The sequence below is a fragment of the Lutra lutra genome, chromosome 15, assembly GCF_902655055.1.
Source record: "Lutra lutra chromosome 15, mLutLut1.2, whole genome shotgun sequence".
Classification (NCBI taxonomy): Eukaryota; Metazoa; Chordata; class Mammalia; order Carnivora; family Mustelidae; genus Lutra; species Lutra lutra.
The window spans coordinates 65,681,669-65,970,026 of record NC_062292.1 but is presented as its reverse complement, the minus strand read 5'-3'; the positions used below and the strand labels follow the sequence as shown (position 1 = coordinate 65,970,026).

Below are 288,358 nucleotides of genomic sequence, written 5' to 3'. Positions count from 1 at the left end.
CCTCATACCTTCATGAGTCTCACCTCCAGATGTCCCACAGGGCTCTCATGGTGAAGAGCTAAGAGAAAACCACAGAGCTCTGGCAGAGGCAGGGGAAGAATAGCTGTAGTGAAGTCCAAAGTGAATATCTTCCATAAAAAGACCTCTTCTCACAAGGTGAAGAGCCTTATCCCATCTGGGGAAGAACATTTCTCTCACTCCCGCCATTCTAGATGGCTCTCGCACCCAGGAGTGGGGAGGGAGGATAAGATATACTCATGAAGTCACATCCCACAGACATAGACCAATTAAAAGACTGAAAATTGATCATAAAATTATAGGATGCACCTCTGCCCCATACCTTACCACCACATCAGTAGGACTCCTGCATAATAACCATGGTTCACAGTTGGAAGATTTATAAGAGGAGAGAATCCCCAAGTCAATAGAGAAGACAGAAACAAGGACCCCAGAAGAATTTGAAGTCTCTGGTACCTGCAGATACAGCAAATATTAAACACAGACCAACTCCTTGCAGATTAACATAAAGCCTCATCTTAAATTCCCATTTGCCTCAGTTTTTTTTATAAAGATTTTATTCATTTGACAGAGAGAGAGATCACAAGTAGAGAGAGAGAGAGGAGGAAGCAGGCCCCCCGCCCAGCAGAGAGCCCGATGTGGGACCCGATCCGAGGACCCTGAGATCATGACCCGAGCTGAAGGCAGAGGCTTAACCCACTGAGCCACCCAGGCAGCCCCAGCCTCAGTTTTTATTCTAATACATGATGTCCAACTTTCAACAATACTTACAAAGTATGCTATAAGACAAAAAAAAAATCTGAAAGACAAAGAATGAAGAAGCAAACAACAGAAAAGAACATCCAGAAACTGTGGGACAATTTCAAAAAGTTTGATTGGAATAACAGAAAAAGAAGAAGAGACAGAAGAAATATTTTAAATTAGAATAGAGATAATTTTCCAAAATTCATGATAAACAAACCACAGCAGATTCATTAAGATCAGTGAACACCAAACAAAATGAATATCAAAAAGTCTATATCCAGGCATATCATTTGAACTGGAGAAAACCAAAGACAAAGACAAAATCTTGAAAAAAATATAAAGGGGGAAAAAAGCACCTTATCTATAGGGGAACACTGATCAGAATTTCTCATCAGAAACCATGCAAGCAAGAATAAAGTGAACTATTTAAAGCTTTGAAAGAAAAAAAGGTACCTACTTAGAATTCTGTATTCAGAAAATTCTCTTCAAAGATGAAGAAGATATACCTTTTCAAACAAATGAAAACTGAAGGAACCCATTGCTAAGAGATTGGCCTTGACAATAATTTTAAAAGAAGTTTTTCAGGAATAAGAAAGATGACATAGTTCAGGACTGGAATCTACATAAAGAGAAGAAGAGCATCAGAGAAGGAACAAATAAAGCTAAAATAAAATCCTTAGTTTATTCTTTTTAAGTGATCTAAAAAATAACTGTTTAAAGTAATAATAGTCACATGTATTGGGTGATTATAATAAATAGAAAACTGAAATAAATGACTCAAAATCATAAGATATGGAAAAGGAAAATTGAGAACACTCAGTTATGGGGTACTGTACTACACATGGAGCAATATAATGTTATCTGCTGGTGGGCTTTGACTGGGTAAAAATGTGTATGCAAACTCTATTGGCAAACTCTCTTTTTAAATATTTTTTTATACATTTTATTTGTTTATTTGAGAGAGAATGTGTACATGTGGTGGGAGGGGCAGAGGAGAATATCACAAGCAGACTCCATGCTGAGCACAGAACTTGGAATGGGGTTTGATCTCACCACCCTGAGACTAGAACTGAGCTAAAATCAAGAGTTGGGCACTTAACTGACTGAAGAATCCAGCTGCCCCTCTTTTTAATGTTTTTTTAAAAGAAACATAATTTTAAAAAAAAGAAACGTAATTGACATGTTAAGAAAGGAGACAAAAATGAACTTTTGGGATTTTATCAAGATCAAAAGCTTTTGCACAGCAAAGGAAACAGTGAACAAAACCAAAAGACAACTGACAGAATGGGAGAAGATATTTGCAAATGACATATCAGATAAAGGGCTAGTGTCCAAAATCTATAAAGAACTTAGCAAACTCAACACCCAAAGAACAAATAATCCAATCAAGAAATGGGCAGAGGACATGAACAGACATTTCTGCAAAGAAGACATCCAGATGGCCAACAGTCACATGAAAAAGTGCTCCATATCACTCGGCATCAGGGAAATACAAATCAAAACCACCATGAGATATCACCTCACACCAGTCAGAATGGCTGAAATGAACAAGTCAGGAAATGACAGATGCTGGCGAGGATGCGGAGAAAGGGGAACCCTCCTACACTGTTGGTGGGAATGCAAGCTGGTGCAACCACTCTGGAAAACAGCATGGAGGTTCCTCAAAATGTTGAAAATAGAACTACCCTATGACCCTGCAATTGCACTGCTGGGTATTTACCCTAAAGATACAAACATAGTGATCCGAAGGGGCACGTGCACCCGAATGTTTATAGCAGCAATGTCTACAATAGCCAAACTATGGAAAGAACCTAGATGTCCATCTACAGACGAATGGATAAAGAAGATGTGGTATATATACACAATGGAATACTATGCAGCCATCAAAAGAAATGAAATCTTGCCATTTGCGACGACGTGGATGGAACTAGAGGGTATCATGCTTAGCGAAATAAGTCAATTGGAGAAAGACAACTATCATATGATCTCCCTGATATGAGGGAGAGGAGATGCAACATGGGGGGTTGAGGGGGTAGGAGAAGAGTAAATGAAACAAGATGGGATTGGGAGGGAGACAAACCATAAGTGACTCTTAATCTCACAAAACAAACTGAGGGTTGATGGGGGGAGGGGGTTGGGAGAGGGGATGGGGTTATGGATATTGGGGAGGGTATGTGCTATGGTGAGTGTTGTGAAGTGTGTAAACCTGGCGATTCGCAGACCTGTACCCCTGGGGATAAAAATATAGGTTTATAAAGCTGTAAAAAAAAAAAAAAAGAAAAAAGAAAAAAGAAAGGATGAATACCCAAGTTTTGTAGCAACATGGATGGGACTGGAAGAGATTATGCTGAGTGAAATAAGTCAAGCAGAGAGAGCCAATTATCATATGGTTTCACTTATTTGTGGAGCATAACAAATAGCATGGAGGACAAGGGGAGATGGAGAGGAGAAGGGAGTTGAGGGAAATTGGAAGGGGAGGTGAACCATGAGAGACTATGGACTCTGAAAAACGATCTGAGAATTTTGAAGGGGTGGGGGGTGGGAGGTTGGGGGCACCAGGTGGTGGGTATTGTAGAGGGCACGGATTGCATGGAGCACTGGGTGTGGTGCAAAAATAATGAATACTGTTATGCTGAAAAAATAAAAAAATTAAAAAAAAATATATGTTTATAAAAAATAAAATTTGAAAAAAAAATAGAATCACATAAAATATTCAATTAAAATAAGAGAATCTAGAAATACAGGGGGAAAATAGAAACAAAGCACATGCAGTGAGTAGAAAATAGATATAAACATGGTAGATGTGAACTTCATTTTATCATTCATCACTTTAATTGTGAATGGTCTAAATACACCAATGAAAAGACAGAGATTGTGTTTCAATATTGCTAAGATACCAATTCTTCCCACCCTACTCTACAGATTCATCTTGGTCCCAGTCAAAATTCCAGCAAGGTATTTTGTAGCAAATTAACTTTTGACAAAGGAGCAAAGGTAAATCAAAAGAGAGAGGATAGTCTTTTCAACAAATGGTGCTGGGAATATTGGATGTCCATAATGACAAAATGAACCTAGGCCAAGATGTTGTATCTTTCATCAAAAGTAATTGAAAGGGGATCATGATGCTAATGTAAAATGCAAAACTATAAAACTTCTAGGAGAAAACTGACATGACTTTGGATTTGGTGATAGGTTTATAGATACAACACCAGAAGCACAATTATTGAAAGAAAATATTGATAAATTAGATTTTATTAAAATTAAACTGTTCTTCAAAAGCTTTTATTAAGAGAATGAAGTAAAGTCATAGACTGTGAGAAAATACTTGTGTAGCACATATCTGATAAAGAAATTATTGCAAAATACAGAAGGAATCCTTAAAAATCAATAATTTAAAAAAATCCAATTACAAAATGAACAAATGTCTGAACATATCCTTCACCAAAGGAGGTAGAACGGAACTCCCCACTTGTTAAGTACAGGTGATGCTTGGTGACTTTCCTGCCAAGACTGGTATATGTCATGACAGAGAGATGGGGACCGTCGCCATGGAGAAACCTGACAAACACTACTGCATCCCCATGGACAAGGTCAACATCAACAGGAATAGTGTGTGCCTCTGACATAATGTGACAAGAAGGCACTTTTCCTCCACACTCCTCCTCTCCACAACTCACAACCCCAGTCAAAACATGAGAAAACCATCAGACAAATCCAATCTGAGAGAGAGTTTGCAAAATACATGACCAATGGTCCTCGCAACTGTCAAGGTCACCAAAAGGAAGAATCAGAAAATGTCATAACCAAGAGGAACCTAAGCAGACGTGATGACTAAATACCAAGAGGTGGCCTGTATGGGATCCTGGAAAAGAAACACCACAGTAGGCAAAATCCGGGGAAACCTAAATGAAGTATGGCCTTTGTTAATAACAATGTATTGACATTGGCTCATCAGCTGTGACAAATGTACCTCACCAATGTAAGATGTTAATTATAGGGCAAACTGGATTCAGGGTATGGGGAAACTCTTTGCACTATCTTTTATATTTGGTAAATATAAAACTCTCCCAAAATTCTTAAATTACCAGGGGAAAAAATAGAAAAACCAGAGTGGCATTGAGGTTGGGAATTCATTAGGGTGAAATTCACCATAGCACTAAGTCCATAAGATTAACTTTGTGGTGTGCCTATCACTGGGAAATTTCCAGGTGCCACCAGGGCTCAGGGCCTGGCATTCTTGTTGAGAAGTGGGAACATCAACCATCTATGCAGCCAAACCTGTGGATAAGATCAAGCCACGTGACGATCATCTTGGACAACTGTCTCTGGAAATACCTATCTAATTGAAAATCTCATAATTGTTGATATTGTGGTCCTGATTTTCTCAGAAATCTCTTCACAGGACCCTTGAAGTTTGGCTGGTGTCTCTTAGCTATGCTGAGCAAAGTATGGGGAGAGACATGACCAGAAAAGAATGGTCTCAGCCAACTTTGCCCAAGCCCCCCATGCACCCCAATCCAAGAAGAAACCCTCTCCTGATCCTTTATATTTGGAATCACTCCCAGCAAACCTCAATGCATCAATGAAGTTCTGGATCCTTTAGCCATTTTTTTTCCCCATTCCCTACCTTCCAAAGATCTTGCTGGAATATTCCAGCAAGGTAATTATATTAGTTTTCTAAATCCGTTGTAATAAATTATCACAATCTTGGTAGCTTAAAGCACCAGAGAGGATCCTCCCACATTTGTGGGGGCCAGGAGTCCAAAATCAAGGTGCTTTCAATGCCACTCCCACAGGAGACTCCTTCGTGGCCCTGGGTATTCCTTGATTTGTGGCAGCATAAATCTAATCTCACCTTTGTCTTCATATGGCCTTCTATGCCTATGTCTTCTCCTTTTCTGTCTCTTGCAAGGATATTTTTCTTCAGATTTAGAGCCTGTCTTAATGCAGGATAAATCTTATTCTGAGATCCTTACCTTGATTGTATCTGCAAAACCTTTATTCCAAGTGAGGCACATTCTGAAGTTCTGGGTGGACATATCTTTGGGGTGAACACCATTCGACCCCGTATAGTAACCTTTGCAAGCTCTGGCTCTGACCTAGTATCTAAAGATTTTGCCTGGTGGAGACCAAAACATTCTTTCCTCTATCTTAAGTGTCTGAAAAAAAATTGTATTTTTACCTTCTATAAGGTAGTATAGGTTAACCACATGTCAACTTTCACTGTTTTTTTGTTCGAATTACTTCAATTAACTTTGGTAGCACTGGTTTGGAAGACTTCAATATCTTTTTTTTTTTTTTTCCAATGAGATCATGAGTTATTTAAGAAACAATTCATTTGGGGGAAAAAGAAGACTTTAAAAAAATATGCAGGTCCAGGAAGATATACTTAAATGGACCCTTTCCTATTATGCTGAGCAAAATAAGCCAATCAGAGGAAGACAATTATCGTATGATCTCTCTGATATGAGGGATTTGAGAGGCAGGGCAGGGAAAGGGGTCATGGTGGGGAAGGGAGTGAAAAAAATGAAACATGATGGGACTGGGGAGGGAGACAAACCATAAGAGACTCTTAATCTCAGGAAACAGACTGAGGGTTGCTGGGAGGTGGGGCGGGGGAGGGGTAGGGTGGCTGGGTTGTGGATATTGGGGAGGGGATGTGCTACAGTGAGTGCTGTGAACTGTGTAAAACTGATGATTCACGGACCTGTAACCCTGAAGCAAATAACATATTATATGTTAATAAAATAAAATGGACCTTTTCTAGAGGTAATAAACTTAAGATCCTAATCTGATAACTATGCTGTGTTGTACGACCAGCACTTAACATCTATTTATAAGCAAGCTATCTATGGTATAGTCCCCTGATAAGTATTAACTAATGCCTTCCTCTTCTAAGCATGCTATTGATGTTATATTCTGGTAATTCTTCTGATAAGCATGCTATATTATACTACCCACACTTAGTATCTTACTCTTTTGATCAATATAAACAAAGAGAAGGGAACTCCCACTGAAATAAAACCAGTCAACTCACACAATTGAAGCTGCTTCATCTTAACCACAGAACTGCATGGGGTTGGGGGGAATGCTTTTTTAATCAGCATTTCCTATGGATTTTCTTCTAACAGATAGGAAGCCATCCGTGGTGTGTTTGCCGGGCTATACCAACCTCATTTTGAATAGTTCCTGATCCTTATCCCACCCACCACCCCCCCAAAGCCAATAAACTCACTTGAAATGAAAAAAAAAAAAAAAAAACTGGGTGGGAGTGTCTGGATAACCCAGAGAAGTAGTTATCTCTAAGGTCTGGATAACTCTATGTCCGTGGGAGTCGGTGGCAACAGGCCTCACTGATTAGGACTTAATTAGGAAGAAGAATCAGGAAGACCCTGAAGAATGATGAATGAATGAATATGAATATTCTGTCTGGATGGATGAGAAAGTCATTTTGAGGATAATCAAGAAGAATTCTTTAGGGGAAGGGAAGAAAAGCAAGATGTTGTGAATGACAATAGAAACCAGTGCATCAGATATAGTCAGTAAATCATAGCTACTATCAAAAGAAACAATGAAACAAAACATGAACATAGAGGAAAGAAAAAAGAGAGAGAAAGAGAAGGAGGCAAAGCATAAGAGAGACTCTTGAAGATAGAGAATGAACCGAAGTTGGCTGGAGGGGAGGTGGGTGGGGGGAATGGGGTAGATGGACGATGGGTATTAAAGAGAACACTTGTGGGGCACCTGGGTGGCTCAGTCGGTTAAGCAACTGCCTTCGGCTCAGGTCATGATCCCAGAGTCCTGGGATCGAGCCCCATGTCAGGCTCTCCACTTAGTGGGGAGCCTGCTTCTCCCTCTCCCTCTGCTGCTCTGCCTGCTTGTGTCTCTCATTCTCTCTGTCAAATAAATAAATAAAATCTTAAAAAAGAGAGAGAGAGAGAGAGAACACTTGTGTTGAGCACCGGGTACTTTATGAAAGTGATGAATCACTAAATTCTATTTCTGAAACCAATATTACACTATATGTCAACTAACTAGAATCTAAATAAAAATTTGAGACATGAAGAAGAAAAAAAAAAGCATTTGTTGATGAGAGAATAGACCATCTGCCCAAAGCAAAATAAAACAAAACAAAAGTGGGTATCTTATAAGGAAGAGAATTTGAAGGATTCAGTCCTAAAAGATCAGTCAGCATTTAAGAGATAGTGGTTTGAATGGTTGGTATGTAAAGAAATTAAAAAGTGACTTATTAGCCCAGAGTCACATAACACTCACCATAGAGCTGGTGCATGAACCCACAGCCCTAAGTATGGTATTCCTTCCACTGCCCATTCTGTTTCTTCATTCTCTAGGGACATTTCTTTCACAACAGGACAACCAATTGGAGGCACACATGGGTTAAGGATTACAAACTTCCCCTTCCACGCATGGTCATTGGTCTCCCAAAGCCGCAGTGCCCCAGGGAAGGTAATCTCAAGATTAACTAAATATATTATGGTTGCCAAATGTTTGCTAATTCTTTCATATACATAGTAATCCCAGATATCAGGGGCAATGTGTCCTTTGACATACACATATAATTGCTTAAAATTGATTCAAACCTACCATTCTATGTCTCATGGGAAGTCCAAAACCCTCTTATAATTTTGGCAAATTCACCAGGATTTTTTTTTAAAGATTTTATTTATTTATTTGACAGACAGAGATCATAAGTAGGCAGAGAGGCAGGCAGAGAGAGAGAAAGAGGAGGAAGCAGGCTCCCTGCAGAACAGAGAGCCCGAAATGGAGCTCGATCCCAGGATCCTGGGATCATGACCTGAGCCAAAGGCAGAGGCTTTAACCCACTGAGCCACCCAGGTGCCCCTTCACCAGGATTTTTAATTTTATGCTTGCACTTAGTTCTAATTTCTTGATCCCATTTCTGCCTTGCCCTTACTTCTTATGGGCTATTTGTCTTTTCTTGATCTTGCACCTACAAACAAAAGAATTCCAGCCCATTTCTCTAACTGGACACAAACTAGCAGTCAGCCAGATACCTGTTCTTGTAGCAGAGCTAACAGAAGGAGGGGATGGAGCATGATTACATTGTATGTAGCATTGCAGGGCAAACTGTGTCAGTGTTCATATCTGATCATTCTTTAAGTTCTTCAACAATCCCCACTCCTTACAATCTCTCGCAGCACATCCTTCTATAGGTCACCATCTAAATCATATTCCTGGGGCGCCTGGGTGGCTCAGTGGGTTGGGCCTCTGCCTTCGGCTCAGGTTGTGGTCTCGGGGTCCTGGGATCGAGCCCCGCATCGAGCTCTCTGCTCAGAGGGGAGCCTGTTTCCCTCTCTCTCTCTGCCTGCCTCTCTGCCGACTTGTGATCTCTCTCTCTCTTTCAGATAAATAAATAAATAATTTTTAAAAATTTTAAATCGTATTCCTCACCCTCTCCTCTGCCTTCTCTACTGTTTCCAGGAAGCCACCAAAATTCAGGTCATTTCTTAGGCACTTCACCTATAAATCTCTCTGCTTCTGCGTCCCCCTCCCCCCAAGCAATCTCCTGGGCTGTCCAAGAGAAGAGAAAGTGGAAGCTCAACACTGGATACAAATGGTCCAAAAAGGCATTTTGCTACTGAAAAGACCGTATGTTCCGGAGAGAAGGCACAAGTGGCTGAAGAAAGAAATTGTTTTAAATGGCAGTTTTTTAGCACTATTATGTTTTATTTGGTGTATATCACACCACGAAATTCTGAAGAAAGAGTCCTGAGATGAGATCCTAACACCAAGATTTTTCCTGTCAAATAAAATAGGCGCCCAGAGATTGACCGCGGTTCTCCGTGGGACATTGAACAAGGGGAGGGTTCAGGCCCTGAATACATGAAAACGAATGTTTATTTTCTGTGCAAATGAGGCAGAAGCTTGGGTTTCATTAACTTCTCAGTAAATTCACCCTTGAGCCTAGGCAGAACCTTCGTGTTATGAGCTCAATCAGGTACATAAACTTAATCATAATAGAAATCAGACTTCCTCTAAACTGGCCTGATATAAGGCACCCAGGTGCCCTATTATACATATAGAAAACCATTGTGTATGCAACCTTGACATTCATGAATTAAAAATAAAAATTAAAAACTGACATAGTTGAAATACTACTTAATAATATTAGTGCAAGCTTCCTCTCCATACTGACCTTGGTTTTTAAATCTTTAGTGAACAATCTTCTGGAAAAATAACTTCAGCAGTCTTTCACTTAAAAAAATAATCAATAATTATTATACTCTTGTTAAATGCTAGACACTGAATTAAAAACTTATTTCATACATTATCACATTTAATCTTTAAAATAACTCTTTGAAGTATGTACTATTTTTATTTTCCATTTTGCAGATAAGAATAGTGAAGTTGATAGAATTTTTATTTTTTTCAAGGACATAGAGACCGATCAATACTCAAACAAAGGCTTTGTCATGGCAGAGGTCAAATGCTGACCATTACACATACTGTCCTTTGAATAACAGGAAACTCAGTTTCTCCCAGAGAAATCCACTTCATCTCTAATACTGTGTGTGTGTGTGTGTGCATGTGTGTGTGTGTGAGAGAGAGAGAGAGAGATCTGTTTCCAACAGACTTTGTCCAATCGAATGAGGCTATAAAGAACAAGGCTAGCTCTGTTCCAGTGTTACCCCAAAGGCTTTTCTCCCAAGGGCAATCCTTTCTCAGTGCTTTGTAAACTCCTCTCTAGAATGTCAGCTCCATGAACATTATCTTGTTCTCTGTTTTATCCTTGGTGCTTAGAACAGTGTTTTACCCTGAGACCCTGAAAAGGGCACCTGAAGAATACAACATTACTTCCACGGTGTTACTGGTAAAGTGTAAAAACAACACAAAATCCATAGATTGGATTACTGTATCAATTAATGATTAATTATAGGTAATTAATCATTAATAATAAATTAATAATTCCTGATTTTGGTAATTGCTGTGTATGTAGGGCAATGTTTCTCAAACTTTTAAAAAATTATTGTACACCCAAAGGAGAAACATTAAATTAATTAATTGATACTTATATTAATTTCTCTCTAATAAGATAAATTGGATACTAAGAGATATGATTTTGGTGGGTAAGGTTGAGCTTTGGAGAGCCACAGTTCGTTCATAATATCTCAGAATTTTTTGCCCATACAGTCAATTTTGCCCCCTTGAGGGTGTGTGACCCCTACTGAGAATGTAAGATGTAAGAGAATAACCTTACCTTTAGGAAACACACTACCAGGGGTGCCTGGGTGGTTCAGTCAGTTAAGCATCTGCCTTCGGCTCAGGTCCTGATCCCAGGGTCCTGAGATTAAGCCCCACACCAGGCTCCCACAGGGAACCTGTTTCTCCTTCTCCCTCTACCTCTGCCCCTTCCCCTCTCACTCCCTCTTCCTTCTCCTGTTTTTGCACTCTCTCTCTCAAATAAATAAATAAATAAAATCTTTTTTAAAATATTTTTTTAAAAAAGGAAACACACTGAAGTATTTAGGGATAAAGGAACATCATGTCTGCAACTGACTCTCAGCAATTCAAAAAAATAAGTGAAATATACACACACACACATGTATGTGCATGTGTGTGTGTGTGTGTGTGTCTGTGTCGAAAGGCTATGAAGCAAAGATGATAAAATATTAATATTTGGAAATCCAAGTGAAAAGTATATGGGGCATGAGGACCAAAATAGAGAACACTGAAACACACTGGAGAGCCCAGCTGATTTTCAATAAGGGTACAAGATCATTCAACGGAGAAAGGACAATTTTTATACCACATGGTGCTGGGAAAATTGGACATGCATGTGCAAAAGAGTGAAGATGGACTCTAACTCTACACCAGATTCAAACCTTAATTCAAAATGAATTAAAGACCTAATGTAAGAGCTGAAACTATAAAACATTTAGAAGACACAGGGAAAATCTTTATAATATTGGATTTGGCAATGATTCGCTTAGATATGCATCAAAGGCATATACAACAAAAGAGAAAATAGATAAATTGAACTTCATTGAAATCAAAAACTTTTAGGGGAGACGGGGTGGTTCAGTCTAGTTAAGTGTCTGACTTTAGCTTGGGTCATGATCTTGGAGTCCTGGGATAGAGTCCTGCATCAGGCTCCCTTCTTAGTGGGGAGTCTGCTTATCTCTCTCCCTCTGCCCCTCCTGCCACTATTCATTCCTTCTCACTCTCAAATAAATAAATAAATAAATATCTTTTAAAAAATTAAAAACTTTTGGGCATCAAAGGACACTATCAAGAAAGTGAAGAGACAACCCACAGAATGGGAGAACATATTTGCGCATCATATATCTGATAGGGGATTGATATTCAGAACATATAAAGAATTCCTACAACTTAAAAAAGGGCAAGTCATATTCATAACTGGGTGAAGAATTTGAAGACATGTCTCCAAAGAAGATAAACAAATGGCCAATATAAGTACACGAAAAGATGCTCAACATTGCTAGTAACATTTAGGAAGATGCAAATCAAAACCAGTGAGATATCAGCTCACACCAACTAGGATGGCTATTAATAATTTTTTTAAAATGGAAAATAACAAGTGTTGGTGAGGATGTGGAGAAATTGGAGCCCTTGTTTATTGGTCGTGGGAGTGTAAAATGTTCCAGCAACTGTAGAAGACAGTTCAGTGGTTCCTCACAAAGTTCAACATAGAATTATTGAATGATCCCAAAATTCCACTCTTAAGCATATATGCAAAAGATTGAAAACAGAAACCCACACAGATACTTGTACACCAATGGTCATAACATAGTCAATAGCCAAAAGGTGGAAACAACTCAAATGTCCATCAAGAGGCAAATGGATAAACCAAAAAAAAAAAAAAAAGTGTATAATACAATGGAATATTACTCATCCTTAAAAAGAAGTGAAATTCTGGTCCATGCTACAACATGGATAAACCTTTAAAACATTGTGCCAAGTGAAGCAAGCCAGACACAAAAGGACACATATTATATGATTGCACTTATATGAGGTACTTAAAATAGGCAAATATATAGAGCTAGAAAGCAAAGAGAGGTTATCAGGGGCTGGGTAGGAGGGGAAAATAGAGAGTTCTTGTTTAATGGGAACAGAGTTTCTGTTCGGAATGATGAAAAGACTGGAAATGCATAGTGATGAGAGGATTACACAACATTGTGAGTGTACTTAATACCTCTGAGGTACACCTAAAAATGGTCATGATGGTAAATTTTATACTAGGCATATTTTACCACAATAATTTTTTAAGTATATGGAAAAAATTTTGTACCATTCCTGCAGATTTTCTGTGGGTCCAATATTATGTCAAAATAAAAAGTTATGAGAATAAAAAGGAAACCTCAGAACCTGCCAGTTTAGGATGATGTCATCACAATAGGTGGTACGTATTTTCTATTTTCACTCAGAAGAGCATGCAGTCCTAAAGGACTAATCCCTAATCTCCCCATCAAAGGGCCAGCTGTATGAAATCTGCCCCCTAAGGAATCCTGCTCCTGTTTCAGCATGATCTTTCTCTTTTTTTTTTTTTTCAAAGATTTTATTTATTCGACAGAGAGATCACAAGTAGCCAGAGAGGCAGGCAGAGAGAGAGGAGGAAGCAGGCTCCCCGCCGAGCAGAGAGCCCGACGCGGGGCTCGATCCCAGGACTCTGGGATCATGACCTGAGCCGAAGGCAGCGGCTTAACCCACTGAGCCACCCAGGCGCCCCCAGCATGATCTTTCTCTCCACCCAACTGAGTGTCTTTCTTCCTTGGGGTTTCTCTCCTACTCAGGACTTCCACAGTGCCAGAGGCTGACTCCAGATGGTACAAATGGACTAAGGCCAGGGAGGCTCAGAGTAGCCTGACAATACCCTCTTTTTGTCCAGTTGATAGATTATGTTCCCCAATTTTATGTGGATATAGAAGAGCTTATTGCCTTGGTCCAGGTACTGTAGGTCAACAGAACTTAGCCACAGGTGAGGTTGGTGTGGAGGATTTCTCTAGAATCAGGACATGTAAACAAGATAAGAGATGAAATAAAAATTGTCCTACCAACTCCCTGTGGACATGTTCTATTTCCACATAGATCTTGATGGAATTTACACAGGACTTCCAAATATAGCTTAAATTATTTATATGTGATAGATGAATTAAAGATCTCATAAGTTCAATTGTTCCCCTAACTCACGGGTTTGGTTCCATCAACTCAGTTCTGCGGGGGGCGGGGGGAGGGCATGTTGATGCACTGAGAGTAATGAACAAAGGTTGTGTTACCCCATCTATCCCTTTTCCTCATACCTGGTCCCTGGACCACAACATCCCCCTCAGAATCCGAGAATTTCCCATGTAGATTTGGATTTGGTTGATGATAAACAAATGTGGTATTAATTATTTCTTTTGGACAATGTCTTGATTTTCCCAAGTCTCTATTATAGCTCCTCTTTGAGTAAGAAGTAGAAAACTAGAAACTGGTTCTTTGAAAGAATTAAGATCAATAAACCTCTGGCCAGACTTATCCAAAAGAAAAGAGAAAGGACCCAAATTAATAAAATCATGAATGAAAAGGAAGAAATCATGACTAATACCAAAGAAATAGAAAGAATCATTAGAAATTATTATCAGCAACTATATGCCAACAAATTAAACAATATGGAAGAAATGGATGCACTCCTGGAAACTCGTAAACTACCAAAACTGAAACAGGAAGAAACAGACAATTTGAACAGACCAATAACCAGCAAGAAAATTGAGGCAGTAATCAAAAACCTCCCCAAAAATAAGAGTCCAGAGCCAGATGGCTTGCCAGGGGAATTCTACAAAACATTTAAAGAAGAAATAATACCAATTTACTGAAGCTGTTTCAAAAAATAGAAATGGAAGGAAAACTTCCAAACTCATTCTATGAGGTTAGCATTACCTTGATCCCAAAACCAGACAAAGACCCTATTAAAAAAGAGAATTACAGACCAATATCCCTGATGAACGTGGATGCCAAAATATTCACCAAGATCCTAGTCAATAGGATCCAACAGTACATTAAAAGGATTATTCTCCATGACCAGGTGGGATTCATTCCTGGGATGCAAGGGTAGTTCAACATTTGGAAATCAAACAGCATGATAGAGCACATTAATTTAAAAAAAAAAAAAAAAGACAAGAATCATATGATCCTCCAAACTGATGCAGAAAAAGCTTTTGAAAAAATATAGTATCATTTCTTAATTAAAACTCTTCAGGGGCGCCTGGGTGGCTCAGTGGGTTAAAACCTCTGCCTTCAGTTCAGGTCATAATCCCAGGGTCCTGGGATCGAGCCCCACATCAGGCTCTGCTCAGTGGGTATCCCGCTTCCTCCTCTCTCTCTGCCTGCCTCTCTGACTACTTGTGCTCTCTGTCAAATAAATAAATAAAATCTAAAAAAAAATAAAACTCTTCAGGCTGTAGGGATAGAGGGAACATACCTCAATATCATAAAAGCCATCCATGAAAAGTCCACAGTGAATATCATTCTCATTCTCAATGGGGAAAAACTGAGAGATTTCCCTTAAGACCAGAAACATGACAGGGATGCCCACTCTCACCACTATTGTTCAACATAGTACTAGAAGTCCTAGACTCAGCAATCAGAAAACAAAAAGAAATAAAAGGCATCCAATTTAGCAAAGAAGAAATCAAACTCTCACTCTTTGCAAATGACATGATACCCTATGTGGAAAACCCAAAAGACTCCACCTCAAAATTGCCAGAACTCATATAGGAATTAAGCAAAGTGGCAGGATATAAAATCAATGCAGAGAAATCTGTTGCATTCCTATACACTAACAATGAGACAAAAGAAAGAGAAATTACAGGGTCAATCCCATTTACAATTGCACCCAAAACCACAAGATACCTAGGAATGAACCTAACCAAAGAAGCAAAGGCTCTGTACTCAGAAAATTATAGGACTCTCATGAAAGAAATTGAGGAAGACACAAAGAGATGGAAAAACTGCCCCATGCTCATGGATTGGAAGAACAAATACTGTGTGAAAAATCTCTATGCTGCCCAGAAAAATTTACACATTCGTTGCAATCCCTTTCAAAATAGCATCAACTTTTTTCACAGAGCTGGAAGAAACAATCTTAAAACCTGTATGAAACCAGAAAAGACCCTAAATCAACAGGGGAATGTTGAAATAGAAAACCAAAGCTGGGGACATCACAATGCCTGACTTTAAGCTCTATTACAAAGCTGTGATCCATCAAGACAGCATTGTACTCACGCAAAAAACAGACACATAGATCAATGGAACAAAATAGAGTCCAGAAATGGACCCTCAACTCTATGGCCAACTAATCTCCAACAAAGCAGGAAAGAATATCCAATGGAAAAAAGACAATCTCTTCAAGAAATGGTGCTGGGAACATTGGACAACCACATGCAGAAGAATGAAACTGGATCATTCTCTTACACCTACACAAAAATAAATTTAAAATGATGAAAGTTCTAATGTGAGACAGGAATCCATCAAAATCCTAGAGGAGAACATAGGCAGTAACCTCTTCATCCTTGGACACAGTAACTGCATGCAAGACAGTTCTCTAAAGGCAAGAGAAACAAAAGCAAAAATGAAATACTGAGACTTCATCAAGATAAAAAGCTTTTGCACAGCAAAGGAAACAATCAGCAGAACTAAAAGGTAACCTAAGGAATGGGAGAAGATATTTGCAAATGACATGTCAGATAAAGGGTTGGTGTCCAAGATCTATAAAGAACTTCTCAAACTCTGTACCCAAAAAGCAAATAATCCAGTCAAGAAATGAACAGAAGACATCAACAGACACTTCTCCAAAGAAGACATACAAATGTCTAACAGACACATGAAAAAATGCTCCATATCACTTGCCATCAGGGAAATACAAATAAAAAACCACAATGAGATGCTACCTCACACCTGTCAGAATGGCTAAAATTAACTAGACCAGGAACAACAAATGTTGGCAAGGATGTGGAGAAAGGGGAACCCTCCTACACTTTGGTGGGAATGCAAGCTAGAAAATAGTATGGTGATTCCTCAAGACGTTAAAAATAGAGCTACCCTATGACCCAGGAATTGCACTACTGAGCATTTATCCCAAAGATACAGATGTAGTGAAAAGAAGGGGCACCTGCACCCCAATGTCATAGCAGCAATGTCCACAATAGCCAAATTTTGGGGAAGGAGCCAAGTTATCCTTCAACCGGTGAATGGATAAAGAAGATGTGGTTCATATATACAATAGAATATTACCCAGCCATCAGAAAGGATGCATCAACATGGTTGGAACTGGAGGGGATTATGCTGAGTGAAATAAGTCAAGCAGAGCAAGATAATTACCATATGGGTTCACTCTTATGTAGACCATAAGGAATAGTGCAGAAGACAATAGGGGAAGGGAGGAAAAACTGAAAGGGAAGCAATAAGAGAGGGACACAAACCATATGAGACTCCTGACTCTGGGAAATAAACTGAGGGTTGGTAAAAGGGGGGTCCGTGGGGGGATGGGGTAACTTGCCCAGTGGGAGCTGTTCCAAGGACAACAGCCTTGAGACAGACGTGGCACTGAGAGTATCTGGAGGGTACATGAGGCTGAATGCACTTAATCTACGTAAATTTTTCAGATTCTGGTGGGCTGGTGCAGAGATCTACTCAACTTGCTGTTGCCTCAGACAAGGTCCCTAGATGAGCTCCCTTGTTCTCTTGCTTAATAAACTTGCCACCTACCAATTTGGAGTGGACTGCCTCTTTGGTGGACTGCAGGGAACCACTGCCCCCTTCCCCCATCCGTGTACAGGAAACTGGTTTGTGAACCAATAAGGCCTGCGACCATTTCTCCTTCTCTTGAACCAAAGGTAATGGTGTTCCCCTCTGAAAGCCACCCTGACTCTCCTCTCTCTGGCCCTACGGATCCCTGGTGCTCTGAAAGTCAGTTCTCCATTTTCCCACCACCTCTTCTGGCTCCATCCCACCCCAACTCCTCCCACTGACAAACAACAAACAAACACAAAAAACTTCTCATCTCTCCCTGCTTTTCTAGCTTGGGATCTTCCACCCAAGCAGGCTCAGTACCTACCTAACTGCGCCTCCGTCCTCTGTGAAGACTGAGGCCCGAGGGGACATTCAAAGGCTACCAGGGTCCATGCAAGGGGGAGACACACAGCACTGGGCCTCTGACCCTCTTTTTTCAAGGACAGGGTCTTCTTTTCTAGCTGACAGGAGTCAAATTCAGATGACAAATAAGCAGGGAGATGGAGGCCAATGTTCTCTTACTCCGCAGCCGCTCCTTCCAGGTGTGTGACAGCCCAATCTCCTGTAACTCCACTTCTGTTTCTCCTGAGGAGGCATGAGCATGTCACCCAAGGAGACAGGCTGTCGGTCTTCATGAGGGTACAGCCTGTTTGACGTTACCTATCCGTGAATCCTGGTCTTGGTTCAACACGGAAGCATGAAAGACCGGTATCTTACAGACAACTGACATCAGTCACCACAGAGGTCGGCTGTGGCCTTCAAAATGGAAGCCAAAGGGGAGGCCCTCCATTTCTTGGTCTTGTTTCTTTAAAGTGGAGTCTGCTGGACGCCTCCCAGGGGGAATCAGGTGAGCAGGTCTGGTGGTTGGTAGAGATCAGAAATGCCTGCTCGTGACTCAACCACTCTGAGTTTATCACTGCAAGACAAGCTGGTGGTTTTGACCGTTAAACCATTTTATGTGGCTTTTTTTTTCTTGCTCATACATTTGTTTCATTTATATCCACAGTGAGATATTGGTTAAGGTTATGGGTCACGAGGAACACTCACATGGGACTAGAACATGTTAATGAAGAACATAAAAATGATCACTCGGAATTCACCCAAAGATTCTTTAAAAATAAAAATAATTGTGAAAAGTTTAAATTTACAAAAAAGTGGGGAAAAGTTATAAAATTACAAATCAAGTACCATGCATTCACTATGCCATATTTGTCATAATTGTTTCTTATTTTTTTTAGGTCAACACATCTAAGGATAAAATCAGGAGCTCACCCTGTCCCTATCCACCCCTTCTTCCTCAGAGATAACCAGTATGCTGAGTGAGTGCCTGCCACTCCTCTGCACATTCATATATTGGCACATGTATCTGTATGTATAAATATATGGCCTTATTTCAGATATACATATGTATTCTATTTTTGATATTTATCGATATCGATTGCCAGAGATCCCAAACTAATAAATTCTTCTATAGCTCATCAAGATGTCTTCAGCAGTTAAATGAACACTTGGAATGTAAGTACTTGGAAACTAAGCAGGAATATTGTTTAACACACAAGGTGTGGGGTTTCCTTAGGCGTTCAGCCTCAGAAACAAAAATCAAAATCATGAAAGGATTTTTGTGTATTTCTGATGTAGCAAAGTAGTTAAATTTCAATCTTCATTTCGGAGCATCTATTTTTATCCCTGAATGAAATGTAGTATGTAAAATGTCATTGTGAATCTATCCATAAATTATGTTCTTTCATAATAATGTTAAAGTTAATTCAATAATATGGAGCACTTATTTAATGTGGATAAGTCAAATTTCTCATTTTAGAGATACATTAATGGATATTATTAAAGAATGATAAAGTGAACTTACAATGTTAACTTTAGTTGTAAAATATTGATCTAAAGTCACATATTTTATGGAAAATAACTTGTTTATTTAATAGTATGTAAAAATATATTGTGAAAATTATTTTACAAATCACTTAGGAAATTCTTTGCTGTAAGTTAACAATGAAAGGAGTTTTAGAATTAAAAGCGAAAGATCAGACTGATTTAGACCAACCTAAAATTACCCAAACAAGACAAAGATTTTTAAAATGTGTTAATTCCCATCATTCCATTTCTGACTCAGATGATATTGTTGCTGTTTAATCATATAGTTGAGATTAAAGAAAAAATCCCTAAACCCAAATCACCTATTCAGAGATTTGCATACTAAATAAATGCTTATTGTTTCACAAACTGAGCTCTGAGTGGTTTATCACAAGGCACGGTTAAGTAGAGGAGGACAGCCACAACTAGATCCCATGGATTTGGTTGGCAACCAGGAGTCTTAACTCAGACAACTTCCTTTCATTCTTCTCACCAACCTGGAAACACACAGATTAGTCCGTGCTGTAAGTAGCTGTACAGCTCCTACTATGAATTAATCACAGAGGTAGATGCTGGAGACTATGCTGTCGGGGAAACCATACCTGACCCATATGTTCTTGGACTTTAAAGTCTCACTCATAATGTATAATAACTGAAAAAACAGGGAACTCATCCAGTTTTTACTGGAGACAGAGAAACAAGCACTAGAATGAAATGCTTATCGTCAAGTTTACAAATCACAGACGTAAGCCAGTGTAGCTAGCTGGGTTCCCAGTGTCAGCATCGGTTATCAGTCCATCTTCACAGACACCTTCCTTGAGCTCCTACTTTCCTAGCTGATGCGCTGATTCCAGGTGAAGGTCTCCATCGGTAAACCCAACACCCAGGAGCTCCTCAGAGACAACCTGGCAACCTCACTGTCAAGACCATGAAAGCCCGATCTCCACCGTCTCCACCCTGCCATGGACCACAGAGTTTCCAGCCCATGCTGTACTGAAATCCACAGCGACCTGAACCAGTGAATGTCCTTGGTCTATGGGTGACATCCCAGCCCCCAAGCCTGGAAGGAAACGCTTCCTCCGTCAGCTCCACAAGTAAGCTCGTCTTATAGAACCAACAATCTCCTTACACACATTAGGCAACAGAATGTCCCTTTAGGAGGAATGTAGCTTCCCTTTCCTTGGAGGCATGGACAGGACAGCTCCGCAGGAAACAGAACAGTTAAAAGAGCAAGGAAAGACCCTCCAATTGAAACAATATACTGAAGTGAACACATTTGTTTCTAATCATGTCCTGGTTCAGGTCATTAAAACCATTAAACACGTTGCCCTCTGTTACGGGAACAAAGGCTGTGCCCCTAACTGCCCAACCTAAGAAGCCCGCCAGCCAAGATCTCCCCACTGCTGCAGATGCTGCTGTGCCTCCCTCGGCCCCCGAGAGCCAGGGAGAGTGGGCGGGAGCTCCGGCGGTGGGACACAGTCCCGTGGGCACTGAGTCTTGCTGGGAAGATGTTTCTCCATGTCCCTGGGGAAGCAGGAGCACAGCTCTGTGTTGTGGCGGTTTTGAGGAAGACCCAGATGAAGGACACCGTATAAGTTACCCACTGCTGTGTGCCAAGCACCTCAGACCTCAGCAGCTTCAAACACAGAGACTTACAATTTCATCCTCTGGGTCAGAAATCAGGAAGGAGCTTAGCTGGGTGACTGAACCGCAAATAACCAGGACTGTTGTCTCATCTCCGCCTTGACCAAGACAGAACCTGCTTCCACGCTGGCCTGCGTGGCCACTGTCGGAATCCGTTCTGGGGCCGCTGTTGGGCTGGGGGCCACGGATCCTCACAGGCTACTGGAAGAGTTCCCCCTCGTTCCTCGCCCGTGCGGACCTTCCTACAGAGCAGCCCACAGCGTGGCCGGCTTCTCCAGGAGTGATCCCGCCTAGAGAGAAAGGGCCTAGCGCAGAAGTCTGTCTTCCCTTACTCTAATCTTGGAAACCACACACCTCAGTTTGGCTGTATTCTACTCAGTAGAAGTGAGTTGACCCACAATCAAGGAAAGTAGAGTTATTTTGGGGACATATTTTTAAAACCATCACATATGCTGGTGAGAGTAAGCATATGCCTGGCATGAGAAAGCCCCAGGACAGAGAAAGGCGGGTGGCCTGCTTCCTACATGGGCATGCCATCCCCTCTTGGAAGGGGAAGAAGGGACGGGCAGCCTTCACTAGAAAAAGAGAAGGTCCTGGAGGGCTGCAGCATCCCCTTTCTGACCCTTCCAATCCTTCCTTCTCTGTCACGGGGCGGGGGGCATATAAAACCTCACAAGGATCTCAGACTTTAATCAGAGGACTGGTTTCTTCCAAACAAATTGCATCACCTTTGTGAGCTCACGGGACCCTGACCCTCAGTTTTCATCTGTGAAATAGGGATGCAAATGACATCAATCTTGCAAGAATTACTTTGAAGATTGGGTGAGATCGGTTAAAGGCTAATTTGTTAAAGGTGATTTGTGATTTGTAAATGTTATAGAAAGTTAGTTTTTATTAGCAGCAAAAACAAAGCTTTAATGCTCTGTTGCCCTCTGTTTTGTTTTGTTTCCTATCCCTGCCACAAAGCACGGCCTCATCTTCTCAGGTTTCGGATACTACCCTTGTCTCTCGTATCACTACCAGTAATCGGATATTCAAAACGCCGCTCTGGGCTAACCATGCTGGTTTGCCCCAGGTTTGTACACTAACAAGGTCACAAATCGCACACAGGGAGATAATGAGATCAGAGGGACTTCCTCATCCTCCTAATTCCTAAGGTACTGACTAAAGTGTGGGCTCTCTCCCTCCTCCTCTTCCCCCCACACAGGTGCTCTCCCACCCTCTCAATTTTAACGTCTCTAATCTCTCCTTAGCTCCCTTTCCCTAAAATCTCTGTTCCTATTCTTTGTCTAGGGTGAGCGTACTAAAACCCTTGTATCTGAGGAAAGAAGAGTTCGTGCTGTTTTCCCATTTCCTACTATGAAGCAAAACCTACTGAGCCCCGGATTTCACAGTGTTTCCCAGGCTGTGTCTCCCATGATTAAGCTGCTCATTATTCCCTAATTTACTTCCAGACCATAATATTTGTTAATATGCTTTCCTAAGCAAGAGAAAAACAGTTGGTTCTAGGCTGGTTGAGCCCGCCTCTCTCAAGGATCTTAAGAGGAAATAAGTCAATGATAAGTCACGACAGGATGCCAGCGTTGCCGCCGTGGGGAAGCGAGCAGGGGACCCCGCCCTGCACACAAGAGCTGCACCAAGGGAGGGTAGGGGAGGGGGCCGCGCAGCCTGCACACTCTTCCCCTCCTCAGACATCACTGACTCTGAGCATTGGTCCAGTACAGCCAAGCCATGCTTCCAGAAAGGTCACCATAACGCCCTCAAACCACGGCCATGAGGGTCTCATGGGAGACATCTCAGAGCATGATCAGCGGTGGGGAAGCGGGGGCGCTCCCTGTGTTATCAGTTATCCCGGTGAGTCAGCGGTGTCTCACGCTCCACGACTGGTGTTCGCTGTCTGCCCCCATGATATCTGCGGAGAAGATGGAAGTGGAGGGCAACGTAGGCCATCTTTGTCTTCTCCCAACAGGACAGCTGGACCAAAGCCTATGCTTTAACACAACATTCTCTATGTGATGATGGAGATAATTCGATCACAGGCACTCCGTGAGCTCCAGTGTGTTTTATGTACCCTGTTCGGAGGCAGCCTCTGGTCTCTAGTGAAGGGGAGTCCTGATCCCCAGGGCAGAGATCCCACTGAAGGACTCCAGAGGCCGCACCTGCCGTTATAGCCTTTCCCCCCATGGTACCCAGTTCAAGGACATTGAGCAGTTTCTCTATGTCAGCAAAGCAGGCAAGCACATGCGGTCCATTGGAAATGCTACCGTCACTTGCAAAAGCCCTGTCTCCTTATGCCCAAGTTCATGTCTGCACCAGCAACGGGTCTACTGCAGGATGCTGAACTCTGGGAGGATGGAAAGACCGTGGGGAGGATGGTGTGAGCAAGAGGTACTGTGTGGGGACAGAGAATACTCTGGGACAAGAGTAGGATTCTTTTGAGGGATGTTTTGATGCAAAATAATCCTTTTGGGGGGAGATATGGGATGTGTCTTTGTGGGACCACGTGTTCTCCTAAAGGGAGATGTGTGCCTCCAGTTACAGTAGCAAGCCCCTCAACGGGCAAGCCCCGGCTTAGAAAGATGATGGCTATGTGGTGACTAAGCCCAAAGTGTGGGCTTAAGCGTCACTCTGTTCAGAAATAGTTTGTGTTGAGTGAGAATTAGTCACACATTCTCTTTGGAATTAAATGTATTGGTTTAATTTTTTTCTGGCCTTGTTATGATGGTATAAACTATATTTTTAAAAAGACAAAGAATGGGGGACCTTTAATACACATTCTTTACTGTTGCAAATATTACTTTGGGAAAATTACACCATAATTCTCTGCAGCATCCAACTATAGGAACTCAGGGGAACACACACTGTTTTCAATAAGGGCGCCAATCCTATAAAGACCTGGGCAGCTGTGGGAAACCGTATGGGGGTTCCGTGTGCAAAAATTCTGCAATCTATAAAAATGGGTTGACTGCTGGGAGAGGCTTTCAGGAAGGTGCTGCTACCGTGAGCAGGACCCCCAAAGAGAGGGTCTCCAGTGGGGCTTTCTGAGAAGCAGGCCTATGAACCAGGCCCAGAAAGGATTCCATGCTGTCATGGAACCTGGATAATGGCAATCCCAAGGCAGCTGCCATGAAGAGGCCAAGCTTGTACTCTTTCAGGTAATGTTTCAGAAGCATGAGTGGTTCTCTTTTCGGTCCCTCTGCCATTAGGGATCCCAAGTCGCTTGTCGGACACGCACTCTCAATGCACCTTCAGTGGGGACACTTGGGCCATCCTTGAGCAGGAAGAGGATGGTGAGTGGGAAATTTGGATTATCATTATTATTATTATTATTCTTTTTTGACATCACCCTTTTATGGGCTGTAAGACCTTTGGCAAGCTCTCTTTCTCACTTTCTCGCCAAATAACCCTAAAACCTTACACCTTTCTCACACACCAATCCAATCCCCCCTGCAGAAGGCAACAGCATCAGGAACTGGGAGACACCCCAGCCTGTGTTTAGACAAGTGTTCAAACTCAGAGCTGAACGCAGGCACCCAACTGTTGACAGAAAATGAGTTCAGCAACGCAGAAGTGAAGAGCGTGAAGGTAAGACACGCGTCTCTGCTCAGGCTCCACATGCTCTAATTATCCGGATCTGAGACATCCAGCATTAGTGGGGAGGTGTGGCTAATAAATTTAATTTCAGGAAGGGTCTTCAGGTATCCCCACACTCGTGAATGCAGCCCAGTGCGTGCATTACCCCACAGAGCGCGTCTCTAACTGCAGGGAAATGCTGCTGCCGGATGTGACAAGTTACTTACGAACATGTGAATATGAGACTCACCACGGAAACGGTTCTAATGTGAGCTTCAATAAAACTGGAAGGAATTTCATGGGTCTCCAAGGCAAGTGAGAATGTTAAAGCAGAGAATTTTTCTTCTGGAATGTCAGGGTCTGTTACTCTTGTCACTGCCCGGAGGAGAAAGTGATGATGAGTAGGAAGGTAGTTCTGACTGTGTTTCCAGCACATGCGTGCACCAGCCAAGCTCTCTCTCTGTTTCAGAGCTCAGGATCTACCTGACACTCAGGTTGCTCTCTTAACGCCTCCCTTCAAATAGGTGTCATATAGCCCAGGTGCCCGCCATCAACGAACTGACAACAATTGCCCACCTCTTGCTTATTATTCTCTCCCAGCTCTCCCCCTTCCGAGCAGCACCTGATGCCTCCACTGGGGCTAGTCTGAGATTAGTAGAAGGCATGGGAGCATGACGAGGAAAATGAACTTCAAGTCAGGGAAACTCTGGGCTCTTCACTGCAGCCCTACCACTGCGTCCTGCACCTCTTTCTGGGTAAAGAATGAATAACAGGATCCACAAAAATTTTTTGAGATTTCAAAATACCCAGAAGATGACAGGCCATTTGTCCAACTACCATAGATCCTAGGCAAGAGGATTTTTGCTAATAGCACGGCGAAGAGCATCCTTGACCTCCTTGTTCCTCAGGGTGTACACCACAGGGTTCAACAGGGGGGTGATCACCGTGTAGGTCACCGAGATCAGCTGATCCTGATCCCTGGTGTTCTCAGACTTGGGCTTGAGATAGGCAATGGAGGCACAGCCATAATGGACAATGACCACCGTGAGGTGGGAGGCGCAGGTGGCAAAGGCCTTCTTCCGGCCCTGGGCAGAGCTGATCTTGAGAATCGTGGAGATGATGAGGACGTAGGAGATGAAGACCAGCCCCATGGGGACCACAATAACAAACGAGCTGATGATAAAATTAATTATGTCATGTAGAGTGGTATCTGCACAGGAGAGTTTCATAACTGGGAGAATGTCACAGAAATAATGGGCCACTTCTCTGTCACAAAAGGGCAGCCTAAATACAGAGGAAATCTGAACTATGGCCACAAGCAGCCCAATGCTGAAAGCCCCCCATGCGAGCCGGGCACACACCCTCTTGTTCATGAGGACCGCGTACCTCAAGGGGTTGCAGATGGCCACATAGCGGTCGTACCCCATGGCTGTGAGCAGAAAGCAGTTGTTGATGGCCAAGGTGAGGAAGAAGAACATCTGGGTGGCACAGCCGGCCAAGGAGATGGGTTGGCTAAGACCTGTAAGGCTGCAGAGCATCCGCGGTACAATGACCAGGGTGTACACAGACTCGGAGATGGAGAGCACACTAAGGAAGAAGTACATGGGTGTGTGGAGGTGACGAGCAAAGCTGATAACTGTCACAATGAGGACATTGCCGGCCAGAGTTAAAAGGTACAATGTAAGAAATATCACAAAGAGAATGATCTTGTGTTCTCGGAAACTGGAAAACCCCTGGAGAATGAATTCACTCACTACTGTGTGGTTCTTGCTCTTCATGAATAAATGCTGGGTCTACACAATGGAGACTCAGGTCCGTGAGTGACTCAGAACACACCCGCGCCCCGCACCAGCTAGGGACCAGGAGAAGGGGCAACAAGGACCTGCTCCAGGAGGCTTGCCCGGTGCATGGGGTCTCCTGTGCCCTGGGAGAGAAAAGGTAAAAAACATAATCAGGAAGCAATTGCATGTATGGAAAGTTTTGTATAAAGGCACAGAAGAAGAAACAGGGATGGGATAGGATAGTAGGAAGGACACCAGGGCTAGTTTTGAAAAGGCTTCCTCATGAGCCAGAACATGGGTGTTTGGAGGCAACTAGAGCTAAAGAAATAGAAAATGTATTAGTTTGAGAATTTTCTCATAAATTACAGTTTCAGATTTTTATTTACCTAAAACAAACTGGCCAACTTCTCCCACTTCATTGAAACCACAATTTTGATCATCTTCTTATAGATCTTACCTTCCAAGTTGCCAGATGGGACAATGCTCTCTGCTCGGAGGGGACATGAGACTTTGCTTTGTCTCTGTTCTATGTGCCGACATCTTTTCATGAACCCTTTTCACAAATCATTCAACTGCTTCAAACCTGACTGCCCTCCTGACAGTAGTTTTCAACCAGACATATTCCACTTTCTTGGGTATTGGCATTGCCTCCTCTTGCTCAGAGGGCCCTCTCAGGACCAGCAGGGGCCCGTCGATGCATGTCCTCTGCATGTAGATCAACTACTAAGTGTTGGTTCTTCTGCACTGTGTGTATTTTCATGTTTTCAGCCGGTGCTTGGAAGTGAATTTTCACAGTTGGTCTGACTCACGACTAGACTCTGAGCTCTCTTTTCTACTTTCTTCATAATAATAAACCGGGTACCTCTGGGTTTGCACACCCTCCCTCACTATCTGGGGAATTTCAGAGACCAACAAGCTCTCATTTTAAAAACAGTTTAATAATAACAATAACAATAATAATGAACAACAAGAATAGTTCCTTGTGGCACTTTTTAGTTTATGAAGAGTGTTAATATGTGTTATTTAACAGCACATCAATCCCATCTGTTTGATAACTATCTTCATCTTGTACCCTAAGACACCTAGGGTTTGGTGGCTTGTCATACATCCAATCTTCTCATTTTAAGGCTGGTTTGAATTGTCTTTGCCACAACTGCCTGAAGAAGCATCATGGCTATGAAACAGAGGAAAAAGAAGACATTTTTCCCCCTGGGTTTTATTGAAGAGAATTAAAGGATTCTCCTCACTCTGGGAATGAGATTACATTGGGAAAAATACTGGAAAAACTGGAAAACATTTGGGAAACCAGAAAAATTTTACCATGTTGACTTTGATAAGTAAACACAATATTAGCATATTAGTAACCATAAGTGTCCATTCTCCTTGGCTTCATACTTCTACTTCCAATTACTTATTTTAAAGAAATAATCAGAGAGATGTATCAGGATATATGTATAAGAAGCTTTTATGGTATTTATAATAATGAATACCAAAAACAATGTAAATAAGTAAGGGAATAATGAATTATAATGTATCTATATGATGGGAACTATGGAGCTATTAAACATCTAACGTTCTGACATTGAAAAATATGATTGACAGACAGGTCATAATATTTGAAAATTTAAAAGAAAGGAAGAACGACGTGGATGGAACTAGAGGGTATCATGCTTAGCGAAATAAGTCAATCAGAGAAAGACAACTATCATATGATCTCCCTGATATGAGGGAGAGGAGATGCAACATGGGGGGTTAAGGGGGTAGGAGAAGAATAAATGAAACAAGATGGGATTGGGAGGGAGAGAAACCATAAGTGACTCTTAATCTCACAAAACAAACTGAGGGTTGATGGGGGGAGGGGGGTTGGGAGAGGGGGGGTGGGGTTATGGATATTGGGGAGGGTATGTGCTATGGTGAGTGCTGTGAAGTGTGTAAACCTGGCGATTCGCAGACCTGTACCCCTGGGGATAAAAATATATGTTTATAAAAAAAATAAAATTAAATGTGGATATCACATTTAAGGTTAAAAAAAAAAAGAAAGGAAGAAATAAACAATGAAAGGAAACCCATGGAATGGTACACACATCATTAGAAATGGGTTGGAAATAAATACACTGAAATGTTAATAATATTCTTTTCTGGATAGTGAATGGAGAATCTTAAATGATTTTTCCTTTTGTCCTCTTTATATAATCCAGATTTTCTTAATCATTTCTCTTCAAAACATAGAGAAAAATAATTGTTAAATTCTTCTTACAATGAGACTCAATAATAAGGTTGCAGAGAGGATCAAGGAGAAAAGGTAAACATAGTGGGTTTGAGCACCCAACAGCTAGATCCAGAGGAAATTAACATCAGTTTTTAAAGAAGGATGGTAACTAGAAAAAGAAAACCTTTCTGAACAGTGCTGGAAGTGGCGTGGCATGTGAGACACTCATCTTGGACTCAACATTTAGGAGAGCCCCAAAGAAACTCAGTGATCAAGATGAACATGATTTTAATGCAATATCTTTTTTAAAAAACAAATGCAAAATTCCATGATGAACAAGATATTAAAATTTTAAATAGAGACAGGCTCAATTCTGCCTATTGCCACAATGGGATGCAAGCAGCTAAATGAGGGCAGATTTTGGAATTTTCTTATTAAGGATTTTGAAGAATAGAAAAATATAAAATATGTTCAAAATATAGGGGGAAATGGAAAGCAAAATATGTGTTCATTTTCCTTTGATAGGTGGTGATAGGCTAGTCTTGAAACAACTGCTATTTAACTGAGATTCATGATGTGTTACTGAACAAGATAAAACCCCAATCTTATGTAACTGGAAAATCAATCCCTACCTCCGCCAAGGGGGATGAGAAGATAAGCAAGGATAGAGAAGAAAAAAAGATTGAATTGAGCTTGTGCATTCCTCTCTGCACTCATCACCCCCTCAGGAAAACGAGGACTCATCAAGAGGGCAAAGATCTGATGAATGTTAACACCAGGATAGTAAGGTCATGAAACTGAAACAAAATGGCAGCCTACTTCTATGGAATCCATGTCACCAAGAAGAAAAATATTTTATACCATTTGCTGTTTTCTTGGATTCTGGATCTTTAGCCAAAAATATCCCTCTACCCTGAAAAAAAAGTTAAAATATTTCATTGTAGAGAAATGATAATGATATTCTGCTTTGACCTGACAAGTTAATCTTACTCATTTCATTATTCAAGTCTTTCCAATGGGAAGCAAGCTGGGAAAGCCTATGTGCTTGGTGGTGTTAAGTCCTTTAATATAATGGAATCGCAGGACATTAGCATTAGGAGGTAATTTTAAAGACAAACATTCCTCAAAAATAGTCCCCCAAATTCTGCTTCAGTCCTTCCAATGATTGGAAATTCATTATCTTACAAGTTAGCATCCCCTCCTTTTTTTTTTTTTAAAGATAACAAGTTTACTTAAAAAATAAAATGAGGATTTTATATTATAAAAATGCTTTCAGGGAAAAACAGCCATCTGTACAAAAGGGTATAAATGGGAAAGTTAATTTTCTCTTCCTATGCTTTGCATTCTCTGGTCCGGGGGTAAACATGACTCATGTCTTTGTGTCTTTTTAAATTTTCTGTCTAGAAATTTTCTAAGTACAATTGTGCATATTTCCATAGCATTTCAATGTTACACAAATGAAACTATACATACCAAATCACAACTAGCTTTTTTCACTTACTAATATATCTTGAATATCCTTGTAACAGTGCAATAGAGCTATCTCTTTATTACCAGCAGTGCACACTCTCCCCCATGGTCCATATAGATATACTATCATCAACTCTATTGTTGAGTAGCCTTAATTCTTAGAAAACATCACTTTCTATTGACTCAACCTCTGTCTCCCTGTGACTTGCCACCTCCCCATATTATCCTACCTTCTATTTCCTTTTCAGTTCGATAGTGGAAGATTATTATCTTGTCCCTGCTAAATTTTGTGTCCTTGAATCCGTTACCACAGCAAGATGAGCATGAAGAAATATAATATTAATGGCATGAGAATCAATACAACCAAAAAATAATGAAAAACTTGGAGGAAGAATACTAAGAATTTAGAAAACACACATTGTATCCCATTTTCACTTACTTCTGTCCACAGCCAGTCACTGCTTCTGACCTTGGCAAAAGGAAGAAGGAATCACTTTCCAGATAGTGATTTTTAAAAGTCACTGAAAGGGCTGAATCTATTCAGAGGAAGCTGGTAAAAACACCTTGTGTTCAAGAGCCATTTACAAGGGAAGCTAAAACCTACAAAGTAAGGAAAATTCAGCTTTCTACAGTATCAGAGAAAACCTCAAATCATTGCTATATTTCTTGAAGTTGAGATTGGTCCTTGGTTCCTTTGGCTTGAGAAGTAGCCCAGGAAAAAATGCAATTGCTTAAACTCCGGATTGTAGGAGCTTTGGATATTTATTTTCCCCAAGAGAAGCAAATCCCTCATGCCAGGTCTCCTGGGACCATCTTTATGAAAATCCCTCTGGGGTACCAAGAGCTAAGGATGAGAGAACCCTAGGGCTTGTCTCAAGAGCGTTGTTAGGAACTTGGGTAGCAGATGGGGGAGATACTTTTGTTTGTTTCCTCACTGTTGGGGATTTTTAGGGTTTCAGAAACCAATACTGCCTTGGGTTTAGTCAAGTAAAACCATGGAAACACTGGACAAGCTTACAAAGAGAAGACCCTAAATTCTAGTCCTTTAGGATCAGAGAACATAAAACTTCCTGCAACTTATCCAAATCCAATCAGGGTACACAGAGGGGTATGACGGCCAGGGCTTCTCTTGCCCAGGGTTGGCCCATAGCCAGTTTCCTTAAGGCTTAGTCTAGCTCCCATTGAGGGAGACCTGCCTCCCACACTTGGAAAGGCAGAGGCGCTATCAGGCCCATTCCTCATTTTCCCTTTCATTCATTCTTGGATCTTGCTGGAGAGAGAATGGCACAGCAGCTCTCTGCTCTAGTTCCTTTAGTTTCTGGATCAGTGTGACCATCTCCATCAAAGTTCTCTGGGCACAAGGAAGATGTCTGAGGAGCCATCTCAGCTCTGTGCTGCAAAAGGGGATTGCAGTACGGGTCTTCCACCCAGACTAAGAACTTTCTTGCTAAAACCATTCTGTTTCTTCTTGGCTGAAAACAGTAATATGTGTTCATCATAGAAAACACAGAAAAAAAGGGAAAAAAAGATTACATAAATCACTCATGATATCCAGCTTGGAAATACCACACACTATTAATATTTTGGTGACTGATTCTCTAATTGGTTTTCTTTGCATTAATATGTGTGTGTATGTATGTAAATGGACACACACATTAATGCAGAGAAAACCAATCATTAATAGCAAACATGGAATGACTTGTTTCCATAGTTCTTTCTCCTTTCCAATAAGATGAGGTCATGCCATACAAACTTCCTTATATCCTGTTCATTTGTCCTCTTAACCATGTATTGTGAGCCTTTCCCACGTAAGCATGTTCCCACCCTATCATTTTTAAGTAGCCGCCTTGCCTTCCCTCTGGTGTGTGTAGTGTGGTGTCAGGATTCAGATGGACACTGTGCATTGCAATCAGTTGTGGAATCTTCAAAGGTTCTTGGAGCCCACGTCAGGGTCCCTCAACAGTGGTACTATTGTCCTCGGTGGCCTGATACGTTTTATGGTGTGGAGGGGGAAAGGGTGTCCCGCCTGTTATAAGACAGAGCTTCCCTGGCCTCCACCCTCTAGGTGCCCCCAGCATCCTCTCCCCTCCCTGCAGCATATGAGGGGAAACCAAAAATGTCTCTAAGTGTTGTCCATATCTGCCGGGGGAGCAAAATGTTCCTCCTTTGAGCATCTGTGGTCTAGAACATTCCACCATCCTCTACCCAGTTTTTTCATTTCATGGTCATGTTTAAGAACCAAGTCAAAACCTCATCTTCAGGATATCATTCATGCATCGTACCATTTCTCTTTCTATGCCCTGTATTTCCCGTAAATTGGAAGTCAGTTCTAAAGGCTTAATTAGATGCAAGTTAAACTTATGGAACTATATAAACTATATTGAGATATATATACTATAAACTGCATTGTACTATATTACACTATATATAAATTATATGTATAATGTGCTAAACTACATACATGCATACACACACACACAACTTTGCATGACATCAGTAGAGTTATCAGATTTAACAAATAAAAATATGGGATACCTTGCTAAATTTGAATTTTAAAAGAACAATAAATAATTTTCTAGGGTAAGTATGTCCCAAATATTACATGAAACATACATACTAAAAGTTATTCATTATTTATCTGAAATTCAAGTTTAGCGAGGCATTTTCTATCTTATCTGGAAGCCCAATCGGGAGGTGCACACTGTTTGGTTTTCCCACCCTAAGCAATGCAAAATTGATCAGCGTTCCAGGTAGCAACAGCCTGGTGCTCTATTCAAATTGATCCCATCAATATTTTATCATTTCATCTTTTGATAACTTTTGTCTAAATCAATTTTTTATTAGAAGTTGCAAAGAATGCTTTCCTAATCATGTCCTTTCTCTTACATTTATTCTGTGAAACAGTTTGTGTGCAGAAGTTTCTTGTCACCCCTCGGGGCAGGAGAGTGAAGTAGGACTGAGTAGAGTTGGAATCCAAACTTGGTCTGTCTGGTCTGGGTCGAGCACGTAGTCCCGTCTACCTAGTGGGGGACATTCACTCTCCCCGTGCTGATGATGTGGGACCACACGCCATCATACTCCAGCAAGCCTGTGTCTTACAATCAGCAGAGACGTGAGGTGGCAGGAGGCTAGCCGGGGCAGGAGGAGTGGGGTCTGCCAATGTTAGCAAACCCACAAGCGATCTTGTAATTAGAAGAAACAAAAGCTCTAGAAACAAGGGGCCAATGACGGCATCCGGAGAAGAAGAAGGTGAGGCACGGCTGAAGGGGGTGCAGTGTTTCTCTGTTTCCTCTCATTCTGGCCACGAAGTCTGAGTGACACACTTCAAAATAATCCATGTAGCCAGTATGCGGCCAGCGATGTGCCCTAGAAAATCAAATTGCTTGCGGTTTCTGAAAGAACTGGAGTTGCTGCCACAAAGACACCGTGAAAGTCAGGGCAGAGGATACTCTCTCTTCCTTGGCGAGGTGATGTGTGCCCGGGGTGAAGGGCATCTACACACCGGAGCCAGGCGGTACAAGGGACTTCATCTTCCTTTTCATTTGTTGACTTCATTATACTGAATTTCCAGTAAATTAAATGTATAATTAAATACCCTGGGGTTATAGTAGTAGAAAGAGGATTAGAGCCTGTATCTTGCCCACATTCTGTATAGCTCAGGAGGGCTGGCATAAAAGAAAACACTCGATGATATTACCATAGGAACGAACTGAAGAGTGTGGTCTTCGGTGCCGGTTTTCCGTTGGGTGGATGCAGAAACGAGATTCTTGGTTCTCACGAAAGACCGATAGCGGGTGACGGGTTTGTCTAGCGTGCTCCAAAGGCTCTTCAAGAGATTTCTTTCTCATGTTAGAAAATTGCCTCTGAAGAAGAGAAGGATGACTTATTAGGTTGCGACATCATGATAGAAATAATCCACGAGTTAATCGATCCTCTAATAAACATGTATTGAAGGTCTACACGCGCCCTGCACTGTGCTGAGTGCTGGGAGAAACAACGAATCACACACATATCACATGTGACGAGGAACCAGACAGTTGTGACTTCCGTAGATTGTGATGCTTTCTTTGATAGGGTAAGAACAGAGTAACAGGGTACTGGTAAGTAATCTTCCAACATGCATTTTAATATACTAAATTGCTTATATCCACCAGGAAGCAAAAGCCACGAAGGTACGCCTGGTCTGGTCTATTTACCATGAAATATGGATGAATTAGCCTTTGGAGTTAGCTAGTGAGTTTGCGTGGTGTCTCAGAGACTGGTCAGCTCCCGTGAGTTTGCCGTTGAGCTGTGGGGCTTGCACGGCGAAGACGCGAAGTCTGGACAACGGGGCAACACCAAGATTTCCAAACGAGCAAGTTCCCTGGCTGGTCTCGGTTCCCCGGCTTGATAATTCAGGTGCACTCAGCACTGCGAACCGCTCTCAGCCTTGAAACGTTCTTCAGCCTGGATTTTGTGACACTTTGATTGCGGTGTTTCTCCCAAACAGAAGCTTGCTGGCCGCGGAGCCAAAGGTGCACACCTGCCCGTCTGTTCTGCAGACCAGATGTCGAGCGTCGCTGAATGTGGTGACTCTCTGAACACGAGACTGAGCCAGTCAACAGCCCTGTTATCGTTTCAGTATGTGATGGACCCGAGGACACGAGGGAGACACCCACTCGCGCTTGAGCACGTCACTCTGACCGACTTCTCCCTCTTGCTCTTACCTACGCTGTTTCAGCTCCTTTACTCTCTCATTTCTTCAGCATCTCTCTCCCCACACCGGACTAGAATGGTTCCTCTCAGGAGCGCTGGTTCTTTCAGCCTTTGCTTAGCCCGAATCTTCAGTCCCAACAAACTAACAAGCAAATGGAACTCATAATTCAGGTCTGTGTCGGCCACCGAAGAACGGCTTAGCCAACTCACACAGAGCATGCTCCGGGGCTCGGGCTTCGCACTCCCTAGCACAAGGAGTTTAAATTGATCCTCTCTAAGGTCCTTTCCTATTTTAAAGTTTTATGATGTTTTTCCCGACTTTGGGACTGAGGATAAAAACGGATGAGGAACCTGAAGATCCCACCGGTCCCCCAAGTCACTTCTAACAGGGGCCCCATGGTTTTCATCAATCCTTCCATCCTTCCCCTATTCTGCTTTCAACTCCCTTCTTCCATTGACTTCCACTTTCCAATCTGTCGCCACCTCCCGCTTCTCCTTTTCACTTCCACCTGTGTGAGAGAGGATCACAGAAGGCGAGGGCACAGCAGCTCCTGAACTGTCACCTGGCAGACCAGAGAGGAGAGCCAACGACTCATCAGCCGGGCAGCGGGAGCCGCTGCTCTTTGGGAACCACCGCAGGGCCACACGGTCCGCCTAACTGAGCAGCCCAAACTCCTCCAATCCTGATCGCCGGCAAATGCTTGGATGCTAAACTCGCAGAGGACCCGAAGTGGCCCAACCTTTCCATTTCACAGACGCAGCTGTGTTGAAAGGAGTCTCCACTTGTGAGGCGTATACGTGACACTGGCATACTTTTTCAATGACGCTTACGGTGGCTCCATTCCTGCTGGGCAGCGCGCTCCCTGAATGACATCTCAGACCAACTCTGTGACCTTTTCATTACTTCGTGTTGCTAAAACCGTCTTGCCGGGGTTATTAAACACAATCCTGTTTTACACATTTGAATTTCATCATTGATGTGAAATGCTCTCCGGCGTCTGTCACCTCCCGCTGCTCCACCTCCCCCCGAGCACAGAGCAGGGTTGCGGCTGCAGTGGTTCTGTCGGTGTTGGGAGGTGAGGGGTGGTGACCATGCCCCTGTGCCCCTTTCTTGCCCCAGCATCAGGCCCGCACGCTGTGGGGACAGGAGAGAGGGCACAGACAAGACAGAGTCACCCACAGTGCTGGCGCGGCCACTCCCATCTTGGTTGTAGTCACTGGGCTGGCACACGGCCATCACCTTGTTAGAAGACGCTCAGTTGGGTGAGGTCCTCTTTTTGTTAATTGTCCCCATTTCTTCAACAGTATTGACTGTTCTTTTGTCCTCGGTCAGGTGTCCAAGGGTAGGCGCTCTCAGCGGGGGCCTTGGTGCTCTTTTCAGGGCGACGTGGGTCCCGCCGTCTGCCTCTCCAGCCCACCCATCCGAGGGGCCTGATGTTACCGGGGCCCTCGCACCTGCAGAGTGGCCCTGTGGGGGAGCAGGCAAGATGGTGGAAGCCCCCATTCCCCTCCGTTTTACCTGTCGAACCTGGGGGAGAGGGGCTTGGCCTGGCCACGGGAAGTGGTGACGATGCCGGCTAACTCCCTGCAACCCCATGTCAGGGCCGGTCACTTCTTTCCAGACTTTTCCTGCAGCACCGGCACCTACAGGTGCTCGCCCAGAATTGTGTTTCACAAACTGTGAGGCAAAAGATGGCCATTTGTTCTCAGCTTATTGGAGGTGGAAGGAAAGACTCCAGAGTCCCAAAGGTTGTGGGGAAAGTACAGGGACACCTCGCCGAACGCCTTCTTGCCCCATATTTAAGAACGTAGCTCTTCAGACCTCTGAGTGTCAAATCCCGGCTCTGCCGTTCACTGATTGAACGACCTCCCTACTTCATGAAGAATAAGGGGCTACCAGGACCGCTCCGCTCCATAGGGTTCCTGCGAGGGTTCGATGGGATAAAGCAATCCAGCAGAGTAAGTGTTTGACAAAGGTAGAGCACTGTTGCGATTCCGTGTTTATTATGTTTAACTGGAACACATTCCGGTCTCCCCTTCATTCTTTCTCACTGTGGAAATCAAAACTTTTGACAAAGTCAAACATGGTGAGGGGAAGCCCCCCGTCCTGCATCCTTGTACCTACACAGTGCTCAGCCCACTGCTCGGCACACGGCAGCTGCGAATGAGAAATGCCCTACGGGTTCTGCGGAAGCGCCCATGTTTCTGAAATGCAAATGTTCCACTTACAATTGGTAAACCCAGAAATAACGTCAGTACGATGTGGAAGTGAGTTGCCACAAGATTTTCCCTAGCACACAAATGTTTACAGCCAAGGAAGGGCGCCCGCACCCAGATCTGGCGCTGCGGAGCACGGCATGGACCCCAACACCTCCACAGGGAGCAGGAGTTCTGCTCGGCTCGATGTCACCACACGCCTGTCCGCAGAGTGTCCCCTGCCTGGTTTCTCCGGCTTCTGTGCACTTCCCCTTGCCATCTCCTCCCACCCACCTTCCTTTGCCCTTGAAGAAGATCAAGTCCTACGGCTCCTGTTGATTTTACTCATTTATTAGAGGCTTCACTTTTTTTTAACTGTTTCATTTATTTAGCAGAAACTCTTATGATTATATTAGTTAGTGCTCTGGTTATAGGTTTTGCAGGATCTACCACAATATTTTTTTTTCCCCAAAAGCCTTGTTATTTTTAGTGTGTGTTTTTGCAGATTGCAAGGACTTTTAAAAATAAACACATATGATGTTATAGCAGAAGCACCTGTGTTATGTTCAAGAACTCTTAAATGAATTCAATGAATGAAAACCATTTCTCTCATTTTGTGATGCAAGGACTTCACTCTTTCCACAACGGGCCTCTGTCTTCCCTCATTGTGTGTCTCTGCTTACTGAAATATTCCTATCAGGTAGCAAATAGGACCCGGCACCTCCCATAAAATCTAAACCCTGTCTGGACCCCACATCTTCCCACAGCATCATCCCACGGCAAAACTCAGGCACACTCCTTGTACTTCCTTACTTCCTATTCCCTTTCCAACCACTTCAGCCTCGTTTCCACCCCTCCAGTCCCCCAAAATTGCCGTTGATAAGGTTCCAGAAATTTCCAGATTGTTAGACCCAAAGAAAAATTTTATTCTCTTGTCTTCACTCCTCCATAAAACTCAATGCGATCAACCATTTCCTCTAGAAGGGCTCTCTGTCCTCAGCGTTAGCGGTACGTTCTCCGAGAGTCGTCCCACCTTACTAGACATTTCTTCTGGTCTCTTTCTGGATCGTCCCCTTCTACCCATCCTCTAAATATCGGAATTGCTCACGGCTCTGTCCTGGGACATTCTCTTTCTCTCTCCTTGGCTGATATCTTGTTCCACTCAGTGGCTCTAAACGTATGCTAGTGATTTTCAACTTTATGTCTTTGGTCCAGACATTTCTTCTGGTGTCCTGACCCTTATAACTGCCTGTTTCACATAAACATGTTAGATATCAGAAAAACCCTTCAGAATGAAGCAGCTCCAAGCTGGCACACTCGACTGTGCTCCCTAAATCTGGCACTTCCTCAATCTTCACCATGGAAAGGATGGCATCACCAGCTACCCAGAGACGAAAGCCAGAAACCTGAGAATCCTGTTTTATGCTTCCCTCACATTCCAATCTGTCAGCGAGTCCGGGTAATACCTCTCCCAAGAGATGCCTGAACCCCAGCGACTTGTCTTCACCTGCTCTGCGACCTCTCCAGGCCAGTCTGTCATCGTGCTTTATTGTCTCCTCACCATTTCCCAATTGCCACTTGGAAAATCTTTATCACACTCAGCTGTTGTGTATGTATGCATGTGTGTGCAAACATGTGTGTATAGGGATGTGTGCACACATATATTTGATGACAAGCCATTGAACCATTTAAAGGTGAACACACACACAAATACCTCTGTGCGTGTGTGTGGGGGGGGTGTGCATGTGTGTGTGTGCATGCGTGCATGTGAGCGTGTATGGGTGTGTGTGTACGTGTGTGAGTGTGTGTGTGTTCCTTTGCTCAAAGTTTGATTGATGGCTTTTCGTTAACCTTCAGATAAAGTCCTCCTTCTTCCCCATGTCCCACCAGGCTCTCACCGCTCTCACTAAACACACATCTGATCTCATTTTGTGCCTCTGTCCCCCTTAATCAGTACTGTGCTTCCGTCCTACTTGTCTTCTCTTAATTCCTGGAATTCTTTAAATTCTTTCTTGTTTTGGGGACTTTGAAGTTCCTATTGCTTGAAATAGTCTTGCCCTAGCTTTTAGCTGGGTCCCTTCTATCTCATGCTGTAAGTCATTTTTGTTGAAGGCCTTCCTTAACCATCCTATCTAAATTAAATTACCCTTGTGATTCTGTATAGCAATGTTATTTACTTTTTACAAGCCTTAATTACAAGCTGTTCCTATTTTATTTGTTTACTTGTTTAATGTCTGTCTTTTCCAATGGAGGCTTCACTCTGTGAGGGAAGAAATCTGGTGCCTCCAGTTTTCATTCATGTTACCAGCATATTACGGGATGCTTAGCACATAAATGTTCGTTGAACAAATAAAGAAATGAATACACATGATGAATAATGCTTTTGTGCTAAAACAAAATTCTGTGTGTGTTGGGTTTCATGGTAGAATGATCAAGAATCAGTTCTGTATCTCTTTTTAAGTCATTCCCGTATTCGGTTATAATAATGCAGATTCAGGGATCACCTATTTGGAAAAGTATATTGTGCAAAATGATATTAATACACTCTAAGACATTGTTCACTCTGGGAAATTGGGGCATATGGTAACGAAAACGCTACCAGTAATCTATGTTCAAAATCTGACCCTTGATAATTATACCTAGTACATAGTTCTCTTTTTCTTTTAAAGACACAAATAATAGTCATGGAACACTACACCAAAACCTAACGATGTACTGTATGGTGACTAACATAATTTTTTTTTTTAAGATTTTATTTATTTAACAGACAGAGATCACAAGTAGGCAGAGAGGCAGGCAGAGAGTGAGAGAAAGGGAAGCAGGCTCCCCGCTGAGCAGAGAGCCCGACACGGGGCTGAATCCCAGGACCCCGGGATCATGACCTGAGACGAAGGCAGCGGCTTTAACCCACTGAGCCACCCAGGTGCCCCGACTAACATAATTTTTTAATAAAGGAATAAAGAGGCATAAAACTTTTAAAAAATGAACACTTTGAGATTATTGAAATATATAGTAAATTGGTATATGTAATTTAGGAATTGAGAATATAAAAAATTATTTATTTGTGATTTTATTTTCCTTCTAATTAACTGTTGCCCCACAGGTCATGTGAAGAGAGGCTTTTCTCCATGCATCTCTCTGCACCATGACTGAGGCATGAGCTGTGATAGAAACAGACTCATGGGGCACCTGGGTAGCTCAGTGGCATGAGCGAAACTAGGGGCAGAGGGAGAAGCAGACTCCCACTGGGCAGGGACCCTGATGCGGGGCTTGATCCCAGGACCAAGATCGTGCCTGAGCTGAAGGCAGACACTTCACTGAGTCTCCCAGGCGCCCCCATACTGAATGTTCTGACACTGAATCTCTTTCCAATATTCAGTCCACTGTTCCTTTCCCTTTTCAGACCAGACATTCTACTTTTGGGTCCAACACTGGAGGTGTGACCCAAAGTCCTCCAGTGTTTTCTTGAACCTCTGTGAAAATTTTGTCTTTTTGGAAGGAAAGGACAATTGCTCTGGAAACTGCTCCATTTTAAGTTACTTATCTCCCTTTCATCTGGCCTTCTTCTCTTCTTCAAAAGCCAGACCAGTGCTTCTCTGTCCTATCAGACCCCACCTTGTGCTATGTATCTAGTAACACTCTCCTTGCTCTCCTGACTCAGAATGTACACGTCATGGACTCACCCAGCAGAGGTGAGGTTGGGGGGCTATAGGAACTTAACCCTCATGACCCCTCACTGGCGTGGGCCCCTCCAAAGTCCTGGAGGAGGTCATATGTTTTTGTAAAATTTACAGAAGTCAGATACATTTTTAAAGATTTTATTTATTTATTTGACAGAGAGAGATCACAAGTAGGCAGAGAGGCAGGCAGAGAGAGAGGAGGAAGCAGGCTCCCCGCTGAGCAGAGAGCCCGATGTGGGGCTCGATCCCAGGACCCTGGGATCATGACCTGAGCCAAAGGCAGAGGCTTTAACCCACTGAGCCACCCAGGCACCCCCGGAAGTCAGATATTTTAGCCACATTTGAATGAGGTTTCCTTTCCTACTGGCATAGGAGGGTAGCTGCAGGAAAGTGCTGGAACCCAGCTAAGGAGGATGTGGGCTGAGGTTGTTCAGTCCTGGTTTAGGGTAACAGATGTGTGGAGTTTGCAGTTCCTTCCAGACAGGCTAAGTCGCTTCGTGAGGCGCTTCGAGCCCTCGCGGTAGGAAAGGCCTCCAGGAAAACGCCACCGAAGAGCCAACGGTCTTGGCTTCAGGACACAAAGGTGAAGGTAGAGGGCCAGAGGTCAGGCTGCAGGGTGACTGTATCCTCCAGCACTCGGTGCTGGAAGTTGGTGGGCAACGACAAAAAACCGAGGTTGAAATATCTGGAGTCAGAAGCTAATCTTGTCAAGACACTTTCCCGAGCACCAGATGTGTGTAAAATTGTAAGCAGAGGATTTGGTTCGTTTCTGTGTCTAGTGAAAATGGGAGTTCTCTCCCTTCAGGAATATTCTCAGTAACGTGAAATACAGAATTATGAACACACCGTGATGCTTTTGTCTTCTTGTTCATGGAAATAAAAGCAAAGCAGAATTTATCAGGATACCCATGTTTGCAAACCACAAACTGTAACAACACTGCAAACTGTGGGCATCTCCTAGAAACGGTTGTTTCAGAAAAAAATGCTGATCAGCAGGGGTAGGGGAAAGGATGAGTTGTACTTCTGGTTTCTCTATTAAAAATGATAATACAGTATCACTGTCTGACGATGAGGATCAAAGAGGACGTGGTAAAGATATGGAGGCAAAGGGAAGGATTACGGTGCGAGGTCCAGCAGCAAACTGTTATTTTTTTCTGGATTTTTATAATGTTCGTGTCATTTTTTGGCTTTTATATATTTCATCACCTGTTGTGGTATAATTTCTTGTTCTAAATAGTCATTGTAATACCTAATACTGCAGCCATAATTTTCTGTCCAATTTTTTAAGGAGGGCCCAAACTGTGGGAGTTGTGCGTGCACGTCTCCCACACACATGCAGTTGAGATAAAGAAGAAACAAAACAAAATAACTATATGGTAAGAAAACATATCCGGGAGGCATGTGCCAGCTCCGCGCACAGCCCGAGGGGGAGGGCGAGACACTGACACAGAGATGAGGACACGCACTTGCTGGGGTCTGATTTGGTCCAGCAGTGAACCATCCCAGGATGCTGTTCCAGGAACAGCAAAGAATAATTTTTACACGGCCACTACACGGACTTTCCCCCTAGAACACCCAGCATCGAGGAAAAATGGTGAAAATTCTTCGCATTTATTAGCCAGTCAGATTCAAGGCTCCAATAATGAACATCCGGCTGGACATTCAAAGGTTGTGCAGAAGCAGAACGGTTCGTTCCGATGCAAGGCTGCCCCCAGTTCTGCAGGCTGCTCCGTGCCTGCCGGACGCTAAACATGTAGGCTGCACGCCCATCGCTACAACAGCGACACGAACGCCTCCACTCCGCCGCCTGAGACGCACACACACACACACTCGCTCTCTCGCTCTCCTATTTCCTGACGGCCTTGGGCAGCGATGACATTCCGGGAATATGATCTGAGAGGTTCGGACGATTCCCTCTGTCCTCATTTTTCAACCCCGACTCCTGCCCATCGTCACCCCCAGGAACAGCACAGTTTAGCCAGGTCCTGAAGGATTAGGGCTTCAAAAGTTACCTATTAAAATGCAAATGTCCTTGGCAGAGCTAAGACCTCTTGTCCTTATCTGCTAACAACCTAAAGGGATTCCTTTCAGAGAAGGCTGTTTCCATTTTTTAACTGGGTAATTCTGTAAGGAACGTAGAATAAACTGGCCAGCACTACATTTGACTTGAGGGCTGACCGCAAGATGGTTTCTCTGTCTCACAGCAGGCCTGAGAACCACCCCCCAGGCCCCCAGCCTGCTCTGAAAGGGAGCTGCCCTCCGCTCCCCCAGCCTCCTGGCCTGACTGTGCAGGCTGCAGACTCGGAGTCAGCTGTGCCCACCGGGTCCACCGGTGGTGTTTCCAGCTTTTTCCCACAGACGTGCGGGGGGGGGGGGGGTCTGTCCCTGCTGCTCTCAAGGCCAAACGCTCCTTACAAAACAAGGACACAGTGAGTCACATTTGTGGCTTTACTATCTGCCAGCCTCTCTCTAACCCTTTAACTACATCAATCACTTAATACAACAACAACAGGCACTGTCACCAGATCTGTTTTCCTGAGATGGGACTCAGGCACAGAGATAGCAAGGAACTTACCAGGAACCACACAGCATGAGTGATCTGAGCTGAGAATGACAGTCCCCAGCCTGTTCAGGGCAGGGACTTGTAATCAGTGTTACACTTAACCTCTGTGAAATATGTATGGACAATAGTTTTAGTCTTAAAGATTTAGTTAACTTAAAGACTTAGTTAACTTAAAGTTAGTTAACTTAAAGACTTGGTTTTAGTCTTTAGGCTTTAAAATTTAATGCAACAGTCTGACGTTTTATAATTTTTTTTTTAACACCACCATTCCCTCTGAGAACCTTCCTTAGCAGGCTTCTAATTCTGTTCTCCCCATTCTGAAGGAAAAGTCAGCTCACCTCAACTGATCTGTGTCTGTTGGAAGGTAGGAAGGCAAGTCTGAGGTCCTCTGGGTCTCCGGGCTGGAAGACAACATTTATAAGCAAAGCTCCCAGTCAGTTTGCTTGAGCTCACCTCACGGCTCAGACTGCTCCCTAACTACAAGAGGCCATGAAGACACCTCATCTGGAAAGTGAGTGGCTGTTACATGTCTCAAAGACAGGCAGCTCAGTCAGTGGTCCAGCCCTGAGGAAATGTTGAGAGACCTATTCAAGGACTTTCTCTGCAATTTACAGTTTCAGGGGACACCCAAGAATTGAAACACTAGTTAGGAAATCTTTTCCCTGGTCTACTGCACTTTTGTGACCCTGTACCTGACCGATACCCTTTGGACTGGCAACCTTTAACAGGATATCCGGTAGGACTCACCTGTAAACAAATAGTAGTTCTTGCTATATCCCTATATAAAATCCAAATACTGCAGTCAACTTTGCATTTGAGCAATAATATGTTGTATTAAAATCAGGTACTAGAAATACATTTTATGTCTGGTCTCCATTCAAATCCATTATTTCTGTGAAAAATCCCACTGACTGCCCCTCCCATGTCAGAAAGAACTAAGTCTCTAAAGACGGAAGGAAAAGATCATCGTTGGGATTCCTTCCTGAAGCCCCATTTTTCCTTTTTCTGGGAAGCATCTCTGTCCACAGGCAGAGTTGTGGCTTCCATATCCCCTGCCCCATCTCCTTGTCGGTGGTACCCGCTTGGGGAGCCCTGGAAGTTTCCATTTGTTTCTTTCAGACCCATTCAAAGTAGGCAACTGTTCACATCAAAACAAGAGTAGAAGAAGCCGCAAAGACACTGCCTTTATGGTGAAACGCCATCAGGCCACCAGCACCGACCATTGAGGACTCCTCCCTGAGCAGACAGACTCCCGTCCTGGTGGCCGGAAGACCTGACAACTTCCTGGACCTTGAGAATCTGGATTAAAAGGCAAGAACCTCTCTCTCTCTCTTCTCTCTCTCTCTGAAATACACATAACGAATATGAAACCGTGCCAACAGCGCTGCATGGCTATGGACTGAGACGTCATCTCGTGAACCCAAGAAAAGAAACTGTAGCTAGAACACAGGAAGTGAGCCTAGACCCATGATTGCCCACCTGTGGGTCACAGATCCCTGGGAATGCAGGCGGTCTTGGCATGGAGCCCCCGAATCCAGGGGCACTGTGAGCACACGGTGTAGATGGGCTGGAGGGGTGTTCTGTAGACGTGGTCGTGAGCACAGGCCGTTTAGCAAAACCACGTAGTTTCAAATCTTAATTCCTCCACTTAGCAGGTGCGTGCCCAGACGAGTCACCCAACTTCCTTTTGTTTTGATTTCCTTGTTCTTTAACCACATAAATTTGGTGGAACCGAAGCAAAGTAGTCATGTTGCACAGTCATCCCTATACCTTGTCCTCAGGCATGATCAGTGTTTGTCAGGAGCAATCACACCGCAGCGGACAACCACTTGGCTCTCTCATCTTTCACATCCAGTTTCATAGGGACCTTGCTTTGTGCTGGAGAGCACGGAGAGGAAAAAGCCAATACGCCGGTCCTTCTGTCTGCTTTCAATTTTGGAGAAGGGTACAAAGACCCCAAGACCCAATGGGCTGGATCCCCTCCTTAGCCAGCATGTCCCAAATCATGAAAGCTCCCGTCCAAAGCCATTCCCTCTGGATCCAGCTGCACAGACAAACCACACCTTGCAGGTCAGGTAGACCACAGACGGCCCTTTGGGTCTCCTTTCTCCATTGCTACTGCGAGAAGTACAAATTAAGTTTTCCAAGACCCAACAAAAGGTCAGAATTTGGGAATGAGAAACTCTATTTAGGATTACCCTGACTATAAAGCATGTGGAAAGAGGTGAGATGGAGACCCAGTCTCCTAGCCTCAGTGAGACACTGTTGACATGGACAGGCGGGATACACGGAACGAACAGCATGCTCCAGCCAGAGAGCATGTAAAATTCAGAGGACTTGGTCTTTTGTGCAAGATAAAGGATGTGTGGGACTGCACTGGCACATCAACCCGTTATTCCTGGGTATCAACTCGTTCCTTGGGGTACCCATGGCTGTGTCCTGTGGGGATGATTTCTTCTTCCTGATGTTGATGCTACCGGTGTTGTAGTCGTTTTTGGTTTTGTCTTAAGGGGGGGATGCACAGGGTGCTTCGGTGTGCTTTTTGAGGTTTAATGAACTGCTTTTGTTGAATCGGCGAAATCTTGGCCCTCACCACTGCCAAAACACTACCTCCATTTCAAGGGCAGACACTGAAGCAACAACTTTGGGATGGTGCAGCAAACAGAAATGGTCTCTTTCACCCCATGTGCTCTACCCCCCATGGGCCAGGACCTCTCAGTGGGCCAGCCCCTTGCCTCCCGTTCAAGTAGGAGGCGTTTGGACAGTGTGGAGTCTTAGGAGGAAGCTCTCAGAGAGACCACATGAGTCCCAGGAAGGTGTTTATGTCTGTCCTTGTAGGATCACTTTCCTGAGGAAAGTCCCCTAAGTACCCTGGACAAGGTCTCAACCAAGTGGTGAAGTCCAGCTTCTATTCTCTTACATGGCAAGATCTCTTCCAGGATCTTGCTATTCAACCACGGCCTTCCAACAACACCCCAAAAATGGCATCTGCCCTGCTTCCTTCTCCTGCCCTCCACCTCACTGAACAGCTTCTTATGTGAATTCTTCCATTATCACGCTTTCTCATCATGATAACGGAGATTAGTGAGACCACTTACGTAAACCAGACTCTATGGTTATCACATGGAAGTAGGTGACCAACTGCCTTCATGCAGTTGAAATGCCTCTATATCCTTAGAGTCTGTAACAAACACTGGTAATGAAGGAGACAAAGGTGTATTCATTAAGCCTCTTCTACATACCAGATGTGTGCGATGCATTTCACGTGTTTATTAACTTCTTATCCCTCCTACTAAAGCCATGACCTCGATGCCATGACTGTCCTATGTCACAGGTCAACCTTAATGACATAAATATGGGGAGTATTTGAATTCAGATCTTTAAATACAAACAACAGGCATTTTTCAAGATAACTGGCTGCTTCCTTTAAAGATCTGCCCCTAAACCATTGAGGGGCCTGAAACCAGTCATCTGGAGCTTCTTATTTATGAATCCTTGTAGCCCCGATTCTCTAATGCCCCCAAGACTGGAAGCTTGGGTTAGGTCTTCCTGCAGGAGAACTCTATGTTTGGGTCCGTGGGCTTCCCCCCGCAGTCTGTGAGGAAACGCACAGTGACACAGAATGGGGCCTTGCTTACCTCCTCCTGCTCTGTCTACTTCAGATTTTTGGCAAGGACCAAACAGGATAAATACCACCTGTGAAAAAAGCCTCATAAATGGTAATGACTACAGAATCTGTGGTGCCGTCATCTCCGGCATTGTCATCAATACTGAATCCTGGGGGAAGGTGACCAGCTCCGGCCTAGAGCTAAAACACAGAATAGTCAAAGTGGTCCTGGGGGTGCTCCGAACTGGTGTAGGTTTAAAGGAGGAAGGGCGGCCATGCCAGAAGATTAGAAACGTTAAAATGGGCAATAGCTGGGGAAGGAAATAAATTATAGGATAAACCCAGATCCATATATGTTATGGTCTAACATCCATCGTCCTGAGTTGGGAGCTCCATCAAGACCCGGTGGAAGAGAAGGGGTCTGAGAATGGCCCCATTTTGGCTGCTCCAATAACGGATCTCCAGGGAATGAGATGAAAACATGTAGATCGGTGGGTTGGTGGGCCAGCAGGAAATTAGGTAATAAGAGGGATGGCAGCTCCGGAGAACCACAACCGTATTTCAGCACTCGCTGGCCCAGCACGGGAGGGCACTAGCTGGTGAATGTGAAATTGCCCAATTTGGCACCATTCTGACTATTATTGCCAGAGAAGGCAAACCAAGGCGCAGCTGATGAGTTAACCAGATATGATACAGAAAACATTTCCTTCTCCTTTTTGGCTTCAAGTCTATTTTAAGGCTTCAAGTCTCCAGTCCAATTTGCACTTGGGGGCCGCGGAGGAGATGTCTGTTCCCATGGGAGGCCCTGCCCTGCTGTGGACGGCGTTGCTTCTCTTCTGTAAGTAGACATTCAGGGACACCACCCCACCCCGGAGGGGCCAAGATGGATCTGGGTGGCAGCTGGGGTAGGAACGTTGACAGTTTTCGTGGTGGCTTGTTCTAGGCTACGTGCAAACCACAGTGCATTTCCTGGGGATTCTGTAAAGGACACAGCTGTAGAGCAGGGCAAATTGGGCTGAGCAAGACTTAAGGGGGAGCCAGCCCCAAAACCTGTCCTTGCCATCTCTCTGACATCTCCCAAAGGGCAAGGGAAGGAGGACAAAGGAAAGAGAAAAGTTCCTTCTCTCTCTGGGTCAGGTTCCTGAGAAGACGCTTGGCCCTTAAAACTCCACAGATGTAGACCTGACCCCTGTAACCAGACCCCTGTCCTAGAATCCCAGAAGGTGGGGCTTGGCCACTAACTTATCTTTTCTGGATTTTACAGCTCCACACGGTGTGTCGGCAGGTAAGTGAGTCCCCTCTCCTTGCTCTGTCAGCCCCAACATGGCTGGGCATGGCTCCCCGCCTTACTGTTCCCTCCACCCTGTCTCCTCAGCTTTCTAGTGATTAAGCATCTGCTCCTCTCTGTCCAACCCAAGCCCCACTTCCACGCTGCCAGTCTTCCTTCTTTCCCCCGTTTGATGGCTTCAAAAGAACCACCTCATTCCCCTGAGGCACCCACCTCATTGCAGGCAACAACCATGTCTGTGGAACATCTCGACGTCTGAGAACTGCCCAGGCACTACCACACAACCTCAGTCAGTCCCTACATCACCATCTTAGTACGGTCGCCATCTTGTAATTGAGGTCTTTTGTCCGAGTGAGAGCCTTGCTGGAGGTCTCACAGCTAGCCAAGGGCCAGCTTCTGACACAAGTCCTTTGGGTTCAAGTCTAGCTCTGTTTCTGCACTCATCCTCCTCACCACCTGCCACTTCCTAGGCTTTGGTTAAATCTGTACGCATCTCTTTGTTCCTGAAAACCTATTAAGGCTGATTCTCTTGGCGCTTCTCACTTCCTTCCAGAATTGACATGTATTTTTCACTCCATATGCATTCACAGTTAAATAGTCATAAAAATTTAGAGCTGGGAGAGACTATGTTTCATCTAGTCCAACACATTTATTCATCCATTATTCACGCATTCATCCACTCAGTAAATATTTAATGAACACATACTATGTACCAGCCACTGTGCTGAGCTAGGGCTGAACAGGACAGACATAGCCTCTGCCTGGCCAGAGGCTGCAGTCCTCACTGGCTTGTTTGTTTTTTAATACCCCACACTCACGTCTTATCTTTCTCCCTAGGTTGGGAGTTCTCTAGAGCCATAGCACTATTCCCTCCTTCTGTGATCCTAGGAATCAGGACAGTTTCTTATTAGTGGCCGTTCAGGGATAGACAGACTGCTGACTGATGGACTATTGCCATGTATGTACTCTAGAGCCTGGACACTTTTCTCTCCCCACCCCCCTTACATCTCTTTCCACAATTTGATCTCCTCAAAGATATCTCGAAACCTATGGTGTCCTTGAAACCGCCATGGAATAGAATATTGAAATATGACAATGTGACTCTTATATGCTATGAGAACAACTCCCTTGAAGTTAACTCTGCTATATGGACCCACAACGACAGTCTTCTGGAAAATAAAACTTCACGCTTCAACATTGTGAAAGCCCACCCTCAGGACAGTGGGGAATACAGGTGTCAGGACAAAGAATCCAACAAGAGTGATCCTGTGTACCTAGAAGTCTTCTCAGGTAAGTTCCAGCACTATGGAAAAATAGATTCCTCCATGTGAGGAATGGCCCACCCGAAGATGGGGAGAGATCCAGTCATTCCAGGGTTATGCACAGGGGTGGGACTCTAGTCTCTCACTCAAGATCTGCCCATCACTCTTCTTCCACCCTTACTTACTCCAGCCAAGCCTTGCTTCTTTCTATGCTCTGGCCGTCCCCCACCTCCCAGCATTATCCCTCTACTCCACCACATCTCTCCTCTGCCTGGGGCAGATGTGTATGATACGTGCCAGTGGCGGGTTGGGTGACTGAAGGTTGCAAAGAGCTGAACATCTGAAATAGAATCGAAATGTCTGATTGTGAAATTTGTTCACAATTTCCATGCACCACAGCCTGGATATCAGGTTGCACTCTTGGTTTTGAAATACATCATGTAGACTTCTCCTGACCTTCACTTTTACAAGAACAAACCCTACGTGTGTTTCCACTTTGTGATTCCTCTGCTGCCAACGATCAGCACCACACGCTCAGACTTACATGGTTAGTTAGTAAATGCCAGACGGACAAAGGAAGGATTTCACTGAAATGGCGAGGTCATGGATATATTTTGCTTTATTTTTCTAATGCAAATATATTTTAAAGGATAAACACCCTTTGTATTTTCCTTTTGAGTGAAAAGAGGTGTGGTAGCATCTGGAGGCAAATCCCAAGTATGAAGTAGAGCAGCATGCAGTAGCTTACTCATTTCCTCGGACGAGGTTCTGGAAAACTCCAGGATTGCTCTGAAATAAACTGACTGCACAACCCAGCCAGATTTTAGTTCAAAATTCTCCTCCTTACTGAGTGTGTTTCAATTCTTTTTTTTTTTTTTTAAGATTTTATTTTATGACAGAGAGACAGAGAGCACAAGCAGGGGGTGCGGCAGGCAGAGGGAGAGGGAGAAGCAGACTCTCCGCTGAGCAGAGAGCCTGATGTGAGGCTTGATCCCAGGACCCTGAGATCACGACCTGAGCCGAAAGCAGAGGCTTAACCCACTGAGCCACCCAGGTGCCCCTGAGTGTGTTTCAGTACCTACAATGACATTAGCCAGAGAACCTGACTCTTGTATTATACAGAATCATTGTTAACAAATATTTGCTGAGTAACTACCAACTCCGAGGTAATGATGTTAGGCATTAGGGATATAATGCAAGGATCAGATATGCCCCTGGCCTCCTGAAGTATGGAGGCAGATGAGGAAGAGGACATTAGTGAGTAACTATGCACACATCATTGAAATTGGCAGTCATGTTCTGGGGGAGTTTTGGAGCCAGCTATGATTAATGGTGAGCTAGGGAGCCTCTAAGAGGCAAGAGGACAAAACAGACCTGCCTCTAGGGGAGGACTCCCTGGACAGGAGACTTTTATTCTTCTTTAGTAACCAGAACTGGCACCGATGGAGCTGAAGGGAGCACTGGCTTTCAGGCTGCCCATGGACAGGCTCTGCAGAAACGTCAGAGTGGTCTGATGGCCCCAGACTCACTTTTCAGGAGGAGAGAGGATTGATCCATATAGAGGACAGATTCTAAGCATTATTTTGTGTTTCCTTTTTTATTGACCTTACGAGCCAAGAAATGGGTTCATGATAAACCATGGTTCCTGCCACATGCTCTGTGAGTGACCACTTTTATTTCGTGTTTCTCCCTGTGTCCATCTATCCATTTGCTCTTACACAAACTAACGAATGGTCTTCAGAGTGGCTGCTCCTTCAAGCTGCTCCCGAGGAGGTGATGGAGGGTGAGTCCTTCCACATCAGGTGCCATAGCTGGAAGAATTGGAAAGTCACCAAGGTGACCTACTACAGGAATGGCAAAGCCCTCAAGTATGGGTATGAAAACTTCGAAATGTCCATCCCCAATGCCACAATAATGGATAACGGCAGTTATTACTGCACCGGCTGGATTAAGAAGCAAAATCATACTTCCGACACCATCAACATCATTGTGAAAAAAAGTGAGTTGGTAAAGGAAGGGGAGCATGGCAGGGGAAGGGGGAGAGAGAGAGAGACCCCCACCCTGAAACGGCTGAAGTGTCCAGCAGGAGACAGTGGGTGCACCTTGCCGAGTCCGCCGGCCTGCGGGCAGGGGCCCAGGCTGTGACACATGCCCAGTCTTGGAGCCCTTATTGGTTTGCTGGCAGCAGTGACACTGGCTCACAATGTGGGGTTTCTATGAAGACTAAATGCAAATATTGGGAAATGGACATATAGCCTGTTAAGCATTACCCAACCGTAATGATCACAATTCTTGGTATGCTCTCAAAGCCCTCTGCTGCTCCTGGGGCACACACTTACATTTATCAAACTGAAAGGGAGTCTCCGAGTTAAAGGAACAAAGGGTGTGAGGAGCTTGGAGACGCCACGCTGGCGGAGGAGGGCTGGGGAAGGAGACCCACAGCCAGCAGCCTGGGTGCCTGAGTGGGGAGGAGGCAGAGCCTCCTGAGGAGAGCAGGCTGGTGGGCTGCCTCCACCGTCAAAGATAAAGATAAGTTTTAATGCCAATTTTCTGTTAACTAGTCTGAGACCCAAGTACTATTTAATTGTTGTTGGCCTTCTGATACCCTTATCTGCAAAGTAAAGGATCTGACCCAGACACCCCGTGGGGACCTTTGGACATACTGGTGTCTGTCTCTCACCTCCTGAGATTCTGACTTACTTGGTTTGGAGGACTGGGCATTGGTATTTTTAAAAGCCCTTTCAGGTAACGGTCATGTGCAGCCTGTGCTGAAAGCTGTTGGTCTAGGTGACTTCAGGCGGGGAGTGCTCTGGTTATAATATTCTGGGGCTCTACAATCTAGGATAATCACAAAAATCAATGCCTTGCAAACAGAATAACAGAGTCACAGGAGAGAGGATTATTTTAAGGAAGCTCTGGTCCAGTGTCTTTGTTTCACCTGACAGGCAGGTGGTAAATGATGAATGATTCAGAAATGAGGCAGTGGCCACTCCACCCCAGCCCTCACTTCTCCTGTCCACCCCCAACTCATATGGGGGCACTGGTACTGTGAGCCCAAATAAAGGGTTCACCTTTCCTATGACCTTCCCCCTCAGACAGACTGGCTAGAAGAGCTGTAGGCAGGGGCAATGAAGGAGATCTCAGGAGTCCCTGGGCTCAGGAAACATGGACAGAGGTACCTAAATCCATGGGTGTTGCTCTCTGGTCCTAGATGCCATGTCATGCTGGTGCTAGAAGACAAAGCACCATGCTAGGTCCTTCTCTTATGGGGGATGATGTCCTAGGCCTCATTCATCAATTCTTCATATGACTTATGTTTCTTGTTGCATCTAGATTACCGCACCCAGAGTGTTCACCAAAGGAAAACCTCCTGGCTACAATTTCTGATCCCATTGTTGGTGGTGATTCTGTTTGCTGTGGACACAGGACTGTTTATCTTGACCCAGCAGCAGCTGACACTGATCTTGAAGACTCAGAGGACCAGAAAGAGCAAAAAGCCAGACCCTGAAAAGAAATGATGTCCCTGCTTAAGAATCGTTAGCAACAGCAACTTCTTTCCAGCATCAGCAATCGCTTCTCCATCGTCAAACACAGCTCCCAATGCACACAGGAAGGTCTGCACTCAAGGCTTTACAGAACTGCTTCATTAAACCAACTCAAACTGATTAAGTGACATGTAATTGTAACTGCTCAATAAATGTCAGTTAAATAAGTTAAAAAATGAGTAGATTCATTTATTAGCATCTGTCAGAGACAAGTACAGCTGGAATAAAGAGGTATGAAACCAGGTAACATGATGCTTCTGAGTATTTGAGGCTTGCTAGTTTCTTTTTTATTTCTAGAGGCAAGAACCATGACGTTCTAGACTAGAGATGTCTTCTCTTAACCACTCTAGATCAGGACTGGGACTACAAAGACATGGGGAGATGCTGGTGAGATTGACCATTTTTATGATCATTTCAACATACCACTCATGAGCTTCAAGCACCTGCTGGATCTGGGGCAATCTTGATCCCTAGGACTCTGGGGATGGGGCTCAGTCTAAGATTTTCCCTTTGATTGTTTTTCTTCCCAACATCTCCCAAACTTGTATCTTGAATACCCTCTTATAGCAACCGAACTAAGCATCTTGGAGAAACCCCAGCAAATAATTATCACCAAGACTCTCAGCTCTGAAAACAGAAAGATCTCAGGCAAAGACCCAGTCTTCATTCTCCCATCCCCCACCTCACCTATGCCCATGGAGACAGTTGGATGGGGGCCTGGGGAAAGGGTTAGGGAAGAGAGGCAACCTATTGTCAGTGCTGACCATGAGTTCACAAGCCAACGAAATCTCAGAGTATCCATAGCTTCACTATGTTTTAGAACAATTACTAACATAAAGAGGAACTGAATCTAGGGGGAAATTTGTAAATACCCATGAGACTGAGAAGTTCCATTTTTTTCCAAAAGGGTTTTTGGACCACAAAGCAGAGAGAAATATTGGAGCTTCCCCCCCCTTCCTTAGTATAGGTATCTGGTATGTATCTCCTTAACATTCTACTCACCCCCACCCCAACCATTTCAGAGAGGTAAGAAATGACCAGATTCCCAGTGAATAACTGTGTCACTCGACTTCACAGGCTTCATGCCTGGTGAGCAGAGAAAAGATCTTTCTTGCAACAAGAGGCCAGGAAAAGTCCCCACAGAAGGCTCCTTGGTGTTGTTCTGGATACTTCCCCTGACTTTAAGGGAAGACAGGAGATCCATGAGACCTTGAGATCATGGTCTTGCCACCACCTTCACTAACAACATTTTGCTTCACAGCGTCCTAGACACAGCATCATACACATCAGACCAGAGAGCAAGCGACTTACTCCTTTGTTGGGTCTGAGCCCAAATGATCCAGAGTGAAGAGTTAAGAGGTATTTAACATGGATAGAAAGTCTAAGCTTGGGGCGCCTGGGTGGCTCCATGGGTTAAGCCTCTGTCTTCAGCTCAGGTCATGGTCTCAGGGTCCTGGGATCGAGCTCCACAGCAGGCTCTCTGCTCAGCAAGGAGCCTGCTTCACTCTCTCTCTCTCTCTGCCTGCTGCTCTGCCTACTTGTGACCTCCTTCTCTCTCTCTCTGTCAAATAAATAAATAAATAAGATCTTTTAAAAAAGAAAGAAAGAAAAAAAGAAAGCCCAGACTTGATCAGCTCGAGCTACAACTTCTGAGGGGTTTTCTAGGTTCTGGAGTATTACAGTTCACCTCCACCGCCCCTTTCTCCCCACCCAAGCTTGCAAGGGCTCTGCAGAGAGCACGAACCTGGATTTTCAGGCCACTGTGAACTAGCTGTGTGACTGGAGAAAGTCACTTGCCAGTGTTAAGATTCCATTTCTTTGTAAAAAGAGGGTTTTGGACTAGGCGGACTCTAAGCTTCCTTGAACCTAGACGTCCTATCCTCGGTGGAGCCTACTTTCCATATGGTGACTACAGAGGCTCACAGGCTCAGAATGCATCCCCAAGAAGCTCTGGTGTGAATTCTCCTTTCGTCCTCCACATATCGTCTTTGCCGTGCTCTTCCGTGATCTGAATCTCAGGTTTGTGGGAGACTTCTCTCTACCATTCATTTCTTCCTGTTTTCTTCCTTTCCATACATCGCTTGTTCATGTGGAATGTGGAACAGAATCGGGGCTTAAAAATTTTGTGGGGCTCTAAAATATGACATTTAAAAAATGTGTTTTCATTTATATATATATATATAAAACACCTTGTCTATGCCAGAGAGGGAGTACGTATGTCATACCGGTGATTGAAGTAGAGATAACCCACCCCCGTGTCACTCTTGGGCCTCCTCTGCTGCCCTGTCTCTCACCACATTGGTCTGGTCCAGCTCACAGGGCAAATTTTCTCTTCCACAGCTGCTGTTCCAAAATGGCTGCCACAAATCATTGTGAATTCCCAATAATAGAGACTATATTCTTTTGAAAATCAACTCAGTTAACTCCCTACTTGTGGCCAGGGAAAGACAAATTCCCTTGGTCACCTTGAACTCGGACAAAAGATCCACCTTGTCAGTATGTCGGGGAATTGAGTGCTTGGAGAAAGGCTTTGCTCTTTCTTTCTTCTCATGAAACGGGAAGTGGGACAATAGGGTCATCTCCCCGACCCCTGAGATGGGAGCTTTATGTTGAGAATGCCAGAGACACCTGCCAGGCTGGGTCGTTAGATAACCTCACAGAGTGGTCCTGTCTTCCTGCCTTAAGTTGTCTGCCCAGCTCTGGACAGTTCCTCACCGAGCTCAAGTTGCTTCTTCAACCCCCAGAGCAATCCAGTTCCCACCCCAAACCTTTACCTACGACGGTGCCCAGGATCGCTATCAAGTTAGTTTGTGCACATCACTTGTAGCACCCACGCTCTTTCCCTTCCTGAAAATTGGAATAACATATCCCCACATTTAGCCTTTCCTGTATTTGAAATTTTAAAAATATCACCAAGAGTGGTCAGCAATCTCCCTGCAAGGTAATTGAATGGAAATCCAGGGCTGCAATGCAACTGAAAATTGCTTGCAGAAAAAACTCTGAAGATAAAGGAATGACTTCTTGTGGATTTTGAGAGAAGTTCCAACTGTTTTTTTTCCCCCTCAGATTCCAAGAGGATAATACTGTACTACTATACCAACTAAATTGAGCCCCAGAAAATATACTTCAATTAATAGGGTGATCTTTTTTAAAAATTTAAATATAGGAGCCACTGGCCTTCAGCCTTCACTAGAATATCTCAGGGTGAAAAATCTGGGTCCTCTGCTTGCCAAGTGGATTTCTAGAAATGGGATCCTAAAACTCTGCAGATTAGGATCCTCAGAAATAGACTCTAAGACAGATTGAAATGTGACAGATTTCTCAGGGAGTGCCCTCAGCACCAACACCTGTGTGAGAGGGAAGGCAGTGGACCCCCACAGAGGAGAAGCTGAAGTGTGACGTAGTCACAGCAAACCTCACACCGTCTCACAGACAAGAGCCCTGGAGCTGGGACGGCCCCTTGTAATCCTCTTAGACAGAGGTCCGGGGGCCCATCTTTACAGCCTGAGGTAGGCAAGTCTTTGGAGGCAGGATGCCCTGGGGAGATGTGTGACTCTGGAGAAAGTAGCTCTTCAGCAAGAACAATTTCCAAAGAGCCACTCAACTGACTGCTGCTGGCCCAACACCCTCCAGGCAGCCTGCGGGAGTGAATGAGGGGGTCCCGAAGGTGTGTCATCTGGGGAGGGTTGCACGGCACCACTGAGTACAACTGTGCTAGAAGACAGTGAGGCCCCGGACATCAGACTCTACCTCATGGCTTTTTATCTGGATAAAGAAGAATCACTAAGCCCAGAAATTTTTATAATTTCAACTATTCTCACAGCAATGCACGGGTTATTTCTAGAAATCCGGACATGAAAGCAAAGGTATCTTGGCCTCCGGGTTACCTTCACATGCTAATGTTTTTGAAAAGTCAGACATATTAACTGGGTTCAGAGAATTTGTTAATTTCCACTACCTTGTCCCATCCCCCGCAACCGGCAGACCTCAGGACACTCTCACAAGTGCTATCTTGCCTCTGCAGGGTCACCCCGTGGGGTCAACTGAGTTGCGGGGACATGGGAGTTGTGTCTGGAACTCAGAGTACATATGCTCATTCCTCAGTGCAGAGGCCAGAGTAGAGCCAAAGATGAGGGAAAAAGGACCCACCAGAGCACATGTGTTCACCTTCTGTGACGCTCAGACAGGAATGCTAATTTTAAAGTCTGTTTTTAAGTTGGGAGTATCTCAGAAGAAACTTCGGAAGATTAACCTCTGCAGGCTTAGGAGCTTACCAGAAAGTTTTTTATTTAAGTCAAGCTTCAGACTTCTGCTCATTAATAAGTGTTTTCAGGAGTTAGAGTTAAAGTGCTTACACTTCTAACACCCTATCAAACAGTTTAGGTCTACCCTGTGAAAGAACTATGCTTTTCTTGGCTCCTTCCAACCTCTGTGCTTCTTACTCCTGGGTTGGAAACATGGAAGGTGTTGAACTTTTCAACATGTCCCCCTTTACATCTGGTGTTTTCTCACCTAGCCATCTTCCGGCTGTGGACAACCCGCTTCGGTGCTCTCGGGAGCTGATGACTTTGTGCTTCCCCACATTTGCATCCCGCATTCCCAGGAATGGCCAGGTAGGGCAGTTCCACCACTCAGAACTGCCTCCACCACTTCAGCCTCCTGAAGATTGCTCAGGCTGTTCTGAGATATCAGTGTTAGCAAAAACAGATTACGAGAAAGTCCTCAATGTCCACAGAAAAAAATACACATAGGTCTCCTCACTTGTTAAAAAGTTTCACAAACTACTCCTACACCCCCACCAACAACAGTGAAAGTCTTTCGGAGGTGGCTTCCAAATATTTTGTTCATGGGCTTTCTAGACGGGGCTGATTTTATGTCTCGATGGAGTTGTGAAGCTGTGCGCACTCATGTGTGATAGGACACAGGTGGGAGTGACCTAGGCAGGTAAATCTTTCCCCTCTAATCTTGAGCATTTGCCAAGCCATTTTTTTAAAAAGGTTTATTCATTTATTTATTTTTCAGAGAGAGAGAGAGAGAATGAGTGGGGGGAGGGGCAAGGGGTAAAGGGAGAGGGCCAGGCAGACTCCCACTGAGTGCGGAGCTGGATGTGGGACTCAATCCCAGGACTCTGGGATCATGACCTGAACTGAAGGCAGAGGCTTAACAAACTGAGTCACGCAGGTGCCCCAACTATCTATCTATCTGTGCCAGGCCACTTTTTATCCTCTCTGAAGAAGGGCATAGGAAACCATGACAAACTCAAACGGAAGCCCACAGTTTTGGTCCCCTTACTTTAGTCTGTTCTTCTTGATCTCATACTTAAAAGCATTATTGAAACAGCATTAAAATCAACATACATTTACAAAATCAAATGAAAGGCTTTTAACAATCTTGTCTTGCTACGAGGAAAGGGGCCTCCACCCCATAGCTCTGTGCAGAGCATCCTTGACCTCCTTGTTCCTCAGGCTGTACACAACAGGGTTCAACAGGGGAGTGATGACTGTGTAGGTCACAGAGATGAGTCTGTCCTGCCCCAGGGAACTCTGGGACTTGGGCTTGAGGTAGATGATGGAGGCGCAGCCATAGTGGACGATGACCACCGTGAGGTGGGAGGCACAGGTGGCGAAGGCCTTCTTCCGGCCCTCAGCTGAAGCGATCTTGAGGATGGCAGAGATGATGAGGACGTAGGAGATGAAGACCAGGCCCATGGGTAGAACCAGGACACAGACGCTGACAACAAAGTTGATGATCTCGTTGACAGTGGTGTCCATGCAGGCCAGCTTCAGCAGGGGCCTTACGTCACAGAAGAAGTGAGAAATGACAAAGGCGTCACAGAAGGGCAGACCAAACACAGATGTTACCTGGACAATGGCCATGCCCAGACCAATTCCCAGTGATCCGGATGCTAACTGGACACAGACCCCTTTACTCATGATGACCAAGTACCGTAGGGGGTTGCAGATGGCCACGTAGCGGTCGTAGCCCATGGCCGTGAGCAGGAAACAGTTGTTGATGCCGAAGGTGAGATAGAAGAAGAGTTGAGTGGCACAGTCTTGGACAGCAATGGGCTGTTGGAGGCTCAGGAGGCCAGAAAGCATACGGGGAATGATGGCCACAGTGTAGCAGGTCTCAGAGAGGGATAGCATGCTCAGGAAGAAGTACATGGGGGTGTGGAGGTGACGGTTCAGGCGAATAATAGTCATGATGACAACATTGCCAGAGAGAGTCAGCAGGTACAGAGTTAGAAAGACAACAAAGAACACAAGCCTGTGATGCCACCCAAAGCTGGAGAACCCTTCCAAGAGGAACTGGGTCACAGCAGTGGAGTTTGGCATTGACATTGAGAGAGGTCTAGGTCTGGGCAAAGGACAGGTATGATGAGCCAACCGCAAAAGAGAGTAGGCTAACCCAAGGCCTTCAGTAAAAAGTGTGTCCATCAGCTGAGCAATGCCCTGGACCTCAAGAGTCATCAGTATCTGCTGCTGTCATCACCTTTGCCCACTCTCTTCTTCGGCTCTACAGAAGTGTTACCCCAGGACCCTGAGACTGATGGCAGAGAGAGATCTGGGAGGAACAGTAGAGACAGAGTAAAGGAAAGATGAGTAGAAGTAATTACCCAGACACTGGTGAGGTGAGTCCAGGTCAAGGAAGAAGCTCAGCACTGTAGTTCCTCCTCAAACGCTCTTGAATTAGCTGGGAAGGATCTGGTGCAGAATAGTAAGTAAAGTAGAAGACAGAAGAGAGCTGAGGCAGACAGCCTTCTGACAGTTCAGAATGCATTGTCACCTCCCAGTGCTCCAGCCCCAGCCTGCAAGGATTTCTGCTCCCCCAGAACCCTACCTATGTCCTAGGCTTCACTTCCCTAAGCCCTGAACCTAAAAATCCCCAGTGATCAAGAAAGACTAGAAATGGGAGCATTTCAATAAAAAGTTCCTCCTGAAAACCCCACACCAAGTATCCTCCAGGGCCATGGACAATGGGTTGATAAGGCCCAGCAGGTATGCAGCTAAACTCCTTGAATTCGAGCAGAAAACAGAATGGAATGAATCCAAGGATGTCCCTTCAAGTAGGGAATGGGTTTTCCTAGTGTGAGAGCAAAGAGAAATTCACCTAATTGGAGAAGACCAGGTCTACTTTTTCCTTCAACTTTGCACATTACAAGTTGAGATAGGAATAGAAAGGAATTCTTCTCATGTGAGCTCAGAATTGGAGACTACAGTGGCAGGTTTAGCCTTGCCCTTTAAACCCGTATTTACTTCTGGTAGAACATATCATATTTAACCATCATCTCCAACCAGATAGCTGAGAATTATCCTTTTCCATCCAGAAAACATCCTGAAATTCTGTCATCTCTGTCCCCTCCTCCCTGTGCTTTCCACCAACACCTAACTTCTGAGCACACACAATCATTCTCTGCAGGGTCTGCAATGGTCTCTCAGTCAAGCTCTGTCATTGCAGTGACCTCGGTCCAAGTCCAAGCCTGCCTCCTGAATGTTGTCATAACATTCTTTAAAAGAAAGAAAGAAAGAAAGAAAGAAAGAAAGAAAGAAAGGAAGAAAGAAAGAAAGAAAGAAAGAAATCTGCTAATGGGATTCACCTGAAGAATATGAAAACGCAAACTCAAAAAGATTTACGCACCCTTATGTGTACTGCAGCATTATTTACAATGGCCCAATTATGCCAGCAGCCGCAGGGTCCATCAGTAGATGAACAAATAAAGATGAGGCATAGGCACACAATGGAACATTACTCATCCACAAAGGAGGATGGAAGCCTGCCATCTGCAAGAACGTGGATGGACCAGAGAGTCTAATGCTCAGTGAAGTAAGTCAGAGAAAGACAAATGCCATCCCATCTCACTTACACATGGGACTTAAGAAATGAATACAACAAAGAAAAAGAAAGAGAAAACCCCCAAACTGTTGTTTGTTCTCTTTATTATAGAGAACAAACTGATGGTTACCAGAGGGGAGGTGGCTCGGGAAGGGGTGAACGGGCGAAGATTAACTGTATAATTATGGTGATGAGCCCGGAGTAGTGTATGGGAGTGCTGAATCCTCTCTATCACACACCTGGAATTAATGCAATGCTGTATGTTAACTCCACTGGAATGAAGATAAAAATTTTAAAAATCTGATTATGGAGCTTGCCTGCATAAATTCCTTCAGTAGCCACCTGAAATTTGAAGGATGATATTTAAAATCATTTGTAAAATGAGTATAGTAATACCTCTTTGGAGTCACTGTGAGTATTGAAGGGGTTAGTGTATTTGAAGAGTCTGACACAACACTGGGTATGGGGAGGGGAGTTCAGCCCAGGCTCGAAGGATTTTTAAATAAGCCTTCGATCACATCCAGCCTTGATTTATAATTTTCATCATTTCCCTTCCAATTGCTTATATGGACGTTTTTATGTGCTTTAAAAATCTTTCTTGAAGGGCACTGGCCAGATCTGTGTATTGTTCTACATACTATCTCAGCAGAGGTATGGGTCTGGTAGAACAAGATTTTTAGTTTTGCTTTTAATCCAACTCTTAAAGATGCCCAACATTTTCTTAGATCACAGTAGCTCATCCAGTTGATACATCTAGGAAAAATCTGTAGTGACATCCAGATCGTGTACGCATGTTATAATGGATAGTTTGGAACCCATCGTTCAAAACCACCGTTTTCATTATACTTGTGCACTTACATTGGAATTCATCCAGGTTATTCTTGTAATTTAAATTCACTTTCTTGGCAAAAGATTTTACTCACGCCAATAGCCTAGAATATTTCTTTTTCTTTCCTCCTCCAGACCGTTAGTCAGCTCTAAATTAGCAGCACCTGAAACAACTCTATCCCAGCACTGTGTTATGTGGGTAGACTCAGCAGAACGACCAGTAAAGTCACACAGAGTGGGACGGGGGAAATGAGAAACACGGGCACGAGCAGGCTTACTCATCCAGGGTGCAAGAAATAGAGATGAAGGAGGAGAAAGACTAAAAGGGAGGGAGGGTACAGACGGACAGCAACCTCAAAATTCAGACCATATCTTCGGCATTGAGGTTATTACTGTTTCTTCCTTTCAAATAAATGATCAAAAAGAGTGAAACAAGGCCTGTCCCCGACCCAATCTTGGATGAATATACTACTCACATTTTTTTCTCCAGGGAAAACTTACTTATCTCATTGATCTCTGATTTTTTTTTCTACATCTACTGTGAATAATAAAATTTTGCTTCAAATCCAAACAAAACCTCTTCTTCCGGAGTTCACGGAGTTGAGTGCATCATGAACTGTGAGTGCCACGCTTGTATCAGGAACACAAAGAAACCAAGCAACAGTCCTTGCCCTCACGGAGCTTGGACGCAGTTGAAGGTCCCTCAAGTCTTACGTCCCTCCTCCCTCCATTAGCTCACATATACACACATCCAATGTGATAAACATCACAAGGCTCGGTATGAGAGATCCTGTTCCCCCTTCTGAAGACCATCGCTGGCCCGGACGACTCCGCTACAGTCAACATGCTCCATCCCGGCCCATAAGGAAGTGAAACTCACCAGCAGTCGTCTCCTCGCTCTTCTGAGAGTCACAGCCCTCCACGTGGGAAATCTGCCTGCAATCACAGATACTTTTTTTTTTAAACTAATAGTTATAAAGCATTTCCCAGTTTTGTCAATACCTTTCCTGCGATTATTTAAAATCCATCAGTTACCTGAGTTTAGATCACTGTAAAATATTGCTATCCTACTAAAAGCCTACACGTTTTCTTATCTGAGGGTTGCTGACATCTTACTAAGCCGAGCTGTGGTTTACAAGAACTCCTCCTTCACTGGCTAATCTTGAGATAATACCCAGATAGTGATACCGAAACGAAACTAGAAAGGAAGGAAACAGTGCATCACCCCATCTTCTAGCGCCTGAGCCTGCAAGTGAGGGGCAGAACACGCCCCATTAAAGTCCTCTAGACTCTCACAGCCTCCTTTGACACAAGCTCTCTGGGTCACAAAAGCAGTAACTCCAACTTGAGCTTTCTTAACAAGGTGCAGATTGCTTGTCCCGGACTCCTGGGTCTCCACCCCCCACAACAGCACCAAGTCCTCCCAAGTGACCCATAGCAGAGGGCACAATCCAAATAGCACAGTGTCTAGAGACCTCATTACTCAGGAAGCTCATTTCCTAATCCTGGGATTAATGTTTTGAGAGAGAGAGAGAGTTGGCTTGGCTCTTAGGAGAAATCTCTGGGGTGAAAAGGCTGATTTCAAAATGTATTAGTTCGGGCCATGGTCCTGCTAAGGTATGTGTCATACTTCTCTGGTGCCAAAGGAGAGAAGCTTTAGACCTTATGGAAATGACTCTTTACATATGGTGCAAGGGAAGTGGCAACCGTCAGGCAGGATGTAAGCGTGGACCCCTGCGGCCGGGTGCACAGAGGGCTGAGCCTTCAGCTAGCCCGCTTCAAGCCAGTTGAAAGTCCCCGGGTACCATCGCAATCCAGTCTCTGACTTCTGTTGTAAGAACTTGAAACTTTTAAAAAAAGGTTTTATTTAAATCCCAGCGAGTGAATGCACAGTGTTAACATGAGTTTCAGGTGCACAACACAGTGATTCAACACTTCCTACAACACCTGGTGCTCATCCTAAGTGCATGCCTTCCTCCCGTTTCACCACTCCGCCCACGACCATCAGTTTGTCTCTACGGTTAAGAATCTGTTTCTTGGTGAGCCTCTCTCTTTTTACCCCCTTTGCTTATTGGTTTTCTTTCTTAAATTCCACAGATCAGTGAAATCGTAAGGTGTTTCTCTTTCTCACTTTTATACCTTTTTTTTTTAAATTGAAGTATAGTTCACACGTGATGCTACACTAGCTTCAGGTGTGCTACGTAATGGTGTGCTATGCTGTGCTCACCACAAGGGCAGCCACCATCTGTCAGCACGCAACACCAGTACAAGATCACGGACTGTGTCCTCTATACTGTAGCTCTCCTCTCCGTGACTTACTCTACTCTTAACCACTCTGTCTCGTCTCTCCTCCGATCGCCTCACACCTCGCATCATTCTGAAGCCCCTGGCCAGGCCATCTTCCAGAGAACACATCCATCTAATTCCCCGTAGCCCAGACAAATGTAGCTTTGAGCTAGGTGAAAGTTGGCACTCAGCTGCCACATATTTTAAACTCTTTCGTCATATTCACTGCATCGATCCTACATTCCTATAACTCACCTTTGGAGACTCTCATTCACCTCCTCTCATGGGGTACTTACAGCTGTTACTAACCAAAGTAATTGCTAGCATTTCTGACACACATTTCTTATCCGCTAGGTACTAAACTCTGCAGTGTACATGTTAATTCACTGAAGACTAACGATGAATCTATGGGGTGGCATTACCATATGCATCTTCGGAAGAGAAAACAGGCACAGAGATGTTATGGAGCTTTCTCTAGGACACAGAGCTGACAAAGGAGAAACCACGACTTAAGCTGGAAATCCGGCTTCAGAAGAAATCCTAGCACAAGTCTGGACACAGAATTAGTTCTCCATAACCGTTGGTTGGATGGAATGTAACTGAAATTGTGCTCAGTGGTGGTACTGCCGGGGACATGGAGCCAGGGAGGCAGCATGGAGATGGTGGGAAAGCAGCAGACCAGTGTTTGTTTACCACGTCCAGTGGCCACATCTGCCACTAATCTGGTTGGCATTTGGATGGATATATCTCTGCTCTGGTCCTCCTCCTCCTGTGAGTGAGGATGTCACGAAGTGGCGATGGTGAGAACAGGTGAGGACCGGGATGCCGCTCCAGATGCTGCCTTCCCTCTGCGTCCTTCCCGCGGCTCCGAGTAATGCACGGGTACATGATGCCGTAGACGAGTACTGAGTATCAATCACTATCCGCGTTTCACAAATGAAGACTCTCAGGTTAAACAAGAGAAGTGCAGTGAGTGGGGCTTTCCAGGGTTCGCCCACCCCAGCTCCTCTTCACATGCACGGACAATCAAAAGGACGGAATTCTCACTCTTCCATCTCTGCAGTGGTGTTAGAATGACTCTAAGAGGTGGCGTAGCTTCCACGTCAGTGAATGATGGAGGAGCCAAGACTCCACGAAGAAAGCACATGAAGGAATGTTAGCCTAACACCCACGATTTGCAGCTTCTTCAAGGAACTGCCATTTCTTGTTTACGGGCTTTGATCAAAGCACTGAAACAAGATGAGCAGAGGCTCTGACTTCAGGGCTACCCTCTAGGTGAGAGGGTAGAGTGGAAATGAACCCTCACAAAGACTAAAACCAGCTTCAATCTCACTCAACCCCTACTTATCAATCACTCTCCCCGCTAGTCTAAGTATCTGCTAGGAAGTAAAACAGCAGATCGTACAATGCAGAGACTCAGCTTAGCTTTACAACTTTTTCTCATGGAGCACTAAGCCAACCACTACCTGCTGACCCAGGAACCCACCACTGGTTTTCTGATAGCCTACAAGTTGTTATGATGGTCTTAACATTTTTGTAATGATTTTAAAAAATTTAAAAAGGAAACTATTTTGTCACATGAAAATTGTATGAAATTCAAATTTCAGTCACCATAATCAAAGGTTTTTTTTTTCTTTTTTTTTAAACCATGGCCTCCCTCATCCACTTATGTACTACCTCTGGCTGCTTCTGGGCTACCATTCAATGGCAGCATTTAATAGATGCGACAAAGACATTTGGCCCACAAATCCTGAATTATTTACTATCTGGCCCCCTTCAGGAAAAGTTTGAGGACTTCTGGTGTAAAGTGTCCAGGATGCAATAAAAATGCACGAACCATACCAGGACAAAAGACCAAAGGGCTAAGAATCAAGAAGGGGGAAAAAAACCACTCAACAGAAATAGACTCATAAAAAAGTCACTGTGTTAAAGTTATAGATACAACTCTGAGATAAATATATTGTGGGAGATGTGTCCTAAGGCGACCCACCATCAGTCACATCCACGGATAATCCTCTGCTTGGGAGCATGGACAGAGCTGTGACTTGCCCCTCTGCAACAGAGTACAGCACAGGTGAAGGGATGTCACTCCCATGCTCACATTACATCCTATAAAAATCTGTCTTAGCAGACAGGAGCAAGAGACCCTCTCTTGCGGACTCTACAGAAGTAAGCTGCCAAGTTTTAGGAGGACTTCCTGGAGGTCATGTGGCACTGGAGGAAGACAGCAAACTCAGCAGACAGCCAGTCAGAAAACACAGCCTCCATCCGAGAACCACAAGGAATCAAACTGCCAACAACCACATGAGGTTGGAAAAGAATACCGAGGTCCAGAAGAGAATATGGCCCAGCTAACACTTTGATTTCCAGTTTGTGAGACACTGAGTAGAGGACCCAGTCAAACTATCACCAGAACACCTGACCTGTGGGAACCATGATATGATACACGTGGGTTGTTTTAAGCTATTTCATTCGTGCCTATTTGAGAAATAATGAGAAAATGAATGTAAGTATGTCACATGTAAAAAATCGTGATGTGTTGTGAAGCAATAAAAAACTAATTTTTATTGTGTTGAAGAAAATAGGTGACAGATTGTGGGACCACACACAGAACTGGAAAATATTTTTTTTAAATAAAGTGAAAATATCCGAAATTTAAAAATATAATAACTGAAATAAAGAAGCCCACTAGAAAAAAAGTAGAGATAAAGATCAGTGAATGAGAAGTCTGTCAGTAGAAGATACCCAAGCTGGAGCACAGAGAGGGGGAACGTGCAGTGTATATCAAAGAGGGAAAGAACCAAACAGAACCACAGGAAAGGTCCAGCATGGGTGTCACTGGAGTCTCAGGTGGACAGGAAAGATAGAACGTGTCAGAAGCAAGAGATGAAGAAACGGCCACAAGCTTTCCAAACCTGAGGAAAGCATCACATACAGATTCACCCTGAACTGCATGTAAGATAGCTACACACACCTCCCCACCCCAACAAAACGGGTGTAGACAGGTTGTGTAAGATGGCTGAAAGATAAAGATTAAAAGGAAAAGCCTTAGAAGGAGCTAGAAGGAAAAAAAATACATTATTTTCAAGGAGTAACAGTAAGACTATGAACTGGCTTCTTAACAGCAATAATGAGAAACAGAAGTCAATGGGATGCTATCTTCAAAGTGCTGAGAGGGAGTGGGTGCCGCCTGAGACGTCTGCACTCCAGGGAAACGCCGTCCATGGAGGAAAAACAAGCAAAACAAAAACAGCTTCAGAAATGGAAAAAAATGAGGGACTTCCTCATCAGCAGACTTCTGCTAAAGAAAGGCAGAGTTCTTCAGATAGAAGGAAAATCCAGCCCAGATGCAAACCAAATGAAAAACAACCAAAATAAATTTTAAAATAATAGAGAAGATAAGTGGGCAATTATCAGTTAATATGATGCTTCATATTATCCATAAAATTCATGTCTTATGGATATCTAAATATTGTAGAGTTAAACCATACAATAACATTAAAATGGGGGTAAATCAAATACAGGTTCCACAAAATCTTTGCTTGGTCCTTGAAATATAATCTCCAAAATAACCACTAATGTGATATATAAGTGACAAACAAAAGGAAAAGGAATAATAAAAACACTTGATTAACTTATTTCACTTAGCATAAACTCCTCCAGTCCTATCCATGGTGAAGAACATAATAAAAAATGAAAATAAATATAAATAAATAAAAAATAGAAACACTTGGCTATTCTAAAATAAGATAAAAAGATAGAAATGGGGGCGCCTGGGTGGCTCAGTGGGTTAAGCCGCTGCCTTCGGCTCAGGTCATGATCTCAGGGTCCTGGGATCGAGTCCCACATCGGGCTCTCTGCTCAGCAAGAAGCCTGCTTCCCTCTCTCTCTCTCTCTGCCTTCCTCTCCGTCTACTTGTGATCTCTCTCTGTCAAATAAATAAATAAAATCTTTAAAAAAAAAAAAAAGATAGAAATGTACATAAAAATAGGGAAAAGTAGAAAACAAATCCTGACATGGTATATTTAAACCCAAAGATATCAGTAGTTTCATGTATATAATGAAATGTAAATTTCATTACATGTAAAATTATGAGTTATAAATTTCACTGTATATAATAAAATGTAAATTTCATTAAATGTATAATAAAATCCAATTAGTAGACAAAATTGTCACACTGGACAGGAAAACAAAATTTTGTTTACAATAGACATACCTTAATTATCAGCATACAGAAAGATTAAATATAAAAGAATGGGGAAAATATCATGTAAACACTAATCGAAAGAAAGTTACTGTTTTATGTAAATATCAGGAAAGAAGATTTCACATTTTAAGAATCTGATGCTGATTTTGTGACCTGGTGGAGCTTGGAGAGGGTGCCACACGTATGCTAGAAGACTAGGCATTCTGCTCCTTCTATGCATAGTTTTCCATAAATGTCAGGTCAAGTTGGCTGACAGGGGCTGTTCAGGTTCTCTTCATCGTTACAGATTCTCTGTCCAGTTGTTCTATAAATTACTAAAATCGAATTGTTGAACTCCCCAACTGTATCTGCTGCACTATTTCTCCTTTCAAGTCTGTTCTTTTTGCTTCACAGATTTTGGGGCTCTGTTCTCAGGTGCATATATATTTATGATTTATATCTCCCTAACATACTGACTCTTTTATCAGAAACATATATATTTCTTTGTCTCTTGTAATATTCCTTGTCTAAAAGTCTATTCTGTCCGATACTAACACAGCCATTCCTGCTCTCCTATGGTTAGTTAGCATGGTGTTTCCACTTACACCTTTACTTTCAAAGTACGTGTCTCAGATTCTAAAGCTATGTCCCATGAACAGATGACCAGCTATATCTTGCTGTTCAAAATCCGACAATCTTTCCCTTTTGACCTAAGGATTCCATGCATTCACTTCTAATGTAGTTAAGGCTGTGAACGGATTAATGCTTTTCCTTGCACTCGTCGTTTCCCGATTTTCATGTCCTTTTCATTTTTCTGTTCCACTTTTACTGCCTTCTTTTCTGTTAAACAACTTTTTTATTGTACATATTGATTCTTCTGTTGATCTTAAAACTAGATTTTTTTTTCTTTTAAGGGTGGAAGTATGTTTATTTATTTGCTGGTGATATTAAATATGTAATATATCTAGCAACATGGACGGGACTGGAAGAGATTATGCTGAGTGAAATAAGTCAAGCAGAGAGAGTCAACTATCATATGGTTTCACTGTTTTGTGGAGCATAACAAATAGCATGGAGGACAAGGGGAGATGGAGAGGAGAAGGGAGTTGAGGGAAATTGGAAGGGGAGGTGAACCATGAGAGACTATGGACTTTGAAAACGATCTGAGAATTTTGAAGGGGTGGGGGGTGGGAGGTTGGGGGCACCAGGTGGTGGGTATTGTAGAGGGCACGGATTGCATGGAGCACTGGGTGTGGTGCAAAAATAATGAATACTGTTATGCTGAAAAAATAAAAAAACTAAAAATAAAAAAAATAAAGATTAAAAAAATATATATATGTAATATATCAAATTACATTGACAACTAACATTTGTTAAAACTAGATTTTTAAAAAATGTTTGTTCTATGCATATTTAAATTATCACAATGTAGTTCAGGTTAATACAGAGTTGATTTCAATGAAATACAGCAATATGGAAATATGGCTCCATTTCCCCCTCTCTTACTCCTTTGCACTATTATTGTCATATAACATCTTTATTTTTTATAAATCCAATTTATAAATCCATACAGTATTATAACAATATAACTGTTTTTAAATAATGGTATTTTAAAAAAGAAATTACTACAGGAAGAAAATAAAAAAGCAGATGTAAAACCTACATATACACACTCCTCTATGATGACTTATTATGTTACAGAAGTAGCGTTTCTGGTTTTCTTCTCTCTTTCCTATGGAAACAAGTTCTTGTCAACTGTCATGTCCTTTCACTCTAAAGAACTTCTAGTATTTCTTGGATAGTAGGTCTGCTAACAGCAAATTCTCTCAGTCTTTGTCTATCTAGATACACTTTAATTTTCCCCTCATTTTTTAAGAATGCTGTTGCTAGATAGATTTTTCTGTTGTTGTTAAAGTTTTTCTTTTGGCAATTCGAATGCCGTGGCACTACCCTCTGGTCTCAGTTGTGTTTCCTGTTAGATGTCACCTATCAATCAGAGTTTCTTCTCTGTACATGGTGAGTCACTTTTCCTTGGTTATAGAGATTTTTTTTTTTTTTTTTTTTTTTTTTGGCTTTCTGCAGTTTGATGTCTTACATACGGCTCTCTCTGCATTTACCCAACTCGGGATTTGTTGAGTTTCTTGAAGTTGTTAATGTTTTTCATCAAGTTTGGGAAGTTTTCAACCATTATTTATTTAAATACTTTTTCTGCCTCATTTTCGGGGAATCCCATTACACCTTTGTTGTAGTGTTTACTTTGTCCTATGGGTCTGTGAGAGTACTTTGTTTTCAATCTTTTGTTGTTGTTCTTCAGACTGGATGATTTTAATTTTTTAGTTTTTTATTTTTTTAACATTTTTTGTTCAAGTAGTCTCCACACCCAGTGTGGGGCTCTAGTACCCTGAAATCAAGACCTGAGCTGAAACCAAAAGTCAGATGCTTAACCGACTGAACCACCCAGGCGCCCCAAGACTAGATGGTTTCTATTATTGATTTTCGGGCTCCCTGGTTCTTTCTTCTGCCATCTCACTTCTACTGTTCTTAGCATTTCAGTTATAGTTTTCAACTCTAGAACTTGCATTCCCTTCTTTTCTATGGCCTCTATTTGAGGTTCCCTATTTGTGTGATCGCTGCCATTCTCTATATATAATTTTTTGAACACAGTTTCCTTTGACTCTTATAAAATCTGCTCATCATGACTCTGCTGTAATGGGCCCATTCAGAACTTACTTCTATTGACTACTTTTTCCGCTGAATTTGGGTCACATTTTTCTGTTTCTTTACACAACTTGTGATATTTGGTTGGTAACTGAGTATATCATAGCAACTCTGAAAAATTTATATTTTTAAGTGTCAATCCTTGTTCTTTTCCATTGTCAGTTATTCTTTTCAACTCGAGTGCAGAGACTGCTGTGTATGGATGCTGATGTCTGCTCCGTTTCTCGATTACATTTATCTTTGCAGCATGGCTTCCCAGGGGTTTCCCTGTGAATACATAGCTTAGTGTTATCCAATGATTTGCTCACAGATTGTATGTAAACACCTAGAACCACACTGTTTACCCTCTGCTGATTAACCTGTGGGCAGGATGCTGGATGCATTCAGATTTCCATCCAGTTCTCAGGTCTCCCTTGGGCATCCATCGTTCCTCTGAAGCTAGAGATGTAGAACTTATTCAGCCTTTCTGTAACTCTCTTATTTCCAGGATCTCTCAGTTAAATTTATGCTTATTTGTTCCTTGCTCAGAACCAAGACCACAATATCAGAGTAGGAGAGCTGTGGGTTTTTCTCCCCAGGTGAGTCTGCATTAAGCCATAAAAGCTACAGGTTTTGCCCAACCTCCAGTGCACATTATAGACTGAGCTTTCTGACCCCCACGCCGCTGGGTTTTCCTGCCAACCCCAAGCAGATAAGACTATAGTTCCTACCACTGTGCTGAAAGAGAGGTGGCAGGGGTGGGGTGGGGGACAGTGGTGGGAACAACCCAAAGCAAAAATAGCACATACTCTTGCATTTTTACCTAAAGCTCAAGCAATGTTTGGAACATTAATGTTTCTTAATGTGTTATCTGCCTTTGGTTAATTTCCAGTGCTCTTAAATCATTGCTTATATGATTCCGTTTTCTTTCTTTTTTTTTTTTTTCAGAACAGAGTTGTTGGCCTAACTTGCCAACAGTGCTACAAGTTCTGTCTGCCTCACATTCTCTCACTGCCTCCTGACCCGTAACTAGTGGTAGATTCCAGATTCATAACATTGAGAACCAGAAAAATCTGTGCAGGGATTTACTCTACATCTGTTAGAGGAGAAAGAGACATAATGTTCAGACAGTCAGCATGTATTGATGTGTGCCCTTAACTAGAGATTTTGTACACAACGTATCTTCCCAAGAAGACGGAGGTAGCTCTCACAGTTCTCTCAGTTCCTGAACTAAAATATGGACTTGAGAGCAAAAACCTAATAGTGTCTGTTTCCGGCAGCCTGTGGAAGAAGTCATGAGATATTACTAGTGGAAGTTTCCCTGATTTCAACAGGGAGAATGGGGCCCGATGAGTCAAAGGTCAAGTGGTATCACAAATCTATCAGACGTAAAGACTATGTATGGGTATGGAAAGAGGTAACGTAGTAACAGGAACTGCTTGCTTACAGAGCTCCTTGGTGTATCTAACTGATTATGGTGTTCCGAAGCCTGAAACGGAAGGGAAACTATGTAACAGTAATCTACATGATATAGATCTATATAATAGTAACAATATGATAGCCATATAACATTTATAATATAAATTGTATCTATACTAGTAACAATACATTTTAGAATCTGTATAATAGTATCAATACATTTTAAAATTAGCTAGGGCTGGCAAACAGAGCCCTGACCTGAATTCGGTGAACGGGCTCCAGTCTGGGAATTGGGTGAGAGACGGTGATTCTCCATTATAAGGAATTAAATCAGGATTCTATCAGGCCCCGAGAGGAGGATCACGGCACAATATCCTTGGAACCATACATTCTTTCTCTAGGTAGACATTGTTCTGAGAAATACCTCCTGAATCACTCTGAGTCCTGGAAAAGGCAGGTTACTTGACCACATACCCTCAGATGCCTGTTATGAGCTGGTCTTACTTGTCCCAGCGAGCGGGTGGTCCCGGGACCTGGTCCCAGGTCCCGCCATGTTTGCACGGGACAACCGTGGCTGCCTCCTCACGTGGTTCCAGACTTGCTCTTCTCCAGTTCATTTTCTACTTCTCCACCAGACACTTTGAAATCCACATCTGAGTGTGCTATTCACTTCCTTAAAAGCTCTGCTGGCTCCACATCATCCTACAAGTTTTAAGTGCTACAAGACCCCCCTGCTCACATTCTCTAGCGCCTTCTGAATTCATCTCTCCCTCAAGCTCTCTGGCACAATTTGGCTTTGTTTCAGTTCTTAGAGTGAATTACTATCAATAAGCTATCTAGTCCCTCATTCATGTTTTTTTTCTGTATTAAATTATCTTCCCTAACTTCACCTGGTTGACCCTCATTCATCTAGAGACTCCAGCTCAAAATCATTGCTCAGAGAATTGCTCATTTAGACTACCAAAACTTGACCCCTTTGTTAGACACTCCCATGAAACCCTGTTTATTTTTGTTTTGTAATAATTTACTGGTAAGATTATATGTTTGAAACCCGCCTGGTGTGGACCTTGTACACTACACAAGGATGCCTAATCAAGGTGGAGAGTGAAATAATGGCAGCCCACCGTCCAATTGACAAGTCACACACCCTTGGTATAGAGCTCCCTCTGTCCATATGAAGGGATGCTCTTTTCCTAGCCGCAAAAATGCATTGTCTCCTCAACCAAGAGGTGCACACACCGGCTGCACCTGCCCAGAAGAGGCTCCTTTTACTAATCTTCAGAAAGACACCCAATGGATTAGCGAGTGATAGATCTACAGGCTTCCCTCCTTGATGAGCTCCATGAAAGCAAATACCATGACTGTTCTTGGCATACTTGTACTGCCAATACTTAGCATAGTGCCTGCAACATAAGTAGATTTGCATTAATTTTTGTTACTTCAATAAATTAAGGCAGGATCCTCAGACATAGAATAGGCATGTATTTTATTTTGCATGTTTCCTTAGATTTTTGACAAACCTATTTGTTTCTACAACGCAAACACTTCTTGTGAACCAGTAAACAAAGGTAGAGTTTTGTTATATTAATTGCCCAAGATCCTAATCAGGCCCCTGGGACTGAGCCTCAAGCTCTTTCTCTGCTGCCCCTTGTGCCCTGGAATGGTCCTCAAGGGGAAGTCCCCAGAGTCCTGCATCCGACGGATTTGTAATCAGTCTGTGAACAGGGTTTTAAGAGGCTTGGAGGATGTGCTAAAGCCAGACGAATCAATGCTCCAGGCCTTGAGTGGGTCACCACACCTGAGCTTCCTTTAGACCCTCAGGAAATGCTGCATTCCTAGACCTGGGGTTCAATATCTCCCTCACAGGCCTCGTGAAGATTCCCATTCTGAGTTCTTTTTTTTTTTAAAGTCCAGATGTATCTGCAAGTAAAAGAATTTCTCTCATGTCCTTTGCCAGCTTTGCAAGAAGTAAGTGGTTGTTAGTACAAAAAAAAAAAAAAAAAAAAAAAAAAAAAAAAAAAACAAGAGAGAAGAATTGATTTTAAATTTTTCAAGCTTCTTCCTTTTCCTGTTCTGGCTTTCTGACGATTTTCTTGAACATTAGGGTGTCACACTTTCCCTGTGTCTCGCCTGTTGGCTGATTGAGCCCTGGTGCCTATAACGTGCCATTGAGTATTCTCATGTCCATAAGCAAATGATGGGGGAATCCATTCAAAGTCATAGAGGGAGGAGAGAAAATAAGACAGCCTTGCTAATCCCAGAGTTGTCATCTACCACTGATGTCCCTTGTGTCTTCAGTGAATGAGGCTGAGGGTCAAGCAGTTTCATACAGCTGTTGCCTCCTTCCCTATAACCTGACCCTCATGTCTGGACGTCCATTCAGCAGGGTCTGGATTCCAAGCAAGGGTATGGATTTGGAGGCACACTTGTGTTTCACACCTGGTCTTCTCTATCTCTACACATGCAAGTCTGATGAGAGTTGTTTGCCCTCCAGAGCCTCACATTCTCCATATATAAATCCAGAGTATTTTATTACCTTGTAGGGTAATTACTAAGCTTTCAACTATGGAGCCTGTCTTAATAGGCTGGCATGTATTTTGGGGCACCTGGATGGCTCATTTGGTTAATTCAGACTCTTGATTTTGGCTTGGGTCATGACCTCAGGGTCATGAGATCGAAACCCACATGGAGATCCGCACTGGGCATTCAGTCTGCTTGAGGTTCTATCTCCCTTCCTCTGCCCCTCCACCACCCCCCCTTCTCTTTTTCTCTCTCTTGCATGTGCATGGTCTCTTCCTAAAGAAAAAATAGACTGGTATATATTTTAAACAAATGCTAGTTTCTACATTATCATTTCTAATGACCTGAGACAATTTTCTATCCATCTCTTAATCTATATGCCGCTTTGACTCCCTTTACTTAATGCTTAATCCTAGGTCAGGCTCTTTGCCCTACTCTCATTTAGCAATGTAACACAGGGACCTCCAGATCACTACTTTCAGAAAAACAGACATAGCAGAATCTGTGTGTGTGTGTATGAAAGAGAAAGAGAGAGAGAGAGAGAGAGAGAGACAGACATGAGGATGTGAATTGTGAATTGGGCTGGAGCTGGAGACTCTAGGGAAAGAGAAGATGCACTTGCAGTAGAAAAAAAAAAGAAAGGGAACGCCATTTCCTCTGGAGCCTTGCCCTCCCCTCCAGACACTGGTCGGTAAGTTAGGAACTAAAAGGAAACTGGGTAATACTTATCGAGTCCATGTTCTTTTACAGAGGCATCAAAAACTCAGAACAAGATACAGTGATTTCTTCTGTTTCTTAATGTCTTCCTAAAGAAGGCTCACCCACTTCTTTGTGTCAGTTACACTATCAGTAGCTCAGCAGGGGCAGAAAGGCTCTCCTCCAGGATTAAGGTCTCTTAAGACCAAAGGATGCAGTACTGGGCAAGCAGAGTTGCCCCCACCCCTTTGCCGTAAACTAAATGTGTTATCCGGCTTCCTTTATCCTTTTTGGGACTAAGTTCCCCCACATTTCTATCACATTGTAGAAAAGGAAACTGAAGAAAAAAGGAAACTGTAAAATGTAAAAGAAAAACTCCCATAAATTTCTATAATCTTTTATGAAAAGGGCTATCCTCCAAAAGTTTGATTGAGGATTGGAGAACTAGCCCAAGGTGAATGGTCTCCGCAGATGATGATGGTTGGCCAGCAGTCAGTTCTTCCAACCACGTTTTCCAATATTGTTCTTTCATGTCTTTTTTTTTTTCTGGGTGTCTCTCACCTTCTGCCACTTGCTGAGCCTGCAGACTCTACCCCTTCCTGTCCGCATGGATGCCGCATTTCTGTCTTTTCCTTGAGTGATTCACAAGCTCCCTGTGTCTGAATTGGGAGGGTCCATTTCCTCCACCTCTCACTCCCTCCAGCTTGGAAATCCTTGAGTACTTGGTTCTGTCTCCACCTGTCCATGTCCGTACTGCTGGGTGAATCTGGCACAGGTGTGGGCTTTTCCTTCAGCTCAGAAGCACCTCCAGAGTTTTCCTTCACTTATCAGTTCCGTTGACACAGTGATCAAAGGCTTGACATATGCCAAAAATCGAGCTAAGATCTGGGGATACAGAAGTGACTAAGTATGATCTGTCATCCAAAAAGGTACTATCTAGTTGAAAAGCCAGATAATAAATCATTTCAATTGAATGTGACAAGTGTTATCATGTAAGAATGAGAGATGCTGAGAGAACCAAGGTGGGAGGGATGCCTCAATGGAAAAATGGTGAGGAGAACAACCCCAAGGGACACTTAAAAGAAACTGAAGCTACCCTCCAACCCACTGCATAAGTAATATATATTTACTGTGGACACTTTGGAAAATCCAGGAGACAGCAAAAATCCACCCATAATTTTACCATGCAGGATCATGTACTACTAACATTTCGATGATTTCCCTTCAGCTTTTTCCTATGCACATTTTCATGTAATTAGGTAATTTTGTATATCTCACATCCTGTTTTGTAATTTATTTTCCATTGAATTACATAATTTTCATATGCATCAATTAAAAGCTACACAAAAAAGTTTTAAAATATTGTGCTAGTTTCTGTTTACAAATGTCCCATATATTCATTTATATATTCTTTTTTAAAAAATATTTTTATTTGTTTATTTGAGAGAGAGAGAGAGAGAGAGAGAGAGAGAGAGCATGAGAGGAGGGAGAGGCAGAGGAAGGATCAGACTCCCCGCTGAGCAGGGAGCCGGATATGGGACTCGATTCCAGGACCCTGAGATCATGACCTGAGCTGAAGGCAGAGGCTTAACCCACTGAGCCACCCAGGCGCCCCCATTTGTAAATTCATAGTCTTTTTTTGTATACAGACATGTTCATAAATACACAGATATAGATTTTTACTTCCTTTACCATATTGGGTTCATACCATCCTTACCGTTTTGTGGTATCTCTCCCATTTAACAGTAGCATGAACGCTCTTCTTGATGTATAATGTTAATGTTTTTTGTAACATAGGGTGTGCATTAAATAGTTTAAAAAATAAATGTGCATTTTAAGAAAAATAACAAAACAAACACCTAGCTACCTTCTGCCCAGGCTAAGAAACAGAAGATCACTATAAATCTAGAGCCTCATAGATGTTCCTTTCAAATGCTTCAAATCCTCACCAAATAGTCATGATCATCAATTTTAGGTTAAAGCACTTGCACATTTATAAAGAAACAGATTATCCCTAAATATTACTAGCCCTGCCTTCTTTTGAACATTAAGTAAATGGAAGACAGACACACATACACACACACACACACACACACACACACACACACACACACACACCTGTTGTTGGCTTCTATTGTGCAATGTTCCGATTCTGAGGATCAAGAAAGCTGAAGTGTGAAAATGTAAGCCATGCCCTCAGCCATCTTTAGCAGGAGTCTATAGACCTTTCCTGTAAAGGACCTGGGAGTAAACGTGTTAGTCTTGCAGGTCCTACACACAGTCTCTGCTGGACTTCTCCGCTTCACTGTCGCAGGGTGATCGCAATCCACACAACACATTCATAAGTGGGTGTGACCGTGTCCCAATAAAGCTTTATTTACAAAGCAGACTGCTGGTCCATGGGGTGTCGTTTGCCCACCCATGCTCTATAATTAATTCACTCGATGCTCTGTAATATATTGTGGGTTTATTCAATTTATCCTTTCTGCTTTTGAAGAACATTTGGTTCATTTCAGCGCTTTCCCCCCCATTATAAACAAAGCTGTTTTAACTTTGTATGTCTCTGTAGCTGTTCCGGATTAAATTCTGACGGTGGAATCACTGGCTCCCACATCCCATTCATTTTCAACTCGGACAGGTAATAGCGAACTGTTTTCCAAAATGATCCTATCAATTCACTCTCTTCAGGAGCTTCCCCTGCTCTTTATCTGTAATAGCTTTGAATTCCTGAAGTCTGATGGGTGTGAAATTGTGGTCTGTGGTCTTATTTTCCCGCGGCTACTAATGATGTTAAAAGTCTATTCACATGCCCTCTGTGCTTCCCCTAATATGAAATTTTTATACACTTTTAAAATCATTATATTAAGCTGATCTTTTTTTTCTCTCTTTATGGTTAAAGCTCTAGATACCCTAGACACTAGTGTTTTACCTGGTTTTGTTGTAAATATCTTGACTTGTTCCCTTCTTTGGAATTTGTTTTAAAAAATGGAAGTTAATGTTTATGTACCAGAATATATCATTATTTTATATTCTGTATCTTTTGCTACCCCAAGCTTATCTTCTAAACATTTCATGAAGTGTTTTGTTTCTTCTTAGGTTTTTAATACAATTGAAATTAATGTTTTTATGGCACAATCTGATTTCATTTTTTCCCATACAGATAACCAACAATTTCATCCTTAATTGATGACTTGGTGCTTCCCACCAGCCTCCAGTGCCAGCTCTGGTGTGAAGAGTTCCCATATTTCAGACTGTGTTTGCTCCCATTGGTGAGACTCCATCCCTGTGCCAACACCACACCTTCTTAATGACCACCGCCTAATAGTAAGTAACGATGTTTGAAGGGTAAATCTTCTCTTCCTATGTTTGTGTTCTCAGATCTGTGTACTTTTCTCAGATCTCTGTACTTTCATATAAATTTTAGTATCAGTTACCAATCTAGCAACCAACCAGCCAAAAACAATCCATTCGAGATTCTGATTGAACTGCAGAGAATTCATAAATCATAGATAGGAATTCATAGATTTTTGATTAATTGGAATCTTCACCATCTCAGATCTTTCAACTCATAAGCAGGGTCTGTTACTCCCTTACTTCATTCAGTCTTTGGTGTCTTTCACTAAGGTTTTGTGATTTTCTTCATAAACATCTGTATTCCCAGGTACTTTATACTTTTAAGCTATTATAAATGACAGTCCTTTTAAATTTAATTTGCAATCAGTTTGTTGAAGCGTAGAAATTTGATAGATTTTTATACCTAAATTTTGTACCAGAAAGCCTGCTAACTTTCTTAATAATGTTAATAATTTATCAGCAGTTTCTTTTGGATTTTCTGTGTACACAATCGCATCATCTGCAGAGAATTCCTTCCTTCTCAATCCTTATATTTTTAATTTCTTTCTCTTGGCTTATTGGATTGGCCAGAGTGTTCAGTGCAATGTTGAAGAGAAGTGGATGAAGCAGTCACCCTTATCTTGTTCCTAATATTGAAGAGAACCCTTCAGTATCTCACCACTAAGTATATATTGACTGCAGAACTGTACACATGCTTTATCAGCTTAAAGAAAATCTTTGATCCTTAGTTTTTTCAGGATTCTTATAAGTAGACACTGAATTTTAAAAATGCTTTTTTGGGGGACAGCTATTGAAATAATCATGTCGCTTTTTCTCTTTGAACAGTTTATTGGAGGAAATGTACAATTGAATTGTTTAAATCTTAAACAAATTTCACATCCTGAAAAAAAACCCAACTTGTTCATGGACCCATTTTACACATTGTTGGATGTGTTTGATGATATTTCATCAAGGATTTTACCTCTAGATCTACGAGATTGGCCAGTTTAATTTGTTGTCAAGATAATTCCAGCTTCATAAAATGAGGGGAGAGGATTTCCTCTTTATTACTTAAAATAGTAATTTGTCTTACATTGAAATCGACTTATCCTTGAATGTTTCATAGAATGTAGCGGTAAATTTCTCTTGGCCGAGAGATTTATCTGTAGATTTTTCACTACTGTCTTTATATCTTAATTTTTTTTTTAGGTTTTCTTCTTCTTGATTCAATATTGATAATTTTTTCTAGAAATATATCCATTTCATTGAAGTTTAAAAACCTGTGGAGGAGGAGTTGTACATAATGTTACTTCTCATCTTTCTGAGTCTGAAGCTTCTGTCCCTTTATTAATTCATAATCGAGTTTATGTCTTCACTTATTTTTCTTGGTCAGATTTTCATGAGTTTACCTAAAGTTTATAAACTTGAACCTTTATGGATTTTCTGTATTTTATCATTCACATCTGTTTCATCGTTGCTGTTTTTTTATAACTTCTTGGAATGGATTCTCATTAATTTTTAGTTTTAAAAAAACAAACAAGCCATTTTCAGTGATAAACTTCCTTTCAATAATGTTCTGAATGCAAGGTACGTGTTGTGGTACGTGATTCTCCTGTCACCGCTCTGTTCCAAAGATTTCTAATTTCATTATAAGTTCCTCTTTGAACCATAGGTTAGATTTTCAAACATTTCCAATTTTTCAAGTTTTTTTGGTGATAGTTTCTAACTTAATCACACTGTGGTCTGAGAATGTGGGTAATATTTTAGGAAAATCTAGTTTTAAGAAATTTTTGAGACCAACTTCATGGGCCACACGTTGGGTCAGTTGTCCTTGAAAAGAAAGCCTTACCTCAAACTTCCAAATAACATTGCTCAGATTTTCGCTGTCATGTATACATCAGTTCTGGGACAGAGTCTGCCATGTCCCTGGAAAAGACAGTTGATTTGAGAAGATCTGAACCGGGTCTTTGCGATACTGAAACTTTGCTCTTGACGGTGTGCTCACAAAGGGATGGGTGGTCTCTCTTATGAAGGGATGGTGTTGACCTTCTCTTTACCTGATTTGAGATCCTCAATGAAGACGGCCAACCACACAGAGGTGAGAGAATTTGTTTTCCAAGGTTTCTCCAACTTCCATGAACATCAGCTCACACTCTTCGTTGTGTTTCTGATTGTGTACATCCTAACTCTGGCTGGCAATGTCATCATTGTGACTGTGATCCGTATTGACCACCACCTCCACACCCCCATGTACTTCTTTCTAAGTGTTCTTTCCACGTCGGAGACTTTCTATTCCCTGGTCATTATCCCACGCATGCTTTCTGGCCTTGTAGGTCTGAACCAATCCATCTCCCTGGTGGGCTGTGGGGCTCAGCTCTTTTTCTTCCTTGGTTTTGCTGTCACCAACTGCTTCTTGCTAGCAGTAATGGGGTTTGATCGCTACGTGGCCATCTGCAACCCTCTTCGTTACTCAGTCGTCATGAACTGGAGGGTCTGTACCATCCTGGCATCCTCGGTCTGTGCCTCAGGGTTCTTGCTCTCTCTGATTCAGGCCGTGGCCATTTTCAGACTGTCTTTTTGCAACTCACTAATTGAGCATTTCTTCTGTGATGTTCCACCTGTGTTGGACCTAGCCTGTGCCGCTCCAATCCTTAACGAAATCCTGACCTTAATTATCACCCTGTTGGCCCTCACAGCCCCTTCCACCTTCATCTTCATCACCTACATCCTCATCATCGCCACCATCCTCAAGATTGCCTCAGCTGAGGGCAGGAAGAAGGCCTTCGCCACCTGTGCCTCCCATCTCACAGTGGTCATTGTCCACTATGGCTGTGCCTCCATTGCCCACTTCAAGCCCAGGTCTGAAGACAACAGGGATCAGGATCTGTTAATCTCAGTGACCTACACGGTCATAACACCTTTACTGAACCCTGTGGTGTACAGTCTGAGAAACAAAGAAGTCCAGGATGCTCTGAGGAGGTTGATGGGTAGGAAATCCCTTCCCTAAGATGAAATCTCCATCCTATCCATAGGCATGCATGTTTTCCAGATGGAAGCTTACAGGTAAAGCTATAGAGTCAGGGTTTCCAGTGACTGGTGAAATCTCCAACTCACAGCCAGGGCCAAAGCAGAAGTGACTTGAAGCTGAGGGCCAGCTTCTAATAACTGATTCTCACTGCCTCAACCTCTTTGTTAACATAGTAAAAACATAAATTACCCTGCAGACTTGTAAACAGACACCTACTGGCTCTATTCCAGGAGATAATTACAGGGTCAGAGTGTGATCGAGTGCTCATCTCAAGCTTAAATTTAAAGTGACCGGTCCACTTTGCTGAAGTACAAACCACATTAAAGTCATACGTGACTGAATCTTCTTTTAACGTAAGTTGGATGTTTGAACAAGTGGTTACTAGAAACAATATTGTGCCAAAACCTAATCACACTGGTTATAATAAGGTAAGCAGAGCAAAAATGAGATATCTTTTAGGAAATGGGTTTGGGATGAGCTAAGAACTTTCTAGAGAGAAGATTTTCTAGGAACCCTTTGTGAGTTTCCTGTTCATGCAAGTTTCACATGTGGGGTATCAAGTGGAAATGGAAGTGGGGTGGAGGAGAAAGGAATGACAGAGGACTCCGAGCCACACGTGACAGCCATGCAGCTCTGGCCACATGAACAGAGCACACAGACCTGGTCTGATCCTTTGCTTCTTCAAGCTGAACATGAGCCACACGACGGAGTCCTAGTGGGGCTGAAAGCAGTGGCTCTCCCTGGACAGGATGACCAGTGGGCTCAGAAGAGGAGCAGACAAATGGCTTGGGGAACAGATTGCCGAAAAGAAACCTGTGAAATTGACTACAAAAAAAAGAAAAATTAGAGGCAGATCCAAATGGGAGCTTCCAGTGAGAGGAGAGCAGGAGAAAGCAGAAGGACAAGGGGACATGCTGGTGAGGCAAGAATTCAGATTGGCTCCTTTGGATGGTCTCTTCTCCTGCCCTTCCTAAGTGAAGTCACAAAGGCAAGGAAAGAGAATTCAGTGAAAATATGAAAAAGCACCAAAAAAATTCCTTTCTGATGAATTAGAAGAAATTCCTTTCTAATGAATGAATGACAAAAAGCTAAAAAAGTCAACAGTAGAGGATTTTTGACATGAAAACTTTCATAAGGTTAAAGCAACTGAGTTAGAAATAGAATAATAAAAGACTGTTTCCTGTTCCTTGCCTCAAAAATATAAGAATGAATCAGGGTGAACTTTGGACTCAGTTTGTGAGACAAAATAGGTGTTGAATAACATAATGATTATTAGCAGTTGTGCTGGCTGAGCAAATCAAAGTTCCTGTACTGCACTGTTTGTAAAAAGATAGACAATCAGTGTGTGAGTGCATGGCATTCTTACTGCGGAACACTTCTGAAATGCAGAAATATCAAAATGTGTAAAGTGATTATGCATTTTATAGGCTAAGTATGCAGATACATAAAAACCAAACTTTTAGAAGGTTCTGCAGTTTAATTCATGTTGTCATTCTGAGCTCCCAACCTGATGGACAGCAGAAGTTACCTGGTCCTTTCCATGCAAACTTGGGCAATTCAGTGAAAAAGTCATTTGATGAGAAATCATCATTAAATTCAAGGTCCCGCTCCTCCCCCATATTCACCATTCTACTTGGGGTGAATCAATTAAGTTCTCATCAAGTCTTATAAGGAAGCCTGGGGGCCTCAGTGGGTTAAGCACCTGCCTTCGGCTCAGATCATGATCCCAGAGTCCTGGGGATCAAGTCCCACATCGGGCTCCTTCCTCAGTGGGGAGCCTGCTTCTCCCTCTGCTGCTGCTTCCCCTGCTCTCTCTGTGCTCTCTCGCTCACTCTCTCTGACAAATAGATGAATAAAATCATTAAAAAAAAGTCTTCTAGTCTTATTGGCATAGAGGAAAAGGAACCTCCCTGGTCTACATTAGGTTCCAACTGCCCCATGATGGATTCTATGGAGAAATATGACACCCAGAGGCCATCTTGTGTGGCATCTATCAGAAGGACACTGGTGGCGTAATGTTCTTTAACCAATGTGGTCCTGGGACCTCATCTTCCTTACGACTTTCCTAGGGCCACTGGCCCGCCCTCAGCCACTTCTTGAAGACATCTAGACATTTAGTTGTGTCCCTGATGGTGTGATGAATAGGACTCCGTGGGGTGTCACCATGCCACCCACCCGGATTCATCACTCACTCACGTCTCCTCCACCAGGATTCCAGCTTTTTCTAAGAGTCTGCTTCTCTGTGAAGTGAGAGCATACCCTTTCTGCTTCTATGGGATACCTCACCCTTCTAGCCCCACAGCAGGGCTTGGCTGGCGTGTGCAAGACTTGCCCTTGCCTAATAGCCAGCTAATGCTAATGTTGTGGGCTCCACCAAGCTGGATGCCTTCCTTTTGTTTTGACAGAAAAACCTGAATAATTCTTAACTCTACAATTCGCACCATACATTTCACATATAAAGTACTTCAGTCCTTAAGCTTCTGATATTCAAAATTATTGGTAAGCTGAAAGAGACTTTCCTCTCTAGAAAAGTTTGCTAACGTTAAGAACCATTCCCGCTTTTAAGACAAATGTTTTAGCTATGAGTTTTAAAAAATCTTTTTGAAATTCAATGGACTTTTTTTCTGGATTCTTTTAGGTTTACCCTGGGGCAAAGGAAAGTCCTGTGAAAGAATGAGGAATGTGAATTGTGAAAACAATGTAGAATTTTTATTCTGTTGCATTTGTATATTTATTCTACGTGTCAAAACATTAATTATCATGAATTTTTTTAAATGTTTTATTTGCTAGAGCTAGTTATCTGCCATTATTCTTTAGAATTTGGGGGATGTTTTGCTTGTTTCAATGTTTCACATAAGTTTTAGAAGCAGCTCGTTCAAATTACAACTTCCCCTTCCCCCACCCAAAAAAAAAAAAAAAAAAAAAAAACCCAACCCACACACACAGCATTCTCAACACAGTTAAACACATATAAGCAGACCACACTCTGGTTCCATTTTACTAGACTCCTACTGCCTTTTTAATTTACAGAAAATTGATGTCTTAATGATCTTGAATCTCCGTATTCAAAAACAGTGTTATTTTCCATCGTCTCAAGTCAGCTTTTGAATTAGGAAATTTTACATTTTCCTATAACCATTTCTAAAAGTTCTATAGTTTTATGTCTTACATTTAAGTGATCTATTTTGAGTCAGTTTGCGTGAAGCGTGATGTTGAGGTCAAAGTTTTAATTTTTGCTTTCAGATAGCCAATTACTCCAGCCCTGTCTTCTTTAAAGGCGATCATCCTCCGCTGAATTGAATTTGCACATTCATCAAAAGCCCATTGAGCTGATTTCTGGGGATCAATTTCTGGGTGTCTTTCTGGTCCCGTGATCGACGTGTCTACTGCTCAAGTCCTGTACCACCCGGATTAATGCAGCCATACAGCAAGCCTCAATATTGAGTCACATGAGTCTTCCTACTTTATTCTTTGTCAAGATTGTTTTAGTTATTCTAAGTCCTGTATATTCCCATACCAATTTTAGAATAAGCTTATCTATGTTTATAGAAAACCTTGCTGGAATTTCATAGGAATTGCATCAAATTTATAGATCAATTTAAGGAGAACTGACATCTTTACGATGTGGAGTCTTCTAATCCATGAACACAATAGGTCTCTAGCCATTTAAGTCTTCTTTGATTTCTTCTATCAGCATTTTGTAATTTTCAGCATGCAAATCTTACACTCTATACCTAAGCATTTCATTTTTCTTTGAGAAATTGTGAATGATATTGTGCTTTTAATTCTGGTTTCCACGTGTTCAGGGCTGGTTTAGAGAAATATGATTTTCATGTATTAATATTACATGCTGTGACTTTAAGTCACTAGGAGTTTTTAGGGGGGTATCAGTAGATATCTTCAGTCTCTTTGCATAGACAGTTATGTCCTCGACATAACTAGGATCAGTTTTATTTCTTCCTTTCTGATCTGTATGCCTTTTCTTTCTTTCTCCTGCCATATTGCCCTGACTAGAACGTCTCTTACTATGATAAATAAGACTGGTGGGAGCAGACATCCTTGTCTTGTTCCTGATTTTTTGGGGGATGAGGGGAGTAAAGGGGAAGAAGCATTCAGTCTTTTACCATTAAGGATGATGCTTTCTACAGGTTTTTTGGACATGGTCTTTATCAAATCGAGGTAATTTTCCTTTATTCTTAACTTGCAAAAAATGTGTGTCATGAGTGGATTTCATCAAGTGTTTCTGTAGGTCAGTTGATATAATTATATGACCTTTCTTTTTTAGTCTGTTAATATAGTGGATACCATTGCCTGATTTGTGACGGCAGGCCTAGCTTGCCATTACTGAAATAAATCCAGTTGGTCACGATGTGTAATTCCTTTTATACATTGTTGGATTTGGTTTGCTAATATTTTGCTGAGGATTTCTGCATCTAAGATCATGAGAGATGCTGATCTATAGTCTTATTTGTATAGCCTTTACATGATTTAGGTACCAGAATAATACTGGACTCATAAATTATGGACTCCAAGTGAGTTGATCAGTAGTGTACTCTCCTCTGTTTTCTAGAAGAGACGCTCATACTTAACACTAATTTTTCCTTCACAGTTTGATAAATTCTCCAGGGAAACCATCTAGACCTGGAGATTTCCTTCTCTTAAGTTTTTAAATAACAAATTCAATTTTTTAAATAGTTATAAGACTACTCAATTTATCCAATGTCATAGGATTATTCAGATTATCTGGCTGGGGTTTAGTAGTTTGAGGACTTGACCCATTTCAGGTTGTTGGGTTTATAAACCAAGTTGGTCATAGTATTTCCATATTATCCTTCTAATAGCTGCAGACTCTAGTGATACCCTCATTCCATTCCTAATAATGGCAAATTGTGTCTTTTGTCAATCTTTCTAGAAGTTTATCAATTTTACTGATTTTTCAAAGAACCAATTTTGTTACACTGATTTTTTTTTCTATTTTCCTATTTTTTTATTTCATTGACTTCTGTTCTTTATCATTTCTTTCTGCTTGCTTTGGGACTTTGCAACTCTAGTTCCTTGAGGTAGGAACTTCAGATTATCCATTTGAGAGTTTCCTTCAGTTCTGATGTAAGCATTTTATTGCTATAAATTACCTCAACACTGCTGCTTTAGCTGTATCTGCCTAATAAATCGTACAGTCATTTCCATTCTTTCCTGTTCTTTTGAGACTCTGTCTTTGATCCATGGATTTGTTAGGAGCAAGACACTTAACTTTTATGTTCTTAGAAGTTTTCCTATTCTCCTGTTAACTTTTGGTTTGTAACCTAAACACTTTGCCTATTGCACTAGAAGACTCTAGATCCTGATTAAATCTTTTACTCTAGTAGGTGGTTGCCCAGTTTAGGGTTAGCATGCCGGGCCCGGCCTACTTTGGTTGCCTGTGGTTCCAAAGACATTTAATTTTCAGAACATTTTCTGTTTTTTGGGTGTGTTTAGCTTCTTTGGTGCTGTTGAGATGGTGCTGCTGGTGTTGCCAGGGGGCTAAAATTGGTCTCTCCAAGCTGGAATGCTGACATGGAGGGGAGCCCCAGCCTGAGGGGACAGAGGCTTCTCTAGGCAGGTGCTTGTTCAGATCACATGCCCCTCATATGTGGGGATGGAGATCCTTTCTTACTAGTACACCCTGTCCCTAAACTTGTGTCTCTGAAGGATGGAGGGAAGTTGGAGGAAGGAGGGAAGTTTTCGGCTCACAGGGTCAAAGAGGCTTCCAGAACTCGGTTTGTTGGTGAGATCAGTAACCCTACTGTTTCAGGTCAGGGAGGGTCAGATTTGGGTCAGGGAGGACCTTCAAGGAGAGAACACACCTTCCCAGGCTACGATTACTGAGTCTCCCTCATCAATCCCCTTGCTAGTGGTGCCAGGCTCATCACCATCTGCTTGATCCAGGATAGGAATGAGCCAGATAGATGGTCAGGAAACACTGGGGCCAAGGTGACATTAAGTTGGGGTGGGGAGGTTAAGATTTACTGCCACTGTTCTGTTCCTCCAGACCTGAGATCCAAAACAAGCCTAGCTTCCTCTCACCATCTCTTAGAGTTCTCCTTTGGTTGTCTCTTGGGTTATTTCCAAGGGTTATTGTTGAACGTAAGGGGAGAAATGAATCTATGCCATTTTATCTATATCAGAAATTCATTTTGCACATTTCTTAAGTTTATTCTTTGACATACCTTATAGTTTTTCAATTGAAAATGGCTTTTCTTCCATTATTAATTGGTTTTTATTTCTGTGTATCTAGGATAATGATAAATCTGAACCCAGACTCCTTATAGAATATTTTTAATGTAATAATTTTTCAGTGAATCCTCTTGGGTTATTTCCCAAGTATTCTATTATATCACCTGGGAAAGATTATAATTCTACCTCTTCCTTTACAGTTTTTACACCTTTTAATTATTTCTCTTGAGGTAATTATGTTGTTCAGTATACACAGAGTTAAACAATAATGGTTATAGTGATCATTTTGTTTCATTTTATTTAATGGGAGTGTTTCTCATTTCCCCCTATAAAGCCCAATGTTGGAATTTTAGTTGAAATACACACATTTTTATGTTAAGAAATTATTCATCTAATCCTACTTAATTGGATTTTTTAAATGAAGAATAGAGGTTACATTTTATCATGGATCCTTCTCAGCATCTAGAGAGAAATGCATATAATTTTTCTCTATTTTATATGGTTCACTGAATTTATTAATAGATATAAATTTCAGAACCCTCCTTGTGTTACTGGTATGATACCTAACATATTGCATACTTACCATGTGTCAGGCACTTTTCTAAGGATGTATGTTAATCAACTGATTTTATCCTCAAAACAATCCTATGATGTAGATTCTATTATTATTACCACTTTGTAGGTATGAATAATGTTATACCTACTTTGCAGAAAAGGAAACAGAGGCACCTGGAAGTTAAATAACAAGCCTAAAATCACATAGTTCATAAATGGTGAAGTTTTTAAATTCCAAGAGTTTGGGATTTCCTATTGATCACATGCAATATGACATTACATTTTGCCTCAGTATACTATTATTTTAATCTAGCACTAGGTTCTCTATTTACTTTAGTGAAATTTGCATTTTGTGTCTGCATGTATAGAGCAGGCAGCCCAAGATGGGCTCCTTGGGCATGAACACTATTTTGAGTTAAAAGTAATCAAAATCCAGCAGATTCAGGAAAATCTCTTCACCTCCCCCTCAACTGCATTTCAGTACCAGGAAAAGTACTATTAATAGAGATTCCTCTTTGCCTAAGAAACTTATCTGAGACAATTCTTTTAAACCGTAACAAAGATAAACTCAAAATGGATAAAAGATGTCAATGTGAGGCAGGAATCCATCAAAATCCTAGAGAAGAACATAGGCAGGAACCTCTTCGACATCAGCCACAGCAACTTCTTTCAAGACACATCTCCAAAGAAAAGGGAAACAAAAGTGAAAATGGACTTTCAGGACTTCATCAAGATAAAAAGTTTCTGCACAGCAAGGGAAATAGTCAACACAACAAAGAGGCAACCCACGGAATGGGAGAAGATCCCTGCAAATGACACTACAGACAAAGGGCTGATATCCAAGATCTACAAAAACTTCTCAAACTCAACACCCAAAACACTAATCAAGTCAAAAAATGGGCAAAGGGCATGAACAGACAATTCTCCAAAGAAGACAGGCAAATGGCTAACAGACACATGAGAAAATGTTCAACATCATTAGCCATGAGGGAAATTCAAATCAAAACCCCACTGATATACCACTTTACCCCAGTTAGAATGGCAAAAATTGACAAGGCAAGAAACAACGAATGTTGGAGAGGCTGTGGAGAAAGGGAACACTCTTATTCTGTTAGTGGGAGTGCAAGTTAGTACAATGTGGAAAACAGTGTGGCGGTTACTCAAAAAATTAAAAATAGAGCTATCTCATGACCCAGCAATTGCACTATTGGTATTTATCCCAATGATACGGATGTAGTGAAAAGAAGGGCCATGTTCATTCCAATGTTCATAGCAGCAATGTCCACAATAGCCAAACTGTGGAAAGAGCTGAGATGCCCTTCAAAAGATGAGTGGATAAAGAAGATATGGTCCATATATATAACGGCATATTACTCAGCCATCAGAAAGGATGAATACCCAACTTTAACATCAACATGGATGCGACTGGAGGAGATTATGCTAAATGAAATAAGTCAAGCAGAGAAAGTCAACTATCATATGGTTACACTTACTCGTGGAACATAAGGAATAGCATGGAGGACATTAGAAGAAGGAAGGGAAAAAAGAAGGGGGGGAATTCAGAGTGGGAGACAAACCATGAGAGACTATAGACTCCGACAAACAAACTCAGGGTTTTAGAAGGGAGGGGGTGGGGAATGGGTTAGCCTGGTGGTGGGTATTAAAAAGGGCATGTATTACATGGAGTACTGGGGGTTACACACAAACAACAAATCATGGAACACTACATCAAAAATTAATGATGTACTGTATGGTGACTAACATAATTTTAAAAAAGAAAAAAAAAAGAAACTTATCTGCATTAATAGAGCACCTTTGCTTTTCAAATGTGTACTCCCACCTTCCCCCTAATGGTCTTCCTTCCCTTTGTATCAACAGACACTACCCCTCTCCTGAGCTCACGTAAGTATCATGTTGCTGACTGTCTTTGGAATTCCATGTCTCTGTGGATTCCCCGTCTATTCACTGTTAAACTTGATTTTCTCCTGTTAATCTGTCTCATGTCAATTTTAGTTTTAGCCCAGCTAGAAGAAACTTCAAGGGTGGAATAAATTCTTCCTCCCCAACACGTGTGTGTCCTGTGTACCTGTGATAATCAAATCAGGCTTTGTTTCCAATGCTGTTCACTTTATAAAATAATTTGAACGGTTTCCTCTTTTTCTAGGCTTTACATCTTTATAAAAACCATTGTGGTTACTTATTCCTTAAAGTTTTGGTAGAATTACTCTCTGACTTCTCATGATTTTTTAGCCTTGAATTATCTGAGGCTGGGACTCTCATGGAGAGAAAAGCTTTGACCATTCCCTCTATGACTTTTTCTAAAGAAAAGGTCACTTTAGATTGGTTCTTGTTGTTTTATGCTGATAACTGTGAAGAATAAGGAGAAGTCTCAAATTTATAATTCTAGCTGTGGTCTTTCCCAAATCCCAACTTTATAACTAGTCGCCTGCTTTTGACACTTTTTTTTTAAAGATTTTTATTTATTTATTTGACAGAGAGAAATCACAAGTAGGCAGAGAGGCAGGCAGAGAGAGAGGAGGAAGCAGGCTCCCTGCTGAGCAGAAAGCCCGATAATGGGGCTTGAACCCAGGACCTGGGATCATGACCTGAGACAAAGGCAGCAGCTTAACCCACTGAGCCACCCAGGCACCCCTGCTTTTGACACTTCTATTTGGGGACCTAGGATTGTTCCAAATGAAACACACAACACACACACACACACACATTACTAAACATAAACTAGTATGTGGCACCTTCTCTTCCCAGCTGCTCAATCCAAAAGCCAGTGAGCCTGTCTGGAATCCTATCTTTTCCTTCCTCCTCCCCAGCACTGTCCGCACATTTTTTATGCAAAAGAAGACAAAGACAACATTCTCCTAGCACCACAGGGTGTTGAGCAAAACAAGGTTATAAGGAGAAAATCTTAAAGAGTACACACAATCTCCCAAACTCTCATTAATCTGTAGCCTCGGCTGTGCATAAGTGGGCTGGTTATACCTCGGGATGGCACCTTTGTATAAAAGGAGAAACAGGGGCCCTCTAAGTGATCATCTAACAACAGGAGCTCCCAGGTGGCAACAGGCCTGTTAGAAAGGAGGGCAGCAGCAAGAACTCAGCCACTGGTGTCGGCCTCTTCTTCCACCAAAGTTTCTTAGAACTGCTGTGTCAGCTCTTTGCCAAGCTACTAAATGAGCCTTTGGGGCCATCTAGACTGGTATCCCCTGACAAGCTTTGTCAGCTCTACCTACAAAACACAATGTGAATTTATCATCTATTTCCTTCCATCTCCACTGAAACTCTTTTATCCAGAAACAATCTCTCAGTATACATTCCCCTTGTTTACTCTTGTACTTTTCCAATCAATTCTCTACATAATAGCAAAGTTATCTTCTAAAAATGAAAACCAGATGACACCCTTCGCCTAATTAAACTATCCAATGGATTTCCACTGCACTCAGAATAAAATCCACTTTCCTCATGGTGGCCTATAAGGCCCTCCCTGTCCTTGCCACCCATGCCTTTGGGAAGGACCTCATCTCCTACTGCTAAGCCCTGCTACTCTAACATCTATCGACATGGAAGGTTTATTCCCACTTAGGATCTTTAGACTTGCCATCCCTTCAGTTGAGAATGCTCTTTCTCCAGATTTTGGTTCATTCCCCATCATTCAGACCTCAAGGGAAATGAGCAGCGGTCCTCAGGGACTCCTTCCCTGACCACTTCATTGACCATAATGGCCACCAATGACATTCTCCATTAGCTGTTCTATGGTTTTTATAGCATATATCACTATCTGAAACAAAATAATAAGGTTGAAAATAAGGGATGGAAAAATGTCTACCAGGCAAATACTACATAGAAGAAAGCAAAAAGCACTAATAAAAACAAACAAGCTGTGAACAAAGCACCTGCTATCAGAGTTCATACTCAAGAACACAGATGATTTTCAAAGTATGTAAATAATATAGGTTATCTTGGTAAGGGATAAGTGTCTGAAGATAGAGCAAAAAAGGGCAAAAGGGTAGTCATTCCTGCCAGCAGGGAACAGCAGATCTTTTAGGTCAGGTGGTCAGGAAAGGCCTTTCTGAGATGGCATGTGAGCAGAAAAATGAAGTGAAGGAGTGGGTGAGCCATTGGAGAACCCTGAGAATGAGTGCTCTGGGCTGAGATCAGAGCATGGGAAGAGCCTCAGGAAGGTTAACTGTGGCGTGCGCAGAGGAGGCAACTGGCCCCAGAGCAGCTGAGCTCAACCTCCTACTCACACCTGGGAAGGTGGACCATGGAGAAACCAACAGTTACATTTACCTCACTACAGTGCTAAAATCTCCACCCATGGGGGAGCACAAGCCTCATTAACATAACAAACAGGCATGTCTCCTTAAGGTGTATTTGTGACCTTATGCCCACCTCTGCATATAGTAACAAGGATCCCCTTTTTAAATATCCATCCTGGGGACGCGTGGGTAGCTCAGTCAGTTCAGTGTCTGCCTTCTGTTCAGGTCATAATTCTAGCTTCCTGGGATTGAGTCCAGCCTTGGGCTCTCTGTTTAGCTGGAGTAGGGGAGGCGGGGGAGTGGGGTCTGCTACTCCCTCTCCCTCTACCCAGCCCCCCCCCCCCGGCTTGTGCTCAGTCTCTCTCAAATAAATCTAAATAAATAAATAAATATTCATCCTCACCCTAAATAAAAGGACCCCATTCACCCTTGCTGGGGGGGTAGGGGGAAGGCATGATTTTGGAAATTATCCCCCAAGATCTCTTTATCTGCTTCAGACAAAATTTCCTTTGTGTGATAATTCCACTTGGTGTCGTTTCTATGCGTGACCTACAAGGAGCAAACTCATGCTGATCAGGTTACAATAGTAGCCTTTTTGCCCGGTAAAACCATGAAGTTCATTTGCATGGGTGCTCTGCCCAAGCAATATTTGGTCTAACCAAAGCAGGCATGACACATGATTCAAGGTAAAAGCAAGGCAATAATTGACAGTGACAGTCTGTGGAGGCTCGACAAGGTGGGGAGGAAAGTGAGAACAGTGGGAGCAGTAAGTAGCCCGAGAGCCTGGGAATGATGGAAACACATACAGATACAGAGTGTAGGACTTCACAAATTGAGAAATTATTTGGATTAGGGTACCAGTGAGAATGAGCTGGAAAGATAAGCAATAAATCAACAGATTTCTAGAAAATATAATGGAAGTAGCCCATTTCTAAATGAAACAAAACATAGCAAATACATGGGAATATGAAATGTGCAGTTTCTATGGAAAAGATCTTAAAACCCTATGAAACATAAAAGTGTTTCTTTTTAAATCTCGCTTTGGATGGAAAGCCTCAGTGTGAAGATTAAAGATGTTTATTCTCCTTAAATTTCTATGAATACAAATAAGAAATCCACAAAAACACCATTCTTAAAAATGTGAGAATAGAGAAATTCCAAAGAGGAACTATGGTTGGGGTGGGGGGATTTGCAGATGGTAGCATCATGGAGTACCAATATACGGTGTTTTTATTATTCAGTGTATGACCTAGGGGTGGAAACGTTTTCCCTCTTCTAGGTTCTTTGGCTGGTCTGATAATTGATATAAAATTGATGTAAAACAGGTTAACAGGAGAAAATCAAAGTTTAACAGCATATATACCTACTGGATGCATGGGAGACCCAGAAAAACTAAGTAATTCCCCCAAATAAAGCCATCACCTTAAATACAAGCCAAAGACAAAGGAATATGTTGGGGGGTAAAGGGGAGAATCATAGAAGGTAACCAGGAAAAGCACAGTAACCCAGGGTAAGGCTGTGATACAGACATAGTAAGACTCTCTTCCTTTCCCTACCAGTGAGGGAGACACCTTTACAAATGGAGATTTCCCTTATAAATGCAAATGTCTCTTGAAAGGATCAATTCTACTCAGTTTTCAGAGCTACACCTGTGTGTGCTGTTAAAAATAACCAGCTTAAAATTATCCCCACGCCAGAGAAACACATTCTGGGATCGCAAAATCTGCTCCCCCTTCAGTGGTGTTGAGATGATGCCTAGTTATTGGGAATAACAAAAGGAATGTCTGACTTGATCTTAAGAAATATTTCAAAATTTGTTTCTTACAACCAATTACATTCCAAATGAATCACATATTGAAACATAGAAGGTAGAAATAAAAATATGGGTCCTTTAAAAAAAATAGTCTTGTAGTGAGGAAGGCCCTGACACACACATAAATATAATCCTAATAGAATTCCAAGCCCATAAACTCAGTAAAAGTTGTAAGTGGAAGAAAGCTATCTGCAACATGGATGATAGAAGGCATATTTCCCCATTATAGAACTCATTACAAGAAAATGGCAATACAATACAGAAAATGAGCAAGATATGTAAACGGACATTCACAGCAAAGGAAGTACAAGTGACTAATAAGCGTAGGAAAAGATATTCAGCCTCATTCATAATTAAAGAAATAAAAATCCAAAGAAAGAAATAATACACCATTTTTTTTTTAAAGATTTTATTTATTTGACAGAGAGAAATCACAAGCAAGCAGAGAGGCAGGCAGAGAGAGAGGAGGAAGCAGGCTCCCCGCTGAGCAGTAAGCCCGATGTGGGGCTCGAACCCAGAACCTGGGATCATGACCTGAGCTGAAGGCAGCGGCTTAACCCACTGAGCCACCCAGGCGCCCCTAATACACCATTTTTTTTTACCTATCAGCTTGCCAAACACTGAAAAAACTGGTCAAAGCCCACGGTTGAAGGAAGTGTGGGTAAGAAAGCATTCTCAGTTATGCCAAATGCAGACATACATCCTATTTTGGCTTCTGTCTAGCAATAGTACCTAAGTTCTTAAACTGACCAGGAATTTTACTTTCATGAATGGATCTTATAGATATGCTCCCAGGAGGGCACAACTCTATACAAAGACTGATTCTTTAGCATACTCCTAAAAAATGTTGGAAACCGCAAACAGCTTACTTATCCACTGATTCAAGTTAAATAAATTATGTTGTATTTTTACTCTACAACACACAGTTGTTCAAATGAATGCATAAGTCTTCCAATACTGATTTGTCAAGACATCTCCCATATATTGTTATATGAACACGTTTATAACAGGACACAGAACACAGTCCATTTGTATTACAAAAACACATGCTCAGGTATATGCATAGAACATTTCTGAATTCTATTAAGTAGGTTAGGTCTTTGACATAGCAGGGGGTTAGCAATTTAGAAACAACTTTCTCTGTATATTAAAGAAGCAAATGTGCAAATATACTGAGACTATGAACCGGATTTTTAGTGCTATAGACAGGACTTATAAATATGGAAAGGAGCAACACCAGAGTAGACTGTGAGATAGTTTGAATTGCAGATACTATTATGAAATTGTGGATTTTAAGATGTAGATATTAATACGCAGACACCAAGAGACATACCACTTCCTAGCTTTTTCACTGCAAGAATCCAAAAATAATCATACAGCAATGGCAGAAAGTATACCTAGGACCCAGATCTTGGTTTCTAAGTATTATCCTCTGCCAAAAGGTACCAGAGCGCCCTGCATCAATGGCTGATTCCAGGGCCAGTGCTGGGGAAGTACAAGACAAGCCCGGGACATCTTACTGGGCTGGTGTATAAAAAAGTTATCAGTGAATAATGGAAAGAGGTCAAAAGAACAGAGCAGCCAGACTTAAGGTTTTCCCACTGACTGGTTCTGTGATGATGTGGACATCAAGATAATGTTACAGTATCCACCATTATCTAGTAGTACCTATACCATCTAAATCTGCTTGTACCTAAATAGGAATCTTCCTTACGTAGAATGCCGACTTACGTAATGCAGGAAAGATGGAGTCAGAAACTCATCAGGGAGCCTAAAACTCCAGGGTGAGAGTTTGAGGAGGAAGAGGATATTAATCTCAGTAGGTCACCTCCCAAAAAGAGAAAATACTAACTTTACAATAGAGAGATCTAGTGGATACCACCTTGAACAAGAGATTATAGTGATTTGGGAAACAAAGACAGAAGGAAAAATTATGAAATTTCCTTACTACTTACAACCTATTGACAAGTCCTTGAAATAGGCAGAGTGACAGTCCCCTGGGGACTTGAATGCCTGGATGTTGACACTTTGCAAAGGGCAAAAGGCAATCTAACCTGACCCCCAGGATGCTGTAAGTCTACTTTAAAACACAGAAATGCGTTCGGAAACTTCCTTTATCTCCCTCCCCACCCCCTGACACCAAGATACATGTTGGCAATCATTCCCCAAGTATATGACTCACGGATACACATTGGAATGCTCTCATTGAGTAAGGGACAGGTGGGCCTAGGTAGGGAGAGAGAGTTAGGGGGGCTACGGGATCAGGCTCACAGAAATCCCAGAAATATTGAGGTGTAAGGAAATCAGAAATAAGGGAACTGACCAGACCACCCTGAACTGGGCATCAGAGGTGGGTCTTTTTATGTCCATCACATTTTGACCAACAAAGAATGACCAGACCCCAAAGTAGTATTAAGACACTAAAGATGTTATCACCAGTCCGTACTCAAACCAAGACATCATGGGAATGATAGGGTCACAAGCCCCCTAGTCAGTTCTAAATAAAAGACAGTTGGTGAAGGCCCACATTGGCCATCCTGTCTGGACGGGTCAGGACCCCTCTCACTCCCAAGGCCTTTCTCTGTATCTTTGCTTCATAAAACACTATCGCTTTACTCACTCTCCTTCTTCTGAGAGAGTCATTCTTTGACTCCATGAGACAAGAACCTCGCTCTCTCGCTTTAGGAGGTCACGTCACTAATATTGGGACAAACTGACATCATACAACTCCCAGTAGGATGCATTGGGAATGATACAGCATCCCTTCTGTAACATTCTTGTTAAAAACTCAATCTGAATTTAATCATGAAGGAGATTAAAGGATAAAGGGAGAAGAGAAGGAATTGAAAAAGACTTGGAGATGAATGTGAGGGAAAAACTAGAATTTCTAGCACTCCTCAGGTCACCTAAACTAAGAGACATTTTACAAACACCCTTGGCCTGCCATTTTCAAAAGTATCAAGGTTGAGAAACACAAAGACAACCACGGCACCAGTTCAGATAAAAATACACTAAAGAAACAGGGCAACAAAAAACAACGGGTAATCTTGGATGGGACCTTGGGCTGCAAAGAAGCTTAGCTATAAAGGACGTTATTGGGACGACCAGGGTAACTGACAATGAGTTGTGGGTCAGACAATAGTTTTACCATGTCTGATACTAACTACTCTACGTATGGATCTCTACATACACATACTGATTCTCAACAACCGTGCTGTGGTTCTGTAAGAAAATACTCCTTGTAGGAAGTACACACAAAACTATTCAAGGCACAGTGAGACAATCGCCTCAACTTACTCTAAAGTGCTTTGGAAGAAAATGAGAGAACCAGAGGAGGAGGGAGGAGGGAAGACCTGATGAAGCAAGTGGGATAAAATACAAATAATTGGGCATCCAGACAAAAGATGTTTGTAAAGGCATTTTTGTATTCTTATGAGTTTACTCTAGGTCTGAAACTGAGTCCTTAAAAAGCGTTTTAAAAAACATGACAAAATTATTTTCTTTAAAGACATCTATGCAGAAAAAGCTTAGCTCAGGAAAGCCTGCATTGCTGAAACCCTGCCTGCTCCCAAGAAGGGCTCATCTTTTAGACGGTCCCTTGGCCAGCTCCTGGGAGAGGAGTACCAAGCCCCTGAATTATGCTGTTCGATAAAATTTTGTGTTTCAAGACCTTGAGCCAAGTATCTGTCTGATCAGATCATTTATATTAATACTGTGATTTATGCTGAACAAGTGTTTGCTCCAGAGGGCTGGAGCCTGAGGACCCGAGGTCAGTAGCACGGTGTTGTAGGACCATATGACTGACCCCTAACAGAAACCTCGACACCAAGGCTCAGGTGAGAGTCCCTGGGTGACACCACTTTGCATTTACTGTCATGTGCTGGTGCTGGGAAATTCACACATGTCCTGGTGACTCCATCAGGAAAGGACACTTGGAAGCTGAAGTAGAGTTTCTCCTGGACTGTTCACCCCTGCTCCTTCCCCTTTGTTAGTTCTAATCAGCACCTTACCACTATAATAAACCATAACCATGACTACAACTGTTCTTCTGCCTCTGGGGGATGGGGGGGTCCTTCCAAGAGAATCATCGAGCTCGGTGGTGATCTTGAGGACCTCCCACAAAAGATTATAGACCTTTAAATACATGGGGAGATAGCGTATATCATCAATTCATTCCCTAATGATTTGTGTGGAAAAGCAAGGGTCCAACTTCTTAATAAGAAGGAGGAGCTGATCTCTCTGAAAACAAAGATATATTATCAAGTTATCATTGTTAAGACAGTGTCATCTTGACACAGGAAGTCAAACAGACCAATGGAGCAGAAGAGAGAGTCCCTAAACTGACCCATTTGTGTGTCTCGTTGTGAGATGTGGCAGATAGAATCGTAGGCCAGTGGAGAAAGGAGGCTCTTCAAACACAAGTGCCAGGATAAGTGGTTATCCATGTAAAAAACAAAACAAAACAAAATGCATTTAGACATCTATATTATCACATCCACAAAAATCAGTGGATTTCAATATGAACAGTATGTTAATATGCTTAGAAAAAAATAAGATTATTGCAACATGAAGGTAAAACTGCCAGGAAGATACAAAGAGAGCTAACCATAAAAGACAAGATTGATACATTTGACGACATTACGATAATTTTGTTCGATAAAAAGCACCATAAAGAAAATGAAAAAAACAAGCCACCAAATGGTAGCGAATATTCCTGTAGCATACCAAGGACAAGAGGGCAGCACCCAGAGTATTAAAGACCTGTTACAACTGAACAAGGAAAACACAACCCCGTAGAAGCGGGGGCGGGGGGTGGGCACGAACAAGTATTCTGTGGAAGACAAATATTCATGGCCGATAAACTTTGAAAAGATGGTCACCTCTTTAGGACTCAGGAAACTAAGCAAAACCACCGTTTTACACCCACAAGTGTGAGAGAAATTAGGAAGTCTGCTAAGGGCGTGCAAGGATCTAGATGAGCTGGAATTCCCCATACGCTTTGTGTGTCACAGCGTCAACTGCCACAACCGCTTCAAAACTCAATTTGGCACGATCTTGTAAAATTGAACATTTTTATATCCCTTAAGCTAGTCATTCCCCTAAAAGAGAAATCTCAGAGGAACTTCCCCATGTTTGCTCAAGGAATCATGTGCTGAGATATGTGAAACACTACAATTTAGAAGAATACAAACCTGAAACCACCACCTTCGCCCTCGCCGGGAGGGATGAGAAGCACTGGGACACATTCCCGTGGTGGGACATTCCAAAGCAGGGGAAGTCCGAGACCACAGCTCCCTCTGGATCTCTGAAATGTGACCCTGAAGTTTTGAAAAAAGCAAATCCCAGAAAACAATATATAGTCTATGATTTTTATAAAGTTCAGAAGGAGATATAAATAAACAACATATTGTTGAAACATACATACGCCGTAATGGTACGAAATAAGACAACAACCAACACAAAACCATAAAGGAGGCGCTGCTGGGCGTGGGGGGAGTGAAGAATGTGTGAGCAGAGCTAGAACGGAGTGGGGAGCTTCCAGATGTTTATGCTTCACAACTTACATCCTTTTAAACATAGTGTTAAGCATAAAGTGTGTTAAAAATGATAAATATCTTTAAATAAAGATCATAACGTGCCAAGTCTCCATGTGGTCACAAAATCCATACCACAGTCATGTCACCTGGCGGCTGCCGGATCTTGCTGGCCAAGCCAGAGTGTCGTTAATCACAAAACGGCTTAGAGCTTTTGTTTGCCTTTCATGATCATCACCGGACATCTCAACGTATCTTACACTTTCCAACCCCGATGTCACCCCAAGCTGCTAATGTTAGATTAGGCAGAGATACAAAATCTCCCTTTGGGGAGGGGTTCATGTTTTCCTTTCGTTTTCCAAGAACCCCTAGAACTTAAGTATTTCAAACAGAATGATTAGGTTTATGTAGATCCCTAATCGGGGAAATCTGAAATCAGTTTAATTTTTATTTTCTCTCAACAACTCACCTCAACTGATCGCGGGAGGTACCGTTCAGCAGCTAACTTGCCTGGGGCAGACTGGGTGTCTTAAAAGTGGACACAGCAGCCCTCATTCCATACGCTCCATGAGGAGGTGAAGGCTGCACCCTGTCCTTGAGACCAGGAAACACTTTGCTGGGACCAGCACCGCATGGTGAAGTCTGAGATGAGGTCACAACGGATCACACAACCTTGGGGGGTTGGGGGGACTTGCCCTTGGAATCCAGAGCCCCAGGCTGGGAAGAAGCCCAGGTCACCTGCAGGGGCCACGTGGAGGAGGCATTTCAGGTGACAGCCCAGGATCAACAGAATGGCATGGGGGCAAGCCTCAGCGACCAGCCACCCAGGAGACAGATCCTGGCTGCCCCAGTCCCCGGTGATGCTGCAGACTAGAACGTCCAAGTTTCTGTACAAGCCCCTGCAGTGGTGGCCAAGTGCACCTGCCTGAGGCTGGGCTGTGGTCAAGCCACCTTGCGTGCTCCCAGGACTCAGCCTCCCTGGCCCAGACATGGCCATACCCTGAGAAACCTGCCACCGTCAGCTGCTCATCGGAGCCCTAACCATGGTCCTCCTTCCTTTTTGGGTGACTCAGAAACTTAGGATTCGGCTGGACTTCCTCTTTCAGCCCTTGAAACATAAAAGGACACCTGGGAAATCAGGCCACCAGGTCACCATGCTCTAATGTGGCCTACTTTGGACCAGAGTGTCACAGCAGGAAGTTCTCCCTGGCCCGAGGGTGTGTCGACAGAGGTGTCCTGCTGGTCTCTGGAGCAAGAGGCTTTATATCTGCTTCCCATTTCGGGGAGGGAGGGAGGCTGTCTGTGCCACTGATCGGATTCGTGTCTTCAGTGACAACCAGGGAGACAATTGGGGTGTTCTCGCTAGAGCAGAGCGAAAACCCAGCAAGGTGACACCAAAGTGAGGGACGATCCCATCCCACTGTGACCTCAAAGCAACAAAGGCTGTAACACATATGACGAGACTGCACGGCTGCAAGTAACAAGGGAGAGGCTGAGATGCTACCTGTTCATGGCAACAGCCGAACGAGAAATTTTTGAGTCTCCTACGTAACTCTAGTTTGGCCAGTCTCCCCTCTTGGTCTCTGAAATGGGTAGGGAGAAGGGCGAACATTAATCACTATGTTTATATTTGCTGTAAACTCTTCAAGTTATAATTTTCTAAATTTAAAAGTGACCACAAATTCAGTAAAGAAGTGGGAATGGGGGGCGGGGGAGAAACAGGGATGTTTTTCAGGTTTATCAAGATCACATATAGGGGTGCCTGGGTGGCTCAGTGGGTTAAAGCCTCTGCCTTTGGCTCAGGTCATGATCTCAGGGTCCTGGGATCAAGTCGAACATCGGACTCTGCTCAGTGGGGAGCCTGCTTCCTCCTCTCTCTCTGCCTGCTTCTCTGCCTACTTGTGATCTCTCTCTGTGTGTCAAATGAATAAATAAAATCTTAAAAAAAAACCACATATAGGCATTTCTGTGAACTGTAGAAAAATCACCTTGGAAGGGATCTGTCGGGAGAGGAGAACAATAAGGGTAAGCAGGAACGTTAGATTAATTAAACTGGAGGCCACAGGCTGGGGGACTGTAAGTTCTGGTGCCTATATAAAGGAACCCAAGTCTAAGCCCATAAATGCCTCACGGTTGTGAAATCAGGATACTGAGGACGACCAGCCACGCCGAGCCACGGAGGCTGTAAGCTATAGCCAACTGGTCCTCCCTCGCCTTGTTTCCTCCTTTTCTCCAGACAAGTCCCCGAGTTCCTGCTGGGGACCACACTTCTAACCACTGCCCGTTGGCTGCTGCTGGACTTGATTTCTGCTCAAATAAACTTCCCATTTTTAATATGTCTCAGTTCATCTTTGAACAATATAAAAGAAAAACCAGTGAGACTAAGATACTCTTGGGAAAGGCAGCATGTGGGGTTGGGACAGGGAAGCCAACATGGCAAGGGGCTCTGGAGGCCAGCCTGATGTCCCCTGAGGAGGAAATCCCAGCTCAGCTTTGTTGGGACACTTGCAGTGGCCTCCCGGCCTTCCAGAGAGGTCTACTGAGCTTTGCTCTCCCACGTCTGAATCCCACAGGACAAAAACTACAGCCAGATTGGACTATTTCAGTCCAAGGGGGGATGGGGGAGAACCAGTCTCTAATGCTGAGCAGGGTTCTTGACTACAGGGAAAACTGCACAGTTTCCTGGAATCCAAGCAGTGGCTCTTAGTTGAGAGCTCACTTGGGTTTTGTAACCATGGTTTTCCAAGGCCCAACTGTATAAAAATAGAATATTTATTTAAAAAATGAAACCTGACAAATAAGCCACTGCTGTTTCTACTTACAGAGAAAGCTCTGGAAGATTCCCAGAGCCTGGGCCCAGGCAACATGGGAAACGCTCTCCACCTGTAACGAGGTCCCCTGGCACTGGCTGTCGGCTTCCTTCCAGCCCTAGGGTGACTCTCAAGGGTGCTCAGGGAAGGGCATCCAGAAACCACGAAAGATGGTCCTCAGAGAGCTTTTCTTGGGTGTTAAAAGCTCCTTCTCCAGCTGGAGAGAATATCTAGTATTCCAGGAGTCCCCTGTGACTTTCCCTCTAGCTCCGTCCCTGGACTGAGGGCAGGTAGAAGGACCGCATTCAGGGATCTTTTCTTCATGACCATGATTTGTGAATACTTGTGACCCATGGGCCACATCTCTGACCTCTACTTCCACTTCTCTGTCGAGCCACAGATTTGCAGGAAGAAAAGTAAGTGACATTTCAAAAAAGACTTCAGTGATTTACAAAGGGCCACAGAAGGAATAACACACGTAGATGGGTTTTATGGTTATTAAAGTCTTTTTTTTTTAAAGATTTTATTTATTTATTTGACAGAGAGAAATCACAAGTAGGCAGAGAGGCAGGCAGAGAGAGAGGAGGAAGCAGGCTCCCCGCTGAGCAGAAAGCCCGATGTGGGGCTCGAACCCAGGACCTGGGATCATGACCTGAGCCGAAGGCAGCGGCTTAACCCACTGAGCCACCCAGGCGCCCCTATGGTTATTAAAGTCTTAAACTGAACAGTGTCCTGGCATCTAGGAATACTTCTTTCCCGCCTTGGATTTGCCACTTTCAAAGATGCCTTCCTAGCCCTAAGGAATCATGACCCCCCAGGATTAAAGGGTATCTTGACTCATACAGAATTGGGCTCTGCCACTTATCAGCGAGGATTCCTGATTCACATTCTACAAACAAGTCATAATCCAGAGACGCTGCTGACAAAGCCTCACGGAGCAGCCTGATGGTCACTTACTTACCGTGGTGCCCACTTCAACGCCAAACCACCTTCCTTGTCAAGAAATGGTCCCTGAAACTGCACATGAGTTGTTGGTTTTTTGTTTTGGGGTTTTTTTGTTTTTGTTTTTGTTTTGCAACATTAGAGCATTTTCTTTCACAACATGCTCTGAAGAGCTGAAGCATAACCATCCCCCTCCCTGATACCTTTTTGGAGATTCCCTTTATTAAAAGTGGTGTGTTTCCGAAAAGCAGATTAATTTTAAAAGCGCTCAGAAAGCTTACCTTTGCTGTTTACCCACCAGTAAATCATTCTGCAACATGATGATTTGCTGCACTTCTAACAAAAGGTACTTTTCAGGAGACCCCCTATTATTGAATTTAATTTTTTTTGTAGCAAACCTGTTCCATAATTATATGTTGGCTGGTAATTGGGTAAAGTCTGTTAGAAGAGCTGCACTATGGCGTGTTTTCCAATAAGATGTTAATGGTGTCATGCTTTCTTCTAGGGTTCTAATGTCAGTGTTAAAATTCAGCCCGGTTCTGGTGCTGTCACATGCACAAACAGCGGGGAAGGGGACACGGGGTTTAAAAACACTCACTCCTCCCCCTCTTGGAAGGAAGCCTCCCTGTGGTGCCCCAGCACTCTGCTTCCTAGCGGGCAGCTCACTTGGTGATGACCGGCAAGGACTCTCCAGCAGGTACTTGTGCCCTGCTCTGCGGCAGACACGCCGGGGTCCCTGTTCTCAGAGACCATACAGCCCAGCCCTGGTGGGGGCAGCTCCACATTGCAGTTTTCGTTAGGGGAAGGGACAACAGGCCCAGGATCGGAAGACTTAGTTTCAAGCCCATTTTTGTCCCCAGGCTATTCCCGAAAGAGTTTCTGTATCCGAAGACAGGCAGTAATCCTGGTTCTCCCCGCTCCACCGGGTGGTAATGACATTAAACAGGTAGGAATGCGTTTTGTAATCACAAGTACGTGGTAAGGTGCTGTCAGTACAGAAGAGGCAGCAAGCAGTTGGGTGCTAGCTGCCTGCATAAGGAGGAGGATGCCAGGGGCGGGGAAGGGGGAGGATGGGATGCTATAGTGCATCATGGGCTTGGGTGACTCTGAGAAAGGACTGGTGTCTAGAAGAGGCCTGTAGGGTGGAGGTTGGGAGGAACAGGCCTGACAGAGCTGGAGAACTGGAATGGGAGTGTGGTGTGACAACCGCATGGCTGGCGCTCGACCCAACCCCTAGCCACTCAGGAATGAGCCGGTTCCTGCAGACCCAAGAGCTGAGCAGACAAACCTGAACGTATCCGATCATTTGTTGAATTCCAATAGCCACGTTTTAAGCTGAAGCGTTGTGTTCCTATGACAACCCTATAATGCCATCATCACTACGTTCATACAGAGACAGGGTGGCTGGTCTAAGAGATGTTAATTCCTTACTCAAGATAAGTCAGCACATGACGGTAGGAGTTTAGAGCGTTTGGCTCCAAAAGCCACATTCTTTCTCTTAGCGAGAAAATGTTTTACTCTCTGTTCCCAAAAGGAACAAACATGAATGTGAACACAGAGAAGCCAAAACCCGAGGCCAAGGAACCACAAGAAGTCGCCAGCCTCCCTGACAGAAACCACCCATTTAGGTTCCTTACAGGATTTTTTTTTTTCTTTCTTAGATTCGGCCTATGATTTAATGGAGAGAGAGAACCACAGCTGGGTGGGCGAGTTCACTTTTCAGGGGTTCTCCAGCTTCCATGAGCACCAGCTCACCCTGTTTGTGGTGTTCCTTACACTGTACACTTTAACCCTGACTGGCAATATCATCATTGTGACCATCATTAGTGCTGACCGTCACCTCCACACACCCATGTACTTCTTCCTGAGCATGTTGTCTGCCTCAGATACCATGTACACGCTTGTCATTATACCCAAGATGCTCTGTAACCTCCTGGGCCTGAGCCGGCCCATCTCCTTGGCTGGCTGTGCCACCCAGATGTTCTTCTTTATCACCTTGGCCATCAACAACTGTTTCCTGCTCACAGCCATGGGGTACGACCGCTATGTGGCCATCTGCAACCCCTTGAGGTACACGATCCTCATGAACAAGGGGGTGTGCCTCCAGTTGGTGGGGGCAGCCTGCAGCACTGGACTCATCGTAGCTATGACACAGGTGCTGGCTGTGTTCAGGTTACCCTTCTGTGCCACAAAGGTCGCCCACTTCTTCTGCGACATCCGACCGGTGATGAAGCTCTCCTGCATCGACACCACGGTCAATGAGATCTTGACGTTGATCATCAGTGTCCTGGTGATCCTGGTTCCCATGGGGCTGGTCTTCATCTCCTATGTCCTCATCATCTCCAGCATCCTCAAGATCGCATCATCCGAGGGCCGAAAGAAGGCCTTTGCCACCTGCACCTCCCATCTCACGATAGTCATTGTCCACTATGGCTGTGCCTCCATTGCCTACCTCAAGCCCAAGTCCGAGAACACCAGGGATCAAGATCAGCTGATCTCGGTGATGTACACCGTCATCACCCCCCTGTTGAACCCTGTGGTGTACACCCTAAGGAACAAGGAGGTCAAGGATGCTCTGCTCCGGGCCACAGGAAGGAAGCCTTCCTGATGAGATGGGCCTGCTTCAACGAGGATCCCATAAGATTCTCCGGAGCAGGAAAGCAGAGCAGTGCCCACAATCCCTAGAGCTAAAACTCTGGAGCCTATGAAGCAGGGGGCGGGTGAGAAGAGAACAAAAGTACAAAGATTCAGCTACTGGAGAAAGGGCACATTTCCCCAGGGTCTAGGCAAGCCTGCACCTCACACATGAACACAGACACTGTGGGACTTCAACACAGGAGAAGGGACTGCTGGGAGGGAGCGGGGTGTGTGGGTGGAATGACAACAGGACAGAGGGAAGGATAAACCGGGGGCAGCTGCTCTGGGATACAGCTAAGATCTTAAATATGTTCTTGAACACTCATTTTGGACACAGAGTTTCCCTGCACCCATTTACACAGGGTTAAGTCCTTGCCGAAGTAATTCCTTCACAGACAATCCAAGCTCTCTGCATCCCGGACAGCATAAGCCAACGGACAGCAGACATGGGAGTGCGTGGAAAACTCACCAGGCTTGAGCTCCAGATCTTTTCCACTTACGTTCCAGGTTGACTGTAGGGAAAATAGAAATCTGTTTCCGTGATCATGTCAGAGAAACATTTTCAGAAAGTGATTAAAATCCCCTGATGATCTAGTTAAAGCTGTAGTACTAGGTAGATCATGCTGGCATTTCTATTCTGAGACTCCACGAGGTTGGTGGCGATACAGTCTGAGGGACTCGCCCACTGAGGAGAGATGGGCTTGCCATGGGAGAGGCTTTCACGGAGTGGAAAAAGTAACAAGTGCAGGGGAGTACAGCAGGGGGACCGCAGCAGTGGTGAATGGGAGAAGGATGGGAGGCTGTGCATGGTGAGGACAGCACAGCCACCTGACGACTTAGAAACCACCCAAGACAGGCTCTAATTGTCCATCCATCCTACCGCCATGTAAGAACCCGAGGCCCTGAATTAACAGGACATGCGTGGGTCACTGGCCACCTCCACTCCCAGGACTCCTGTCCTCAGCATGTCCTCCATTCCATACAGCCCTCCACCCGAACCATACCCAGTGACCAGTCACCTCCCCTTCCCGTCCTCAGGCCATTCTACCGCTTCCCACCACTCAGCAGGGTATGCATTTAGAAACCGCAGACCAAAGCTGCTCTCCCATGAACCTTCTGGTGAAGGAGTTCCTCCATTTGCTTCCTCATGCCCCACCACGTCCCGCTCACGCATGCACATGTCTTAAGGGCAAACTTCTGCTTGGTAGCTTCACAGACGCCCCTGTGAGATGGGCAGGGACGCATGGCCAGACACCCAGCTCCAGCCCCTCTACTGTGTCTCACCAGGACCCACTGATGTGGTCTTCAGGTGGTGTTCTGTACATCTGTTTTAAAAACTAGGGCTGTGTCCAAATCCTTCACAAATAGCTCATTATGGCTCCTTCTTACATGGATTCAACTACAAGCTTTTTTTTTTTTTTTTTTTTAAGAAATTTATGGTGGGGCACCTGGGTGGCTCAGTCAGTTAAGCATCTGCCTTTGGCTCAGTCTGTGATCCCAGAGTCCTGGTGTCAAGCCCCGCATCAGGCGTGGAGCCTGGTTCTCCCTCTCCCTCTGCCCTACCCCCTGGCTTGCGCTCTCTCTCTCCCACGCCCCCCCCCACACTCATTCTATCTCAAATGAATTTAAAAAAAATTATGGTGAAATCCAAAAGAACTCAAAAGTACCCTGCATTTACCAATAGTCACTTTTACTAAGGAAATAAAAATTCCATTTTTAGACCATCTTCAAAAATCCTGCCCTGTTCGACCTTCTCAAGAGATAACTCTATCTGCCAAATTAGCTCCGGCAAACGCTAGTGGTTTTTGTAGGTCGGCTGAGTGAGAGGAATGGAGCACAAGCACGGAAAGAGCAAGACTCTGGTTTGAGTCCTGCTGAACCTCTCACTGGAGATCTACATCTGAATGAATTATTTAGCTTCCCTTAGACTCAGTTTCCTCATCTATAAAACATACCCACGGTTTATGACAAACGTGAGACGATAGGTCGGAATATCCTTTGTAAATGACGAAACAAATATTTATTTGTATTAGGGTAGGAAAACAGCAAAATCATCTCCATCAACTTCCAGCGTAATCCACCCAGCCCAGGGTTCAACCTCGTCAGCCTGAGGCGGCCACTGCCCCGGAGACTTTGGGGACGCCGTGCTTGTGTCTTCCTGCTGTCTCTCCTATTTCTACACCTGGCTCAGGAGTCTCTCTCCTCCCACACTGTGGAGGATGAGGAGGGGAGTCCTCGTTCCTGGACACTCCCCAGACACACTGAGTCTTAGAGAGTGGCTCGGGGAGTGCCCTGCACCAGAAAGCCTGTGTTATACCTCGTTTCCCCAGACCCAGGGCACTGCCCTTCACTCCTCAACCAGCCTCTTTTGTTAAGAGCACAAGATCATAAGATGTTTGAATTTAACACATACCATTACCCCCTCCCCGATGCAGATCCCCGAGGAAGTAATGGAATCTTTCCTTCTCTACAAAACAGGGTTATGAGGACCTGCTCTGTGTCTCCTGTCTGACTGTCCTAAGAATCAACTACACTAGAATAAACACAGTAGATAGAAATTGCCATAATAACCACCAAAAAGTGTTAAGATAGCATATTACCATTATGATGCTTATATCCCTACCTTTCCAATTTCTCCCGGCCATTTTATATTATTTCACCAATTTTTGACTCCTACCTTTCTCCCACATACACTTAAGTCCTAAACCCTATTGCACTCAAGTCACATTATTTGCAGTTCCTTGCAAAAAAAAAAAAAAAAAATCCCCAAACTTTGAACCACTATCTTTTGTTAGCAATTCCAGCACTAAGTGCCTACCCTCATACTCCACACCAAGCACCTTCCCTCCTCCTAGTTCAGTGGATTTCAAATTCTTCACCATGACCCATGACCCTCAGTGAGAAACGCATGTTCTAGCATAACCCAGTGTGCATTCATAAATCTGCAAATGGAACAAAGAATTCACAGAACAGTATTTATCCTTACTACTTGCAATGCATTCTGATGTTTTTCATTCGTCTTTTTTTTTTTATTTTATGAGCGAGACAGCGAGAGAGAATGTGTACACACACAGGGGGAGGAGCAGAGGGGGACGGGGAAGGAGAGGGAAAGAATCCCAACCCTAATCCACGCTAAGCACCTGATACGTGGCTCGATCCCAGGACCCTGAGAGCTTATCTGAGCCAAAACCAAGAATCGGACGCTCAACCGACTGAGCGACCCAGGCTCCCCTAGTCTGTTCCAATTCATTTTAGTCAAATAATGCTAATGAACAGAGGGGCAGCTACAACATACTTTGAACAAATACTCAATAGAGAAAAGTTAAAATACTCAGCTAAAGTTCATGTCGAAGTCCAATACCATCAGTCTACATTTCTGTGCTGCTGGGATTGAAATCTTATGTAAGAACTTGACAACAATGGAATTATATTATTGAGCATTCGGTGTTTGTATTTAAACATGGGACACCTCAGACGAGGGATGCTTACTCTTCACGGTAGTTGCTGGGCTGCCACCGTGGTCACACGTCCGGGACATCCGGTGGGTGGCTCACTTCTCACATGAGAAACACACTGGCAGAGAAGCAAAATTATCTTGAAGGAAATACCTTGTTTTTCTCTAACACTTTCTTTTTATTCATACTCTTCATTAAATATGGATTACAAATGATTTAACCTGAAGACTATCATATACGACTGTGGTGGCAAAATTAAAATCATGCTGTAAATTCAGGACTTAAAAAGAATTAAAAAGCTAAAAATAGTGTTTCACAATTGTTTTATTTAAAATTATGAATACAGAATACCAGTTTTACAAGGATTAGAATTCTGATACCTAATTTTCATTATTCTGCTTTGTCCATTTAAATTTTATAAGTATTTATTGGCTATACAACATATAACATGCTTTCTAAAACCAAAAAGCAACACACACTCTCGATATTTATATAAAAGATGATTTTCCTGTTTAAAACTCTTAAATGTGTCCCCCAAATTAAGAGTTCTCACCCATCAATTGTTCTTGTACTTTACTTCTGCAGGAATAAATATAATGTACACCTCAACTGATTGAATTTTAACATGCAAACCATATAAAGATGTTGCAGTCTAAAACCACGGGATAATTAACCATATTTGAAAATGCATATTTGAATATTTGTTAAAAAGCCAATGGCTTGCTTTGTCCAGATTCCTGATGCTGTCAACCTGATTGGAGGTAACCATTGTGCTAGCGTGTGATCACTGTTGACCTACAAGCTCAGAGTGGCCCCCCAAAATGGCTTACAAGATTTTTAGCTACCAACTTTGCAAAGACTAAAGACCAAAGTAGTAACAAAATAGAGGATTCTGACTAAATACCAAAAGCAAGTCAAACTTTGACGTGCTCCTGGGGCAGCCCTCTAGAGTTAGGATAACCCGGGCAGATCTGGACACCATAAGGGGCCATTGCATACGTGGGTGGCCCCCACACAGGCTGGAATGAGCATCTGTGAAGGAGGCCACCTATTTTTGTCTTCTTTTATTCTGAAACAGTGGTATGTTAATTGGCATTTTTCTGATTACAAAAGCAACACTCTTTGAAAAAAGCTTCAGAAAATTATAAAGAAAAAAGTGGAACCTCTGTTTCTCCAAGGGTCACTATGGCACAATGAGAGCACAGAGCATTTCTCCTCCACACACCCCAGTCCCACCTCTATCAAACACTAGAAAGGAAACATTTTTAAAGTAGGATCCCATAGCCAGGGCTTCAAAACGGAAATGAAATTTTAGTGGGCTCCAAATGACACAGCATGACCTAGAGACACAGAACAAGTGTGACCAACTGGATAAGGGAACTCAGAGGCAGAGGGAGTCAGAAGAGCAGTCGGGTCAGGAAAGTTACCTCATGCCAGAGGTGGAGGAGAACCCAAACGACAGGAAATGCCAAGAGAAGGAAACAGGAGGTAGTGGCCCAGAAGCAGCAGCCCTCCCCAGGCAGGTGGTAGCAGAAAAGTGCTGGTGGTTTTCAGACAGAAGCGTTCCCTGGAGAGCGGGGCACAGCGGCAACACAGGGGTCCGCCCGTAACAGAGCAGGGGAAACAGGACAGAAATACATGATGAAGCAAATAGGAACCAGAAGCCTTGAGCTAAAAAGTAGTAATTTTTTTTAAGTAAAAGAATTAAAAGCAAATTAAACTCACTTCTCTTGTTCACTGTGAAGCTATACATACTGGCTAATACTAGTCATTATTTAAAACAAAGTGACAGGAATTCTGTTAAGTATAATTAAAGAGTAGAAAGGCACCTGGGTGCCATCGACTCTTGGTTTTGGCTCAGGTCCTGATCTCAGGGTCATGGGATCAAGTCCTGCGTTGAGTTCCATGCTCAACAGTTTGTTTCTCTCTCTCTCTCTTTCTGCCCCTCCACCACTACTCTCTCCCTAAAATAATTCTTAAAAAATAAAATCATCTTTAAAAAAGTATAATTGAAAGGTAGAGAGAATGTGAGTCAAACACAGATTTTACAGATGAATTATTGGTGGCTTTTCCCTAAAACCCTACTAAACTTCAGTTCAGAACAGGCTCACCTCCACAGCAAAAGAAATGGGGAGATGACAACAGGTGTGTGCAGCAAAACTGTGGAATCCGAAAAGCAGATTCATACATGGTTATGGTCTTGCATGGGACTTAGCACAAAGACCACAGGCATACAAGGCCTGCAACACAGCACACACACCAGAGACACCGAATTCTCACCTGGAATGCCAGAAGTGCTCAGGAAAGGGAAATAGCAAGTCTTCCTGAACCTAAGAGTTATGATTGCTTTAGGAAAACACCACTGAGTGCTCACTTCGGCAGCACATATTCTAAAAATTGGAAAATACCACTGAAAACGTTTAAGAGATACTATCCAGCCGGAGCCTCTCCCCTGCTTGCACAGAAGGCTGGAGGGGGTGACTTTCCAGGGACACTTACAGAGGGGAGGTAGCACGGGGAGGTGTGCTACAGTAATTCTTTTAGAAGGTGAAGAAGAGGTAAAGGAACATCAGCAATGCTTACGGGAGACTGATGATAAGGCTTACAGCTCCCACTCAGGACACTGAAGACCGTTTCCTGGGGAACTTAGCATTCCATGAACAAAACCCAACATGTATGGAAAGTTCCAGGTCTTATATTGAAAAAGTAAGCTTCCTTTAAGAAAGCCAGCTTCACCACATTTCTCAGCTTTATCACCCTTATAGGTAAAGCCCACCACTGAACACACCTCAGCCCTTCTCTCACACACATGTGTGTGCGCGCGCGCACACACACACACACAGTTTCCAAAGAGCTTGTTAGTGCATTAGTCATGTTACAAATGGACTGACAGGGATACCCAAGCATTTGGGAATAAGATGAAAACAGACACCATCTAAAAAACAGGTAACAAAAGAACATGGTAGAATCAGATACAGTGCATGGGGTAGATCAAAGTCTTTCTGAAGATGTATATTCAACAATTTCAGAAGGACGTGACGAGATACAGTATTGGTGAAATAAAAGCAGTTCTGTATAAAAGGCATGTACTGAGAAGCAAAAAGAGCTTTACAGATTAAAAATACATTACCTGAAATAAAAAATTAAATAGGAGAGTTGCGGAGAAATTTGATGAAATGTCTTGAATAGCAGAACAAAATGACAAATAGGAGTGAACTCAGGGGCTCACAAAAGAAGACTGAAAATAAATAGAAGATGTTTAATATTTGACTAGTCAGACTTCAAAAATAAGTAGAAAGGGTTAAACTTTCAAAGAAATAGTAAAAGAGGACTTCAAAGAGCCGAAGGACATGAGCTTCCAAACGAATGGTCTCCCAATGGTCTCTCTTTTTTGTGACCAAAGCAGTCACAACACAAAATGTATCTTTATGAAGTTTCTAAAAACCATGTTAACAAGACGACCTTACCAACTTCAAGATTAAAAAAAAAAAAAACACACAGAGGTAGTAATAAGCTATGACTGGATCAAGAATCAAAATGGCCTTGTACTTGATACAAGAAGCTGGAAGACAAGGACATAATGGCTTCAAATGTTTAAGGAAAAATTAGTCCTGTTCACCTTAAAAATAGAAACTACCAGTTATTTTACCAGCAAAAGATGGGTTTATTTGGAAGTAAGAGAGAATTATAACCCAGAACAAAGGAGCTGCAGCACAACCACAGACAAGTCTGGGAACAAAGGAGAGGCACCTTCTTTAAGGAGAAAACGGGGGAGTTGGGAGGGCTGTTCTGAACTAGAAGTCCTTTGGAAGAAACTGGAAGGTCCGAGGGTGGTGACTTCTCATTGGCTGAGCCATTTCCTGTGGGGATGAGCAGCGTTTCCTCCTCCTCCTGCTGGAGTAGGAGATGGTATCCATTTTCAACGTCAAGTCCTTCTCCTTCCTGCCTGGTCTGAAGTCAATGAGGAGTGCTAGGGCTGACCACACCCCTGCCCAAACATCTCAAATCCATTTTTGTGAGGCTTCCCCATCATTAATTTTCGCTGTCCAAACAAGAATTGTAAACTCAACAAATTATCAAGCAAGTGTGAGTGTAAAATAACTTTTTCCAACATGTAAAATCTCAACATTTTGCCCCTATCTTCTTTCTCAGGAAGCCATTAAAACAGCCTGAGTCCGTGACTCAGGAAGAGTCACAGACTCTTCTAGAACAGAAAGGAGGAGGAAATGCTTTCCAGCTCACTCTATGAGGTCAGCATTATCTTGATACTAAGCCCAGACAATGGCATCACACAAAAAAAAAAAAAAAAAAAAAAAGGAAAAGCTATAGACCAATATTCCTGATGTACTAGGTACTAAAATCCTCAACAAGATGGAATCCAGCAACAATTCCACTTTGAGGCATAAGTCCGAAAGAAATGAAAAATGTGCCCACACATTTAATTAAAATTAAAAGAAGGGTGTACACCATGAAGAAAGACAAACAATCCAGGAGATAGTGGATCTGGAAGAGGAGAGAAGGAAGGGGATGCCAGGTTGGAACTGAAGTGTCACATCCATAGCCCGTCCATTAGCTAAGGAGCCACTGAGCAAAACCAGAAAAAGTCAGAGAGTTCTCAGATAACTCGATCCATGAAAAGAAAAAGGCAGGAAAATTAACAGTTGCTTGACATTATGGACCAGAGAGAGGGAAAAAAATGCTTAACTTTCTTGTTCAAGAGATACGTAATTATAGTGTATGACGCAGATTGGCTGTGAACATTCATGTACCCATTATTACTGAAACAGGAAACAATGACAACCAAAGTTAGAACATACACATATTTTGAGAAAGAGGAAAGAGGGAAGTGTGTGAGTTAGGAACTAAAGATGAGAACAGGTAAAGTTATTGAAAATAGTGTGATGGTTAATATTATGTGTCAACTTGGCTGGGTCATGTTGACCAGAACTTCTGTCAGCAATCAATCTGGATGTTTCCGTGAGAGTGTTTTTAGTGGCGACTGACATTTAAATTGGTGGGATATGAAAATATGAAAAGGGATGAGATGTAATCAAGAGATAAATAGATAAGGAAGATGTGATATATATATATCACACATACACATACATACACACACACATACATATATACACATATATATGTGTATACACACACACAATAGAATATTACTCAGTCATCAGAAAGAATGATATCTTGCTCTTTTCAATGACGTGGATGGAACTAGAGGGTATTAGGCTAAGCAGTTTAAATCAGAGAAAGACAGTTATCATTTGATTTCACTCGCATGTGGAATTTAAGAGACAAAACAGATGAACAGATAAGAGAAGAAAAAAAATAAGTTGAAATCAGAAAATCCGAAAAGGAGACAAACCATGAGAGACTCTTAACACTAAGAAACAAACTGAGGGTTGTTGGAGGGGAGGTGAGTGGTGGAGGGCTGGAGTAAGTGGGGATGGGCAGGCATTAAGGAGGACACATGCTGTGATAAGCACTGGGCGTTATACACAACTGATGAATCACTGAACTCTACCTCTGAAACTAATAATATACTATATGGTAATTAATGGATTTTAAACAAATTTTAAAAAATCAAGCTGAAAAATCAATTAATCGATCATGTTGAGTAGAGATTTCCTCTGTAATGTGGGTGGGCCAGTTGAAGCCATGAAGAGAGCCAAAGAGTGACCTAGCAAGAGCAGGAAGGAACTCAGCAGCCGGTGGCCTTCAGACTTGTGTTATTGCACATGCTCTGCCCTGGGCCCCAGCCTCTTGGGTCACCTTATAGCCTTGGGACTTGCCAACCTCTATAATTGTGGGAGCCAGCTTGAGAAAATAACCCTTCGTCTCTCTCCCTCCCTCTCTTGCTCTCAGACACACAGAGACATAAATATATATATATATGTAATATACAGATACAAATATATACTATATTATAAATGTATATATGTATACATATGTATGCATACATACATATAAGCATATATATGTATATTTTATGTATGTTTATAAATAAGACAGACATATACATTCAATTGGTTCAGTTTTTCTGAAGACCCCAAATACAGGTAACCTCTAGAGAAAAAGAAAGGGTAGGGAGGGATGGAGTAGAGAATCACTTCCTTTTATATATACATATACCACACACACACTCACCATTGATCTTACAGAAATAAAAACCCATAAAGGAATACTATGAACAGCTGTGTGCCAACAAGTTAGGTGACCTAGATGAAATGGACCAATTCCCAGAAAGTCACAAACCAGCCAAACTGACTTAAGGAGTAGAACATCTGAATAGACCTACAATAAGCACAGCTCGCATCAGTGATGAACGGAATTCCCTCAAAGAATAGCCCAGAACCATGTAGCTTCACTGATGAAGTCTACAAAACATCAAATATCAATCCTTCACAGATTCTTCTAGAACAGAAAGGAGGAGGAAATGCTTTCCAACTCACTCTATGAGGTCAGTATTTTGATACTAAACCCAGACAATGGCATCACACACAAAAAAAGAAAAGCTATAGAACAATATTCCTGATGTAGTAGGTACTAAAATCCTCAACAAGATGGAATCCAGCAACAATTCCACTCTGAGGCATAGCCCAAAAGAAATGAAAAATGTGCCCACACAAAAAATTACAGACTGATGTTCATAATAGCATTATCTTCACGACAGCTAAAAACTGGAAACCAATTTCCATCAACTGGTGACCGGAGACATAAATACAGTATATCAATATGTTAGAATATTATTTGGCCATAAAAAGGAATAAAATATTGATACAGGCTACAGCATAGGTGAAGCTTACAGTGTGCTAAGTCCAAGAAGCTAATCACAAGTCACGTATTGTATGATCCCATTTATAGAAGATGTGCAGAAGAGGCAAATCCATAAATAGAAACTCCATCAGTGAGTGGTCAGGGGAGCGGAGAAAGGAAGAGTGGCCACTAAGGGCTACAGGGTGTCCATGGGGGTGATGAAAATGTGCTGAAATTCGTGGTGATGGTTGTACAACTCTGATTTTGGCAAAAACCACTGAATCGCATACTTTAAAAGGGTGCATTTCACATTCTGAATGCCATCTCAATGAAGCCGTTGTGTATTTTTGTTATGCTTTTGTAAGGTGTTATTACTGTAAATGGTTATTTTTATATGAGATCCTTCTGGAGAATATTATGCCCCTTTACTGAAGAACAGAAAGGGAGCACCGCATAAGTGAGGCCATATTCATTGATGAGAAGATTCAAGGATGCAAAGGTGTCGATTCTTCCCAAATCAATCTACAAATTCAGTGCAATCCCGATACAAAGCCCAGTCAGATGCTGCGTACACACTGACAGACAAATTCTAAAATTAGTTCAGAAGTGTAAGTTCATTCCTTTATTTAACAGATATTTACTGAGTACTTACACTATGTCACTTTTATTAAAGTTGCTGGGGTTCAACAATCAAAATGATAAACCACCTCCCTGCTTTCGTGGGGCTTATATTTAGTAATGTGCTAAAATAGATAAGGCTATTTCAGAAAAAAGTTACAATCAGTTTTTACTTGATCTAGCAGATACCAAGACACATCATAAATCTATATTAATTAAAACAGCACAAAATTGGCACAAAATAGCCAAAACAGATCCATAGAGCAGAATCCCAAAACAGATGCATACAGAGACCAATTTGGCACATGACCCAGAAAGGACCATGATGGAATAGATAGCACTTAGAAACATGCAAACATGAAGTTCTCATTAGATTTTTTTTTGTTTTTAACTGTACTTCCTGGCTCTGAACTCCAGTGCACTCGGAGCCAACTACTAGAAAAAACAAAAGCAAAAAACAAACAAACAAAAAACATCCATCAGTTGTTTCTCTCCTGGTTTGATGTTAACAATCCAAAGAAAGGGTTGCCCTTCAATTTCACCCGGTGCTATGAAGCACAACAGACTCTGATTTGCTGGTCGGGGTCAGGAATAAGACAAGATCAACAGGAAAACAAGTTTTGGGAAGGTTGCCTTTCACCCACATACCCAGCACCAAGGGGTGACGATCCTCCTGACCTCGGCTCTCTGTCTCATTTCTCCCCACTCTGGCCCAGGATTGCTTTTATTTATTTATTTTTTAAAGATTTTATTTATCTGACAGAGAAAGACTGAGAATGAGAGCCCACAGGCAGGGGGAGCTGCAGGCAGAGGGAGAGGGAGACGCAGGTTCCTTGCTGAGCAGGGATTCCTAGGTGGGGCTGGATTCCAGCACCCAGAGATCATGACCTGAGCTGAAGGCAAATGCTTAACTGACTGAGCCACCCAGGAACCCTCTAAACACGCTTTCTGATGCCCCTTCAATGGACCAAAAAATGCTCCCAGAGAAGAAAGGCTGGGACCTCCTCATTGGTTCCTTTGCTAACCACCCCCCCAGGAGTGATGCTTCCCCGTGCCCATTTCTCTGATTCTAAAACCAGCATGGTCCATGAGGTCAGGTAAGGCTGGCAGATGCCCAGAGATGAGGGCCCGTGCATGGCTCAGGTGTGCCCAGAGTGCTCTGGGATCTCTTTCCGAGGGTCTCTTAGGTCAGAACTATTTTCGTGACAAAACTGATGTTCTTCACTTTTTCCACTCATTCTCTCCTGAGACACAGTTTTTCAGAAGCTACATGATATGTGAGATGGTGTCAGATCATGTGCAGAAGCACACATGAAAATGCAGGTTTCCTTTCTACGAAGCGAAACACTAGAAACAGCAAAAACGTAAACAAGTGTCACTCTCCTAAAATTTTTTGGGTGTGGTTATTTTTCATAACAATGTTATTGACCTTATTGTGTGGATTGCCATTTTTATTTTATTTTTTTAATCATTTTTTTAATTTATTTTCAGCATAACAGTATTCATTGTTTTTGTACCACACCCAGTGCTCCATGCAGTCCATGCCCTCTCTAATACCCACCAACTGGTTCCCCCAACCTCCCCCCCACCTCTTCAAACCCTTCAGATTGTTTTTCAATCTGTCTTCCAAGAAATGTTAAAATAATTTATTTAACAAGAAAGAAGATAATATAAAGTCAGAAAGCACCAGGCCCAAATGGGTTCACTGGTAAATTCTACAAAGTATTTAAGGAAGAATTTACACCAACTCTTTTCCATCCCTGTTAGAGAATAGAAGCATAGGAAATACTTTCTAATTTATCCAAAGAGGCCACCATTATCCTAATACCCAAACCAGACAAAGACATTACAAAGAAAAACACTAAAAGCTAACATGTCTTATGAACATAAATTCAAAATCCCTCAACAAAATATTAGCAAATTGAATCCAGTAATGTATAAAAAGAATTATACATCACAACCAAGTGGGAATTATCGCAGGTATGCAATTCTGGTTCAACATTTGAAAATCAATTAATAAAGTTCACATCAACAGGCTAAGAAAAATTACAAGAGCTTATCAATAGACACAGAAAAAGTATTTGACAAAGTCAACATCCATTTGTGATAAAAACTCTCAGTAAACTAGGAATAGGGGGAAATATCCTCCACTTGAGCAAGAATATACAAAAACAAACCAAAAAACTCTATATAGGTAACCATAATAGAATCTAGAAGCTTTCCCACTAATAAATAGCAGGTACAAGATAAGGATGTCCTGTCTCACCACATCTTTTCAACATGGTACTGGAATTCCTAACTAATGCCGTAAGACAATAAGAGGAAATAAAATGTATATAGATTGGGGAGGAAGAAATAAATCTTTTATTTGTTTGGAGTTTCTCTGATTGTCCAAATCAAAATTTTGTTGGAATTTGGTCACAGCTGTCCATGTTGAAAATTCAAAAGAATCAAGTAACTATTGGAACCAGTAAACAATAGCAAGGTTGTAGGACACAAGGTTGATACACAAAAGTCAATTGCTTTCTTATACCAGCAATGAGCAAGTACAATTTGAAATTAAAAAGAATATAATTTATGTTAACACCCCACAAAAATGCAATATTTAGGTATAAGTCTATCAAAATATAGGCAAGGGGCACCTGGGTGGCTCGGTGGGTTAAAGCCTCTTCCTTCAGCTCAGGTCATGATCCCGGGGTCCTGGGATCGAGCCCCGCATCGGGCTCTCTGCTTAGCAGGAAGCCTGCTTCCTCCTCCCTCTCTGCCTGCTTGTGATCTCTCTCTATCAAATAAATAAATAAAATCTTAAAAATATATATATATAGGCAAGAACCACGTGAGGAAAACTACAAAAGCTGCAATGAATGAAAATAAAGAACTAAATAAATGGAGAGATATTATGCACTCACAGACAGGCAGACTCAATGTTGTCATGCCATCAGTTCTTCCCAAGTGGATTTGTCTATCCAACACAATCCCAAACAAAATCCTAAAACGTTCTTTTGTGGATATCAACAGACTTACTCTAAATTTATTTGGAGAGGCAAAAGATCCACAATATCTAAAGAGAAGTACAAAGTCAGAGAAGTGATATTACCCAACTCCAGGACTTACCGTAATCAAGACAGTATGGTATTGGCGAAAGAATGGACACATGGATCAGTGGAAAAGAAAAGAAAGCCCAGAAATAGTCCTTCATAGAAACTGTCAACTTGGGGCACCTGGGTGGCTCAGCCGTTAAGTGTCTGCCTTCGGCTCAGATAATGATCCTAGGGTCCTGGGGTCGAGCCCCACATCAGGCTCCCTGCTCAGCAGGAAGCCTGCTTCTTCCTCTCCCCTGTTTGTGTTCCCTCTCTCACTGTGTGTCTCTCTCTGGCAAATACCTCAAATCTTAAAAAAAAAAAAAACAACACTGTCAATAGATCATTAATGAAGGAGTAAAAGAAATACAATAGAGCAAAGACAATCTTTTCAACAAATGGCGCTAGAACTATTGAATATCACCATTAAAAAAATGAATCTAGACACAGACCTTACACCCTTCAAAAAATGAGCTCAAAATGGATCACAGAACTAAGTGAAAAATGCAAAACTCTAAAACTCCTAAAAGACAACAGGGAAGAAAACTTCACTGACCTTAGGTACAGTGATGGTTATTCAGATACAACATCAAGGGCACCATCAGTAACAGATAAAAACCTCTGCTCTGTGAGAGATGGCGAGAGAAGAAAAACATAAGCCACAGATTGGGAGAAAATATTCATCTAAGACACATCTCATTTATCCAAAATAAATGAACAAGTTTCTCACTCGACAATGAGAAAACAATCTGATTTTAAAAATGGATCAAAGACCATACGATGCCACCATCAAAAGAAATGAAATCTTGCCATTTGTGACGACGTGGGTGGAACTAGAGGGTATTGTGCTGAGTGAAGTAAGTCAATCAAAGAAAGACAATTATCATATGATCTCCCTGATATGAGGTAGTTGAGAGGCAAAGTTGGGGGTTTGGGAGGTCGGGAAGGAAAAAATGAAACAAGATGGGATTGGGAGGGAGACAAACCATAAGAGACTCTTAATCTCAAAAAACAGACTGAGGGTTGCCCGTGGGGAGGGAGGTAGGAGAGGGTGGTGGGGTTATGGACATTGGGGAGGGTATGTGCTATGTTGAGTGCTGTGAAGTGTGTAAACCTGGCGATTCACAGCCCTGTACCCCTGGAGCTAATAATACATTATATGTTAATAAAAAATTAAAAATTAAAAAAAATTGATCAAGGACCTTAGCAGACCTCAATGATGTTGATACATAGATGATAAATGATCCTATGAAAAGGTGCTCCACATATGCTATCAGAGAAACGCAAATTAAAACGAGACACCACTACCTACCCGAGTGGCCAAAATCCAGACCCCTAGGGTACCCAGCGCTGGGGAGGATGTGAAGCAAGAGGAACACTCACTCGCGGCGGCTGGCAGTGCAAAATGGTATGGCCAGGTGGGAAGGCAGTGAGCAGTTCCTACAAAATGAAACATGCTCTCACCATAGGATCCAGCAACCGCGCTCCTTGGTATTTACCCAGAGAACCTGGAAGCTCTGTTCACACAAAACCTGCGTGTGCACATTTATAACAGCTTTACTGACAATTGTCGAGACGGAGACACAGCCGAGATGACTTCGCTAGGGGAATGGTAAAAGAAACTGTGGTCTATTCAGATTATGGAACATTGTTGAATACTAACAAAAGCTCTCAAGCCATGAAAAGACACGGGAGAAACTTAAAAGCATGTTATGCAGCGAAAGCCATGACTCTAAGGGCTACGCATTGCATGATTCTTAGGACATAATATTCTGGAACTGGCAAAACTACAGAGACAGTAAAAAGATCAGTGATGACCAGGGGTTGAGAAGGAGAGAGGGAAGAGCAGGCAGAGCACAGAGGGTTTTCAGGGTAGGGACAGTATCTGTATAATCTATCAGACATGCATCATTTTACATTCGTCCAAACCTACACAACGCCCAGTACCAAGGCTGAACCCGGACGTGACCTGGGGACTGTGGGTGATGACATTTTAACCCAGGTTCATCAGTTGAAACAGATGTACCAGTTCTGAGGTGGATACAGGTAATGAGGCAGATGCACCTGTGTGGGAACAAAGGGTATGCAGACTATGCTGTGCCTTCCTCTCAAGTTTGCTGCCAACCTAAATCATCTCTAAAAAGACAAAGTGTAAGACCTGTGCCCCTGAAACAAATATGTTATATGTCAATAAAAAAAATTAAAATTAAAAAATTAAAAAACAAAGTCTTTAAAAAAACACTGATTATAGTTGTAATATATCGTTCAGATAGAACTTCTAGGGATGAGTGGGGGTAAGCTCCAAGTTTTCTTCAGTGGATACTTTCTACCAATTCCAATCAAATTGCCTTCACCCACATGTCTATCTCCACGTGTCTAGGACTCTGTCGAGAGCAGAAACTGGGGAAAGATTTTTAACAAGATGAGATTGATACCAGACTCTGGCCATGTCAACAGGGTCACAGGATTTGGCCTGTTTTATAGGATTCATATGATCTCTTCTGGCTGGAAAAAGCCACGTGAGGCTCAGGACCTGTGGTGAAGCAACGGGTCCCTCGTGCACGAGATTGACGACAGAGCTCAAGGCTGAAAATGCTGTATGACTGGCAGAAAATATGCAGATCGGAATGAACAGCTTAGTCTAGTGACAGAACAGGGCAACGGGAAGGTGGAAAGACAAGAGGAGCCAAAGTACGTTTAGAAAAGGTGCTTCCTTTAATAATCCAGGTACCAATGGTAGAGGAAAAAACTCAAAATTCTCAAGAGCCCACGTGTTACTTTTGTGATCTGTTAGTGTGTAATGTTTTCATCGTTGGAAAAGCAGAAATAGATGATCACTTTTGGTATCAAAATGCTTCTAAACAAAACCATATATTTGTAGAGCGTTTTCTGTAATTCTTTTTACTGGTGCCCTTATTCCAGCAGAACCCAGAGGTGCTGTCCAGCATCCCTCCCTTTCAGCCTGGAGAACCTCCTTCCACACCCTTGTAAGGCAGGTTTGCTGTCAACAATCACTCTCAGGGCTTTGATTTCCTGGGAATGTGTCTTTTTTTCTTTTTTTCCCCAGTGTTTCAAGATTCACTGTTGATGCACCACACCCAGGGTCTCTTTCACCTTCGTTTTTGAATGGTAGTTTTGCCAAATATGGAATTCTTAATCTCAAGCCCTTGGGCCTTCCTCTCCGAAAGCTGACGGCTATACTGAAGAGGCAGCTGGGATCCTCCTTCCAACAGACAACCCGGGGCTCCAATTTGTTCACATCTCTTTCCCCCTCCCCCAAAGTCATGTTTCTGTTTGGGTACTTAAACATCTCTTTTAAAACAATGCTTGCAAAGGAACAAACATTGATAACTATTTTCTTTTTCTCCAGCCATTTAAAACGTGTCAACCCATTAACTGTTCAGTTCCCTTGTGTGTGAGGAGTCATTTATTTCTTGCTGATTTCATGATTTTTCCTTGTCTTTGTCTATCAACAGTTTATAATGTATCTACATGGGCTGTCTTTGTATTTACCCTTCCTTGGGGAGAGGGGAAGGGGGGCCTCTTAGATGCATAGATCAACGTTTCTCATAACATTTTGGGAGGCAGATTGGCCACGGAGATACTGAAGGAAGAAGACATGAACAAATGTCTTCGGAGAAGGTGACACTGTGTTGGGTTTCCAGTTCCATCTCTGGCTCCCCTCTACGCCTTCTCTCCTGAACTCCCTCCCGCTCCAGATGGAGTCCAGACCACTGGGTTTACTGGGGCGGCAATGGTACGCCAGTGTGGCAAGGCGGCTCTACCCCGTCATGCTGGACTGGTAGAACTGGAGCCTCTCCTCCTTTCCGAAGACAGACTCCACTTTTCTAGGAACAATGAGCTTAATCCAGGGGCATTAAAGTTCACGTGCATCTTGCTCCCAGCTGTTCTAGAATTCATGGAACTGAATCACACATGCAAACATAAAAGGCACCCCTCCTCTTCCCCTTTCTTTCACAAATGACCCTGCTTCTATCTAAGAAATTTAAAGAATTCTGTTTCTTAACTCATTTGATCACAGATGCTTTTTCTCAGTTGGTTGCGCCTTCTCTGACTCTACAAATTGGAATGACAAAGGACTTACATCTGGGTTTTTTACATTCTTTCCTGAAGTCTTCTACTGAGCCCCTTAGTACTCATTCATCCCTTCTTCCAATGGTTTTTGTTGAATAGGTAATCACACAACACTGTACAAAAACTAAAATAGGCTCTAGTTAAATATTAAGAATGCAAGTTGGTGCAGCCACTTTGGAAAACAGTGTGGAGATTCCTTAAGAAATTAAAAATAGAGCTTCCCTATGACCCTGCAATTGCACTACTGGGTATTTACCCCAAAGATACAGATGTAGTAAAAAGAAGGGCCATCTGTTCCCCAATGTTCATAGCAGCAATGGCCACAGTTGCCAAACTATGGAAAAAACCAAGATGCCCTTCAACAGACAAATGGATAAGGAAGATGTGGTCCATATACACTATGGAGTATTATGCCTCCATCAGAAAGGATGAATACCCAACTTTTGTAGCAACATGGACGGGACTGGAAGAGATGATGCTGAGTGAAATAAGTCAAGCAGAGAAAGTCAATTATCATATGGTTTCGCTTACTTGTGGAGCATAAGGAATAACACAGAAGACACTGGGAGAAGGAGAGGAGAAGGGAGTTGGGAGAAATTGGAGGGAGAGATGAACCATGAGGGGCTGTGGACTCTGAGAAACAAACTGAGGGTCCTGGAGGGGAGGGGGTGGGGGTGTCGGGTGAGCCTGGTGGTGGGTATTATGGAGGGCACTTATTGTATGGAGCACTGGGTTTGGTACGTAAATAATGAATTCTGGAGCACTGAAGAGAAATTTAAAAAATAAAAATTTAATAAATAAATAAATATTAGTCTGCCTTCAACTTCCTTCCTGTCCCTTTTAGAATGCTGACTCTGAAAATATCACCAAAATAACCTGTTGATAAACAAAGCTGACTTTATTCCTATCTTGATAAAGGAGAGTATGACCTTGACAGAGTACTAGTATCAACTAGAGGGGAGTGAAAAGTAAGGCTATTCCTGATGTTTTGGGGTGAGGTATATGATCAGGTTTTCAATTCAGGGGTTTTAATTAGGACTGGGTGAGTACCATGATATAACACTTTAGGATTTGTAGGCTCAACCAAGTGAGACTTTTGAGGGAAGTGTTTCCTGTGCCTTAGAGAGTTAATAGTCATTTAAAAGCTATTAAAAAGCTGAAGAGTTTGATGGTCACTGACCTGAGTTTTTTCTTGTGAATGTTCATAAGAAGAACAATATAGCTCACAACTTTTGTCTTCCTGGGCAAGGACTGTTTGGAATAGTAATGCCATGCTGATGAAGAACAGTAAAGTTGTACTACTGAAAACCAATGCATAGCAGAGTCACGTTATCACAGTCAGGAAGCACACACCCTCCTTCCCCCCTTCCACCCCCAGTCCAGGCAAGACACAGTATGTAATTCTGCAGACAGGCCTCCAACTACAGGCTAATACACAAGCATACATGGGCTCATAGGCACATTCATACCTTTCCTACTACATTTAATATCATGTTGGGTGCCTTTCCACAGAGTACTTAAAGATTCATCTGAATTTCTTTTTATGGTGACATAATTTTCCATTTTATAGATAGGTCATCACTAACTCAGCTTACTGCCCACATTTTTTTCCCAGCTCTTGCCGTTATAAACAATTCTATAACAGACAACTATAAATATGTCATTTCATACTTAAGTGAACACAAGAAAGTGAAATGCAAAGTCAAAGGCTAGGAGCATCCTAAATTTTGACAGACCATCACAGTTCTCTCTATAAAGTTTCTTGGCAAGTGATCTCTCACAAAGAAGGTGTCAACATGCAATTTCCCGTCAGTAGGTCTCAAAGAGGAAAGAGTGTAGTGAGAGGCAAGAGGGCTCCGAGATGGAAAGCTTCGATCTGGAGCTTCCATGCCACTCCCTGGGACTGAATACTGTTTCCTTCTAGCAACATCCCCACAGGCACGTCGCTTCTGTCTCGGTTTGTCTCTGAGGTGGGCTTAATGACAGCGACGTCTTCAGACTTGTGAGGATCAAAGTAGTTAATATATTTGCAGAGTGTTTAGAAAGGACGTAGCACCTAGTAAATGCTATCTAAGTAAACTAAGTACAGATAAGACTTGAGGCTTCCCACCAGTAGAGACATGAAACACCCAGTGCTTACCCAGGAAAACTGCCAATGGTCTTAGAGCGGGGACAGGAATCCAAAGAGAAAAGGCAATATTCACAGGAAGCTTGTATATACAATCAATTCTATAACTCATTCAATGTGGCTATGTATTCGACTCCCATCTTTCTCTGTGAGATTAGCAATAAAATTTGCAATTGATCTTAAGGGGGGAGAGGAATCCCAAAAAAGAGCATTTATTTGTTTGAGCATCTTCTCGTCCCCCACATGTGACAGGATCTATGGATGCAATGGCTAGTCCAAACTACTTTCTCTGTAAACATTTACTGAATGAATAATAAATTAGAGCCTCTGATGTTCAGGAACTCAAAACACCATTAGGAGAGAAAAATAAATGGGAATGACAGTGTAGAATAGTGGGGACTATGATGGGGATGAGTAATGGATGCTAAAGAAGCAGAAGACAAGGGCACCAAACCAGACCAAGGGTCTCAACCCACTAGAAAAGACTTTATCCAAACTGGTAAGGGAAAGGTGACCAATGTGTGCATCATAGGGGGCATCTACTTAGAGGGATCTGCATTTAGAAAGATTCTGATGAAGCAGCAAGAGAATCACTACAGGTTAGTGGTTAAGGAAAGGTTCTAGAGCCAGAAGGTTCTACCACTGAATCTTATTTCACCTTGGGCAGGGTCTAGTCATCTCCATAACACACTGCCCTCATCTATACAAGGAGTCACTTGAGTACTTAGGTCAGAATACCGTAAGGCTCAAATAGGTTAAAGCATAAGCCAGTAAGAAAAATGACAGACACAGTAAGACCTTTAAAAATGTCAGCCATGATTACTGTCACTATTAGAGATGATGGTGTCACATTTAGGAAATGAAGAGTGGTTCTGAAAGGGTCTAGGGCCATGTGGTTTGCAGCAGCTTTCAGGAGGCTGAATCCTTGGGGCCAACTGTAAGGAAGAGAAACCGAGCTGAGACTTTGGGGTTGAAGAGTGCCTCAGTGTGTGGGATTTTCCAAAATACAAAAGTTGAATTCGAACCAAATATGTCATTATGCACTTTCTACTATTGCGAGAGCTGAGTGAGCCTGCATTAGCTCTGTTCACATCACTCTTAATAGACAGGCCTGGATCACACCCCTTCTCTGCTTCTGCCACCGCAGACCTCAGAGTCTTATCACGCTACCTGCACACAGGAGCCCCTGCCACCCTCCTGAGGGCGTTTCCTGGCTCTTCTCCCATGGTGTGGATGGGGTCACCACTGGCATGAAAAAGAACCAAAGGTGTGTGCGGGATCTTTTATTTGTGCTGCTCGCTGATCAAACCCAGTTTTGAGGGTTTGTTTTTTTTTTTTAATCTTTCAGGCCTATATAATTAGAAATTGCCCACAGTGGTTTCAATTCTACTTTCTTTTAAATTAATAGCTCAGAGGACTTTATGCGTTAATCATACTCTCTGCTCTCTTTTTTAAATGTTATTTTACATTTTCTTTTTTTTTTAAAGATTTTATTTATTTATTTGTCAGAGAAAGAGAGGGAGGGAGAGCAAGCACAGGCAGACAGAATGGCAGGCAGAGGCAGAGGGAGAAGCAGGCTCCCTGATGAGCAAGGAGCCCGATGTGGGACTCGATCCCAGGACGCTGGGATCATGACCTGAGCCGAAGGCAGCTGCTTAACCAACTGAGCCACCCAGGCGTCCCTATTTTACATTTTCTTATTCCTTCTTCCTGCCAGCTGCAAAGAAATTTGTCATTTATTCTCATTGACTTCTTGTCTTCATATCTTCGAATACATACATTTCTATCAAGATAGATAACCGTTTATCCTGACCTTTATTACCTGCCTCTAATCTAAACATAATAAAGATTCTTTGCTATTTTAATGGCTCAAATATTAGCGAGCCTTTCCAAATTTTGAAACCCAAAATAGATTATTGTTTTTATTTTTATAGCAAATGGTTCAACTAGGCTCTCAAGAATACGTTTCCCACACAAAATCCATGCTGCTCTTCCCTCATGGGTGAGGCCCCGTGCACCTGCACTTCATTCCAGATGCCCACACCTACCCCCACCTGTCGTCCCACACGACTTCCTCCTTCCCTTCTAGATGCTGCTGTGTCCCTCTGGAGCATAGGGCAGGCAGGCTTACTGCCCATTAGAGCAGATTCTGGTTCCCTGAGCTCAGAGTTCCAGTTTTCTAATGCAACTCATTGCACGTTCAAGTATCTCCTGGCCCTCTTTCTGCTCCTGTGTGAGAACCAGAGCTCAAAGAACCAGTGCCCATGCCAATACTCTGGCTGTGAGGAATGAGGTCTTTTGTCTCAGACCCGGCAATCTGTGTCTTCTGCCTGCCTCTGTGACATGGTATCAGGATAACTTGCCAGCTTGCAAGTAAGTTAAATCTCAGACCTTTCATAGCTCTTGACAGTGGCTTTATTCCAATTCTCTTAATTCTCTAAATATGTTCTTCCAGAATTTGCACAGTGGGTGTTCTACAGGGAGAGAGCTGCACTCCCCTGTTCACCACTGCGTGACTCACAACCGCCAGGATATGGAAACAACGTGAGTGTCCTTCAACAGACGAATGGAGAAAGAGGATGTGGGAGACTACAGGTGTGAACGCACACACATTCGTGCTTACACACACACGCACATACATTCTCAAATTATCCAGCCATTAAAAAAGGAGGAAATGCTGACCTTTGCAACAACATGAATGGCCTGGGGGACATTACAGTAGGTGAAATAAACCAAGCACAAAGAGGGAAATATTGTATGATCTCTGTATGATCTCACTTATATCTGGAATTCAAAAACGTTAAGGTGACAGGAGCAGAGTAAAAGGGTGTTGCTAGGGGCTGGGGGAGCTGGGCAGATGTTGGTCAAAAGATCCAAACTTTCAATCATAAAATAAGTTTTAGGGATCGACTGTGCAGCATGGAGACTGCAGCGAACGATGCTGTATTGTATATCTGAAATTTGCTAGAAGCGATCTTAAGTGTTCTCACCCAACAGAGACACACAGACACACAGACACAGACACACACACACACACACACACACACACACACACACACACACACACAGTGGTGGATGTGTTACCTAGCTTGGTTGCGGCAATCCTTTCACAAGGTATAATCAAATCATCCCATTCTATACCTTAGACATACACAGTTTCTATTGTTGATTTTACTCTAATAAAGCAGGGGTGTGGGGGAGAGAACACTGATGAAGGAAAGCTCCAGGGTTAGAGCCCTAGTGTAGTCCCACAAACACCCCAGGCCAGACTGAAGCAGAAGGAAAGAGGACTGCAGAACAGTGGTCTGAGACAAAGAGAAGCTACCTAGCAAGCCAAACAGAGATGGACATCCATCCATCCATTCATCCATCTAGAAAGACAAACAGAAATGACTAGATATGTCTGACCGTATGTAACTAGTTTTAGGAAAAGGTCTTACTGCTCTGGTGAAAAGAAAAAGGTGAGGATGGAGTAATTATAGATTCCTCAGAACTGACAACTGAAAGGTTCAATTACCAAAATCCAGTGAGAAAACAAAAGTTGCCCCAGAAGAGACAGACGTACAGTATGCTACAGGGCTCAGAATAATATTTGCATATTATAATGACGTATGTTCTGAAAACAGATTTCATCTTTAGTGGGAGGATGACAAGAGGAGAAGTATGTGGGCATATTTGTGTTCATGTGTACACAGTATTGTAAGTGAGCTGGGAAAGCAAGAGGGGATGCCTAAAATCTAGGAATGATTTATCACTACAGGCATTTTACATAGAATAGAAACACAAGAATACCAAGAGGAGGAGGCAGAGGAGCTAACTTCTAAGAACCAAGAATCATGGGTAGATAGACAACTGTTGTAATAATGCAGTATCATTTTGTATTTTGAATTCTGCATTTGGATTATTTATAAAAACTGAATTCAATTGTAAAAATTCAGTTTGACTTTTGGATGACTAGAAATGGTGTATATATAACCAGAAATGAGTCAGTCAAACAAAAGCCTAGCGAAGAAACAAACAGAGTAAGAAATTGTAGTAAATGGAAAATGGAGGGTGACAGCAATACCCAGCAATTTCTCTAATTATAAAAGATGTGAGTGGATTAAGTTAATCAATTGAAACAAAAAGGCTCTCAGACTGAATTTTAATAATCTGACACTACACTATGAAAATAAAATGATATAGGTTGAAAATGAAGAGGTTGAAATGGGATGCGGGAAAATGTTGACCAAAAAGTTGATGTAATATTACTGACATCAGACAAAAATTGTATACCAAGTGAAAACCAGCCCAGGACCTAGACTATTGATAAGGAAAATAATTCACCAGAAAATTATTCCATTCATGAGTTTATAAAGTCCTAACAGCCTTGCTTCAAATTGTATTATGCAAAAATTGATAAAACTACTGGAAGAAATTTAATACCTAGTAACAGGAGATTGTCACACAGTTCTCTCAGAAACTAATAAAACATTCAATAGGTCAAGAGGGCGAAAAAGGGTAGAAGGACAATTAAAAAGCCTGATCTAAAAGCCTAACCTTCTTACCAAGAATGGCCACTATTATGACCCTAAAGAATGCCTCAACAAATTCTGAACTATTGATATTATATAAATAATTTTCATCGACCACAATGCATTAAGAAATCAAGCCCCATCCTAAAAAAGTAGCCAAACCCTTAATTACTCCTCCTCATAGATGGCAATATTTACTTCATAAATACTTACATGCCAGCCAAATATTTACTCAAATATTTACTCATCCAATCTTTACAACAGCTGCTTGAGGAAGTACTATCATCCCCCAGATCTTATGAACAAGGCAGTGGAAACAAGGAGAGAAGGAACAACTCCTCCAAAGTCACAGAGAGACAGAAACCCAGCTCCGTGACTCCAAGGTCTAGACCCTTGACTCTTGCCTCATGCTTATTCTGTTCACAGACCTCTAAGTAAAAGGAGTTAAAGAAGATGTAACTCTCCAACTTTCCCAGCACCATTTATTGAAGAGACTTTTTTCCATTGGATATTTTTTCCTGCATACAAATGGCTAACAGACAGATGAAACAATGTTCATCATCATTAGCCATCAGGAAATTCAAATCAAAACAACACTGAGATGTCACCTTACACCTGTCAGAATGGCAAAACTTAACAATACAGGAAACAACAAATATTGGAGAGGATGTGGAGAAAGGGGAACCCTCTCACACTGTTGGTGGGAATGCAAGTTGGTACACCCACTTTGGAAAACAATATGGAAGTTTCTCAAAAATTAAAAATAGAGCTACCCGACAACCTGACAACTGCACTACTGGGTATTTACTCCAAATATGCAGATGTAGTGAAAAGAAGGGCCATATGTACCCCAATATTCATAGCAGCAATGTCCACAATAGCCAAACTGTGGAAGGACCCGAATGCCTTCAACAGACGAATGGATAAAGAAGATGTGGTCCATATATACAACGGAATATTACTCAGCCATCAGAAAGGATGAATCCCCACCATTTGCACTAATATGGATGGAACTGGAAGAGACTGTGCTGAGTGAAATAAGTCAAGCTGAGGAAGTCAATTATCATATGATTTCACTTATTTGTGGAACATAAGAAATAGCATGGAGGACATTAGGAGAAGGAAGGGACAAATGGAGGGAGGGAATCAGAAGGGGAGATAAATCGTGAGAGACTATGGACTCTGAGAAACAAACTGTGGATGTGGGGGGAGCGTGGGGGGATGGGTGAGCCCAGTGATGTGTATTAAGGAGGGCACATGTTGCACAGAACACTGGGTGTTCTGTGCAAACAATGAATCATGGAACATTACATCAAAAACTAATGATGGGAGGGAGGAGTCAAGATGGCGGAGAAGTAGAAGCTGAGACGACTTCAGGTAGCGGGAGATCATCTAAATAGCTTATTTAAAGATTGCAAACACCTACAAATCCAACGGGAGATTGAAGAGAAGAAGAACAGCAATTCTAGAAACAGAAAATCAACCACTATCTGAAAGGTAGGACTGGCGGAGAAGTGAATCCAAAGCGACGGGAAGATAGACCACGGGGGGAGGGGCCGGCTCCCGGCGAGCAGCGGAGCAACCGAGCACAAAATTGGGACTTTTAAAAGTCTGTTCCGCTGAGGGACATCGCTCCAGAGGCTTAACCGGGGTGAAGCCCACGCGGGGTCAGTGCGGCCTCAGGTCCCACAGGGTCACAGAAGGATCGGGGTGTCTGAGTGTCGCAGAGCTTACCGGTATTAGAACGGGGAAGCCGGCTACAGAGACAGAGCCAAGGAGTGACTCTCAGTTCGGGGTTACCTTGAACCGGTCACAGGCGTGGTCAGCTCGGAGCGCGGCCGGAGGCCAGGGTGACGGGAGTCATTGTGCGCTGTTCTCTGAGGGCGCACTGAGGACTGGGGCCCCGGGCTCTCGGCTCCTCTGGGCCGGAGACCAGGAGGCCGCCATCTTCATTCCCGTCTTCCGGAACTCTACGGAAAGCGCTCAGGGAACAAAAGCTCCCGAAAGCGAACCCGAGCGGATGACTCAGCGCAGCCCCGGGTAAGGGCGGTGCAACTCCGCCTGGGGCAAAGACGCTTGAGAATCACTACAACAGGCCCCTCCCCCAGAAGATCAACGAGAAACCCAGCCAGGACCAAGTTCACCTACCAAGGACTGCAGTTTCAATACCAAGGAGAGCGGCAGAATTCCAGAGGGGAAGAAAGCAAAGCATGGAACTCATGGCTTTCTCCCCATGATTCTTTAGCCTTGCAGTTAATTTAATTTTTTTTCCATTTTCAATTTTTTTTTCTCCTGCTAAATTTTTTTAACTTTTACCGTTTTCTTTTTTAACGTTTTTTAAATAGTTTATCTAATATATATATATTTCCTTTTTATATTTTTTATCGGCTTTCTTTTTTTAATATTTTCTTTTTTTTTTCTTTCTGAACCCTTTTTTTTTTTAAGATTTTTTTATTTATTTATTTGACAGAGAGAGATCACAAGTAGACGGAGAGGTAGGCAGAGAGAGAGAGAGAGGGAAGCAGGCTTCTTGCTGAGCAGAGAGCCCAATGTGGGACTCGATCCCAGGACCCTGAGATCATGACCTGAGCCGAAGGCAGCAGCTTAACCCACTGAGCCACCCAGGCGCCCCCTGAACCCCTTTTTTATCCCCTTTCTCCCCCCTCACGATTTGGGATCTCTTCTGATTTGGCTAAAGCATATTTTCCTGGGGTTGTTGCCATCCTTTTAGTATTTTACTTGCTCCTTCATATACTCTTATCTGGACAAAATGACAAGGCGGAAAAATTCACAACAAAAAAAAGAACAAGAAGCAGAACCAAAGGCTAGGGACCTAATCAATACAGACATTGGTAATATGTCAGATATAGAGTTCAGAATGATGATTCTCAAGGTTCTAGCCGGGCTTGAAAAAGGCATGGAAGATATTAAAGCAACCCTCTCGGGAGATATAAAAGCCCTTTCTGGAGAAATAAAAGAACTAAAATCTAACCAAGTTGAAATCAAAAAAGCTATTAATGATGTGCAAACAAAAATGGAGGCTCTGACGGCTAGGATAAATGAGGCAGAAGAAAGAATTAGCGATATAGAAGACCAAATGACAGAGAATAAAGAAGCTGAGCAAAAGAGGGACAAACAGCTACTGGACCACGAGGGGAGAATTCGAGAGATAAGTGACACCATAAGACAAAACAACATTAGAATAATTGGGATTCCAGAAGAAGAAGAAACAGAGAGGGGAGCAGAAGGTATATTGGAGAGAATTATTGGAGAGAATTTCCCCAATATGGCAAAGGGAACAAGCATCAAAATCCAGGAGGTTCAGAAAACCCCCTCAAAATCAATAAGAATAGGTCCACACCCCGTCACCTAATAGTAAAATTGACAAGTCTTAGTGACAAAGAAAAGATTCTGAAAGCAGCCCGGGAAAAGAAGTCTGTAACGTACAATGGTAAAAATATTAGATTGGCAGCAGACTTATCCACAGAGACCTGGCAGGCCAGAAAGAGCTGGCATGATATATTCAGAGTACTAAATGAGAAAAACATGCAGCCAAGAATACTATATCCAGCTAGGCTATCATTGAAAATAGAAGGAGAGATTAAAAGCTTCCAGGACAAACAAAAACTGAAAGAATTTGCAAATACCAAACCAGCTCTACAGGAAATATTGAAAGGGGTCCTCTAAGCAAAGAGAGACCCTAAAAGTAGTAGATCAGAAAGAAACAGAGACAATATACAATAACAGTCACCTTACAGGCAGTACAATGGCACTAAATTCATATCTCTCAATACTTACCCTGAATGTTAATGGGTTAAATGCCCCAATCAAAAGACACAGGGTATCAGAATGGATAAAAAAACAAAACCCATCTATAAGTTGCCTACAAGAAACTCATCTTAAACCCGAAGACACCTCCAGGTTTAAAGTGAGGGGGTGGAAAAGAATTTACCATGCTAATGGACATCAGAAGAAAGCAGGAGTGGCAATCCTTATATCAGATCAATTAGATTTTAAGCCAAAGACTATAATAAGAGATGAGGAAGGACACTATATCATACTCAAAGGAACTGTCCAACAAGAAGATCTAACAATTATAAATATCTATGCCCCTAACGTGGGAGCAGCCAACTATATAAACCAATTAATAACAAAATCAAAGAAACAAATCGACAAGAATACAATAATAGTAGGGGATTTTAACACTCCCCTCACTGAAATGGACAGATCATCCAAGCAAAAGATCAACAAGGAAATCAAGGCCTTAAATGACACACTGGACCAGATGGACATCACAGATGTATTCAGAACATTTCATCCCAAAGCAACAGAATACACATTCTTCTCTAGTGCACATGGAACATTCTCCAGAATAGATCACATTCTTGGTCCTAAATCAAGTCTCAACCGGTATCAAAAGACTGGGATTGGGACGCCTGGGTGGCTCAGTTGGTTAAGCAGCTGCCTTCGGCTCAGGTCATGATCCCAGCGTCCTGGGATCGAGTCCCACATCGGGCTCCTTGCTTGGCAGTGAGCCTGCTTCTCCCTCTGCCTCTGCCTGCCACTCTGTCTGCCTGTGCTCACTCTCGCTTCTCTCTCTATGACAAATAAATAAATAAATTCTTAAAAAAAAAAAAAGATTGGGATCATTCCCTGCATATTTTCAGACCACAATGCTCTGAAGCTAGAACTCAATAACAAGAGGAAATTTGGAAAGAACCCAAATACATGGAGACTAAACAGCATCCTTCTAAAGAATGAATGGGTCAATCAGGAAATTAAAGAAGAATTGAAAAAATTTATGGAAACAAATGATAATGAAAACACAACGGTTCAGAATCTGTGGGAAACAACAAAGGCAGTCCTGAGAGGAAAATATATAGCGGTACAAGCCTTTCTCAAGAAACAAGAAAGGTCTCAGGTACACAACCTAACCCTACACCTAAAGGAGCTGGAGAAATAACAAGAAAGAAACCCTAAACCCAGCAGGAGAAGAGAAATCATAAAGATCAGAGCAGAAATCAATGAAATAGAAACCAAAAAAACAATAGAACAAATCAACGAAACTAGGAGCTGGTTCTTTGAAAGAATTAATAAGATTGATAAACCCCTGGCCAGACTTATCAAAAAGAAAAGAGAAAGGACCCAAATCGATAAAATCATGAATGAAAGAGGAGAGATCACAACGAACACCAAAGAAATACAGACAATTATAAGAACATACTATGAGCAACTCTACGCCAACAAATTTGACAATCTGGAAGAAATGGATGCATTCCTAGAGACATATAAACTACCACAACTGAACCAGGAAGAAATAGAAAGCCTGAACAGACCCATAACCAGTAAGGAGATTGAAACAGTCATCAAAAATCTCCAAACAAACAAAAGCCCAGGGCCAGATGGCTTCCCGGGGGAATTCTACCAAACATTTAAAGAAGAACTAATTCCTATTCTCCTGAAACTGTTCCAAAAAATAGAAATGGAAGGAAAACTTCCAAACTCATTTTATGAGGCCAGCATCACCTTGATCCCAAAACCAGACAAGGATCCCAACAAAAAAGAGAACTACAGACCAATATCCTTGATGAACACAGATGCAAAAATTCTCGCCAAAATACTAGCCAGTAGGATTCAACAGTACATTAAAAGGATTATTCACCACGACCAAGTGGGATTTATTCCAGGGCTGCAAGGGTGGTTCAACATCCGCAAATCAATCAATGTGATACAACACATTAATAAAAGAAAGAACAAGAACCATATGATACTCTCCATAGATGCTGAAAAAGCATTTGACAAAGTACAGCATCCCTTCCTGATCAAAACTCTTCAAAGTGTAGGGATAGACGGCACATACCTCAATATTATCAAAGCCATCTATGAAAAACCCACCGCAAATATCATTCTCAATGGAGAAAAACTGAAAGCTTTTCCGCTAAGGTCAGGAACACGGCAGGGATGTCCGTTATCACCACTGCTATTCAACATAGTACTAGAAGTCCTAGCTTCAGCAATCAGACAACAAAAGGAAATTAAAGGCATCCAAATCGGCAAAGAAGAAGTCAAACTATCACTCTTTGCAGATGATATGATACTCTATGTGGAAAACCCAAAAGACTCCACTCCAAAACTGCTAGAACTTGTACAGGAATTCAGTAAAGTGTCAGGATATAAAATCAATGCACAGAAATCAGTTGCATTTCTCTACACCAACAACAAGACAGAAGAAAGAGAAATTAAGGAGTCCATCCCATTTACAATTGCACCCAAAACTATAAGATACCTAGGAATAAACCTAACCAAAGAGACTAAGAATCTATACTCAGAAAACTATAAAGTACTCATGAAAGAAATTGAGGAAGACACAAAGAAATGGAAAAATGTTCCATGCTCCTGGATTGGAAGAATAAATATTGTGAAAATGTCTATGCTACCTAAAGCAATCTACACATTTAATGCAATTCCTATCAAAGTACCATCCATTTTTTTCAAAGAAATGGAACAAATGATCCTAAAATTCATATGGAACCAGAAAAGACCTCGAATAGCCAAAGGAATATTGAAAAAGAAAGCCAAAGTTGGTGGCATCACAGTTCCGGACTTCAAGCTCTATTACAAAGCTGTCATCATCAAGACAGCATGGTACTGGCACAAAAACAGACACATAGATCAATGGAACAGAATAGAGAGCCCAGAAATAGACCCTCAACTCTATGGTCAACTCATCTTCAACAAAGCAGGAAAGAATGTCCACTGGAAAAAAGACAGCCTCTTCAATCAATGGTGTTGGGAAAATTGGACAGCCACATGCAGAAAAATGAAATTGGATCATTTCCTTACACCACACACGAAAATAGACTCAAAATGGATGAAGGATCTCAATGTGAGAAAGGAATCCATCAAAATCCTTGAGGAGAACACAGGCAGCGACCTCTTCGACGTCAACCGCAGCAACATCTTCCTAGGAACATCACCAAAGGCAAGGGAAGCAAGGGCAAAAATGAACTTTTGGGATTTTATCAAGATCAAAAGCTTTTGCACAGCAAAGGAAACAGTGAACAAAACCAAAAGACAACTGACAGAATGGGAGAAGATATTTGCAAATGACATATCAGATAAAGGGCTAGTGTCCAAAATCTATAAAGAACTTAGCAAACTCAACACCCAAAGAACAAATAATCCAATCAAGAAATGGGCAGAGGACATGAACAGACATTTCTGCAAAGAAGACATCCAGATGGCCAACAGACACATGAAAAAGTGCTCCATATCACTCGGCATCAGGGAAATACAAATCAAAACCACCATGAGATATCACCTCACACCAGTCCGAATGGCTAAAATTAACAAGTCAGGAAATGACAGATGCTGGCGAGGATGCGGAGAAAGGGGAACCCTCCTACACTGTTGGGAATGCAAGCTGGTGCAACCACTCTGGAAAACAGCATGGAGGTTCCTCAAAATGTTGAAAATAGAACTACCCTATGACCCAGCAATTGCACTGCTGCGTATTTACCCTAAAGATACAAATGTGGTGATCCGAAGGGGCACGTGCACCCGAATGTTTATAGCAGCAATGTCTACAATAGCCAAACTATGGAAAGAACCTAGATGTCCATCTACAGACGAATGGATAAAGAAGATGTGGTATATATACACAATGGAATACTATGCAGCCATCAAAAGAAATGAAATCTTGCCATTTGCGATGACGTGGATGGAACTAGAGGGTATCATGCTTAGTGAAATAAGTCAATCGGAGAAAGACAACTATCATATGATCTCCCTGATATGAGGGAGAGGAGATGCAACATGGGGGGTTAAGGGGGTAGGAGAAGAATAAATGTAACAAGATGGGATTGGTAGGGAGACAAACCATAAGTGACTCTTAATCTCACAAAACATACTGAGGGTTGATGGGGGGAGGGGGGTTGGGAGAGAGGGGGTGGGGTTATGGATATTGGGGAGGGTATGTGCTATGGTGAGTGCTGTGAAGTGTGTAAACCTGGCGATTCGCAGACCTGTACCCCTGGGGATAAAAATATGTGTTTATAAAAAATAAAATTAAAAAAACAAAACAAAAAAAACTAATGATGGACTGTATGGTGACTAAGATAATAAAAAAAAATAAAGAAGATACAAAAACAAAAATTTTTAAAGTACACAGTATTACAACTTAAAACAGAAACATTACATATCGAAGTAAATGAGGGCTATCCAGAGCAGTTCTCAGAAATTTATAGCTTTATGTATTTACTATAAGAGGGAAGATAAGTAAAATATTCTAATCCAGAAAGCTTGGGAAAGAACAAAATAAACCCAAAGGAAGTAGAAACAAATAATAACTAAGTAGAATTTAAATACCAGAGTGAACATGAAACAACAGAAATGTTATTTTTTTAAATTCGGAATCTTTGGAAAGATCAATTTAAAACAACCTTCAACAATGAAGATAAATCAGACAGACTAAAAATTAGGAAAAAAGGCCACAAAGACAGGTACACATAAAATAATTATAAAAACATATCTGGAACAACATAAAATATTTGAAAAAGCATAAAAGATAGGCAAATTCAGAGGAAGATATAAATTACCATAATTATACCAAGAATAAAAAAATTTATTAGAATAACAACCCCACAAAAATGGAAAAGCAGTGGGGGGAAAAAAACTATTTCAAAAAAACAAACAAGAAAAGATACCAGGTTCAGAGCTTAGACAAGGCGTGAAATTTCCCCAGCACTGAAAAACATTGCTAATTGCAAATGTTTGTTACCAAAAATAGGCAAAGAAGAGAAAGATATTTAAGAGATAATTATTGGCAAATAACGGGTAGATGAAAAAATAGCTAATTGAATTCAGTCGTGTATACTGGTCTTGGTCTTTGACTAAGGGTTTTCCTTAAAAATGAATGAGTCAACATCAGAAAAATCTATTAATGTAATTCAGCACCCTAACCAATTAAAGAGAAAAAGCATACAACTGTATCCACTGTACCCATGGATATAGAAAAGGAACCAGCCGAAAATTCAGGAGAGGACTCGTGATAACGTTGCAGATGGACTGAGAATAGAAGGGACCCTCCTTCCTCTGACAGAGGGAATCTGTCAGGCATGTACAGCTCAGCGTCCCCTTTCATGGGGATGGAAGCATGAGAAGCACCTCGAAGATTTGAGAGAGAGGGCGAGCGCACAGGGGTGTGGCAGGGAGGGGCAGAGGCGGAGAGAGAATCTCAAGCCGACGGGCTCCATCTCAGGACGTGAGATCACAACCTGAGCGAAAACCGAGGGCAGGACGCTTAACCAGCTGAGCCACCCAGCTGCCCCAGGAGAAGCATTTTCATTAAAATCTGAAAAAAAAAGGAAAAATGCCCCCCGGACGGCTAGCTTTCGATACTGTATCATACATAGCCCATCGCTGGGTGCAACAGGAGGAGATATAAAAAGTCAGAACGGAAAGACAAAACTGCCAAAATAGACAGATGATGTAACCAATGTATTTTCTCCCTTCTCAGAAAAAAGCCTCCATCCACTGCAGATTTTTCACAGTCTTTTTACATCTAAACTCATCTTATGTCAGATAAACATACACTAAGAATCTTACATTTTCTAAAAATGTACTCATTTTCCAGTTCATAATTTCAATCCATCAGGGTTTCCTCTTTTCTCATGGGTTTCAAATCCCTTGTATTTCTAATTCCAAAGAGCTGCATAAATATGTGAATCAACCTACTAGAAAAACTGCAAAGAAGGGACATGGGCAAATTAGGCCCAAGATTAACCCATGGTTTTCAGGTCTAGGTAACACCTGCTGCCCTCCCTCCCCCACCCCCGCCGCAGACGGTTTCCACTGTGCCACAGGGCTGTGTGCTGGGCCCCCTGCAGTGGTTAACACAGTCCGTACGTGTCTCTCTCCGCTGTGGGGCTCTCTCGTCTTCATGGCTTAGAAGGCCAAGTGGTTCCGGGTTCTCCCGAGTCAACGCTTCAGGGACATGAGAGGTTAACGGACTGCCCTACTTTCAAGTACTCGTGCCTCAGTCTGCTGCTTCTTAGAAAGGGAGGCTCTCCCACTTTGACAGGTGTCCCAGAGAAAGGCATGAGCCAGGCACCAGAACTAGGGAACACCCAGGAGACCGAGTTCCAGGGAAGCTGACGGATCTGGGGTCTGATCCGCCTTCGGCCTGTGGGAAAGCCTGTCTGGGGCTCACGGCAGGAAAGGCAGACAAGACTGGGTCTGCTGCTTGCACAAATGTAGGGGGAGATGTGGGAGAGGCAGGAATGACTCCAGTCAGGCTTCCCTTGTCCTCTTCCTCAGGATGAGGGTCTCCGATGTCCCTGTAACACAGTGATGGCCTGGAGGGGGCATGCAGAGCCGCGCAGCTGGCACGCAGTACAGCCGCCTTGGCCCCGGGCTCTGCTCCGCTCCCTGCACCTGGCACGTGGGATGTGCTCCATGAGCTCTTGTTGAAAGCATCTAGGAGTGAATGAGTCACAGCTCCAGAACATTGGAAATGGAAGGGGCCAGGAGATCCTAGTGTGCGTGGCTTGCCTGCTCCCTTAGACAGCTGGATCCTAAGGCCAGGGCTCCTCCCCATCGACTGAGCAGAGCAGGACTGCATCCTGATGCAAAGGCTTTGCTCCTGGGGAACCTCAGGCTGCCTACACACACACACACACAGTCTGTGGGATCAGTCTGATGAGCCCCCATCTCATGAGATCCCCAGACGTCAGGAGATTTGGATCTTGCCACTGCTGCCTTGGGGACAATCACTGTGGCTTCGGGGAGAGAGACCCCAGAGGCCAGGAGCACAGTCCTCCCTCAGCCTACAATCCACACCTAAGGGGCAGGGCTACGGAAGGCACAGAGGAGCCTGGTGCTGCTTTCTGCTTCTCCCACATTGGACCAATCAGGAGCAGAATTAACTGGCCGACCCCAGTGAATACTCAGATCTTCAGGGTCTCCCTTCAGAAGAATCTGTGCAAGCTGTGCCTGCCCCAAGGAGCGGGGGCACTGGCAATCGTGGGTCTACACTCTCAAGTGTTACTCTCTGAAGCTAGAGCCAGTCTCAGCCCTGCCTGGAGAGATGTAAGTCACCCCCCCCATGACTCAGTGGAGCGGGGACTCTTGTCTGACTCGGTGGGGACTCCCCTGCCCTGCTGGAAAATCTCAGGCAGAACTTTCAAAGGGCTTAACTGGTCCACTAACCCCAAAATACAGCATTCAGGGCATCACACAGGGTAAGCCAGGGGAACTGGGAACATGCCATCCCAGCCCTCACCCTCTATCACGCTCCTGGTGCACAGGGCTGGCGGCGAGCCACGGGACATTGGACTCTGATAGAGTGAACCTAAGAGTCCCCTTTACACCAGAAAAAGCCTATTTCCTGAATATGGAAGTCCCCACCATTGCCTCCCATTTCTTGCCCCAGATACCAACCAGAGGCTAGGAAGGTGAGGGCCAGGCTCAAACATCAGTGTTTTGTGAATGCAGGAGCCTAGGCAGGAGCTCCAGGAGACGGGAATGTCTGCAGAGCAGCTGCCCTGGGAATGGCTTACCCAGCCCAGCCCACACCCATACCCTCCCTGTCCAGGGGACTCGCTCCCCTGCTGGCATATTTCCTGCCCTCCCACCTCCTCCTCCCCCCTGCTGCTTCCAAAACCTAGAGAAGGACCCTCAACCCCACAAGCTGTTGTATATGTTCTAGATGAAGACCAACCACCTTCTAACCTTAAGCCAGGCTTGGGAGGGGAGAAGTGAGGATAATACAACGACCTAAAATATTCATACTTTCGCATCTGTGCTCATCTCTACCAATGGTGACCATTTATTGATGGCCTACTGTACACTGGGCCCTCTGGTAAATGCCTTCCAGCCATCTTCTCACGTAATTCTTCCATCAGCCCTCTGTCGTGGAGATCGGTACTGTCTTCTCCTTACAGAGGGAGGCCCTGAAGCCTGGAGAGACCAATGTTTCTAAGGTCACACATGAAGTGATTGGAGCTGGGGTTTGTTCACGGGGGTGTGTGGACCCCAGACCAGCTCCAGCCCCATCCAGATTTCAGAATCTAGAACCGGACAGGAGGTGAGAAGTGGAGTCTGGGCTTCTAAGTCAATAGAGATTCGAGGAATCAATGACAAGAGCCATTCACGAACATGAGAAACAGTGTATGTGTTTGGGGGGTCTGGCCGAGGAGAACCCAGTAGAGAGTGGGAAGGGGAGTCTGCATGAAAGAGCAGGAATTTAACGTACCGTTTGCTTCTCACATACCAAGAACTACGCTGGGCTTTTCACACGTAGTAATTCATATGATCTCCATAGTAACACTATGAGAATATATTATTCTATTTTATAGATGAACAAATGCAGACAAATGAAATGAGCAAAGAAAAGCATCCCTGCACTTACACTGAGGTTAAAGCCAGAGACTTCTACAAACTTAAATATTTTGTTCTCTTTACCACTGTTTTCTTCTAGCTATTGCTACTTCAAACCTTTAGGATGTGTCAGATGCTCTACTGTGTTTAGAGACTAGGAAACGAGCAGAAAGGACCCTTCACACAGAAGGCGACAAAGATGTTGAAAAAATCAGTGGTATTTGGGGAACATAGGAAGGAAGCAAGGAGCAGGCTCTGGGTCACAGAATGTCCCCTGTCCACAAGACTCTCAAGGGGAGAAGGCAGTGTCTCCTCTCACTGCCTCTTCTAGGCATCGGATTTTGAGTGGAAGCAGGAAGAAGGCCATGCTCTGTGCTGTGAGCAGAGCCAGACTGGCCTCCTTCCTCCCAGAAGCGTGCCGCCAATGGCAATCTGTCCCTGGCTTGAATTCTTGCCTTACGCATGTCCCTTCACAACTGGCTCTGGCAAGTACTGTCACTGCTGGACTGAAGCAGTGAGCTGAGGTGGATGTTCAGTGCTGTGCACTCACTCTAGAGCCTTCTCTGCTCTGCATCTGCTCCAGACAAGCATGTGAGCTGCTGCTACCACTCTCTGTACATATTTACTCTCGTCCCCACACCCCTGTATCTGCCCCCAGTGCCAGGTCCCAGAGAACTTGGGAAGACCCGGAGAAGCTGGCCAGTGTCTGAGAACAAAGAGATTCAGAATCCTGGAGCGACACCCGTTTTGAGTCCCTGCACGTGGTTGATGAGGAGCCTGGAGTCTCCCATTTCCAGCCTGGATGTTCAACCTTCCTGCTTCATCTCTTTCAGACCCAGATTCCCCTTGATGCCAAGACCCAACTTTACTGCGGTCACAGAGTTCATCTTTGAAGGCTTTTCCATTTTGGGGTGGCAGCACAGACTCATCCTCTTTGTGGTCTTTCTAGTCTTGTACCTGTTGACCCTTGCCAGCAATGCCATCATCTTGATGGTTATCCGCCTCAACCGTCAACTTCACACACCCATGTACTTCTTCCTGAGCGTCCTGTCCATGTCTGAGACCTGCTACACCGTGGCCATCATCCCCCGGATGCTGTCCAGTCTTCTGAGCCCCCAACAAGCCATCTCCATTCCAGACTGTGCCACTCAGCTCTTCTTCTATCTCACCTTCGGCATCAACAACTGCTTCCTGCTCATGGCCATGGGCTACGACCGCTACGTGGCCATCTGCAACCCCCTACGGTACTCGGTCATCATGGGCAAAAGGACCTGTATACAGCTGGCAAGCGGATCTTGGAGCCTTGGCTTGAGCACAGCCATCATCCAGGTGTCTTCTGTGTTCAGCCTGCCCTTCTGTGATGCCAATGTCATTTCCCACTTCTTCTGTGACATTCGGCCCCTAATGAAGCTGGCTTGTGCTGACACCACCATCAAAGAATTTATCACTTTGTTCATCAGTCTGTGCGTCCTTGTTCTGCCCATGGTGCTGATCTTCATCTCCTATGTCCTGATTGTCTCCACCATCCTCAAGATGGCCTCTGCTGAGGGCCGGAAGAAGGCTTTTGCCACCTGTGCCTCCCACCTCACCGTGGTCATTGTCCACTATGGCTGCACCTCCTTCATATACCTAAAACCCAAATCCCAAAATTCCCTGCAGGACAGGCTCATCTCCGTGACCTACACAGTCATCACCCCCCTACTGAACCCTGTTGTATACAGCCTGAGGAACAAAGAGGTCAAGGATGTCTTGCTCAGAGCTTTAGGTAAAAAGCCTTTCTCTTAGGTGCTGGTCAGCCTCCATAATACAGTTTGCTGAGGGGGCGCAGCAAGGGAGCTCGTCACCTAAGAGGCACCAGGTACCCAGTCCAGGCAGCAATAGGAAAGAGGGGGATAGGGTAAAACAAGGAAGGGAAAGATCACTAAGAGACAGAGGGAGGCCCTAAACCAACAGAAGGGCTTACCAGCCTTGATGAAAACCAAGTAAGAAAAAGACTATTCAGGAGCTGAACTATCAGGTTAGACCTTGTTCCTCTTACCCTTGGCATAAGGGACAGTGAGCTAGTAGTGAGAATGGAAGAAGATATAGTACCCATCAGAGGAATTTATGGACTCAGAACTTGGCCTCAGCATGAAAACCGGGAGCATTGAAATAACAAGTCCTCCATTATTTACACATAACATTTTCTAGGCTGTATTTCATATGACAATAAAGGAAAAATCACTCCATTCATCTACCGTGTGCCTACTCCTACCTGCGTGGATCCTAGACAGCTACGCCAGACACAGGCTCTGATAGCCGGTTGACAAACTGGTTGAGAATCGTAAAGCAAAAACCGTAAAAACCACTTCTCAGATGTTGAGGGTTGCAGAAAAAGAGCCCCCATCTTTCATGTCCATCACCCCCTCGTCCCTGGACACCTGGGTGATTTGACAGACTCTGCGGCTGCTCTACCCAGGTCCCCTCCATGGGCTGGCACCCCCACAGCGGCCAATGGGGATGCATGAGTGCCCACGGCTCCTAGCTCCCCCCACCCCCACTCTGAACAATCACCACTGGCTGGTAGGAGGCTCTCTCGGGGGAGGGGGGACACATACCTCCCTCCCACCCAGGAGGTACAAAAGGCCACCCATCTTGCCTCAAGGTGGGACTAACCTAGAGTCTTCTGTCATATCAGGCTGCAGGGAGCCTGTGACCCAGACGACATCCTGACTGAGCTCTGACCCACCCCGCCTGCTTCCCTCACTCCATTTTCTGAGCTTTCTGAGCATTCACCCTTCGTCTCCCACATGGGGCAGGTGCAGGCTCTGCACCCATTGCTTGGATCATGTCTCTGCTGCTGCACCCAGCACAGTGCCTGGTCCAGAGCAGCTGCCCAGTGGTTAGGAAAAGAAGTAAGAAAAGGACAGAAAGAGGACAGCTGTGAGCAGCTAAAATACAACTGGCATCAGCAGATAGCTCTCTCCTCTATCTTTTCCTTTTATTATGAGATGACTTTCAGGTTGTTTGTCCCCACTTGTGAAAGTCCTTTTGTACCTTTATTGAATGCATTCTAGACAGCCAGCATTAATTTAAACACTTTATTCATTTAGTCCTCACCATTAATCTAGGAGGTAAGTATTTTATTAAACTTACTTTTACAGATGAGAAACCTAAAGCCTGAAAAGTTTAAGTAAATCCTCAAGGTCAGAGCACGCGGACCCTAATCAGGACCCTGGAACAGGTGCCCTGGCCCCAGAGTCTGTAGTTGCATTATGGGCTCATGCTGATGATTTTAACCAGCTCTTCTCCTTTAAAATAATTGTTGACGGAGTTCCATACACAGTGGATTTACACATAGCTCACATCCCGCCAGAACATCCTTCGGTCTTAGAAATCAGTCAGGAAGTTTGGAAATTACATATTGTAATAGACTTTTCCCTTGAAAACCTTGGTGCATCCTTCCCCCCACTCAGCACAGCCCTAAAAATGCAAAGACTATAAGGTGGGCCAAAGACCTCTGGAGGGTGACGGGGTGATAGGGCGCATGCCCATCAGATTGCTAACCCAGCACCCATCCACTTCTCCTCCCTTGTGACCTGACGCAGAAGAGACTTAGGCAGTATATTATACATAGAGTATGGGCTTGGGGGCCATACGTGTGGCCGCCACGTAGCCCCCATGTAGATGGAGTGCACGTGTTTGGGGGCACATGTCCCAATCCTAGGTCTGCCATTATAAGCGTGTGTTCTAGGAAAGTGACTTAACTTCACTGGCCTGCTTTTCCTATCTGCACACTGGGGCCAGCAAGATCAACCTTCCAAGGTTATTGGGAGGACTGAAAACATTATGGGCAGAACATTTCCTGGCTCATGGGAGCAACTAAGCTGTGAACATCTTCTCTACTGCCCACCCCCACCATGCACTCCTTTCTAGGTCACCTAATAGCGACACGCAGCCAGCTTGGACAACTGAGTTCTCATTCACAGAATGAGCTCCCTCTTCCTGGAACGGACTTTGCAATGGGCTGCCCTCCGACCATCTTCCCTCGCCTGGTCATCTCTGATCCCATAGTTCAGCACACAAAACCTATTCTCCCAGGGTCTTGCAAGAATAACTTCCTGGCTATACCTGCCATGTGTTAATAAAACCACTCCTCTCCCCTCTCAGTTCCTACCCCACATTCCCTTCTCCTGTGCTCTGTCCACTTGCTGGCCTGTCAGCCATGTATGGTATCATTCCCACGTCTCTCCTGGTTGTCCCGGACGCCCAGGATTCAGGGATGCGATCTTCACGTGGAGGCTGGATACACACTAATAAAAACATGTGCGACTACTTCTGTGCCCTGATCCGTCTGAAAGCACCAATTACCAAATAAAGCAGAAAAAAGCAAATTCTGAAAAAGAGAACTATCCGTAGATACAAACAGTACAACGCTATTATTTGACTATTATAAAGCTAGAGAGCCATTAATATTTTAAAAATTAAAAAGGAGTTTTCAAATGTACAAAACTAGAGCCCCCAGCTGTGGATGAGAAGGATAAGGTCGGGGTGTGAGAACAGGCATAACGTCATGGCTATGGACTGAATCGGGTCCCCCCAATTCATAGGTTGATGCCCTATCCCCAATGTGATGGTATTGGGAGATGGAACCTTTGGGAATTAGGTTTGGATAAGGTCGTGAAGGTGGGGTCATGATGGGACTGGGGCCCCTTAAGAAGAGACACCAGAGAGTTCTCTGTCTCTACCATATGAAGACAGAGAGACCAATCTATCTGCAATCCAGAGAGCAAGTCCTCACCAGAACTGAATCTGCTGTCACCTTGACCTGGGATTCTCAGCCTCCAGAACGGTAAGACCTAACGGTCTGCTGGTTAATCACCCAGTCTACGGTCATATTGTTAAGCAGCCCGGATATGACATTCAGGAGCAACGTTGACCTCAGCTAAAACTATGATGAGCCCTCCTCACGGTTCTGAAACCTCCATGACAATTCTTTTTTTTTTTTTTAATAATTTTTTTAAAATTTTTTATAAACATATAATTTATTATTAGCCCCAGGGGTACAGGTCTGTGAATCGCCAGATTTATACACTTCACAGCACTCACCATAGCACATACCTTCCCCAATGTCCATAACCCAACCACCCTCTCCTACCCCCCCTCCCCCTGGCAACCCTCAGTTTGTTTTTTTGAGATTAAGAGTCTCTTATGGTTTGTCTCCCTCCTGATCCCATCTTGTTTCATTTATTCTTTTCCTACCCCCCTAAGGCCCTTCATTGCATCTCCACTTCCTCATATCAGGGAGATCATATGATAATTGTCTTTCTCCAATTGACTTATTTCGATAAGCATAATACCCTCTAGTTCCATCCACGTCATCGCAAATGGCAAGATTTCATTTCTTTTGATGGCTGCATAGTATTCCATTGTGTGTGTGTGTGTGTGTGTGTGTGTGTATATATATATATATATATATATATATCACATCTTCTTTATCCATTCATCTGTTGACTCCATGACAATTCTAGTGCATCATTAGTAGGTCTAAATTAATCTTACATTAATGTAAATGCCATGAAGGAGCCATAGTAAGAACTTCCAGAATCTAGCCCCCAAACAACGTGGTCGGCAGAGCTGAGGGAGCTTACAGCAGGTGTTCCTGGCTGTCCCCCATCTTTTTCTCTGCAGTTACCCCCACGTGCTCATTTCCAGCTCACGCCAACATCCAGTGAGCTTAAAAAGGACAGTAGAGTGTATTCCTCATAACTTCTGATACCTCAGACTTCAGAGGTCATTTGAAGGACAGAGGCAAAAATTTGTTAAAATATTTAATAAGTATTATTTGACCCTGAAGCTCAACCTCTTCTTTTCACCAGGTACCACATTTTTATACCATGTACCCAAGTGCCCCATTTCCAAACTCTTCCTAGTTTGTCCCAAAGCAAAGGCATCATGAAGCATTGAGCTGTTTTGTTCAGCTTTCCTCCTTCCCTGTTGGGATCCCACAGCCACCAATCACACCCAGTGGCTGCCCATTCACAGTGGTCATTTTGGTCAACTTGTCTGTTCTGTTGCATGTCTGGAAGTTGGCACGAATGAACCTGAGGACAGCAGCTTATGAAATGATTGGTCCTCTCCTCTCCCTTGATCCACACTCTCCTTTAGAAGGTCTACCGAATCACTTCAAATGTTTCTCCCATCTGTCCCTCCTCCTTGGACCACTGCCACCCTTCTAGATCAATCCCAATTGATCTCTGGCCTGACCTGTGCCATTGGCATCCTAGCTCATCTGCCCGCCTCTTCTCATCAACCCTAAACACCCCTCCCACCACGGCTGCATCGATCCCACAGGGAAGCAAAGTCAGCGGACAGGCGGGAGGAAGGGGCAGAGTGCTGGTGGTAAAGGCTAGCCATCCTTGAGGGCCAGTTAGCAAGGAGCTTTGAAACCCCTGAGCAGGAGGAGTACGTTAAGGCACCTGAGAGGCCCTTAGAAGTGGTAAAATGTAAATACTCCCAGAGCTCTTGAGCTGGTCTTGTGCTGCTGGACTTTTTCCATGATCAGCCGGAGTCTAACCCAGGACCACCACCTCCCGGTTCCGCGTCCACACAGTATTCACCGCATTTTTCTATCATTGTCTGTCACCTAAACTACAGGAGTTCCCGAAGGCTGGAGCTGCCTGGCCTCCATTCCCCGGTTCCCAGCAGCCAGCCTGGGGCTGGGCCATGCTTGGCACTTGAAGAATGAACCAACACAGACAAGCACACACTGAAGGAAAACCATGCTAATAAGCAAGGGGTAAGTTAGCTCATAGGAAGTCTTCGGGGAAAGTAAATTTGGCATCAGGTCTCAAAAGACTAAAAGTTTGCCACATGGAGAAAGGAGTACATTCTGGGCAAAGAGAAAGAGTAATCAGCGGTCTGTTTCCTGACCCCAAGAGAGGGTCCTTGGATCTAAACAGACAGACTGCCACTTCCAAAAATGGGGGGCGGGGGCGTGGCGGGCAGAAAGGCAACATGAACTGCCCTTGGCAGAGCCACGGCCCGACGGACGACCTTCATTCCAAAGAGAAAACCAGATTCTTCAACTGAACAGGGGCAGGGACCTAAGCTTCCTGACACACAAACTGATAGGACTCCAGGACTCCAAGCTTGAATGTCCTGTGTCTGTCAACTATGGATTTCCAAGGCGCATCTGTGAAAAACCACGATGTGCTTACGGAGTCTCACAAGGAAAATTCAACCAAATAAATCAGCTTTGTCTAATCCTGTTTTTACTTGAGGCGAAAACTTGCCCCAAGTTCCCAGACTGCTAACCCTGGGGCTGGATAAATGAGCCCCTCCTATAATGAGGCCCCCAGGGGCCTGTCTGCATCCTCCCCGCACCCCCGCCCTGGGGCTCTCGGGATATCTTCAGGGCATGAGCCCCCGGAGCCCAGCTGGCTGCTCCTGGGAGAGCATCTCTGTGGCTGTGAAGACTTCACACAGAGGCGCATCGGTGATGTCGGCAACACCCCAGCTACTGCCATTCCTGCTACAGTGTGTGTGCCTGCTGCCTGCTCAGCCTCGCCTGGGATGGGCCTCGCTCTCAGTCACCGGGCTCTTCCCCGCACGTGCCCCCCGGGGCCGCCTCCAGCCTGGCACGCCTGTTGCGACTCAGCACTAAGCCGACAGATGTGAGTGCTCTTCAGAAGAGGAAATGAAAAGGAGCTTACTGCCCATGGGCTGGCTTTAATTTTTTGTGGTTTAACAGCTCTGAGCAGCATCTTCATAAGGTAGTGCCCAGTCTTCTTCCCCTTGATTTCTGTGGAAGAATTACAGGCTCCCAAGGGTGGAGGATGTCAACCAGGTCAGAGCACCATCCTCCCGCCTTACGACAGACAGACATCAGCCAGCTCAGAAGTCATCCTAGCCCAGAGGTTCTCAGGAGAAACCCTACTTGGTATTTGGAACAGGCCAAGTCTTCCTCAGGTGGGACCGTCACGTGGACAGAAGGACACGAAGTGTCATTAGTTGTTGGCAGCTCCCGTGTCCATCATTAGGACACTCGGGAGCTGTGACTCAGGGGTCATATGCCTCCCCACGGTCTAGTTTCTGCCCAGATGCCTCACAGAAGATCAGTGTCTTTAGCCACATATTTCGGTGTCAAATGATTTTCTCTCTCCAGAGATTTCTTCCATTGCAGCTTTACTCTTAGCATTTTTAGCGTAAATGATTAACAGCTGGTAGCCAACGTCTTTAAAGTAAATTTTTATAAACTTGAAGGAGGTCTCCCTGCCTACTAACTTTCATCGCTGATGTGATTTACTTTATGTAAAGAGTCTTTCTGAATATGCATAAGCAAATCAGAATATAATTTAAGTACCCTACAGGAACTTACTGTCTAACAGGACAAAAAATGTGAAATATTACATAAATTGGACTGAGCCCCATCCTTCAACACAATGATGTATCTTTAGTCTTACTCTGTTTTTCATATTCAGGGTCTGCTTTATCTTTAGATGAGAGGCATGAGTTTGCTGTGTCTTCTGTTCTGTGCCAACTGTTTACCTCTGCAGAGAAGGTGTATGCCTACTAAGTTGTAGCAGTTATAAATTTGCCTTTTAGTTGGGGAAGGCAAAGCTGAAACAGAGTTTACCATGTCATGTGAGCCAGTGCTGCAAACCGTCAGTGGTCTTCCATCATGCAGAAGGCAGTGGGCAGAGGACAGTGGTCGGTGAAGACCTGCCTTTTCCTCCTTGAAAACAAGATGACCCTTTCTGAATCGGCCTTCCTTCTACTTCCTAAAGGATCAGCAAGGGTATGAGTCAATCTTGGAAAGGGGAAAAAAAAAGTCTCCCGTCAATCCTTAAGTTGTTTCAATTCTCTAGTTTATCCATAATCCAGAGCTGGTGAGATAGGCAGATGTGCAAGGTGTGAAATTTCACATTTGTGCATGGACAGTGTGGTCCCAGCGGGGAGGTGATCATCCACGTACACTGAGAACAGCACAGCACAAGAGGGGCTGGTGGTCCAACTGCCTGCATCGGCCCTTGAGGAACAGGGAAAGATGTAAATAAGAGGAGAAAAGGAGAAAGGACATTCCAGATGTCAAAGAAGAGAAGTAGGGTGAAGTGGGAATGTGTGTAGTTATGCTGTGGGACTATGACCTAAAAATAAATAAGGAATCTGGGATGCATAGGAAATGGTGATAGATGGCCACAGAGAAAAAGCATTTTAAATAAACCCAGAGATAAACTTTAATACGCTGGGAAATGTATCCCCAGGTTTGCAGCTGAAAACCAAGTTCAATCAATTTGCTTCAACAGCCTTGCTAAAATTATGTACCTTCTGTTCTTCCACATTTCAGATTTAGTGGCCACACTATGTTGAGAGAGAACCATACTCTCATTATGGAGTTTATTTTCCAGGGGTTTTCCGGCTTCCACGAGCACCGGCTCACCCTTTTTGCCGTGTTCTTGGTGCTGTATGCCTTCACCCTGGCAGGCAACGTCATCATCGTGACCATCATCTGAACTGACCGTCACCTCCACACGCCCATGTACTTCTTCCCAAGCATGCTGTCTACTTCAGAGACTGTGTACACCTTGGTCATTCTCCCAAGGATGCTCTCCAGTCTTGTGGGGATGAACCAGTCCATCTCACGGGCAGGCTGTGCCACACAGATGTTCTTTTTCGTAACCTTTGGCATCACTAACTGCTTCCTGCTCACAACCATGGGCTATGACCGCTATGTGGCCATCTGCAACCCCCTGAGATACTCAGTTATTATGAACAAGAGAGAGTGTCCAGCTGGTGGGGGGCACCTGCAGCACTGGTCTGGTTGTAGCCACGACGCAAGTAACATCTGTGTTCAGGTTACCCTTCTGTGCCACAAAGGTAGCCCACTTCTTCTGTGACATCCTATCGGTGATGAAGCTCTCCTGCATTGACACCACCGTCAATGAGATCCTGACTGATCATCAGTGTCCTCGTGCTCATTGTTCCCATGGGGCTGGTCTTCATCTCCTATGTCCTCATCATCTCCAGCATCCTCAAGATCGCCTCAGCTGAGGGCCGGAAGAAGGCCTTCGCCACCTGTGCCTCCCACCTCACGGTGGTCATTGTCCACTATGGCTGTGCCTCCATTGCCTACCTCAAGCCCAAGTCTGAGAACACCAGAGATCAAGATCAGCTGATCTCTGTGACCTACACAGTCATCATCCCCCTGTTGAACCCAGTGGTGTACACCTTGAGGAACAAGGAGGTCAAGGATGCTCTGCTCCGGGCCATGGGGAGGAATCCTTCCTGACAAGATGGGAAACATTCTCCTGAGGCTCTTAGCATCTACTCTCATTAGGATTAGGAGTAGAGCCATGTGCCCTGGACTCCCAGACACCTGCCCCACAAGAAAGCAGGACAGAAGCAGCATCCAACTGTGAGTCAGACAACTTTAAAGCCCTTGGACAAAGCATTAGCCCTGGTTTTGTGGGTAAATAGACAAAGTAGGACAGGAATTGCCTGAAGAAAGTTCAGGAAATAGTGTGGGCCCAGGACTTTTCATTGACCTTTTGGTTTCTTATGAAGGCAACAGAGAGGAAAAGCAGAACCCATGGTATGCTTATTCCCTACAATTCCTTCTTACTTAAGAACATGAGGATTTCTCAAACTGGACCCTGTGAGAATCTGTTCATACATGATACGTCAAGTAATAAGTGACCATGTGGATAGGGAGAGGGGCCTATGAATGGAATAGCAAAGGAAAATATATTTCTTCCCTTGGCTGCTCAATTTATCTTGGTTTCTTGCAAAACTGCTTATTAAAGATGGTGATTGCCTATATAGACAGTTTAATTAGAGATTCTCACAATTCCAGATCTTGTCAGTCTTAAGGGCACATTCAAAGATCCTCCTGGGTCGGTTCTGCTGTTGTTAATTCAGACACCATGTAATGGGTAGTAGCAATGAAGGGGCCATGTCCTGCATTCTGGAGAAGACTGATGGAAAAAAAAACCCACTTGCCTGACTTCAAGAAGCTCAAACTCCAGTGGCAGAGATAAACATTTAAAAGTATATTTCCAATTTGGGGGGGAATAGATTGTATGATACAAAAGATGGCAAGAGGAGTGGAAGAGGGGAGGAGGGGAAGGAGAACACATGTTGGAGATGTTGGGAAAGTCTCAGAGATGGGGACCTGTAATGTGAACTGACTTTAGAACCTTTGTAGGGGAGCGCCTGGTGAGCCGTGTGTTGGAGGAAAGGAACTCCAGAGAGAAGGAAGAACGTATTCACAAGTATGAAAGAGGAATGTTCAGGAGGTGAAAAAATAGCATCCTGACACCAAGGGACAATGAGGGAACGTGGAGGGAGATAGGACCAGAAGTGGGGGCTAGGGTCAGATTCTGAGGGCTTTATTCACCAAACTAAGAAATTAGCTTTAACTTTCAAAAACAATGGAAATTACCCAAGATTCAGGAAAACTAGGATTCAGTATAGAAGGCATCTGCGTGAATCGTTGCCATCCTTCATGTCCTTACACAGCTCCACTGAGACGTGTTAGAAGTTTTAAGGATCTCTAGACTCTAAGCCAAGAAAATTAGGGGAAACGGGATGTGAGTAGAGTATTTGGAGGTAATATACAGAAATAACTATGTATGTGTGATGAAGCTGAATCCTACCATCAGAGCATGGAGCAGAGCTGATCAAGGAGTATCATACAGATTTAGAGTTTGAGGCTCCAGTGAGTACCCAGGGAAGGAAAACAAAGACCTGCTGTTGAGTCAATGAGTGGGCTAGATCTCAGACACGGGGCACCGTGGCCCCAGGACACACCTTCCACGAGAACTCAAGGGTTGATTCATCACTCAGAAAAGCCTTTGAAAGACCAGACAGAAGTCCATACAGCACATGTATCTGCTCTCCAGACCACAACAGAACTACCATACCTCTCTTACAATCAAGAGAAGCAATGACAAAAATCAAAGTCTGTGTATGATTCTCTAGAATCTACAGTGGCTCTGAGTAATTAGGAGAAGTCATTAACTGGCAAAGGAAGGAAGAGAATGATTAAAAGCAACCCCATGCAGGTGAAGGGCTTGCCAGTCATTCAACCACCACTCATGGAGTCATTTTTCTATGCCACATATTGTGCTAGACATGGGACAGATCAACAGAACCCCTGCACCTGCCCTGAAGGAGGGAGCTCCCAGTCTTGCAGGGCAGATGGGCTTCTGCGGAACTCACCATGCAATGTGACAGAGAAACGAACAAAATGTGCTTAATATTTAATGACAAACATCAACGCCTTGGGATATTTTTTTCTGATCTACATAAAGTTCTATCTCCTCACGCAGAGGCAAGACCCCTGCATGCAGCAGTTCGGTGAAATAGATGTGTGTTCCCTGGGCACTAGGCTTTTGTTGTGTGTGTGTGTGTGTGTGGCTATCTCTAGGGGCCAAGGGCTGTGCAGCTCTGGCTCGGCATCACTCAGAACACCTGATGACCATGGACTTCTGGTATGTGGACCACCAAGGTTTTTTGGAAATCTTGTCTAAAAGGAACAGCTTCACAATGAGACATCATGGAGTTCAAAGTTTCAACAGCCCTTCTGACCCACGGAGGAACCAGCCACACAACTTTCTCTGATCTGCTCAATGGTCCCAGCACTCACAGAATACTTGGCTGTGTTCACCCCCCTTCTAGCTCCCTGAGATTATTGGTCACTGTTCACTATGGCAAATACCCTTCCATAGGAGGTGTCTTGCCATCACATTTCCCAACCATTATTCTCATTGGGTTCTTAGAACAACCCTAGGAAGGAGGCAGGGATGAGGCTCTCTGCTGTACAAATAAGGCTAAATTTGAAAAGGGGGTGAAAACAGAACTTGAGTTTGTACCAGCCAACAGACATTTTCTGTTTACCCAGAGTGTAACATCACCCAAGGGCAATTCACAGTACAGATAGGGATGTGCTAAAGAATTCCCTAGAGCCTCAGAATTCCCAAAGGAAATGAGACCTTGTCACTGGAGCTTTTTCCAGGGAACGATTTACGTCCTGTTGTAAGGGCTACCAGGGCCTCACCCTAGCCAATCAATGGGCACCCAAGGGAAGTGTGTCTCTGGCAGAAGTTCAAGCTATAACATCTTTTTCATGAAAAACCAGCTAAGACTTTAGACAACTTAGGCATCCACTTTCTCCAAAATAAAAACAAATCAGAAAAGTATTTAGAGCTCCAGAAGCAAGACTGGCCCTCAGTTAAGAGGATTAGGTCTGGTGCTAAGCACTGAGAGTAGATTAGTGAATTATGCTGAATTTCTGACCTCTAGACAGATTTATACATATATGTAAAAGGCAAACCTATAGAGACTGTGCACAAATCAGTGGTTGCTAGAGATCTGAGGAGAAGGGAAGGTTGCAGAGAGAAGTCACAGGCAATTTTTTTAGGGCACTGAAACTCTTCTGCATGGCACTATGGTGGTGGATACGACACTATGCATTTGGCAAAACTCGTAGAATTCTGCAGTAGAGTGAACCTTAATGTATGCAAATGAAAGAAGAATCATTTTAGGAGATTGAGATCCCAGAATAGAATTCAGGCTGAAGCAGAAGAATGTAACTGTATTACAAACACACAAAACAAGCCCACTGAAGGGGGTCGGGGCAAAACACTGACCTCAAGAACTCTGAAAATGAGCAAAGTCTATGAAAACTAAAAGCAAAAGGAATTCCACAAAAGCACCATCTTCTAATTTTTAAAGTTGTTACCCACAGGGGTCCAGGTTAACAATCCTTCCAGTTTTATAAAGGTATACTGGAACTGAACCATATGAAAATGGATAGCAGATGGTGGAAACCAGGTTTTCCATGGTTTGTGTGGGACGTTACAGACAAGCAAGAGAAGACTAGAAATGATCTCTGTGGTAATGGATTACAGAGACACAGGTCTTGGTTTCTAATACTGCTCTCCAATAAAAGAAGCTTGGAATCTTGGACAAAGAGCTACCCTGAACTAGGGCAAGAACTAGGGCAAGATGAGCCTGAAGCATCCTCGAGAGCCTGAAAATACAAATGTAATCCAACAACTCAGCAGTTTGGGGCTGCCAACAGGACACAGTCACCAATGCTAGAGCAATGTGAGCAACTGAGTAGTACCAGATTACACACCAAAAGACAAAATATAACCGAGTCCATACTGATGTGCTAGAAATACATAGTGGAGAGTAGACAAGTCTTTTGGGAAGAACTCCAAATAATGTCTGTACTCTACTCTCAAGGAGGTGGAGCATAACTGTATTACGAGTAACTTGCGATGCACATGGTGACATCCTTCCGAAGGGTACAGTGGGGAGGTGGGATATAAAGAGTAACTTATTTCAGAAACCTGTAAAACCACCTTATCCAGGCAATTGAGATTAACATCAATGGAAGTCTTCTCTGTGGGCTTCCTCCCCAAAACTATAATCCCTGGTACGTTTTTCTCTGAAGTCTACATTACCTATTATTAATATAGCCAGTCCTACTTTCTTCTGATGTCTACACTATGGTTAATTTTTTTTCTACCAGCCTGTATCACATTAAAGTTAGTTTCTTGTGGAAAGTATATAGTTGGGTCATGTTATTAAATCCACCACACCAATCTGTTTTAAGGGGACCTATTTAGACCACTTGATATAATTATTGACATGTCAGGGTGCAAAGACACTTTATTTTGTTTTCCTTTTCATGCCTTCCTATGGGTTATCTGAATATACCTTAAGATTACATTTTGGTTTTTCCATAGTTTGGAAATTTTTGTTTGTTTGTTTGTTTGTTTTTTGGTTTTTGGGTTTTTTGTTTGTTTGTTTTTTGGTTTTTAAGATTTTTAGGAAGAGCACAAGAAAGTGAGCAAGCATGGGGGGAGGGGCAAAGGGAGAAGGAGAGTATCTCAAGGAGACTCAGTGTGGAGCTCAGACCCCAACATGGGGCTCCATCTCATGACCTGAGCCAAAATCAAGTGTGACACCTACCTGACAGAGCCACCTAGACACCCCTTTTCATAGCATTTTGAGTGGGTCTCTTCATTTAGCTTTTCTAGTGACTGCTTATTCGGTTCACTAACAAGGAATGGGGTGCTAGGTCATAGGATAAGTATGTGTTTAACTTTATAAGAAACCGTCAAACTGGGGGCGCCTGGGTGGCTCAGTGGGTTAAACCCTATGCCTTCAGCTCAGGTCACGATCCCAGTGTCCTGGGATCGAGCCCCACGCTGGGCTCTCTGCTCAGTGGGGAGCTTGCTTCCGCCCCCCCCCATCTGCCTGCCTCTCTGTCTACTTGTAATCTCTGTCAAATAAATAAATAAAATCTTTAAAAAAAAAAAAAGAAAAGAAAGGGAGCTGTCAAACTTTTCCAGAATGCCTGTACCGATGTGCTTTCCCAATATGAAAATCCCTGTGGCTCTGTGTCCTTGTAAGCTGCTGATATTGTCAGTTTTTAGTTTAACCATTCCAATAGGTATACAGTTACACTAGTGTTTTGACTTTATATTTATCTAATGGCTAACAAGGTTGAACAGCATTTCATGTGTTTATCATCCTTATATCTTTTTGGTGATAGGTCTGATCAAATATTGTGTCATTTTTTAACTGGATTGTTTTCCTGCTCTTAAATGTTCAAAGCTCTTTATATACTCTGGATATAAGATCCATTGTTAAATAAGTTATCTTCAAATATCTCATTCTAGTCTTTTGCTTGTCTTATTTCACAAAGATTTTTAAATTCTGAAGTTCAATTTATTGATTTTGTCTTTTTTTAAAGATTTTATTTATTTATTTGACAGAGAGTGAGAGAGGGAACATAAGCAGGGGGAGTAGGAGAGGGAGAAGCAGGTTTCCTGCCGAGCAGGGAGCCCAATGCGGGGCTCGATCCCAGGATCCTGGGATCATGATCTGAGCCAAAGGCAGATGACTTAGGTCATCTCAGCTTAACGACTGAGTGGGGAGCTTCCTTCCCCCTCAGTTCTGTCTTTAATGTTTTTGTATCGTATCTGAAAAACTGCTGCCTAACTCCAGTTCATGAAGATTTTCTCCTGAAAGTTTCATAGTCTTAGGTTTTACACAGATCTAGAATACATTTGAGTTTTATGTAAGATAGGAGGTTTAGGTCAAGGTTCATTTTGTTTTACCTATGGATAGCCAATTATTACAATTTCCTCTTTTGAAAAGATTATCCTTTCTGCACTGAATAGCTTTGACATCTTTGTAAAAAATCAGTTCTACATATTTGTGTACTATCGACTGTTCCCGTTCAGGAACCTGACATGCTTAAGATCTAACCCCCTATACACACAAGTGCATACATCACTACCAACTTCTGTGTATTTCTTCCTTGTGTCATTTGGTTCAATTATGTCTAGGGATTTTGGCAACAGGCCCTATGCTGACTTCCACTGTGTCTTTGTGGCCTCAAGAGTGGAGAAACTTTCCCAAACTGCCTCGCTCCCTATTACCTGACAATAGAGACAGACTTGCTTATGCGTAACATTGCCTCTGAAACCAGCTGTCTCATAGCCCCTCTTCCAGACACCACACTAGGAAACAGAAAACATGCCTCTCCAGCCTCCTCCTTCACCCTCCTTTCTCTCTCCCTGTATGAATCACAGAAGTTCTATCACAAAGTATTTTATGTGAAGGATTCTTGTAGGCCTGACCCTGACATGTCTGAATCCCAGTGGCAACACAACTAAGCCTTAAACGGAGACCCTTACACCACATTCAGAGTATTCTTTCCATGTTTTCATAATGTCATCAATAATGAGATGACTGGAACCTGAACGAAAATGATGAGAGCATGAATGGAGGGAAAAGTGTTACATATTACATGAGTATCACAAAGAATAAATCAGGCTCTGGTCCCAGATTCAATATGGAGCTTGAAGAAGAGGACAGAATGCAAAATCACTCTTCTCATTCTCAGTAGAAACAGCATGAGGTGATTCATAAAAATATGTAATATGGGTGAGTTCAGTTGTAAACACGATGGATTTGAGGTGCTTGTGAAGACTTTAAGTGGAAATAATCAGCAGAAGTTTGGAAATGTAGGTGAGAACCTCTGAGAATAGAGAGTGGGGAGCCATCCGTAGAAGGTGAAGAGTCAAGCTGTGGGAATAAAGGCTTTCTCTGAGGGAGAGGTCACCCAGAGAGAAACAGAAGGCTGAGGACTGAGACTTGAAATTAATGAGCAGTGTTCTAGTGGCTGATTGAAGACCAGGTGGCAAAAGGGGTCCACGTCAACTAGAAAAGGTCTCATTGAGAAGGAGAAAAGAGCCTTCCTCTGCAGCAGGCATTACATTAATTTCGGTTTTGACGTAGGCAGTTTTTCGTTTCCTGTTGGTATTGTTCTGTGTATTTGCACTGCTGGCTGATGCTCAGTAGCCTCACAATCTACCTCCCTCAGCGCGGCTTTCTCCTCCTTCAAGAAGACTGAAAGAACCTTCTGGGGGCCTGTGGCCTGGGAAAGCCAGAAGACAAACTCTGCACGGATACCAGTAACAGGATACCTTGTAATAATCATTCCCAGTGTTACCTTTTCAGGAAAGATCATCCCTACTTTCAGCATATTTCTACTAGAGCTTTTGTGATTCTTTGCATCAACACACAGCTGTTCCTTTTAAAACAATACAACAGGTTCCTTATATATTCAAGAATCCCACAGATCACAACACAAGGTTTTCAGAGTGTTTCGTTTCTCAATTCTAAAGTAATGTATGCCCATTCTGGAAAAACAAAATACATAATATAGGGGTGATTTTAAAAGTCCAACTGGACATTCTAGTAAAGCACATTTCTTCCAGGCTTTGTTTTTTACATTACTGAGATGATTTTATACAGAGAGTCACACTTTGCTTTTTTCACTTAATATAGTAAAAGATTTTCTCCATATTGTTGCAGACTCTTCATAAAGATGATACTTTAAAGTTTCATCCATAAACCATCATATAGATGTTCACTCTTTTCTTCAGTCATTAGTTTTTAGCATTTGGACTGCCACCTCATTTTCTTCAGTACAAAAAAAAAAAAAAACCCTAAGAAAATGTCGCTTCTATTTTTTAAAATAATCCATTTTGGCTCATCCTCACATGAAACAGATTTAATATGAATACCAGTTTCCGTAAAATGCAAAAATGTGGTGTTCATGGATGCCCTGACGTGCAGGTCCTCTCTGCATGTGAAATCCCCACAGTGCACACAATGGTTCGGGGATTTTTTTTTTTTTCTTCCAGGTAATGAATGTGAACCTAGAGTTAATCCTTCTCCTTCAGTGCATTAACCTCAAATCTCTCTTCTAATAACTATTTCCTTTCCCTTAAAAAAATCATTCTAATTATTTTCAGTCATTTTGTGCCTTAACATTCCCCGGGCTTTGGATACGTACAGGTATTCCAATAAGGAGAAAGAACATCTATCTTTCTTATAATCAAGTATTCAGATTGATATGCCTGTTGCTGTAAGCTGCTATTGAAGGCATTTCTGCTTTTTTCTCCTGGGACTGGATTCTCAGGAACTGTGCATAACGGGGCTTGGGTACATGGCTGATACTTATGATCAAGGACTAAAAATTTGTTGACAGTTTATGAAAATTTTTCCAACCAAGTAATTTAAAATACGTAACATGGGTAGGGCATAGTTTCAAAACAGAGCTATAGAGGGTTTTCTCTAGAAACAACTTTTCCTGGGTCTGATTAGCATTTCCTTTTACTGCCTCCTCCCTCACCCTCTCGGACCTCCCAAAGTTATAGTGCAGATCTGCGGTTTGGTCCTTTCATGGAATCACTGAGCTAGAAGAGACACGGAAATGATCTAGTACCTCATTTTATAAATGAGGTAGGAGAGTCTGAAAAATTTTAAGGGACCTGTCCAACAACACGAAGCTGGCCAGTCCATGGCTGATTTGAAATTAGTGTATTTTCCAATGCTATCCTGCATCATAAAGATGGATAATTGAAAGTTAGCAGAAATAATCTGCCCAAGGAAGGTAAATCACACAGTGGGAAAATGCAGGATGAATTTGGGCTTTAATTTTAAATTTTGTTCAAAGTATAAACGCAAAAGATGAATAGGACAGTAAGAGTTGGAACAAAGTCTGACTCCTGATTCATTCATCTGCCCTGCCCCAGCCATGATGATGGGTTGGAAGAAGGGATCTTGAATCCTGACTTACTACTTTAATCACTGTGAATATGTTAATAATCTTCCTTTCCCAGCAATCTTCTCATGCTCCATACTTGCAAGGGTTACGGGTTAAGGCATTTTTGTCAGGCCATAGAAAATTTATACATATTTTCTCTTACCCCAGGATATAACTTCTAATATATTTTCAGAATCACTGTGGTTCTTTAAGTAATTCTTCCCAAAACAAATGACATCTTCCCCAAGGTGACTTCTTCTCCATTATTGTTTACATAAATATATGGAACTTTAAAATGGCAGCTTGTCTTACTAAAATAATAATAATAATAATAATAATAATAATAATAAAGAGAAACACAAAAAGGAAAAATCTTGAGTTTTGTTTTTTTGGGCATACAACTACACAAGCCAGTACATGTTTAAAAGCGAGATACCTCTAGGTCTCCCAGTGTGATTAAGTACCAAGTACCCTGTTTTGTGCAAACTAGTTCACCATTAAATATCTATAGAAAGAAAGAAATATGGAAGGAGAAAAAAAGGAAGGACAGGAGAAAGGAGAAAATATTTGGTCTACAGACAAAGATGGGGAAATGACCAGTATAAGTGAAAGCTAACCATGTGTTGGACATTTGACGTATAATCTTATTTTGTCCTAACAAATAGAAATTTTATCTGTACTTAGCTGTCGAAGGAAATGAAGCTCAAAGTTATATACAGTTAAGGGACTGTGGAGAGTAATTCAAACTGTTACCTCTACACAGTGTTCCCTGTCTTCACGACCATATTTTGCTTGGACTCCTCAAACAGCTTCCTAAAATGTCTCCTTAACTCCCATACCATCTAACGGTCACCACTCAGCAACTGGAACCTTGAAACAATGTAGACCAGACCCATCACCATCCCGATTCAGTTATTTTGGAGGCTTCCCTCTGGAGTTAGGATCAAGGGCCAACGTCTTCTCCAGGTATGCAAAGACCTACCTGACAATTCCCTGTATCTCCAACTACTAGCTCTTACCCCAGTTCACCCCCCTCCAGCCACACCTCTTCCTTCTGTTCCAAGAAGACAAAGCATGAACCCAGCTTTGGGTCTTTCAACTTGCTATGCCCCCTATGCTTTTTCCCCTAGATCAGAGAATGGCAAATCATGGCCTGTGGGCCAAATTCAACTCCTCTACCTCTGCCTGTTTAATAAAGTTTTATTAGCACACCGCACGCCCATACTCTTACCTACTGCTCCACTTACACTATAATGGCAGAGTTGAAGACTTAAGAGAGACTACACAGGTTGTGAAGACTAAAATACTTACTATCTGACCTTTTTCAGGGAAAATAACATGCCAAATTCCTGCCCTCTACTATGGCCTACTTGGTTCTATCTGATCACTCAGGAGAGGTTTCTGTCTCAAATGTCACTTCCAAAGAATGGCCTTTCCTGACGGCCCAGTCAGTGTAAGGCAGCTCCTTGCCACAGATCCTGTCATCTGTATTTTGTCCTTACAACACTCCTTTTACTCATGTATTCCTTGTTTCTTACCTACCTCCTCTCTTTAGAATACACATTCCAGCGCAACTGTGACATTCCAAGTCTTGCTTACAATATTTGCTAGTTATCAGCATAGAAGTCTCTGATGAATATTTGTGGTAAATGAACAAATGACGGAACTCTTGGTTTTTATTATTTCAGAACTCAGTATTTTCCACTATCGTATATTTTCTAGGAAGAAAAGCATGGTCTGGCCATAGGAAAGAACAATGTATAATTAAGCATGGACTGCTCAGTTCCGCAGATCTATTTCGGACTCAGTAGAGACAGACATCACACCGCCCTCAGGAAAAGCATCAAGTCTATGAAATGCAGAGTACACTCTAACTTAATTGGCAGTGCCACACCACGGACCTATCTACAATAACCAGGCAAAAACATCTGGAAGGTTTCCATGGGGAGAGAAGCTTGTTCTGTGAGAGTCCTAGAAAACACTTCAAAGTAAGCAGTTTGTCTTTTGAGCTCAGCAACTTTGTTTTTCTCCTTATAACACCTCCTCCCTTCCAGTGATGCAAGCTCCGTCCTCCTGCTGACTAATCCTGGTGCATCCAAGACCCAGTTCCAAGCCTGTAAGCAAGACAGCCACCGTGCTCCCAACATTCTTTTCAATTTTTCTTACTTGGAGGCCCATTCAAGACTTTCTTCCGCTACTCAAAGGTGATAGTAATACACTGATCAGGTAAATAAGGAGCTGGTAGTAAGTCAGCTCCTGTGTTGCCCCTCCCTGAGTGGGCCTGTAATCCTAGAAAGCCATTGTCTCACTTTCATTTAGAAGATCGACAGGACAAGGTGTTTCAATCCTTTGGTAAGCCAACTTCCTAACTTTATCTCCGGGGTGTCTCTGAATGTGTATCAAACAATTCTGCTTGGAATCCAAGTGGCTCTAACTGGGACATCTGCATCAGTGTACAAATCTGTTAAGTGAGGGTACAGGATTGCCGATCTCCAAGTCCCTTAGTTCACAAGAACCTATGCTTCTAGGACACCCATCAGAGAGTTTGGGGCAGTGAAGAAGCATGTGGAGCACTGACACGGAGTCACACCACTGGGAGTCCAGTGTTGTACGGTGTGTGGAAAACTCCTTCATTTCTCACAGCCTCGGTTGCCTGGGACAATACGGCATAACGACACCCCCCCCTTGTGTGGTTATGAGAATCCGAACACACCAACAGCATATCAAAGACCTGCTGCTGCCTCTTGCTAATAAACGGAAACTATTTTCATTATTAATCGTTCCAGTAGGCTCTAGCTCGACCAATTTATAAAGACCTTGATTATATGAAATTTTGATTATAATTATGAAATTTTTATCTTAGGAGGTGAGACACACTAGAATTTCTGAGAACTGGCAAAACCAAGGAGGGCTGACCATGAGTCAACAAGGACTAGGTCACAAACCAGAGTTCAGGGGGCTGACAGAACACAGCCCCATAAGTGACCTATTTTTTACCTTAATCAAGAAGCCAGTTCTCAGAGAAAAAGTATTAATGACCCCAGGGAGAGTTTAAGTTAGAAAGAGGAGCCAGGACAACTCCTGATAATGTGACAACCGGTCTGGTCTGACCCAAACGAAGATTTACAAAGGCGGGCACAAGCCGCAGGAGGCTTTGCCGGCCCAGATGTGGCTACAGAAAGGCTATCTTACACTAAGGAGACTTGGGACTTGGTAAAGCTCCTTATTATATTTACCAAATTTCTTAGCATTGAAAACCTTTACTTTTTAAACTTATCCAATTTATTCTGTGTAATGAAATGAAGAAAATCATATTCCCCAAAATTCCTCTTAGGGAGACACTGTATTTATTCAAAAGAAATTACTTTCTTTGGAGTATGAGGCCCTAAGGAAATGCTCGAGTAACACAATACGGCAATTAAATTGTTCTGCCTAATAAAAGGATGAGAAACTCTAACCAGGGAGAGTCCTGGGGAGGGAAAAAGGGCAGGAGGCAGGAAGATGGGGAGGTGTGGGTGCCAGGGCAGGAGGGAGAGAGAACCCCTACTGACTGGCAGAGAAGGGACTCAAGAAAAGATCAAAAAGGCCTAACAGGGGGCAGGAGCGGAGTAGGTGGGGGAAGAGGGGGAGGGAGGTGTTCCTTTACTATGAGTGTGCAATTCAAAGCCTTCCCTCCGGCTTCCCTAAGAGATCTGCAAGCACACCATCTGGGCTGCTCTCTGTGCTTCTGGGCATTGTTTCGTGGGCTGGAAGCTGCACTGAGTTCTGTGTTCAAGGTTGTCCAGAGAGAACAAGACGTTCCAGGGAATAACTCGGAGCACAGTGGGAATGGGGGAGAAAAAGCTAACATCCGAGGCAGACACAGTTCTATTTCTTTGTAGCATCTCATAACATTTTTAGTGAGGTTTTTTTCTTTTTTTTTAATTAATTTATTTTTTTTATTTTCAGCATAACAGTATTCCTTGTTTTTGTACCACACCCAGTGCTCCATGCAGTCCGTGCCCTAATACCCACCACCTGGTTCCTCCAACCTCCCACCCCCACCGCTTCAAACCCCTCAGATGGTTTTTCAGAGTCCATAGTCTCTCATGGTTCACCTCCCCTTCCAATTTCCCTCAACTCCCTCCTCCTCTCTAACTCCCCTTGTCCTCCATGCTATTTGTTATGCTCCACAAATAGTGAAACCATATGACAATTGACTCTCTCTACTTTTTCACTCAGCACAATCTCTTCCAGTCCCGTCCATGTTGCTACAAAAGTTGGGTATTCATCCTTTCTGATGGAGGCATCATACTCCATAGTGTATATGGACCACATCTTCCTTATCCGTTCGTCCGCTGAAGGGCCTCTTGGCTTTTTCCACCTCATCCACACTGTTGTATGGAAAATTAAGACCAGAGAGACAGAACTTAATTGTGGTAGGAAGGCCCTCCCTCAGGGTGGGGGACACACACACACTCAGAAGACCAAGTTCAGGAAACGAGTCTGCTCTCCTCCTCCCTCCCAGCAGAACACCCCTGCAGGGCCCTGCCCAGCTCACTCTGAGAACTGTAGATGTTCTTCATCTGAGGCACTGCTGTCCAAAAGAAATATGTGAGCCACATACGTAATTTTAATTTTTCTAATAGCCAAATTAAAAAGTGTAAAAATAAAGACTTAATAATGATATCTTTTATTTAATCCAATCTCCCTTAAATATTACCATGTCACCATATAGTCAGCACTTCTGCAGCTTGCTTGTGCCTTGTGGTTCTGCTTGTCCTCCATCCCAGATGGATCTTATAATGGATTATTACTGGGCCTACTTGCCTTTTTGACTTTGAGGGTCAAACAGGACGAGGGACAACACATGAAGGATATTTCTAGAGGCACAGTCACTTGGTATCTTACTGTCAAACATTTTTTCTCTGCTAGGGCTCAGTAGCATGCCAGGAGCTGGTTTTTCCAAAAATGTGTAATTCTCTGCTCTAGATGGTATGACCTCCCTCTGGAACCTGAGATCTGCATGGTGATCTTTCCCCTGGCTTTCGCTATAAACTGTGGGCTGCATTTTTCCCTACCACTGGCCCATACGATACAGTGAGGTCTGCCAGTGTCTGTGGCCCCCACAACAGGACTGACATGCCCAAGCTGGATCTGCTGCATGTCATGCAGAAGCATGTGTCCTAGATCCCAATGTCACCAGGGTCACCTCAGTCAGTATCTGACTCCCTCCACTCACCAGGGTGGTTCTGTGTGTGTTGGGAGAAGGGGGGAAGTTCTGTACAGCCAACCAAAAGAGGGAGAAAAATCCCAAGCTTGGTTTATGGATGGGTTGGCTCAATATGTGGGTGCAAGTCAAAAATATGTGGTGAGGACCGATCCACATCGGTCAGGAGTGGATCTCAAAGACCATGAAGAAGGAAAACTTTCCCAATCAGTGGACCCTTAAATGGTGTGCATGGTCACTGGCTGCTAAAAGCAAAAGGTCTGAACATTAGAATATAGATGGCTTCATGAGCATAGCAAATAGCCTGACTGGCTGGTCAGGTACTTGAAAGAAAAAGGTTAGAGAGAAAAGTCTGGGGTAGAGCCACGTGGACAGATGCATGGAAGTGGGCATGAAGCATGAAGATCTCTGCATCACACATTTATGCCCACCAGGAAGCAATAGCCACTAAACCACCAAGTAGACAAAATGACTCAGCTGATTGACATTGGCCTAATTCTGTCAGTAGCTGCGGTAAGTCCTGGCTTGATGGGCACAGCTACACCTGCCATGGAGGCTGATGCAGGGGTTACAAGGAGCCCAACCCCAGGCACTTGCACTTACAGGCCTTCTAGAACTACTGCCCACCTTGGATTATCCAACTGCCAGTAGTACAGACCCACAGTGAGCCCCAGTATGGCACCTTCAAAGAGAAATCAGCTCTCTAGTAATAACTAGATTATCACCTAATACTAAGCTCCTTTCTTCTGGGAAGGGCCAGCAGTTATTCTCACAAGAACAGAAGCTTCCTCTCCGTGAAAGGGTTGCTTTTCAGACCCCAGAGCCTCAACCAGAACCATTATCAGAGGCAGGCACGCAGTGCTTTTACAAGAACTAGACCCACAAGCTTGGAATCCTGCTCTCTTGAACATCCAACTACAGGACCTTCCTTACAGTAAAGCAGGGGCAGAAACAGGCTCATGACCATGGCATCCCCTAATTGTATCACATACTGTAGCATTCAGAAACAGCCTCACTGAGAGAACATGGAAATGACCTGCCAAAGGTATAGCTTTGGGAAGCGCCAGATCAGAAATACTCCATAAGGCTGTGGTGCTTTCCTCCAGAATGCAGCATGGACACAGGATCTGACTCCTATACGGTGCCATGTCCCCAGTAGGAAGAACACAGACACCCAAGAGCAAGGAGTGAAAGCAGCAGAAACCTTCCTTACCATCATTCCCAGAGACACCCTGAGAGAATGTGTGCTCCCCATCTGCTTTATTCTGGGCTGTGAAGGACTGGAAGGTCCTGGTCCTCGAGAAGGGCACATTCTGCAGAGATGTGGCAAGGGCACCAGGATGGAATGTATGTGGAACAGGGTGCCCCTTGGAACTCTCCTGTCCGACTGTGGTCATGAATGGACGAGGGTATGAACCCAAATTGGGAAGTATGTGACCAGCAGGAACTCTCCAGGACACTTCGCGTGTGGAGCTTTGGTGACACTGCAAGCCAACCACCGAGACCTTTTGGGAGGATAGTGGGGAATGAGGGGAACTTAGAAGTGAAAGCAGAAGGAAAAAATTCTTCATATCAGTTGTGGCCCCAAAGGCCACTGCGATGACAAAGGCTGGCATTTTCCCCACCCTCCACCCTGTAGGTTTCCCTTCAGGAAGAGGCTCCACAGAAGCCTGGATGAGCTAACTGCTGAAAGTACAAGGAGAACGGATCAGTTCAGGGATAAAGGGAGGATGGGGGCAATCATGGAGACACACTGCTTGGATTCCCCTTTCCAGAAAGGATGTGTTACCCATGTGTAAAATCCACTTGGGCTTTTAAGTCAAGTTCACACACCGGGGGGTCCCCCAGGCTAACAAGTAGCAAGACTGTAGCACAATAGCCTGGCCACTCCCATCAAGCGATCCCTTAAAAAAGCAGCAATTCCTCCCATGGCTTCCACCGGACTGATGGACACTTTGCCAAACATACACTCTGGTCTAATGAAAACCCCTTCCTTGCTCTTGCTTTCCCCCCACTTTTCCACAGGTGTTTCCCTACAATAAACCTTTGCCCAGCTACTTCTTGATACAGAGAAACCTAATAAAAACTATGTTAAACACAATTTCTAATGAAATAATATAGGGAAAGGGACTGTGAGTAATAGAGAGGTTGTTAATGGGCTGGGCCTTTAAGGAATCTTCGAGACAATGCAGGTGAGTAGAGACCCGAATAAAGCAGAGATGTGGGAGATGAACATGTGAAGAATGAGTCATTTTCCCCCACATTCACCACCACTGAGCATTTTCCAATCAACCTTCACCCTATCTGCTGTGTTTTTACCTCATGACCAGGTAATCTACATCATTATAGAATCATTTATCATACAATCATTGTATCATTATACCAAACTTATCAAGACATTTTGACATGGATTCCTCCAAATCTCTTAACCCAAATCTGTCTAAATTCTCCCTTTCTTTGCCTGTGACCCTCTCTCTGGGGAAGCGTATGTTCTCATGGCCAACACTAATCTCTCCATTTGTAACTGCAGACAAGCAATGTAGTGGTGTTCTCAACTGCCAAGAAAAAATTATGCATCTCTGCCTCCAGGGAACACTGCCATTTTCACAGAGTACGAATCAGAAACTGCTGATGCTTCATAAAATAAGACTAATGAATCTCAGTGCCACATTGAAAAAGGACGTGTTCAGTAAAGTGTTCGTTAATTCATCACTTAGTGAGCACCTGCTAATGGGTCTGGTTCTAGCGGTGATAATAGAAAAGATAGCCAGCACCCCAAATCTTCGACCAGCTGTCTCCTGCTATAGATTGTTAATAGGGCATTCTAAGAATTCTTAATAGAGCTCATTTTTATAGATTCCTAATAGGGTATATTTTGTATGGAATATACTCTAGGAAAATGCATCCTTGTCCCCAAATAAAGCACAGTGCCCTATTTTTGTTGACTTAGGCTGGCTCACATGTGCTGCCCACCATATCCCACAGCCAGTCAAACTTGAAAAGTCTTAAAATAACCTCTTGGCTTTTTCTACCAAGTCTACTCCAGGAATTGGACCCAAAGATTTCAAAAGAATAGCAAAATGAAGGAAAGATGGAACTTATGAGTAGGAACCTAGCTTCCTAAGGCACAGAGTACAGTGACCCAAGAAGTGTCCTCCAGGCTTCCCTCTGTGCCCATTCCAGCACTGGTGGCTTTTCCTGGATCAGAGATGCTCCAAAGCAGAAGTTACTGGTTACTCCAGCCCCACTGGCAGTAAGAGTAGCATCAATAATCCCAAGTGACAAGGTTCTTGACAGAACAGATCTAACGTCTTTGATCCACCTGGTGAAGGAGAGAAACCCGCTTCTCCCCAATACACACACTAAACCTAGATTCCCAAGAAACTGAAGAACTTTTGCTTTATTCTAGGGTTGATAGTCACTTCCGTTGTTGAGTGCTCATCCTGCTTTTCAGGACCTGTCAAAAATAACCACATAAGTCACTGAGAAACCAATCCAAAAAGAGGCCCAACATTTTCTACATAGGAGGATTGGAGTCCAGTTGGCATCCTCACCACTGTGGTCTGAAAACTCTGAAGACTGTCTCCATGAACAGACATCACCCACTCAGACCTTACCACTCGAGTTTCATCCCCTCTCCTGCAGCTTCATTCCTATTTCCAAAATTGGGATTTCCTGCCATTGTAGAAACAATGGAGACTTCAAGAGCCATGGCGATGGATTTATAGAAAATCTTTACCCACTTCACAACAGGTTGAATCATTATTTCTCATTAAAAAAAAAAAAAATCAAGTCTTCTACTTGTCCAGAACGCAAATCCAGCACTGTTAACTTTTTATTTATTTATTTATTTATTTATTTATTTATTTATTTATTTTTATTAACATATAATGTATTATTTGCCCCAGGGGTACAGGTCTGTGAATCATCAGGCTTACACACTTCACAGCACTCACCATTTCACATACCATCCCCAATGTCCATAACCCAACCACCCTCTCCATATGCCCCTCAGCAGCCCTCAGTTCATGAGATTAAGAGTCTCTTATGGTTTGTCTCCCTCCTGATCCCATCTTTTTTCACTTTTTCCTTCCCTACTTCCAAACCCCCACTCTGCCTCTCAAATTCCTCATATAAGGGAGATCATGTGATAATTGTTTTTTCTCTGATTGACTTATTTCACTCAGCATAATACCCTCTAGTTCCCTCCATGTCATTGCAAATGGCAAGATTTCATTTCTTTTGATGGCTGCATAGTGTTCCATTGTGTATATACACCACATCTTCTTTACCCATTCATCTGTTGATGGACATCTAGGTTTTTTCCATAGTTTGGCTCTTGTGGACTGCTGCTGTAAATATTCAGGTGCATGTGCCCCTTTGGATCACCACATTTGTATCTTTAGGATAAATACCCAGTAATGCAATAGCTGGGTCATAGGGTAGCTCTATTTTCAACTTTTTGAAGACACTCCATGCTGTTTTCCAGAGTGGCTGCACCAACTTGCATTCCCACAACAGTGTCAGAGGGTTCCCCTTCCTTCACAACCTCTCCAACATCTGTCATTTCCTGACTTGTTAATTTGAGCCATTCTGACTGGTGTGAGGTAGTATCTCATTGTGGTTTTGATTTGTATTTCTCTGATGCCCAGTGATGTGGAGCACTTTTTCAAGTGCCTGTTGGCCATTTGGATATCTTCTTTGCAGAAATGTCTGTTCATGTCCTCTGCCCATTTCTTGATTGGATTATTTGTTCTTTGGGTGTTGAGTTTGATAAGTTCTTTATATATTTTGGATACTAGCCCTTTATCTGATATGTCATTTGCGATATCTTCTCCCATTCTGTCAGTTGTCTTTTGGTTTTGTTCACTGTTTCCTTTGCTGCAGCACGTTAACTTTAAAACCACATCCCTTCAAGTGTTCAGGGTATCCTTTGCAATGTGTTCTTAGGCACAATGTCTGCTCTGATCCTCAAACACCTATGACATGAGAACTGTTCTAGGAAAACTGCCTTCAACCCCAATCTGGATGGCCTGTCTCTCAGAACCCATCTTTGTACCATATGACCCCATCTCTGGTCAAAAACTGGTTGAATCAGGAGTGATCCCAAAGGGATAAGTCTTATTCCCTCCGTTAGGAATCTGGAACTAGAACAGAAAGAGAAATGTGCAGAAGTGGGGAGAGAAGAAAGAAGAAACAGTGAGGAAAGATGAAAAACAGTGGTCCATGGAGACAGAACATTAAGTTGGAGAGCTTTGGTCAGAGAAACAGGTCTCTGAGGAAAAAGAACTACATAGTTTATAGAGAGAAGTAGGCCCCAAAATGAGACATCATGCTGAAACTTCAGGGCCATGACCTAAAACTTCTCAAGATCTGGCTACATTCTCGTCCCTGAGCTTTATGGGATATTGCTATAACTTGCAGTGATTTTCTTTTTCCTTAAGCTTGGCCTGATTTCTAGATTTGCAACCACCATAAAAAAGGTAAGATTCAAAGTGATTAAATTTATCCAAGATCACATGGTGGGATAATGGATGAAAAATTCAAAATCAAAGTCCAACCCCCTGACTTCCAATCAATTAATTATGAAGAGATGTTCTACCCTAGAGACAGCTACATAGATCAAGAGATAGTGAGTATGGAAAGGTTTGTACATTAAATTCAGAACAACACAAAAAATGAAAAAGCCAAGATAATTGTAGGTTGAATTTTGTCCTCCAAGAAGATATGTCTGCCAGGAACGTGTACCTGTGACTTTATTCAGGATTGGGATGCTGGAGGGAGTCTTTGAAGCTATAACTAAGGATCTTGAGGTGAGACCATCCTGGGTTAGGGTAGGCCTGGATTCCAATGATAAGTGACCTTATAGCAAGGAAGAGGACAGAGAAGTTGAGGTAAGGACTGAAACAGAATGTTTAGTTATGTATCTATGAGCCAACAGACACTGAGAACTGTCAGCATGCAGCCACCAAGCCCCTAGCCGCTAGGGGACGAGCATGGAATGGGACACCCTGGGAGTACCTTGACTTCTGACTTCTAGCTTTCAGAAGTGTCAAAAATAAATTTAAGTCACCAAGCTTCTGATCATTTTTTATGGCAGCCACAGGAAGTTAATACAATGACTAAAAGTGTAAATAAATAGGAAAAGTGGAAAGAACTTAAGAATACATTATGATAGCCTGCGATATTTGAACTACCATGTCCTGGTGAGAAGGGAGGTCAGCAGTCCCTGGGTCCTGTTCTAGGCATCCAGCCTCTCACACCTGCTCCATGTGCGCTGGGGATACTCACGACGTGTGAACCTGTGTTGGAGTTGCACTGTTGAGGTCCAGGCCACATGGACCTTTTTTATTTTTATTTATTTATTTGGTAAAGGATTGAGGGTTCTTTTTTTTTTCTCTTCTCTTTTCTGTTATGGCTTTATCAGGAAAAAAAGAAGACATCTTTTTCCTTCCTCATTAACACCAACCTACATACTCTCAGCTCCTCTACCTCCTCCATCACTCCAACACAGAAACGGTGAGTTGTTTCTCGCTCTAGAAGCTCTGTGAGGCAGGACAGAGGCAAACACTGTTTTCTGTATCATTCTCAGAACTAGAAATCTTTGTGTTTCAAAAATGGAGTCCACCAGGGCAATTAGGATGGTGTGTACACAAGTGGGAATGATGGATGTCATGGCTTGAAGGAGAGGAGTGGGTGGCACAGACCGGGGGGGCTGACTTCTCTAAAGCCTGAGAGGATTTGGTGGGCTGAAAGGGCTTGATGTCGTGGAAATCTGCAGGCTCCTCATGCACAGCACCCCATAAATAGAAAGATCTCAGAGGGAAAAAACAGTTGTACGAATACCCATGGAGACTAAACTCTATGAAAAGAGCCAGTTTCATATTTTGAAATTAGAATATCTAAGAGCATCTTTTATTTGTTGCTTGAGAAAAAGCAGGTCAGGGGACATGAAGGGTATTCTTCCCCCACCACTTTCTCTCACATAAAAAAAAAACCTATGTGATTTACAGAGTAATGTGTTAGATTAACATATGGTTGATTAGCTCACTTGCAATTTTAATGAAAAATTCCGTTTTCTGCAACATAATATATAATGTATTTTTATACAGAAAATGAAGACAGGTCTTATATGCTCCCCAGTTGATGGTTACATCTCAAGAGGAACTTAAATAACTCACACAAGTTAGGTATTTAATGAAAGGACATTCTAGGAGGAATTTGTGACAAATAGCCCCAGAAGTACCTGTGAGTACTTCAGGAAGCTTAACAGAACCAGACAGAGAACCTCTGTACATGTAAGTTCCCTCTTTCAGTGCTCTGTGCTCACAGACCACCTGAGACAAGAGCGATTTTTCTTATTGGAGGGTTTTCATGCTCAAATTAAAAATAATTTTTTATCGTGGCTAAGTGAAATATTTTAAGATTATAATTTCTACCTATAATCCTAACTATGGCCCCCCATGGCCAAGCTTGCACAGAAAGGGAGGAGCTTCAAATGGACTCCCAGACGTAGGCACGAAACCTCCTCCTCACAGAGGAGACCTGTGGACAGGTCTCTGAACTGCCTCAGAAACGGAGCCCCAGTCCAGTTTAGCAGAGGGAAGGGACTCACCAGTGCAACTTCTCATGGGATCTGATGAATGGGAATTTCTGACAAATGTCATTTGACTTAGAAATGCAACATTTATTGTTCCTAAATACTTGTGAAGTGATTCAAATCTACCACTTTTCATATGAAATATCTATGCTCAAGATACTCAGATGTTTGTTACTCAAATAGGATCATGTGAGTAAAGTTGAACAATGTTGACTAAAAACTCATCTTTCATCTTTTGTAATGAGTATACTTAAGAAAATGTGATCTACTCTTAGTCCCTAAGTTCTCTTTTCTTTAGTACCTCGGATCGAAGAGCATAGGTGGAATCCATTCTTTCCCAGTCACCAAATTTGGAAAAGCTACACCACTGGGACCCAAACAAATCATAAGAGGAAGAATCTTCACCCTCATACCTTCTGCACATGACCTCCTCCCCAATACTACCAGAGCAGCTTGTCATTTGTGTTGAGGTAGGAGTACTGGTCACTCTCTGATCTCCAGCTAAGTCCCTCTGGGCCTTGAGCTTAAGTAAAAAGTTTTCCTGCTGATTCGCTTTCTGCTTGTGGAGAACACAAGCTGCAGACGCCCCATGGTGATGCTTCCTGCCTGTGCTCACTGCTGCTCCCCCAGTATCCCAGCAAGCCTCACTCAACACTAGGGAACAGGCTCTCAAGGGATCCAGGATACCCATCTCCACCCCAATTCCCAGCTCAACCACCTTGGTCAGGCTTAGAAATGCATTTATTGCATAAAATAACATTTTCCTTTAACACAACAAAACCCCAAGTTTCTGCCGCCTAGTCCTTAAAATGTATTTATTGAGCAACTATTGATCTGTTAGTAAAATAAATGTATGTACATATTTTGTTATTGGCAATGAACAAAATGCACAAAGTCCCTGCTGTTTTTTTTTTTTCTAGTAGGTGGTAACAAATGATCTAGAAATAAATATATAATCCAGGAGATGATAAATGCTTTTGGGGAAAAAAAAAGCAGTCAAGGGCCTGGGGTGCTAGGGGGTCCTATTTTATAAGGGGTAGCTCAGAAAGGTATTATGAATACATATTTACAGCAGAAACTTGGGAGTAAGAAGGCCAATAGGCAACTTTCTGGGGGAAAGAGAATTCCAGAAGGAAGAGAATCCTTTCAGAGACCTTGCGGCAGAACTGTGCTGAGTATATTGGAGGAATCGCAATGTGGGTGAGATGTTGTTACTTCAAGGAGTGCAGCAGCAAACACGCTGCAGCAGTGGCTCTTGGATGTGGCCACATCTTGGAACCAGCCTGGGCAGGTTAGAAATCAGCAAGCTGATGCCTTGGTCCACCCGCTGGGACTGGGACTTAATTGGTCTGGGGGTATGGCCTGACATCAGTATTTTTTTTTTTTCTAACACTTGCCCAAGAGATTCTCATGAACAGGGAGGTTTGCACCATGAAAATGCGGTAAGGTTGCCTTGCTGCCCCTCAGCCCACATAGATAGTCAGAAACAGATTAGTCAGAGTGGTTGTGGTCTTCTCCAACCAGTTCTATTGCCTATAGTAGGTGCAAATAGATGGAAAGTGGATTGATCTTGGTTTGGAGGCTTACCGAGTGAGTACAATGAAGAAACAAGAGCACTGAGACTGTGCGAGAGACTGGTTATCGTGAGAGACCAGGGAGTCTAAGCAGAGGAAGAAGTTAGGACCAGAGAGGAAGGAGGAGGACTGTGATCAACCAACATTAGCCCTGCTCCCAATTACAAAGTGTGGGGTTTTCCCCACACCACCAAGCAAGTTTCTGACACAGCTGGGGCTCCTACAAGTCCATGCTGACACTAGCTACCCAGAGGGGAGAGGCTTAGTCCCACACAACTGCCACACACCACTCTTCAGACGCCAGTGGCAAGTCCAGGTGGTCACCTGTGCCTCTGACCAGACTAGCTAAAATAAGAGGTCCCACCACTCGTCCCTCAGGTTTGACTAATTTGCTAGAGTGGATCACAGAACTCAAGAAGACAGCTTATTCATAGGGAAGAGCCAGATGGAAGAGATGCACAGGGCCAGGTGTGGGGGAAGGGTGCTGAGCTTTCATGCCCCCTCCAGACATGCCACTCTCCCCAAACCTCCATGTGTTCACCAACCTGGAAGCTCTCAGAATCCTGTCCTTTTGGGTTTTTAATGGAAGCTTCTTTACATAGGCATGATTGATTAAATTGTTAGCCATTGGTAATTAACTCAACTTCCAGTCCCCCTCCCCTCCACAGAGGTCAGGGTTGGGGCTGAAAGTTCCAATGCTATAATTGCATTATTGGCCCTGCTGGCAACCAGCCCCCATCTTTAGGTGCTTTCCACAAGTCACCTCATTAACAAGACATCCTGACAGCTCTCATTACAGGAAATTCCAAGAGTTGTAGGAGCTCTATGCCAGGAACAGGACTAAAACCAAATACATTTTTTTTTCTTTAGAGAGGGAGTGGGGAGGGGGAGAGGGAGAGAATCTTAAGGAGGTTCCATGCCCAGCACAGATTCTGATGCAGGGTGCAATCTCATGACTCTGAGATCACGACCTGAGCCAAAATCAAGAGTCAGATGCTGAACCAACTGAGCCACCCAGGCGCCCCATAAATACATATTTCTTATAACCACAGTATCACAGAACCCAAGTCCTATTTGGGCTGAAGATCTGTTCCCCTTGGTGCTAGAGGGAAAAGTGGAAAGAGAGGCAGTTCTGGTTTTAAAGATTACACAGGAGATAGAGTTCTTAGTAATGAAAAGATCTAATATATGATCACCGAAGTAGGGGATCAAGGTATAGTGGAAAAAATCTTTGGGGGCCAAGCCAAAAACTGAGGAGCCAGAGTTTTGGAAAGCTAGTCTATGTACGGTTATCAAATCACCATGGACTACAGCAGAAGAGATAATAATCTACCAGATAAAAACATTCAAGGAATGGAAAAGAGTAACCAGGGATATCTCTGAAGTACGACAACAAAGAGGGGTCCAGACAGTGAAGTCTGGTATCAGGAGCAGCAAAGCTACAAGGATTTTAAGGAAGGTGGAGGGAGGTGGACTGAAAGCAGCAGTGAGGAGCAAAGGGCTGTCACCATGCCTGGACCTGGTCATACCAAGGAAGGAGAGAGGAAACACCTGCCATAGGATAAGACCACAGACGCTGCACCTGCCCAGGAGCCAGGTTTTGGCGTGAGCAAAAAGGTAAAGGAAACCTTCCAGAGAAGAATTAAAGATATTGGGGATGTTGTCATTGATGGGTCAGGGTTCTCCCATGGGAAAGCCTGGGCATCAAGGAGGGTGGGAGAGCAAATTCTGTTGTGAACGGAAACCTGAGTCATGAGTGTGGATCTGGTGAACTTGGTAAGTTCTGATGTGCATGGAGCCCTTCAAACAATGCCTGGTATATAGTAATTTCTGTGTAAATGTCAGGTATTAACAGTATGGTGACTCGTGGGAACAAATAGAATGTACAAGAGTGATGGCACATTTCTGAGACACGGTCATAAAAGGCGCTATGTCCTTCTCCTTGTCCCTCTTCTTGGATCAGTAGCTCTGGACAAAACCAGCTGCCACATCCCAGAGACACTAAGGAGCCCTATGTCAAAGCACACATGGGGGAAATTGAGGTCTTTCTCCAAATGCCAGCTGTGTAAGTCAGCCAACATGGAACAGATCCTCCAGGACTGGCCAAGTCTTTGGTGCACCCAGACCAGAACTTTGACCTCATGAGACATGGAGCCAGAACCACACAGTGAAGCCACTCCCATCATCCTGAGCCACAAAAACCATGAGAGAGTTTGTCCATCTTAAGCCGATTGAAGTTTTAGGGTTCTGCATTATAGGGTTTGCACAGCTAATATGTTTTGAGTTTCAATGTTAGATGAGACTTCCTAACTTTTGAGAGTAAATCTTCCAAATCCCCTTCCTCTCTTTTTGGGTCTGACACATTACCCCCCACACCCTTCTTAAACTGGATGCATACCAATTTAAAAACAGAATGGAGAGGAGGTGGGAGGGGAGAGCTCTCCCTTCACTCATTCACTGAGCTTTGACCGCCAGACATCTCAGACTGGGAAACTGTGCACCAAATTGTCCAGGGGTCGTCTTTTGTTGCTTTGTTTTATTTCTATTACAATTCGTTGGATTTTCCTTCCAAGCTTGTCCTACTTGCTGTAACAGTAAGCTGCCAATGTAACAAGAGAAAGGTAACAATCTTCCCTTTCTCCCTCATTCCTGAAGCAGTCAATGTTCAGGGCTTGTTTGGTATCCTTTTACTGCCCCCTGCCATGTTCATGGACCTATACAAAGATATATATTTTTATTTTTACCCATCTTATGCCACATGCATTACTCAATATGCATTTTCTCACTTAAAATATAAGTGCCATTTCGTATAAACACACACGCAGATGTAGCTATTGTTCTGCACAGATGCATAATATTCCCAAGTAAGGGACTCTACACTCTTCAACTATTCTATTGATTAAAACCATTCAAGATTAAAATGTAGTAGAATAACCATCTTTTCAAGTATATTTTTAACCTACTGAGACCTATATATTTAGACCTCATTTCTCAGTGATTTATGAGTCAGTGGTTAAATTTTTTTTAGGCTTTCCAGCCTAGTTGTTGAAACGTTTGTAGCCTTTCGCAGTTGTGCCGATAGTACACACCAAGCCATTTCTCCATCCTCTTGACGGGAGCTACAAAGTTCTGCAGCCTGTGGTGTATCCTAACCCTGATACTCTCTTGACTTGCATGTCCACAGTACTCCCTGGGCACCTTCTCCTAGGTTTCGGGACACTGGCTATTCTTTTTGTTTTCACGAGATTTTCTGAAGGAGATAAGGTGGGTTTTTTGTTTCTGCATTTTTAAATTAATAGGCTTTAGCTTTGAGAGTACTTTTAGGTTCACAGCAAAGTTGAGCTGATAAAAAAAAGTTCCTACATCCCCTGCCCCCACCCCCCAACAGCCTCCCTCCTCCACCACCAGCATCTGTTCTAATCCATGAACCAACACAGATAAATCATTATCAGCTAAAGGCAATAGTTTAGAGTTCTATGTTGTACACAAAATTCTCACGAATTTTTAATATGATCCACCATTATCATGAATCCTACAAAATAGTTTCACTGCCCTAAGTAAAATCACCTGTGTTCCACTTACTGGTCTCTCCTCATAATCCTTGGGGGGCAGAGTAGGAAGTGGGGATACTGAAGTCCCCCAACAGTTTTAAAGGAAAGGTACTTTCTGAAATAGGTGCATGTGAAAAAGGTCTCAGGCTGAGCTTCCCAATTCAATGCCACGGGCTGGACTCCATGTTCTGGTGGGCCTGCAGGCAGGTCTCAGGGTCAGACAGCCTCACTGGAGCTCTGCGATCAGGCAGGGCCAATGGCTGTCCTCCCCTGCTGGACAAGGCTGCTGGCTAGATTCTCTGGTCAGGCAGGGGCTCCGGGGGCAGCTTGTGGTTGGGTAAGGCTGGAGACCATTCCCCATAGCTGGGCAGGTCATTGAATTCCCTGGTTGGGTGAGGACATGGGTTATTCTGCACCCTAGGTGGGTTCACCATCTGGACTCCGTCCCTGGGTGAGGTCACAGCTGTGTTCAGAAATCAGGCAGGGCTCCTAGACTGGGCTCCTAGGCTGTCCAGGGTCACGGTTTAGGCTGCCTGGTAAAGCAGGGTCAGAGGCTACACTCGACCACTGCACAGGGCTGCTGGCGTGGCTCTCCACCTGAAAGTGGCTAGAAGGCGGGCTCCATGGCTGCCTGCGTACTCTGGTCTGGCTTCCTGCTCCAGTGGAACTTCAGGCTCCACACCACAGTTGAGCTACTAATTGGCTTCCATGCCTGAGTGTGGCTTGGGACTCAAATCGGACAGAACTGCCAGCTGAGCTCTCTGGACAGACGGGGCTGCTGCCTCCACACTCCTGCACGCAGAAATATAGTCACCCAAGATCTGAGCACCTGGCTGCCAGGAGCCCACGGTCCTTTCTCCAACTCTCTCTGATCCCCAGGGACTGAGCCCCATTGTTCCCCAGTGATCTCCAAGAGGCAAGACCTGAGTGGGCCTCCTGGGACGCATCCTCAAGCTGTGGGAGCTAACAGTCCATCTTGCTCTTTCCCACTAGAGGAGCTGCAGGCCCAGAGGCCCCCTCAGTGTGGTGCTCTGCCATTGCAGCCTGGGAGAGGGATGATGCTGTCAGTGAAACCTCTCACCTTCCTACCCTTCTCATGCAGTCCCCCTTCTCGGTCTGAGTTCTGATAGTTGGGGGAGAGCGCTTCAGCGTCACCTCCAGATTCGGGGATCTTTGCAAGGGTGTCTTGTTTATGGAGAGCTGCTAGGTGGTCTTCCTGGGAGGAGCGGGACTGAAGCTGGGAATGACTGATGTCACCATTTTGATGAGGTCACCCCCCAGGAGTTCTCAGATCAATCAAGAGGGGCTGGAGCCAGTTCATAGCCCACTTCCAGGCCCACTGCCAGGACTGAGGTCTGTGTGCATACTGGTCAGGCCTGACTCCTCCTGGGTCATACTTCCCGGGTATGGTGCTGGTGACAGAACCAAAGCCAAACAGGGCTGTAGCCAGGGTCTGAGGGGTTCAGAGGTATCTGTAGATGTGTAAAAGGGACCACAGTCAGAGCCAGTCCTGTTAGAGCCTGCCTTCTCCAAACAGCTCTCCCTGGTCTTGGGTGGTACTGGGGTCCTCACAGGGACCCACCTGGACCCCAGAGCTCCCCCAGAGGCACTTCAGCATGAGGACGGATGGCAGCGGGTCGGGTCTTATTCAGCCATCTTGCAGATGTCACCCTCCCCAATGAGTTTTCTACAACTTCGACCTGATACCACGATCTGAAAGGACAGCAGTCATATTCAAAACTGACAGTACCTCAAAATCATGTTGGATTTATGCCAGGAATGCAAGATAAGGTTGACACATTATAATCCATTTATTTCACAATTATAGAAAGGAGGAGGGAAACTATCCTCCCAATGAACACAGAAAAAGCCTTTTACAAAATTTAGCATCCAATCCTGATGGACCTCAGCAAAGTAGCATCCCATGGGAAAACAGAAAACACATTGTATAGATCATGTGATGGCATTCTGGCTGTTCAAAATATATTCTGGTTTGCTCCTTAATTCCTTTTTGCTCAGGGCAGTAAGGAGCTGATTAATGAAGAGCTTAATAACTACACACGAAAGCCCTCTGTTTAGACAAAAGAAGCATTTCACAATGTCGACAAAGCATTTAAGAAATTAACAGCTTAATGGGCAACTAAACAATGCAAAAGTAGTATTAGAAATAGAAGGAAGAGATTCTAGAAACAACGACCTTCAGATCCCAGTCATATTTGTTTCCCAGTTGGTGACCCAAAATACTTGACCTGAGTTCAAAGATAAACTCTTTCGACTACCTTAAAATATCTGGACTGGAAAGGCACCTCTCACATGCACAAGACCCAGAATCTCAGACAGTCAAATCCAATTACTTCCACAAGGAACAATCCTCATGGAACCCATTGCTCACAGGAATCCTGCTCCTGTCCCAGGGCAGTCCTGGGAGGAGCCCTCCTTAAGGATCTCTACCACAGACCCTTCCTCACCGAAGCCTCCCCATTGACCCAGAGCCCACTGATGTCTCGGGAGGACCCTCAGCACTGGCACTGAGGAGCAATGAGTGGTTAACTCGCTGACGATGTTGGAGGCAATACTGTAGCCCCGTTCTACAAACTGTATTGTCCAATCACAGGCCTCGCAAGAACTAAATCAGAGCCCTTGTTCCAAGTAGTAGAGGAAAGGGGCCTGACATTACGGGAGAAGGCACTGAAGGCTCTGTGACAAAGAACAACGTTCTACAGAAGCTGCTCCAGCTATGCAACCAGGCTCACACAGCAGACAGTGGGTTCTCAGGAGAATAAAAACCCTTCCTTATGGTTGTCCATGAAAACGCAGAAAAATATTTACACAATAAAATATCAGGTAGGAAAAAACAGATGGAACTTATTTTTTTTAAGGGATCACTTTCCTCCTGTTAGTGCCTGTCCCTCCCTCCCACCCCACTAACTCTCCTCCCTGTCTGAGCAAAACCTACGGCCAACAGCAGTGCCTGCACACACACAACACAACCACCTCACCAAGTGCGAGCTCACCAGTCGGTAGGAGCTCAGACCTTCCAGGGTTCATTTACATACACGGAATGGGAGGGAGAGGGGGCTTCAGAGTATCAGTCTGTGAATGATTTTTCACTTCTGCACACAAGTGCCAAGAGTCTGAATCTCTGAAAGGAAAGAAAGGAATGGCCCTTGGCTGAGAAATCAATGGTAGTTAATTATTAAAAGCACCAATTACTGCATGCATCCCAACCTCTGTGGCCCATATTCCAGGAACGAAAGGACCCAGAATCACTCAAAGGCACTGAAGTCCAGGAATTGCCAGACTGAGGAAGAATGGTTACAGCTCACTCCTCAGTGTCCCAGGAGCACAATCTTGGAGGTCCTTGTTTCATGCTCAAAGAACACCGCTTTCCATGGTCACTGCCAGGTGACCATTCTCTTTAGCCATGGGAAGCTCTCCCTGAACTCCAGTCTCCAGACCAGATTCCCAGGGCCTGCGTGTTGACTTCTCCTACCCTGCTCAGAACAGACATTCTCCAGAACAATGCCCTCCACCTTCCTTCCTTCCCAGGGCTTTCTGAATCACTGCTGAGCCCAGAGCACATGCTGTTCCTGGGACCTGAGCTCAACATGGCCTCTGAGGACTTCTCCAGCACCTGGTCACTCCAAGGCACTGCTGTCTGTACTCCTGTCTCTGTGGGGTTGGACCACCCAGCTTCGCAGATCACTCCCTTAGTTACACACTCACACTGGCATGGATACAGGCCCACTCTTGGGGTCTTGGAAACATCCCTCAACATTGCAGCTTCGTCATCAATAAAAGATCAACATTCAGATGGAACGATTATTGCCATGTAGAGGTGGATACAAAGAAACAACAAATAAATATAAACCTAACCTCTGACCTCCCGAAGCTTATAGTTCCCCTGCCACACTGTGTTCAGAAACTCCCTCTTCAGCTCCTGTCATGCCCTCCATTACACTCAATCCCTTTTCATTAGTCTTTACAGATCTGCAGGAACCTCTCCCTCTCCTCCTCAGAGCTAAAGCATCAGACTCAGAACCCTTTCCTAATGCTGAGGACTTGGGGTACCCTGGGTGTTCAGAGTAGAACTGGCTAATGTCTCTTGTTCCCAGGTCACTGGTCTTAGGGAGAGACTGGGACACCCTTGTCCTCAGTGTGAGGGATGTCATCATTTGATTCATTTCTTGTTTGCATACCAGCCCCCACTGCATCATCCATGGGCGGGCAGGGGGAGGGTCTTCCCAGTCTCTCTTCCCAGAACTCAAGCCCCCAACCTCATTCAGCACCCTCATGCTCAAACTGTATCAAGCAATTTCTTAAGGAAGACTTAAGGGGTCTTTCCACTTAGAACTCCAAAACCCATACTTTAACCCTCCCTTTATGGCATAATCTTTGGAAAAAACAATTCCCTACTGCTTCCCCAAACCCAGAGATAAGAACTAACAGCACTTACAAATAATTTCTGCTTCATAGTCTGAGGAGGACACATGGAAACTGCTGAGGGTTCATAAATGAGACCGTGGAGTCAGCACCATGTCAGAGAAAAATGCACTAAGTTGCTAGTTCTGCAAGTAGCATTCCCTATCATCTTAAGCTTTTAATAAATTTCTGTTCAAGTTTAAATTTTGCTATTACTAAAACAAAACTTATTGGCACCTACTCCAAATATGCATATGGCAGATGTTCGAATTTCTGAGGAAAACATTTCCTAAGGGCAGCCACATGTTGCTTCTTTTCTAATAAAAACTTCGACATTCAAAAATTAAATAACCATGATTATAATCAAGGATTACCTTCACAGTGGTTCTCAGACACTGCTACTTCTTCCTTTTTCTCAGAGTTCCACCCACTACTGCTACGATAATCTAATTCTGGCCAAGACTTGGTAGGAAATGGCAGTGCAGTCCTGGGAAATATGAAAACTCAAAATTCAATGGTGGGAAAAACAAACTGCAAATAGACACAAAAAATGCATCCAGATCATGGAATACTACTCAGCAATATTGAAGAATGAGCTACGGATATATAGAACAACTTGGCTGGATTTACTTACATTGGGTTTAACTAGCCTTCAGCTCTTTAACGTGGATACGTCACTGACTTTAGCCTATTTTCTAATCCTACATGAAAATTTAATGCTATGATTTTTCCCTAAGGACGGCTTTAGCTGCATCACATACAAATGTTATGTACTTTGTTCTCATTTTCATTCAGTTCAAAATATGTTCCAATTTTCCTTGTGATTTCTCCATCAACCAATGGATTATTTAGGAGTCTTGTGTTTAATTTCCAAATATTCCAGTATTTTTCACATATATTAGTTATTAATTTCTCATTTAATTCCACGATGGTCTTGATATTCTGCATCATTTTAATTGTCTTACAATGTAGTCAGACTTATTCTAAATCCCAGAAAATGGGTTGTCTTGGTGAACACCCTATGAATACCTGAAAAGAAGGTATATTCCGGTTGTAGAAGAAATATACTCAATAAACAGCAATTAGCCAAATTAGATGAAACCACAGGACTTTATTCTTCAATATATTTTTCTTCTTCATCTATGTTCTTCTAGATCTTTTTCTTCTATATTTGTACTGATATTATGTCTGTTACATCAGTTATTGAGAAAGAAATGTTCAAATTCCTGCTTGTTTTGAACCATGGTAGTAGGTGTACAGACATTTACAGCTTAGGTCCTCTTGAGAAGTTGACCCTTCTGTTGCCCTTTATCACATTTTGAGCAGTCCCTATTTATTCATGGTAATATTGCTTACCCTGGAGTCTCCTTTCCTGGATAGCATATATCCTCCAAAGCCCTGTGTTCATATGGCATGTATTTTCCATTTGTTTACTTTTAACATAAGCTGGTATTTATATTTAATATTCATTACAGAGAAACCTGTAACAGGTCCTGCTTTTTTATCCATGTAGACAACCTACCTTTTAATTGAGATGTTTTTCCATTTATATTACATTATTTATTTTATATTACATTATTTATTTATATTACATTATTTATTTAGTTCAAGTTTCCCATGTGGATGCTTTTTATCTATTTGTCATTCTTTGTTCCTTCTTTCCTACTTCCCTTTGCAATATTCATGCATTTTTATAATTCCATTGTATCTTCTCTGTTAGCCTTTTATTTCCTCTTATTCCTCCTCCTTCAGTTCTGCCCTAGAGTTCACAATATGGACATTGTTGCCAGCATCTACCCTGAATTCACATCATTTTTACATATACTGTAGGAAAATTAGTATAATTTCACATGCTCCTTCCTCTTCCTTGTGCTTTTCAGAATTCATTTTATTTCCACATATATTATAAACCCCATAACAAACTGGTTCTAACATTACACAGTTATCTTTTTTATAAAAAATAACCAAAATAATCTTGAAAAAGAGCAAAGCTGGAACACTCACATTCCCAATTTCAAAAACTTACTATAAAACCAGAGTAACTAAGGCTGTGTGCTGCTTGAATAAAGACACACATAGATCAGTAGAATAGAACTGATGGTCCAAAAAATGAACTCATACACCTTTTGGGCAACCAGCTCACAAGGGTGCTAAGACAACCTGATAGGAAGAGTAGTCTTTTCATCAAATGGATCTAGCACAACTGGATATATCATCCAACAAATTGTGGACTCCACATCCTTCTCAAGCTCCCACGGAGCATGCACCAAGACAGACCATATTAAATTTGTTTTACAGCCCAGAAAAGGACAAAATCCACACTGTGTCTGTTCTCAAATTACTATGGAATTAGGTATCAATAACAAAGATAACTGGAAAGTCCCAAGACACATGGAGATTGAACAAAATGCTTCTAAGTAACACATGGATCAAAGAAGAAATCGAGAAATTAAAAAAATTTTAACTGTGAAAATGAAAACATGACTTAATCAGAATTTGTGGGATTCAGCAAAAACAGTGCTTAGAGGGGAAATTATAGCTTTGAATACCTATATTAGAAAAGAAAAAAGATCTAAAATCAGTAATGTGAGTTCCCACCTAGGGGAACTAGAAAAAGAGCCAAGAAATCCAAAGTAAGCAGAAGGGAAAAAATAATCAGAGCAGAAACCAATGACAAGAAAAACAGTAGATCAAGAAAGATGATCAATGAAACAAAAACCTGGGGGAAAAAATCAATAAAATCAACCTCTAGAGCCAGGTTAACCAAGAAAAAGGGGACACATTACAATATCAGAGGTCATGAACCAAAAGGACAATAAAGGAATACTATGAAAAACTCAATGCCCACAAATATGATAACATCAATGAAATGGACCAATTTCTTGAAATACAAACCTGCTAAAATTCACACAAAATGAAATAGACAATCTGAATAGGCCTTTATGTATAAAAGAAATCTAATCGATTATTGATAAACTTCAAAACAGAAAGCACCAGGCCCAGATGGTCAATGCTGGTTCATCAAGTGTAACAAGTATACATGTCATTGGGGGATGTTGGTAATGGGGGAGAGGCTGTGTGTGTGGAGGGAGGGGATATACGGGGAATTTTGGTACCTTCCCCTCAATCTTGCTGCAAACCTAAAGCTTTTTCTAAAAATAGTCTTAATAAAAAATACAACCCACAGGATGGAAAAAGTATTTCCAAATTATAGAAAGGTCTAGTAGCCAGAATATATAAAGAACTCTTACAACCCAATAAAGACAAATAATTAAAAATGTTTGAAAGCACTGGGTGCTTATACACAACTAATGAATTGTTGGACACTACATCAAAACCTAATGTCTAAGAGGGTTCCCCTTTCTCCACATCCCCTCCAACACATGTTGTTTCCTGTCTTGCTAATTTTGGCCACTCTAACTGGTGTAAGGTGATATCTCAATGTGGTTTTAATTTGAATCTCCCTGATGGCTAGAGATGATGAACATTTTTTCATTTGTCTGATAGCCATTTGTATGTCTTCATTGGAGAAGTGTCTGTTCATATCTTCTGCCCATTTTTTGATATGATTATCTGTTTTGTGTGTGTTGAGTTTGAGGAGTTCTTTATAGATCCTGGATATCAATATTTTGTCTGTACTGTCATTTGCAAATATCTTCTCCCATTCCGTGGGTTGCCTCTTTGTTTTCTTGACTGTTTCCTTTGCTGTGCAGAAGCTTTTGATTTTGATGAAGTCCCAAAAGTTTATTTTCGCTTTTGTTTCCTTTGCCTTTGGAGACATATCTTACACTGTTGGTGGGAATGCAAGTTGGTGCAGCCTCTTTGGAGAACAGTGTGGAGATTCCTCAAGAAATTAAAAATAGAACTTCCCTATGACCCTGCAATTACACTACTGGGTATTTACCCCAAAGATACAGATGTAGTGAAAAGAAGGGCCATCTGTACCCCAATGTTTATAGCAGCAATGGCCACGGTCGCCAAACTGTGGAAAGAACCAAGATGCCCTTCAACGGACGAATGGATAAGGAAGATGTGGTCCATATACACTATGGAGTATTATGCCTCCATCAGAAAGGATGAATACCCAACTTTTGTAGCAACATGGACGGGACTGGAAGAGATTATGCTGAGTGAAATAAGTCAAGCAGAGAGAGTCAATTATCGTATGGTTTCACTTATTTGTGGAGCATAACAAATAGCATGGAGGACATGGGGAGTTAGGAGAAGGGAGTTGGGGAAAATTGGAAGGGGAGGTGAACAATGAGAGACTATGGACTCTGAAAAACAATCTGAAAGGTTTGAAGAGGTGGGGGGGTGGGAGGTTGGGGGAACCAGGTGGTGGGTATTAGAGAGGACACGGATTGCATGGAGCACTGGGTGTGGTACAAAAAACAATGAATACTGTTATGCTGAAAATAAATTTTAAAAAATGTTAAAAAAAAAGAAAAGAAATATTAAAAATTTGACCAAGTGTTAAAAAAAAACCTAATGGCTAACTGAACATAATTTTTTTTTAATGTTTAGAAGTATTTTTGTATTAAAAAACATTAGCCTTACTGTTGATAATTTCCTTTATGTGCATGGGATCTATTTCTGTATTCCCTCTTCTGTTACAATGACATATATGTTGTTACCCTGTAGCTATGGTATCTAGATTAATGTAGATTTATGGTAAACCTTGATAGTCTCCTTTTTAAATACAGTTTTGCTAGTTCTAAGTCTTTTACATTTACATATAAATTTTAAATTGACTTGTCAATTTCTATTTTTAAAAGCCTTCTGGAATTTTGGTTGAGATTATTTAAATTTATGCACTAACTTAGGGAGAACTAACAATTACTCTCCAATCCATGTGTATCATACATATCCTCATGTATTCATGCCTTTAATTCCTTTCAGCAATATTTTATAGTTTTCTGTGCAGATGTTTTCACCTACTTGTAGAAATTATATTTTGATAAAAAATATACATTGTTTCAATTTCTAATGTTCACTAATATTTGAATACAATAAGATTCTACATACTGATCTTTCATTCTGAAAACGTGCTAAATTTACTTTTAATTCTAGAATATTTTCTATTGATTTCTCAGACTTTTCTCCATACACAAGCAGATTATATCTGAATAAAAGCAAGTTGGGTTTATTCCTTTACCATCTTAATGCCCTTAATTTTTTTCCTTGTTGCACTGGTTGGAAATGGCAGACAATGTTGACTATAATTGACAGAAGAAGGTACCTTTACCTTACCCTCATTCTGAGAGACAAAACTTTCAATGATTCACCGTTAATAACAGTTATGCCTGTCAGTTAAAGTAACTCCCTTCTCTGCTAGGTTGCCAGTTTTTTTCACAAGTCAGGGCTAAATTTTGTCCTTTTTCTTATCTGAGTTAATCATAGAATTTCTCCTTTATTAAATATATGGCATGTATGGTGAATTTCATTTTTTCAAAGGTTAAACCTTCTATTACTTGAAAAAGACTTACTTGCTCATCGTATAGGATACATTCTGTATAATTTTCTTTTTAAGTTTCCTCACCCTACATCCTCCAGAACCTCTTAGGTCTCAAACAGACCTCGGTTAGGGTGATGATGATAGCATCTTCATTTTTATGCCCTTTATGTATACATATATACATACACACACATATATACAGCAATAAATTATATATATGTATTAAATATATATGTGTATATATATATATATATAAGTTCTCTTCAGTAGGCTCCTTACCTAGCATGGAACCCAACACAGGGCTTAAACTCACAACTCTGAGATCAAGAGCTAAGCTGAAATCAAGAGTCAGATGCTTAATTGACTGAGCCATCTAGAGACTCCCATTTTGTGTATTTTAGTTCCTAGCATTTTTTTTAATGAGTTTTGCACGTAGGTTTAGGAGGGATATTTTTCTTTTGTTTTCTTGTGTGTGTCATGTAGAAAGACTGCCTGATTTGGGGATTTGAATAAAGCTAGCCGCAAAGTGGAAAATACTCATTTCCCCTCTCACCTAAAAGTTTGTGAAGAATTTATACAAGTAATTAATTAACTGTTTGATAGGATTTACCTATAATGCCACTGAGAGCCCTGCAGTATTCTTAGTGGGGAAAAATTTTAATAGACACAGGGCTATTCAGATTTTACAGTTTTTCTTGGGCCAGATTTGATCATCTGACTTCCAAAGGTTTTTTTTTTTATCAACTTCATGTAAGTGGTTAAATTGGTTGACACAGTTTCTCATAACACTTCTTCCATAACCTTATTTTTTTTTCAGTGTTCCAAGATTCATTGTTTAAGCACCACACCCAGTGCTCCATGCAATATGTGCCCTCCCTAATACCTACCACCAGGCTTACCCATCCCCCCACCCCAATCCCTTCCAAAACTCTGTTTGTTCCTCAGCATCCAGATTCTCTCATGCTTCATCTCCCCCTCTGATTTCCCACAATTCCCTTTTCCTTTCCTTCTCCTAATGTCCTCCGTGTTATTCCTTATGCTCCACACATAAGTGAAACCATATGATAACTGACTTTCTCTGCTTGGCTTATTTAATTCGGCATAATCTCTTCCAGTCCTGTCCATGTTGATACAAAAGTTGGGTATTCATCCTTTCTGATGGAGGTGTAATATTCCATTCTATAAATGAACCACATCTTCTTTATCCACTTGTCCATTGAAGGGCATCTTGGCTCTTTCCACAGTTTGGTGACTGTGGCCATTGCTGCTATGAACATTGGGATACAGATGGCCCTTCTTTTCACTACATCTGTATCTTTGGGGTAAATACCCAGTAGTGAAATTGCAGGGTCATAGGGTAGCTCTATTTTTAATTTCTTGAGGAATCTCCACACTGTTTTCCAAAGTGGCTGCACTAACTTGCATTCCCACCAACAGCATAAGAGGGTTCCCCTTTCTCCACATCCTCTCCAACACTTGTTGTTTATGGTCTTGTTAATTTTGGCCTTACTAACTGATGTAAGGTGGTATCTCAATGTGGTTTTGATTTGAATTTCCCTGAAGGCTAATGATGATGAACATTTTTTCATGTGTCTGTTAGCCATTTATATGTCTTCTTTGGAGAAATGTCTGTTCATGTCTTCTGCCCATTTTTTGACATGATTATCTCTTTTTGGGTGTTGAGTTTGAGGAGTTCTTTTAGATCTTGGATATCAGCCCTTTGCCTGTAGTGTCATTTGTGAATATCTTCTCCCATTCCGTGGGTTGCCTCTTTGTTTTGTTGGCTGTTTCCTTTACTGTACAGAAGGTTTTTATCTTGACAAAGTCCCAAAAGTTCATTTTTGCTTTTATTTCCTTTGCCTTTGTAGACATGTCTTGAAAGAAGTTGCTGTGGCTGATGTCAAAGAAGTTACTGCCTATGTTCTCCTCTAGGATTTTGATAGATTCCTGCCTCACATTGAGGTCTTTTATCCATTTTGAGTTTATCTTTGTGTATGGTGTAAGAGAATGGTCAAGTTTCATTCTTCTATGCATAGCTGTCCAATTTTCCCAGCACCATTTATTGAAGAGACTGTATTTTTTCCCACTGGCTATTTTTTCCTGCTTTGTCACAGATTATTTGACAATAGAGTTGTGGGTCCATATCTGGACTCCCTACTCTGTCCCACTGGTCTATGTGTCTGTTTTTGTGCCAGTACCATGCTGTTTTGGTGATCACAGCTTTGTAGTAAAGCTTTGTAGTAAAGCATCAGGCAACATGAGGCCCCCAGCTTTGTTTATCTTTTGCAACATTTCCTTAGCAATTTGGGGTCTTTTCTGGTTCCATGCAAATTTTAGGATTGTTTGTCCCAGCACTTTGAATTAATTGTAGTGGATCTTAACACACCACTCAGTAACAGACAGATCGTCTAAGCAGAAAATCAATAAAGAAACAAGAGCTTTGAATGACACATTGGCCCAGATGGGCCTCATAAATATATATAGAACATTCCACCCTAAAACAGAATACACATTCTTCTCAAGTGCACATGGAACTTTCTCCAGAATAGACCACATACTGGGTCACAAATCAGGGCTCAAATGATACTAAAAGATTGAGATTATTCCCTGCATATTCTCAGACTGCAATGCTTTGAAACTGGAACTGAACCACAAGATAAACTTTGGAAGGAGTACAAACACTTGGAAGCTAAAGACCAGTCTACTCAAGAATGTTTGGATCAACCAAGAAATCAAAGAACTTAAACAATTCATGGAAGCCAATGAGAACAAAGACACATTAGTCCAAAGCCTATGGGATACATATGGCAAAGGTGGTCCTAAGGAGAAAATACATAGCCATCTAAGCCTCACTCAAAAAAAAAAAAAAAACTGAAAACTCCGGGGGTGTCTAGGTGGCTCAGTGGGTTAAAGCCTCTGTCTTTAGCTCAGGTCATGATCCCAGGGTCCTGGGATCAAGCCCCGCATCGGGCTCTCTGCTCAGCAGGGAGCCTGCTTCCTCCTCTCTCTCTCTGCCTGCCTCTCTGCCTACGTGAACTCTGCCTGTCAAATAAAAATAAATAAAAGTTTTTAAAAAAATAGAAAAATCCCAAATACACCAACTCTCTTTACACCTCAAAGAATGGGAAAATCAACAACAAATTAAGCCAACCACACACACAAGAAGGGAAATAATTATGATTAGAGCAGATATCAGTGAGTTAGAAACTAGAGATACAGTAGAACACATCAACAAAACCAGAAGCTGATTCTTTGAAAGAATTAATAAGATCAATAAATGACTAGCCAAACTAATCCAAAAGAAAAGAGAGAGAACCCAAATTAATAAAATTATGAATGAAAGGGGGGAGATCATGACCAACACCAGGGAGATAGAAACAATCATCAAAAATTATTATCAACAGCTATATGCCAATAAGTTAAGCAACCTAGAAGAAATGGATGCATTTCTAGAAACCTATAAACTTCCAAGACTGAAACAGGAAGAAACTGACAACCTGAATAAATCTAGTAATGAGATTGAAGCAGTGATAGTGATCAAAAACCTCCTTAATCTTATTTATGCAGTCTGTAGTGACGTTCCTGCTTTATCCTTTCCTGGTTAGTCAGACTACAAGTCTGTCAACTATTTTTTTTTTAAAGCTTTGGTCTCCTTGATTTGGTTTCCTATTCCATCAATTTCATCTTTTACCATATTTACTTTTATTCAATTTGGCTCTAATTTCCTTTCTACCTTCTTTTTTTTTTTTTTTTAAAGATTTTATTTATTTATTTGACAGAGAGAAATCACAAGTAAGCAGAGAGGCAGGCAGAGAGAGAGGAGGAAGCAGGCTCCCTGCTGAGCAGAAAGCCCGATGCGGGGCTCGAACCCAGGACCTGGGATCATGACCGGAGCCGAAGGCAGCGGCCCAACCCACTGAGCCACCCAGGCGCCCCCTCCTTTCTACCTTCTTAAAGTGGAGGCTTAGATCATTGAATTTGGACTTTACCAATATAACCATTCAAAGCTATAAAATCCCAAGAACTGCTTTAGCTCCATCACACGAGTGTTTATATCTTGTGTTTTCATTTTCATTCAGTTCAAAATATGTCCCAATTATCCCTGTGGTTTCTCCTCTGACCTCTGGTATAGTCAGAAGCAGGTTGTTTACTTTGGGAATTTTGTGATATACACTTCATATGTATTTTCACATGCATTTCTGGAACTTATTTCTAATATACTTCCATTACGATCACAGAAGAAACTAGGATTTTAATTCTGTTAAATTTAAGCCTTGTTTTAAAGCCCAGAAAGTGGTCTTGGTGAATGTTTCATGAACACTTGAATGTGTATTCTGCTGTTCTTAGATGAAGTGTTCTATAAGTAGCAATTGGGTCAAATTGGTTGGTTCAAGTGTCCCATATTTTTACTGATTTTGTGCCTACTTGTTAACGATTACCAAGAGAATTGTTGAAATCTCCACGGATAATTGTGGCTCTATTGTACTTTCAGTTCTGTCCATTTTTCTATCATGGGTTTTGAAGCTCTGCTATTACATGTGTGCATGTGTAAGACTGTTATATCTTCCTGATGGCTAGCCACATTATTGTGAAATATCTCTCTTATGTCTGATAATGAATCTCACAAATACGATCACTGTACTACTATGTTTGGTGTTTCCATGGTACATGATTTCTCATCATTTCAATATTTTTCTTTATATCTGAAATTTCATATAGAAAGCACACTGTTAAGTTTTTTTTTCCTTACAAACTCTTCATTTTAACTGGAGTGTTCACAACAATTAGGTTTAATGTAATTATCAATACAGTTGGCTCAAATAGAACAAACAAGATGGTAGCCCGTCTCCTCTTTCTTCCATTTTTTCCCCTTATTCTGACTTATTTGAATCAAGCATGTATTTGATGAGTCCTTCTTATCCGCAATATTGGCTTAACTATATTACTTGGTTTCACATTTTAGTTGTTGCTTAGAGTTTATATTATGCACCCTTAAGTGGTCAGTAGGCCTGCAAAAAACATTATACCACATCACACAGAACATAAGATCTCAAGTATCCTTCCCTCTCCTGTCTTCCGTGCTATTTTTTTGTATAGCTCTGCAGGTCTTAAACCCCATCTTACATTTTTAAAGGAAATTTAAAATAAGGTGTGTATCCTACTACACAAATTTATTACTACTTTCATATATATATATATATATCTCCACATTTCCATTCAGGATGATTTCCCTTCTGTCTAAAGAATTCAATGTTTCTTGTGGTGCAGGTCTATTGGTAATACATTCTTAACTTCGGTTTCTCTGAAAAATTATGTAGCCTCATTTTTTAGTCCTATTTTCTCTGAATATAAAATTAAGCTTACACTGTCATTTAGCACTTTAAGGATATTGTTCCATCGTCTTCTGACTTGCATTGTTTTTGATCAGAAATCAGAATTTTTTTTTTCTGTATTCCCATGTACATAATTACTCTTTCCTCTGGCTTTTTTATCCTCTTTCAAATTTTTATTAAATTTCTACTTAGTTAGCATAATGTGACATTGGTTTCAGGAGTAGAATTTTGCAACTCATTACTAACTTGTAACACCCAATGCTCACTGCAACAAGTGCCTGCCCTTAGTACCCTTCCCCCACAACCTCCATCAACCCTCAATTCATTCTCATTACAAGTCTCTTGCCGTTTCCCTTTTCTCCTTCCCATATGTTCATCTGTTTTGTTTCTTAAATTCCACATGAGTGAAATCATATGGCATTTGTCTTTCTCTGACTTATTTGGTTTAGCATAATACAATCCAGCTTTATCCACGTTGTTGCAAATGGCAAGATTTCATTCTTTTTTAAGGCTGGGTAATTCCATTATATACACACACATCATCATCATCATCATCTTTATCCATTCATCAGTCAATGGACATTTGGACTCTCTCTATAGTTTGGCTAGTGTTGATAATGCTGTTATAAACCGGTGTGTGTGTGTCCCTTCAAATCTGTATTTTTGCGACCTTTGGGTAAATATCTAGTAGTACAAATATAACTCCCCTATGAACCAGCAATTGCAACTTTTCACGTTTCCTTTATCACTAGTCTCAGCAATGTGATTTGGATGTGCCCTGGCCTGGATGGGGTGTAGGTGTATTCTCTACTTTGTAATTCCTTGTTATATGCGTTTGTAATCTTTTTATCCAATTTTAATATGTTATTGCTGTTATATATCCACATAATTTCACTGTCCTCTTGATGGTCTATTCTTTCCTTCTGAGATTCTGTCTTTACATGGAGGTGCTAGATTTTTTTCCCAACAGCTTACTGAATTGGTTTTCAATCTCTTATTTATAGCTCTCTTTTAGCTGATTTCTATTGTTCTTTCTTTACATTCAGTGATCTTCTCTTCTACAGTTCCCCATCTATTAACCTTATCCCGGGAAATTCATTGCAGATCATGTATTTCCTTATACATCTAGAAGGTACATTGTACATTGACTTCTTTTCGATCTTCCATTCTTCTCATAACATCTGTGTTTTCTTTTAATCCTTGGATGTACCTGCAGTATTTGTGATTGCTTTAACATCCTTGTCTGCTCATTCCATTCTTTTTTCATTTCTTCTGATTTTTTTTTCCTGTGGCCTTTTCCCCCCACTTCACATATCTTCTAGTAGCATTTTAGTGAATGCTAAAGATTTTGAATTTTAGGTATAGAATGCTACAGTTTTTCTGGTTTACCTTTAAAGAGCATTGAACTCTTTTCTGTTATGTAAGTAGGTTATTTGTAGAGCCTATTAAGCTCTGGTCTCCTTAGCCTTCAGCTTAAGGTTAGAGTAGCCCCATTCCTAAGATATGGTCCTACTGGAGTCTCAGCAGAGGACCCAGAATGCTAAGCTTCTCTACTTGGTCAGACACCAATGTCTCACAGCCTCATGCAGACTCCACAATCCTTTCAGCTCCCATTCCCCTATAGTTGTTTTGTACCAGCCTTAGAAAGCCCGGTCCCACATATGTGTAGCTTGGTATTCAGCTCAAGACCAAGAGATGCTTATGCACCTTTCCAGGGCTTCTATTTCGTGTGGCTCCCCCCACCCCAACACACACTGCCCACAATTTCCAACCACACTGTCAGATTTAATTTCTATTTTTAATCTCCTCAGCCCAGTAAGACCCTATCTTCTGCTTAGACTTCACTTCCCTATCTTTTGCCAAGTACCTTTAGGCAAAAGGTCAGAGGAATCACGGAGCCTATCATTTGTGTTGGTCTTCCCTCAAGAATCATTCTTTTGGGGCACCTGGGTGGCTCAATGGGTTAAGCCTCTGCCTTCGGCTTAGGTCATGGTCTCAAGGTCCTGGGATCGAGCCCCACATCGGGCTCTCTGTTGGTGGGGAGCCTTCTCTGCCCCCCCCCCCCGCCTGCCTCTCTGCCTACTTGTGATCTCTGTTAGATAAATAAATAAAATCTTTAAAAAAATCATTCTTTCACTGCCCATTGTCCAAAATCTGAAAGTAGATTTATGTATATTTCTACTTCATAATTTTGTATGCTGCAAGGACTAAACAAGTAGTGGTTATTCCCTCCTGCCTGACTGGAAGCAGCGATATATAATTGTACAAATTTGTGTGCCATTTATCAACTTATTGCCCTTCAATTTCAAATTTCCTTCCTTTGCTTGCTTTGAAGAAACCAAACTGGGCCTCTGACCCTGGGCACATTAAGCTCTGTCTGGGACAGGACCCTGCAGACATATTTCAGGAGGAAGGGACTTTCCATCATGGACCCCAAGTGCTCTACTTGGCAGGTTTCTGTAACATGAACTGGCTTCACCAGCACCAAGGTCTTACAACATGGGCAGCTTCTCTAGCATCCAGCTCCTATGGCTCATGCCAAATCATGAACACCCAGAAATAAGCAGTTTCCCTCAGCATCCCTCTTTGCATAGTGTCCAAAAAGACACCATCCTTGGAATAGCTTTCCCCAGCATGCTAGAGGGCAAATTTCTGGCCAATTCCAAGTGAGTTACAGTAAGCCAATATCATACCCTCGCTAATAAGGTCCAGATCTTAACCTTCGTATAGAAAAGGTTGCCTCTTCCTTGGGTGTTTGCTGGGTTTTTAATATTCATCTTTATTAAATTTTCCTGAATGCACACATGAGGTTTCTGAATCAGAGCAGATTTCTTATTATGCTCCCGCACAATCAACAGTCAGGATGACATTGGAACATTAGTCTCCCCACATTTGCAATCCTGCAGAATGATGTGATAAGAGCCAGATGGAAAATATATCCTTACAAGTGGCACACTTACTCTGGATTGGAGAGGTGAAGAAATAGGAATGTCCTCCATTGGTAACAGGGAAAGAGACGATTCTTCCTCTGAGTGTCTCCTTGGAGACAGGATGTGAAGGATCTTTAATCCTTTGTTATGTAAATAAATCTCTCCAGGAGGAAGATAAACCCAGTGTCTGTGGCTTTTACAACTTAGAAAATTTCTTCAGGGCTCCAAACTCCACCCCTTTTGAAATGTAAACAAGCAGGGAGATAATACTCTAACTCAGGTGTCTAGCCTAAATAAATAAATAAATAAATAAATAAATAAATAAATAGCCACCATTGGCTCTGGGGAAGATAAGTGCAGCTTTATTGTATAGAAGCAATTAGCTCCACCATTAGAGAAACACATAGCTGCAGAGCTAATCTTCATTGTATGTAGAAAGTAAAATGATTCTAGGGGAAATAAAAGCAAACCCTTTATTCTTATAATGTGTACATTTCCATGGTTCAGGAACACCAAAATTCCCGAGAATATTTGTCTTCCCACCCTACCCTATCTTAGGCCTCGCGATAGTGGCAGTTCCTTTTATCTGCCATTCCAATGTTCTTCAGAATCACCTTTACTAATTGCTATCAATATTTCATTGCTCCAGTTCCTTGAAGTTAATAATTCTTTATATTAAACTCCCTATTCTAATTACTGTGACAGGTCTTCAAATCAGACCCTGACTGATGGAGAATTAGGATTTACCCTCCCATTTACGTCTTGTTAAACACCTGTAGTAATTGCTACTTTCTGTTCAACAGATCCAATTTGTACAATCTCATCAATATAGTTGATAAGTGTGAGGTCTTATGAAATGTTGTGACAAGCAAGATTTCTGTGGTCTATACAATGACAGGGAGGATGGTCCTCACTTTACAGCAAGACAATGCAAATACATCATTGGTTCTCCCAAATAAAAGCAACTGCTTCCAGTTACCTTGAAACTTGGCATGTAGAAAAATTCTTTATCCAGGTCAATAGTTACATACAAATAACATGTCAATTCATTCCAACAAAGATAGGACACCTGAGGACAAGAACTACAACTGATATCACAAGGTGATTAGATTGACAATACCCCATAGTCATTCTCTAACATACACAGGACTTCTTCACAGGCCAAACAAGAAAAACTAAATGGAAATACAATGAGTGTTACCATCCCTGTTTGCTTCAAGTCTTTTACAGTGCCATGAATCTCTACAATTTCCATAGTGATACAATAGTGCTTCTCGCTTATTATCTCAGTAGAAAGAATACTTGCTACTAAAAGGGTAATCAGGGAGCCACTGTGGGGACTCTGCCGATTGCTAAGTGTATCTACCCTCATTTCACATTCAAGAATTGGGGAAATAACCGCTGGGTGAGACCTGGAACCAAATGGCTCCAATGGGTCAGACCCGAACTAACACTACATCTCTCACCTAACTTCAGTCACCACAGTAGAGTCAACCAGTCCAGTCTCTCCACCAGGTTCCAAACCCATATCAATCCAAGACCCAGAGCCTCCTGACTGAAAAGGTGGCCAAGTCTCTTTGAGGAAGTATCCTGCACCATTAATGTAAATACACACTCTAAGTCTTCCACCAAACCTTCCCCTCCAAAGTGGACTTGTGCTGGTGTATTAGAGTGACCTCACTGAGAGACAGAAAATACCTGGGCCTTTTAAGGACTACTTGATGTGGACCCTGAAGTGATGCCAATATCTTGGGACCCAAAATCTCACCATGGCTCACCAATCAAAATGGGGGCTCACAGTGGTCATGTGGACAAAACGGCATGCTCTAAGGATGTCAATCGGCCTCTTTCCCCAGCTACCTAAGCATTTGTTCAAAGGCCCAGGAACAAAGTGGCCATATTGGCAGGGGTAACCTCAACAATAGGGATGCCCCCTTACCAAGACTGCCTAACACTATTGTTGAACACCTACACTGCCACAAACACAGACCAACCCATAGCCCTAAATGTGGCACCATTCCTTGCTTAAAAAAAAAACAAGCAAGCTTATGGTTTGTCTCCCTCCCAATCCCATCTTGTTTCATTTACTCTTCTCCTACCCCCTCAACCCCCCATGTTGCATCTCCTCTCCCTCATATCAGGGAGATCATATGATAGTTGTCTTTCTCCGATTGACTTATTTCGCTAAGCATGATACCCTCTAGTTCCATCCACGTCGTCGCAAATGGCAAGATTTCATTTCTTTTGATGGCTGCATAGTATTCCATTGTGTATATATACCACATCTTCTTTATCCATTCATCTGTTGATGGACATCTAGGTTCTTTCCATAGTTTGGCTATTGTAGACATTGCTGCTATAAACATTCGGGTGCACGTGCCCCTTCGGATCACTACGTTTATATCTTTAGGGTAAGATTGGGAGGGAGACAAACCATAAGTGGCTCTTGATCTCACAAAACAAACTGAGGGTTGATGGGGGGAGGGGGGTTGGGAGAGGGCGGTGGGGTTATGGATATTGGGGAGGGTATGTGCTATGGTGAGTGCTGTGAAGTGTGTAAACCTGGCGATTCACAGACCTGTACCCCTGGGGATAAAAATATATGTTTATAAAAAATAAAATTTAAAAAAAAAAAAACAAAAAAACAAGCAAGCAAGCACAAACACCAGCCCAGTGGTAGGTTAGTTATACTAGATCTCTTTTATCATGGAAGGGGCAGAAATTTGTCTTTTCTGGGATAGGCACATATTCCGGAAATGGATTTGCTCTCCCTGCCCATAATGCTTCTGCCAGCATCTGCCAGCATACCGTCTCTGGACACTCAGAATGCCTTAGCCATCATCACAGCATTCCCCAGCATTACAGCTGATCAAGAAACTCATTTTGCAGTTAAGAAAGTACAGCACTAGACTCATGTTCATGAAACTAGTCTTACCACATACTCCATCATCCAGAAATAGCTGATGTATTGGGAAGATGAATAGCCTACTAATGACAGGGTTACATCACCAGTTGAGAAATATCTTGAAATGACAGAGTTCCGCTCTGAAGAAAGCAGTGTAAATTTTTTAATCAGACAATTCTACAACCAGAATTCATGGGTCTAGAAGTTAAAAGGAGTAAAAGAAGCTGCTCCTTTCGCTTATTATATCTAATAACTCATTTGCAGAATATTTCTTCATGTGCCAGCATCCTTGAGCTCCACTGGTCTTCATCTCCTTGGGGAAAATATTTCCACTAGGGAATAAAAAGATGAGGCCACTGCCCAGCCATTTGTGGCCCCATGTTGCCTGAACCAACAGGCAATCTCATTAAAATTTGTTATATTAGATTTGCATATTCCAAGTACTCTGATTTCTATCTCTTGAATGGACCATGACTGATACCCTACTTCTCTACACTAAGTATAGTGTGTCATACTTTCTAAGCACTGCTGGATCTCACTTGTTTTAACATCCTACATTTCAGTATCTATTCAGCTCAAAATATTTTCCAATTTCTATTATTATTTTTAATTTTATTTTTTCAGCATTCCAAGATTCATTGTTTATGCACCACACCCAGTGCTCCATGAACTAACCCATCAGTTACCAGTCTTTTAATTTCCAAATACGTAAATATTTTTTCCAGATTTTTTACTTATAATTGAACTCCATTATGGAGTTCATTATGGAGAAAACATAGTTTTCTTATAAATTTATTGAATCTTGTTTTACAACATGTCATATGCTGTTGGTTCCATGTGCACTTGAAATGATATTCTGCCATTAGTCGTAATGTTCTAAAAGTATCAATAGATTCAGTTTATTGAAACTGAAACTGCTTTTTTAGTACTTATCTTCTGTCTACTCAATTGCTAAGAGAGAAGTATTAAAATCTCCAACCAGAACTATACATTTATTGACTTCTCTATTTAACTTAGTTTTTATTTTGGAGCTCCAGTATTAAGAGCATGCTCATTTAGGACTGCTAGGTCTTATGGATGGCCTTTATCTTAATAAAATCTCTCTTCGTGGTATTATTTTTGATACTTTATCCAATATTAAATTTAAAGTACAAATGAAATAATGAAACTTTGATAAAATCAAAATACTTTCTTTATTGTCAGAAATGTTATAGGGATTTCTGGAAGGTACAACCACTTCAGTATATAGAGAGAGAGAGTTTGTATTGTATATTCTTACCCCCTTCTTTCAATTTATGTATTTCAAGCATCTCTCTTATTAATAGCATAGAATTTTCTTGCTGGGTTTTATCCATTCTGACAATGTCTGCCTTTTCATGGTTAGTATATTTAGATTGAACATAATTATTAATATTGTTGGGCTTAAGTCTACTGTTCTGCTGTTTTTAATTTGCCCCATTTGTTATTTGTTCCTCTGTCCCTCCCTTTATTCCTTCTTTTGAATATTTTGTCCTCTGTTTTCTCTACTGCCTTCTTAACCATACTTCATTGCTCTATTAACACGTGCATTTTTAAATTAAATATTTTATTTATTTGAGAGCATGCACATGCAAGCATGAGGGGAGGTGGGGCAGAAGGAGACGCCAACTCCCTGCTGAACAGAGAGCCCAGTGCAGAGCTCCATCCCTAAGACCATGACTCATGGTGAAGGCAGACACTTAACCAACTGAGCCACCCTGGTGCCCCTTAACACATGTATTCTTAACCTATCACAATCTTTCTTAGGGTTAAAAATTGTACCACTTCTTGTCAAAGGCATCTCAAGAGTGTAATTAAATTTACCCTTCATTGAGCTACAGTTATATGTACAACATGTAGATACATTATGAGTCTAATAATATTTTTTTAAATATATTCCTTAAAAATCATTCAGAGAAGAAAAATAGAATATGTTATATTTACTCACTATTGCCCATTTCCTGTCATCTCCATTTCTATCACATGCATCTGGTATCCTCTCCCTTCAACCTGAAGAACTCGTTTTAGCACGCTGGTAGTACATAAATTAGCTCAATATTCACTTACCTGAAAATATCTATTTCATCTTTGGTTTTGAATGATATTTTTACTGGATTTAGAATTCTGGCTTAACACTAAAAATGTCATTTAATTGTTCCCTGGTCTCCATTGTCTCTAATTAGAAGGTATTGTTATTCCCTGGTATGTAATAGGTTTATGTTAATCCGATGACTTTCAAAGATTTTCCTTTATTTTGGTTTCAAAGATTTGATTTCTGAAATACAGAGATTTGATAATCTTTTCACTTATCCTACTTGAGATTCATGGAGATTCTTAGATCTGCAAAAGTTTCTATTTCTCATTAATTGTTGAAATTTTTGGCCAGTAGGTCTTCAAGTACTTGACATGTTCTATTCTCTTTTTGAGGCTCCAGTTACATGGACATTAGACTTCTCATATTGTTGCATGAATCACTAAAACTTCATTTGTTCATTTTTTGTCTTCCTCTTATTCTAGAATTTATTGATCCATCTTCAGTTTAATTGACTCTTCTACAAACTCCAATATACTATTTACAAATTAGCCAACATTTCATTTTAAATATTTTTTCTTTTCGTTCCCATGTTGAGCATTTTATAACTGTATGTGAGACATAGTGGATGACCCATTACAAAAATTTTGGATTCATTAGTTGTGGTGCACTTGCTGTCTCTGTGCACAGACACAATGTTGGGACGTCCCCCCAGAGCAGTATTTGGACACACCAAACTCATTCACTATGACCTCTTCCTACCATACAAAGGACATACAAAGATGAAGGTCACCAACTAGGTAGTGCCGTTTTCTTCTCTGTGGTTCCATGGTTTTCTTGTATAGCACTAATCTTTATCAAAATGGGTTGCAACTAAATTATTAGCCACTCAACAGCAAGGCTCGAGTCTTATTTCTGTCTCCCTAGTGCCTAAACCAGTGGCTGATACTCAGAATAGACAGGCATAATTATTGATGTAACAAACAGAATTGTTTAAAAATTCAGGAATCCTATAACGCTAACACAAAACTCAAAATCCAAGAAAATGTGGGTCATCTAATTCAGAAGAAAACACTCTATTATAAGCTCTGTTCCGAGTGCAGACATCAGTGAACCATGAGATAAATTTAAGGGCCACGTAGTAAATATTTAAAGAAGTATATTCATGATCTTCAATAGGCTTTGTTTACAAAGGCAAAGGAAGAAATAGGACATTTCAGGAAGAGTCCATAGCAACTGATTGAAATGAAGCTTTAGCATTTAAACACAAGGTTTACTCCTCTTACCTTACTCCCTGGTCAGAACAAGGTGTATGCATGTACATGGAACAACAACATGGCATTCAGAATCAACAGATCTGTGAGGCTCACTTCTGTGTTCATCCTTTCTCTCTTTTTTTTTTTTTAAGATTTATTTATTTATTTGACAGAGAGAGAGATCACAAGCAGGCAGAGAGGCAGGCAAAGAGAGAGGAGGAAGCAGGCTCCCCACTGAGCCAAGAGCCCAATGTGAGGCTCGATCCCAGGAGCGTGGGATCATGACCTGAGTTAAAGGCAGAGGCTTAACCCACTGGGCCACCCAGGCGCCCCATTCGTCCTCTCTTTAATGGTGCACATGACCTCAGGGAAGTCACTTCATCTATCCCCATTATACTCATCTGAGAAATGTGGAAGTACTATGTCCCTTACAGGAGTGCTGGGAAACTTGAGTGAGGTCATGAATGGAAAAGACCTTTGTGAACCATAAAGAGTTACATAAATATTAGAGATATTTAATACACAGTAAAAATAAGGCATTAGTGCTTATCATGGCACTCATCACATCTAAAACTCCGAAATATTCTCTCTCCCCACAAAACACATGTGTGTGCTCATACACACGTGATCGGATACACACACGGAGACACACTTCAGCAAGGGCACAAAACTGATTTGGAACCTTGCACCTTTTAAACTGGAGGGAAAGATGAACCAAGAGAGACTATGGACTCTGAGAAACAAACAGGGTTTTAGAGGGAAGGGCGGTAGGGGATGTGTTAGCCTGGTGATGGGTATTAAGGAGGGCACGGATCGCACTGGAGCACTGGGTGTTGCATGCAAACAATGAATCGCGGAGCACTACACTGAAAACTAATGATGTACTGTATGGTGACTAACATAATAATAAATTATGTATACCTCTGTGCAAGTTAAGCAATGTGTGCCACATACTCCCTGGCTGTCTTTTGGCTTCATTTTCTTTTCTTTCCTGCTGACCCCCCTCCCCTGAGACATTTGTGCTCATTAAGAAAATGTTTGTTGTACTTACTGTTGGGAGAACTGCAACTTTTCTCCTCTGATCCATCATGCGTCATTGTAAGTAGGATGCAGAAGGATCTCAGGTGAAACTAGTTTTCTCTAGAGAAGCTATGAAGTCAACACCGAAAATTTTATTTCTGAAGTTCGAAGACCCCTAATAGTTGATTTCATTTTTTTTCTAAAAAGTTTTAAAATACCTTAACTCCTGGCTTTATATGTCAAGCTCTCAATCACTTTTAAGTCTGTTATTAACTTGGTTATAGCTAAAATACACTAACCTGGCGCTAATCCAATTTTCTTCAAAAGGAAGATTTTTCTTTTGTCCAGTTTTAAGGGACCAACAAAATACATCAATGTCAATAGTTTATGAAGTGAGAACTGCTTGTAGGCAATCCCACAATGGGGGAAAAATGATTTCAAGTAGCTTTGCTGTTCTTTTCTCTGTTGGTTTACTTTAGGTGAGGGTAGTCTGTAAAGCAGACAGAGGGAATAGGACAGATCAATCTAAAAAAAACCTGCAAATCCCCAGATAGGACCTTATACTCAATAGGTGTTCACACGATCATATATCCTAAGACACATGAAGAACCTACTACTCGTCAGGTTGATATCTGACATGGCAACAGACACACAGAGATGAATAAACTACCCACTGTCCTGACACGCGCAGCCTTTATAGGCTCGTATTCTCTGCTCAGGCTCCTTCCCTTCCCCTGACCACCTCCTAGACTTCAACTGCCCCAAGGCCACAGAAAGTTCATTAAACATCAACGAATGCTTTCCTGACCTTACCAGATCTGAGCAGTTGTCTGTGTACAACACCCCTCACCCCAAACAAGAATCCTGTGCTCGTGCCAGTAAAACGTTTTTGCCCTTTATGCTAATTTGTCTCCCCTACTGAACTGTGAATAACATGAAATGCCCTGCATTCCTCATGGTCGAGGAATAGTTCCCGTAGAACAGTACCTGCAAGTAGTCAATGGCCTGACACAGTGCTTGAAAAATATAGATTTAATAAGTTATGGGCATTTTTCTGATGAACAAAAGAGCTGAACAAAAAGACGAATAAAAGAATAGAGGTATTGGTAGCATGCGAGATGAAAGGGGGGTAGAGAGATTCTGCAGGACGATGATAAAGACGATGAAGAGAGATGGATGGCTGACATGAGGGCTAAGCGTTACAAATTTAGGAGCCGGCAATAAAAGGAATCACTGATCTGGATTCATCCTACTGGGAGGCTCTGTAGCCACACTGGCCTACACACCCTTGTACTGTCTGCTGCACGTCCCTTGTGGGAGAGGAGTCCTCCATCAAAGCTGAAGCCATGCAAAGTAGGAGGACAGGAGGCTGTACCTGTTCATGAGATAGGAGGGGAGTGGCAGGACTGATGTTTAAAAACTTAGGGGATTTGGGGGAAAGGGGTGGGAGAAGGGAAGAAAACTCAGTAAAGATGAGCACATGTCCTTGTGATAGCCATCCACCCCCTCTCCCCTCAGCCTCCCAACCAGGCATCTCTGACTCCCTCCATTTCCTCAACTTAATGAAAAAGCAGCAACATGAACATGGGCAAAAATGGACAGGATCAAAGAGTGCTTCTTTGGGAGAGTTTAAGGAAATTGTGGAAGCAAATGATCTATAAAAGAGGGAAGTTGGATCTTATCTCATTTCTGCTAGGATTTTGGGGAAGAAATGGTTATACCAGAGAAAATTTTCCATAAGAATATGAAGGAAAAGGCACATTCACCTTTGTACTCATGATGTAATAATTTCAGAAAGTTCAAATGCCCTCTGAGGTCTCTCCAAGCACTCCTTACAGGACCAGGACACCTCTTTTAGAGGGAGAGCAGTGCTGGTCATCAGCTGACATCAGTGACTGCCTCACTCCACTGTGACAGACGGCCAAAGGGGACACTGCACAAAGACTCCTTCAGCCTTCAGCCAGTGACCTCAGAGGGATCTGTAGAGCAGAAGAAAATTACAGCTCACCTAGAAGAGGCTTCAGTGCCACTCCAGTGGCACAGAACAAACATAAGTGGAAAGTAAGGGCAGGAGCCCACATGGGGATGGAATAACTAGGGGGAGCGGGATTGTATGAAAACACGTTTCCATGTCTGTTTTAGTATCTTCTAGCTCAGTCTAGGTAGAGATAAATTCTGATGGGAAGGTCTACAAAAATATTCAAACAATCTTCCTCCTTAAGGGTATACAATAATATAACATGGTTATACTTATTTTGATATAAACACAGGAAAAGTATGAAGTTTTAACTGTTTACTGAGAGAAGGGAGTTTAATGGCATCTTCTTCAGATTCTAGAATGAGTGCAGCCAATACCTGACTACTAAACTCAAATCCACTGCAGGTGCCTCAGACCAATTAAAATCTAGAAAGCTTCCATAGGTTGGAAAACCATCTTTATAGGAAATATATTTGGAAAAAAAAAAAGAAAATATATCTGGATAAAAGTATGGTTACAGAAATGCCACTAGTACATTCTCTCCCTGCCTAGCTTCTGGGGAACAAGGGTTTTTGCCTTATTCCACAGAAGTAGAGATACACATAGAAATGAGTACTGCTGGAAGAGCTTACACGTTTGAGTAATAAAGTGAGCTTTGTTGAAGCTGTTCATTTTTCAATCAGCAAGAATTAAGGAAACACTTTCTGAAATTATTCCTACAAGGCAAATGTTTTAATTCCTGAGGATGAAAGCCATCCTTGGGCTGTCTCTCCTGCTTGTTTTCTTAAGACCCCATCCATGTCTGTTCCAACAGCCTCCTCTTCACATCTCCTTACCAGACTAGGTCAAGGACTTGACTGAGCGAAGCCAGATGAAGTGAGGGAGAGAAGAGATTCCCAAACCAAAATCCTGAGGCAAACAAGTAGTCCTAAATCTGGCTTGGAAGGATTCCCATATCTAAGGAACAATATTCACTAGAACATAAAACTGCTTTCTACCTTGTCCCCAGAGCATGAAAAAGAAAAGCGTTTCTACTGTTTGACCTTATTCTCAAGAAGAGCTATATTTGATGAACTCATGTACTGCGGCATGTTTGTGAGCAGACACACATTACACTGGGCTAAAGGTCTTCTGACAAAGTGATTCAATCTGTTGAGAAATGTTTTTTGCCTACAGCTCTGCGTAGGGCATCCTTGAACTCCTTGTTTCTCAGACTGTAAACAACAGGGTTCAGCAAGGGAGTGATGATAGTGTAAGTCACAGAGAGAAGAGGTCTTTTTCTATGGAGTTCTCAGACTTGGGCTTGAGGTAGGCAATAGAGGCACAGCCATAGTGGACAATGACCACCGTGAGGTGGGAGGCACAGGTGGCAAAGGCCTTCTTCCGGCCCTCAGTGGAGGCAATCTTGAGAATGGTGGAGATGATGAAGACATAGGAGATGAAGATCAAGCCCACAGGGACCAGGATCACAAATGAACTGACACCATAATTGATCATCTCATTAATAGTGGTATCAGTACAAGAGAGTTTCTGACTGGATAAATGTCACAGAAGAAGTGCTCCTCCATGGTGCCACAGAAGGACAAACTGAACATGGCTGCCACATGGAGAACTACCATAACCAGGCCAGTGCAAAGGACCCACATACATACATGGCACACACTCCTTTGCTCATGAGGACTGTGTACCTCAGGGGGTTGCAGATGGCCACATAGCGGTCATAGCCTCTTGCTGTAAGCAAGAAGCAATTGTTAGTGGCCAAGATGACAAAAAAGAACATCTGAGTTGCACAGCCTGCCAAGGAAATGGGCTGGTTATGGAAAAGGAGACCGGAAAGCATTTGTGGGACACTGACCAGCGTGTACACAGTCTCAGAACTAGCCAATATGCTCAGGAAGAAGTACATGGGAGTGTGGAGGTGACGGTCAACATGGATGATGGTCACAATGACAACATTACCAGTTAGAGTTAAAATGTAGATGCAAGGAAAACCACAAAGAGTGTTATCTGGTGCTTTCCGAAGATTGAGAATCCCAGGAAGATGAATTCTGTCACTTCTGTGAAGTTCTTTCTCTGCATTTTGTTAGATCAGTGTCTGAAAGCAATAAAGGAAGTCATCAAGGAAAACATTTTCATCAGCAACTGGAGTGTACTAGAAGGGACAATAATACCCGAAGTGAGTGAGCCCAATTCTTTCTTTTAGGACCACCAAGCCCAGGCCCGAGGTACTTGCACCTGAAGAGAGATCTACCAGTGCCTCCTTGGGGCTTACCCACATGTGCATTATCATTGTGGAGTAAACCATTTCCTGTGTGTGGCCAAGACTGCTAAATAAACGCTTACCTCACATGCATCATACTGATGTAAAGGGAAGAAAACTACGAGGAGGAAGTCCTGCTCTGTGTCCCCACCGGTAATGACACCCACCACTCAGAACAAACTCTGTTAACCAGGTGACACACAGAGAGGGTTTCAGTGGGAATGATACGGCAGAATGGAGGACTCCGGAGAGAGGAACTTGGAAAAGTAGTCACTGGATTTGGTAATAGTCACCAAGACCTTTTATATGGCATTTCATTCAGTTGAGTTCTGAATCTAGAAACTTCATTTCAGAGGGCTAATATGGCCCAAACAGGTCATCAGAGCCTCAAAGCAGACTTTCTGCCACGGTCACTTCACTGTTTACTCAAGTGCCACTGAAGAGATCTCTTTTGCTGACTCATCATCCTTCTAAGAGGTGAAGTCAGGAAGAGAGAATTGTGATGAGAGGACATTGCTTTGTCTCCACTGCAACAGGAGCATGTTAGAGTTAAGTCAAGGCATGGATACGATATTGCAAGCACCAGAGTTGAGACAAGAGGAGGAAGGAATCTGCTAGCTGCTTTGGGCTAAACTGTCTTTTTTTTTTTTTAATTTGGTGCACACTGGATTTGATATAATGTTGAGAAATAATTCACTCATTAGTCCCCTTTATCAGAAGGAACACCCATCCTATGCAGAGAGCATGCAGCTGATCCTGTGGGTCTCCACAGTGGCCATTCCATTGTTCTCCCTCTTTACATTTTCACACTAACTAAAACGCACTTCCTCTCCCACCCTCCCCAATTCCCTGAAATTTGACTTCATCATGTTCACTTCCATCAAACTGTTCTCTCAAATGTCACCAGAATCTCCATGGCTAACACTGTCAGACTTTGCTTTTTCTTCTTTTGACATTTCTAAACATTCTGCCTCCTGGAAACCTTCTGTGACCTTGGTTTCCATGACACTATGCGAGCTCTCTCTCTTCTCAGTGCTCAGGTAGTTATAACCCTCCATGAATCTGCTCACTTCATCCACATGGTAATTGTAAATGCTATTCTATGCTTAATACTTGGCCTCTCTTTTCTCTCCACACTGTCCCATAATGTTCTTCTGGTACTATTTCCATGTGGATTGCTCCCAAATCTCTCTCTCCATCCATCTTTTTCCCCCAAGTCTACAACTTCCCATGGACTTTATTTGTAGATTTCAAAAACAAATAAAACAGCTACCCTTCTGATATTCAGAAAGAAATCTCTCCATCTCTATTTTTCCAACATCCTCAGTGACCACACCGTTATTCCAATCTATCCGAGGCAGTGTTTTAGGTCCAGAGCTATTCAAAAATCCATGCAGTGAAATTCTTCCTTAAGCACGGTCTCAAGTTTGTCCCAATTTCTGGATTCACAATGATTCAACACAAGATTAGGATGCCCAAATCCTCTAACTGGGATAATTAAAAAAAAAATTCCTAATCCAAAATTTATATGGAAATGCAAAGAACCAAGAATGCCAAAACAATTTCAAAAAAGAACAAAGGACTTAGACTATTTCATTTGGAGACTACAGTAATCAAGGTGGCATGGTATTCATATTAGACACAACTCAATGGACCAAAAACAGTCCAAAAATAAGTCACACATAAACAGTCAATTGATTTTTGATGAAGTTCTAAGGTATCTCAATGATATTTTCAACAAATGCTGTAGCAACTGGATATCTATATGATTAAAAAACAATTAAATAAACCCCAAACCTTACCTCATGTAATACACAGAAAATCATTCAAAATAAATCAAAGATAAATCAAAACTAAAAATTCTGGACAAAACTGAAAAATCTTCACAATGTTGAAACAATCAAGAGTTCTTAGATACAAAACAAAAAGCAAAAACCATAAGAAAAGCCATAAATTTAACTTCATAAAAACTAAAGCTTCCATTCTTCAAAAGATATTAGAAAAATGAGGAAAGCCACAGATTGGAAGAAAATATTTACCAGAGATATGTATAAGCTTGTATTCAGAATATATACAGAATTCTTACAACTCAATGCTAAGACATTTTTTAAGTTGGAAAAATATTTGGACATTTCACAAAGGATATACAAATGGTTGAAAAGCACATTAAAGATGTTCAATATCATATCATTAGCCATCAGAGAAATGAAAAATAAAACAATGAGGTTACCACTACACACCCACTCCCATGGCTCACATCAAAACTTTAACACTGAATATTGGCAAGGAGGTAAAGGAACTGGAACCCCTAAGCATTGTGGTTGGTGATACAGAATGGTATAACCAATTAGTACAACAGTTTCGCAAGTTTTCAGAAAGGTAAATATATACTAATCTCACAACTCAATGATTTTCCTAAGTACTTACACAAGAATTAAAAAGTGTCCACACAATGTCCACATCTGTGTGGACATGTGTACAGACATGTTCATGGAATGTCCTTAGCAACTTCATTGCTGGAAGCCAAAAGCTGGACACTCCAATGTTTAGGGTCAATCAACAGGTCCCTGCAATGAAATATTCAATCAATAAAAGCAACAGATTACCAGTGCAAACAAAACATGGCTGAATCGTAACATTCTGAATCACAGAACTCTGAAAAGAGACATTCAGTACAATCCTATTTATAGGAAACTCTAGAAAATGCTAAGTTAATCTATAGAGCAAGAAAACCAATCAGTGTCTGCCAGAACTGTTAGGGAGTTGACCACGAAAGAACACAAGGGAACTTTTTGGAATAAAGAAAATGTTGATTATGGTGGTAGTTACAAGATATATAAATTCATCAAAACTCAACAAAATGTATACTTAAAATCGGTACATTTTGTTCCATTATTTATATTGCATAGCATGGTATTGTATCATATTAGGTACTACTGTAATGTTTTATACCTCAAAGCTCATTTTTAAAATGATTCTGTCACAAAGTAGACTATCTCTGCAAATATGTCATGGCTAGGCCCACAAATCTTCAGGGGCTCATTAGAATGTAAGAAACACAGGAATTGTCCGGGGCTTGGGATATCCGGAAACTTATCTAGAATCTCTCAACATCAACCATGTAGTTTTGGACAAATCACTTAAAATTATCCTTAGTATCAGCTCTGTGATAAGCAATATATATTTTTTTAGGAGTCAACACAATGAAGAAAACAATGGGACAATGAAACACGAGAGAGACAGAAATGTATTTGCAGATCATCTTCTTGGGAAAATAAAAACACCACAACAGGCTAACATAATAAAGAGTTAGTGCAGCCGATGTTTTAGTCATGAAGATTGTACTCCAAATAAAAGAGAAAAAAAATTCTAAGTTGCAAAGAGAATTGCATTTGTAAAGAAATAAACTACTACAGAATTTGATACTTAGAACAAATAATCTCTCTGTTATTTATTCCCTAACAATGAACCTGTTAGGGGAAGGGAGAGAATTTGAGAACTGCAGTTTAGGCCAATATCCTGAAAATTGATAATACATGTAAATTACTCTTGCAGGATATAAACAAAGCCCTATGGTCTCTTCTCCAGAGACCCTGAAACAAATACTCTAAGATGCTGGGGATGGATAAAGCGACCTCTTTAAAAAGTCTGAAGGCAGTGGAAGAAAAACACTTGATCATAGTATGCTAGGAAAGAATCTGCAAGGCTGAGCTTTGAGGACATAGCCTAACTGGCCTATCTTTGTGGTTTTTCCACCCCAGAACCCCAGATCCCAGCACAAGGTAGATGCAGAAGCAAGTGGGACTAGAGCCTGCTCAGGGACATATAGGCATCCCCAATGTCTCTCAAATCTAATCTGACAGCATCTCCAACCAACCAAACAAACAACAACAACAACAAAAAAAAACCTGGTGCCTTTTCAAGACTATGCAATCTTACAATTACCTACATCTCTCCAGACAGGACTGTAGCTTAGAACAAGCAGCACATGACCTGCACACTGGCTCTCCTGGCTCTGAGGCAGTCTGTAAGAGAAGGAACGCCTATAAACTCAGCCATCAAGAGAGGAATCTCCAAGGAAAAGCCTTGTTGACTAGAACTGCTCTCCTGAATCTCTTCCTCAGAACTTCGTAAGTATCTCGAGGGAATCAGTCGAGTTAGACTCCAGACAGGTATCAAGGGATCTTATTAAAAATGGAACATCTTTATTTTTCCAAGTAGTTGGTGCTTTGTAGTTTCTGGAGCCATCTTCTCAAATGGTTTCCTTCCCTCTCCTTGACTTTAGTGAGGGGATGTCACAGACAGGCATGTGTAGTGCAGGGACTGTCATCTTTAGGAGACAGGGGATTAGTCTGTAGAACATTTCCAAGACAGAGGGTGCTTAAGTAAAATTCAGTATTCCCCAATGATGCTCATTTGTTAATAGATTCCATTTCAGCAGGATAAATGATATTGGCAAATCATAGCCTGAGTATGGTAGTTGGATTCCTTGCAGGAGACTTTCTGATGGCTAGATCATGTTCCTGGCAGCCAGACCTCCCTGTATCTGCCTAATGTTCACTCATCTCATCAGGAGCAAGCCCCTTTCCCCTCTCTCTCAAGAATCTTCTGAGGCTTCAGCAAATGTCCTAGTTTTCCATTTTATCTATGCTTACTCCTCCCTTAGCTGCATAGACGTTATAGAATGGTAAGATTTTAGTGTACTTTTTACCTCCCCTTTATACCAATAAAACCATTTTCCAGAAGCCTAGGATCATGCATTACACACACACACACACACCCCAGATAAGGATCAAGTAAGTCCTATCAACTACAGTGCTGGTTCCATCTACTGTGTTAAATGTCTTTAAGCCTCCAAAGCTTCTCAATGGAAGTCACAATAAGGAACTAAACAGCCCCCAAATCCTGTTCAACCAGTTTCAAACCCAGTAACTTCTTGATCTAGTCTTTCCCCAGCTGTGCACTGATCTCGCTGTCTTGCATAACCCTGACTTTGGGAGCTACCTGAAGCACATTCCATAAATCCCCTCCACTTCACTTACCTTTCCTGGCCCAGCCTTCCCCCAGCCCTAACAGAGGCCGTGCAATCATGGATGCCTGCTCCCCCAACATTCCTTTGACACTTTTTTTTTAAAGATTTTATTTATTTGACAGATCGAGATCACGTAGAGAGAGAGAGAGGAGAAAGCAGGCTCCCTGCCCAGCAGAGAGCCCAATGTGGGACTCGATCCCAGGACCCTGAGATCATGACCCGAGCTGAAGGCAGAGGCTTAACCCACTGAGCCACCCAGACAGCCCTCCTTTGACATTTTTAATGTGCTTTAAAGCTCATGAAAAAAGTTGGAAATCTGATGGGAGAAACTCCTACATACTCTTTCCCTAGATTCACTGGTTGTTTCTGTTTTGCCCCATTTTCTTCATCATCTCTAACTCTTAACCAGCTGAAAGTTAGAGACATCAGACTTCTTTAAATACTTTAATACTTCTTTAAATACTTTAGTGAGCATTTCCTTAACAAGGAAGTCCTATTACATAACCATAAAATGTCAGAGACACGGAGTCAGGAACTATGGTGTCTCACCTAAACACAAAGTGGCAGAAAAAAATTAAGACCCAAATTTCAGTCTTCCTCCATCCCAGTGCTTCCCCTTCATAAACTGGAGAGTACCCTATTCTTTCCCAGAGTTCCTGATCTTTTAAATGCTTCCCCCCAAATCCCTAAGGATAATTTTTCTAGAAGGTAAAGGAATTAAAACCCATCCTTTGCTTACCTCTCCCCATCCACCTGATCAAGAACATTACTTTCCAAGAGGCCAGTGGTCTCTGCAAGGTGACTGATCACCCAATATGCAGGTCTATCTAGAAAATCTGTACTAGTCACTCCCATTTTCCATGACCCAAATCACTCATCCTTCTTTCCCCTTGACCATGGCTCAATCATCAGCCCAGGTAAGATAGAGTGCCACTTTGTCCAAATTTTTCACACTTTCTTCCCCCTCAAATTCACAGAGAACTTGAAGGTGCAGCACAAAAACCTGGAACCCTCAGAAAGCAGGCTGTTAATAGAGGGCTCACCACCTTCAAATACTCCACCCAGTACTTCCCTAAACAATGGCACTCACCCACAAACAAGCACCCACATCAAGAAATGAACTCTGATTCACTACCATCTAATTTCCAGATCCTATTCAACGTTTTGCCAACTGTTCCTGACCACATTTTCCAAGTAATCCACTGCAGACTCAAGCTTCACATTCACTAGCATGGGCTGCCAACCTCCTCTTTTCTAGAAGAGTTCTTTCATCTCTCCTTGTCTCTCAGGACCTGGACACTTCCAAAGGTTACAGGCCAATTATTTTGTTGAAGACCCTTAAAGTTCGCTTTGTCTAATGTTTTTCTCACGAGAAGACCCCTGTCACATTTCCGGCAAGATGGCGTATACTTTGATCCTTCACCAGATGGTATCAGGAGGCACAGATTCGGAACGACCCCATTTCTAACGATGCTCCGTTGGACCGCGTAAGATGGCATAAATCACAGTTCTCTACTTTGAAGTCACTCTTAAATCAGTATTTTGCAAAGACATAGTTTGAAACTATACAAATATACTTTTCTTCACACTTATGTATTCATCTATATCATTTTAGATTTATGGTTTACCCTCTTATTCAATGGGCTATAATTACTTCCAATATTTATGTTAATTCTCAAGTTGCTCCCAGTGTGGTCAGTGGGATCCCCTTCACACTGGCTCTGGTGTTCTCCTGACAGGTCTCCATTATTATTTGCTCATTTCCTTCCTTTCTGGCACAAAACAGTAATCCAGATTCATCTTCTACTTTCCGTGGCCCAGACCTGGAATTCGTTACTTATCCAAGGATCCCTGGTTCCTCTTAGTGAAACACAGTGTCTAGTAGGCAAGGAATTCACAACGAAACCAAAAATTCTCTAACACCACAGGGTAACTCCGAAGTTCTCCACTTCCATATCAAGCTCTCCTTTAGAAAGCAGATACAATAAGAAAATATATTAAGGATAATGGGTATCAATTCCCTTGCAGGTAACCAACTTCACTTTCTGCCCGCCCACACCTCTTCCTCTGCTCCACCCTCCCCACTCCAGAACCGGCTCCTACTCCCTTCCTGACCCCTCCTCTGCCCCCTCCATCATACTGAGTCACCCCACATCCTTAGGCATCCTCTCCCCCAAGTGTGTCTTCCTTGTCTGGTCCCATCTGATGTCATAATCCTAAATCTTTCAGTAAGGAAAAGGAAAAAGAAGAAAAGAACTTTGTTTCTTTGGGATGCTTTTTCACAAACTACATGGTAATTTGATTCACACTGAGGAATTCTAAGTATTAGGCATTCACATTATTCTCTGGTAAGAGTCTTTAATCCATAGGAGGAAGTGTAGCAAAGTGCTTGGACTCAAAAGTATTTTTCCCTTCTTTTCCCTTGTCTCTTCACTTTTTAAAAATTCTACCCAAGTTTTCATCACCACTTGTTTAATCCAACAAATATTTACTCTGTTACTAGTATACAGGAAGCACGATATTAAGTAATGGATCGGACCCAGGGAAAGAAAATAGAGTCTTTTATAAGGTTTTGTCTAGGTGTTTGGATGAATACACAAATACCTATAATGAGACAGAATACTGTAATGCCATAAAATGTCATAATAACAATGATTTTCAAACACTCTGGGTAAAGCACCATGCTTAGTACTTCCGTGTGCATTTACCAGCCACTAACGCCCCAGGAATGTGAGTGGCTGTATTACCATTTCACATGGGAGAAACTGTAGATGTACGAAGCTTGAATGCTTACATTTTCAACATTTAGAAAAAGAGCACTGGGTTTGGAATCCACATTTGTCTGATTCCAAAATCTCTGCCCTTCCTCACTGTGGCATTCAGAAGATGGAAACATCCTTTCCTTTCAGGGGGTCAGGAGAGACTCCATGAAGCAGACAGAGTAAGGGATAGACTTAGCCCCTGGAGGTCTGAGAAGCAGAGATTCTCTGAAAGCCACTTTAAGTCACAGGAATTGAATCAGGATTTGAAGAAGGGACTCGGCACATGCCCACAGGTAGAGTCTGGGGGTGCAACGGGATTTGCGGAAGGAGTAACACAAGACCAGTAGCCTGGGAAAGCATCGTGGTTGGCTCTAGATCCCAGGACAATGAGTCTGCATTTCATTCAAGCAGCATAAGGTAACTAAGCCCAGTTCCCACCCTAAACCGCACTCAGGTGGTCAGAGGAATGACTGTGTGGGGGACTGCTTCCAGGAAGTGGCACTTAGGGTCTGACCAGCACTGAGGATTCGAATAGGAGACACAAGATTCTGGATGGTGGTACTGAATCCGGCCAATCCAGCCCAGGAGGTTGGGAGGGAAAATGAAGGGGATGAAGCGCCGTCCAAAATGAAAAAGGCAGATGGATCAGGGACCGTGATCACGGTAACATGGAAAGCAGTTTAATAGGATTGAGGAAATGGAATACATGGACATTTTTAAGAAATTTGCTTGAAACCTGAAGAAAAGAACAAGATGAATCATCACAACTCCAATAAGTGAGGTTTAATGTCAAAGAATGGTAGGTCCCTGGCCACAGCCCATTAGAATAGTCCTCTCATCTGAAAAACCTGCATTCTGCACTGCACAGGACACACAAAAACCTCATGGAGGGAGCACACACCTGAATGAATGCTAAGGCAGCAGCACCACAGAGGGATACTGAAGCTCACTGAGCTGCTGAAGACAGGAGAAAGCAACACAGTCAGTCAGATGCTGACATCGAGGGACCCTGAAGGAGGTGAGGGAGGTCAAGTCATAATAAAGGGGAAAGGAGGAGAGGCACCTGAGAAGTTGGAACACTTCTCCAGAACTCAGAGGTGGTGTCTACCATTTGCCTCAATCTCTACAGCAAAAGACTGGCATGTTTTGAATTGATGGGGAGAGGGAGGATTTTCAGGGTCTTCAGCAGAAAGCAGAATCCCAGAATGTCCTACAAACAGAAGCCTACTTCACAGAAAGATGGAAGGAAAGCCTTGCACACACAGCCCACTAAGGCCAGAGTTCAGGAGGTCTGGCAGAGGCTCCAAGAGAAGAGGGTTAAGACTCCTACTCCCATAGGCTGACTAGACCCCTCCTGTCACCCTCAACTCCACCTCTGCTCTCCCAGCCCAGAACCAGGTCATAGGATGGCACCCTAGCAGTCCCTTATAGCTAATAAATAACCCCCAGGAGTTTCCGGGCCAGGCCCAGCCCTCTTCCCCTCAGTAGCTCTGACCCTGGGCACTGGTGCCAGGCTGAAAAATGCCTCACACATCCCTGGTGCTCTCCATCCCCCATCTTCCCCCACAGCTGCATATAAACCCTGGAGAGCCTGAGGTCTAAGAGCATGAACCTAAGAAGCTGGGGGACAACCACAGTGCTCTCTGTGCCCTCACCCCGGTCCCTCTGCTGCTAACACAGCCCCAGGCCGAGAGCAAGGACAAGCTGCTGCTTCTGGTCCCCGCCCTTGCCAGTCTCCTGGGGGCCTTTGCTCACACAGGTTGGAAGATCATCAGGGTATATGTGTGTGTCAGGAGAGGTGGGGACTGGAGGGACAGGCCACAGGAAGGAAAGACGAGTAGTTGCTCTATATAAGCTAAATTTGTGATTTTCTTTCCTATTCATGTTCTAGGTAAAGGTTATTTTATCCTTTTCCTCCTGTAGCTGACATGAGTAGGAATGTGTTTTCCTAAGAATACTTACACTGAGCTTGATCACACAGATGGAGAACTGTCTGCAGCATTCCCCCAACCCCCCTGCTTTGGCTGACCCCTCCAGTGCCCATGACCTCTTCTCCTACAGCATCAGAGCAAGAGCAATGAGGGGATCATCTTTTAAGACTGGGATTGAGAGTACAACATCATCAATGGGGGTGAGGGTTGACAAGATGGTCTCCAAGGTCAATGAGGAGTTCCCCATCCTGGTACACACCAACCTGTGCCAATTGGGTGGGAATCCCCTTCGGGCACTGCTAAGCTCCAGGTCAACAAAAGCTTTGGTGAGAAAATGGCTGAGGAAGGGTTCCCCTGGGGAAGCTCACCCCCAGACTGTCCTGGGGCAGGAGTAGGATTCCCATGGAGGAAAGTGTGAAGAGAGACCGTCCTTCATGAAAGAGCCTGGGATTTGTACAGGTCAGTCTCTGCACCATCCTCAAAAGAGAACCAGTCGGTATACTGCGGTATCCACACCAAAGCCCGTATCCCAGACTGGCAGGCCCTGAGCCAGGAGACACAGGAGAACATGTTCACTGAGCTCTACAAGTAGAGAAGCTGCTCTGCTCCAGCAGGACAAAGTTACTGTGACCGGTAAGTCACCAACAGGAAAGACCCACTCTGAAGACAATGAGGCTTCATGCCCTAAGGCTAACTCCTGTTTTCTTTGATCTTATCTATTGAAGGGCTTCATTTGTAACAGAAGTTTCCAGGCTCTAACATTTGTTCAGCATCTTTCAGGGCCCCAAGTTATCCACTATTTAGGGATCACATTTTTTAGTTTTTCTATTTTTTAAATCACAGGGACTCACTGGGATGTAACAAAAATACAAATTTGTTGTAGGAAAAAAATAATAAAGGGCTTGATTACTAGGAGCAGCTTTTCTACTTTCAACTCAATGGAGTTTATTCTTACTCAACTATTTCTATGGAACTTAGATGAAGACCTGCTACACTGGGCTTCCTGGTCACAGCTGATAGAAACAGAAAGGCCTAACTGGTCTGGGGCTGCTCTACTCAATAAAAGCTCCTTCCCTTTTCTGTGGCACAACCCCACATCTAATAAAACACAAGCCGGAAAAGTATGGGAGCAGGACTACCTGGGGCCACATAGTCCTACACCCCTGGAACATTCTCCAACACTTGTTGATCCTGCCAGTGTTCTTAGGTCATCCAAAAATATTACAAGACTCATGGTACCTTTGCTTAAAATCCCTGGAAGATCCCCAGGCCCTTATGATAGAAGGTAAACATCTCAGCATGGAATACAGGATCTTACAAGATGTGACTACCTGACTAAAGGCTGTGTGCTTCTAGGATGTTCAGCCACTGATGAGCACATAATACATATTATACATTATAATACTGATACATTACTTGTTTTGTTGTAGTTGCTGTTTTTCCCTAAAGCACATGGGACACTACAATGCTGTTGGTGCTCAAGGAGAGTATGTTTTATCTGTTAACTCCTTTCCCAAGTGGAAAAGAGCAAACGGTACTCAACTTAGGGGAAGTCCCAGATAAGTACAGCACAAGACACATTCGTCCTAATTTGCACAGAATCAAGCCAATGAAGAAAGACATCTGGATAAACCCAGAGTTTTAACAAGAAACTTGCTGAAACCAAACAGAGAGACCATTTGTAAGTGCAGATGAAAGGCACAGCACAATGTAATGAAAACAGACTCTGGAAACCGATGATCACGCACTGTAGCCTATGAAGAGTTCCTAGGTGCTAAGGGAAAACTGCTGCATGGCTTCTCATAAGTCAGGTCCCATGAGCCACTCCACTGAGTGGTAAGAGAATGGGTCAGTTGACCAAGACAGTTAGGCAGGTGTTTTGTTGATAGCAAAGAAAAAAGTATCTCCTGACTTAACTATGTATTTTCCATTTATGATACATCTCCATAATTTTATATTTTGCATACTAAAAAAAACCCAGGTATAATCCTGTTCAACAAATGTAATTGGAATAATTTTTGCAAATATTATGGGTTTTAGTTTCTCCTTTAAATTGTCTCCCCTCTGCAGCCTCCCCACTGTGGGACTAAGCCACATGACAGATTGTTTCAGGGCAAATATGCTCTAGTAAGATGAATTTAGTGGGCAAACATAAAGTTTCCTCTAATAAGACTATAGTGAATAATATTGATGCTCACCTATATCTTGTACTCTTCTTCAAAGATCATACTTCTAAGTCCTCTTGCCAGAAATCAAGGCCCTGTTACTAGTTCATTAACTCTGAGAACTGTAGTGTTACACCTCTTTGCTGACCTATTTCAGAGAGGATGTGAGATCCCCAGGAGTTCTCTCCCACTCACATGGGAAAATCTATTAAGATCCAACCTGGGGAGCCTACAAGATGGCCTGAAAAGAAAGCAAAAGATACCAGGTGTGTGTGTGTCCTGATCACTCATTCTGGCCTGCCTACATCATCACTGGAATTGTCCTATCAAAATGAAGTTGGTGGCTCAAGCTAGTTAAGAAAATGGACCTAGAGCTTTAGCTTAACTTGTGATCTTTGTTTCAAAATGAGACAAGACACAGAAGTTTCCCTTTTCAAGGAAAAATCAGAGCCTAATAGTTAAAGCAGAAAATAGATCTTCTTCGAAACTACTGGAATAGGGGAAAGAGACCTCCATCAAGAATTGGGCTCAATTCTGAATACAGCAGGAACAAGGAGCAGGGTAGGAGTCATGGGAAGACAAAATACTATGCAGAAAACCTCAGAGATAGGGGAGATTCTGGTTCAACAGACTTGACAGGAACCTTCCTGGAGGCAAACCAGGGTGGTCAAATACCAAGGGTGGAGGGTGAGGATTCTTTCTAAAATTGGGTGAACTGCAGGCTCTACAAGGACAGACAAAAGCCCAAGGTCAAAGCCTAGTGGAGAAGAGGGCTTAGAAGAGCCTGACTCAAGTCTGGTCAAGGAGAGGGTCACAGTCCCTCTCTCTCTCCTGTTAGTCAAGAAGAGCAGAGACATTTCTTTCCCATTGAACAACATGAGGCCATTTCTTGTTTAGTTGCCTTTTATTCATGAAGGACCAGCTAGACCATCTTCAGGGACTTGCTAGAAAACATCTGCTGAATGATACAAGTCCTACATCTAATGTGGGTAGCTTTTATGAAAAGAGAAGAAACCCAGTTGGTAAGTGTGGGCAACCAATGGAGAAGACAGCACCATTGGGCATGATGCATCATGAGTGCTGAGGCAAGGATGGCAACGATGATCCAACAGACTTGCTGGTTTGAAGTCTGAGGATCTTTAGTGACAGCACAGACATCAGTATCACAAGCATGGTCATCTCTCAGAGCAGAAACAGCAACATCCAGTTTCAGCTCATAGGGCTTCCTTACATGGTCCCAAGAAGGATCACAGTGGTCAGGCTCTGGTTCTCAGGGGAGCCAAACCAGGAGAGTAGAAGAAAAAATGAAAACATTAGTTTGGAGAATTGGAGGCAGATATTGGAGAAAACTAGAAGAACTGAGAATTTGGCAAGGGCTGGAAAAACGGGCAAATGGATCCAATCCATTTTCTAGATGATGCCTCAAAGACCATGAACAGAGCTAAAATCTAAAAACCCACAAGAGCAGGTTATGGTTTTCTGTTGAAACAGAAAATTTCTCTATAGTTACCTCCCCTTTGGATTTCCTGCTTATAAAGTGAGTCTGTTTTCATTAGGTTTGGTCTGATTATTTGTGTAAATGCAACAAGAATGGACATTGACTGAATAAGTCTTTTTGAGTTTGCTTTGCGGGAACTTCTCACAAGGACTCTCAGACTTTCAAAATCCTCAAGTCTTGGTACCCAAGCCGAGAACTCACCACCCAAGTTCTCCTTCAGTACCTATAGATATGGATAGATTCCTCTCTTCAAAATATCCAAAGCTTGCTGAGCTTGCTGGGAAGTGACCTTCCTTAACTCACTTGATAAGGCTGGAAACACTATTAAATAAGCCAGATACCAAGTTGATTTTTTTCCCAGAGGACTCTAAGCACTAGCTCCATAAAGTCAACCTTAGTTCCTTAACACTGTGTGGCCTGATCTGATTCTATGTACCATTTTCAAATAGGACATTCCAGTCCCAGCCTAAATATAACCAGTGTCTCCAATTATGTCCTGTTACAAGGAGAACAGATTCTTATTGAACTTAAGCAAATAGCTGGCACAAAAACAAGAACGCTCAAGGTTTTCCAAATTCAGGAGGGAACAGGGAGATCAAATGATGGGAATGCAAGTTGGTGCAGCCTCTTTGGAGAACAGTGTGGAGATTCCTTAAGAAATTAAAAACAGAGCTTCCCTATGACCCTGTATTGCACTATTGGGTATTTACCCCAAAAATACAGATGTAGTGAAAAGAAGGGCCATCTGTACCCCAATGTTTATAGCAGCAATGGCCACGGTCGCCAAACTGTGGAAAGAACCAAGATGCCCTTCAACGGACGAATGGATAAGGAAGATGTGGTCCATATACACTATGGAGTATTATGCCTCCATCAGAAAGGATGAATACCCAACTTTTGTAGCAACATGGATGGGATTGGAAGAGATTACGCTGAGTGAAATAAGTCAAGCAGAGAGAGTCAATTATCATATGGTTTCACTTATTTGTGGAGCATAACAAATAATACGGAGGACATGGAGAGATGGAGAGGAGAAGGGAGTTGAGGGAAATCGGAGGGGGAGATGAACCATGAGAGACTATGGACTCTGAAAAACAACCTGAGGGTTTTGAAGGGGCGGGGGGTGGGAGGTTGGGGGAGCCAGGTGGTGGGTATTGTGGAGGGCATGCGTTGCAAGGAGCACTGGGTTTGGTGCAAAAACAATGAATTCTGTTACGCTGAAAAGAAATTAAAAAAAAAAGAAGCATATGTGGCAGAAATGTTATAATTATTAAACCAGATTTTAAAAAACTATTTTTAAAAAAGCTTTCATTTTTGTTTACAAAAGTATAATCTAATTGTTACAAATAACTTTGGAGAAAAGAGAAAGGGGAGTTCTTACATCCAGAAAATGGAACATGAACAGTCTACCAAGGTTCCAAATGAAACCCACCAATGTCCCTTCATTAGTCCATTCAGTCCCTTGTAATTAATTCTTGTTCTGCTCTTCCTTGGGCTACCAGTTTTATGAACCCATCAGTTTCCCCTATTAGTGTTCTGGAAATCCTTAGTCCAGGAGTGTGGTCTCAAGAGTATTAAAGCAATGCCATCAGAAGCCTGTAAGCCCAGAGCACCTGTCACAGCCCTTTCCATGGGTCTGAGAAGACCAACCATTCCGACCTGCAGCTAAGTGCAAATCAGAGTAAAATAAAAGCATCTGTGGATGGCAGACTTAAAATAGCCATGGTTTAGACCTGATAAGCATTTACTCAATAAGAACAACTGGTTTCTATAGCAGACATTTTAAGGTAATTACTAGAATTATGGCTGATAACATACTGGACATACCATGCATAGAGAATACTGACCAAATTCTAGTAACTTCATACAATTTCTGAACTACTTATGTTAATATTTACACAGACAAATACAACCTATGGAAAGCTAGTATCTTTCTTATTTGACAAAGCCTTTCCAAGCCATCCAGCATATCAAATAAACCAAATTAGTTTAACATCTCTTTTTATAAGGTAAGAGAACAAATCCTTTGAGATTTTCAAAGGTGCCTCTGGGAAAGCTCAAGCCACTTTGAAGTCAAGAAGATTTCATTTAGGATTTGATTTGGGGAAGGCAAGATTATCAAAAGTGTAAAAAAACCTCAGCTGTTTAAAAAGTGATAAGACTTGGTTCTCTTAAATAATCAAGAACATGCACCATGAGGTTAACATAAAGCACAGGAAGTTATTCTGATAAGACGTAGAATCTTTGTTTCCAACATGGATTATTAAAAAGTAAGAAAAACCTCCTACAATCTATTAAGAATAGACCAATAATGCAAGAAAACTTTGTCATTTTAACAGAGGAAAACCAAATTCTGGTTTCGTATCATTATACCTTTGAACTCTTTATGACCTGTAGATAAATCCATCCAATCTCCCCCAGCTTATTACTTTTCACAAAACCTTCCGCACTGGCTATATTCAGGATTTCTCTCTGTATTTTTCCTTTTTCTCATTTTGAACCAGTTTCTTTAACTTAACACAAAATTAGCCTCATTTCCCTTTAATGAAAACACATTTTCTGTACCTTTCCTATATCACTCATCAAAGACCTACCCTATTTTTCTTGTATACTTTGCCTAAATAGTTATTTCCCTTACTTTGGGTAGTTTTATTTTCCTATACTAATTGCAATACTTTAATCACTAGTAACTTTTTACAGAGAAAGCTACAAAGCGGACAATCATGAATTGTCACATACCAACATTATAGCATATTTTACAGCTATACTATCTCAATTTTACAAGGACGTGCTTCCTCATTTTTCAATGTGGCAAAAAAAAAAAAAAAATGCGTAATAGTCTCCCGTGTCTCATTTCTCTATACCACATAAAATTAAGGAGCCCACAGTATATAAACTTAAACTTGTCTCCAATAGTAAATATCTCAGCAGTTTCTTAGAAATGATTAAGATATTTAATAAGTATTACTCCTTAACTTAGCATATTTCTAAGGTTGTAAGTTACCAAAAAGATTTTAGAAACAATTTTTAGGAGACATATAACCAGTAAACAAAGATAGCTGTGATCTCATTTCCCCCTTTAACTATTTGTACAATACGTGCGTGTTAGGGAAGTATCACCAATTTTTTAAAAAAAGACACTGAAAAAAGCCAAATACTTGTTCTATTGCTGTGTTTGAAAAAGTAATGAATATCAAGTAATTCATTTTTACTGCATCTTTACCTGTACATTTGTTTTTAGGTTGAATTTGTAACTTTTATAATCTTGAACAGCCAGTAAATATCCCTTATTTGACTAGTAAATCCATGTAGAATGAAAATATGCCCAACTGATACTTATTGCTGATAACTCAGACATAGCTGTTTTTATTAAATCAATGGTATTACACTCATCTTCAAAGATTTGCTCAAATCACATGAACCAGAAAAACATTTGGGTTAGCTTCTGATTTCTGGAAGTTTGGGGAATATTTCATTTATATAAGCAACCATTTATCTCTAATCTAATTTGAATAGAGCTTCTTTATAGGATTTTATAACCTAATTTGGTATACCATCCAGGGATAGAATGTATTTAGGTATATGTACACACACGCACGCACACACATAGACACCCATCTTCTACTTTTCCTTCTAAACTTTTGGCCATGAGTCAGGTAAACAAATACAGTAATAGAAAAACCTCACTGGTCCATCTCCAGTCTGTATTTTCATCCCAATTGTTTGACAGATAGAATAAGTTAAGGTTACCGACTCAATATGAGGGTTAAATATTTTCCCCCACATTTGTGGAGGAGATTAAGGTTTTCTTTTGCCCTGATAAATCCTCTTATGAAGGCTCTGAACTACATTTTAGGTAAGAGACTGAGGGCACACAGAACAACGGTCTGGAAGTCTCCAAAGTCTGAGGGGAGAAAACATCCAGTCTGTTTCCAGCTGCCTTTTCAACTTCATGCAACTGCTTTTGGGGGTCCCTGAGTCCCTTGAGAGTCCTCACAGGGACAGGGAGCACAAAGTTCAAGGACAGAAGATGCAGGAGGTAGCGGCTAAAGGGGGACAAATCAAAGGATTCAAAAGAGCTGAAGGAAATGAAGGTGATAAAAGGAGCGGAAGCAATGGGAAGGGAGAGGTCTTAGGGGAACCAGGTTGGGGAGATCTTCAGTTTCTCAAAGAAGACACTGAAGTACCATATGATCCTTAGCAAAACCATGCCCACAGAAAGCAGTTAGCAGGACATACAGTCAGCAAGTTCGAGAAGGGAGCTTCAGTCAATTGAGAAGCTCTCACAGGAGAAGCAAGACCAAAAAGATTGAACAGAGCTCACAAAGACCCAAGGGAAAAAATTATCCATAGGAGTCAAAACAAATTTTCACTTGAGAAAGAGCCAGGAAGAATCTTCTAGGCTAGGAAGTCAGAAAGTAAGTTCCCACCCAAAACAAAGAGCCAGGAAGAATCCTCTGGCCCAGGGAGTCAGAAAGTAAATTGCCATTCAAAACAAAGAACAAAGCCCAGGAGTCAGGGAGTGAATCTCTATTTGAAACAAAGAGCCAGTAAGAAAGATATCCCAGTAGGTACCTTGCAGACAAAGAGGACTGGCCCTTTAACACAGCTTCCAGACGACACTCAGAATCTTAAAAATCAAAATCTGTCAGTGGACTGTCATCTGGAACGCTGGCTCAGAAGCTCAACTCACCAATGGACCCCTGATCAAACAGACAGGAATAAAGAGAAGGATTCAAAGTACACAGGTAGGAGCATGCATGAGAGGTCCTGGGGTCCAACAATGAATCTGAACCTATCCAAGCCACAGCACCATGATGGTCAACAAAAAAAACAGAACAAAACAAAACAAAAAACAACAACAACAAAAAAAAAAAAAAACAGGAAAAAAAAAAAAAACAAAAAACAGTGCCAGACAGATGTCAAAGCAGTAAAAACAGATCTTACTCAGAATTATTGGAATAGGGGAAAGAGATCTCAGTACAGAATTGGGCTCAGTTCCTAATACAGCATGGACAAGATGGGAAGATTTATAACCAAGGAGTAAGGTGGGGGTTGGAGGTGGAAAATTCAGGAAACACCAGGGGGAAATTCTGGTTAATGACTTAATGAAGGCATGCCAGGGCAATCAGATATAAAGGGTGGGGAATTCTTTTCTGATGGACTTAGTAGAATTCTTGCTAAAATTGGGTGATGTAGGTCTGATAAGGACAGACACGGAAGCCCAAAGTCAAAGCCTACTAGAGAAGAGGGCTTAGAGGAATGGGACTAAAGTTTGCTTAAGGAGAATCTTTGTCACCCTGGACCCTGGGAGGAGTTCAGAAGGCAGTTGCATTTATCGGTAAACTTCTAGGGGACCCACCTAGAGGGAGGAGCAAGAACACCAAAAGGAACTGAGGACTACTAACATTCCCTTTCTTCACACCTGGTCATAATCCCTGGGAAGCACAGGGAAGAGGATGGAAATAGGAGACATTGACCAATTATTCCAACAGACTCTCCTCTAAAGAGAGGGCTTAGTTGAGACTAAGTTTTAAACTAAACCTTTTGTCCTCATTACTACTGACTCATAGCTCATGAAGAATACCAGAGAGTCACAGTAGGAGTAAAATACTCAGCTCCACTGCACAGTAGTCCTACTGGAGACTTATGGAAATGTGTGTTGACCAAGATTTTTTTATAATAGTCAAGGCTGTTTTTGTTTTATAGACCCTTATCTCTGCAAAGCATGGGGACAGTCTCAGAGCTGGTCATAGAATTTTGCTATCACATAATCATTTTATTCATTCATGTATCTAATCAACTTGTATTTATTTCTTCTCTATGATGTGACAGGCCCTATGCTAGGCACAGGAGATACAAAGCTGAGCAACACAGATGGACTACCTACCCCAACAGTTTTGTCACTGGAACGAATACCTCCAATTAAACAATTAACCAACTAAATGGCTTCTAAATTTTGGCTTTTCTCCAACTTTCAGCTGATGCTGCACCTTTCTTCCCAAGCACTCTAGCTAGAGAAGAGATTAACCTTTTTGAGAAGAGTTAATTCCCTGGGTGCCTTGTTGGCTAAGTCAGTTGAGCATCTGACTCAATTTTGGCTAAGGTCATGATCTCAGGGTCATTGGATTGAGCCCCACAATGGGGTCCATGCTCAGCGAGGACCCTACTTGAGATTCTCTCACTGACTGTGCCCCTCCTCCACTCACACACACACTCTCACTAAATAAAATCTTTTTTTTTTTTAAAGTGTTAGTTCCCATTGGGAATGTCTATAAGCGACAACATAATATTTTTTCTTAGCAAACCTAGTGGTGTTAATTGAAATGAAACATCTGGTAATCTTCCCTGGGTGCATTTTATAACTGTCAGAAACACTGGCAGCAGGAGCAAAGGAAGAAAATCTCAACTGGAGAAAACACTGTGCCATTAAAAATCCACCAGAAAGATGGAAGGATCTGGACAGCACAAGGCCCCAGAAATACAACTGGAGAAAGACTGGAGTTAATGATCATAATTTCTCACTCTTCTGGTAGTCCTAGGGCCAATAAAGACCTAGAGAACAACAGATACACTCATACGATAAATGCCCATTGGGCAGAGCTGCAATCATGAACATCAAAGTCTTTTGGGGGGGGGGGATTATCTGCTGCATTTGCAGAAGGATTTAATTCCTCTATAGGGGCCAACCTGGCTCCAGAAAAAACTCCTCCTCTGCAACCCATTGAACAATTTTCCAGGATAAAAGCACATGCAGTACTATTCTACCCTCACCACTCTATCCACAATTCACTCAGGTATATTTAGCATAAATCACTGAGCTTGAAGCATTTTACTTCAGCCTCCAGTAAAGCTTAGTTTCAGACTGAATTGGGATGAAAACAAGGGAAAGATTTGGCCTGGAAGTGCTATTTTTAGCTCCTTTGGAGTGTGAGCCTGAACCTTTCACATGGCCCAAAAGGATACCCAATGCTGTTCTCGAAAGAGGAAACAGACCTGGATCACTTTTAACCATTAACTTGGTAAAGATAATGGCTCACAGGGCTACAGATTGGCTTCGTCTGTGCTTCAGAGTCGTCTAACAACCTCCAGGGCTGTGCATCCTAAGTGGCACCACATGAACTTACTATTTGTCATTAAAAGGTTCAAGTATCAGCTACTTCTTGTGACTCTACGAAATAGATGCCCAGAGAAACAGCATCACAGTTGGAATTATACAGTATTTGTATTTGGAAAAATACAACTGGAGTCTTAGGATTGACTGAGATTGCATTAAGCCTATGGGCTATGAAAGGCCCATCCAGCATTACATAATGGTAAAGGGGTCAAACAAGAGGACATAACATTTGTAAAGATATACACATCTAAGAAGAACACCAAAATACATGAAGTATTAGCAGATCTAAAGAGGGAAATGGATGGCAATATATTGATAGCAGGGATTTTAATACCCCATTTACATCAATGGATAGATCGCCCAAACATAAAATCAATAGGGAAACGTCAGCATCAAATGCCACATTAGACCCAATGGACTTAATAAATGCATATGAAATGTTCCATCCAAGAACGGAATACACATTTGAGTGTACGTGAAACATTCTATGGGATAGACAACGTGTTAGCCCCCAAAACGAGTCTCAGTAAATTTAAGACTGAAATCATATCAAACATCTTTTCCAACCACATTGGTATGAAACCAGCAATCAATTATAAAAAAAACTGTAAAAATCATAAATAAGTGGAAATTAAACAACAAGCTATTGAACAACTATTAGGTCAACAAATCAAAGGAGAAATTTTAAAACCTTAAGTAAAGAAGGATATACGAAAATTCTAAAATCTGACTTCTCCCCTCTTCATAGATAAACCATGAGAGACTGTGGACTCCAAGAAACAGAGGGTTTTAGAGGGGATGGGGGGGAAGAGTTGGCCCAGTCATGGGTATTAAGGAGGGCACAGATTGCATGGAGCACTGGGTATTATACATAATCATGGAACATTACATCAAAAACTAATGACGTACTGTGTGGTGACTAACATAATAAAAATGTTAAATAAAATAAATTTTCAAAAAATTCCAAAATCTATGAGATGTTGGAAAGTGGTTCTAACAGGGAAGTTCATAGTGATCTAGGCCTACCTCAAGAAACTTTATAGATAGAGAAACAATGAAAAGAAGAACAAAGCCTTTAAGGACATGTTTTTATATAGAGAAAACCCTAAAGACAGCCCAAATGCTGTTAAACAAATCCAGTCAAGTTACTAGGTATAAGATCAATATACAAAAATTGCTTGTTCCTATACACTGACAAACTAAGAAAAGTTTTTTTAAATGCCATTTATAACTATCAAAAAGAAAAAAATAACACACTTAATAAATTTAACCAAGGAGTTAAAAGACCTATACACTGAAAACTCTAAGACACTAATAAAAGAAAACGAAACACAAATGAAAAGATAATCCATGTTCATGGATTATAATACTGTTAAAATACCCCTATTACCCAAAGCAATATATAAATTCAATGAAATCCCTATCAAAACTCTAATGGAACTTTTTACAACTATAGAACAGACATCCTAAAATTGGTATGAAACCAAAAAGCATGGGGACAGTCTCAGGGCTGGTCATAGAATTTTGCTATCACATAATCATTTTATTCATTCATGTATCTAATCAACTGTATTTATTTCTTCTCTACAATGTGAAAGGCCCTATGCTAGGCCCTATGCTAGGGCATAGGCCCTATGCTAGAACAGACATCCTAAAATTGGTATGAAACCAAAAAAGACCCCAAATGGCAAAAGCCATCTAAAGAACAAATCTGTAGTCATCATGCTCCCAGATTTCAAACTGTATTACAAAGCTATAGTAATCAACACAATTTGGTACTGGCATAAAAACAGACACATAGATCCACAGAAGAGAGAGCCCCAAAACAAACCCATGCATAGTCAATTTATGACAAAGGAGATAAAAACCTACAAGGAGGAAGGATTGGTCTCTTGAACAAATGGTGCTGGGAAAACTGAACAGCCACATGCAAAAGAACGCTACTAGACCACCATCTTAACACCGTATCCAGAAATTAACTCAAAATAAACACTTGGGTCCTTGAAGCTATAAAACTGCTAGAAAACATAGGTGGTGAGACACTTGACACGGGTCTGACTCCAAAACCGAAAGCAACAGAAACAAAAACAAAAATTTCCTGCATAGCAAAGGTAACCATCAACAACATGAAAAGGCAACCTTCCAAATGGGAGAAAATATCTGTAGTTCACATAATCAGTAAGGATTATATAAGGACTCAAGATATATGAAGAACTCCTACAACTCAAAATAGCACAAAAACAATCTTAAAAAAAAAAAAGCAAAACAAAAAAATGGGCAGAGGAGATGGATAGACATTTTTCCAAAGATGTTCTTCAGAGTGTAAAGAGTTACCTGAAAAGATGCTCAGCATCCCTCATCAGGGAAATGCAAATCCAAACCACAATGGGACACTGCCTTACACCTGTCAGGCTGATGTAACAGATAAGAAATGACAAGTGCGGTCAATGGTGTGAAGACAGGGGAGACCCTCGTGCAATGCCAGGCATACGCGTACATTGAGACAGCTACCATGGAAAACGGTACGTTGGGCCCTAAAATTAAAAACTGAACTACCATGTGAATAAGATGTGTTATATACATTTGATGGAATGTAATTAAACCTTGAGAAATGGAATTCTTACACCTGAAACTAATGTAACTTGTGTGTCAACTGTACCTCAATTAAAAATTTTAAAAATGAAATTCCGATAAATGCTGCAATGGGTACCTTGAAAACACAACCGTCCACGAAAGGAGTTAGGTGTGAAAGCCCAGCACTGTGATTCCATGTATATAAAGTAGCTAGAATAGGCATATTCACAAAGAAATTACACGGGAGTTGTCTGGGGATCAGAAGAGAGCAAAGTGGAAGAGCTCATGTTTACTGGGGACAGAGTTCATTTGGGATGATGAAAAAGTCCTAGAAAGGGGCAGTGGTCACGGTTGCACAACACTAAATGTTCTTAATGCCACTAACTGGTACACATAAAAAGTGGTTAAAATGGTAAGCTTATGTGTATTTACAATTAAAAAAACTAAAAAAAGGGAGGAGTCAAGATGGCGGAGAAGTAGCAGCTGAGACTACTTCGGGTAGCGGGAGATCAGCTAAATAGCTTATCTAAAGATTGCAAACACCTACAAATCCAACGGGAGATTGAAGAGAAGAAGAACAGCAATTCCAGAAACAGAAAATCAACCACTTTCTGCAAGGTAGGACTGGCGGAGAAGTGAATCCAAAGCGATGGGAAGATAGACCGCGGGGGGAGGGGCCGGCTCCCGGCAAGCGGGGGAGCAACGGAGCACAAAATCGGGACTTTTAAAAGTCTGTTCCGCTGAGGGACATCGCTCCAGAGGCTTAACTGGGGTGAAGCCCAGGCGGGGTAAGCGCGGCCTCAGGTCCCGCATGGTCGCAGAAGGATCGGGGGTGTCTGAGTGTCGCAGAGCTTACCGGTATTAGAACGGGGAAGCCGGCTGCAGAGACAGAGCTGAGGAGTGACTCTCAGCTCGGGGTTGCCTTGAACCGGTCGCAGGCTCGGTCAGCTCGGAGCGCGGCCGGAGGCCAGGGTGGCGGGAGACATTGGGCGCTGTTCTCTGAGGGCGCACTGAGGAGTGGGGCTCCGGGCTCTCGGCTCCTCGGGCCGGAGACCGGGAGGCCGCCATCTTTATTCCCGTCCTCCGGACTCTACGGAAAGCGCTCAGGGAACAAAAGCTCCCGAAAGCGAACCCGAGCGGATGACTCAGCGCGGCCCCGGGTAAGGGCGGTGCAACTCCGCCTGGGGCAAAGACGCTTGAGATTCACTACAACGGGCCCCTCCCCCAGAAGATCTACGGGAAACCCAGCCAGGACCAAGTTCACCTACCAAGGAGAACGGCGGAATTCCAGAGGAGAAGAAAGCAAAGCACGGAACTCATGGCTTTCTCCCCATGATTTTTTAGCCTTGCAGTTAATTTAATTTTTTTTTTCTTTTTCAATTTTTTTTTTCTTTTTCTCTTCTTCTGCTAAATTTTTTTTAACTTTTACCGTTTTCTTTTTTTTAACGTTTTTTAAATAGTTTATCTAATATATATATATTTTTTCCTCTTTTTATATTTTTTCTTTATCGGCTTTCTTTTTTTTAAAGGTTTTTTTTTTCTTTCTTTCTGAACCCCTTTTTATCCCCTTTCTCCCCCCTCACAATTCAGGATCTCTTCTGATTTGGCTAAAGCATATTTTCCTGGGGTTGTTGCCACCCTTTTAGTATTTTACTTGCTCCTTCATAAACTCTTATCTGGACAAAATGACAAGGCGGAAAAATTCACAACAAAAAAAAGAACAAGAGGCAATACCAAAGGCTAGGGACCTAATCAATACAGACATTGGTAATATGTCAGATATAGAGTTCAGAATGATGATTCTCAAGGTTCTAGCCGGGCTTGAAAAAGGCATGGAAGATATTAAAGCAACCCTCTCGGGAGATATAAAGCCCTTTCTGGAGAAATAAAAGAACTAAAATCGAACCAAGTTGAAATCAAAAAAGCTATTAATGAGGTGCAATCAAAAATGGAGGCTCTCACTGCTAGGATAAATGAGGCAGAAGAAAGAATTAGCGATATAGAAGACCAAATGACAGAGAATAAAGAAGCTGAGCAAAAGAGGGACAAACAGCTACTGGACCACGAGGGGAGAATTCGAGAGATAAGTGACACCATAAGACGAAACAACATTAGAATAATTGGGATTCCAGAAGAAGAGGAAACAGAGAGGGGAGCAGAAGGTATATTGGAGAGAATTATTGGAGAGAATTTCCCCAATATGGCAAAGGGAACAAGCATCAAAATCCAGGAGGTTCAGAGAACCCCCCTCAAAATCAATAAGAATAGGTCCACACCCCGTCACCTAATAGTAAAATTGACAAGTCTTAGTGACAAAGAAAAGATCCTGAAAGCAGCCCGGGAAAAGAAGTCTGTAACGTACAATGGTAAAAATATTAGATTGGCAGCAGACTTATCCACAGAGACCTGGCAGGCCAGAAAGAGCTGGCATGATATATTCAGAGTACTAAATGAGAAAAACATGCAGCCAAGACTACTATATCCAGCTAGGCTATCATTGAAAATAGACGGAGAGATTAAAAGCTTCCAGGACAAACAAAAACTGAAAGAATTTGCAAATACCAAACCAGCTCTACGGGAAATATTGAAAGGGGTCCTCTAAGCAAAGAGAGACCCTCAAAGTAGTAGATCAGAAAGAAACAGAGACAATATACAATAACAGTCACCTTACAGGCAATACAATGGCACTAAATTCATATCTCTCAATACTTACTGTGAATGTTAATGGGCTAAATGCCCCAATCAAAAGACACAGGGTATCAGAATGGATAATAAAACAAAACCCATCTATATGTTGCCTACAAGAAACTCATCTTAAACCCGAAGACACCTCCAGGTTTAAAGTGAGGGGGTGGAAAAGAATTTACCATGCTAATGGACATCAGAAGAAAGCAGGAGTGGCAATCCTTATATCAGATCAATTAGATTTTAAGCCAAAGATTATAATAAGAGATGAGGAAGGACACTATATCATACTCAAAGGAACTGTCCAACAAGAAGATCTAACAATTTTAAATATCTATGCCCCTAACGTGGGAGCAGCCAACTATATAAACCAATTAATAACAAAATCAAAGAAACACATCGACAAGAATACAATAATAGTAGGGGATTTTAACACTCCCCTCACTGAAATGGACAGATCATCCAAGCAAAGATCAACAAGGAAATCAAGGCCTTAAATGACACACTGGACCAGATGGACATCACAGATATATTCAGAACATTTCATCCCAAAGCAACAGAATACACATTGTTCTCTAGTGCACATGGAACGTTCTCCAGAATAGATCACATTCTTGGTCCTAAATCAAGTCTCAACCGGTATCAAAAGATTGGGATCATTCCCTGCATATTTTCAGACCACAATGCTCTAAAGCTAGAACTCAAAAACAAGAGGAAATTTGGAAAGAACCCAAATACATGGAGACTAAACAGCATCCTTCTAAAGAATGAATGGGTCAACCAGGAAATCAAAGAAGAATTGAAAAAATTTATGGAGACAAATGATAATGAAAACACAACAGTTCAGAATCTGTGGGACACAACAAAGGCAGTCCTGAGAGGAAAATATATAGCGGTACAAGCCTTTCTCAAGAAACAAGAAAGGTCTCAGGTACACAACCTAACCCTACACCTAAAGGAGCTGGAGAAAGAACAAGAAAGAAACCCTAAACCCAGCAGGAGAAGAGAAATCATAAAGATCAGAGCAGAAATCAATGAAATAGAAACCAAAAAAAACAATAGAACAAATCAACGAAACTAGGAGCTGGTTCTTTGAAAGAATTAATAAGATTGATAAACCCCTGGCCAGACTTATCAAAAAGAAAAGAGAGAGGACCCAAATAAATAAAATCATGAATGAAAGAGGAGAGATCACAACGAACACCAAAGAAATACAGACAATTATAAGAACATACTATGAGCAACTCTATGCCAACAAATTTGACAATCTGGAAGAAATGGATGCATTCCTAGAGACATATAAACTACCACAACTGAACCAGGAAGAAATAGAAAGCCTGAACAGACCCATAACCAGTAAGGAGATTGAAACAGTCATCAAAAATCTCCAAACAAACAAAAGCCCAGGGCCAGTCGGCTTCCCGGGGGAATTCTACCAAACATTTAAAGAAGAACTAATTCCTATTCTCCTGAAACTGTTCCAAAAAATAGCAATAGAAGGAAAACTTCCAAACTCATTTTATGAGGCCAGCATCACCTTGATCCCAAAACCAGACAAGGATCCCACCAAAAAAGAGAACTACAGACCAATATCCTTGATGAACACAGATGCAAAAATTCTCGCCAAAATACTAGCCAATAGGATTCAACAGTACGTTAAAAGGATTATTCACCACGACCAAGTGGGATTTATTCCAGGGCTGCAAGGCTGGTTCAACATCCGCAAATCAATCAATGTGATACAACACATTAATAAAAGAAAGAACAAGAACCATATGATACTCTCCATAGATGCTGAAAAAGCATTTGACAAAGTACAGCATCCCTTCCTGATCAAAACTCTTCAAAGTGTAGGGATAGACGGCACATACCTCAATATTATCAAAGCCATCTATGAAAAACCCACCGCAAATATCATTCTCAATGGAGAAAAACTGAAAGCTTTTCCGCTAAGGTCAGGAACACGGCAGGGATGTCCGTTATCACCACTGCTATTCAACATAGTACTAGAAGTCCTAGCCTCAGCAATCAGACAACAAAAGGAAATTAAAGGCATCCAAATCGGCAAAGAAGAAGTCAAACTATCACTCTTCGCAGATGATATGATACTCTATGTGGAAAACCCAAAAGACTCCACTCCAAAACTGCTAGAACTTGTACAGGAATTCAGTAAAGTGTCAGGATATAAAATCAATGCACAGAAATCAGTTGCATTTCTCTACACCAACAACAAGACAAAAGAAAGAGAAATTAAGGAGTCCATCCCATTTACAATTGCACCCAAAACTATAAGATACCTAGGAATAAACCTAACCAAAGAGACTAAGAATCTATACTCAGAAAACTATAAAGTACTCATGAAAGAAATTGAGGAAGACACAAAGAAATGGAAAAATGTTCCATGCTCCTGGATTGGAAGAATAAATATTGTGAAAATGTCTATGCTACCTAAAGCAATCTACACATTTAATGCAATTCCTATCAAAGTAACATTCATTTTTTTCAAAGAAATGGAACAAATAATCCTAAAATTTATATGGAACCAGAAAAGACCTCGAATAGCCAAAGGAATATTGAAAAAGAAAGCCAAAGTTGGTGGCATCACAATTCCGGACTTCAAGCTCTATTACAAAGCTGTCATCATCAAGACAGCATGGTACTGGCACAAAAACAGACACATAGATCAATGGAACAGAATAGAGAGCCCAGAAATGGACCCTCAACTCTATGGTCAACTCATCTTCGACAAAGCAGGAAAGAATGTCCAATGGAACAAAGACAGCCTCTTCAATTAATGGTGTTGGGAAAATTGGACAGCCACATGCAGAAAAATGAAATTGGATCATTTCCTTACACCACACACGAAAATAGACTCAAAATGGATGAAGGATCTCAATGTGAGAAAGGAATCCATCAAAATCCTCGAGGAGAACACAGGCAGCAACCTCTTCGACCTCAGCCGCAGCAACATCTTCCTAGGAACATCACCAAAGGCAAGGGAAGCAAGGGCAAAAATGAACTTTTGGGATTTTATCAAGATCAAAGCTTTTGCACAGCAAAGGAAACAGTGAACAAAACCAAAAGACAACTGACAGAATGGGAGAAGATATTTGCAAATGACATATCAGATAAAGGGCTAGTGTCCAAAATCTATAAAGAACTTAGCAAACTCAACACCCAAAGAACAAATAATCCAATCAAGAAATGGGCAGAGGACATGAACAGACATTTCTGCAAAGAAGACATCCAGATGGCCAACAGACACATGAAAAAGTGCTCCATATCACTCGGCATCAGGGAAATACAAATCAAAACCACCATGAGATATCACCTCACACCAGTCAGAATGGCTAAAATTAACAAGTCAAGAAATGACAGATGCTGGCGAGGATGCGGAGAAAGGGGAACCCTCCTACACTGTTGGTGGGAATGCAAGCTGGTGCAACCACTCTGGAAAACAGCATGGAGGTTCCTCAAAATGTTGAAAATAGAACTACCCTATGACCCTGCAATTGCACTGCTGGGTATTTACCCTAAAGATACAAACGTAGTGATCCGAAGGGGCACATGCACCCGAATGTTTATAGCAGCAATGTCTACAATAGCCAAACTATGGAAAGAACCTAGATGTCCATCTACAGACGAATGGATAAAGAAGATGTGGTATATATACACAATGGAATACTATGCAGCCATCAAAAGAAATGAAATCTTGCCATTTGCGACGACGTGGATGGAACTAGAGGGTATCATGCTTAGCGAAATAAGTCAATCGGAGAAAGACAACTATCATATGATCTCCCTGATATGAGGGAGAGGAGATGCAACATGGGGGGTCGAGGGGGTAGGAGAAGAGTAAATGAAACAAGATGGGATTGGGAGGGAGACAAACCATAAGTGACTCTTAATCTCACAAAACAAACTGAGGGTTGATGGGGGGAGGGGGTTGGGAGAGGGGGTGGGGTTATGGATATCGGGGAGGGTATGTGCTATGGTGAGTGTTGTGAAGTGTGTAAACCTGGCGATTCGCAGACCTGTACCCCTGGGGATAAAAATATATGTTTATAAAGCTGTAAAAAAAAAAAAAAAAAAGAAAGAAAGAAAGAAAGGATGAATCCCCAAGTTTTGTAGCAACATGGACGGGACTGGAAGAGATTATGCTGAGTGAAATAAGTCAAGCAGAGAGAGTCAATTATCATATGGTTTCACTTATTTGTGGAGCATAACAAATAGCATGGAGGACAAGGGGAGATGGAGAGGAGAAGGGAGTTGAGGGAAATTGGAAGGGGAGTTGAACCATGAGAGACTATGGACTCTGAAAACGATCTGAGAATTTTGAAGGGGTGGGGGGTGGGAGGTTGGGGGCACCAGGTGGTGGGTATTGTAGAGGGCACGGATTGCATGGAGCACTGGGTGTGGTGCAAAAATAATGAATACTGTTTTGCTGAAAAAAAATAAAAAAATTTAAAAAAAAAAAAAAAAAGAACCAGGTTTAATGATTCCTCCTGAACATGTTGGCTGTAACCTCACAGGTGAACAATGGCTTCTGCAGCTCTAACCATCATGTTCGTGCTCAAGGTAGGGAGAAGGGGAAACAGCACCAGAAAGCTCTATCCCATTTTTCAGAAAAGCAAATTTCCCTAGAAGCCCTAGAAGCCCCAGCCAGGCAGAAGTCCGTTACATCTCCTTGGGTCCTAACTGGGCTAGGTGACACCTACATGAAAACGATGCTGGAATAGCAGCTGTTCAGTGGTGAGTCAAGCTGTGGCAATGCCGAGTGTCCCAAAGCAGCACTCCGGGTTCTGCTGACCGGCTGCCTGGGTTTCAAGAGACTGCTGTGGTTGCCATTGCAGGGAGAAACCAGTGGCCCCATGTCTAGCCACCAGCTATGCTGCCACTCACGAGCCTTAGCCCCGGTGGCATCATGGCTTCCAAGTCATTGCCACTCTCAGTATGGCCTCCTGATCCCTCAGCCTCCCTCCTGGGGAGACAGAGGCAGGCTGGGTCAACATCTTGCTGTGGGACTTGTTCCTAGAGGCACAGTCCAGACCCCGCCCCTGCAGTACTCCCCCACTTCAACAACACTTACCTCTTTTACAGAGGTTTTTGGTTTCTGCTTCCTGCAACAGGGCCCTAAGTGACACACAAGCCCACTACTCTCGCCGCAGGCAGCAAGGCGGCACGCCAGCTCTGTGGGGCCTCAGTCGGGCCCGGCCTGGCCAGATGAACTGAAGAACCCACTCCTCCCAGTTACCCCAATCTTCTCCGAGAACACACAGCTTCTGTAGACCCAGCTTTCACCACAGTCCTCTGAGTCTAAGTGTCCACACGGTGGTTGTTTCCCACCCCCCGCCCCCCCGCAACAAATGATACTTCAATTCACATCCTTCGGTTTGGGGTTGCTCTATTTTTCTTTCTCTTTTATGAAATGACTTCAGGACTAACACTCTGAGGCATGGATCCAACAGAGTATTCAGCCTCTAATTTATAATGAGTTTTGGAAGCTCTTTCTCTATAAAAGACAATTTACTGGGACTTAACAGATTTCTTCTTTCAGTTAACTTTGAATAGAAACTGTAGAGAAAGACAGATGCATGAAGATTCTTGGCTGCAAGTGTGCACTGACTCACAGCAGGACACAAAGACCGACCTGAACTCAAAGCAGCCAGAACACAAACTCCCCAAGGTAAGGGAGTCTGTGTTTACTGCTGTTTGGCACCTAGAACAGAGTCACAAATACGGGGCATGCAATGAGCGCTGAATTGCTGAATGTGTCCTGACAGCTCAGAAGGGACTCCCCATCCAGCCTCCGACGTCCATCACCAGGCGAAGTCACTGGAAATGCCACCCTTGCCGTGTCTCCGCATTGTCCTTCCTCCACTCAGGCAGGGTACCTGCTTCGCTCTGGATCAGGGTGTAAAAGAAGCAAAGGTTGTGGTTTTTCCCAGGACCCACAGGGGACTTTTGCATCTACTGCTTCCCAGACTCCATCTCTGACCACAGGGAACAAAACCCGAACCTCGCAGCTAAGCTGCGTGGGATTGCTTTCCTATCCCAAGAGGCAGATCAAGGCATGGATTACCTAGGCCATTTTCCATACTGCCAGCTCTAAATGGCACTTCTATAGCTCTAAAGTGTGATGAGATGGGCAGAACTATAATACTTAAGAAACCAGATATGAAGAAATATTCTGGAAGTCAATTGAGGAGTCTGCGTGTGCCTGCCTGTGTGTGCGTGCTGTGTGGGAGGGCAAGGCTGCCAAGGAATATGCTTAAGTAATAATAGATATTCTCTAAATAGCTGTGTTAGTTACCAGTTGAACACACAAACATTTATTATCTCACATAATTTCTGAAGTCAAGAATCCAAGAGCAGCTCCACTGGCTTGTTCTGGTCCGGGGTCTCTCCTGGAGGTTTCCAACAAGAGGCCGTCCAGAACTGCAGCATCTGGAGGCCTGGTTGGCCCTGGAGGGTCCACTTCCAAGATGGCTCCCTCACACAGCTGTTAGCAGACACCTACATTCCTTGCTGGCTCTTGACAGAAGGCTTCAGTTCCTCAGCAGCTCCTGGGTGTCCTCACAATGACAGAGTCACAAGCAGGTGAGAACAAGCATGAAGCTACAGTGCTTCTGTGACCCCATCCCTGAAGTAACATCCTCAAACTTCTGCTTTTCCTAGTCATCTGAAGCCAGTCTTGTCCACACTCAAAGGAAGGGGAGTAAGTCCCACCCACTGAAGGGAGGAATTTAATGAAGAATTTATGGACATTTTAGAACAACTGCCATCCAAGGTAGGCAGAGTTTATTTGATACAGGGTGCCTCCTAAATTCAGCATGCAATTTTAGGGCCAGGGGTGAAATGCTCAGAGGACTGGAAGAAGTTTGCCCTCCTCTCAGCAAATGTGCCTCAATTTTCCCCTATACAAACATATGACAACTACTTATAGAATGCTCCCCAGCTTATGAAAGAAACCATTCAAAACTGAGAAGGGAAGGCAACTGCACAACTATACCCCTTCTGGCAACCCTGCCTCACATAAGGGGAGAGAAAGAGAGACATATCTTTCTAAAGTCACAGCCCACAAGATGGAACAGAAGTTTAAACATAGGGTTACAAAACTGTCCTCTCCAAAAGTAACAACCACCTCAGAGACCCCGCATAACCATAGATTACAAGTAAGAGAGCTGAAGGCATGCCTGTTTAACAAGGAGTTTCTAGAGAAATCCAAAGAAAATGGACAAAAACGAGGACACTAGAGGAAATGGGCAGCTACAGCTACCACAGTCAACACAGCCTAACATTAGCCAGATAAACACATCTGGAACCACACACTGAAGGTCTATTTACTTCAGTTCCTATTACCTAATACATCATGCCCAGCTTACAAGAAAAAAAAAGTACACGGCATGATAAAAGGGGAAGTATGTCTGAAGAAACACTGTAAACCTCAGAACCGGACTGATATGGCAGAGATCTTGCATTATCAGATGGGGAATCTGAAATAACTAATACGCTATTAGTTCTAATGAAAAAATGGACAACATGAGAGAACAAGCAGGTAACACAAGCCAAGAGATGGAAACAAATAAAAAGAAAACAAAGGGAAAGGTTAAAAATGACTTTAACAGAAATGAAGACTGCCTTTGATAGACTCATCAGTAGACTGGACATGGTCAAGTCTGGCAAGCTTGGACAGCCATCCAAGCTTGTTTCATCACAGCCAGTTTCATCACAGAAACTTCCAAAACTGAAATTTAAAAAAGGAAAAGAATACCCAAGAACTATAGAATAATTACAAAGGGCATAATACACATATAAACGAAAGAAGGAAAGAAGTAAAAAGAAAAATATTTGAATAGTGACAGTTTTCTAAAATTTATGACTGATAACAAAAATCCACAAGATGCAGGAGAATACTGAACAAAATAAATATCAAAAAATCTATACCTAGGCATAATATATTAAGTTGCAGAATATCAAGGACCAAGAGAAAAATCTTCAAAGAAGCCAAAGAGGAGAGAAATTCCTTTCCTATAGAGAAACAAGGATAAGACTTACATTGGACTTGACTTCAGAAACCACTGCAAAAGCCTGAAGTAGTAGATTTAAAGTATTGGAGGGAAAAAAACTTCACCAACCTAGAATTCTTTACCCAGTGAAATTATCCTACGAAAGTGAAGGAGAAAAGATTTTGTCAAGAAGGCAAAAGCTGAATTTGTCATCAGACCTATCGTGCAAAAAATGTTAAATTTCTTCAGCAAGGAGATCAATGGAACAGAATAGAAAGCCCAGAAATAGACCCTCAACTCTATGGTCAACTAATCTTCGACAAGGCAGGAAAGAATGTCCAATGGAAAAAAGACAGTCTCTTCAACAACTGGTTTTGGGAAAATAGGACAGCTACATGCAGAAGAATAAAACCGGACCATTTCCTTGCACCACACACAAAAACAGACTCAAAATGATCGAAAGACCTCAATGTGAAACAGGAATTCATCAAAATCCTTGAGGAGAACACAGGCAGCAATGTCTTCACCCGCAGGCACAGCCTAGAAACATCGCCAAAGGCAACAGAAGCAAGGGCAAATATGAACTATTGGGATTTCATCAAGATCAAAAACTTTTGCACAGCGAAGGAAACAGTCAACAAAACCAAAAGACAACTGACAGAATGGGAGAAGATATTCACAAATGACATATCAGATAAAGGGCTAGTATCCAAAATATATAAAGAACTTGTCAAACTCAACACCCAAAGAATAATCCAAATGAGAAATGGGCAGAGGATATAAACAGACATTTCTGCAAAGAAGACATCCAGATGGCCAATAGACACATGAAAAAGTGCTCCATATCACTCGGCATCAGGGAAATACAAATCAAAATCACAGTGAGATATCACCTCACACTAGTCAGAATGGCTGAAATTAACAAGTCAGGAAATGACAGATGCTGGCGAGGATGCGGAGAAAGGGGAACCCTCCTACACTGTTGGTGGGAATGCAAGCTGGTGCAGCCACTCTGGGAAACAGTTTGAAAATTCCTCAAAAAGTTGAAATTGGAGCTACCCTATGACACAGCAATCACACTAATGGGTATTTTACCCTAAAGATACAAATGTAGTGATCTGAAGGGGCACATGCACCTGAATGTTTACAGTGACAATGTCCACAATAGCCAAATTATGGAAAGAACCTAGATGTCCATCAACAGATGAAATCTTGCCATTGGCAACAACATGGATGGAACTAGAGGTTATTAAGCTGAGCAAAATAAGTCAATCAGAGAAAGACAATGATCATATGATCTCCCTGATATGGGGAATTTGAGAGACAAGGCAGGGGGTCATGCGGGGTAGGGAGGGAGAAAATGAAATAAGATGTGATAGGGAGGGAGATAAACCGTAAGAGACTTTTAATTTCACAAAACAAACTGAGGGTTGCTGGGGGGTTGAGGAGCAGGGACAGGATGGTTGGGTTGTGCACATTGGGGAGGGTATGTGCTATGGTGAGTGCTGTGAAATGTGTAAGCCTGATGATTCACAGACCTGTAGCCCTGGGGCAAATAATACATTATATGTTAATAAAAGAAAAAGCAAAGGGATGGAGAAAGATATACCAGGTTAATAAACAAAAGAAAGCTAGAATACCTTCATTAACTCGAGATATGAAGACGTCAAAGCAAGGAAAATCAAGTAGGATGAAGAGAGTCATTACATAATGATAAAGGGACAGATTCTCCAAGAAGACAGAACAACCCTTAAGTGTATATGCCTAAACAACAGAGCATCAAAATAAATGAGGCAAAACCTGTTAGAACTGAAGGGATAAAAGACAAATCCAGTATTACCTCCCCTCCATCAGTAACTCAGCAGGCTGAAAATCAGTTAAGGACATAGTTGAACTGAACATCAACAACAAACAACTGGATCTAACGGATATTTACAGACGACTTCATCCAAGAGCAGAATATACAGTCTCTTCAAACTCACATGGAACATCCACCAAGACAGAATACATGTTGGGCCATAAAACACAAAATTAAAATAATACATACTGGGCCATAAAAAAACAAATTTAAAATAGAAGTCATACATAGTATGCTCTTAGACCACAACAGAATTAAAATAGAAATCAGTAAGATAACTGAAAAATCCACAAATATATACTTCATCTAAAAAAGCATAGTCTAAGAGCTCTCAAAGGGAATTTTTTAAATGATGAAAATTCAACTTACCAAATTTGTAGGACAGAGTAAAAGCATTACTTCAGGGGAAATTTGTAGCATTGAATGAATATATTAGAAAAGATGATCCAGAACCTGTAATCCAAACTTCCACCATAAGAAACCAGAGTAAGAAAACCAAATAGAACCAAAGTTACAGCAAAATCAGTAAAACTGGAAACAATGAAATAGAGGAAGCCTGTGAAACCCACAACCTGGTTCTTTGAAAAGACCAGTAAAATTGATAAACTCTTATCTAAGCTAGCAAAGTCAAAAATTACTGATAGAAGTTGAAGAGATGGGGCACCTGGGGGGCTCAGTGGATTAAAGCCTCTGCCGTCAGCTCAGGTCATGATCCCAGGGTCCTGGGATCGAGCCCCGCATCTGGCTCTCTGCTCAACGGGGAGCCTGCTTCTCCCTCTCTCTCTGCTTGTCTCTCTGCCTGCTTGTGATCTCTGTCTGTCAAATAAATAAATAAAACCTTTAAAAAAAAAAAAGAAATCGAAGAGGTAATGTCACTACTGATTTCATGAACACTAAGAGGATAAAAAGGAAAATCAAACAACTCTGTATCACCAATAGTTACTTAGAAGAAATAGACAAATTCTTTGAAAACTTCCATCTTCCAAAATTGACACAAGAAGAAATAGATCTAAATAGGACTATATCTTTTTTGGTTCCAGTCCAAGAAGATGGCAGGGTAGAAAGACTGAACTCTCAATTCACAGGAGATACCAAATTGCTCCTTTTAATAAGTCAATTCCTCCTAAAGATCTGAGGGCTTACTGAACAGCTCCTGAACTGAAGACAAAAGGATAAAAGAAGAGCAAGAGAGGAAGACACGGTCAGAAGGTGAACCTCCACCCCAACACTGAGAACCGCAGAGGGAAGGACAGTACTGTGGGCAGAGGGGGAAAGCCATGCTTTAAAAGAAGAGCTAGCATATAAGAGAGACCATTCTAGAACTCTGCCAAGCAGTGAAGGAGCTGCAGGAACATGGTCTAGGTCTGAGGGACTGGAGAACAACACTCCTACTGGGTGGGTCCAGCTGTTTCTGTGAGTTTGCACTTCCATGGGCCCAGGATCCACAGGCCCACGCCAGCCCTAGATGTAGTCAAACATGGGGAAAAAAGACACTGTTTGAAAAGTGGTGAGGAATGACAGGAACTTGCTGTCTGACCTCCACCTCAAATGCCAAGACTGGACCAGAATCTGGCCACCACAACCAGCAGGTCAGATTGGCACAGTGAGCTTGCCACCTCAGCATGCCCAGGGCCCACAAGTCCACACCAGCCACTCTGTGGTGCTGGGGACCAGAGAACAAGCCACAGTTTGGTAGGGTTTTAATTTTACTGTTTTAGTTTTTGTGGGTTTTTTTTTTTACTTTAAGATTTCTCTTTTTCTCCCCCTTTTTTCTTTATTCTTCCTGTAAAAAGTCGAAGTTTAAAAGAGTAGTGTATACAGCCACAGCTTCAGCCACCAGTGAAAGTCACCATGCACACAGTCTGCAGAAGGGTCACCATGCACAAGACCACTCCCTTCAACTTCAGAAGTAGCCACTTTGCCTTACCCATAGAAACAAACACAGACAGTCAAAATGAGAGAAAATAAGGCTTCAAAGAACAAGAAAAAAAGTCAGTGAAAAAATTTAAATGAAACAGAGATAAGTAATATACCTGATAAAGAATTTAAAGTGATGATTATAACGATAATCACTGGACTAGAGAAGAGTGGGAGGACTCCATGAGACCTTCAATAAAGAGAGAATATTAAAAAGAACCAATCAGAGCTAAAGAACACACAAGTGAGCACACCAGCAGGAACCATCAGTAACTGAGAGAATGCAGAAGGTTGTGTCTGTGATCTGGCAGACATGTAACAGGAAACACGAGCTGGACAGCAAAAAGGAAAGAATTTTAAAAATGATTAATAGAGCTCTTGGACAACATCAAGCAAACAAACATTTGCACTATGGGGGTCCCAGAAGAAGAGAAAGTAGAAAACTTATTTGAAGAGATAACTGAAAATTTCCCTAACCTAAGTTGGTAAGCACAAATCCAAGTCCAAGAAGCACTGAGTTCTGAAGAAGAGAAGCCCACGGAGGCCCACACTGTGGCACTAATTAAAATGCAAAAGGTTAAAGATGAAGAGAATCCCAAAATTGGCAGGAGAAACCAAGAGTTACCTCCAAGGAAAAACCTAGAAGATGATCAGCTGATTTTTCAGCAGAAACACTGCAGACCAAAAGAGAGTGCTAAGAGGGGAAAAACAACAACAACAACAACAACAAACCTACAACCAAGAATACTCAACCCAGCAACATTCCTGTTCAGATTTGAAGGAGAGATAAAGAATTTCCCAAACAAAGAAGATTATCACCACTAAACCAGCCTTACAAGAAACATGAAAGGGACTTCTTTAAGTGGAAAAGAAATGGCTGTTAGACAAAATACAAATAAAAATGTATGATATGACAATGTCTATATAAAATGTGGAAAAGGGAGTAAAAAGGGAAGGGAAAGGGGGAAAGATCTTTTTCTTAGAATGTGTTTGAAATTAAATGACAATCAGATTAATATCGACTGTTATTTACCAAGAATGTTAAATATGGACCTCATGGTAACCACAAACCCAAAAGCCAAGATACACAAAAATAAAGAGAAATCCAAACAAGACATTACAGATACTTACCACAAAGACAGACAAAAGAAGGAATTAGTAAAACAACCAGAAAACAAATTTTTTGAAGTGGCAATCAGTACATACCTATCAATTATTTTCAATGTAAATAGCTAAAATGCCCCAAAAGGCAGAGTGGCAGAAAGACCCATCAATATGCTGCCTACAAGAGACTCCTCTCCAACCTGAAGATGTACAGACCAAAAGTGAAGGGATGGAAAAACATTCACCATGCAAATGAAAGTAGGAAAAGAGCTAGGGTAGCAATGCTTTTATAAACCAAATGGACTTTAAAACAGACTGTAACAAGAGATAAAGAAGGGCATTACATAACGATAAAGAAATCGATCCAACAAGAGGATATTACCATTGTACATATCCACACACCCAATACTGGAGCAAATACATAAAGCAAAGAAAGAAACTGATGGTACTACAATAAGAGTGGGGCACTTAAACCCTCCACTTACGTCAATGGATCGATCACCCTGCCAGAAAATCAATAAGGAAACAATGTCCCTAAATGACCTATTGACCGACAGACGTTAATATTGGATATTCCACCCAAAAGCAGAATACACATTCTTTAAGTGAGCATGGAACATTTTTCAGAATACATCATGTATTGGGCCATAAAATAAGCCTCAGTAAATTTAAGCATTCGCTAAGAATCAACGTCCATTCATAACAAAAACTCTTAGCAAAATGGGGTTAGAAGGAACATACCTCAACATAGAGGTCATATATGAAAAGGCCACAGCTATCATCAACCTCAATGGTGAAAAACAGCTTCCCAACATCAGGATCAAGACAACAATGTCCAGTCTCACCACTTTCATTCAACCTAGTACTAGAATTTCTAGCCACAGCAATCAGACAATAAGAAACAGGAGGCACCCACATGGCCATAAAAAAAAAAAAAAGAGGTAAACTGTCACTATTTGCAGATGACATAGTACTACACATAGAAACCCCTGATGATCTCCACCAAAAAACTAAAAACTACAAGAATAAATGAATTCAGTAAAGTGGCAGGAAATAAAATTAACATGCAGAATACTATTTCTATACACTAACAACAAAGTTGAAGAGAAATTAAACATTTACAATTGCATCAAAAAGTGTAAAACACCTAGGAATAAATTTATACAAAGAGGTGAAACAACTGTACCCTGAGAACTGTAAAAAATTGATTAAAGAGACTAAAGATAACACAATTGGAAAGATATTCCACGCTCATGGCTTGGAAGAACATTGCCAAAATGTCCTTATTACCCAAAGCAATCTACAGATTCAGTGTAATCCCTATCAAAATACCAACAGCATTTTTTGCAAAACTAGAATTTGTATGGAACCATAGAACATCCTGAGTAGACAAAGCACTCTTGAAAAATAAAGCTGGAGTCTCACAGTTCCAGATTTCAAGATATAATACAAAGCTGTGATGCTACAAACTCGATGGTATTGACACAAAAACAGACACATAGCTCAATAGAACAGGACAGACACCCCAGAAATGAGCACACCCTTACAAGGTCGATTGATCCAGGAAAAAGGAGGCAAGAATATTCAATGGAGAAAAAAAATTTTTAAAGGTGCTGGGGAAACTGGACAGTTACATGTAAAAGAATAAAACTGGACTACTTCTAACACCATACACAAAAATAAATCCCAGCGGATTAAAGATGTAAATGTGAGACTGGAAACCACAAAAATCCTAGAAGAGAACACAGGGAGTAATTTCTCTGACCTCAGGCATAGCAACCTTTTTCTAGATAGGTCTCCTAAAGCAATGGTAACAAAAGCAAAAATAAACTATTGGAATTACATCCAAATAAAGAGGTTTTTGACAGCATGGAAAACAACAAAAGACAACCTGCTGGGCAGAAGAACAGATTTGCAAATGAGGTACCCAATAAGAGGCTAGTATCCAAAATATATAAGGAACTGACAACACCAAAAATCCTGATTAAATAATGGGCAGGGGACCTGGATATTTTTTTCAAGGACCAACAGATGGCCAACAGACACACGAAAAGACGCTCAACATCACTCATCAGGGAAACGCAATTCCAAACCACAATGAGACGTCACCTCATGCCTGCTAGAATGGCTACAGTAGAGAGAAGAGACAGCAAGCATTGGCAAGGATGTCGAGAAAAGGGAACTCCCATGCACCGTTGGCAGGAATGTGAATTGGAGCAGCCACGGGGTGGGGGGGCAGTATGGAGGATCCTTTAAAAATTAAAAATAGGGGTGCCTGGGTGGCTCAGTGCCTTAAGCCTCTGCCTTCGGCTCAGATCATGATCTCAGGGTCCTGGGATTGAGCCCCGCATTGGGCTCTCTGCTCAGCAGGAAGTCTGCTTCCCCCCCTCTCTCTCTGCCTGCCTCTCTGCCTACTTGTGATCTCCATCTGTCAAATAAATAAATAAAATCTTTAAAAAAATTAAAAATAGAAATGCTATATGATCCAGTAATCCCCCTATTGGGTATGTAGCCAGGGAAAACAGAAACACTAACTCATAAAGATATATGCAGCCTGATGTTTGCTGAAGCTTTATAACAGCTGAGACATGGGAGCAACCTGAGTGTCCATGAACACACATGGATAAGGAAAATGTGGCATAAACACACGGTGGGATATGACACAGCCATAAAAAATGGGAAATCACGCCATCCGAGACAACATGGCTGGACTGAGAGGGTATTTTTTTTTTTTTTTTGGACTGAGAGGGCATTATGCTAAGTGAAGGAAGTCAGACTAAGAGGAATACCATATGATTCCACTCATAAACGGAATAAAAAATGAACAAAAAGCCAAATCAAAACTATAAATACAGAACTGACAGTAGCTAGAGGGGAGGGGCCGCGGGATTGGGCAAGATGGGTGAAGAGGAGAGGGAAACAGGGACCAACAGCTATGAAATAAATCACAGGAATAAGTAGCACAGTGGGAGGAACACGTCAATGATGCTGTAACGGCAATGTAACGGGGCAGATGAGAGCTATGCTTGTGAACATAGTGTAATGTAGAAACTTGTCAAATCACTTAGTCGTATACCTGAATGAACATTGGGCCAACTATACTCAAAAAAAGTGTACCACGTGAGGATTTGAGAAGTTAAAATGAAGCCTAAACCTTTTAAATTAATAATTAACAGCCATCCGGGGAAGAAAGCATCAGGCCTAGAAGATTTCATTGGTGAGTTATATAAAACATTTAAGGAAGAAATAATGCTGGTTATCTAACAAGCTCTTCCAGAGAACAGAAAAGGCAACATTCCCTAAATCCTTCTTTGGGGATGGCATTATCCAAATACCAAAATCATAAATATATTATAAGAAAGGAAACCTTCAAAATATTAAATAAATTTTTTAAAAAATGATTAATAAGAAAAAAGAAAGGATGTATTTGTGGAGCATAACAAATAGCATGGAGGACAAGGGGAGATGGAGAGGAGAAGGGAGTTGAGGGAAATTGGAAGGGGAGGTGAACCATGAGAGACTATGGACTCTGAAAAACGATCTGAGAATTTTGAAGGGGTGGGGGGTGGGAGGTTGGGGGCACCAGGTGGTGGGTATTGTAGAGGGCACGGATTGCATGGAGCACTGGGTGTGGTGCAAAAATAATGAATACTGTTATGCTGAAAAAATAAAAATTAATTAAAGAAAAAAATGATTAATAAATAAATAAATAAATAAAAATTAATTAATTAATTAATTAAAATCTTTTTAAAAAATTCTCTCTCAAACAGATTCAAAAAAAAATCCTCAAAATTTTAGCAAATCAAATCAACAGTACATTAAAAGGATTACCATGAAACTAGGTAAGCTAAGTTTACTTCATATAGTAGAAGGTAACATTTAATGAAACTTCCCTAAACATTAATCATAAGAAATTCTTGAAAGTACAGAAAACTCAGTATTGCTCTAAAGATCACAGGGTCCTGGCAGAAACAGCTGTCTGGCCATCCACCAACAACTGGTGCCCCCTTTCCAGAGGATGGCATGGTTGCTGGGAAGCAGCTGCCCAGATCACAACTCAGTTTCCCAGCCTCCATGCTTCTATGTGTGGCCACAAGGACTCCTGCTAATGGAATGAAACAGGTACCATTTCCAAACTATCAGAGTTAAGAAGGTGAGATTTTGTCATTGCCTTTCTTACGTGTCACCCAAAGGCAGAAAACGAAGCACAGGACTTTGAAACCTATGGACGACAGAGCGATAACACGGAGGGTCTTCAAACTGAGACTTGGAGGACAGGTTCTTGCCAAGCAAGACCAAGCACTTGTATTTTACATGAGCTAAAAATCAATTTCCACTAGAGTGTGCCAGGAAATTCTGTAGGTAAGCCTGTTATGGGACCGTGCGATCCTCATCTAACAGTTTTTAGATCTTCTCTGCTTCTTGAAAAGCAAAATTCAAAAGATGGTAAGACCAGAGGGTCTTCCTTGCACAAGGTAGGTGGGCTAAACAAATATGTTTCCTGGAGTTCAGAAACCTATTGATTCTTTAGCAACTTTTTAGATTTAAAGATATATTCAATGGGCATGTAGGGAACCTCGTGGCAAATGTAAAGGACTCTTGAGAAAAATAAATGGTGTAAACGTTGGAAAACACTGCTCTTCCTCCCTTCCTCAGTCTCCCCAATCTCTCACCGCTCTTCTGCTGTTCCCAGGAGACTTTCTTTGGGCAAGTCATGGTGGTAGGATCCCAAGGAAACTTCTGCTTCTAAAATTGCCTGAAATCTCTAGCATACAGAATTTTAGGAGTAAAGCATCTCAACTTAAAGGCCACTGTCTCAGAGAGATGGCCCCTTACCACCCACTGGCTACTTGGTTTGTCAAAACATTAATCTGAAACCACCCTCCCGGTATCTCACCCAGATTTTTACAGAGAATATAGAATGCAAAAAAGCAAAAAGGGAGGAGTCCTGGCATGCTCGAGAAACAGGCAGCACTCAAGTAAAGACTCCAGGAGATACTTTATTGAGGAAGGAAGCATGTGAGTTGTAACACAGCCTCCTGATTTGTGTCCTTGATTGATCTTCACCAGCTAGTTCGGTCAGGCACCTCTCCTTTCCCTCTTCTAAAACCCACCAAAAATACTCCTATACCAACAAGAATAAAATCCAAAGTGCTGGGAAGCACAGGTAGAAGACGGATGGTGTTTAAGGGTACAAACTTGTCATGAGTAGTAAATAAGCCACAGAGATCAAATGCACAGCGTACTGAATGTCAGCTACACTGGGCTGTAATTATGTCATGTAATATGGCTACATCCCCAGCCACGGGACAGTATATTAATACATCAGTAACACACCCCACTCCTTACCTTCACATGGCCTTCAAGGTCAAACATAGTCACTAATTTTTTTTTTTTTAATCCCAAGTGCTTCCCATGGTTTCAGCTACTCTGTTATTTCTATATCATCTTCATGTTCCTAAACACAGCAACCAACCTCCTATACTCTCCAACTGTCTACAATACCTTCTTTTCCCAGTCCAAAAGCAGACTTTTATCCATCTTTCTTAACCCAATTCAAGTGCTGCCTCCTGTACCAAGCTCACCTCCAGCCAATCCTCCACCTCCAATGAGAGTCAGGTGCCTTCACTCATGGTCTTTGCAGGACTCCGTAACACACCCTCCACTGCTCTTAAGCTATCATGTAAAGGAGAGCAACTAGATGGTCCTTTCTGAGGACTGGCAGTGACTTAGGTCTGCCTCCCTTATGCCAAACCCAGTGTCTGACACTCAGAGTGAACAGCATTTGGTGAAACTATGAAAAAATAAGCAAAACTCAAAGTCTAAGCAAAAGCAATGTGAGCAGCTCAGCAAAACCACGCATGTGAATATGTACCTATTCAACCCGTCAAAACTATCCAAGAATCATTTTAAGCCCTTTGGTCGATCTTCAGAGATGTACCACCAACTGAACCATTTATTGAGCAGAATCTATGGGAACTTGACCAAAATAAACTTGGTTTAAAAAAAAAAAAAACCAGCAGGAGACTGCTGTTTGCATCTGCACCATCTCTACCCCGCCATGCTCGGTGCGAGCTGCGGCATGTGGATGCGGCAGGTGGGGAACAAGACAGAGTCCATCCCTTCAGCTCCGTGCCATAGAAGATCTGTTCTGGAGGAGGCCAGTGCCCACTCCCTCATCTCCAATGCCTGCTCTGTGGCACTGGTGGTCCAGCCAGTGAAGAGCCAGCAAGGGAAACCCCCAACCCATTCCACAGAAGTTCTTCCAGGAAAGGATAAATTCTGACCTATCACTGCCTCAGCACTGTGCTCTGCTGATCCAAAGGGAACCACTAAAATCTAGCCTTAAAAATGAAAGCTACCTGAGCAGACACACTAGAGGCTTCACACTCCAGGGAAGGGTCAGGGGTGATCTCACGTATTAGTTCATCCAGGTCACTAAACTAGCCAACAGGTAAGAACAAGAAATTCTGAAAAGAGAGGTCAGTACCCCGAGTTGTTACATAGGTTTTCTTTTCTTTTCTTTTTAATGTTATATTAGTCATCACACAGTACATCATTAGTTTTTGATGCAGTGTTCCGTGATTCATTGTTTGCATATAACACCCAGTGCTCCACGCAATATGTGCCATCCTTAATACCCATTACTGGGCTCACTCGTTCCCCCACCCTCTCCACTCTAAAACCCTCAGTTTGTTTCTTAGAGTCCACAGTCTGTCATGGTTCATCTCCCCCTCTGGTTTTACAACCCCTTCATTTCCCCCTTCCTTCTCCTAATGTCCTCCATGCTATTCCTTATGTTCCACAAATAAGTGAAGCCATATGATAATTGACTTTCTCTGCTTGACTTATTTCACTCAGCATAATCTCCTCCAGTCCCATCCATGCTGATACAAAAGTTGGGTATTCATCTTTTCTGATGACCGAGTAATATTCCATTGTGTATATGGACCACATCTTCTTTATCCATTCATCTGTTGAAGGGCATCTCAGGTCTTTCCACAGTTTGGTGATTGTGGACATTGCTCCTATGAACATTGGGGTGCATATGACCCTTCTTTTCACTACATCTGTATCTTTGGGGTAAATACCCAGTAGTACAATTGCTGGGTCACAGGGTAGCTCTATTTTAATTTTTTTTTTAAATATTTCAACAGAAAGTTGTAAGGCATGTAAAAAAAATGTGTGACACATACAGGAAAAGAAAATGCAGAGACTACTGCAAATGGTCCCAGATGTTGGACTTAGACAGACTTCACAGCAGCTGTTACTAAAATGCTACAAGAACCAAAGAAACCATGTTTCAAGAATCACAACGTGTAACCATGGCTCTACAGATTAAAAATTGCAATAAGCTGTGGCTTCTAGAGTTGAACAGTTCAATGACAAATGACCATTACTGCAGGGGCCCAGTGAGAGATCTGAGCCAGCAAAATACATTGAAAACCACAGGACAGAGCAACAGAAATTACACAGTCTTCATTTATATTCATTTTGGTATTTTTTTAAGAGCCTCTGAGAAATGTGGTATACCATTAAGTAGACCAACATATGCATAATGGAGTCAGAGGAGGATACCTGAATATTTCCCGTGTTTGATAAAAAGAACAATCTGCAGTCAAGAAGCTCAACACACTCTCAGATAAACAAGGATATTCATGCTTCGATACATCACTGCCCAAATGCCAAAGCCTGAAAGCAGCAAGAGAAAAAGGACTCACACATGAGAGAATCCCAATGAGATTAACTAGTTCCCTAAAGGTAATTAGATGGGACCTATAAAAGATAGCATAATTGCATATTCTCTTCTCTATATTCAAAGAAAAACCACATAGAACCGAGCTAAGACTTCCACTTCCAGGAAGATGAAGCACAAGGACCTTCTGTATTCTCCAAGCAGAGTGAAAAAGCCTGGATGTTGTATATGAAATATACTGAAAGGCAGAGGGGAGAAGAAAGACCAGCCAGAGACCACAGGGCTTGAGGAAGGGCACAAGGGTGAGTCCGTTCAGGTTTCTTCCTGCCTCCTATATCCCAGACTGGACAATAGAAAAGTCAATGGGTGCAGACAAGAAGTCCCCATGGCAAGTTTGTTCCCTCTAGACAGAAAACCAGGAAAGGGGTGTCCTAACAAGACAGAACACTCTGGAACAACAACTACTCCATTCCTACAGAATACCACAGGAAAAAATGGCCTCCTCAGATGCACCCCTGCTGGCAAAGGCCAGACAGAGGGCCTGGGTTTCCACCCTCACCAGTAATGAGATACCCAACACCCACTGGAATGGTGTCAAAGTTGAAATTCCTGCTTCTGCATTCCATCGTCCCTGCTAGGCTGTAACAACTGCCCTGCCAGCGGCCTCGGGGGCGACCAGGTGTGGAGCTGGCTCTTCTGCTTCATACAGTGCTGATAAAGTGATTTCACCCCTCCCTACAGGGGTGGTGTCCAAGGAGGCCAAACAGAAGTTCTGCATTTCCACCATGTTTGGCAGGAACAAGGCCACCCCGTATAGGGCCCACTGGAAGGCACTGAAGAGGTATCCCTACATCTCCCCACAAGGTAATGGCATTCACATCTACTCTGAGCCCAAGCTCTCACTGACCCCCAGCAGTAACAAGAACCCTGTCTGTCCACAGAGGCTGCCCAGAGGACCTGGACTCCCACCCCCACCTGGCAGTGAACAAGTGGGGACTCCTTTCCTTCAGAGCAGTCTCAGAGGAGACCCACTGAAACATCTTTTAAATAAGATCCAGAGTCCTACAATGTAATACTCAAAATACCCAAGTTCCAGTCAAGAATTCATCATACCAAGACATAGGAAGACCTCAAGCTGAATGGGAGGAAAAAAAAAAAAAAAAGACTCCATTGATGGTAACCCAACACGACACATTAGAATTATCAGACAGAAATTTTAAAGGAGTGATATGCCTGGGTGGCTCAGTACCTTAGGCTCAGGTCATGATCTCAGGGTCCTAGGATCAAGCCCCACATCAAGCTCCCACCTCAGTGGGAAGTCTGCTTCTCCATATCCCTCTGCCCAACCCCCCGCCAACTCATGCTCCTGCCCTACCCACCCAATAAAATTTTTTAAAAAATTTAAAGGAGCTACTGTAAAAGTGTTTCCATGAACATGCTTGAAACAAGTCTCAGCACCAAAGTCCCAGAGGAAGGGCAGAGGGGAAGACCCAAACAAATTCAGAATTAAATAATAGAAAGACTGAATGGATAAGCTCAACAGAACAGAAAGAACCATAGAGGAAGAATCAATGAATTCGAACACAAAGTCTCTGATCTGAACCGAGGGACAAACTGCTGAAGAACAGTGGGTAGAGTCTGAGGAACAAGACTATAATAAAAGACCTACTGTCCGTGTCAGAGTGCCACGGAAGGAGAGAGGGGTCAGGACACGGGGCAAAGTTTCCCAAGTTTGTCAGAAGACATAAACCTACAGACTCAATCTGAGTAAACCCCCAGCAGAATAAACCAGAAAATGTCTGCACTGAGACCCATCATAGACTTTTTGAAAACAAAAGGAAAAGAAAAATATTTGAAAGCAGACAGAAATAGTGAAAACAGCTGGAGTGACAGTGGAGTTCTCACCAGACACTGAAGGACAGGAAGGAGGGGCATGAGATTTTTCGGGAGCTGAAAGAAATGAGCTGTCAAGCCAGACTTCTGCATCTAATGAAAGGAGTGTTCAGGAAGGAAAGAGACCTCAAGACATATTCAGAGAAAGGAGAACTAAGGACTGTTGCCAGCAGACCTGCCCTAAAAGAATGACTGAAATAAGTCATTCTAGGGGGACCTGGGTAGTTTATTTGGTTCAGCGTCTGCTTTTGGCTCAGGTCATGATCCCCAGGTCCTGGATGGAGCCCCACGTCCTGCTCTCTGCTCAGTGGAGAGTCTGCATCTGCCTGTCTCTCTGACCCTCCTCTGTGCTTGTGCAGTCTCAAAAAAAAAAAAAAAAAAAGTCCTCTAAATTGAAAGGAAATAAAGAATCCTTATAACATTAGCAAGAAAGAATGACCACGGTAGCCAAAAATTATATATATGCACATGTAATGGACATCCTTTCTCCAGTTTTCCAAATTATGTTAGACAGTTGAAGCAAAACTTATGATCCTATCTAATAGAAGTCTTCCTGTATGCAGAGGAGACATTCAAGCATTTATTATGAATGGGAGGATAGGGGATCTCCCCCACAGGTGCATGAGTCTCTACGAGGGATAAGAACACAGAACCACACACACCCAGGACCTATTTCAAGTTCTTGACTTGGAGATCACACTATGATTACAGAAGGTGTAACCACTGGGGAAAACTGGGTGAAGGGTCCACCAGACTTCCCACACTATCTGCAATGTGCCTGTCTTTACCAGGACACCACAACTAAGGGCTTTTCTCTCACACACACATGAACACACAACAAAAAGACCCACCCTCAGACCAATGTCTCTTGTGAACACAGATGCAAAAACTCACAAAATACTAGCACACAGATTCCAGCACAATATAAAAAGGATTATATGCTACACCCAAGTGGGAATTAGCCCAAGAATGAAAGGGTGATTGAACCAAAAATCAATTACTGTGGTATATTCACCCAACAGATTATTCAGCCATTAAAAGGAACAGGAGGAGGGGCGCCTGGGTGGCTCAGGGGGTTAAAGCCTCTGCCTTCGGCTCAGGTCATGATCTCGGGGTCCTAGGATCAAGCCCTGCATCGGGCTCTCTGCTCAGCAAGGAGCCTGCTTCCCCCTCTCTCTCTGCCTGCCTCTCTGCCTACTTGTGATCTCTGTCAAATAAATAAATAAAATCTTAAAAAAAAAAACAAAAATAAAAAGGAACGGGAGGTACCTGTGTACCCTCCTATACCATAGACCTCTGCCGCGGCACCACGTGAGCCTTGAAAAAGTAAGAGAAGCTACAGAAATATCACCCACTGGGCGATTCTGCATACGTAAGGACATCCAGAAAGGGCAAACCCAGAGACACGCATCCGCGAGGACTGGGGGCCAGTGGCTGGGGCTGCAGGGAATGAGGAGGACTGCTAGTATGCACAGGCTCTGTCTCCAGGGCAGGTGGCACAACACTGATGTACTTAGAGCATGAATGTTCTGGTTAAGTTGTATCTCAAAGTTCTTAAAAAAAAATTTTTTTAAAAAGGAAAGAAATCACAGAAATGCTCTGCAATCTGTTGGTATTGTAATACAGAGGCAACACCTCCCACAAATCTCAAATTCCTGAGCTTGAAACACTGTCAACATCTGAGGAAGCACATCTGAGAAAGCTGGTGATCGTGTATCCCTTGTTTAACGGGGCAGAGGAGATCTTCGAGAAAGCTCTGAATGCTGTTTGAGTGGAGGTATGTTTGGGCCCAAACGGATGGGCTCAGCTAGCTGAAAATTTGTGCATATGGTTCCCCACCTGTGAGGACAGATAAATGGGGGGACGCGGAGGGGTAAGTCTGGTTGTGGAAGGTAGAGTCCTACGAGTCTGAGGCCCAGTTCCCCCTGAGCCCCATGCTGTCGCACCCTGTATGAGCACAGGGGAGCCCCTCCATCTGTTCTTGGGAGCGTGGGCTCCACCGTCAGAGCGCCTGAAATGCCAGGTGTCAGAGTCCCTCGTGGGTGGCCATGAGGGTTAAAGGTGGACACCTGCAGACAGCTTCGGTCAGTGCAGCACCTAAGGCAGTTGTCCCACCAACCACGACGGAGGAGCGGATGACAGCAGGGTTCACTGGGGTACAGAGCACCTGCAGAAGTATTACAGAAAGTATCAGGAAAAAACCAAGGAGGTGTCTTGTGAAGTTCTATGTGATTTTTAGGAATTAAGTGATGTGATTTTGGACTCTAGTGTTGGTCACATTCTAGACCTCCAAATAGTAGCTCCCTTCCCCCAACCTGACGCACGCACAGGCAGACACCTGTATGGGTGTCTGGTACCGTCTAGATCTGGTTTTCTAAGGACGGGTCTGTCTGCCATGCCTGTCCTCTGGCCCTTCACGGACACTCCTCTCTTTGGCCACCTTCTTCTCTTTCCCTCCAAAGGTTCTGCACCCTTCACCAAGACTGCACCGAACTTGTCACTGGGCTTGCTGGGGAAGAGAACATTGGCGGGGAGAGGAGGCGTCTTAAACTAGAGGGACCTGATGGAAGAAAAGGAGCCCCCAGCAGTCTGTTCTAGTGGGTTCTTCCTCTTTAGGATAGAGAGACTGTGAGGGGCCAGAGGACGTGTGGCTAGATGCTTCTACCAGCTATGGTACCCCCAGAAACCACACTCCCAGGCCTTGCTCTCAGGAAGTGCTCACCACCTCACCCAGGCAGAGACCGCACAGGGTCAGGACCCACGTTGGGTGCCTGCAGCACCGTGAGGGTCTACTTTCCAGCAACCAGGCCTCGCCAAATCGGAACTGGCCACCCTTTCTACCCTGCCCATATTGAGTTCTCCTCCTCGAGGACCCTCAGCTTCCATTCTGGATTCATCCTCTCTCAGGAACCCCCGCCCCAAGTAGAACTGAGTGCTCGATCCTCGGAATGAAACTGCCCTCACTGCCCCTCCCACTAGCACCACCCCTGTGTGCACCTGTCCAGCACCTGCTTAATTTTCCCCCACATTTGTCTCTCGAGATCTTGAGCTCCTCAAGGACACAGGCTCTTCCTGGCTTGGAGCCGTGATGATACGTTATAAATACTCAGAACATAGATTTTGGAAGTGTGACAATTTTCCATTAGAAGATATACTTTAAAAAAAATACACCACGATTAGTACTAAAATCTGAAAAGCATTTGCAAAGAAGAGTAGAAGCAGAGATAAAGAAGGAACGAAGGCCACCGGGGAGGAGGGGAGGGAGGAGAGGGGCAGCCGTCCACAGGGAGGACCGCCCTGAGGGGAGCAGCCCCCACCGCAGACCCTCCCCACTCTGTTCTCGCCCCTCCTCTCTGCCACCCATACCTGATCACTTCTCAAACATCCCATGATCTTCTTCTGACTCAAGCCTTCATGTCGTTTCCGGGGAGTTCTGATCAATACACACATACATTCACATGCGTGCACAGAGCACGGCGACGGAAATGCGCTTCTTACTATAGGTTTTGTCAAAATAGTTTTACTCAATCCTGGTCTAGAGCAACAGATTTTTATCTTTGGCAGAGTTTTATATATATATATATATATTTTTTTTTTAATCTTTGAAACTTTGATTTAAAAACACAGGCGTGCCCACACTCACGACATCATGCCCCCAGCTTCAGAGTCTGCAAACCCACACAAAGAACCCTTTGGGATCCACGGGCCTCGCCTCAGGGCCGCCTGACAGTGCGGCACGTGCTGACCCTCCCAGGGACACTGGCATCGCTCATGGACTCACCGGCTCTCCGTGGTGAGAGACAAGAGATTGTGGGAGAAGGCACCCACTGTGCCTGGGCCCTTGACAGTGGTCTGTTGAAGGGCAGGATCATCATAGGTCCCTGGGACATGCCCCCCCATCCTAGTTTTGTGGTTAAAAACATGATAAGAAGATACGACAGAAAACGGAAAGAATGACTTTGGCACTGAAACGAGTCCCGTATTTCGGAAACACAGGAGCATGTAAAGTAGGTGTTACTATATCAAGGATCCCCCAATGTATTTGCTAGCTCGAATGGGAGATACATAAGAGTTTCTTCATTAAACATGTAACTATCTAACCAAGGGGAAAAAAGGGGGGTAAGAGGTGAACAGAGTAGAACTCTTCAGAAGAACCATGACGGGAAGATTCGTGGGAGAAAAATACTCCTTCAGCCCCCACCCACCCACCTGGGGAAAGCGCAGTTTACACTCCAAGAGCAAGCGAAGCCATTTGCCCAGAATTAGCCGCCACTGTGGAATTAACAATTGTCACAGGCTTTTGAGAAACAAGATACATTTCCCAAAGAGGAGCCCAATGCGAAGGCACCATTCCTTCCAAAGAGACACCCATCTGCTCTCCCTGTGCTCAGTTTCGGGGACTGCGACAATATTGTAGTTTAAAAAGGCCTTTGCTGGGGGCTGGGGGTGGGGAACCCTAGGGGGATCCGTCCGTTAAGCATCAGCTCAGGTCATGATCTCAGGGTACTGGGATCGAGCCCTGCATCAGCCTCCCTGCTCCGGCCGGAAGCCAGCTTCTCCCTCTCGTTCTTCCCTTAGCTCCCCTGCTTGTGCTCTCTGCCAAATAAAAACTTTAAAAAGATCTTTGTTTTCTCCTACACAAGTAAAGGGTAATCTGTTGAGCACACCCTAAGTGCCCAATGGAGATGAATTCATGGAAAGAAAGGTCTCTCTTTGTGGTAACTATTTATTTTTCAAACAAATGGTAAGGCAAGTCTTTTTGAAATGCCTGTGTTAAGGATCCTATAACTGAAATCACACAAATGGGGAAGGTCTCAGGTGGTCCCTGGGATTCTATAAGTGAAGTCACACTGTCCTTGTCCCTAGGTCTGCTCCAGCCTCCAACAAAAGCCAAGCACCAAATGGCCAAGGGAAGCGGGAGCCAGGATGTCAATGCAAATGCTCGTGCATGAGAACAGACCATCGAAGGGTCCTAGGAGGCTGCCCATCCCACAGTAACACGTGTCCTCAGCTGAAATCCCAGTTCCTGCCTTCTTTCTAGAGCATAAGAGCAGGATCCGCCCTTGAAGCAGGTCACAGCCTAGCTTTCTATTCCATCTACTCATGAGATAGTAATTATTTGTAATCCGGAAAGCCAACTGGTCAGGACTAAAGGTCTCCTGATGAAATGAGTCAATCTGATAAGAAATGCTTCTGTCCACAGCTCTGTACATGGTACCCCTGACCTCCATGAACTTGTTTACAGTCTGAGGTTCATGGCAGAGTGATGATGGTGTTGGTCTCATGGTGTATTTTCTCTGGAATTCATCAGCTTGGGCATGAGGTAAGCAAGAGGCACACCATACTAGACATGACCCCATGAGGTGACAGGCACAGCTGAAAAGGCCTACAGAGGTGGCCATCCTAAATGTGGTCAGGGTGAGGCGTGTGCTGGTGAAGGAAATGTAAACCAAGCCATGAACACCTTAATATATGTGTGGGAAATCAAAAATTGTTTGCTTCAGGGACAGTAGTGTCTATGCAGGATCAGTTCATGTCAGGAAAGATAGCAGCGAAGAAATGGGCCACCACAGGGTCACCAAAGTACAAATGGGACATGGCTGGCATCTAGACCAGGCCAATGCCGAACGCCACACACCTTCCTATTCCTCAAGACCAGATGTCCTTGGGTCCCATGACGAACAGAGGGAGTGGCCTGGACCCTAGAGACATGGTCCTAGTGAGCTGAGCTGACTGGGGAGAAGACGCTCTGCACCCCACCCTACAGGCGTGGACCACCTTGGACTGGAGGCAGGCTGTGCACCCCTGACCCCCATCAGCACTGAGAATAAAGAAAGGGGGATTGTGGGGGTGTGGGAGAGACTACCTAGGGATTTCCAAATGACCACCTAACAGCTGGTGTGGGATCAAGAAAATCAAGAACAGGATGACCGGCTGGTTCTGAGACCAGACTGGAGGACACCATGGAATGATGACAAGCATCTATGGTCTCAGAACCAGCCAGCACACTCAGGAAGCAGCACGTGGCTAATGCAGAGGGAGCCTACGTGGCATTTCCTACAGAAGACAGGGCAGTCACAAAGCTAAAGACACCCAGTGAGAGGAACCATCAGCTTCCCTGAGGCTTTTTCCCTATATTCTATGGTTTTAGGGACAGGAATTAAATAGGTCAAAATGAGAAAATTCTTGTTCTGCCAGGGACTCTAGGTCATGGGCAGAAACCGCACAGAGGAAGACAAAGCAACAATAGTAAAATAGGACTGCTCCCGCCAAGGGCTCCTCCAGCCAAAATACGTGGGGAAGCCTGCCCCTGCTTCATCAACACACCCCTCCGCCACCATAGACACACACACTCCTGTCCCGAGCACACTTAACACCATTACTCCACGTCCCCACCATTTTCTCTTCCTTCTGTGTCTCCTCCCCCAGATGCCATTCACCCTCAGGGACAAGTGGCAAGGAGACAGTAATTACTAGGACATTCTAGAGAAGACTCTCCTTCAAACTCTGAATTCAGAATTGAGATCTCATGGAAGTAGTGTGGTCTACATATAGGACTGAAACCAAAAGATGACAAAGTTGTCAAGGATTTTCTTTTACAAATGAACCCTGAAACTAGGAATAGAAGTGAGATCAAAGACAGACTCCTATGTGTCCACAGGACCTAGACAGAGGCCCACTCAGGACTCTGCCAGAATTGGGAAGGGGACTAGGAGCCTGCCAGCAGCCTGCAGTCTGGTCTTTAGAGTCTGAAATAAGTATTTGGCAGAAAGGTCAGTCACAATATCAGGAGGACACAGGTTCTTCTGGTTCCTTGAGTGAAATGTTACAGGGTGAGGGGCACAGACACAATAGCTCTGTCAAGAACAGAATCTAAAATCAGTATGAAAAAACACACTGGATCCTGAGTCCCACCAGAAATCCTGCTGTTTTCCTTCTGTTTGTCAGAATTACTGAACCTCTGGAAGCCGACTTCTTTTTCTCCCTCCATCATCCCCTGCAACCTGGCTCCTGCCATGCTCACTTTGAGAAAATTGCTCTTCCAAAGGTCACCGATGAAGTTTTTATTGCTAAATCTAGCATCCTTTCTACTGAGATCTCACTGATGCACTTAATGTCACTGGACACTGCTTGCTGGTCTCTCCTGGAAACATGCTAACTTGGTTTCCATGACACTCTGGGCACTACCCTTTCTCTCTGCCAAAACTTACTGTCTCCCTTTCTTTGCCTCCAACCCCATGAATCCAAGTCAGTGCTTTGCCTCCCAACATCTTTTCCACTGAAGGAGAGAATCCATTTGTTGTTGTTGTTGTTGTTGTTGAATTTCTTTTCGGTGTTCCAAAATTCATTGTCTATGCACCACACCCAGTGGTCCAAGCAATACATTCCCTCCATAATACCCACCACCAGGATCCCCCAACCTCCCACATCCTGCCCCTCCAAAACACTCAGATTGTTTTTCAGAGTCCATAGTCTCTCGTGGTTCGTCTCCCCCTCCAGTTTCCCCCAACTCCCTTTTCCTCTCCATCTCCCATGTCCTCCGTGTTATTCCTTATGCTCCACAAATAAGTGAAACCATATGATAATTGACTCTCTCTGCTTGACTTATTTCACTCAGCATAATCTCTTCCAGTCCCATCCATGCTGCTACAAAAGTTGGGTATTCATCCTTTCTGATGGAGGCATAATACTCCATAGTATATATGGACCACATCTTCCTTATCCATTCGTCCGTTGAAGGGCATCTTGGTTCTTTCCACAGTCTGGCGACCGTGGCCATTGCTGCTATAAACATTGGGGTACAGATGGCCCTTCTTTTCACTACATCTGCTTCTTTGGGGTAAATACCTAGTAGTGCAATTGCAGAGTCATAGGGAAGCTCTATTTTTAATTTCTTAAGGAATCTCCACACTGTTTTCCAAAGTGGCTGCACCAACTTGCATTCCAATCCATTTGTTTCCATTTGTTATATGCTGATTCTTCCAAAACTTGTATTTTTAATCCCAAGTGGCACATATATATTACAAAGTCTCCACTGGCTTTTTCAAAGTTTAAATCATACTATCATGTCAAATTCAGCATTTGAATAACCTGACTTCCCTCTACCTCCTCCAAAGGAACTTCCTCCCCTCAATACTGCACCATTAGCACCACCTTTTTCCAAAACATATGCAATCATAAATTTAGAGAAAAATCTGATTCCATATTCCATATACTGTTACAAAACTCATCTCTGGGGTGCCTAGCTGGCTTGCTCAGTGGAGTGTACGACTAGATCTTGAGGTTGTGAGTTCGAGCCCCATGTTGGGTGTAGAGGTTCCTTAAAAATGAAATCTTAAGACCCTGCCATCAGTCTAAGATTACATGCCTTTGATTTTACACAGCACCGATGACGGCAGTGCTCAGTTACTCTGGACATCTCTGTGGTCCTTCCTTTGCTTACAAATACTTTCAGGTTTCCTCACAACTAACAGAACACATGGCAACTAACCCTTTATTAGTGCCAAAATGCTGGTCTAGCTCATGTTCTTCTTCTGGCTCTCCCTATCTAGTCTTTATCGATGATTACTAGGACTTTATGTGTTCTATAAACACCCAAGGCCTTGGAAGGGGTCAAATATTCTTCAGTCCCTTGGGTAATGTTCACACCTCTAGCTTTCTCCAGCTCTGAGTTCATGCTACACTTTTTCCTGGCACTGCCCTCTTCCCGCAGCCCCTTGCTTCCTGAAGGCAAACTTTACTGGCTGCCAACTGACGGAACTGGGACAGCTCAACTTGAGGCACACTGGTGGCCCTGCTCTTCCTCCACACCCTCAAGTCTTCCAGAACCATGCAGACAGGAACCACCACCTCTCCCCTGAGCTTCCACTGGCAGGGAGGCACCGAGGAGCCTCTCAGCCACCACAGATTTCATTTGCTTGGAGAATCCCACCCAGTTCTGAGGCCACCAGATTCATTTTCCTCTGACATAAGAGCCTTCCTTTCTGCAACAGGAAAGATCTGGTTTCCAATCTGAGGACTCCTAAAGCTCAGGCTGTTCTCTGCCAAGAGCTAAGAAACATATTCCAGGGAAGGAAACCAAAAAGGAGAAACGCCCCCCGCCCCACCACTGATGCTGCCACTGCCTTTTCCCATCTACTATGAGACCTACTTCCCAGCTGGTCTTTTTGCTCAAGGTCTAAACACAGTTTTCAAGTCCAGCTCTAACCCTGGAATGTGGCCCTAGTAGCAGCATCAACTCTTACCTCTGACCTCTCCAGGACCAACCCCACCCCTGGTGGGCCAGACACAACCTCATATTGCATTTGAAGAGATTAACGGAATAATTTATGATGGAAACCAGAAGCAGCTGGTGAGCCCTGTGTTCCCTTAACTTTCATGGCACCTGCTAATTACCATCTGGGGAAGGAAATCAGACAGTACCTGTGTTCCTGGGGGAGGTTACCTCCCCACTCATGCTTTCAGCATGACCTGCTCCTATCATTCCCCTGGATTCTACTTTTTATTGCTGCAGTTTTATGTAAAAAGCGCTCACCCTGTTTGAATCCTTTGATTCCACAAATATACACTGGGCTCTTTTCATGTGTAAGAATAATTAAGTAAAATGGGCCACCTCAAAATGAAGAAGCCCTAATGGTCAGTGTCAGTCAAGAAAGGATAAGAGATAAATACACTAGTTATCGGTAATAGGAGACAGACAATGGTAATGTCCATCAAGAATTCAAAGTAATAGCCAGACACAGTGCTGTGCACTCTGCGCACATTATGGTAGCTCATTTAGCCTCACAAAAACACGGAGCTGATAGTTGTTTCTTGGCTTTTCAGAAAAGGAAACCAAGGTTCACAGAGGTTTAGCGATTCACCATAGTCAACTGCTAGTCTATCCTACTCAAGTCTTTGACCTTAAACTTACAGAGAGTTAAAGGTGAAAATCAGGTCTAGTTGAGACATCAGGACAGTCTTTGGAAATTGTGAAGAATTGTAGGAAACAAATGGATAAGAGACAACAACTAGAAATAGTGAGATCAGGAGAGCCCAGCACGCATGAGGAACAGCAAGGAGAGAGACAACAGGAGTACGATAAGATCTGGTTGCAAGGTTGCAGCGGAGGGTGAGCAGCACTGGCTCCCACGCTGAAGGACCTGGGTCTAATTCAGGCAGCAGAAGGGCAGAGGGAGAAGCAGACTCCCGCTGACCAGGGACCCTAATATGGGGCTCGAACCCAGGGCCCTGGGATCTTGACCTGAGCCGAAGGCAGATGCTTAACCTAATGAACCACCCAGGCGCCCCTGCATTTTTAGTTTAACAGGGGGAACAGAAACCTAGATCACGGGGGTTGTGCCACAGTAGGTCACCGATGAATCTCCATCACCCAGGGTCATGCTTGGGAATGAATGAATGATTTTAAGTCATGTATGAATCAGGCTATCACCAAAAATTCACATAAATATACTCTCAATATGAGGGACATGAAGAAAACCGAGCGCCAGGTGAACCTATCTGCAGACAGTGGATAGGTTACCAGGGAAGTACGTCCCAATGAGAAATGGGAAAATCCAGCATAAAGAAACACTACAATACTCAGAAGAGCTGAGTAATAGCTGAAAATATAAGCTTCAGGGAGACAGACAGTGCACCCTCTAATTCTCTTGTCCCTTGCCAATGGCAAGACCCATTGCTCAATATTGATTAATCAAAGGGGAAGAGACTCTTCAGGATCTGCAGAAAGCAGAATCCCAGGATGTCCTACACAGAAGTCCACTCCACAGAACCATGGGGAGGGGGAAGTCTTGCACACACAACCCACAGAGGCCCCCACATCAACAGGGTGAGCCGCCCTACCTCCCCGGGCCAACCAGACCCCTCCCTGCCAGCTCCACCTCTGCTCTCCCAGCCCAGAACCAGGTCACAGGGGCAGCACCCTAGCAGTCCCTTGTAGCTAATAAGTAACCCCTAGGAGTTTCCTGGCCAGGCTCGGCCCTCTTCTACTCAGCAGCTCTGACCCTGGGCACTGGGAGCAGGCTGGCAAATACCTCACACATCCCTGGTGCTGTCCATCCCCCATCCTCCCCCACGGCTGCATATAAACCCTGGGGAGCCTGAGGTCTAAAAGCGTGAGCCTCGGAAGCTGGATGACAACCACGGTGCTCTCTGTGCCTTCACCCCAGTCCTTCTACTGCTAACACAGCCCCAGGCCAAGAACATGGACAAGCTGCTGCTTCTGGTCTCTGTCCTTGCCAGTCTCCTGGGGGCCTTTGCTGGCACAGGTAGGGTGGTCACGGGATGGTCAAGGAGCCCGAGATGAGAGGGGGGTTGGGTAAGTTATTTTTCTCCCTGCGTGTAGGGTAAAGGTCCTTTTTCTCTACTCCCATTCCCAGACCTCAGGGGTAAGGTATTTGTGTTCCCTCAAGAATCTTCTACTGACCATGTGACCTTGACTCCAAAGATGGAGAAGCCTCTGAAGAGCTTTACCTTGTGTTTCCGAGCCTACAGCGACCTGAGCCGTGCCCACAGCCTCTTCTCCTACAATGCCCGGGGCAAGGACAATGAGATCCTTGTCTTCAAGGAAAGAGTTGGGGAGTACTCCCTGCACATTGGAAAAACCAAAGTCACCTTCAGAGTTGCCGAGGTGTTCCTCAGCCCCGCGCACATCTGTGTTACCTGGGAGTCTTCCACAGGCATTGCTGAGTTTTGGGTCAATGGGAAGCCACTGGTGAAGAAGGGTCTGAAGCAGGGCTACTCAGTGGCGACTCAGCCCAAGATCATCCTGGGGCAGGAGCAGGATTCATATGGAGGGGGGTTTGACGTGAACCAGTCCTTCGTGGGGGAGATCGGGGACTTGTACATGTGGGACTCTGTGCTGTCCACACAACAGATCCTGTCTGTGCAGCAAGGATCCTACCTCCTTGATCCCAACGTGCTGGACTGGAGTGCTCTGGACTATGAGAGTCAAGGCTACGTGGTCATCAAACCCCTGGTCTGGGACTGAGGTCTTCAGTCAACAGGAGCCTCTGAGAGCGAAATGTGTGAGGAATCCACTCAAGACAACGCCATGAGAGATCCCATATCCAGAGTGCTTTTGCCTTTGAATTTCCTGTCTCTGTGTCACTGAGTAGGAAAGTGTGTTGTGTCATCCCACCTGCATTTTTTTAGTATGCATGGTCTCAAGCATTTCACTTTGATCCACTTACTTGGAAATCAGTGGGTTTTGTTTGTGTTTTGTTTTTGTTTTTTTTAATCATCCAGAACAACCGGGTTGTAAAGTGGGACGGGAGGGGAACCCATAACTAGGAAGATACGTCGCAAAGCCAGAGCCCTCTGAGTAAGGCAGTGGCAATACCGACAAGCTACTACTTCATATTAATTCCAAATGTGTGTAAAATTTCAAAAGGAATCCTATTTGGTTTTCCAGCTAAAAATCAAAAAGAGGGCTGAGGTTACAGCAGAGAAAAAACTATAATGAGATAAGTAAAAATAATGTAGAGACTGACATCAAGTAATGAGGAAAACTAGCAGCAGGAATGGAAACTAAAAATGTGTAGAAGTCTGGAGTCCTTGTGCAATAAGGCAAACATGGCTTTTTCTAAAAATTCCCTGTGGTATCATACGACACTTGATTTTCAGGATACGGTCCTGAAGTCCTCAGGAATACTGCTCATGACTCCCGGTTCTTCTCACAGAGAATGTAATTTAAACCCTTAATGTGACACTGTCTTCCATAACCTGATCCCCACTTACCTCCTTCAGGTACAGCCCTGAGCACCCAGCATCCTAACTGTAGTACTACAAAATACTCGCCCAGTTTTATCAGTAGTTCCTTCCATCACAAGAGCCACAAGCCACAGTTCCTGGCCTATCCCCAACAGAAAGACAGTGCTTTCCTAGAGAAGGACCCCAAAGAGAATTTCACTGCATGAGGAAAACAAGGCAGAATTTGCCCCAATAACAGGGCATGAAGCCAAGGGAAATCAGAAAGACCACAGCCAAGAGAGCTTCAAAATGATAACAGGAGGGATTACTTCCAACTCCTGCATTCGTTCACCCGGGGTCAATGAGGAGACAGATGCCAGCTACAAGGAAGTGGACTAGAACCCAGGAATCCCATTAGCACAGCATCGGGGTCCAGCAGGGAGAATCCAAGATCTGCCCGGGTGCTCCAGTAGATTGGAGGGACTTCCTAAGAACACGGCAACCTCTCTGGTGAGGTAGAAACCATCCAGAACATCAAGCTGGCTAGACAGGGACTTCAGCAATGTAGAAAATTCGTTTCCATTCACCAGCTCATGACTCAAGGCTTTATAGTTTAACGTCAGCCACCTTTCCTGTACTGTGAGCGCTGTGCATACTGAGCAAAGACCAGGCTCTCCCTGTAGAGGACAGATTTCCTCCAGGAACACAGACATGTTCGCCCAGACACTGTGCTGGGGCTTATCGGTAAATGGCTTTGACTGAACACCCCCCTTGGTCAAGGAACCTAAAACATTTTTTTTTTTAATCCAATCAATGTATACTCAAGTGGCTTCACCATTTTTTTGTGGGTTTTTTTTTTTTTTAATTGAGCACCTACTGTTGTACCAGACACTACGCCGGGTGCAAATACAGCACTGAGCGGATCATGGTACGGGTTTGGGGGTTTATATTCTAGTCAGCCTGCGTTAGAATCCATACCTCTCCATCTTCAGGCTTTCCTCAATCTCAGGTTGATATTCTACTCCCCGTCTCAACTCTGAGTTTGATGGATTATTTACCCTCGGTGATCACTTGTCACTTCTTCTCTGTGCCCTAGAATCTAGTATCTGACTCGTTTCTTGCCTTTGGGGACCCTCTACCTCCTGAGATGATTCTTATGGGAAGAACACAATAGGACTACACACCAGTCCTTCCTTCTAGGGGACCCACACTTCATCCGAAAGAAACACTCCTGTGTCCCTGGTCCCCATAAGCTCTAGGGGTCTAGGATGAACGTAATGCAGAGGACACTTTTCTGCTTCTACAATGGCTTTAGCTGTCCACCCAGCAACCATCCTGTTGAGGCACCAGGAACAGGACCCGTGATTCTCTTGAAGCAACAGCACTAAAGCCACAGCTCTCCCACAGCATTTCCTCCCTATCTCCACATTCATCCCCTCTGCATGTCTTGTTCTGGCCAAAGGATACAAGAGTCCTTGAACTTGTCCATCATTTCCTCTGGAAATTGCTGTCAGTGGATCTGTGTCATGTTTTTTTATTAACTAATATCACATCGATGGCTCCTTCCAAACTGAAGAAAGTTTCCATTTTAACCTCATTTAAAATAGAGACAGGATTTGTGCCTACTTGCTTTAGGCATTTTTCTCAGGTATATTGGTTGTCACAACACAGAAAATAGCAGAACTCACAGAAAACCACTTTAGTCCTTGAGAATCCAGAAGGGAAAAGGAAGGACCTGCAAAGCAGGGTGACCCAGGAGCTTGATCAGAGAGGGATTCCATGTCAGAAGCTGTGGTAATGGCCACTTTCCCCCACACTGACCACTAAGGCAGGGAGAGCCATGGGAATGAGCAGTGCACAGGTGCGCAAGGAGTACTGAACCCTATAGACAGTGCTCATGAGAAAAGCAATTTTTGAGCCTTTATCGTGTACAAGAGTGGATCTGGTTCTATTTGTGAAGCTACAGAAAACCAGGTCAGAGCACTGGCTTTTACCAGGACTGGCTTTTACCAGAAAAGCCTATAAAGAATTTTTCTTTGATAAGAAGGCTTGCAGTTTTGTTTTATAGGGGGAAACTCTGGAGGGGTCTGAGGTTAAAACAATGAGGTCTCCTTGAGTTTGGGACATGCCTTAATGTAGACCTGAGTTGGGGTGAGGATGCAAACATTTCTCTTACCTTTACTCAAGAGCACCAGTGTGTCGTCCCTTCTGGAGAGGAATGCCAAGATGTTCTAGGTATTCATGGCTCTTTCTGCTGTTCACAAGAACAGGTATCCCAGAACACCCCAATAAGAGAAGGCAAGTACAACGTGACCTGAGTCACTTTTATTCTTTACCTTGATGGGAGCAAGTGGCTAACTTATAAACAAACCTCCATTTGTGTTCCAGGATCTCCCATCTAGGTTTTGACTGGCTATGGCCATTCTTCTGAAAGTCCAATACAGGAGACACCAAGAGGTACCACCAGACAGCTGGGACAGGGGCAAAGGCACACATGTCTGCTCACAGCCACTGGATCAAGAAGCAAAGTTGCTCCTGTTACAGACCCACTGCGCTGGGGCCCAGAGTCTGTGGGGGCAGGGAGGGGGACTAACCCAGCTGTGTCTGGAGTCAGAAGGCAAAACACAGCATTTCACTTCAAGCTCTGGCTGAGGCAACAACTCCTCACCATAGCCCCCACCCCTGGAGGGGGCACCTACAAAAAAAAAAAAAAAAAAAAACCTGCTCAGCAGGGTCTCGTGCAGTACAGGGGCTCCCTGTTAGTGAGGGTGGGATTGGGGAGAGGATTACCCCAACTTTAAATCCTCTGCCTTAATGTTCTGGTGTACTCCTAGAAATGAAAAGGACTGTCCGTGCTCTATTTTCAGTCCCTGCTGTTAAGCCTGATCCTTACCTAACCAGACAGGTAGGTCTGCTACCACAAGAAAGGAGAAGCTCTTCCCATAGATGCAGAGGGGCACCACACCCCACTGTTACAGAAGGGCATTTTCACTGACACTAACAAGGACGATATACTAACATGGATTCAAAAGGACATAAGACAGCACCATGGGACACGGAGCACATCTTCATCAGAGTTGAGCTGTTCTCCTCTAGAAGAAAAGGCCCAGACCGTGCAAGATGGAAGCTGGCCCAGTGTTCCTTGCATGACCCATTGGTGCAGAGATCCCCTACTCGTTTCAGGATTCTGACTCCACACAGACCCATGGGATGCCCAGTAAGTCTCTTGGCAATCAACCCAGGAGACAAAAGCTAGGCAGAAATTCTCCTGAGAGTCCCCGCCAAATCCAAGTTTAAAGGGGCAACTCTTCCAAAGGTACAGCCAACAGGACCAGAAATGCTCAGTGTGAAGGTATCACCTGTGCCTTCGCCAGAGTCCAGTGACATGTAAATGACCTAATCCTCTACGAGAGCAGACCTAGAATCTAGTAGGGCTGAGCTCTAGAAGACACCAAGACTCTTTCTTTGACCAAAACTGGAAATCTGTTTTCTTGGCATTGCAATGATTTGCAAATAAATCGTGATTGCCTGGTATGCTCCGAAACCATGAGAGAACACACGCACACCTCACAAACTCAAAGTGGGTGGGCTCTTGGGTAGGAGAAGACTGCCCTCCCAAAGGAGTCACCAGTCGCATTTAATTTGAATACTTCTTCATAATCCTCAGTCTCTTGTCCTCCCTGGTTGGCTCCCTGGCTCTACCGATTTTAAAACGAAAGGAAAAATAAAAGGGATAAAATCTATGGGTGGGAAAAAAAAAAAAAAAACCAGCCCCACCACCACCAAAAAAACATGTTATTTTTTTAACTCACGGTTCCTTCACACACAGGGGCTCAGCCTACCTGGCATTTTTAGGTTTTTTAAAAGCATAGATTCTGTTTCAAGGCACATATTTTGCTTATAAAGATTTAGGCATTTATAAATACCTATGGCTTTTGTCATAATTTCTTCCCTTTGCAAATGGTGTTTCCTCTATACCCTCGGTGTTTTCTCCCCTCTATTTGTCTTTTTCTTCTGGTAGAAATATTGGCTTCATGACTAAAATTTTGATGCATGAGCACATTTCCGTATTCTTATTCCCCCACAGGGTTTCTATCCTTCTGGAATGTATAAATCATCTTGAAAGCTCTCTGTGCTACACCGTGCTTTCGAGATTATCTGCTGGTGTGTCCCTTACACAGAAACACCCTTAGGGTGCGGTCACAAGAAGGCTCTGGTGGGAGAAGGGCTGCCTCTCAGTGTCCAGCTGCAGTCACTTATGGTGGGCAGTCTCAAAGAGCAAACCCTCCCCCACCCAATGTCAAAATCCTCCTGAAGTTCATGGACCCACGTTCTAACTGTTGAGCATTTATCCCAGGCAATCTGCAATGGCAGAAACCACCCAGCCACTCCACACCCTTTTGGCTTCAGAGTGCTCTCTGGGACCACCTCTCTCCTCCCACCATGAGCCCTGGCATCTGCTGCCACCGGAGGTCTTCTGTGTAAGAACTCCTGAGGAGGGTGAAAGGAGTGTGATCTCCTTCCATGTCCCCAGCTTCCCATACTGTCCTCTGGGGCCACGCTCATCTCCAAAGGCATCAAGAGCCCTGCATTTGTCATCTGAGTCTTATGTTCCTCTCCAGGAATCATCCTGGAATGCTTCTGCCCTTCCAAGAGGAGTGGAGAAGTGAGCTAAGTGGGCGATTGCCCTTAATCTGTGTACGATGCTCAAACATCACGGGAGACGTAACAAGAGGCAGTAGAACAGAACTTCTGAAGAGGAATGTGGTTGGGAAGAATGTGAGTCAGGATGTGCAGAGGACAGCAGCTGTAGGAAGTATGTCTGGCCACCTGGGAGGACAGGCCGTGTGCAGGTGACGCCCATGGAGCACAGCCCTCTGCTGTCCACTGAGCACCTCGGGGAGGCAGAAGTGGTAGCTCTCCCTAGCGGTGGTGCTTCTCCCCTTCCAAACGTCACACACACCTTTCCCCCAAAGCAGATACTAACGCGCAAAGAACACTGCCTCCAATGTTCCCATTGTTCTGTGCTCTCACAGGGCTTCATCCACAGGAGAACACATGCATTATTTCCAAGTTTTAGGAAGGTCTTAAGGTAACCTTTCATGGTCTGTTCAGTTCAATCCAGCCCTGCACCAGCCAATAAAGTAACCAGAGTCAGCCATCCGGTCTCTACCCTTATTATCCCCTCAAAGACAGTCAATTCGTATCTACCCAAGGCATAATGACACAAATCTGGCTGGTTTGGGGTGACAGTAATGCTACTTTTCAGACCATAACTTAAGGATACCAGGGATTTTCTTATTCCTCCTCCTGACAACTCAGCTCAGTGCTTTCTCCTCTTCCCTCAGTATCTCCTTCACTACTAATCGTCTCTCATTGCATCAGGCTGAACAAGAAACCAAAAAGGCAGATGGGATCTGTGGTTCTCCTCCATGAGCTACTGAAGTTCCTTGTTCACTCCCTGTAACCAGACTTTCAGACCAGTCATCAACCATATCCTTGCTCAATCGAAGTTCTCCTCCTTGACTTCTCCTAACTCTTTTTGAGCCATGCTTTTATGCTCTGTAGCATTTTAGAACAAGGGTCACCATCCTCACTGTAAACACACGTAAAAAGTCAGCCGAGCTTCCTATAACCTCACTCCCTCCATCCCCACATAACAGTGAACACATCAGAGTGTCAGCTAGATCTTTGGATTTTTTTTGCACATATAATGTATGTGCATTCACATATACACATACACACATTTTAATCGTATTACTGTTCCTTCAAGGGTCTTGTCCAGTATAGTCCACACACACATCCATCCATCCATCCATGGTCACAAAGCAGCTCCATTCAACAGACCCTTCAGCAAGGGAGGAAGGTTTGAGGTCGCTACCCAACCTAGTTGCCTCTAGTCACATGTCACTTTTTGGCCCCAAAATGCAGCCATGGAGACCAAGGAATTAAACGTTTACTTTTATCTTCAAATCACCCCTCTACCTCCTTCTTTCTACAAATCTGCCTTGAGTCGCATGGTTGCTCTGGAATCCTTACCTTTCCAGTTGGTTGGTCTCTTAAATTACTTTGTGGCACACCCATTTCTCCCTTAAACGCATGCCTCCTTATTTCCCATGCTGGCATACTTTCCAGAAAATCTGCAACATTTTCTAGATTATGTTTCCTAGATTCCTAGTGGCAGTTTCTGTGATGTGCCCCAGCTCTGAAGCCTGTGGTTACCTTGTTCTTTAAACATCTGACAGATGGCAGCTATCTCCCAGGGTCCCTCACCAAACTTGTAGGAAAGATGGTGAGTGCTCACAGGGGAGAGGCAGAACCAGAGAGGCCCTAGGGTTTCTTCCCCTGTCCTGCCTCCTGCTGGCTGCCTGTCTACACTGTGCCATCACCCAGTGCTCTCTATGCCCAATTCCATGAACTAAAGGCTGCACATCGGGAGGGGCTGGTATCACAACATAGTATAACATTTGATTTTAAGTTGTTGACCTTCTTTATTCTTCAAGTTCCCTCTGCTGAAAAAGGTCAGGTAGTCCTTTCATTCAGTTATTTCTTTTTCCTGTTACCAGTCCTCTTCTCCCGCCACTTCGCCCTCTCCCCTTCCTTGCCCCTCAACAGTTCAAGTCCCTCTAGGCACGTCGTTACAACAAAGCAGTCTGCCAACAGCATGACAGGACATCTCAGCTGGGCCCAAGACGCTTCATCCACACACCCATTCAAATGTTCCTGAAGAGCCTGTCCCTGAGAGTAATTCTACCAACTGTACAGTGTTTCGTGTTTTTCCTAAGTGACAACGACCCATCCATGACTATTTCTGTAAAAGCTTGACTCCCCAGTCCCCTAATTCCCTGTTCCGGTGGCTGGTCCTTTCCCTGGAAGAGACAAGGAAGGCCGGAGCAGCACGGGCTCGGGCCCCTGTGGGCTGTTCTTAAAGGTAAAATCCTCCCATCCATGCCCTACAGAAACAGTGTTCATGAGGAGACTTTGAAAAGGCATGTGGGGTGGTCTCATCTAACGGGAACTCCTGGGCCAGGACTTAAGGGAGGATCAAGCAGAGAGAAAGAACTCAAACGGGGGAGGGAGTCAGCCAGCCCTAAGACCTACACGAGCCCCCGATTCAAGAGAACGACAGAGGTGTGCGTGCCTCTGTTCTCTGTATCCCTTCCTCTATCACTGTTCGAGCCCATGTCAGGGGGCAACCTGCCCCGGGCTGACACCTGCGTTGTTCTCAGATACGGAAACTGAGGGCTGCAGGGAAAGAACCTCACAGAGGTGAGGGAGTGTGATTTTCTGGGCTTCTCCAGGTTTCGTGACCATCAGATCACCCTGTCTGTGGTTTTTCTTGTCTCATACACATCCAGCCTGGCTGGCAATGCTCTCATGACCCTCATCTGCACTGACCGTCCCCCCACATGCACCCGGCTACATCTTCTTGAGCACGCTGGCTAGTCTGGAGACCGCGTACATGCTTGTCCCTGTTCCACGGATGCCATCTGGTCTCCTAGCCCAGAATCAGCCCATCCAAATGTTCTTCTTTGTTGCCTTAGCCAGCAGCAGCTGCCTTCTGAGCACATCCATGGGCTGTGACCGCTATGGGGCCATCTGCAACCCCCTGAGGTACACAGATGTCTTGAGCAGGAGGGTGTGTGCCCAGCTGATGTGCGGCACCTCTGGCATTGGTCTGGCCACGGCAGTCATCCAGGTGACACCCATATTTGCCTTATTCTTCTGTCACAGAGTGGCTGGACATTTCTTCTGTGACATCCTCCCTGTCCTGAAACCCTCCTGTATGGATATCACTATCGATGAGATCGACTTTGTCAGTTTGTGTGTGATCCTGGTCCCTGTGGGGCTGGGTCTTCATCTCCTACATCCTCCTCATCTCCAGAATCCTCAAGATCCCCTCTGTCCAGGGCCAGAAGAAGGCCTTTGCCACCTGCACCTCCCACCTCGCGGTGGTCACTGTCCACTATGGCTGTGTCTCCATTGTCTACCTCAAGCCCATGTCTGAGGATTCTGCAGAACAAGACCTTTTCTCAGTGACATACACCATCATCACTCCCTTGTTGTCTACAGCCTGAGGAACAATGAAGTCAAGGATGCCCTACACAGAGCTGTGGGAAGAAACAGTTCATACATTGACCCTGCCTATATGAGACATCGATCCCTGAGCAACACACATCTTCACAGCTTCCAACCTTACCAGTGTGTCCCATGCAGTCCCTTCTGCAGTGGGATGTGCCCATCTTGCTTCATCAGCCCTCCCATGAAGTCTTAGTCTTTATTTCCATATATTCCAAAGTTTGATCCAGGCATTTTCATCTGGGTCAGGGAGGATGGGCATGACTTTTAAGGAAGGAGATCCCCATTTCTAGAGTGGGGGGGGACTTCTTAAAAGCACATTAAATGTGGTAGTTTCAGGTTTGAAAATAAAAATGTAACTTCAAGAATATACCCTACAGAGAATTAAACTGGACAAAAACTCCCGAGCAAGGGAAGAAAGTCAATAGCAAAATTACCTCAGAACCTTTGGGAAAGGTGAGGCATGTGTTTAAAAAAAAAAAAGTTAAATTTGGAAGACACTGGTTTAGTCCTTGAAAGTTTAGCTTGTATTTGATTTACACTAAAGTCTTTGCTTCCATTCAGCCTGGTGCCCAGAGCGCTGGTCACAGCAGTATGCTACACAGCCCTTGTGTCCGATCTGACCGTGCTCATCAGAATCTCTCCAGCTGCTAGTTCCGTCCATGGATCCAGCTTCTCGTTCATTATTATGAAGAAAAATAAGTGTGTCAGAAGAGCTGGGCTCTGTTTGGAGTGAGAACCATGAAAGTCTTCACTTGCACAGCCCATGGGCCTTCTTGGGTCAGACAAAACATAGAAGACCCAGCCAATGCCCACAGTCAGGAGTGATGTTCAAGTCACCTTCTCAAAAAGGGAATGGGCTAAAAAAAGATTCTGTCCTCCTACTAGGCTCCTAAGGAATTGTACTTTCCCCCAAAGCTTCTGGGAGTTACTCTGGTTTCCTACCCGCACATACCTCTTACTACCTCAGGCGATGGTAGGGAGGGTTGGGCACTTCAGTCTGGTGCCTCCTTCTCCTCAGTGTTGTGTCACGGATTCTCCTATCTGCCCATTCCTTAATGCCATTTGTCCCTTTAAGGAAGTGCTTTCCTTTTCCTTCACCTGAGAAAGGGATGGTGACAGCCAAGGAGCTCATCCAGTGGAAGGTCTGGCTGGACAGACATCTGAGATTCTAGGTGGGAAAACCCATATAAAGAATCATGTCATCTGCGAAAAGAGAGAGTTTGACTTCTTCATTGCCAATTTGGATACCTTTTATTTCTCTTTGTTGTCTGATTGCTATTGCTAGGACTTCTAATACTATGTTGAACAAGAGTGGTGAGAGTGGGCATCCTTGTCGTGTTCCTGATCTCAACGGGAAGGCTGCAAGCTTTTTCCCATTGAGGATGATATTCGCTGTGGGTCTTTCATAGATAGATTTGATGAAGTTCAGGAATGTTCCCTCTATCCCTATACTTTGAAGCGTTTAAATCAGGAACAGATGCTGGATTTTGTCAAATGCTTTTTCTGCATCAATTGAGAGGACCATGTGGTTCTTCTCTCTTCTCATATTAATTTGTTCTATCACACTGATTGATTTGCGAAAGTTGAACCATCCTTGTAGCCCAGGAATGAATCCCACCTGGTCATGGTGGATAATCTTTTTAATGTGCTGTTGGATCCTGTTTGCTAGGATCTTATTGAGAATCGTAGCATCCATATTCATCAGTGATATTGGTCTGAAATTTTCCTTTTTGGTAGGGTCTTTGCCTGGTTTGGGGATCAGGGTATCGCTGGCTTCATAGAAAGAGTCTGGAAGTTTTCCTTCTGCTTCAATTTTTTGAAACAGCTTCAGGAGAATAGGTATTATTTCTTCTTTGAAAGTTTGGTAGAATTCCCCAGGGAATCCATCAGGTCCTGGGCTCTTGTTTTTTGGGAGGTTTTTGATCACTGCTTCAATCTCATTACTAGATATCGGTCTATTTAGGTTGTCGATTTCTTCCTGGTTCAATTTTAGAAGTTTACAGTTTTCCAGGAATGCATCCATTTCAAATAGTTCACTCAGGGTCTGGTCATCCCTTTGTAGTTCATCCTGTGGCTTTGAGATTTCTGCATCGAGGAGGCAAACCTTCTTACAGAAGCTTTTGAGAGATCCAAAGCTGGGTCCGAAAGTCCTAGATCTGCTATAAGGTCTTCCCTGACCATATTCTCAGGTTCAGCAACCCCCACCAGGAATCCCTCCCCCACATCCAAAAATGGCATGGTGGAGGGGTGTGCCTTCCTCCAGAAGGAAAGGGTCTCTCCTACTGTATGACAGGGCCTCTCCCCGCTGCCACCAAGACCACCCATAGTGCCAACTCTTATCCTCAATTCCTTTGGGACCAGTAACTTCTCCTGTCCTCAGGCCTGCCCTTTTGTGTGCAGAAGGGAGGAAGTGGGATAGGGAGGGCTGCTCTGAGCAGGAAAATGGGAAAGGGACCAAACCTGTCCTAACCTCTCCCAGCAGCATCACCTCCCCCAGCCCCTCACTCCCTTTCCACTTCTCCCCACAGCCACTCTTCCTCGGTCCAGGGATCAAAGCAGAAGTCGTCTCCTGGATTCTCTCCATCCAGATGCCCCCAACAGCAGACATACCAAGCCACCTGTGCACTCAGAAGTTAACCAGAGCTGACCCAAGAAGAGCTTCCAGAGGAATCATAAACCCTAACAGAGACAGGTCTTCTCCAGACCTGTTGCCTATAATCATTCAACCAGGTGTCCAGGTTTTTAAATTTACCAGTTCCTAACTCTTTAGAGAAGCTATTGCATCACAGGGTGGAAAGGGAAAAGACCTGAAATCAGAAGCTTGGGTTCAGGTCCTTGCTCTGTACCCAACAACACTCTTTGTGAATAGGATGTTTAATTCTACCTCGATAGCCATGAAAAGTTTTTAGGGCTTTGTTAATTAATGCACAGGGTACTATTAGCTTCAGGTGAACAATACAGTGATTCCACACTTCTGCTCATCACTCAGGGCTCCTCGCAAGGGCCGCCCATCCGCATCATCTGTTTCCCTGCCCCCCACCACCAGTAACCATCCATCTATAAGTAAGTAGTTCTTGGTCATCCTCTCCTGGGGAAAGATCTATATTTTAATCCCCTTACCTATTACTCTGTGCAGGCTTATCTCGTTATAAATGCTACCTTACATGGTCTTCTGCAGCTCCATTTACCTCCCTCCATCCCAGGCAACTGTTCTTTATGTGCCCCTACAGTCCCGCGTGGGGATTTCTGTTAGTGTCCCATTTTCCTCCTTGTGCTTTCACTGACTGTGGCTGGGTTTTGCTCACTGGGTCACGAACAAATACGTGGGGACCAGGAACGGTTCTTCTTGTGTTAGAAACCATCTTGCAATAGCATTCAGCAGAACGAGAGCTTGATAAACCCTCACTACTCCAGCATCCACAATACGCACAGGGCTGTTCCCTGACTTTCTGGTGTGTTTTCAGCAGCTGGACACGTGCTCAGCTTTTCTGTGACCTTTGCAGTTGGTGCTCACCTGAAGAATGGTACTAAGCTGGCCCATAATGGCAGGGTCACGTGGGTCCATACTCCCCTCCTTGCCCAGATTTCCTGCAAGCCAACTTCACAGTTTCTTCAGGACCCCTAGCAAAGTCACTGCACTAACTAATCCCTTAGCATCACAGAACGAGAAACAGTTGACTTTTTCATTAAAAAACATCTCTGCCTATACTAGGAGAGGATCTTTAAAAACTTAAATAATTTTTGAACCAAGTGATGGGCCATATAACATTAAAGATTAGGACACTTAGCATAATGTCCCAAGTGAGGGGGGAAAAAATGTCAGATACTATAGAACCTCACCTATATGTAGAATCTTAAAAAAAAAAAAAAAAACTCGGCTCGGACTTGTGATTGGCAGAGCGGGAGTCGGGGGTCAGGAACTGCGATGAAGAGGGTCAAAAGGAACAAACCTTCAGTGAGAAGAGGAACAGGTTCTTGAGAGGTGCACCAGGATGACTGCAGGTGACAACACTACACTGTATTATCTGAAAGTTGCTCAGAGACTAGATCTTAAGAGTTCTCATCACAAGGAAAACCTAGGTACTGACCACAGGCATCCACCGCTCTCCTGCTCGACGAAAGGTCTGGGTTCTCAGATGGCAGTTTTTGCCTCTCTTCTATTTTCCCTGCTTCAGAAATGTTCTTTCCCCCTTTTGGGATCGGTCTAGGCTATGAGCCATCCCCTCTCTGAGCCATCAGTGTGCTGGACAACAGCAGCAATCCTTTCTCATGCACAGTCTCCAAACTGGGGTGGATTAGAAAGAGCGGGTGGAAACAGAATTCCCAGTGAAGAGCATCTTCGAGAGCGTGCAGCGCACAGGGATGGAGAACAGGGATCTGGAGTCCAACAGCATTCTAGTCTCACCTCTGCCACTCGCTGGATGTTCTAATCTCTTTGCATCTCCACCCAGGTTTGCAAAATGGGGCAGGGATTGTATCTAGAGGAAGAGCTCATTGTTCCCATGTTTCTAGCTGGAGTTTAGCAAGGTTAACTTCATCAAAGATCTACGGCATGCCAGATATCATCCAATAGTAGCCTTTAAGGTATCAGGCCCCTTGACTTCAGAATGTTGAAAGAAAAGCCGGGCGTCCGAGGGTTAAGTAGCTACGAGGAGAAATCTTATCATGGGAGAAATATGGGATGTTAGGAACACAGTGGGGGGTTCTAACCAATGCAGGAGCCTGACAAGAGCTACCAGGGGAATTTAAGCCTGGTAAGAGTCAGCTGGATGAAAGGTCAGGGAAGAGTCTGGAAAAGGAAGATAAAAGGTACATTCCAGGCAGAGGAAGCTGCATTTGCAAAGGTATGGAAGAGAAAATTTGAGAAATGCTGTTTTCTAGAGCTGCGGTGTAGGTTCCCGGGGCACGGCAGGCGACTGAAGTCCACAGTGGAGGCAGTCACAGGACCTTGAGACCATGACTAAGGAGGACTCATTGTAGAGACAATGGAGGGCACTCACAGGTCTTTAAAGCAACAAGGTGAGTTACTTATAATGCAGGAAGTTCCCCACTGGCAGAGGGAGAAACAGACTGGAGGCCAAGACTGGCAGGACATGGACAAGAAGCCACCATGGGACTACGACAGAGGGGACAGTAGCCTGATCCAGCAGGGAAGCAGTGTTGAAGGAGAGAAATGGACAGACTTGTGATCATGGGAAGCAGGTCTGGCATTTCCCGGTTCTAGGTTAAATATGGGGGTGATGGAGTCAGAAAGGACACAGGGAGTCCTAGCTTTGGCAGCTAGGCGGACTGTCATGTCCTCGACCAATACAGGGAGCCCTGGAAGAGGAGCAGGGTGGGTGGGAAGCCGACACAGAGTTCAAGTTTGGGCTTTTAAGGCTGATGTGTCTGTGAGGTATTCAGGTGGGAAAAGTCAAGAAAGCGGCTGCGTGCATGGGCCTGGGGCTCAGGAGCGTGTGGGCTCAGCTCTAGTCAGAGGGATCTGAAGGATATAGACGGGGACTTTCACAGACAGTCAGCCAGGGCTGAGTGCCGAGGAGCAGAGGAGACGGGTGGCAAGTGTGGGCATTGGAGGGTGGTAGTGACAGTCCGATGAGCCATCAGGGGAGCAGCCGATGGGGAGGAAAGGGATTCTCTGCTCCTGGCAACTGGTTAGTCTCATGTCCCTCAGTGAAGGAGAGGGAGCGGAGGACATCAGGAGCCTCAGATCTAGGAAAGGGAGTGGGGGACATCTCACTGAAGTCGGCCCTGGGATCCAGCAGCTGTTGTGCAGAAGGGGAAAGAGCTCCCTCCTTTCTCTCAGACCCTCTTCCTCCTTCCTTCAAGCCACCCAGAAGTCTGGCCAGATGGCGGGGGCCTCTGCCCACTACACAGACCGCTGGCTCAATGCAGAGCTGGGGGGCCCCCCTCCCAGCCAGCCTCCTCCCCCACCCGCTGCCTTCCTCACAGAGCATGCTCCCCCCAAAGCTGGGGGTGCACCCGAACGGGAGGGAAGAAGAGCGGGGGCTCCAGGTAAAGCTGCGGCCAGGAAGGAAGCCTCCGGCAGGCAGCACACATCCTTCTTTCTATGCTTGTGTGGACACACTCACAGCTCTGTACCTCCATCCTGGGTGTCTCAGCACAGAAACAGTGTTCTAAACTGTCCCACCCCCATGGAGACACAGAATGAGGAGGACAAAAGAAGGGGTAATATTCCCCTAATCCTCACAGTGACACGGGACACCTCTCCCCAGCCTGGGCCCAGCTGCCTTGGAGGAGTCTTGCCAGAAGATTGCCAACCCTTCAAGGAACAGGTGTAGGAGGGTATCTTGTTAGCCCGGACTTAAAACCCTATCTGAAGGGAAAACACATTTTAGAGATGGTCTCCGATATTTGGGGCTCACCCGGGAACCCTAGATGCGGACTTACTCCCCACTGCCAGTCAGCACCACAGCCCTGTCTCCTTCAGTCCTCTCCCCCAGCCTCACAGAGAAGCACACCAGGGGCTGTAGGATCCCCTCCTCCACCCATTAGTTCTGAGTCCCAGAATCCCGCATGTCTGGGACAATGCTTCACGAAGGGTGTCCTGACCTCCCATTCCCCCACTGGAGGTTTTCTCACACAGCAAAGTCATTGGTCTGTCTGACCCAGAAGGCAAGAATAAAGGGAATCAGATGGTACATTCTAAGGCCTGAAATTCCACATGCTGCCCCAATGTCTTGGAACCTTCCAGAACCCCCAAGGCCTAACCATGAATCCCCCCATCTTGTGAGAAAGGTCTCTTGCCCGGTTAGTTTCTCATCAGCTGGACCAGCTACGTCCCGTCTGGTCCTCCAACTAAGCAGTTTCACCTAGCCGCCAACTTGCAAAAGTTTTTAAACAAGCCAATTATTTTTCCACGGAAACCAAGGGTCACCTCACCCAGTCCCTGCAAAGCCAGCCTGCCTCCTACATCACTTCTGGTCACCCTGCTCTCTAGTCCCTGCATGGCCGGTGGTGTCCTCCCCTGGTCTGTGTGGGGCTGGCCGACCACGGCCAATCTCTTATAATGTCAGGCGTCCTGGCTTCGGCCGCCTCTAGGAGTGGGGGCTCCCTCTTCTCCACCAGGGTACATGGGTGATCAGACACAGGGCAGATGGGAAGACAGAAAAACACAGGAGTTTCTTGCAATCAAATGGACCAACTGAGTGGACTAGGCTGGGGGAAAGTCGTACGTCCCCACCTGAGGGCGGCCTGCCGAGGGCGTCCCACAACAGCGCCCTGTCTTCTGGAGGAGGGTCTCAGAGGGTGGGGACTCTGCATCCCCATGTTTAGGCGGTTTCCTAGGGCCTTCCAAAGACCACATGCACATGCCCGAGTGGACATTTAGAGGTCGATGACACCCCAAAATCGATCAGCAGCAGCTAAGGAAACCACAAGGACACATACAGGGGACTGCCAGGAAGGCTGTCAGTCAAGGTAACGGCCCCTGGTCTCTCTCCCCTTCCCCACCTCAATGCCTCGAAGACTGACGCCTTGCAGCAGGGGAGAAATTTCAGAGCCAGACCTGCAATTCCCCCCAACCACAATTCCCAAGGCTGCGGAAACAGAGGAGGGAGATGCTGCAACCCAGCCTGCCTTTCTAGCGCTCTGTCCCCATCACGGACAGCTGGAGGGAGAGGCCAGTCACAAGGACCAACCACAGACCCGACTGATCTTTGGATCTTCCAAACCACAAGTCCACCCGTGGACAGGGCCGGCAGAGTTAGGAGAGGGGATCTCAACTTTCAGTAATTGAAAGAGGAGGAAACAGTATAGACTGTCGGAAATAGCATAAAAAGACAGGAAACAGAAATTCTACAGAGACTGGTTGAAATAGAAGTTGGAGAAAAAAGAAAATCAAACTGTTTATCCCCATCCGACTGTGTTAAAAGTCATCAATAAACTGATTACACATACATCAGGTTCTGCAGAATTGTTTAGGGCTCAGTGGAATCCACCTGCTAGCAGGATTTTCTGCAACCTTCAGAAGTGGGAACTTTGGACACATTTTCAAAATCGTATTATTCAGGTGTGCAGGGGACAGTACCTGCCATTTTATAGGAGCTCAACAAGCCTTTGTTGAAGGAGAAAAAATGTTTGGAGAAGGTTGGCCTTGGCCACAAAGAACGGGGACAAGCTCTGAATGATGCCAGGCTCTCGACTAGCTACTGATAAAGCTTTGCCCCCAGAGGGGAGAACGGCTTGCTCTCACTCAGGCAAGAAAAGACACCCCTGACCCAGTCTGTAAGGAAAAGGGGGCAGAGAAGAGATACCTACTTTCTGACTCTTTAGAGGCGTCCCTCTCAGGCATCTGTGTGATCAGGAGTGCAACCCCCTGGAACGAGGCTTTACATTCCCTTCACAGCACCTCTCCCTCTCCCCCAACCTAATACCATCCCCCTTAGGACACCTTGGACACCTGGGAACATTCCTCCAACCCCTTTATCTCCAAGAAACACTCACCAGCTCAGCGCCAAGAGCCAGTGGATGAGGAACCAAGCCTCCACAGAGGTACAGGGCCTGATGCCATCCCCAGACCTGCCCCCTGCCCCCCAGATCAAAGTGTCTCCCCCAGCCCCTCCCAGAGCACACGACTTCTCGCCCTCAGGCCCTCAGGCTCTCAGGCTGCTCCCACATGGCTCTCTAAAGACTTAAGTGTGTAGTTCGGGAGCCTCTCGTATGGTTAATTAACATTCATAACAGGAAGCAAGTGACTTCTCGATTTAATCCACAGGCATCACAGGACAGTCCCTCTGTAGCTGAAGCATTAAATTTTCGACAGGAGGCCTCCGACCGAGGACAGTATGATCGTCAGTTCATTCCAAACGTCTCTGTGACAAGCCTTCATCGGGAGACCTGTGCTGCCACTGGCTGATGGGCAAGTTTGCCCTCCTTGATCCTGGATCTAGAATCCAACCTTCCCAAGCCTCCTTCCCACGGAGAAGAGAAACGGTATGAAGAAGGAAAAGAAGTTGAACAAATATGACAGTACAAAATGGGACTGTATATACACATTTGAATATCTGTCCTCTATTCTCTGTAATAGGACTGACCTATGAAGAATGAAAACATCTTTTGTTAGGGACTTGGGTTCTATTTGAACAGACTACCAGAGTTCTTCCCAAAGGAATAAAAAG

The 288,358-nt window shown here is 43.1% G+C and overlaps 7 protein-coding genes and 1 pseudogene across 8 annotated transcripts; 6 read left to right on the top strand and 2 right to left on the bottom strand.

Annotated features, from left to right (window-relative positions):
- Positions 1–25,460: 25,460 nt before the first annotated feature.
- Positions 25,461–26,393, bottom strand: LOC125086329 (olfactory receptor 10J1-like). The gene has a single exon (XM_047705576.1). The coding sequence runs from the start codon at positions 26,391–26,393 to the stop codon at positions 25,461–25,463; it is 933 nt and encodes a 310-aa protein (XP_047561532.1).
- Positions 26,394–47,488: 21,095 nt separating this feature from the next.
- FCER1A (Fc epsilon receptor Ia) lies at positions 47,489–53,075 on the top strand. Its single transcript, XM_047704924.1, is given in 5 exon segments — positions 47,489–47,654; positions 48,081–48,101; positions 49,140–49,394; positions 51,108–51,365; positions 52,700–53,075. Coding segments are annotated over 5 exon segments (885 nt in total). The 3' UTR covers positions 52,885–53,075.
- Positions 53,076–58,019: 4,944 nt separating this feature from the next.
- Positions 58,020–210,027, bottom strand: LOC125086296 (olfactory receptor 10J3-like). The gene is given in 4 exon segments (XM_047705520.1): positions 58,020–59,262; positions 209,533–209,578; positions 209,581–209,931; positions 209,934–210,027. Coding segments are annotated over 4 exon segments (1,443 nt in total). The 3' UTR covers positions 58,020–58,310.
- Positions 80,784–81,716, top strand: LOC125086299 (olfactory receptor 10J1-like). The gene has a single exon (XM_047705523.1). It carries the CDS (start codon positions 80,784–80,786, stop codon positions 81,714–81,716), a length of 933 nt encoding a protein of 310 aa, XP_047561479.1.
- Positions 105,557–106,486, top strand: LOC125086300 (olfactory receptor 10J1-like). Its single transcript, XM_047705524.1, has one exon. The coding sequence runs from the start codon at positions 105,557–105,559 to the stop codon at positions 106,484–106,486; it is 930 nt and encodes a 309-aa protein (XP_047561480.1).
- On the top strand, positions 144,395–145,330 carry LOC125086298 (olfactory receptor 10J4). The gene has a single exon (XM_047705522.1). It carries the CDS (start codon positions 144,395–144,397, stop codon positions 145,328–145,330), a length of 936 nt encoding a protein of 311 aa, XP_047561478.1.
- Positions 152,890–279,274, top strand: LOC125086297 (putative olfactory receptor 10J6; annotated as a pseudogene).
- APCS (amyloid P component, serum) lies at positions 219,602–270,639 on the top strand. Of its 2 annotated transcripts, none has more exons than XM_047705526.1 (2): positions 219,602–219,761; positions 269,828–270,639. In XM_047705526.1, exon 2 carries the CDS (start codon positions 269,896–269,898, stop codon positions 270,436–270,438), a length of 543 nt encoding a protein of 180 aa, XP_047561482.1. In that variant the 5' UTR covers positions 219,602–219,761; positions 269,828–269,895; the 3' UTR covers positions 270,439–270,639. The 2 variants fall into 2 exon arrangements, with proteins under 2 accessions (XP_047561482.1, XP_047561481.1); XM_047705525.1 differs by lacking the exon at positions 219,602–219,761 and adding an exon at positions 269,541–269,716.
- Positions 279,275–288,358: the final 9,084 nt, after the last annotated feature.

Excerpts from the sequence above, each read along its gene's own strand:
- LOC125086299 (XM_047705523.1), top strand. The coding sequence starts at position 80,784 with ATGAAGACGGCCAACCACACAGAGGTGAGAGAATTTGTTTTCCAAGGT.
- LOC125086298 (XM_047705522.1), top strand. The coding sequence starts at position 144,395 with ATGCCAAGACCCAACTTTACTGCGGTCACAGAGTTCATCTTTGAAGGC.
- APCS (XM_047705525.1), top strand. The coding sequence starts at position 269,653 with ATGGACAAGCTGCTGCTTCTGGTCTCTGTCCTTGCCAGTCTCCTGGGG. Across the intron at positions 269,717-269,827 it reads GGGGGCCTTTGCTGGCACAG|ACCTCAGGGGTAAGGTATTT; the intron begins GTAGGGTGGTCA and ends TCCCATTCCCAG.
- LOC125086300 (XM_047705524.1), top strand. The coding sequence starts at position 105,557 with ATGGAGAGAGAGAACCACAGCTGGGTGGGCGAGTTCACTTTTCAGGGG.
- LOC125086329 (XM_047705576.1), bottom strand. The coding sequence starts at position 26,393 with ATGAAGAGCAAGAACCACACAGTAGTGAGTGAATTCATTCTCCAGGGG.